The sequence below is a fragment of the Pseudophryne corroboree genome, chromosome 6, assembly GCF_028390025.1.
Source record: "Pseudophryne corroboree isolate aPseCor3 chromosome 6, aPseCor3.hap2, whole genome shotgun sequence".
NCBI classification, from domain to species: domain Eukaryota; kingdom Metazoa; phylum Chordata; class Amphibia; order Anura; family Myobatrachidae; genus Pseudophryne; species Pseudophryne corroboree.
Window position 1 is genome coordinate 835,926,305 of NC_086449.1, and position 288,358 is coordinate 836,214,662.

Sequence of the window (288,358 nt, forward strand, 5' to 3'; positions counted from 1 at the left end):
CGCAAACAAGGAGTCACTATTATCCCGTACTTAGACGATCTCCTGATAAAGGCGAAATCCAGGGACCAGTTGGTGCAAAACATTGCACTCTCCTTGACAGTTCTTCAACAACATGGTTGGCTCCTAAACTTGCCAAAGTCACAGTTGCTTCCAACAACGCGATTGTCGTTTTTGGGAATGATACTGGACACAGAACTTCAGAGAGTTTTTCTTCCAGTGGAAAAGGCTCTGGTGATACAGAATCTGGTCAAACAAGTTCTGAAACCAGCAAGAGTGTCAATCCATCAATGCATTCAGTTGCTGGGGAAGATGATGGCGGCCTTCACGGCCATTCAGTTTGGCAGGTTCCATGCCAGAGTGTTCCAGTGGGACCTGTTGGACAAGTGGTCCGGATCCCACCTACACATGCACCGGAGGATAATCATGTCTTCCAAGACCAGGATCTCACTCCTGTGGTGGCTGCACCACTCTCACCTCCTAGAGCGGCGCAGGTTCGGAATCCAGGACTAGATCCTAGTAACCACGGATGCAAGCCTCTGAGGCTGGGGGGCAGTCGCACTGGAAAAAACTTCCAAGGAAGATGGTCAAGTCAGGAAACTTGTCTCCACATAAACGTTCTGGAGTTAATGGCCATTTACAACGGCCTTCTGCAAGTAGAACATCTTCTTCGAGATCTGCCCGTACTGATCCAGTCGGAAAATGTAACAGCAGTAGCGTACATAAACCGTCAAGGCAGAACAAAAAGCAGAGCGGCGATGGCAGAAGCCACAAGGATTCTCCGCTGGGCGGAAAAGCATACAAGCGCTCTGTCGGCGGTCTTCATTCCAGGCATGGACAACTGGGAAACAGACTTCCTCAGCAGACACGATCTCCATCCAGGAGAGGTGACAAGTCATTGGGGAGTTCCTCAAGTAGACATGATGGCATCTCGTCTCAACAAGAAGCTTCAGAGATATTGTTCCAGGTCAAGGGACCCTCAAGCAATAGCAGTGGATGCATTGGTGACACCGTGGGTGTTTCAGTCGGTGTATGTGCTCCCTCCACTTCCTCTCATTCCAAAAGTTCTAAAGATCATAAGAAGAACAAAGATTCGGGTGATCCTCATTGTTCCAGACTGGTCAAGGAGGGCTTGGTATCCAGATCTTCAGGAATTACTCATAGGAGATCCCTGGCCTCTTCCTCTGCCCGAGGACCTGTTACAACAGGGGCCGTGCGTGGATCAGGACTTACCGCGGCTACATTTGACGGCATGGCGGTTGAGCACCAAATCCTAGCTCGTAAGGGTATTCCCAGTGAAGTCATTTCCACACTTATTCAGGCCAGAAAAGGGGTAACGTCTAAACATTACCACCATATTTGGAGAAAAAGTTTCTTGGTGTGACTCTAAGAAGGCTCCTACGGAAGAGTTTCAGCTAAGACGTTTTCTCCATTTTCTACTAGCAGGTGTGGATGCAGGCCTAAAATTGGTCTGAATTAAGGTACATATTTCAGCATTAGCGGTTTTCTTTCAGAAACAATTGGCCTCCCTTCCAGAAGTTCAGACTTTCGTGAAAGGCGTGTTGCCCATCTAACCTCCATTTGTGCCTCCAGTGGCACCATGGGATCTTAATGTGGTGTTGCAGTTCCTTCAATCACATTGGTTTGAACCTTTACAGAAGGTGGAGTTGAAGTTCCTCACTTGGAAAGTGGTCATCCTGTTGGCCTTGGCATCTGCAAGGCGGGTGTCTGAGTTAACAGCCTTGTCTCACAAGAGTACTTATTTGATCTTCCATGAAGATAGAGCTGAATTGAGGACACATCAGCAATTTCTACTGAAGGTGGTCTCCTCTTTCCACATGAACCAACCTATTGTGGTGCTTGTGGCTACTGATGCCTTCGCTGAGTCAAAGTCTCTGGATGTGGTCAGAGCTTTGAAGATTTATGTTGCCAGAACGGCTCAGATTAGGAGAACAGAGGCTCTGTTTGTCCTGTATGCTCCCAACAAGATTGGGTGTCCTGCTTCCAAGCAGACCATTGCGCGCTGGATCTGCGGTACGATTCAGCGTGCTCATTCCACGGCAGGATTGCTGTTACCGAAATTGGTGAAGGCCCATTCTACTAGAAAGGTGGGCTCGTTCCGGGTGGCTGCCTGGGGGGTCTCGGCGTTACAGCTTTGCCGAGCAGCTACTTGGTCGGGATCAAACACTTTTGCTAAGTTTTACAAGTTTGATACCTTGGCCGATGATGACCCTTAAATTTGGTCAATCTGTGCTGCAGAGTCATCCGCACTCTCCCGCCCGTTCTAGAGCTTTGGTATAACCCCATGTTTTTAATGTGACCCCAGCATCCTCTAGGACGTATGAGAAAATTAGGATTTTAATACCTACCGGTAAATCCTTTTCTCTTAGTCCGTAGAGGATGCTGGGCGCCTGTCCCAGTGCGTACTGTATCTGCAGTTATTAGTTGTGGTTACACACAGGTTGTGTTACGTTTATTGTCAGCATGTTGCAGCAATTGTTCATGCCGTTGGCTTGTGTTCTGTTGAATGCCATGTTGTACGGCGTGCTTGAGGTGTGAGCTGGTATGAATATCACCTTAGTTTAACAATAAATCCTTTCCTCAATGTCCGTCTCCCTGGGCACAAATCCTATAACTGGAGTCTGGAGGAGCGGTATTGAGGGAGGAGCCAGTTCACACCCTTTCAAAGTCTTAAAGTGCCCATGTCTCCGGATCCCGTCTATACCCCATGGTTCTAATGTGACCCTAACATCCTCTACAGACTAAGAGAAAAGGATTTACCGGTAGGTATTAAAATCCTATTATAATCTACATATATAAAAGCCAAATTCCACTGCCTGCCTCATGGACTCTTCATGAAATCTCCAGAACCATGGGGACTAGCAACTGGAAATTTGGACACTAGCTTTTGTTTTGTGACGTAGACACACTCTAAGCAGGGATTTGCCAAAAAGAGGTGTGTTTTTCATAAATTCTTCATTATCTCTTAATCCAGCTAAGATTTATACTGGAAAAAGCATTTTGATCTGCTGTCAGACAAATTCAGGAGTGATGGGAAGATAGTCATTGCTGCTGCTTACTCGCATATCGCCGCAACTTTGCATGATGGTGGGAAGACGGCTAACTCTGCCTTTAAATTTTCTCAATCTGAACCACTCTGAGTCAGCGATCTGCAGAGTGACAGAGCTCAGGTACTTGAAGAGGTCAAGCTCATCGTGTGGGACGAGTGCACCATGGGCAATAAGAGGGGTGTTGAAGCTCTTAATTGGACGCTCTAGGACACCAGGAGCTGCACCCGTCTCATGGGTGGAGTGACTGTGCTGCTGGCCGGAGACTTTAGACAGACCTTGCCTATTGTGCCACGAGGGACATGCGCCGACAAGGTCAAAGTATGTCTCAAGTCATCCTACTTATGTCAAAGAGTCAACATTTTTTCCTTGAGGGTCAACATGCGAGTGCACCTTAAAGGTGACTTGAAAGCAGAGGAGTTTTTTAGAATGACTTCTGAAAATAGGGGATGGCATGTTGTTGGAGGAGGAGTCTGTATTCCAGAAAACCTCTCCGATTTACTATACGACTTGAACACTTTGACTGAGAGGATCTACCCGGTCTTGTATGAGAATGGAGGTAAGTGTCTCTTGGCTGAAGGAGAGGTCTATTCTCACTCCAAGAAATGACTCGGCAGTTACAACAACAACACTCTGTTATAGAAGCTACCTACTAATAGTACGAGTCGGCTGATTACCTGGTAGAGGTGAAAGACACTATTCATTACCCTGTAGTGTTTCTGCATACTCTGACCCCACCCGGCATACCACCTCATGTATTCTATCTCAAGGTCTGTGTTGCCATAGTGCTTTTACCGTCTTCATTCCGAGAATTCATCTGATCCCATCAGACTACCATTTTCAGGTCAAACGGCTGCAGTTCCCGGTAAAGGTCTGCTACACCATGAACAAAGCTCAGGGGCATAGTGTGGCCGGTGTGGATCTGAGGACTGATTGCTTCTTCCATGGCCAGTTGTATGTTGCCTGTGCTAGAGTTGGCTCCTCTGACAGCCCAGCCGTTCTCCAGCCTGAAGGAAAGACTGGAAATGTAGTTTATCAGGAAGTCCTTCACAATTAGTTACACGCACGGAAATACTTCAAATTCCGTAGTGAAGTGCATGCATTCAGCTAGTCCTAGACAAAGATAGTACATTTGTACTTATATCGCCAATAATTGTACACTATACATAATATAACTTACACTATATTCATTGAGATCCTCTCTCTCATGACTTTATTAGAGATTTAAAGATTGTCTATATTTAGGAGGGAATTCAGTTAGCCTCAGTAATGTACCGCAGGCTCCTGGAAGTAGTGGGGGCTATTCAGTTATTCCCGATGGCAGCTCGCAGGCTGTAGGTAACAAGGATTTTTTTAGGCTCAAAAAGAAATCTGGTTAAATATCCTGTTTGCGGACTATTAACACACAGGTCTGGGAACTTATCCCGAATTCTATGGGAGTTACGGTGTCATTTACCAGCCAAGAAAAAGCAGGATTTTGGTACTTACCGATAAATCCCTTTCTCCGATTCCACAGGGGCCACTGGAGCGCAGTTACACTGGGGAAATAGTAGGCAGTAACCGAGCTGGCACTTTAAAACTTTAACACTGTGGCTAGCTCCTCCCCTACTATCTCCCCCCTCCAAGCAAGTCTACTTAAAACTGTGCCCGAGGAGAGCTGGAAGAGACCAACGTTAAAATAGAGGTTAGCTAAGCCATGTAAAACAGGAGGACAAGTAAACCTGGAAACCTATAACCGTAGAGAATGGTTAACGTGAACAAAACGCACAGTCACTCAGTAACATGCAAACAGGGAAGTGAAGTAGGAGGAAACAGCGCTGGGTGGGCAGCCAGTATCCGCTGTGGAATCAGAGAAAGGGATTTATCGGTAAGTACCAAAATCCTGATTTCTCCTTCATCCACTAGGGGACACTGGAAAGCAGTTACAATGGAGATGTTCCAGAGCTCCCAAGAAGGGAGGGAGAGCGCTGAGAGTCCTGCAAAACCGCCCGGCCAAACTGCGATGCAGAGGCCGCAAAAGTGTCAAACCTGTAAAACTTGACAAACGTATGTCAGGCCGACCAAGTGGCAGCGCGACATAAAGTAGTCATGGAAAACCTGTGGGCGGCTGCCAACGAGGGACCCACAGAGCGCGTAGAGTGCACCGAAATGGAAGACAGAGACTCTTGAGAAGCCGCCAAATAAGCTTGTCTGATGGTCAGCCGATTCCATCGGGACAATGTCTGCTTGGAAGCCGGCCATCCACGACGGGCAGCATCGTACAGAACAAATAAGGAATCCGACTTCTGAATAGCCGAAATCCTATCCACATAGATTCTGAGCGCCCTGACAACATCCAAAGATCTCGAATCCGGTAAATCCACCAAAAGGGCCGGAACCACAAGTGGCTGATTGATGTGAAAATCGGACACCACCTTCGGGAGAAACGACATGCGAGTACGAAGCTCAGCCCTATCCACATGAAATATCGGGTAAGGAGGTCGACAAGAGAGAGCGCCAAGTTCCGACACCCGTCTAGCCAGAGCCAGGAGAAGGACCACCTTCCAGGTGGGATATTTCATCTCCACCGACTCTAGAGGCTCAAATAACGGAGACTGCAGAAAAGAGGACCAGGTTGAAGTCCCATGGTGCTGTTGGAGGGCGAAAGGGAGGTTGTATTCGGAGAACCCCCTGAAAGAAGGTCTGAACTTCTGGCAGCAAGGATAATTTCCTCTGGAAGAAAACCGAAAGAGCAGAGACCTGAACCTTTAGTGAACGTAGTCTTAGCCCTGCCGAGAAACCCGCCTGCAGAAAACTGAGAAGGCGGGCTAAGTGAAAAACTGAAGGGGAAAACTTGCGTCATTCACATCACGCCACGTAAGCCTTCCAAATATGGTAGTAGTGATGGCCTTCTCAACAGCCACGCCATCAAACGTAGCCTGCGTAAGTCTGGATAGAGAAAAGGACCCTGTTGTAGTAGATTGTCTCGTAGTGGCAGGGGCCAAGGCTCTGCTACTGACAGCAGGAGTACGGCGGAGTATCAAGTCCTGCGCGACCAATCTGGAGCCACCAGGAGGACCAGCGCGTTCTCCCTACTTATGCGTTGCAGAACCCGAGGAAGCAACGGGAAAGGAGGAAAGAGATAAATGAACTGGAAGTCCCAAGAAGCCGTGAGGGCATCCACGGCAACTGCCGCTGGGTCCCTTGTCCGAGAGTAGTAAAGAGGCAGTTGATGGCTCAGGCGGGACGCCATAAGGTCGATCTGTGGTCTCCCCCCCACCGGCGGACTAGCTTACGAAACACCTGGGGATTGAGTGACCACTCCCCCGGGTGCGTGTCCTGGCGGCTGAGATAATCGGCTTCCCAATTGTCCACCCCTGGAATGAAGATTGCCGACAAGGCCAGAGCATTTTCCTCTGCCCAGAGGAGGATGTTGGTGACCTCTCTCATCGCCGCACGGCTGCGAGTGCCGCCCTGACGGTTGATGTATGCCACCGTCGTGGCATTGTCTGACTAAACTGACAGCCCGACCCTGAAGTAGGGTGTTGTACACCGCCCGTAACTCGACAATGTTTATCGGGAGAGCAGATTCGTGAGATGACCAGCGCCCCTGAAACAGATGTTCCAGGGTCCAGCCCCACATCCTCGCAGGCTTGCGTCTGTGGTGAGGAGAGTCCAATCCCAAACACCGAACCGCTTTCCTTCCAACAGATGAGTCAAATTGAGCCACCAGAGGAGAGACAACCGTGCTTTTGGAGATAGTGTCACCCACTGATGAAGAAATAGATGAGACCCTGACCACTGATGTAGGAGACACAGTTGGAAGGGTCGAGAGTGGAACCGTCCGTATGGAAGAGCTTCGAACGCCGCTAGCATCTTCCCCAGAAGGCGAACACATAGATACACAGACACCTGACAGTGATGAAGGACCAACATCTGAATAGAGAGGAATCTTGTCCTGAGGAAGAAAAACTCTCTGATGGGCCGTGTCGAGAATCATCTCCAAGAACAGCAACCATTGCGAGGGGCATAATAGAGACTTCGGGAAGTTCAGGATCCACCCGTGCTTAATCAGAAGTTCCAAGGTTATGCGGATATTCTGAAGCAACAGGTCCGCAGAGTGCGCCTTCAGTAGCAGATCGTCCAGATAGGGGACAATAGTCACGCCCTGCTTCCGAATTAGGGCCATCATGACTGCCATGACCTTTGTAAACACTCTGGGAGCAGAAGAGAAACCAAACGGAAGGGCCTGGAACTGGAAATGAGTGTCCTGCATCGCGAACCGGAGAAAAGCCTGATGAGAAGGCCAAATGGGAACATTTTTTTTTTCCCAACCTAGCAATAACAGACTGAAGGGACTCCATCTTGAATTTTAATATCCTCAAAAATGGATTGAGATCCATTCAGAATTGGCCTGACCGAGCCGTCAGACTTCGGTACGAGAAACAGGCTTGAGTAATAATCCTGTCTCTGATGATGTGAGGGAACAGGGATCAGCACCCTTGCGGACATAAGTTTCTGGACCGCCGCCTGCAAGGCGACCCTCCTGTCGTCAAACCCGTGGTGAAGAAATGCTGAGGCGGTTGGGTGTGAAAATCGAGTTTGTAATCGGAAGTGATGAGATCCCTGACCCAAGCATCTGGAATAGATTGTACCCAGGCTTCCCTGAAATCCCACAGACGAGCTCCCACCCTGTGATCCCCCAGGTGGGAGGGAAGCCCGTCATGAGGTGGGAGTGGTGGAAGACTTAACCTCTGGCTGGGTTGAGGCTGTGGAACCTCTGCCCCTACCTCTATGGCCACGGGAGACGCAAGCTCCGCCCCTGGCCTCGAAACCTGGAAGGGGCACGAAAGGACCCGTATAGGTCCTCTGAGAAGCTGGAGCAGCAGAGGGAACATAAGTCGACTTGCCCCCAGTGGCATGAAAAATCCAGTCATCCAGATCCTTTCCGAACAGGACCTCTCCCGTAAAGGGCAACGCCTCTACTGCCCTCTTGGATTCAGCATCTGCCTGCCACTGTCGTAGCCAGAGAGCTCTGCGGGCCGAAATAGTCAAGGCAGAAATCCTGGCTCCAAGGATACAGATGTCCTTGGAAACCTCACAAAGATATAAAGCTGATTCGCGAATATGCTCTGCCAACGGTATCAGCTGATGCGGAGGCAAATCGTCATGTAGACCTGAGGACAATTGGTCCGCCCCCAAGCTTCCATAGCCTTGTTGACCCAACAACCTACCTGCGCCGGGCGATGTAAAACCCCTGCCGCCGAGTAAATCGTCTTCAAGGTGGTCTCCAACTTCCTATCTGATGGCTCCTTCAGCAAAGTTGCTGCAGGAACCGGCAGAGCCGTCTTCTTGGACAGACGAGACACAGCAGGATCCACAATTGGAGAGGTCTCATAACGCTTCCTGCTATCTGCGGGAAAAGGATAAGAAGACAAAATTTTCTTTGATACTTGAAATTTTGCATCCGGATGTTTCCAAGCTGCCGTCATGAGCGCATCCAGCTCCTCCGAAACTGGAAAGGTCACTGGCAGTTTTTGGTCGGTGCCAAACCTTGAAGGACGTAAAGTATCCTGTTCTGTCTCCTCTACCTGTAACACTGAGCAAATAGCTGTTTTAAGCCCCTCAATACCCTGAGCCACTGGTTCAGAGTCCTCATAAACCTGATCGTCATCAGTATCCTGTACATCTACCGCCTCCTCCAATAGAGGCATATCATCGTCAGAGTCGTGTAACACTGAGGCTAGCAACCTCTTTCTTGAAACCTTGGGGAGGGGAAGTTAAGAATGGGGTCTGGGAAGGGAGCACTGCCTTAGAGAGCCCTTCAACTGATTTTGCCAGGGCACGAGCCCATGCTAGTTCAGGCTCAGGAATAGGAACAAGCTGTTGGAAGCTTCTCTTACCTTGCCGAGAAGCCTCCAGTTCCCTAGTTAATAGTGACATAACTTATGTAAGCTATGTTGTCCAAACAGGAGCGTCCTGCAGCTGTGATGATGGCTGAGCAGATGGTTCAGACCCACAATCCTCACATAAGAGGGAATTCTCTGACTGTCCCTGAGTGAACTTTGCAGAACATTTCTGACATGTAAAAACTTTCTGTGCTGCCTTGGAACCTTTACCTGCCATGCCAGCACCTGTCCTCCAGCCACACACACAAACAAACAAGCTAACAACACAGACCAGAAGGGGGGTAGTAAAGAAGTGTAGCCATACCCGCCCTGTAAGCCTGCACTCTATTGTGCAGTGACAGGCACATTCTCACAGAAAATTACAGGTGCCTCTGTCTAACCAAACACCCCACTGTAACTGCTCGCAGTGCCTGGGATGTATCATTCAACCTCTGTGCAGCGTTGAGGAAATGGCCGCCAGGGCTGCTGGGAGCAGAGAGCCCAAGTCGGGATTAAGCTCCCCCCCCCCCCCCCCTCATGACGCCCAATTTAAATCCTTAGCGACGCCAGAGGTATCGTAGCAGGGGGAGTCCTGCATCCCCCGCCAGCAATGTAAGCCGCGGCCGGGGGTAATACTTACCTCTGCCGGTGTGCGCTGATGGAGTGGCCTCGACACGCACCGCAAGCAGCAGGGTCCTGCCATCTCCAGAGAAGTGTCTACTCAGCCGGGGGACCAGCCCAAGCCGCACGCAGCTGCGATGGGACCAGCCCAAGCCGGTTAGCTGCCATGGGACCCCGCCGGCAGCTCCCGTGGTGCAGTCTGGCAGTGGCAAAGCTGCCAGTCTGTACAAGTAAAGAAAAAGAAAACAAATAAAAAAAAAATTCAGGATAAATCCCAAGAGTGACCAGCTCCCTTGGGTACAAATTAAAGACTGGCTTGAAGGGGGATATAGTAGGGGAGGAGCTAGTCCCAGTGTTAAAGTTTTAAAGTGCCAGCTCCCAGTTGCTGTCTACTATATCCCCATTGTATCTGCACTCCAGTGGCCCCTAGTGGATGAAGGAGAAAGGGTCTGTAATTGAATTGCCCCAGATGTTAAAGCCCGAGGCTACCAACCTTTTTACCCGCAGTAAATGACCGCATCTATTCTCTTCACGTTATTGGCATCACAGACACTTTGGATGCTTGCTCTGAAGGCAACATTCCATCCTGCTGGCACTGAGCGATTGTCCGGGTGTTACATAGGACAGTACCCTATCCCTGGTATAATGCCTATACCCTGACCATTACACACAGGGGTAACATTTCATCATATTTATTATCATTATTTGTCACTGGTTCTCAGGATTCTACCATTATTAAGTACTAATGTCAGTGCGGAATCTCCTAAATACTATTGTACGTGTATGTCATTAAAGAATAGGTGTGATCCTAGGTAAATACATGTATACTGTACATCGTATTGGAAGAGATTAGGTAAATACATGTATACTGTACATCGTGTTGGAAGAGACGACCCGCTCTGGTGCTGAAGAAACAGGTCTACCATACAGGGCTGATTATGTTGCATTTGCAGGATTGTGTAACATACACTCAATATGGTGTCTGGATATTATAGGATTATGACCGTAATAAGACTTACTGATTACTTTGTTGGAATGCTATTGCCGGGAGAGTAGCCGCCTACCGTTAGCATATGGGAGAAGTTAGCACGCGATTTACAAACACATTTATCTGTAACAATTCCACCCATCTCCCAATGAATGTGTAAACGGTCCTGGACACACAATACTTCCAGACGAAGCCGTGTCCGCCTATTATGTACTGTCACTCGCAGAGCATCTCACAGGTTCATCTTGTGGTCTATTTTACGTACGGTCACTCGCAGAGCATCTCACAGGATCATCTTGTGGCCTGTTTTCTGTACTGTCACCTGCAGAGCATCTCACAGGATCATCTTGTGGCCTATTTTATTTACGGTCACTTGCAGAGCATCTCACAGGCTCATCTTGTGGCCTGTTTTCTGTACTGTCACCTGCAGAGCATCTCACAGGCTCATCTTGTGGCCTGTTTTCTGTACTGTCACCTGCAGAGCATCTCATAGGCTCATCTTGTGTCTGGATACACTCCAGTGTTGTGCTTACATTATGGCAGAAAGTAAACACCGGCTGCTCCTTCCCGGTTCCTGGTCCGTGTTTTCTCTCCACGTTTTGTCACTAGGATGGTATATGTGACTGACGGACCTGGAGCTCAGGCATGGATTGGTGTGCAAGCCAGGGTTTCGGGATATATCAGTTTGAGAAGAGGTGCAGAGAGTCGGGTAACGTCCCAGTAAGACACTGATTAACAATAACACTTTATCTGCATTTAATGCATGGACCTTTGTGTAAATTACATTCATCCAGGAGTTAGCCATCCAGAAATAGTCTAGTCAAAATAATCTTCAATGTCAATATTAGGATCCAGAAGGTCTTCTCCATAGGCCGAGAGATCCATCTGATTTAGAATCAAGTTCTCAAATGTTTCTTCCAAGTTGGTCTCCCCAATTAGCACAGCCCCCACCATGCGTCCATTCTGCATGACGACCTTCACATACTCCTGTCCCATCGTACAGCGCAGCAGCAGCTCGTGGTCCGTACCCAAGCCCTGTGCATTGTACTTCCCCAGCAGAATGACCTGGAGAGAGAGAATGAGATTCTATTATATACACTGGCCAGTGATCTGGTCACGTGTAGGAGGAGTCACACTATATATATATATATATATATATATATATATATATATACACACACACACTCCTGGGGATGTAGGAGGAGCCACACTATATATATATATATATATATATATACATATATATATACATACATACACACTCCTTCTGGGGATGTAGGAGGAGCCACACTATATAGACACACTCCTCCCGGGGGATGTAGGAAGAGTCACACTATATAGACACACTCCTCCCGGGGGATGTAGGAAGAGTCACACTATATAGACACACTCCTCCCGGGGATGTAGGAGGAGTCACACTATATAGACACACTCCTCCCGGGGATGTAGGAGGAGTCACACTATATAGACACTCCTCCCGGGGATGTAGGAGGAGCCACACTATATAGACACTCCTCCCGGGGGATGTAGGAGGAGTCACACTATATACACCTCCCAGGGGATGTAGGAGGAGCCACACTATATAGACACTCCTCCCGGGGATGTAGGAGGAGTCACTATATACACACCTCCCAGGGGATGTAGGAGTCACACTATATAGACACACTCCTCCCGGGGATGTAGGAAGAGTCACACTATATAGACACACTCCTACCAGGGGATGTAGGAAGAGTCACACTATATACACACCTCCCGGGGATGTAGGAGGAGTCACACTATATACACCTCCCAGGGAATGTAGGAGGAGCCACACTATATAGACACACTCCTCCCGGGGATGTAGGAGGAGTCACACTATATACACCTTCCAGGCGATGTAGGAGGAGCCACACTATATAGACACTCCTCCCGGGGAATGTAGGAGGAGTCACTATATAGACACACTCCTCCCGGGGGATGTAGGAAGAGTCACACTATATACACACCTCCCGGGGGATGTAGGAGGAGTCACACTATATAGACACCTCCCGGGGGATGTAGGAGGAGTCACACTATATAGACACACAGCTCCCGGGGGATGTAGGAGGAGTCACACTATATAGACACACTCCTCCCGGGGATGCAGGAGGAGTCACACTATATATACACACTCCTCCCTAGGATGTAGGAGGAGTCACACTATAAATACACACTTCTCCGGAGGATGTAGGAAGAGTCACACTATAAATACACACTCCTCCCAGGGGATGTAGGAGTCACACTATATATACACCTCCCGGGGATGTAGGAGGAGTCACACTATATATACACACTCCTCCCGGGGGATGTAGGAGTCACACTATTTATACACACTCCTTCGGGGGATGTAGGAGGAGTCACACTGTATATACATACTCCTCCCTAGGATGTAGGAGGAGTCACACTATATACAAACCTCTTTTTCAGGTCTTCACTCAGCTGATTAACCAGTTCATGGATGTTATTATTATAACTATGGGGCTGATTCAGACCTGATAGCTAGGCTGCATTTTCTCACAGCCTGCGATCAGCTCTGAACTGCGTATGCACCGCAATGCGCAGGATCGCAAGGAGATTCACAGGAAGAGGCCGTTTGTGGGTGGCAACTGACCGTTTTAAAGGAGTGTCCGGGAAAACGCAGGAGGGACCAGGCATTTGGAGGGAGGGTGTCTGACGTCAGCTTCGGCCCCGATCATCGCAGCGGCTGAATAAGTCCTTGTCTGTGCAGAGACGGCACAAACTCATGTTTGTGCAGCTCTGCAACAAATGCGATCGCACCCCTGCACACAGTAAATACCCTCTGTCTGTAGGCGGCGACTACCTGATCGCAGGGATACAAAAAGCGCACTCTAGCGATCAGGACTGAATTACACCCCATGTTTGTAGTCTGCCGGCAGGAGTCCGAGTAAATGAATCAACGCTCCGCTATGTAACTGAGATTTCCCAGACAACTTTTCTCTGTAATTGAGGCATCCTATTATTTATCAGGAAATGTTAAACTTGCTCCATATATATCTCACACAGTATAATATAACGTCCCCGGCGGGTGTCTGTCTCTGCAGGATAATCTCTTGATCCGCTGGACGGATTCTGATGCGGTTCTCACTATTCTACAGAACATTCTCTGAGGAAGGTTTATGTGTGTGATTAGTCTGTGATAAAAGGGAACCGAGCAGTGACCATTTTAGTGAAGCACATAAGAGAAAAAACGGTTGTCCCAGCGGAAGGGGGCGGGGACACGGATGTTTGGAGGTGCATGCGCGGCCAGCGTCAGAGTATACACCCGGCAACCACAGTCCCTCTTGCACAGGTGAGATGCTGATGAGGATGCTTACTGTAGCTGCAATACAAATCTCTCATCCACCATCCTCCTGCCCTTGCCTGGGGGAAGGGGGGGAACGTGGCAACACTGGTGAGCTGTAGGGGCAGAAGTGAGAAGCAGGGGGCTGTGGCAAGATGAGATTGCTCCTGTGTGAAGCCTGGGTAGCTAGTTATATTAATACGTCAGAAACTCATGTAGTTAATAAAAGCAAAACAAAACTGCAATTCCAGCACAGAAATCCCCCCCCCCAGCACAGAGATCCCCGCACAGAGATCCCCCCAACACAGAGATACCCCGCACGCCGTACGTATCCGGGTAAGTCAGTCCGAGCGCTGTATCTCCGTATTGCCAGTTATACATACGTACCTTATAGTTAAAGAACTTTGTGACATGAGCAAAGAGCTCAAAGCAAAAATCCAGTTCGATGGTCTCTCCCAGGTGGTCGGCGGCCATACATCGCGCTGCAAACCAACCCATCTGCCGCGCCTGCGTCCACAGCCGCATCTGCAGAACAAGACAGTTTTATTTATAGTGCACCAAATTATACCACGGCCTCGTACAATACAGACTATACTATGATACCAGTACAGGAGCATATAGTGGCTGAGAGATTACACTATATCACCAACATATACTGCAGCTCTGTACAATAAGGAGATATATACACTATACTATGATACCAGTACAGGAGGATACAGTGGGTGAGTGATTACACTATATCACCAACATATACTGCAGCTCTGTACAATAAGGAGATATATACACTATACCATGATAACAGTACAGGAGCATACAGTGGCTGAGAGATTACACTATATCACCAACATATACTGCAGCGCTGTACAATAAGGAGACATATACACTATACCATAACAGTACAGGAGCATACAGTGGGTGAGAGATTACACTATATCACCAACATATACTGCAGCGCTGTACAATAAGGAGACATATACACTATACCATGATAACAGTACAGGAGCATACAGTGGCTGAGAGATTACACTATATCACCAACATATACTGCAGCGCTGTACAATAAGGAGACATATACACTATACCATGATAACAGTACAGGAGCATACAGTGGCTGAGAGATTACACTATATCACCAACATATACTGCAGCTCTGTACAATAAGGAGATATATACACTATACTATGATACCAGTACAGGAGGATACAGTGGGTGAGTGATTACACTATATCACCAACATATACTGCAGCTCTGTACAATAAGGAGATATATACACCATACCATGATAACAGTACAGGAGCATACAGTGGCTGAGAGATTACACTATATCACCAACATATACTGCAGCGCTGTACAATAAGGAGACATATACACTATACCATAACAGTACAGGAGCATACAGTGGGTGAGAGATTACACTATATCACCAACATATACTGCAGCGCTGTACAATAAGGAGACATATACACTATACCATGATAACAGTACAGGAGCATACAGTGGCTGAGAGATTACACTATATCACCAACATATACTGCAGCGCTGTACAATAAGGAGACATATACACTATACCATGATAACAGTACAGGAGCATACAGTGGCTGAGAGATTACACTATATCACCAACATATACTGCAGCGCTGTACAATAAGAAGACATATACACTATACTATGATACCAGTACAGAACCATACAATGTATATCACCAACACATACTGCAGCGCTGTACAATAAGGAGACATATAGACTATACTATGATACCAGTACAGGAGCATATAGTGGCTGAGAGATTACACTATATCACCAACATATACTGCAGCGCTGTACAATAAGGAGACATATACACTATACTATGATACCAGTACAGAACCATACAATGTATATCACCAACACATACTGCAGCTCTGTACAATAAGGAGACATATACACTATACTATGATAACAGTACAGAACCATACAATGTATATCACCAACACATACTGCAGCTCTGTACAATAAGGAGACATATACACTATACTATGATAACAGTACAGAACCATACAATGTATATCACCAACACATACTGCAGCTCTGTACAATAAGGAGACATATACACTATACTATGATAACAGTACAGAACCATACAATGTATATCACCAACAATAGGTCGCCAGCATATTCTGCAGTACTAACCACGCGACATTCAGTGCCGTGCGCGGCCTCTCTCAGATCATATGTGGGTCATTTACCGATTAGCAATATGGTTTATAAGAAAACACCATAGTCTTTCAAGATATATAGGGCTAGTGTTTTGTGGGAAGCGGTGCACAAAGGTTCAGTGTACGGAACGCGCAGCTATCAGGAAAAGACTTCCAGATACAGCACGCAGAGAGACAAATAAAAATCTAATTGTCAGCTCCTGGGGCAAGGGTTTATTTTTTTTTAACCATGCACAATGAGATCCAGCCACTTTACATCCAACACCACTTGCTTCTGAATATTAAATATGCAACAATTGCCATGATAAAATAGGAATTTAATACCTACCGGTAATTCCTTTTCTCCTAGTCTGTAGGGGATACTGGGATGGTAAGAGTTACCATGGGGTATAGATGGGGTGCACTGGAGCTATGGACTTTAAATTCTTCAGTGTGCTGGCTCCTCCCCTCTATGCCCCTCCTGCAGACTCAGTTTAGGAAAACTGTGCCCGAGGAGACGGACATACTTTGAGAGGAGGAAAACAGATAAGAAAAAGTGGTGAGATACGATCCAGCGCACAACATAACAAGAGGATAGCAGCGTTAACCACAACCTGAAACTAGGGACAGCAACAGCAAACCCAAACAGTAACACACAAGAACTCTTGCAGGAAACTTCGAAGCACAGAGGTGGGCGCCCAGTATGCCCTACGGACTAGGAGAAAAGGAATTACCGGTAGGCATTAAATTCCTATTTTCTCTCACGTCCTAGGGGATACTGGGATGGTAAGAGTTACCACGGAGATGTCCCAAAGCTCCCAGAACGGGTGGGAGGAGTGCTGAGACACCTGCAAAACCGAGCGACCAAACTGAAGGTCCTCGGACACCAAGGTATCGAACTTGTAAAATTTGACAAACGCGTTCAAACCAGACCAAGTAGCTGCACGGCATAACTGCAAAGCCGAGACACCACAGGCAGCCGCCCAGGAAGAACCCACCGACCTAGTGGAGTGGGCCTGAACAGAACTCGGCAGCGGCAAGGCAGCCAAAGAGTAAGCCTGTTGGATAGTCATCCGGATCCAACGAGCAATGGACTGCTTTAAAGCAGGACATCATAGAGAACAAACAGAGAATCAGATTTCTGGTGACCAGCAGTTCTCTTGACATAAATCCTCAAAGCTCGAACTACGTCCAAGGACTTTGAGGAAACGGACATGTCAGACAACACAGGAACCACAATCGTATGGCTGATGTGAAATGCCAACACAACTTTCTGAGCTCCGCTCTATCCTCGTGAAACACCAGGTAAGGGCTCTTACAGGATAAGGCCCCCAATTCCGAGACACGCCTCGCTGAGGCCAAGGCCAACAACATGACAGTCTTCCAAGTCAAATATTTCAAGTCCACCCAGTGCAAAGGTTTAAACCACTCTGATTGCAGAAAGGTCAGGACCAAGGTGAGATCCCACGGCGCTGTAGGAGGAACAAAGGGTGGTTGAATACGAAGGACACCTTTTAGGAATGTCAGGACTTCTGGGACAACAGTCAACTGTTTTTCGAAGAAAACAGAAAAGGCCGAGATCTGAACCTTGATGGATCCCAAACGAAGGCCTATATCCACACCTGCTTGCAGGAAAAGTAAGAACCTTCCCAGATGAAAATCCACAGTAGAGTACTGTCGACTCTCACACCAGGAGACATACTTCTTCCAGATGCGGTGGTAATGCTTAGATGTGACCACCTTCCAAGCCTGGACCATAGTTGAGACAACCTTTTCTGGCTAAAATCTCCCTCTCAACTTCCATGCCCTCAAACGTAGCCGTGGTAAGTCTTGAAAGACGAACGGCCCTTGCAGAAGGAGATCTACCTGAAGTGGCAGAGGCCAGGGCTCATCGAGGGACATTGCCACAAGGTCTGCATACCAGGCCCGGCAAGGCCAATCCGAAGCAATGAGAATTGCCTTTACGCTTTCCCTTTTCAGTCTTTTTAAGACCCAGGAAATCAGAGGAATCGGAGGGAACAAACAGACGAACTTGTAAGCCCATGGTGCAGACAGGGCATCCACCGCTGCGGCCTGTGAATCCCTCGTCCTAGAGCAGTACCGACGCAGCTTCTTGTTGAGACGAGAAGCCATCATGACGATGAGCGGGCAGCCCCACCACTGAACCAACAGTTGAAACACTTGCGGGTGAAGACCCCACTACCCCTGGTGCAGATAGTGTCTGCTGACGAAGTCCGCTTCCCAATTGTCCACTCCCGGGATGAATATGGCCGACATGGCCATAGTATTGCGTTCTGCCCAGAGGAGTATTCTGGACACTTCTCACATTGCGGCCCTGCTTTTTGTCCTTCATTGCTTGTTTATGTACACCACTACCGTGGCATTGTCCGACTGGAAATGTATGGCCGGATGGTGGAGGAGAGCATAGTCCTGGAGAAGGGCATTGTAAATCGCTGAGTTCCAGAATGTTGATGGGAAGAGAGGCCTCTTGTGGTGACCACCGTCCCTGAAACTGAGCACCATAAGTCACAGAACCCCATCCGCGGAGGCTCGCATCTGTAGTTAACAGAACCCAAGTTTGAATTCCGAAACGACAACCCTCCACCAGGTGGGAGATTTGTAACCACCAAAGTAACGAAATCCGAACTCTTGGAGACCGGGAAATCAGTTGGTGCATGTGTGAGCCTGACCATTTGTTCAGCAGATCCAGCTGGAAAGGAAAGGCATGAAATCTTCCATACTGAATTGCCTCGTACGAGGCTACCATCTTGCCCAACAGTCGGATACAGAGATGCACTGAAATTTTTCGAAGGTTAAAGAACGGATCTCACCATTGATTGAATTGTCAAGGCCTTGTCCATAGGAAGGAATACCTTCTGAGACACCGTGTCCAGGAACTTCCCCAAGAACTGTAGTCTCTGCGATGGTACCAGGTGTGATTTCTGAAGAGTCAGAATCCACCCATTATCAGTCAGAAGCCGTGTAGTCAGGGCGATGCTGTCCAACAGCCGTGCTTCGGATACAGCCTTGATGAGGAGATCGTCCAAGTATGGAACCATATTCACACCCTGAATGCGGAGGAGGAGCATCATCTCCGCCATCACCTTCGTGAATACCCGAGGGGCCGCGGATAGGCCAAAGGGTAGGGCCGAAACAGAAGTGATCTTCCTTTAGTGAAAATCTGAGGTAAGCCTGATGAGGTGGCCATATGGGTATGTGAAGGTACACATCCTTGATATCCAGGGATCCCAGGAATTCCCCCTCTTCCAGGCCTGAGATTACCGCTCTGAGGGATTCCATCTTGAATTTGAATACCTGTAGGTATGGGTTCAGAGATTTGAGGTTCAAGATTGGCCAGGCCGAACCATCCTGTTTTGGTACCATGAACAGGCTGGAATAAAAGCCCTTGTTTCTGAGTAGAGGGGGAACTGGAACAATGACCTACATTTGTTGCAGTCGTTGGATGGCTTCTAGCAAGGTAATCTTCTTGGACACAGATGAAGCTGGTAAGCCTAACCTGAAGAATCTGTGAGGAGGGAGCTGCTGAAAGGAGTTTCACAATGGATGTGGACAAGGTCTCTCACCCAAGAATCCTGGCAGGATTCTGCCCAAATATGGCTGAAACACTTGACGCGAGTACCCACCTGAACTTTCCCCTGAGGTAGGGACCAGCCGTCACGTGGAGGGCTTGGTAGAGGCAGAGCCTGAACCTTGGTCCAGGGGACCAGCAGCCGCTGGTCTGCGTGCTCTACCTCGGTTTCCTCGAGCAGCGTTGGAAGCACCTCTGGCTCTGCCCCGAAATCTGGTCACATGAAAGGACTGGATAGAGGGACAAGGATAAGCACGTATGGCCGGAAGGGCCGCTGACGGCAAATAGGTAGACTTACCACCCGTTACTTGTGAAATCCACTGTTTAGTTCCTCACCAAACAGAGCCTCCCCTGTGAAAGGAATGTTTTCAACACCCTTTTTAGAATCGCCGTTCGCCGTCCACTGTCGCAGCCACAGAGCACTGCGCGCCGACACAGCCATAGCTGTAGAGCGGGAGTTGATAATGCCATATCTCCTTAATAGCCTCCCTCATGAAATTAGCCGAATCCTGAATATGTTGCAGGAGAGGTAGTAGCTCATCTTGAGGCATTGTATCAAAACCCTCTATTATGTTACCAGACCATTTCACAATGGCCCTTGAGATCCAACCACAAGCAATGGTGGGTCTCTGTGCGACTCCCACCGCAGTGTAAATGGATTTGAGTGTAGTCTCAATTTTACGGTCAGCAGGGTCTTTTCAAGGAGATAGCACCAGGTACAGGCAGCACAATCTTAGGTATCCACAATTAGGGAGGTTTCCCAAACCTTCCTATCCTCAGGGGGGAAAGGGAAGGAATTTAGCAGCTGCTTAGGGGATTGGAATTTCTTATCAGGATTAACCCACGCCTCTTTGAAAAGTGTGTTTAATTCCTTAGAGACAGGAAAGGTGGCAGTACACTTTTGTTTTACATTAAAAAACGATTCCTCCTCAGGTTCTGCCTCTTTATCAGTGATATTCAGGACTTCCCTGATAGAATAGATAAGTGCTTCCACCCCCTGAGACAGAGTACCGTCTCCAGTATCAACCTCCACTTCCCCAACCTCCAAATCTGGCAAATCATATTGGAGCACATGGGGCAGCATACAGTTCTGAGAAACCAGCAGAGGGGGTATGGGGGATAGGTCTGAGATCAGAAGACTAAACCAGAAAATCATCCATAGATTTCTTAAACACTTGTCTTTCCTGCGTGGCAGTAGCCAGCTCAGATGATATATTAGACATCATCCCCTTTATTGAATCCAGCCACTCAGGTTCCTGTGTGCTGCTTCCTTGTGAATATAATGCTCCCCCCCTCGATAAAACCCCCTGGTACCAGTTACAAGGTGTTTTGAGGGTCTTTGGAGGAGCAGCGCTTCCCTGCATACAGCCTGTAGTATGATGCAGCAGGAAATGGAGCCTCGGAGCTTCTGGTCCCACTCTGTGGGAAGCCCCGCCCCTTAATGGCGCGCGGTCCCTGTAAGTTTTATACTGGCAAACACTCCATTATTACAGAAAACGGGGTTTAAAACCCCTTTTCAGCATTAGCGCCAGTGTGATTAACCACAGCGGGCACTGCAGCCCTGAGTGCATGCCACGGCCTTTTGCCGCCATTGTAACCGGGGACCCGCTAACCCGGACCCTGGTGTCAGTACTCACCATCCCAATGTCTTCAGCTCTGTTAGGGGTGGCGGCATGCTGTTGGAGCGTGCGCACACCCTGGGGGTAAAGTGAAACACCACCTCAGGAGTTATGTCCTGTCAGCGGGGATCCGGACCATTAACCCTTCAAGGGGCTGGTACCGGTCCCCTCCCTAAGTCCCACGATGCAGGCAGACTGGTGCCAGCCGCAGTGGCCGGAAAATAATAAACTAAAACAAAGTTTGGAAGAAAACTCTCTGGAGCTCCACAGGATGCTCCCGGCTGCTCGGGCACATTTTTCTAAACTGAGTCTGCAGGAGGGGCATAGAGGGGAGGAGCCAACATACTGAAGAATTTAAAGTGCCAAGGCTCCAATGGACTCCATCTATACCCCATGGTAACTCTTACCATCCCAGTATCCCCTAGGACGTGAGAGAAAATACATTTACACTTCCAGATTCAATATGGCAGCGACAGACATTCAGCACAGCTATGAATCCGCATTGTGTGACACGGGTGTTGTGTAACGCCGAATAGGGAATGATAAATGCCGCACCTGCTGCCAGAAAGGGCTGGGCGTCCATGCCGCAGTACATATATCCCCGGCAGCGTACACGTTCCTCGCCGACGTCCGCATGTGATCATCCACTTTCACACCTCCGTCTTCCCCTATATCAAACTACAAGTGGTGCTGATCTCAGTTATAGGAAATGACATTTATATCCTCAGCAATACAATATGTTCTTGTTGCTGTTCCTGTCAATGGAGACTGTTAGAATGTGACAACATTTTTATACAGATTGATATAAAATAAATTTTCTGGGTTTGCTCAGAAGAATAAATGGTAATTTCTATTTAATCTGAGCACATTTTCCAGCTGTTGGTGATTGCAGTCTGTGTGTTTGGTTATGTGTGTGTTGTAGGATGGGGGCAGGGACATCCACCCACGGTGTGACATACAGACACTGCGTATATATAATGACTGGCCACTCTATGCTAAACGTCCCCGACATGTAGAGAGATGTGACTGTACAGATGAGCAGCACTGATAGTCCAGCACCGGGGCCAACGCTGCTGAGAAGCACAGGATGAATTCCATATACACATATGTCATATGCATTATGTTATAGATGCAGCAGCAGCTGGATTCCTCACACTTACTATAGTGTGTGTGTATATGTAGGTATATGTATGTGTGTATGTATGTACAGTAAGTGTATATATGTGCGATTAGGTATGAATGTATGTATGTAGGTGTGTGTGTGTGTACATGTGTGTAGGTGTATATGTGTGTGCATGTGTATAAGTGTGAATGGTTGTATATGTGTGAATGTCTATGTGTAAGTGTATATGTGTGTTTATGTGTGTGCAAGTGTATGTGTGTGTTTATGTGTGTGTGTGTTTATGTGTGTGCAAGTGTGTGTGTGTGTGTGTGTGTGTGTGTGTGTGTGTGTGTAAGTGTAGTGTGTGTTTATGTATATGTGTGTGTATGTGTCTTTATGTATATATGTGTGCATGTGTAAGTGTATGTGTGTTTATGTATATATATGTGTGCATGTGTAAGTGTATGTGTGTTTATGTATATGTGTGCATGTGTAAGTGTATGTGTGTTTATGTATATATGTGTGCATGTGTAAGTGTATGTGTGTTTATGTATATGTGTGCATGTGTAAGTGTATGTGTGTTTATGTATATGTGTGCATGTGTAAGTGTATGTGTGTTTATGTATATATGTGTGCATGTGTAAGTGTATGTGTGTTTATATATATGTGTGCATGTGTAAGTGTATGTGTTTATGTATATATGTGTGCATGTGTAAGTGTATGTGTGTTTATATATATGTGTGCATGTGTAAGTGTATGTGTGTTTATGTATATGTGTGCATGTGTAAGTGTATGTGTGTTTATGTATATATGTGTGTGTGAAATGGATCATCTGAGAGTCACAGAATGTGGATGTCTCACGTTATTTCCCAGCATAAACGGCTCTATATTCGGTATGACTCCTGTTGCGCTGACGATAAGGTCACAGCCGTAAGTTTTCCCATTGGTCAGTTCGACATACACCGGCCACTCGCCTGGAAAACATAGTGAGGACAAATGAACGACTATTCCTTCCCCCCCCCATATAATGAGACTATTCCTTCCCCCACCCCCATATAATGAGACTATTCCTTCCCCACCCCCATATAATGAGACTATTCCTTCCCCACCCCATATAATGAGACTATTCCTTCCCCACCCCCATATAATGAGACTATTCCTTCCCCACCCCATATAATGAGACTATTCCTTCCCCACCCCATATAATGAGACTATTCCTTCCTCACCCCCCATATAATGAGACTATTCCTTCCCCACCCCATATAATGAGACTATTCCTTCCCCACCCCATATAATGAGACTATTCCTTCCCCACCCCATATAATGAGACTATTCCTTCCCCACCCCATATAATGAGACTATTCCTTCCCCACCCCCATATAATGAGACTATTCCTTCCTCACCCCCCATATAATGAGACTATTCCTTCCCCACCCCCATATAATGAGACTATTCCTTCCCCACCCCATATAATGAGACTATTCCTTCCCCACCCCATATAATGAGACTATTCCTTCCCCACCCCATATAATGAGACTATTCCTTCCCCACCCCATATAATGAGACTATTCCTTCCCCACCCCATATAATGAGACTATTCCTTCCCCACCCCATATAATGAGACTATTTCTTCCCCACCCCATATAATGAGACTATTCCTTCCCCACCCCCATATAATGAGACTATTCCTTCCCCACCCCATATAATGAGACTATTCCTTCCCCACCCCATATAATGAGACTATTCCTTCCCCACCCCCATATAATGAGACTATTCCTTCCCCACCCCATATAATGAGACTATTCCTTCCCCACCCCCATATAATGAGACTATTCCTTCCCCACCCCATATAATGAGACTATTCCTTCCCCACCCCATATAATGAGACTATTCCTTCCCCACCCCATATAATGAGACTATTCCTTCCCCACCCCATATAATGAGACTATTCCATCCCCACCCCCATATAATGAGACTATTCCTTCCCCACCCCATATAATGAGACTATTCCTTCCCCACCCCATATAATGAGACTATTCCTTCCCCACCCCATATAATGAGACTATTCCTTCCCCACCCCATATAATAAAACTATTCCTTCCCCACCCCCATATAATGAGACTATTCCTTCCCCACCCCATATAATGAGACTATTCCTTCCCCACCCCATATAATGAGACTATTCCTTCCCCACCCCCATATAATGAGACTATTCCTTCCCCACCCCCATATAATGAGACTATTCCTTCCCCACTCCATATAATGAGACTATTCCTTCCCCACCCCCATATAATGAGACTATTCCTTCCCCACCCCCATATAATGAGACTATTCCTTCCCCACCCCATATAATGAGACTATTCCTTCCCCACCCCATATAATGAGACTATTCCTTCCCCACCCCCATATAATGAGACTATTCCTTCCCCACCCCATATAATGAGACTATTCCTTCCCCACCCCATATAATGAGGCTATTCCTTCCCCACCCCATATAATGAGACTATTCCTTCCCCACCCCATATAATGAGACTATTCCTTCCCCACCCCATATAATGAGACTATTCCTTCCCCACCCCATATAATGAGACTATTCCTTCCCCACCCCATATAATGAGGCTATTCCTTCCCCACCCCATATAATGAGACTATTCCTTCCCCACCCCATATAATGAGACTATTCCTTCCCCACCCCATATAATGAGACTATTCCTTCCCCACCCCATATAATGAGACTATTCCTTCCCCACCCCATATAATGAGACTATTCCTTCCCCACCCCATATAATGAGACTATTCCTTCCCCACCCCATATAATGAGACTATTCCTTCCCCACCCCATATAATGAGACTATTCCTTCCCCACCCCATATAATGAGACTATTCCTTCCCCACCCCCATATAATGAGGCTATTTCTTCCCCACCCCATATAATGTGACTATTCCTTCCCCACCCCATATAATGAGACTATTCCTTCCCCACCCCATATAATAAAACTATTCCTTCCCCACCCCATATAATGAGACTATTCCTTCCCCACCCCCATATAATGAGACTATTCCTTCCCCACCCCCATATAATGAGACTATTCCTTCCCCACCCCATATAATGAGACTATTCCTTCCCCACCCCATATAATGAGACTATTCCTTCCCCACCCCCATATAATGAGACTATTCCATCCCCACCCCATATAATGAGACTATTCCTTCCCCACCCCATATAATGAGGCTATTCCTTCCCCACCCCATATAATGAGACTATTCCTTCCCCACCCCATATAATGAGACTATTCCTTCCCCACCCCATATAATGAGACTATTCCTTCCCCACCCCATATAATGAGACTATTCCTTCCCCACCCCCATATAATGAGACTATTCCTTCCCCACCCCATATAATGAGACTATTCCTTCCCCACCCCCATATAATGAGACTATTCCTTCCCCACCCCATATAATGAGACTATTCCTTCCCCACCCCATATAATGAGACTATTCCTTCCCCACCCCATATAATGAGACTATTCCTTCCCCACCCCATATAATGAGACTATTCCTTCCCCACCCCCATATAATGAGACTATTCCTTCCCCACCCCATATAATGAGACTATTCCTTCCCCACCCCATATAATGAGACTATTCCTTCCCCACCCCATATAATGAGACTATTCCTTCCCCACCCCATATAATGAGACTATTCCTTCCCCACCCCATATAATGAGACTATTCCTTCCCCAACCCATATAATGAGACTATTCCTTCCCCACCCCCATATAATGAGACTATTCCTTCCCCACCCCATATAATGAGACTATTCCTTCCCCACCCCATATAATGAGACTATTCCTTCCCCACCCCCATATAATGAGGCAATTCCTTCCCCACCCCATATAATGAGACTATTCCTTCCTCACCCCCCATATAATGAGACTATTCCTTCCCCACCCCCATATAATGAGACTATTCCTTCCCCACCCCATATAATGAGACTATTCCTTCCCCACCCCATATAATGAGACTATTCCTTCCTCACCCCCCATATAATGAGACTATTCCTTCCCCACCCCATATAATGAGACTATTCCTTCCCCACCCCCATATAATGAGACTATTCCTTCCCCACCCCCATATAATGAGGCAATTCCTTCCCCACCCCATATAATGAGACTATTCCTTCCTCACCCCCCATATAATGAGGCAATTCCTTCCCCACCCCATATAATGAGACTATTCCTTCCCCACCCCATATAATGAGACTATTCCTTCCCCACCCCCATATAATGAGACTATTCCTTCCCCGCCCCATATAATGAGACTATTCCTTCCCCACCCCCATATAATGAGACTATTCCTTCCCCACCCCCATATAATGAGACTATTCCTTCCTCACCCCCATATAATGAGACTATTCCTTCCCCACCCCATATAATGAGACTATTCCTTCCCCACCCCATATAATGAGACTATTCCTTCCCCACCCCATATAATGAGACTATTCCTTCCCCACCCCATATAATGAGACTATTCCTTCCCCACCCCCATATAATGAGACTATTCCTTCCTCACCCCCATATAATGAGACTATTCCTTCCCCACCCCATATAATGAGACTATTCCTTCCCCACCCCATATAATGAGACTATTCCTTCCCCACCCCATATAATGAGACTATTCCTTCCCCACCCCATATAATGAGACTATTCCTTCCCCACCCCATATAATGAGACTATTCCTTCCCCACCCCATATAATGAGACTATTCCTTCCCCACCCCCATATAATGAGGCTATTTCTTCCCCACCCCATATAATGTGACTATTCCTTCCCCACCCCATATAATGAGACTATTCCTTCCCCACCCCATATAATAAAACTATTCCTTCCCCACCCCATATAATGAGACTATTCCTTCCCCACCCCCATATAATGAGACTATTCCTTCCCCACCCCCATATAATGAGACTATTCCTTCCCCACCCCATATAATGAGACTATTCCTTCCCCACCCCATATAATGAGACTATTCCTTCCCCACCCCCATATAATGAGACTATTCCATCCCCACCCCATATAATGAGACTATTCCTTCCCCACCCCATATAATGAGGCTATTCCTTCCCCACCCCATATAATGAGACTATTCCTTCCCCACCCCATATAATGAGACTATTCCTTCCCCACCCCATATAATGAGACTATTCCTTCCCCACCCCATATAATGAGACTATTCCTTCCCCACCCCCATATAATGAGACTATTCCTTCCCCACCCCATATAATGAGACTATTCCTTCCCCACCCCCATATAATGAGACTATTCCTTCCCCACCCCATATAATGAGACTATTCCTTCCCCACCCCATATAATGAGACTATTCCTTCCCCACCCCATATAATGAGACTATTCCTTCCCCACCCCATATAATGAGACTATTCCTTCCCCACCCCCATATAATGAGACTATTCCTTCCCCACCCCATATAATGAGACTATTCCTTCCCCACCCCATATAATGAGACTATTCCTTCCCCACCCCATATAATGAGACTATTCCTTCCCCACCCCATATAATGAGACTATTCCTTCCCCACCCCATATAATGAGACTATTCCTTCCCCACCCCATATAATGAGACTATTCCTTCCCCACCCCCATATAATGAGACTATTCCTTCCCCACCCCATATAATGAGACTATTCCTTCCCCACCCCATATAATGAGACTATTCCTTCCCCACCCCATATAATGAGACTATTCCTTCCCCACCCCCATATAATGAGGCAATTCCTTCCCCACCCCATATAATGAGACTATTCCTTCCTCACCCCCCATATAATGAGACTATTCCTTCCCCACCCCCATATAATGAGACTATTCCTTCCCCACCCCATATAATGAGACTATTCCTTCCCCACCCCATATAATGAGACTATTCCTTCCTCACCCCCCATATAATGAGACTATTCCTTCCCCACCCCATATAATGAGACTATTCCTTCCCCACCCCCATATAATGAGACTATTCCTTCCCCACCCCCATATAATGAGGCAATTCCTTCCCCACCCCATATAATGAGACTATTCCTTCCTCACTCCCCATATAATGAGGCAATTCCTTCCCCACCCCATATAATGAGACTATTCCTTCCCCACCCCATATAATGAGACTATTCCTTCCCCACCCCCATATAATGAGACTATTCCTTCCCCGCCCCATATAATGAGACTATTCCTTCCCCACCCCCATATAATGAGACTATTCCTTCCCCACCCCCATATAATGAGACTATTCCTTCCTCACCCCCATATAATGAGACTATTCCTTCCCCACCCCATATAATGAGACTATTCCTTCCCCACCCCATATAATGAGACTATTCCTTCCCCACCCCATATAATGAGACTATTCCTTCCCCACCCCATATAATGAGACTATTCCTTCCCCACCCCCATATAATGAGGCAATTCCTTCCCCACCCCATATAATGAGACTATTCCTTCCTCACCCCCCATATAATGAGACTATTCCTTCCCCACCCCCATATAATGAGACTATTCCTTCCCCACCCCATATAATGAGACTATTCCTTCCTCACCCCCCATATAATGAGACTATTCCTTCCCCACCCCCATATAATGAGGCAATTCCTTCCCCACCCCATATAATGAGACTATTCCTTCCCCACCCCATATAATGAGACTATTCCTTCCCCACCCCCATATAATGAGACTATTCCTTCCCCACCCCATATAATGAGACTATTCCTTCCCCACCCCCATATAATGAGACTATTCCTTCCCCACCCCCATATAATGAGACTATTCCTTCCTCACCCCCATATAATGAGACTATTCCTTCCTCACCCCCCATATAATGAGACTATTCCTTCCCCACCCCATATAATGAGACTATTCCTTCCCCACCCCCATATAATGAGACTATTCCTTCCTCACCCCCATATAATGAGACTATTCCTTCCTCACCCCCCATATAATGAGACTATTCCTTCCCCACCCCATATAATGAGACTATTCCTTCCCCACCCCATATAATGAGACTATTCCTTCCCCACCCCCATATAATGAGACTATTCCTTCCTCACCCCCATATAATGAGACTATTCCTTCCTCACCCCCCATATAATGAGACTATTCCTTCCCCACCCCCATATAATGAGGCAATTCCTTCCCCACCCCATATAATGAGACTATTCCTTCCCCACCCCATATAATGAGACTATTCCTTCCCCACCCCCATATAATGAGACTATTCCTTCCTCACCCCCATATAATGAGACTATTCCTTCCTCACCCCCCATATAATGAGACTATTCCTTCCCCACCCCCATATAATGAGACTATTCCTTCCCCACCCCATATAATGAGACTATTCCTTCCCCACCCCATATAATGAGACTATTCCTTCCCCACCCCATATAATGAGACTATTCCTTCCCCACCCCATATAATGAGACTATTCCTTCCCCACCCCATATAATGAGACTATTCCTTCCCCACCCCATATAATGAGACTATTCCTTCCCCACCCCCATATAATGAGACTATTCCTTCCCCACCCCATATAATGAGACTATTCCTTCCCCACCCCATATAATGAGACTATTCCTTCCCCACCCCATATAATGAGACTATTCCTTCCCCACCCCATATAATGAGACTATTCCTTCCCCACCCCATATAATGAGACTATTCCTTCCCCACCCCATATAATGAGACTATTCCTTCCCCACCCCATATAATGAGACTATTCCTTCCCCACCCCCATATAATGAGACTATTCCTTCCCCACCCCCATATAATGAGACTATTCCTTCCCCACCCCATATAATGAGACTATTCCTTCCCCACCCCCATATAATGAGACTATTCCTTCCCCACCCCATATAATGAGACTATTCCTTCCCCACCCCCATATAATGAGACTATTCCTTCCCCACCCCATATAATGAGACTATTCCTTCCCCACCCCATATAATGAGACTATTCCTTCCCCACCCCATATAATGAGACTATTCCTTCCCCACCCCATATAATGAGACTATTCCTTCCCCACCCCATATAATGAGACTATTCCTTCCCCACCCCATATAATGAGACTATTCCTTCCCCACCCCCATATAATGAGACTATTCCTTCCCCACCCCATATAATGAGACTATTCCTTCCCCACCCCATATAATGAGGCTATTCCTTCCCCACCCCATATAATGAGACTATTCCTTCCCCACCCCCATTTAATGAGACTATTCCTTCCCCACCCCCATATAATGAGACTATTCCTTCCCCACCCCATATAATGAGGCTATTCCTTCCCCACCCCCATATAATGAGACTATTCCTTCCCCACCCCCATTTAATGAGACTATTCCTTCCCCACCCCAATATAATGAGACTATTCCATCCCCACTCCCATATAATGAGACTATTCCTTCCCCACCCCCATATAATGAGGCTATTTCTTCCCCACCCCATATAATGAGGCTATTCCTTTCCCACCCCCATATAATGAGACTATTCCTTCCCCACCCCCATTTAATGAGACTATTCCTTCCCCACCCCCATTTAATGAGACTATTCCTTCCCCACCCCAATATAATGAGACTATTCCATCCCCACTCCCATATAATGAGACTATTCCTTCCCCACCCCCATATAATGAGGCTATTTCTTCCCCACCCCATATAATGTGACTATTCCTTCCCCACCCCATATAATGAGACTATTCCTTCCCCACCCCATATAATAAAACTATTCCTTCCCCACCCCATATAATGAGACTATTCCTTCCCCACCCCATATAATGAGACTATTCCTTCCCCACCCCATATAATGAGACTATTCCTTCCCCACCCCATATAATGAGACTATTCCTTCCCCACCCCATATAATGAGACTATTCCTTCCCCACCCCATATAATAAAACTATTCCTTCCCCACCCCATATAATGAGACTATTCCTTCCCCACCCCATATAATGAGACTATTCCTTCCCCACCCCATATAATGAGACTATTCCTTCCCCACCCCATATTATGAGACTATTCCTTCCCCACCCCATATAATGAGACTATTCCTTCCCCACCCCCATATAATGAGACTATTCCTTCCCCACCCCCATATAATGAGACTATTCCTTCCCCACCCCAAATAATGAGGCTATTCCTTCCCCACCCCATATAATGAGACTATTCCTTCCCCACCCCCATATAATGAGACTTTTCCTTCCCCACCCCCATATGAGACTATTCCTTCCCCACCCCATATAATGAGGCTATTCCTTCCCCACCCCATATAATGAGACTATTCCTTCCCCACCCCCATTTAATGAGACTATTCCTTCCCCACCCCAATATAATGAGACTATTCCATCCCCACTCCCATATAAGGAGACTATTCCTTCCCCACCCCCATATAATGAGGCTATTTCTTCCCCACCCCATATAATGAGGCTATTCCTTTCCCACCCCCATATAATGAGACTATTCCTTCCCCACCCCCATATAATGAGGCTATTCCTTCCCCACCCCATATAATGAGACTATTCCTTCCCCACCCCCATATAATGAGACTATTCCTTCCCACCCCCATATAATGAGACCATTCCTTCCCCACCCCCATATAATGAGGCTATTCCTTCCCCACCCCATATAATGAGACAATTCCTTCCCCACCCCCATATAATGAGGCAATTCCTTCCCCACCCCCATATAATGAGGCTATTCCTTCCCCACCCCATATAATGAGACTATTCCTTCCCCACCCCCATATAATGAAGCTATTCCTTCCCCACCCCATATAATGAGGCCCGAACAGACTGACGGGACTGTACAATACACCATGTACCACAGTCACTGTCACTCTACACACTACATCTAACTGTTTTGATATAATGAGGACTGAACAGACTGACAGGACTGTATAATACACCATGTACCACAGTCACTCTACAAACTACATCTAACTGCTCTGATATAATGAGGACTGAACAGACTGACGGGAATGTACAATACACCATGTACCACAGTCATTGTCACTCTACACACTACATCTAACTGCTCTGATATAATGAGGCCTGAACAGACTGACGGGACTGTACAATACACCATGTACCACAGTCACCGTCACTCTACACACTACATCTAATTGCTCTAATATAATGAGGCCTGAACAGACTGACGGGACTGTACAATATACCATGTACCACAGTCACCGTCACTCTACATCTAACTGCTCTGATATAATGAGGCCTGAACAGACTGACGGGACTGTACAATACACCATTTACCACAGTCACCGTCACTCTACACACTACATCTAACTGCTCTGATATAATGAGGCCTGAACAGACTGACGGGACTGTACAATACACCCTGTACCACAGTCACTGTCACTCTACACACTACATCTGTTTTGATATAATGAGGACTGAACAGACTGACAGGACTGTATAATACACCATGTACCACAGTCACTCTACAAACTACCGTATTTTTCGGACCATAAGACGCACCTGACCATAAGACGCACCTAGTTTTTAGAGTAGGAAAACTGGAAAAAAAAATATTCTGAACCAATTCTGCTTTATCATCTTTGCGCTGCCTCCCTAGTTTTCACCAACCTCTAAGAGATATTTCTGTGTGATTTCTCAGACTCCTACAAGGATTCTGTACAGTGCAGCCTTCTGTCAGAGCCAGCATACAGAGACACACACGCATCAGAGCCAGCATACACATAGACACACACACACACACACACACACACACACACACACACATAATGACAGTACCAGTGGTTCCCCGCATCCAGGCTCTCAGCTAACGCTGCCCGCGGTGCACTCCTGAGGTGGGGGGGGGAGCGGGGGAGTCACATGATGCCGGCTCTGCTGCTGAGATCGGCTCTGAAATGCGGGCGCTCTGCTGATGACGGCGCAGCAGCAGCAGCATCCAGGACCCGCCGCTAACCGCCGGCCGCCGGAGCTACCCGCAAACATGTCTTATTCACTTCATAAGACGCATATACTTTCCCCCCCACATTTTTGGGGAGAAAAAGTGCGTCTTATGGTCCGAAAAATACGGTACATCTAACTGCTCTGATATAATGAGGACTGAACAGACTGACGGGACTGTACAATACACCATGTACCACAGTCACTGTCACTCTACACACTACATCTAACTGTTTTGATATAATGAGGTCTGAACAGACTGACGGGACTGTACAATACACCATGTACCACAGTCACTGTCACTCTACACACTACATCTAACTGTTTTGATATAATGAGGACTGAACAGACTGACAGGACTGTACAATATACCATGTACCACAGTCACCGTCACTCTACATCTAACTGCTCTGATATAATGAGGCCTGAACAGACTGACGGGACTGTACAATACACCATTTACCACAGTCACCGTCACTCTACACACTACATCTAACTGCTCTGATATAATGAGGCCTGAACAGACTGACGGGACTGTACAATACACCATTTACCACAGTCACCGTCACTCTACACACTACATCTAACTGCTCTGATATAATGAGGCCTGAACAGACTGACAGGACTGTACAATACACCATGTCCCACAGTTACTGTCACTCTACACACTACATCTAACTGCTCTGATATAATGAGGCCTGAACAGACTGACGGGACTGTACAATACACCATGTACCACAGTCACTGTCACTCTACACACTACATCTAACTGCTCTGATATAATGAGGACTGAACAGACTGACTGGACTGTATAATACACCATGGGGGTAATTCCAAGTTGATCGCAGCAGGAATTTTTTTAGCAGTTGGGCAAAACCATGTGCACTGCAGGGGAGGCAGATATAACATGTGCAGAGAGAGTTAGATCTGGGTGGGTTATTTTGTTTCTGTGCAGGGTAAATACTGGCTGCTTTATTTTTACACTGCAATTTAGGTTTCAGATTGAACTCACCACACCCAAATCTATCTCTCTCTGCACATGTTATATCTGCCTCCCCTGCAGTGCACATGGTTTTGCCCAACTGCTAAAAATATTCCTGCTGCGATCAACTTGGAATTACCCCCCATGTACCACAGTCACTGTCACTCTACACACTACATCTAACTGCTATGATATAATGAGGTCTGAACAGACTGACGGGACTGTACAATACACCATGTACAACAGTCACCGTCACTCTACATCTAACTGCTCTGATGTAATGAGGCTTGAACAGACTGACGGGACTGTACAATACACCATGTACCACAGTCACCGTCACTCTACACACTACATCTAACTGCTCTGATATAATGAGGCCTGAACAGACTGCCGGGACTGTACAATACACCATGTACCACAATCACTGTCACTCTACACACTACATCTAACTGCTCTGATATAATGAGGCCTGAACAGACTGACGGGACTGTATAATACACCATGTACCACAGTCACTGTCACTCTACACACTACATCTAACTGCTCTGATATAATGAGGCCTGAACAGACTGACGGGACTGTACAAAACACCATGTACCACAGTCACCGTCACTCTACACACTACATCTAACTGCTCTGATATAATGAGGCCTGAACAGACTGACGGGAATGTACAATACACCATGTACCACAGTCACTGTCACTCTACACACTACATCTAACTGCTCTGATATAATGAGGACTGAACAGACTGACTGGACTGTATAATACACCATGGGGGTAATTCCAAGTTGATCGCAGCAGGAAATTTTTTAGCAGTTGGGCAAAACCATGTGCACTGCAGGGGAGGCAGATATAACATGTGCAGAGAGAGTTAGATCTGGGTGGGTTATTTTGTTTCTGTGCAGGGTAAATACTGGCTGCTTTATTTTTACACTGCAATTTAGGTTTCAGATTGAACTCACCCCACCCAAATCTATCTCTCTCTGCACATGTTATATCTGCCTCCCCTGCAGTGCACATGGTTTTGCCCAACTGCTAAAAATATTCCTGCTGCGATCAACTTGGAATTACCCCCCATGTACCACAGTCACTGTCACTCTACACACTACATCTAACTGCTCTGATATAATGAGGCCTGAACAGACTGATGGGACTGTACAATACACCATGTACCACAGTCACTGTCACTCTACTCACTACATCTAACTGCTCTGATATAATGAGGCCTGAAAAGACTGCCGGGACTGTACAATACACCATGTACCACAATCACTGTCACTCTACACACTACATCTAACTGCTCTGATATAATGAGGACTGAACAGACTGACAGGACTGTATAATACACCATGTACCACAGTCACCGTCACTCTACATCTAACTGCTCTGATGTAATGAGGCCTGAACAGACTGAAGGGACTGTACAATACACCATGTACCACAGTCACCGTCACTCTACACACTACATCTAACTGCTCTGATATAATGAGGCCTGAACAGACTGCCGGGACTGTACAATACACCATGTACCACAATCACTGTCACTCTACACACTACATCTAACTGCTCTGATATAATGAGGCCTGAACAGACTGACGGGACTGTATAATACACCATGTACCACAGTCACTGTCACTCTACACACTACATCTAACTGCTCTGATATAATGAGGCCTGAACAGACTGACGGGACTGTACAATACACCATGTACCACAGTCACCGTCACTCTACACACTACATCTAACTGCTCTGATATAATGAGGCCTGAACAGACTGACGGGACTGTACAATACACCACGTACCACAGTCACTGTCACTCTACATCTAACTGCTCTGATATAATGAAGCCTGAACAGACTGACGGGACTGTACAATACACCACGTACCACAGTCACTGTCACTCTACACCAGAGGTTCTCAAACTCGGTCCTCGGGGGCACACACAGTGCATGTTTTGCAGGTAACCCAGCAGGTGCACAGGTGTATTAATTACTCACTGACACATTTTAAAAGGTCCACAGGTGGAGCTAATTATTTCACTTGCGATTCTGTGAGGAGACCTGCAAAACATGCACTGTGTGGGGTCCTGAGGACAGAGTTTGAGAACCTCTGCTCTACACACTACAGCGTTTCCACCTATGTGACCTTGTAGGCAATAAATAACTAACAATAATATCATCCAATAGGGGCCTAATTCAGACCTGGTCGCTGCTGTGTGATATTGCAGAGGTTTGCGATCAGATAGTCGCCACCCATAGAGAGTGAAAACCCTCCCGTGCAAGTGTGCGTATCCATGTGTACGCCGTGCGAAAACTTTGGCAGACAGCGGATATCTGCAAATCCGTTCACAACTCACCATCCAATGATTTTTCCAGTCTGTGCGCAGCCGAGGACTTACTCCTACAGTGCGATACACACAGGCTGATCGGGGCCAGAGCCGACGTCACACACCCGCCCTGAAAACGTTTGGGAACGCCTGCGTATTTCCTGACACTCCCAGAAAATGGGCAGTTACCACCCACAAACGTCCGCTTCCTGTCAATCAGCCTGCGTACGCCTAGTGATCTAAATGTTTGCACCATTCTGTTGCTGTTTGGCGGCGCGCATGCGCATTGCGGAGCATACGTGTGCGCAGTTGTTCAATAATTGCCCGCTGTGCAATTTCGCACAACAGCGATCAGGTCTAACTGCTCTGATATAATGAGGCCTGAACAGACTGACAGGACTGTATAATACACCATGTACCACAGTCACCATCACTCTACACGCTACATCTAACTGCTCTGATATAATGAGGTCTGAACAGACTGACAGGACTGTATAATACACCATGTACCACAATCACCATCACTCTACACACTACATCTAACTGCTCTGATATAATGAGGTCTGAACAGACTGACAGGACTGTATAATACACCATGTACCACAATCACTGTCACTCTACACACTACATCTAACTGCTCTGATATAATGAGGTCTGAACAGACTGACAGGACTGTATAATACACCATGTACCACAATCACTGTCACTCTACACACTACATCTAACTGCTCTGATATAATGAGGTCTGAACAGACTGACAGGACTGTATAATACACCATGTACCACAGTCATTGTCACTCTACACACTACATCTAACTGCTCTGATATAATGAGGCCTGAACAGACTGACGGGACTGTACAATACACCATGTACCACAGTCACCGTCACTCTACACACTACATCTAATTGCTCTAATATAATGAGGCCTGAACAGACTGACGGGACTGTACAATATACCATGTACCACAGTCACCGTCACTCTACATCTAACTGCTCTGATATAATGAGGCCTGAACAGACTGACGGGACTGTACAATACACCATTTACCACAGTCACCGTCACTCTACACACTACATCTAACTGCTCTGATATAATGAGGCCTGAACAGACTGACGGGACTGTACAATACACCCTGTACCACAGTCACTGTCACTCTACACACTACATCTGTTTTGATATAATGAGGACTGAACAGACTGACAGGACTGTATAATACACCATGTACCACAGTCACTCTACAAACTACCGTATTTTTCGGACCATAAGACGCACCTGACCATAAGACGCACCTAGTTTTTAGAGTAGGAAAACTGGAAAAAAAAATATTCTGAACCAATTCTGCTTTATCATCTTTGCGCTGCCTCCCTAGTTTTCACCAACCTCTAAGAGATATTTCTGTGTGATTTCTCAGACTCCTACAAGGATTCTGTACAGTGCAGCCTTCTGTCAGAGCCAGCATACAGAGACACACACGCATCAGAGCCAGCATACACATAGACACACACACACACACACACACACACACACACACACATAATGACAGTACCAGTGGTTCCCCGCATCCAGGCTCTCAGCTAACGCTGCCCGCGGTGCACTCCTGAGGTGGGGGGGGGAGCGGGGGAGTCACATGATGCCGGCTCTGCTGCTGAGATCGGCTCTGAAATGCGGGCGCTCTGCTGATGACGGCGCAGCAGCAGCAGCATCCAGGACCCGCCGCTAACCGCCGGCCGCCGGAGCTACCCGCAAACATGTCTTATTCACTTCATAAGACGCATATACTTTCCCCCCCACATTTTTGGGGAGAAAAAGTGCGTCTTATGGTCCGAAAAATACGGTACATCTAACTGCTCTGATATAATGAGGACTGAACAGACTGACGGGACTGTACAATACACCATGTACCACAGTCACTGTCACTCTACACACTACATCTAACTGTTTTGATATAATGAGGTCTGAACAGACTGACGGGACTGTACAATACACCATGTACCACAGTCACTGTCACTCTACACACTACATCTAACTGTTTTGATATAATGAGGACTGAACAGACTGACAGGACTGTACAATATACCATGTACCACAGTCACCGTCACTCTACATCTAACTGCTCTGATATAATGAGGCCTGAACAGACTGACGGGACTGTACAATACACCATTTACCACAGTCACCGTCACTCTACACACTACATCTAACTGCTCTGATATAATGAGGCCTGAACAGACTGACGGGACTGTACAATACACCATTTACCACAGTCACCGTCACTCTACACACTACATCTAACTGCTCTGATATAATGAGGCCTGAACAGACTGACAGGACTGTACAATACACCATGTCCCACAGTTACTGTCACTCTACACACTACATCTAACTGCTCTGATATAATGAGGCCTGAACAGACTGACGGGACTGTACAATACACCATGTACCACAGTCACTGTCACTCTACACACTACATCTAACTGCTCTGATATAATGAGGACTGAACAGACTGACTGGACTGTATAATACACCATGGGGGTAATTCCAAGTTGATCGCAGCAGGAATTTTTTTAGCAGTTGGGCAAAACCATGTGCACTGCAGGGGAGGCAGATATAACATGTGCAGAGAGAGTTAGATCTGGGTGGGTTATTTTGTTTCTGTGCAGGGTAAATACTGGCTGCTTTATTTTTACACTGCAATTTAGGTTTCAGATTGAACTCACCACACCCAAATCTATCTCTCTCTGCACATGTTATATCTGCCTCCCCTGCAGTGCACATGGTTTTGCCCAACTGCTAAAAATATTCCTGCTGCGATCAACTTGGAATTACCCCCCATGTACCACAGTCACTGTCACTCTACACACTACATCTAACTGCTATGATATAATGAGGTCTGAACAGACTGACGGGACTGTACAATACACCATGTACAACAGTCACCGTCACTCTACATCTAACTGCTCTGATGTAATGAGGCTTGAACAGACTGACGGGACTGTACAATACACCATGTACCACAGTCACCGTCACTCTACACACTACATCTAACTGCTCTGATATAATGAGGCCTGAACAGACTGCCGGGACTGTACAATACACCATGTACCACAATCACTGTCACTCTACACACTACATCTAACTGCTCTGATATAATGAGGCCTGAACAGACTGACGGGACTGTATAATACACCATGTACCACAGTCACTGTCACTCTACACACTACATCTAACTGCTCTGATATAATGAGGCCTGAACAGACTGACGGGACTGTACAAAACACCATGTACCACAGTCACCGTCACTCTACACACTACATCTAACTGCTCTGATATAATGAGGCCTGAACAGACTGACGGGAATGTACAATACACCATGTACCACAGTCACTGTCACTCTACACACTACATCTAACTGCTCTGATATAATGAGGACTGAACAGACTGACTGGACTGTATAATACACCATGGGGGTAATTCCAAGTTGATCGCAGCAGGAAATTTTTTAGCAGTTGGGCAAAACCATGTGCACTGCAGGGGAGGCAGATATAACATGTGCAGAGAGAGTTAGATCTGGGTGGGTTATTTTGTTTCTGTGCAGGGTAAATACTGGCTGCTTTATTTTTACACTGCAATTTAGGTTTCAGATTGAACTCACCCCACCCAAATCTATCTCTCTCTGCACATGTTATATCTGCCTCCCCTGCAGTGCACATGGTTTTGCCCAACTGCTAAAAATATTCCTGCTGCGATCAACTTGGAATTACCCCCCATGTACCACAGTCACTGTCACTCTACACACTACATCTAACTGCTCTGATATAATGAGGCCTGAACAGACTGATGGGACTGTACAATACACCATGTACCACAGTCACTGTCACTCTACTCACTACATCTAACTGCTCTGATATAATGAGGCCTGAAAAGACTGCCGGGACTGTACAATACACCATGTACCACAATCACTGTCACTCTACACACTACATCTAACTGCTCTGATATAATGAGGACTGAACAGACTGACAGGACTGTATAATACACCATGTACCACAGTCACCGTCACTCTACATCTAACTGCTCTGATGTAATGAGGCCTGAACAGACTGAAGGGACTGTACAATACACCATGTACCACAGTCACCGTCACTCTACACACTACATCTAACTGCTCTGATATAATGAGGCCTGAACAGACTGCCGGGACTGTACAATACACCATGTACCACAATCACTGTCACTCTACACACTACATCTAACTGCTCTGATATAATGAGGCCTGAACAGACTGACGGGACTGTATAATACACCATGTACCACAGTCACTGTCACTCTACACACTACATCTAACTGCTCTGATATAATGAGGCCTGAACAGACTGACGGGACTGTACAATACACCATGTACCACAGTCACCGTCACTCTACACACTACATCTAACTGCTCTGATATAATGAGGCCTGAACAGACTGACGGGACTGTACAATACACCACGTACCACAGTCACTGTCACTCTACACCAGAGGTTCTCAAACTCGGTCCTCGGGGGCACACACAGTGCATGTTTTGCAGGTAACCCAGCAGGTGCACAGGTGTATTAATTACTCACTGACACATTTTAAAAGGTCCACAGGTGGAGCTAATTATTTCACTTGCGATTCTGTGAGGAGACCTGCAAAACATGCACTGTGTGGGGTCCTGAGGACAGAGTTTGAGAACCTCTGCTCTACACACTACAGCGTTTCCACCTATGTGACCTTGTAGGCAATAAATAACTAACAATAATATCATCCAATAGGGGCCTAATTCAGACCTGGTCGCTGCTGTGTGATATTGCAGAGGTTTGCGATCAGATAGTCGCCACCCATAGAGAGTGAAAACCCTCCCGTGCAAGTGTGCGTATCCATGTGTACGCCGTGCGAAAACTTTGGCAGACAGCGGATATCTGCAAATCCGTTCACAACTCACCATCCAATGATTTTTCCAGTCTGTGCGCAGCCGAGGACTTACTCCTACAGTGCGATACACACAGGCTGATCGGGGCCAGAGCCGACGTCACACACCCGCCCTGAAAACGTTTGGGAACGCCTGCGTATTTCCTGACACTCCCAGAAAATGGGCAGTTACCACCCACAAACGTCCGCTTCCTGTCAATCAGCCTGCGTACGCCTAGTGATCTAAATGTTTGCACCATTCTGTTGCTGTTTGGCGGCGCGCATGCGCATTGCGGAGCATACGTGTGCGCAGTTGTTCAATAATTGCCCGCTGTGCAATTTCGCACAACAGCGATCAGGTCTAACTGCTCTGATATAATGAGGCCTGAACAGACTGACAGGACTGTATAATACACCATGTACCACAGTCACCATCACTCTACACGCTACATCTAACTGCTCTGATATAATGAGGTCTGAACAGACTGACAGGACTGTATAATACACCATGTACCACAGTCACTGTCACTCTACACACTACATCTAACTGCTCTGATATAATGAGGCCTGAACAGACTGACAGGACTGTATAATACACCATGTACCACAGTCACTGTCACTCTACACACTACATCTAACTGCTCTGATATAATGAGGCCTGAACAGACTGACAGGACTGTATAATACACCATGTACCACAGTCACTGTCACTCTACACACTACATCTAACTGCTCTGATATAATGAGGCCTGAACAGACTGACAGGACTGTACAATACACCATGTACCACAGTCACTGTCACTCTACACACTACATCTAACTGCTCTGATATAATGAGGCCTGAACAGACTGACAGGACTGTATAATACACCATGTACCACAGTCACTGTCACTCTACACACTACATCTAACTGCTCTGATATAATGAGGTCTGAACAGACTGACAGGACTGTATAATACACCATGTACCACAGTCACTGTCACTCTACACACTACATCTAACTGCTCTGATATAATGAGGCCTGAACAGACTGACGGGACTGTACAATACACCATGTACCACAGTCACCGTCACTCTACATCTAACTGCTGATATAATGAGGCCTGAACAGACTGACGGGACTGTACAATACACCATGTACCACAGTCACCGTCACTCTACATCTAACTGCTGATATAATGAGGCCTGAACAGACTGACGGGACTGTACAATACACCATGTACCACAGTCACCATCACTCTACACACTACATCTAACTGCTCTGATATAATGAGGTCTGAACAGACTGACGGGACTGTACAATACACCATGTACCACAGTCAGCGTCACTCTACACCAGTGTTTCCCAACTTCGGTCCTCAAGGCACACTAACAGTCCTAGTTTTAGTGATATCCAGGCTTGAACACAGGTGACTTAATTAGTAGCTCAGTAATTTTGATTTCACCACCTGTGCTGAAGCCTGGATATCACTAAAACCTGCACTGTTGGTGTGCCTTGAGGACCGTGGTTGGGAATGCCTGCTCTACACACTACATCTAACTGCTCTGATATAATGAGGTCTGAACAGACTGACGGGACTGTATAATACACCATTTACCACAGTCACTGTTACTCTACACACTACATCTAACTGCTCTGATATAATGAGGCCTGAACAGACTAACGGGACTGTACAATACACCATGTACCACAGTCACTCTACACACTACATCTAACTGCTCTGATATAATGAGGCCTGAACAGACTGACGGGACTGTACAATACACCATGTACCACAGTCACCATCACTCTACACACTACATCTAACTGCTCTGATATAATGAGGACTGAACAGACTGACAGGACTGTATAATACACCATGTACCACAGTCACCATCACTCTACATCTAACTGCTCTGATATAATGAGGCCTGAACAGACTGACGGGACTGTATAATACACCATGTACCACAGTCACTGTCACTCTACATCTAACTGCTCTAATATAATGAGGCCTGAACAGACTGACGGGACTGTACAATATACCATGTACCACAGTCACCGTCACTCTACCTCTAACTGCTCTGATATAATGAGGCCTGAACAGACTGACGGGACTGTACAATACACCATGTACCACAGTCACCGTCACTCTACACACTACATCTAATTGCTCTGATATAATGAGGCCTGAACAGACTGACGGGACTGTACAATACACCATGTACCACAGTCACCATCACTCTACACACTACATCTAATTGCTCTAATATAATGAGGCCTGAACAGACTGACGGGACTGTACAATATACCATATACCACAGTCACTCTACCTCTAACTGCTCTGATATAATGAGGCCTGAACAGACTGACGGGACTGTACAATACACCATGTACCACAGTCACCGTCACTCTACACACTACATCTAATTGCTCTGATATAATGAGGCCTGAACAGACTGACAGGACTGTATAATACACCATGTACCACAGTCACCGTCACTCTACACACTACATCTAACTGCTCTGATATAATGAGGCCTGAACAGACTGACGGGACTGTACAATATACCATGTACCACAGTCACCGTCACTCTACCTCTAACTGCTCTGATATAATGAGGCCTGAACAGACTGACGGGACTGTACAATACACCATGTACCACAGTCACCGTCACTCTACACACTACATCTAACTGCTCTGATATAATGAGGCCTGAACAGACTGACGGGACTGTATAATATACCATGTACCACAGTCACCATCACTCTACACACTACATCTAATTGCTCTAATATAATGAGGCCTGAACAGACTGCCGGGACTGTACAATATACCATGTACCACAGTCACCGTCACTCTACATCTAACTGCTCTGATATAATGAGGCCTAAACAGACTGACAGGACTGTATAATACACCATGTACCACAGTCACCGTCACTCTACACACTACATCTAACTGCTCTGATATAATGAGGCCTGAACAGACTGACGGGACTGTACAATACACCATGTACCACAGTCACCGTCACTCTACAAACTACATCTAACTGCTCTGATATAATGAGGCCTGAACAGACTGACGGGACTGTACAATACACCATGTACCACAGTCACCATCACTCTACACACTACATCTAACTGCTCTGATATAATGAGGACTGAACAGACTGACAGGACTGTACAATACACCATGTACCACAGTCACCATCACTCTACACACTACATCTAATTGCTCTAATATAATGAGGCCTGAACAGACTGACGGGACTGTACAATGGCCCTCATTCCGAGTTGTTCGCTCGCAAGCGGATTTGAGCAGATTTGCTCATGCTAAGCCGCCGCCTACTGGGAGTGAATCTTAGCATCTTAAAATTGCGACCGATGTATTCGCAATATTGCGATTACACACCTCGTAGCAGTTTCTGAGTAGCTTCAGACTTACTCGGCATCTGCGATCATTTCAGTGCTTGTCGTTCCTGGTTTGACGTCACAAACACACCCAGCGTTCGCCCAGACACTCCCCCGTTTCTCCGGCGTTTTTTCCAGAAACGGTAGCGTTTTTTCCCACACGCCCATAAAACGGCCTGTTTCCGCCCAGTAACACCCATTTCCTGTCAATCACATTACGATCACCAGAACGATGAAAAAGCCGTGAGTAAAAATCCTAACTGCATAGCAAATTTACTTGGCGCAGTCGCAGTGCGGACATTGCGCATGCGCATTAAGCGGAAAATCGCTGCGATGCGAAGATTTTTACAGAGCGAACAACTCGGAATGAGGGCCAATATACCATGTACCACAGTCACCGTCACTCTACATCTAACTGCTCTGATATAATGAGGCCTGAACAGACTGACGGACTGTACAATTAACCATGTACCACAGTCACCATCACTCTACACACTACATCTAACTGCTCTGATATAATGAGGACTGAACAGACTGACAGGACTGTATAATACACCATGTACCACAGTCACCGTCACTCTACACACTACATCTAACTGCTCTGATATAATGAGGCCTGAACAGACTGACGGGACTGTACAATACACCATGTACCACAGTCACCGTCACTCTACACTAGGGGTGGGCAACATGCGGCCCGCGGGCCGGATGCGGCCCGCGAACCGATTCTGCCTGGCCCGCTGTCCCATACCACTGTGCAATGACAAGCGGCCCGGCTGAGCCGCTTGTCATTGCGCTACGAAGCTCCGAGACGCAGCGCCGCTGAGGAAATACCCGGTCTGCTGACCGGGATTTCCTCTGTGACATCAGGCGCTGGGCGGCATAGGGGCGGAGCCACGGCAGGAGAGTGCAGCGGGTAGCAGCAGCGGCTCTGCGCAGCGGGCAGCGGATCTGGCAGGGAAGGTGGATAATCTGGGCAGCAGATCTGCCACAGTGAAAAAAACACATCTAAGGTAAAGCTGCTATATGGGTACGGGTGGGGGGGGAGGGGGCGGGGGGAGGAGGAGGAGGAGGGCGGGGGGGAGAGGAGGAGGAGGAGGGAGAGTGGAGAGGAGGGGGGTAGAGACTGCCGTATAGGTTCAGGGGAAGGGGTGAAGGGGGGTATTGACTGCTATGTGGGTTCAGGGGTGGGGGAAGGGGGGTAGAGACTACTATATGGGTTTAAGGGAGAGGGGAGCTGTGAATACGATTGATAACAGCATTACACAGGATGCTGTTTGTTTGTTTGTTTTCAGCAGTTTTTTATTTTTATTTTTTTTATTACTGGATATGTTTTTTAAGCCAAGTACCCACGGGCCGATTTGGGAGAGATGTGTGCTGAGCGAACCGCTCAGCACACATTTCTCCTGCCGCTCAGCACAGCGCGATCTGTGCTGACCGTGCGGGGGGAGACGAGGGGGGGCGATCACTTCACCCAGCGGGTGAAGTGAGCGACCCGCTAGATTGGCCTGCATGCAATCTAGCAGCAGCGATAGCGATGTGCGGGGCCGCGCATCGCTATCGCTGAGGGGGCTACACACATGGTGTGTGTGTTTTTACAGTTATATATATACATATGTATATATATATATATATATATATGTATATAATACTATGTTTTTATAGTTATATATATATATATATATATAATGGATGGAGACAGGCGGCACTCAAGCAGCCTCAAATAGAGTGAAAAAAGCGGTCCGTTTATTGATCCATATTGGATCAATAAACGGACCGCTTTTTTCACTCTATTTGAGTCTGCTTGAGTGCCGCCTGTCTCCATCCATTATATTGAGGATCAGCATTGTTTCTCTAGGAGGGCACTGCAGCACATTGCCATTTGGAGAGGGAGTGCCGGGATTACTACACTTTGTGTATATATATATATATATATATAAAAAACTATGGGCCTAATTCAGAACTGATCGCTAGGGTGTGATTTTTGCACTGCTACGATCAGGTAGTCACCGCCTACAGGGGGAGGAGGGTAATCGATGTGCAGGGGAGCGATCGCATGTGCAGGAGAGCTGCAGAAACAGAAGTTTGTGCAGTCTCTGCGCAGCCCAGGACTTACTCTTCCAGTGGGATGATCGGGGCCGGAGCTGACGTCAGAAACCCTCCCTCCAAACGCCTGGTCTCTCCTGCATTTTTCCGTGCACTCCTCTAAACCGGTCAGTTACCACCCACAAACGGCCTCTTTCTGTCAATCACCTTGCGATCGCCTGTGCGATCGCTTTGTTCGCACCATCCCATCACTGCCCGACGCTCCCCAGCGCGGCGGACCGACGTGCCTGCGCACTGCAATGCATGCGCAGTTCAGACCCGATCATCTGCTGTGCGAAAATACACAGCTGCGACCGGGTCAGAATTGGGCCCTATAACGGGTCTTATTTTTCAGCAACTGCTGACTAAGAAGCTGATTCAGACCTGATCACTGTGCTGCAAATTTTGCTGTCCTGCGTTCGGGTAGTCGCCGCCCCCAGGGGGAATGTAAATTCACCCGTGCAAGTGTACGATCGTATGTGTACGCAGAGCTGCAAAAATCTACTTTGTGCAGTCGCGCAGCCCAGGACTTACTCCTACAAATATTTGTCATTCATATTAGGGACTGTGTGTGGCCCTCGAACATTCACTGGAAGTGTTAAGCGGCCCCCCAGCTGAAATAATTGCCCACCCCTGCTCTACACACTACATCTAACTGCTCTGATATAATGAGGCCTGAACAGACTGACGGGACTGTACAATACACCATGTACCACAGTCACCATCACTCTACACACTACATCTAACTGCTCTGATATAATGAGGCCTGAACAGACTGACGGGACTGTACAATACACCATGTACCACAGTCACCATCACTCTACACACTACATCTAACTGCTCTGATATAATGAGGCCTGAACAGACTGACAGGACTGTATAATACACCATGTACCACAGTCACCATCACTCTACACACTACATCTAATTGCTCTAATATAATGAGGCCTGAACAGACTGACGGGACTGTACAATACACCATTTACCACAGTCACCGTCACTCTACACACTACATCTAACTGCTCTGATATAATGAGGTCTGAACAGACTGACGGGACTGTACAATACACCATGTACCACAGTCACTGTCACTCTACACAATACATCTAATTGCTCTGATATAATGAGGCCTGAACAGACTGACGGGACTGTACAATACACCATGTACCACAGTCACTGTCACTCTACACACTACATCTAACTGCTCTGATATAATGAGGTCTGAACAGACTGACGGGACTGTACAATACACCATGTACCACAGTCACTGTCACTCTACACAATACATCTAACTGCTCTGATATAATGAGGCCTGAACAGACTGACGGGACTGTACAATACACCATGTACCACAGTCACCGTCACTCTACACACTACATCTAACTGCTCTGATATAATGAGGCCTGAACAATACACCATGTACCACAGTCACCGTCACTCTACACACTACATCTAACTGCTCTGATATAATGAGGCCTGAACAGACTGACGGGACTGTACAATATACCATGTACCACAGTCACCGTCACTCTACATCTAACTGCTCTGATATAATGAGGCCTGAACAGACTGACGGGACTGTACAATACACCATGTACCACAGTCACCATCACTCTACACACTACATCTAACTGCTCTGATATAATGAGGACTGAACAGACTGACAGGACTGTATAATACACCATGTACCACAGTCACCATCACTCTACACACTACATCTAATTGCTCTAATATAATGAGGCCTGAACAGACTGACGGGACTGTACAATACACCATTTACCACAGTCACCGTCACTCTACACACTACATCTAACTGCTCTGATATAATGAGGTCTGAACAGACTGACGGGACTGTACAATACACCATGTACCACAGTCACTGTCACTCTACACAATACATCTAATTGCTCTGATATAATGAGGCCTGAACAGACTGACGGGACTGTACAATACACCATGTACCACAGTCACTGTCACTCTACACACTACATCTAACTGCTCTGATATAATGAGGCCTGAACAGACTGACGGGACTGTACAATACACCATGTACCACAGTCACCGTCACTCTACACACTACATCTAACTGCTCTGATATAATGAGGCCTGAACAATACACCATGTACCACAGTCACCGTCACTCTACACACTACATCTAACTGCTCTGATATAATGAGGCCTGAACAGACTGACGGGACTGTACAATACACCATGTACCACAGTCACTGTCACTCTACACACTACATCTAACTGCTCTGATATAATGAGGCCTGAACAGACTGACGGGACTGTACAATACACCATGTACCACAGTCACCGTCACTCTACATCTAACTGCTCTGATATAATGAGGCCTGAACAGACTGACGGGACAGTACAATACACCATTTACCACAATCACTGTCACTCTACACACTACATCTAACTGCTCTGATATAATGAGGCCTGAACAGACTGACGGGACTGTACAATACACCATGTACCACAGTCACTGTCACTCTACACACTACATCTAACTGCTCTGATATAATGAGGCCTGAACAGACTGACGGGACAGTACAATACACCATGTACCACAATCACTGTCACTCTACACACTACATCTAACTGCTCTGATATAATGAGGCCTGAACAGACTGACGGGACAGTACAATACACCATTTACCACAATCACTGTCACTCTACACACTACATCTAACTGCTCTGATATAATGAGGCCTGAACAGACTGACGGGACTGTACAATACACTATGTACCACAGTCACTGTCACTCTACACGCTACATCTAACTGCTCTGATATAATGAGGCCTGAACAGACTGACGGGACTGTACAATACACCATGTACCACAGTCACCGTCACTCTACACGCTACATCTAACTGCTCTGATATAATGAGGCCTGAACAGACTGACAGGACTGTACAATACACCATGTACCACAGTCACCGTCACTCTACACACTACATCTAACTGCTCTGATATAATGAGGCCTGAACAGACTGACGGGACTGTACAATACACCATGTACCACAGTCACCGTCACTCTACACGCTACATCTAACTGCTCTGATATAATGAGGCCTGAACAGACTGACAGGACTGTACAATACACCATGTACCACAGTCACCGTCACTCTACACACTACATCTAACTGCTCTGATATAATGAGGCCTGAACAGACTGACGGGACTGTACAATACACCATGTACCACAGTCACCGTCACTCTACACACTACATCTAACTGCTCTGATATAATGAGGCCTGAACAGACTGACGGGACTGTACAATACACCTTGTACCACAATCACTGTCACTCTACACACTACAGCGTTTCCACCTATGCGTCATTGTAGGCAATAACTAACTAACAATAATATCATCCAATAGGGGCCTAATTCAGACCTGGTCGCTGCTGTGTGATATTGCAGAGGTTTGCGATCAGATAGTCGCCACCCATAGAGAGTGAAAACCCTCCCGTGCAAGTGTGCGTATCCATGTGTACGCCGTGCGAAAACTTTGGCAGACAGCGGATATCTGCAAATCCGTTCACAACTCACCATCCAATGATTTTTCCAGTCTGTGCGCAGCCGAGGACTTACTCCTACAGTGCGATACACACAGGCTGATCGGGGCCAGAGCCGACGTCACACACCCGCCCTGAAAACGTTTGGGAACGGCTGCGTATTTCCTAACACTCCCAGAAAATGGGCAGTTACCACCCACAAACGTCCGCTTCCTGTCAATCAGCCTGCGTACGCCTAGTGATCTAAATGTTTGCACCATTCTGTCGCTGTTTGGCGGCGCGCATGCGCATTGCGGTGCATACGCGTGCGCAGTAGTTCAATAATTGCCCGCTGTGCGATTCCGCACAACAGCGATCAGGTCTGAATTAGGCCTCACGGCACACAATGACAGCACAAAGTGCAATACACCTGTAGTGTGACTGCAATGGACAGATCTTATTCTGAATGCTCTGTCCCTTAAATCCATTAACACGGTATAAACCAACCTGAGGTAATCCCAGACTTCACCTGTAGAGGTCACCAGACACTAACAGATCGACTACAGCCAGGCCTGGCCAACCCGTGGCTCTCCAGCTGTTGTAAAACTACAAGTCCCATCATGCTTTGCCACAGTTTTGCTAAAACTGTGGCAGAGCATTCTGGGATGTGTAGTTTCACAACATCTGGAGAGGCACAGGCTGGCCAGACCTGGACTACACAATGTCAGACATGTACTCTACAGCAGGGACCTATAGGGTTCTATCTCTGTGTGCAGGGAATACTCTGCTTCTGTGTGTTACTGTATAGTAACATTGTGATTTACCATTCACCTAGCAAGGAGCAGACCAGTAAGAAGCTTTACACCTTAAAGGGCCAAATTCAAGTAGCCGCAAAATCGCTGTACTTTGCAGTTTTCACCATTTTCGCCACGAAAAGCGGGTATGCGCGCTCCTGCGATTCGCTCTATTCAATTGCAAATTCCCGAAACACGATATTACCGTGAAAATTGTTGGCAAAAATGAAAAATGGTTAAATCGGTCTGTACCCCCCAAAAAAGCGAAACTAACATCGGATAATAGTATGAAAGTTTCTTATTGGTAATAATAAATGTACTTCTCGTACTTAAATAGAGCCAAATGTCTTTTATATGCATTTTTTTTTTAAATGTGAAAAAATTATAAAAATCTATTTATTTCAGCAAAATAAGTGCTAAAAATAAACTCGAAGGCTGCAGATCATATATTGTACAGCTGTGTACATCGGAGGCTGCAGCCTTTATATTGTACAGCTGTGTATATCAGAGGCTGCAGATGGTATATTGTACAGCTGTGTATATCGGAGGCTGCAGATGGTATATTGTACAGCTGTGTATATCGGAGGCTGCAGCCTTTATATTGTACAGCTGTCTACATCGGAGGCTGCAGATGGTATATTGTACAGCAGTGTATATCGGAGGCTGCAGATGGTATATTGTACAGCTGTGTATATCAGAGGCTGCCGATGGTATATTGTACAGCAGTGTATATCGGAGGCTGCAGCCTTTATATTGTACAGCTGTGTATATCAGAGGCTGCAGATCATATATTGTACAGCTGCGTATATCAGAGGCTGCCGATCATATAGTGTACAGCTGTGTATATCAGAGGCTGCAGATCATATATTGTATAGCTGTGTATATCAGAGGCTGCAGATCATATATTGTACAGCTGTGTATATCAGAGGCTGCAGATCATATATTGTACAGCTGTGTATATCAGAGGCTGCAGATCATATATTGTACAGCTGTGTATATCGGAGGTTGCAGATCATATATTGTACAGCTGTGTATATCAGAGGCTGCAGATCATATATTGTATAGCTGTGTATATCAGAGGCTGCAGATCATATATTGTATAGCTGTGTATATCAGAGGCTGCAGATCATATACTGTACAGCTGTGTATATCAGAGGCTGCAGATCATATACTGTACAGCTGTGTATATCAGAGGCTGCAGATCATATATTGTATAGCTGTGTATATCAGAGGCTGCAGATCATATATTGTACAGATGTGTACATCGGAGGCTGCAGATCATATATTGTACAGCTGTGTATATCAGAGGCTGCAGATCATATATTGTACAGCTGTGTATATCAGAGGCTGCAGATCATATATTGTACAGCTGTGTATATCGGAGGCTGCAGATCATATAGTGTACAGCTGTGTATATCAGAGGCTGCAGATCATATATTGTACAGCTGTGTATATCAGAGGCTGCAGATCATATAGTGTACAGCTGTGTATATCAGAGGCTGCAGATCATATATTGTACAGCTGTGTACATCAGAGTCTGCAGATCATATACTGTAAAGCTGTGTATATCAGAGGCTGCAGATCATATATTGTACAGCTGTGTATATCGGAGGTTGCAGATCATATATTGTACAGCTGTGTACATCGGAGGTTGCAGATGGTATATTGTACAGCTGTGTATATCAGAGGCTGCAGATCATATATTGTACAGCTGTGTATATCGGAGGCTGCAGATCATATATTGTACAGCTGTGTATATCGGAGGCTGCAGATCATATATTGTACAGCTGTGTACATCGGAGGTTGCAGATCATATATTGTACAGCTGTGTACATCAGAGGCTGCAGATCATATATTGTACAGCTGTGTATATCAGAGGCTGCAGATCATATACTGTAAAGCTGTGTATATCGGAGGCTGCAGATCATATATTGTACAGCTGTGTATATCAGAGTCTGCAGATCATATACTGTAAAGCTGTGTATATCAGAGGCTGCAGATCATATATTGTACAGCTGTGTATATCAGAGGCTGCAGATCATATAGTGTACAGCTGTGTATATCAGAGGCTGCAGATCATATATTGTACAGCTGTGTATATCAGAGGCTGCAGATCATATATTGTACAGCTGTGTATATCGGAGGCTGCAGATCATATATTGTACAGCTGTGTATATCAGAGGCTGCAGATGGTATATTGTACAGATGTGTACATCGGAGGCTGCAGATCATATATTGTACAGCTGTGTATATCGGAGGCTACAGATCATATATTGTACAGCTGTGTATATCAGACGCTGCAGATCATATATTGTACAGCTGTGTATATCAGAGGCTGCAGATCATATATTGTACAGCTGTGTATATCAGAGGCTGCAGATGGTATATTGTACAGCTGTGTAAGTCGGAGGCTGCAGATAATATATTGTACAGCTGTGTATATCAGAGGCTGCAGATGGTATATTGTACAGCTGTGTATATCGGAGGCTGCAGATCATATATTGTACAGCTGTGTATATCGGAGGCTACAGATCATATATTGTACAGTTGTATATATCAGAGGCTGCAGATCATATATTGTACAGCTGTGTATATCAGAGGCTGCAGATCATATATTGTACAGCTGTGTATATCAGAGGCTGCAGATGGTATATTGTACAGCTGTGTATGTCGGAGACTGCAGATCATATATTGTACAGCTGTGTATATCAGAGGCTGCAGATGGTATATTGTACAGCTGTGTATATCGGAGGCTGCAGATCATATATTGTACAGCTGTGTATATCAGAGGCTGCAGATCATATACAGGTTGAGTATCCCTTATCCAAAATGCTTGGGACCAGAGGTATTTTGGATATCGGATTTTTCCGTATTTTGGAATAATTGCATACCATAATTAGATATCATGGTGATGGGACCTAAATCTAAGCACAGAATGCATTTATGTTTTATATACACCTTATACACACAGCCTGAAGGTCATTTTAGCCAATATTTTTTATAACTTTGTGCATTAAACAAAGTGTGTCTGCATTCACACAATTCATTTATGTTTCATATACACCTTATACACACAGCCTGAAGGTTATTAATACAATATTTTTAATAACTTTGTGTATTAAACAAAGTTTGTGTACATTGAGCCATCAGAAAATAAGATTTTACTCACCGATAAATCTATTTCTCGTAGTCCGTAGTGGATGCTGGGACTCCGTAAGGACCATGGGGAATAGCGGCTCCGCAGGAGACAGGGCACAAGAATAAAAGCTTTAGGATCAGGTGGTGTGCACTGGCTCCTCCCCCTATGACCCTCCTCCAAGCCTCAGTTAGGATACTGTGCCCGGACGAGCGTACATAATAAGGAAGGATATTGAATCCCGGGTAAGACTCATACCAGCCACACCAATCACACCGTACAACTTGTGATCTGAACCCAGTTAACAGTATGATAAAACGAAAAGGAGCCTCTGAAAAGATGGCTCACAACAATAATAACCCGAATTTTTGTAACAATAACTATATACAAGTATTGCAGACAATCCGCACTTGGGATGGGCGCCCAGCATCCACTACGGACTACGAGAAATAGATTTATCGGTGAGTAAAATCTTATTTTCTCTGACGTCCTAGTGGATGCTGGGACTCCGTAAGGACCATGGGGATTATACCAAAGCTCCCAAACGGGCGGGAGAGTGCGGATGACTCTGCAGCACCGAATGAGAGAACTCCAGGTCCTCCTCAGCCAGGGTATCAAATTTGTAGAATTTAGCAAACGTGTTTGCCCCTGACCAAGTAGCTGCTCGGCAAAGTTGTAAAGCCGAGACCCCTCGGGCAGCCGCCCAAGATGAGCCCACTTTCCTTGTGGAATGGGCTTTTACAGATTTTGGCTGTGGCAGGCCTGCCACAGAATGTGCAAGCTGAATTGTACTACAAATCCAACGAGCAATCGTCTGCTTAGAAGCAGGAGCACCCAGCTTGTTGGGTGCATACAGGATAAACAGCGAGTCAGATTTTCTGACTCCAGCCGTCCTGGAAACATATATTTTCAGGGCCCTGACAACGTCAAGCAACTTGGAGTCCTCCAAGTCCCTAGTAGCCGCAGGTACCACAATAGGTTGGTTCATGTGAAATGCAGAAACCACCTTAGGGAGAAATTGAGGACGAGTCCTCAATTCTGCCCTGTCAGAATGAAAAATTAAGTAAGGGCTTTTATATGATAAAGCCGCCAATTCTGACACACGCCTGGCTGAAGCCAGGGCTAACAGCATCGACACCTTCCATGTGAGATATTTTAAGTCCACAGTGGTGAGTGGTTCAAACCAATGTGACTTTAGGAAACTCAAAACAACATTGAGATCCCAAGGTGCCACTGGAGGCACAAAAGGAGGCTGTATATGCAGTACCCCTTTTACAAATGTCTGAACTTCAGGCACGGAAGCCAGTTCTTTCTGGAAGAAATTCGACAGGGCCGAAATTTGAACCTTAATGGACCCTAATTTTAGGCCCATAGACAGTCCTGTTTGCAGGAAATGGAGGTAACGACCCAGTTGAAATTCCTCTGTAGGGGCCTTCTTGGCCTCACACCACGCAACATATTTTCGCCAAATGCGGTGATAATGTTTTGCGGTTACATCCTTCCTGGCTTTGATCAGGGTAGGGATGACTTCATCTGGAATGCCTTTTTCCTTCAGGATCCGGCGTTCAACCGCCATGCCGTCAAACGCAGCCGCGGTAAGTCTTGGAACAGACAAGGCCCCTGCTGGAGCAGGTCCTTTCTTAGAGGTAGAGGCCACGGGTCTTCCGTGAGCATCTCTTGAAGTTCCGGGTACCAAGTCCTTCTTGGCCAATCCGGAACCACGAGTATAGTTCTTACTCCTCTCCTTCTTATGATTCTCAGTACTTTTGGTATGAGAGGCAGAGGAGGGAACACATACACTGACTGGTACACCCACGGTGTTACCAGAGCGTCCACCGCTATTGCCTGAGGGTCCCTTGACCTGGCGCAATACCGGTCTAGTTTTTTGTTTAGACGGGACGCCATCATGAACACTGCTGACAGTGCTATCACATGATTTTCCGCCCAGCGAAGAATCCTTGCAGCTTCTGCCATTGCCCTCCTGCTTCTCGTGCCGCCCTGTCTGTTTACGTGGGCGACTGACGTGATGTTGTCCGATTGGATCAATACCGCCTGACCCTGAAGCAGGGGTTTCGCTTGACTTAGGGCATTGTAAATGGCCCTTAGTTCCAGAATGTTTATATGAAGAGATGTTTCCATGCTTGACCACAAGCCCTGGAAATTTCTTCCCTATGTGACTGCTCCCCAGCCTCTCAGGCTGGCATCCGTGGTCACCAGGATCCAATCCTGAATGCCAAATCTGCGGCCCTCTAGTAGATGAGCACTCTGCAGCCACCACAGAAGAGACACCCTTGTCCTTGGCGACAGGGTTATCCGCTGATGCATCTGAAGATGCGATCCGGACCATTTGTCCAGTAGATCCCACTGAAACGTTCTTGCATGGAATCTTCCGAATGGAATCGCTTCGTAAGAAGCCACCATTTTTCCCAGGACCCTCGTGCACTGATGCACTGACACCTGGCCTGGTTTTAGGAGGCTCCTGACTAGCTCGGATAACTCCCTGGCCTTCTCCTCCGGGAGAAACACCTTCTTCTGGACTGTGTCCAGAATCATTCCTAGGAACAGTAGACGTGTCGTTGGAATCAGCTGCGATTTTGGAATATTTAGGATCCACCCGTGCTGACGTAACACTACCTGAGATAGTGCTACTCCGACTTCTAACTGTTCCCTGGACCTTGCCCTTATCAGGAGATCGTCCAAGTAAGTGATAATTAAGATGCCTTTTCTTCGAAGAAGAATCATCATTTCGGCCATTACCTTGGTAAAGACCCGAGGTGCCGTGGACAACCCAAACGGCAGCGTCTGAAACTGATAATGACAGTTTTGTACTACAAACCTGAGGTACCCTTGGTGAGAAGGGTAGATTGGGACGTGGAGATAAGCATCTTTGATGTCCAGAGACACTATATAGTCCCCTTCTTCCAGGTTCGCTATCACTGCTCTGAGTGACTCCATCTTGAATTTGAACCTTTTTATGTAAGTGTTCAAGGATTTCAGATTTAAAATTGGTCTCACCGAGCCGTCCGGCTTCGGTACCACAAACAGCATGGAATAATACCCCTTTCCTTGTTGTAGGAAGGGTACCTTGATTATCACCTGCTGGGAATACAGCTTGTGAATGGCTTCCAAAACTGCCTCCCTGTCGGAGGGAGACTTTGGTAGAGCAGACTTCAGGAACCGGCGAGGGGGAAACGCCTCGAATTCCAGTTTGTACCCCTGCGATACTACCTGTAGAATCCAGGGGTCCACTTGCGAGTGAGCCCACTGCGCGTTGAAATTCTTGAGACGGGCCCCCACCGTCTCTGAGTCTGCTTGTAAAGCCCCAGCGTCATGCTGAAGACTTGGTAGAAGCAGGGGAGGGCTTCTGCTCCTGGGAAGCGGCTGCATGGTGCAGTCTTTTTCCTCTTCCTCTGCCCCGGGGCAGAAATGAGTGGCCTTTTGCTCGCTTGTACTTATGGGAACGAAAGGACTGAGTTTGAAAAGACGGTGTCTTTTTCTGCTGATGTGAGGTGACCTGGGGTAAAAAGGTGGATTTTCCAGCCGTTGCCGTGGCCACCAGGTCCGATAGACCAGCCCCAAATAACTCCTCCCCTTTATACGGCAATACTTCCATATGTCGTTTGGAATCCGCATCCCCTGACCACTGTCGCGTCCATAATGCTCTTCTGGCAGAAATGGACATAGCACTTACTCTTGATGCCAGGGTGCAAATATCCCTCTGTGCATCACGCATATATAGTAATGCATCCTTCAAATGCTCTATAGTTAACAATATATTGTCCCTGTCCAGGGTATCAATATTTTCAGTCAGGGAATCCGACCACGCGACTCCAGCACTGCACATCCAGGCTGAAGCGATAGCTGGTCGCAGTATAACACCAGTATGTGTGTATATACTTTTTAGGATATTTTCCAGCCTTCTATCAGCTGGTTCTTTGAGGGTGGCCGTATCAGGAGACGGTAACGCTACTTGTTTAGATAAACGTGTGAGCGCTTTATCTACCCTAGGGGGTGTTTCCCAACGCGCCCTAACCTCTGGCGGGAAAGGGTATAGTGCCAATAATTTATTAGAAATTATCAGTTTTTTGTCGGGGGAAACCCACGCTTTATCACACACCTCATTTAATTCATCTGACTCAGGAAAAACTATTGGTAGTTTTTTCACACCCCACATAATACCCTTCTTTGTGGTACTTGTAGTGTCAGAAATGTTCAATGCCTCCTTCATTGCCGTGATCATGTAACGTGTGGCCCTACTGGACATTACGTTTGTCTCCTCACCGTCGACACTAGACTCAGTATCTGTGTCTGGGTCTGTGTCGACCCACTGAGGTAACGGGCGTTTTAGGGCCCCTGACGGTGTCTGAGACGCCTGGACAGGCACTAATTGATTTGCCGGCTGTCTCATGTCGTCAACAGTTTTTTGCAAAGTGCTGACATTGTCACGTAATTCTTTAAATACGATCATCCAGTCAGGTGTCGACTCCCTAGGGGGTGACATCACTAACCCAGGCAATTGCTCCGCCTCCACATCATTTTCCTCCTCATACATGTCGACACACACGTACCGACACACAGCACACACACCGGGAATGCTCTGATAGAGGACAGGACCCCACCAGCCCTTTGGAGAGACAGAGGGAGAGTTTGCCAGCACACACCAAGCGCTATATATATATTTACAGGGATAACCTTATATAAGTGTTATTCCCTTTTATAGCTGCTGTTTTTATTATTATTAGCTGCCACTAGTGCCCCCCCTTCTCTTTTTTACCCTGATTCTGTAGCAGGTCTGCAGGGGAGAGTCAGGGAGCCGTCCTTCCAGCGAAGCTGTGAGGGAAAATGGCGCTTGTGTGCTGAGGAGATAGGCTCCGCCCCTTCACGACGTCCTTATCTCCCGCTCTTTTCTGGAAAAATGGCAGGGGTTAAATACATCCATATAGCCCAGGAGCTATATGTGATGTATTTCTTTTTGCCAACCTAAGGTATATCTGTTATATTGCGTCTCAGGGCGCTCCCCCCCCAGCGCCCTGCACCCTCAGTGACCGGAGTGTGAAGTGTGCTGAGAGCAATGGCGCACAGCTGCAGTGCTGTGCGCTACCTTAGTTGAAGACAGGACCGTCTTCTGCCGCCGATTTCACCGGACCTCTTCGCTCTTCTGGCTCTGTAAAGGGGCCGGCGGCGCGGCTCCGGGACCCATCCAGGCTGAACCTGTGATCGTCCCTCTGGAGCTAATGTCCAGTAGCCTAAGAAGCCCAATCCACTCTGCACGCAGGTGAGTTCGCGTCTTCTCCCCTTAGTCCCACGATGCAGTGAGCCTGTTGCCAGCAGGACTCACTGAAAATAAAAAACCTAAAATAAACTTTTATTCTAAGCAGCTCAGGAGAGCCACCTAGCCTGCACCCTTCTCGTTCGGGCACAAAAATCTAACTGAGGCTTGGAGGAGGGTCATAGGGGGAGGAGCCAGTGCACACCACCTGATCCTAAAGCTTTTATTCTTGTGCCCTGTCTCCTGCGGAGCCGCTAATCCCCATGGTCCTTACGGAGTCCCAGCATCCACTAGGACGTCAGAGAAAACAAAGGTTTCACTATCTCACTCTCGCTCAAAATAGTCCGTATTTCGGAATATTCCGTATTTCGGAATATTTGGATATGGGATACTCAACCTGTATTGTACAGCTGTGTATATCAGAGGCTGCAGATCATATATTGTACAGCTGTGTATATCAGAGGCTGCAGATGGTATATTGTACAGCTGTGTACATCGGAGGCTGCAGATCATATATTGTACAGCTGTGTATATCAGAGGCTGCAGATGGTATATTGTACAGCTGTGTATATCAGAGGCTGCAGATGGTATATTGTACAGCTGTGTATATCAGAGGCTGCAGATGGTATATTGTACAGCTGTGTATATCAGAGGCTGCAGATGGTATATTGTACAGCTGTGTATATCAGAGGCTGCAGATGGTATATTGTACAGCTGTGTATATCAGAGGCTGCAGATGGTATATTGTACAGCTGTGTACATCGGAGGCTGCAGACCATATACTGTACAGCTGTGTATATCAGAGGCTGCAGATGGTATATTGTACAGCTGTGTACATCGGAGGCTGCAGATCATATATTGTACAGCTGTGTATATCAGAGGCTGCAGATGGTATATTGTACAGCTGTGTACATCGGAGGTTGCAGATCATATATTGTACAGATGTGAGTTGCCTGCAATACTTGCCTGGGTCAGGGGTGGCACTGTCCTCCTCACGCTCAGTCCTGGGACTATGTAACCTCTGGAATTCCTCCTGCAGGAAGATCCTCTGCACCTCACACTCCGCCTCGATGCGGACGCGATGGGAAAACTGAGAGGGAAATGAGAGCGTTATCACAGGGAACGGGATCAGGGAGAGATCTCTGCAATAACCATGAACTGACCTTCTGAGCAGCTCTCAGATTCATCCCCTCGTGCCAGTCCGGCCCCAGGGCACTGCCACGCCCACAATCCTCTCGCCCTGAAATAATAACAAAACAGGTTACACCCAGGCCCATCGCACAGACCGCGGTAAGATGCCACACAGTCATACTACGCCCCCGTACAGGTGACGCGGTCTCTCTTACACTACTACGCCCCCGTATCTCTTACACTACTATGCCCCCGTACAGGTGACGCGGTATCTCTTACACTACTACGCCCCCGCACAGGTGACGCGGTCTCTCTTGCACTACTACGCCCCCGTATCTCTAACACTACTACGCCCCCGTACAGGTGACGCGGTCTCTCTTACACTACTATGCCCTCGTACAGGTGACGCGGTATCTCTTATACTACTACGCCCCCGTACAGGTGAGGCGGTATCTCTTACAATACTATGCCCCCATACAGGTGAGGCGGTATCTCATACACTACTATGCCCCCGTATCTCTTACACTACTACGCCCCCGTACAGGTGACGCGGTCTCTCTTACACTACTATGCCCCCGTACAGGTGAGGCGGCATCTCTTACACTACTATACCCCCATACAGGTGAGGCGGCATCTCTTACACTACTATGCCCCCGTATCTCTTACACTATTACGCCCCCGTACAGGTGACGCGGTCTCTCTTACACTACTATGCCCCCGTACAGGTGAGGCGGCATCTCTTACACTACTATGCCCCCGTACAGGTGACGCGGTATCTCTTACACTACTACGCCCCGGTACAGGTGACGCGGTCTCTCTTACACTACTACGCCCCCGTACAGGTGACGCGGTCTCTCTTACAGTACTACGCCCCCGTACAGGTGACGCGGTCTCTCTTACAATACTTCGCCCCCGTACAGGTGACGCGGTCTCTCTTACACTACTACGCCCCCGTACAGGTGACGCGGTATCTCTTATACTACTACGCCCCCGTACAGGTGAGGAGGTATCTCTTACAATACTATGCCCCCGTACAGGTGACGCGGTCTCTCTTACACTACTATGCCCCCGTATCTCTTACACTACTACGCCCCGTACAGGTGACGCAGTCTCTCTTACACTTCTACGCCCCCGTACAGGTGACGCGGCTCTCTTACACTACTACGCCCCCGTACAGGTGACGCTGTATCTCTTACGCTACTATGCCCCCGTACAGGTGAGGTGGTATCTCTTACACTACTGTGCCTCCGTACAGGTGACGCGGCTCTCTTACACTACTACACCCCCGTACAGGTGACGCGGTATCTTACGCTACTATGCCCCCGTACAGGTGACGCGGTATCTCTTACGCTACTATGCCCCCGTACAGGTGACGCGGTATCTCTTACACTACTACGCCCCCATACAGGTGAGGCGGTATCTCTTACACTACTACGCCCCCATACAGGTGACGCGGTATCTTACGCTACTATGCCCCCGTACAGGTGACGCGGTATCTCTTACGCTACTATGCCCCCGTACAGGTGACGCGGTATCTCTTACACTACTACGCCCCCATACAGGTGAGGCGGTATCTCTTACACTACTACGCCCCCATACAGGTGACGCGGCTCTCTTACACTACTACGCCCCCGTACAGGTGACGCTGAATCTCTTACACTACTACGCCCCCATACAGGTGACGCGGTATCTCTTACACTACTATGCCCCCGTACAGGTGACACGGTATCTCTTACACTACTACGCCCCCGTACAGGTGACGCGGCATCTCTTACACTACTATGCCCCCCGTACAGGTGACGCGGTATCTCTTACACTACTATGCCCCCGTACAGGTGACTCGGTATCTCTTACACTACTATGCCCCCCGTACAGGTGACGCGGTGTCTCTTACACTACTATGCCCCCCGTACAGGTGACGCGGTATCTCTTACACTACTATGCCCCCGTACAGGTGACTCGGTATCTCTTACACTACTATGCCCCCCGTACAGGTGACTCGGTATCTCTTACAATACTATGCCCCCCGTACAGGTGACGCGGTGTCTCTTACACTACTACGCCCCCCGTACAGGTGACGCGGTATCTCTTACACTACTATGCCCCCCGTACAGGTGACGCGGTATCTCTTACACTACTATGCCCCACGTACAGGTGACGCGGTATCTCTTACACTACTATGGCCCCCGTACAGGTGACGCGGTATCTCTTACGCTACTATGCCCACGTACAGGTGACGCGGTATATTTTACGCTACTGTGCCCCCGTACAGGTGACGCGGTATCTCTTACACTACTACGCCCCCGTACAGGTGACGCGGTATCTCTTACACTACTGTGCCCCCCCGTACAGGTGACGCGGCATCTCTTACACTACTGTGCCCCCGTATAGGTGACGCTGTATCTCTTACACTACTATGCCCCCCGTACAGGTGACGCGGTATCTCTTACGCTACTATGCCCCCATACAGGTGACGCGGCATCTCTTACACTACTGTGCCCCCGTACAGGTGACGCGGTATCTCTTACACTACTATGCCCCCGTACAGGTGACTCGGTATCTCTTACACTACTATGTCCCCCGTACAGGTGACGCGGTATCTCTTACACTACTGTGCCCCCATACAGGTGACGCGGTATCTCTTACACTACTATGCCCCCGTACAGGTGACGCGGTATCTCTTACGCTACTATGCCCCCGTACAGGAGACGCGGTATATCTTACGCTACTATGCCTCCGCACAGGTGACACGGTCTCTCTTACGCTACTATGCCCCCGTACAGGTGACGCGGTCTCTCTGTTCTCTCTTACGCTACTAAGCCCTCGTACAGGTGACGCAGTCTCTCTTACGCTACTATGCCCCCGTACAGGTGACGCGGCATCTCATACGCTACTACGCCCCCGTACAGGTGAGGCGGCATCTCTTACAATACTATGCCCCCCGTACAGGTGACGCGGTATCTCTTACACTACTATGCCCCCCGTACAGGTGACGCGGTATCTCTTACGCTACTATGCCCACGTACAGGTGACGCGGTATATTTTACGCTACTGTGCCCCCGTACAGGTGACGCGGTATCTCTTACACTACTACGCCCCCGTACAGGTGACGCGGTATCTCTTACACTACTACGCCCCCGTACAGGTGACGCGGTATCTCTTACACTACTACGCCCCCGTAGAGGTGACGCGGTATCTCTTACACTACTACTGCCCCGTACAGGCGATACGGTATCTCTTACACTACTACGCCCACGTACGGGTGACGCGGTGCCAGTACCGGTGACTCCAGAAGAATATACAAGAGGAGGTTCACCACGGAATTTAATGAAATATCAAACTCCAACTGGAAGTTGGCACGAGCAGTCTGAGGAAACAGTATGCCAGTGAAGATGTTACCAATACTGATGCGTATTTCACCGGTGATGAGACGTGTATGTGACGACTACTACCACGTTCATGTCACTGAATGAAATCTTTCTATAAAGTCAGGACAGTGACACAACTGGGATACTGTATTTGTTAGGACCTGCGACTTAAATATTATTTTTTAGGCAATACAGGGTGTAAGCTCTGGGACAGGGACTAAATATTCTCTCTGTAAAGCACTGAGGAATAGGTGTAATAATAATTGCAATGAAATTAACAAATATAAAATAAGAATTTACTCACCGGTAATTCTATTTCTCGTAGTCCGTAGTGGATGCTGGGTACTCCGTAAGGACCATGGGGTATAGACGGGCTCCGCAGGAGACTGGGCACTCTAAAAGAAAGAGTAGGTACTATCTGGTGTGCACTGGCTCCACCCTCTATGCCCCTCCTCCAGACCTCAGTTAGGGAAACTGTGCCCGGAAGAGCTGACATTACTAATAAAGGATTTGGAATCCAGGGTAAGACTCATACCAGCCACACCAATCACACCGTATAACTTGTGATAACTATACCCAGTTAACAGTATGAACCAATAATGAGCCTCATGAACAGATGGCTCATAACAAAACCCTTTAGCTACGCAATAACTATATACAAGTATTGCAGACAATACGCACTTGGGATGGGCGCCCAGCATCCACTACGGACTACGAGAAATAGAATTACCGGTGAGTAAATTCTTATTTTCTCTGACGTCCTAGTGGATGCTGGGTACTCCGTAAGGACCATGGGGATTATACCAAAACTCCCAAACGGGCGGGAGAGTGCGGATGACTCTGCAGCACCGAATGAGCAAGCTCAAGGTCCTCCTCAGCCAGGGTATCAAACTTGTAGAATTTTGCAAATGTGTTTGAACCCGACCAGGTAGCAGCTCGGCAAAGTTGTAAAGCCGAGACCCCTCGGGCAGCCGCCCAAGAAGAGCCCACCTTCCTCGTGGAATGGGCTTATACAGATTTAGGATGCGGCAGTCCAGCCGCAGAATGTGCAAGTTGAATCGTGCTACAGATCCAGCGAGCAATCGTCTGCTTAGAAGCAGGAGCACCCAACTTGTTGGGTGCATGCAGGATAAATAGCGAGTCAGTCTTTCTGACTCTAGCTGTCCTGGAAACATAGATTCTCAGGGCCCTGACTACGTCCAGCAACTTGGAATCCTCCAAGGCACCACAATAGGTTGATTCAAATGAAACGCTGATACCACCTTAGGGAGAAATTGGGAACGAGTCCTCAATTCCGCCCTATCCATATGGAAAATCAGATAAGGGCTTTTACATGACAAAGCCGCCAATTCTGACACACGCCTAGCCGAAGCTAAGGCCAATAGCATGACCACTTTCCACGTGAGGTATTTTAGCTCCACGGTTTCAAGTGGCTCAAACCAATGCGACATTAGGAAATCTAACACCACGTTGAGATCCCAAAGTGCCACTGGAGGCAAAAAAGGGGGCTGAATATGCAGCACTCCTTTAACAAATGTCTGAACTTCAGGTAGTGAAGCCAGTTCTTTTTGGAAGAAAATCGACAGAGCCGAAAACTGGACCTTAATGGAACCCAATTTGAGGCCCATAGTCACCCCTGACTGTAGGAAGTGCAGAAATCGACCCAGCTGAAATTCCTCCGTTGGGGCCTTCCTGGCCTCACACCAAGCAACATATTTTCGCCATATGCGGTGATAATGTTTTGCGGTCACATCCTTCCTAGCTTTAATCAGCGTAGGAATGACTTCCTCCGGAATGCCCTTTTCCTTTAGGATCCGGTGCCGTCAAACGCAGCCGCGGTAAGTCTTGGAACAGACAGGGCCCCTGCTGCAGCAGGTCCTGTCTGAGCGGCAGAGGCCATGGGTCCTCTGAGATCATTTCTTAAAGTTCTGGGTACCAAGCTCTTCTTGGCCAATCCAGAACAATGAGTATAGTTCTTACTCCTCTCCTTCTTATTATCCTCAGTACCTTGGGTATGAGAGGAAGAGGAGGGAACACATAAACCGACTGGTACACCCACGGTGTCACTAGAGCGTCCACAGCTATCGCCTGAGGGTCCCTTGACCTGGCGCAATATCTTTTTAGCCTTTTTGTTGAGGCGGGACGCCATCATGTCCACCTGTGGTCGTTCCCAACGGTTTACAATCAGCTGGAAGACTTCTGGATGAAGTCCCCACTCTCCCGGGTGGAGGTCGTGCCTGCTGAGGAAGTCTGCTTCTCAGTTGTCCACTCCCGGAATGAACACTGCTGACAGTGCTATCACGTGATTCTCCGCCCATCGAAGAATCCTTGTGGCTTCTGCCATTGCCATCCTGCTTCTTGTGCCGCCCTGGCGGTTTACATGGGCGACCGCTGTGATGTTGTCTGACTGAATCAGAACCGGTTGTTTTTGAAGCAGGGGTTCTGCTTGACTCAGGGCGTTGTAAATGGCCCTTAGTTCCAGAATATTTATGTGTAGGGAAGTTTCCTGACTTGACCATTGTCCTTGGAAGTTTCTTCCCTGGGTGACTGCCCCCCAACCTCGGAGGCTTGCATCCGTGGCCACCAGGACCCAGTCCTGTATGCCGAATCTGCGGCCTTCGAGCAGATGAGCACTCTGCAGCCACCACAGCAGAGACACCCTGGCCCTCGGGGACAGGATGATTAACCGATGCATCTGGAGATGCGATCCGGACCACTTGTCCAACAGATCCCACTGGAAGATCCTCGCATGGAATCTGCCGTGTCACGATCCGGGTATCTGGACGCCATTACTTACCCTTCAGATGCCTCCTAAGGCTGGCTCAGCGTTCCAGGACCGGATCCCGCTGTTCCTGAGTTTCCACATGCAGAATGTCAGAGTGGTGATTTCATCAGCCGCGGCCTCCGCTGTGCCCGCGTGGTTAAATGTGCGCTTGTCAGTCTGGCGTCTCCTGTCTCCTGTGGCCGGCGTCGCCATTACTGTTTCAACATGGATTACAAACCAAACTTCCCTCCAAGTGTCTGCATGGGCGCAGCCATCTTGGATTTTGTCATCTGATCATTTCCACCAATCTGTCGTCTGTATTGTTGATTTGCATAATTGCCTAGCCAACCCCTTCCTTGCTGCAGGTATAAGTAAGCTGTGCCTGAGCAAGGAAGGCGTCAGTGCTTTGGTTGTCTAACCTAGTTCCAGTTTGTCTCTCTCCTGTGGTTGTCTTCCAGGTTCCAGCTCCTGTCTCCAGACTTCTGCTATAGAGACCCGCACCAGCATTCCATCTGCGGTGTAGCCTGACTCTCCGATCCATTCTGGACTCGCCTGTTTCCAGTTACAACAATCACCTGCTTCCAGCCCAGCTTCCAGCAGTGTACAGCTTCTCTTAAAGGGCCGGTGTCCTTTCTGCAGTTTACCACTCTCCACCGGTATTATTATTTCACCGCTCTCAAACTCCAAACTTCATCAATCACCTGCTTCCAGCCCAGCTTCCAGCAGTGTACAGCTTCTCTTAAAGGGCCGGTGTCCTTTCTGCAGTTTACCACTCTCCACCGGTATTATTATTTCACCGCTCTTAAACTCCAAACTTCATTATTATTTCATCGCTCTCAAGTTCGTTTATTATTTAACTGGTTCCAGCCAGTATCCACTCCGTACCAACAACAGTCTGGTTCCAGCCAGTATCCACAGCAGCCGTTTTATCTTCAGCAACCCAGCCTTTCCTGGAACACCAGCTGGTACGATCCTGGGTTCTCTCCATTGCTACAGTCAGGTCTGGTAAGGACTTTCCAACTAGAAGATTATAAGAACTGTCTCACTCTACCAGTGCCTGTGGCCCTTGCCACCCTGTAGTACCCAGGAATTGTATTTATCCTCTGTTGACTTTTATGTTTCCTTTACTGCTGCTGTGTTACGGAGTTTGTCATAATAAACATCATTGACTTTTATCCTGGTTGTCGTGGTCACGCCTTCGGGCAGTTATTCTACATGTTACTTACATGTCTAGGGGTCTGATACAACCTCCCAGGTTCCGTTACATCTCAGCCCCTACAACTGAGGCTGCCTCCCGTCAGCTCAGGCCCTCAGTTGTGACAGTAAGCACTGACCTAATGAATCCAGCCGGAGACCAGGATCAAGCGGCCAGGCCAATGCAAGAACTGGCAGCCCGACTTGAACATCAGGAGGCTGCACAGGGCCACATCATCCGCTGTCTCCAGGATCTCTCTACACGGCTGGATGGGATTCAAACGACCCTCCGTGGACCTGGCACGTCCGGTGCGTCCACTACAGTGACACCAGCTGTAACCCCACCCACCTTACCCATTTCCAGTCCACATCTTCATCTTCCAACGCCAGCAAAATTTGATGGATCTCCAAGGTTCTGCAGGGGATTTCTCAATCAATGTGAAATCCACTTTGAGCTTCTACCTGGCAATTTCTTCAGTGACCGTACCAAAATTGCCTATATCATCTCCCTTCTCAGTGGCTCAGCCCTTGACTGGGCATCACCTTTATGGGAGAAGTCTGATCCCCTGCTATCCTCCTATACTGACTTTGTAGCTACATTCTGGCGCATCTTCGACGAGCCAGGCCGGATAACATCTGCTTCATCTGAGATTCTCCGTTTACGCCAGGGAACACGTACTGTGGGACAGTATCTTATACAGTTTAAAATCCTGGCATCCGAACTGGCATGGAACGACGAGGCCCTGTATGCTGCATTCTGGCATGGCTTATCAGAACGCATCAAGGATGAGTTAGCTACCAGAGACTTGCCCTCTAAGTTGGATGAGCTAATTTCTCTTTGCACGAAGGTTGATCTACGTTTCAGAGAGAGAGCAACTGAGCGAGGAAGATCATCTACTCCTAAATCTTCTGCTCCTCCTCCTCGTCAACCATCTCCATCCAAGGATGAGCCTATGCAAATTAGTCGTTCTCGTCTATCTCCCGCTGAGCGCCGAAGACGTCTCTCTGAGTCTCTCTGTCTCTACTGTGCAGCTCCGTCGCACACTATCAATGCCTGTCCCAAACGTCCGGGAAACTCCAGATCCTAGCTCGCCAAGGAGAGGGCCGGCTAGGAGTAATGATCTCCTCTCCATCTCCTCATGACTGTAACCTCCCAGTGTCGCTCCAAATTGCTCAACGTTACAGGAACGTCATTGCCCTCCTTGATTCCGGAGCAGCTGGGAATTTCATAACCGAAGCTTATGTTAAACGGTGGTCCCTACCCACCGAGAGACTGTCCTCGTCCATCTCTTTGACTGCCGTGGATGGCAGCAAGATTTTTGACGCAGTCATTTCCTTAAGGACTCTTCCAGTTCGTCTGAGAGTGGGAGTTCTTCATTCTGAGTATATTTCTTTTTTAGTGATTCCAAGAGCCACACATCCAGTGGTTTTAGGCCTTCCATGGCTCCGTCTCCACAACCCATCAATTGACTGGACGACTACGCAAATACTGGCATGGGGTCCCTCCTGTGCTGAGACTTGTTTAGCCAAAGTTCTTCCTGTTTGTTCTTCCTTCCCCAGGTCATCTGATGTTCCGCCTCCTCCATATCAAGACTTCACGGACGTGTTCAGTAAAGCCTCTGCTGATATCCTTCCTCCTCATAGAGAATGGGACTGCCCAATCGACCTCATTCCAGGGAAGGTTCCACCGCGAGGCCGAACTTATCCGTTGTCTCTGCCTGAGACACACTCCATGGAAGAGTACATCAAAGAGAACCCGGCGAAGGGTTTCATCCGACCATCTTCTTCTCCAGCCGGCGCAGGCTTCTTCTTCGTTAAGAAGAAAGACGGTGGTCTGCGTCCGTGCATCGACTACAGAGGTCTGAACGACATTACCGTCAAGAACCGATACCCTTTACCCCTGATTACCGAGCTCTTTGATAGAGTTAGTGGTGCAACTATTTTCACAAAGCTGGACTTGAGGGGTGCCTACAATCTCATCCGAATCCGTGAGGGTGACGAGTGGAAGACCGCCTTTAACACCCGTGACGGACATTATGAGTACCTCGTCATGCCCTTCGGATTGAGCAATGCTCCAGCAGTCTTCCAGCACTTCGTGAATGAGATTTTCAGGGACATCTTGTACCGCCATGTCGTGGTTTATCTAGACGACATCCTCATCTTTGCTAATAATCTCGAAGATCATCGTTTCTGGGTAAAAGAGGTTCTTTCCCGTCTCCGTGTCAATCACCTCTATTGTAAATTGGAGAAGTGTGTGTTTGAAGTTAAAACCATTCCGTTTCTAGGTTACATTGTGTCCGGTTCCGGACTAGAGATGGATCCTGAGAAACTCCAAGCAATCCAGAATTGGCCTATACCCTTAAGCCTCAAAGGGGTCCAGAGGTTCTTAGGGTTCGCCAATTATTATAGAAAATTTATACGAGACTTTTCCACCATTGTGGCGCCTATCACTGCATTAACCAAGAAAGGTGCTAATCCGTCCAAGTGGTCCGAGGAAGCTACACAGGCCTTTCACCTTCTGAAGCAACGGTTCATCTCTGCACCAGTTCTGAAACAGCCCGACACCGACTCTCCTTTTATCTTAGAGGTAGATGCCTCCTCCGTTGGAGTAGGAGCAGTGTTATCCCAGAGGGCCAAAGATGGACATCTACATCCTTGCAGTTTCTTCTCCCGGAAGTTCACCCCAGCTGAGCGCAACTATGCCATTGGCGATCAGGAGTTGCTAGCCATCAAGCTCGCTCTGGAGGAGTGGAGATACCTGTTGGAGGGAGCTTCCCACTCAATCACCATTCTTACCGACCACAAAAATCTTTTATATCTCAAAGGCGCACAATGTCTGAATCCTCGTCAGGCCAGATGGGCACTTTTCTTCTCTAGGTTTGACTTTAAACTCCAGTTCTGTCCGGGTTCTCAGAATCGTAAGGCCGATGCCCTTTCCCGCTCATGGGAGCAAGAAAATGAGTCCGAGTCTGCAGACAAGCATCCTATTATTAATCCGTTGGCATTCTCCACGGTAGGGATGGACTCTACGCCTCCACCAGGGAAAAGTTTTGTTAAGCCAGTTCTAAGGAAGAAGCTCATGCATTGGGCCCATGCTTCCCGTTTTGCTGGACATACAGGCATTCAGAAAACCCTTGAATTTATTTCTAGGTCCTACTGGTGGCCAACTCTGAAGAAGGACGTTATGGAATTTATTGCCTCCTGCCCAAAGTGTGCCCAACACAAAGTCTCCCGCCAGTCGCCTGCGGGGCAACTGGTTCCATTATCTGTTCCCCGTCGACCTTGGACCCATTTGTCGATGGACTTTGTTTCCGATCTACCTATCTGCAACAAGTTTAATACCATCTGGGTGGTAGTTGACCGGTTCACCAAGATGGCACATTTCATCCCTCTCACCGGTCTTCCGTCAGCTTCCAAGTTGGCTCAAGTGTTTATACAAGAGATCTTCCGACTTCACGGTCTTCCTGAAGAGATCATCTCGGATCGTGGAGTACAATTTGTAGCCAAATTTTGGCGAAGTTTGTGTCAAGCCCTCCAAGTCAAGTTAAAGTTTTCCACGGCTTACCATCCTCAGACCAATGGTCAAACCGAGAGGGTGAATCAGGACTTGGAGGCCTTCCTCCGTATATATGTGTCTTCCTCTCAAGATGACTGGGTTCAACTCCTTCCTTGGGCCGAGTTCAGCCACAACAATCAATACCATTCCTCATCTTCTTCTACACCATTCTTCATTAATTATGGATTCCACCCTAAAGTCCCAGAATTCCAACCGCTTCCCGCAACTTCTGTTCCAGCAGTGGATGTCACCTTGCGTCAGTTTTCAAATAATTGGAGGAACGTCCGCGCAGCCCTGCTTAAAGCCTCATTCAGGTATAAGAAGTTTGCCGATAGAAAGCGTAGAGCGGTTCCTGCTCTCAAGGTGGGTGATCGTGTGTGGCTGTCCACGAAGAATTTGAGGTTGAGAGTTCCCAGCATGAAATTTGCACCTCGCTACATCGGACCCTTCAAGATTGAACAAGTCATCAATCCTGTTGCCTACAGGTTACAGTTACCATCCTTCTTGAAAATACCCAGGACATTTCATGTTTCTTTGTTGAAACCGCTGATCCTGAATCGGTTTCATTCCGCACTTCCTCCAGCTCCCAAAGTTCAGACTCAACGGGGAGTCGAGTACGAGGTGGCCAAGATTTTGGACTCACGTTTCCGTTACGGTCAGTTACAATACCTCATTGACTGGAAGGGCTATGGTCCTGAAGAACGCTCTTGGACCAATGCCTCAGACGTCCATGCTCCTGCCTTGGTCCGAAATTTCCACGCAAAGTTTCCTTTAAAGCCTAAGAAGTGTCCTGGGGCCACTCCTAAAGGGGGGGGGTGCTGTCACGATCCGGGTATCTGGACGCCATTACTTACCCTTCAGATGCCTCCTAAGGCTGGCTCAGCGTTCCAGGACCGGATCCCGCTGTTCCTGAGTTTCCACATGCAGAATGTCAGAGTGGTGATTTCATCAGCCGCGGCCTCCGCTGTGCCCGCGTGGTTAAATGTGCGCTTGTCAGTCTGGCGTCTCCTGTCTCCTGTGGCCGGCGTCGCCATTACTGTTTCAATTCTCACATGGATTACAAACCAAACTTCCCTCCAAGTGTCTGCATGGGCGCAGCCATCTTGGATTTTGTCATCTGATCATTTCCACCAATCTGTCGTCTGTATTGTTGATTTGCATAATTGCCTAGCCAACCCCTTCCTTGCTGCAGGTATAAGTAAGCTGTGCCTGAGCAAGGAAGGCGTCAGTGCTTTGGTTGTCTAACCTAGTTCCAGTTTGTCTCTCTCCTGTGGTTGTCTTCCAGGTTCCAGCTCCTGTCTCCAGACTTCTGCTATAGAGACCCGCACCAGCATTCCATCTGCGGTGTAGCCTGACTCTCCGATCCATTCTGGACTCGCCTGTTTCCAGTTACAACAATCACCTGCTTCCAGCCCAGCTTCCAGCAGTGTACAGCTTCTCTTAAAGGGCCGGTGTCCTTTCTGCAGTTTACCACTCTCCACCGGTATTATTATTTCACCGCTCTCAAACTCCAAACTTCATCAATCACCTGCTTCCAGCCCAGCTTCCAGCAGTGTACAGCTTCTCTTAAAGGGCCGGTGTCCTTTCTGCAGTTTACCACTCTCCACCGGTATTATTATTTCACCGCTCTTAAACTCCAAACTTCATTATTATTTCATCGCTCTCAAGTTCGTTTATTATTTAACTGGTTCCAGCCAGTATCCACTCCGTACCAACAACAGTCTGGTTCCAGCCAGTATCCACAGCAGCCGTTTTATCTTCAGCAACCCAGCCTTTCCTGGAACACCAGCTGGTACGATCCTGGGTTCTCTCCATTGCTACAGTCAGGTCTGGTAAGGACTTTCCAACTAGAAGATTATAAGAACTGTCTCACTCTACCAGTGCCTGTGGCCCTTGCCACCCTGTAGTACCCAGGAATTGTATTTATCCTCTGTTGACTTTTATGTTTCCTTTACTGCTGCTGTGTTACGGAGTTTGTCATAATAAACATCATTGACTTTTATCCTGGTTGTCGTGGTCACGCCTTCGGGCAGTTATTCTACATGTTACTTACATGTCTAGGGGTCTGATACAACCTCCCAGGTTCCGTTACATCTCAGCCCCTACAACTGAGGCTGCCTCCCGTCAGCTCAGGCCCTCAGTTGTGACATGCCGAAGGGAATTGCTTCGTAAGAAGCTACCATCTTTCCCAGGACTCGCGTGCAGTGATGCACAGACACCTGCTTTTGGTTTCAGGAGGTCCCTAACCAGAGATGATAATTCCTGGGCCTTCTCCTCCGGGAGAAATATCTTCTTCTGTTCTGTGTTCAGAATCATGCCCAAGAACAGCAGACGCGTCGCAGGAATCAGCTGCGACTTTGGGATATTCAGAATCCAGCCGTGCTGATGCAGCACTTCTTGAGATAGTGCTACGCTGACTAGCAACTGCTCTTTGGACCTCGCCTTTATAAGGAGATCGTCCAAGTACGGAATAATAATGACTCCCTTCTTTCGGAGGAGCATCATCATTTCGGCCATTACCTTGGTAAATACCCGCGGTGCTGTGGACAGACCAAACAGCAACGTCTGGAATTGGTAATGACAGTCTTTAGAATGGGTCTCACCGAACCGTCTGGTTTCGGTACCACAAACATTGTGGAATAATAACCCCGTCCCTGTTGAAGGAGGGGTACCCTGATTATCACCTGCTGAAGATACAGCTTGTGAATTGCCGCCAGTACTACCTCCCTTTCTCCGAGGGCAGCAGGCCAGGCTGATTTGAGGTAACGGCGAGGGGGAGTCGCCTCGAACTCCAGCTTGTATCCCTGTGATACTACTTGCAGAACCCAGGGATCCACCTGTGAGCGAGCCCACTGGTCGCTGAAGTTCCGGAGACGCGCCCCCACCGCACCTGGCTCCGCCTGTGGAGCCCCAGCGTCATGCGGTGGACTCAGAGGAAGCGGGGGAAGATTCTTGATCCTGGGAACTGGCTGTCTGGTGCAGCTTTTTCCCTCTTCCCTTGCCTCTGGGCAGAAAGGAAGCGCCTTAGACCCGCTTGCTTTTCTGAGGCCGAAAGGACTGTACCTGATAATACGGTGCTTTCTTAGGCTGTGAGGGAACCTGAGGTAAAAATGTCGATTTCCCAGCTGTTGCTGTGGATACGAGGTCCGAGAGACCATCCCCAAAAAATTCCCTTATAAGGCAGAACCTCCATGTGCCTTTCAGAATCAGCATCACCTGTCCACTGCCGAGTCCATAATACTCTCCTGGCAGAAATGGACACTGCCTTAATTCTGGATGCCAGACGGCAAATATCCCTCTGTGCATCCCTCATATATAAGACGACGTCTTTAATATGCTCTATGGTTAGCAAAATAGTATCCCTGTCGAGGGTATCAATATTATCTGACAGGGTATCAGACCACGCTGCAGCAGCACTACACATCCATGCTGAGGCAATTGCAGGTCTCAGTATAGTACCCGAGTGTGTATATACAGACTTCAGGATCGCCTCCTGCTTTCTATCAGCAGGCTCTTTCAAGGCGGCCGTATCCTGAGACGGCAGTGCCACCTTTTTTGACAAGCGTGTGAGCGCCTTATCCACCCTAGGGGATATCTCCCAACGTGACCTATCCTCTGGCGGGAAAGGGTACGCCATCAGTAACTTTTTAGAAATTACCAGTTTCTTATCGGGGGAAGCCCACGCTTCTTCACACACTTCATTCACTCATCTGATGGGGGAAAAAACACTGGCTGCTTTTTCTCCCCAACATAATACCCTTTTTAGTGGTACTTGGGTTAATGTCAGAAATGTGTAACACATTTTTCATTGCCGTAATCATGCAACGGATGCCCCTAGTGGATCGTGTATATGTCTCATGCTCGTCGACACTGGAGTCAGACTCCGTGTCGACATCTGTGTCTGCCATCTGAGGTAGCGGGCGTTTTTTGAGCCCCTGATGGCCTTTGAGGCGCCTGGGCAGGCGCGGGCTGAGAAGCCGGCTGTCCCACGGCTGTTACGTCATCCAGCCTTTTATGTAAGGAGTTGACACTGTCGGTTAATACCTTCCACATATCCACCCACTCTGGTGTCGGCCCCGCAGGGGGTGACATCACATTTATCGGCACCTGCTCCGCCTCCACATAAGCTTCCTCATCAAACATGTCGACACAGCCGTACCGACACACCGCACACACACAGGGAATGCTCTGACTGAGGACAGGACCCCACAAAGTCCTTTGGGGAGACAGAGAGAGAGTATGCCAGCACACACCACAGCGCTATTTAATCAGGGATTTACACTAACAGAAGTGATTTATCCCTATAGCTGCTTTTTATATACAGTCTGCGCCTAAATTTAGTGCCCCCCCTCTCTTTTTAACCCTTTGAGCCTGGAAACTACAGGGGAGAGCCTGGGGAGCTGTCTTCCAGCTGCACTGTGAAGAGGAAATGGCGCCAGTGTGCTGAGGGAGATAGCCCCGCCCCTTTTTCGGCGGACTTCTCCCGCTCTTATATTTATATTATGGCAGGGGATTTTTGCACATATATAGCTTATTAGGCTATATTATGTGCCATTTGCCAATGTAAGGTACTCTAATTGCTGCCCAGGGCGCCCCCCCGCCCCCCCCCCCCCCCCCAGCGCCCTGCACCCATCAGTGACCGGAGTATGTGGTGTGCATAGGGAGCAATGGCGCACAGCTGCAGTGCGGTGCGCTACCTTAATGAAGACCGAAGTCTTCAGCCGCTGATTTCCAGGACGTTCTTCTTGCTTCTGGCTCTGTAAGGGGGACGGCGGCGCGGCTCCGGGACCAGACGACCGAGGCTGGGTCTGTGTTCGATCCCTCTGGAGCTAATGGTGTCTAGTAGCCTAAGAAGCCCAAGCTAGCTGCAAGCAGGTAGGTTCGCTTCTTCTCCCCTTAGTCCCTCGTAGCAGTGAGTCTGTTGCCAGCAGATCTCACTGAAAATAAAAAACCTAACAAATACTTTCTTTTCTAGGAGCTCAGAAGAGCCCCTAGTGTGCAACCAGCTCGGGCCGGGCACAGATTCTAACTGAGGTCTGGAGGAGGGGCATAGAGGGAGGAGCCAGTGCACACCAGATAGTACCTAATCTTTCTTTTAGAGTGCCCAGTCTCCTGCGGAGCCCGCTATTCCCCATGGTCCTTACGGAGTACCCAGCATCCACTAGGACGTCAGAGAAATGGGGTTACTCATTGAACCTTTACTCACATGAGCTCCAAATAACCGCTAAATAATTGCTGTATGTGGCCGGGAACAGGAATCCGCACTGATCGCAATGGGCGGTAACAGGAGGAGAGCAGGGATTGCTTTACAGTCAGTAAGTGATGTATTTCAGCCATAGGGAAAGACGACAGATAGTAATGATTAGAAACTAGACACGAGTGAAATAAAGATGTGAGAACGTGTTTCCTGTGTATCTATGAGCCCCCGGAATAACACTCGTGTGATGGATAATGACCTCACCGGCAGGCATTTCCGTGGTGTATTTGGTTCTTTTGCAGGTCAGGGGGGTTTCAGGTTTATCAGATTTCAGCTGTGGGATGAGAAACTCGGCAGCTCCAGGGTCAAAGAAGGTGTTACCGATGGATTTATCTTTCACAGCCCAGATGACTTCACATCCTTCAATCTCATACCTGCAAGAGGCAGAAACATAAGACTTGGGCCCAAACCTGGCTGACAATCGGCGGTCACACATGATACTACAGATGCGTCCTCATACAGATTGCCTCAATATGCCACTAGTGTGAGATGCCTGGCGTCAGTCAGCTGACAGGTCCCGTGCACCATATTCACATCACTACTGAATGGGGGCGCACTATCAGCCTCTGCTGAATAAAAGGATATGCGGCGTGCCTATATTCTATGTGCGTCCAGGGCTGTAACTGCGTCCGGAATGGTGCGTTACAGTGTTGTCTAGGTAAACCTGCCTTATTCCTGGCATGTCCTGGACTCACCGTGTCTTGGTAGTCTGGGCTGAATCTGGGTAGTAAATATCATAGAGATTATTATACTTACACCAATTCCAGCGCAATCCCTCCGTTCCCCACAACCAGCACCCGTCTGGCCTGTGCGAGCCGTCTCTGGAAGATCTGGAATACAGTACAGTATATACAGTGTGTCACTATATGTGGTAAGTACAGTATATACAGTATGTCACTCTGTGGTAAGTACAGTACATACAGTATGTCACTATATGTGGTAAGTACAGTATATACACTATGTCACTATATGTGATAAGTACAGTACATACACTGTGTCACTATATGTGGTAAGTACAGTATATACAGTGTGTCACTATATGTGGTAAGTACAGTACATACAGTTTGTCACTATATGTGGTAAGTACAGTATATACACTGTCACTATATGTGGTAAGTACAGTACATACAGTGTGTCACTATATGTGGTAAGTACAGTACATACAGTGTGTCACTATATGTGGTAAGTACAGTACATACAGTATGTCACTATATGTGGTAAGTACAGTACATACAGCATGTCACTATATGTGGTAAGTACAGTATATACAGCGTGTCACTATATGTGGTAAGTACAGTACATACAGTGTGTCACTATATGGTAAGTACAGTACATACAGCATGTCACTATATGTGGTAAGTACAGTATATACAGCGTGTCACTATATGTGGTAAGTACAGTACATACAGTGTGTCACTATATGTGGTAAGTACAGTACATACAGTGTGTCACTATATGTGGTAAGTACAGTACATACAGTGTGTCACTATATGTGGTAAGTACAGTACATACAGTGTGTCACTATATGTGGTAAGTACAGTACATACAGTGTGTCACTATATGTGGTAAGTACAGTATATACAGTGTGTCACTATATGTGGTAAGTACAGTATATACAGTGTGTCACTATATGTGGTAAGTACAGTACATACAGTATGTCACTATATGTGGTAAGTACAGTATATACAGTGTCACTATATGTGGTAAGTACAGTATAGCATACAGTATGTCACTATATGGTAAGTACAGTACATACAGTATGTCACTATATGTGGTAAGTACAGTATATACAGTGTCACTATATGTGGTAAGTACAGTATATACAGTGTGTCACTAAGTACAGTACATACAGTATGTCACTATATGTGGTAAGTACAGTATAGCATACAGTATGTCACTATATGGTAAGTACAGTACATACAGTATGTCACCATATGTGGTAAGTACAGCAAAGCATACAGAATGTCACTCTGTGGTAAGTACAGTACATACAGTATGTCACTATATGTGGTAAGTACAGTATATACAGTGTGTCACTATATGTGGTAAGTACAGTATATACAGTGTGTCACTATATGTGGTAAGTACAGTACATACAGTATGTCACTATATGTGGTAAGTACAGTATATACAGTGTGTCACTATATGTGGTAAGTACAGTACATACAGTGTGTCACTATATGTGGTAAGTACAGTACATACAGTGTGTCACTATATGTGGTAAGTACAGTACATACAGTATGTCACTATATGTGGTAAGTACAGTATATACATTGTCACTATATGTGGTAAGTACAGTATAGCATACAGTATGTCACTATATGGTAAGTACAGTACATACACTATGTCACTATATGTGGTAAGTACAGTACATGCACTGTGTCACTATATGTGGTAAGTACAGTACATGCAGTGTGTCACTATATGTGGTAAGTACAGTACATGCAGTATGTCACTATATGTGGTAAGTACAGTACATACAGTATGTCACTATATGTGGTAAGTACAGTACATAGTGTGTCACTATATGTGGTAAGTACAGTATATACAGTGTGTCACTATATGTGGTAAGTACAGTATATACAGTGTCACTATATGTGGTAAGTACAGTACATACAGTGTGTCACTATATGTGGTAAGTACAGTACATACAGTGTGTCACTATATGTGGTAAGTACAGTACATACAGTGTGTCACTATATGTGGTAAGTACAGTACATACAGTATGTCACTATATGTGGTAAGTACAGTATAGCATACAGTATGTCACTATATGGTAAGTACAGTACATACAGTATGTCACCATATGTGGTAAGTACAGCATAGCATACAGTATGTCACTCTGTGGTAAGTACAGTACATACAGTATGTCACTATATGTGGTAAGTACAGTATATACAGTGTGTCACTATATGTGGTAAGTACAGTACATACAGTCACTATATGTGGTAAGTACAGTACATACAGTATGTCACTATATGTGGTAAGTACAGTATATACAGTGTGTCACTATATGTGGTAAGTACAGTACATACAGTGTGTCACTATATGTGGTAAGTACAGTATATACAGTGTCACTATATGTGGTAAGTACAGTATAGCATACAGTATGTCACTATATGGTAAGTACAGTACATACACTATGTCACTATATGTGGTAAGTACAGTACATGCACTGTGTCACTATATGTGGTAAGTACAGTACATGCACTGTGTCACTATATGTGGTAAGTACAGTACATGCAGTGTGTCACTATATGTGGTAAGTACAGTATATACAGTGTGTCACTATATGTGGTAAGTACAGTACATACAGTGTGTCACTATATGTGGTAAGTACAGTACATACAGTGTGTCACTATATGTGGTAAGTACAGTACATACAGTGTGTCACTATATGTGGTAAGTACAGTACATACAGTGTGTCACTATATGTGGTAAGTACAGTACATACAGTATGTCACTATATGTGGTAAGTACAGTACATACAGTGTGTCACTATATGTGGTAAGTACAGTACATACAGTGTGTCACTATATGTGGTAAGTACAGTATATACAGTATGTCACTATGTGGTAAGTACAGTACATACAGTATGTCACTATGTGGTAAGTACAGTACATACAGTATGTCACTATGTGGTAAGTACAGTACATACAGTATGTCACTATATGTGGTAAGTACAGTACATACAGTATGTCACTATATGTGGTAAGTACAGTACATACAGTATGTCACTATGTGGTAAGTACAGTACATACAGTATGTCACTATATGTGGTAAGTACAGTACATACAGTGTGTCACTATATGTGGTAAGTACAGTACATACAGTATGTCACTATATGTGGTAAGTACAGTACATACAGTATGTCACTATATGTGGTAAGTACAGTACATATAGTATGTCACTATGTGGTAAGTACAGTACATACAGTATGTCACTATATGTGGTAAGTACAGTACATACAGTATGTCACAATGTGGTAAGTACAGTACATACAGTATGTCACTATATGTGGTAAGTACAGTACATACAGTATGTCACTATATGTGGTAAGTACAGTACAGTGTGTCACTATATGTGGTAAGTACAGTACATACAGCGTGTCACTATATGTGGTAAGTACAGTACATACAGTGTGTCACTATATGTGGTAAGTACAGTACATACAGTATGTCACTATGTGGTAAGTACAGTACATACAGTATGTCACTATATGTGGTAAGTACAGTACATACAGTATGTCACTATATGTGGTAAGTACAGTACATACAGTGTGTCACTATATGTGGTAAGTACAGTACATACAGTGTGTCGCTATATGTGGTAAGTACAGTACATACAGTGTGTCACTATATGTGGTAAGTACAGTACATACAGTATGTCACTCTGTGGTAAGTACAGTACATACAGTATGTCACTATATGTGGTAAGTACAGTACATACAGTATGTCACTATGTGGTAAGTACAGTACATACAGTATGTCACTATATGTGGTAAGTACAGTACATACAGTGTGTCACTATATGTGGTAAGTACAGTACATACAGTATGTCACTCTGTGGTAAGTACAGTACATACAGTATGTCACTCTGTGGTAAGTACAGTACATACAGTGTCACTATATGTGGTAAGTACAGTACATACAGTGTGTCACTATATGTGGTAAGTACAGTATATACAGTGTCACTATATGTGGTAAGTACAGTACAGTGTGTCACTATATGTGGTAAGTACAGTATATACAGTATGTCACTATATGTGGTAAGTACAGTATATACAGTGTGTCACTATATGTGGTAAGTACAGTATATACAGTGTGTCACTATATGTGGTAAGTACAGTATATACAGTATGTCACTATATGTGGTAAGTACAGTACATACAGTGTGTCACTATATGTGGTAAGTACAGTACATACACTGTCACTATATGTGGTAAGTACAGTACATACAGTATGTCACTATATGTGGTAAGTACAGTATATACAGTATGTCACTATAAGTGGTAAGTACAGTATATACAGTGTGTCACTATATGTGGTAAGTACAGTACATACAGTGTGTCACTATATGTGGTAAGTACAGTACATACACTGTGTCACTATATGTGGTAAGTACAGTACATACAGTATGTCACTATATGTGGTAAGTACAGTATATACAGTATGTCACTATATGTGGTAAGTACAGTACATACAGTATGTCACTATATGTGGTAAGTACAGTACATACAGTATGTCACTGTGGTAAGTACAGTACATACAGTATGTCACTATATGTGGTAAGTACAGTACATACAGTATGTCACTCTGTGGTAAGTACAGTATATACAGTGTCACTATATGTGGTAAGTACAGTACAGTGTGTCACTATATGTGGTAAGTACAGTATATACAGTATGTCACTATATGTGGTAAGTACAGTATATACAGTGTGTCACTATATGTGGTAAGTACAGTATATACAGTGTGTCACTATATGTGGTAAGTACAGTATATACAGTATGTCACTATATGTGGTAAGTACAGTACATACAGTGTGTCACTATATGTGGTAAGTACAGTACATACACTGTCACTATATGTGGTAAGTACAGTACATACAGTATGTCACTATATGTGGTAAGTACAGTATATACAGTATGTCACTATAAGTGGTAAGTACAGTATATACAGTGTGTCACTATATGTGGTAAGTACAGTACATACAGTATGTCACTATATGTGGTAAGTACAGTATATACAGTGTGTCACTATATGTGGTAAGTACAGTACATACAGTGTGTCACTATATGTGGTAAGTACAGTACATACAGTGTGTCACTATATGTGGTAAGTACAGTACATACAGTATGTCACTCTGTGGTAAGTACAGTACATACAGTATGTCACTCTGTGGTAAGTACAGCATAGCATACAGGGGAAACACAAGATAAATTAGACATTGAGGATATAACGGGGGAAGAATATACATGTGACACTGCTACATACATGTAATATATATATAATTACCTGGGCGCTGTCCGTATCACGGATACCTAACACATACGGATTTCCTTCCGCAATGACTTTGGGCCTCGCTCCCGCACATAGACACAACTTGTTGTACACATATTCTGCCCCGTCCTCTGTAATCACCCTCTGAAAACACAGATATACTTCTTAATTATGAAAAAGTTGTTTCAGGCAACGTAACACAGGTACAATACACACAATAGATCTACGGTGACACAGGTACAATACACACAATAGATCTACAGTGACACAGGTACAATACATACAATAGATCTACAGTGACACAGGTACAATACACACAATAGATCTACGGTGACACAGGTACAATACATACAATAGATCTACAGTGACACAGGTACAATACATACAATAGATCTACGGTGACACAGGTACAATACACACAATAGATCTACAGTGACACAGGTACAATACATATAATAGATCTAAGGTGACACAGGTACAATACATACAATAGATCTACAGTGACACAGGTACAATGCATACAATAGATCTACAGTGACACAGGTACAATACATACAATAGATCTACGGTGACACAGGTACAATACATACAATAGATCTACAATAGATCTACAGTGACACAGGTACAATACATACAATAGATCTACAGTGACACAGGTACAATACACACAATAGATCTACGGTGACACAGGTACAATACATACAATAGATCTACGGTGACACAGGTACAATACATACAATAGATCTACAGTGACACAGGTACAATACATACAATAGATCTACAGTGACACAGGTACAATACATACAATAGATCTACAGTGACACAGGTACAATACATACAATAGATCTACTGTGACACAGGTACAATACATACAATAGATCTACAGTGACACAGGTACAATACATACAATAGATCTACAGTGACACAGGTACAATGCATACAATAGATCTATAGTGACACAGGTACAATACATACAATAGATCTACAGTGACACAGGTACAATACATACAATAGATCTACAGTGACAGGTACAAAACATACAATAGATCTACAGTGACACAGGTACAATACATACAATAGATCTACAGTGACACAGGTACAATACATACAATAGATCTACAGTGACACAGGTACAATGCATACAATAGATCTACAGTGACACAGGTACAATACATAAAATAGATCTACAGTGACACAGGTTCAATACACACAATAGATCTACGGTGACACAGGTACAATGCATACAATAGATCTACAGTGACACAGGTACAATACATACAATAGATCTACAGTGACACAGGTACAATACATACAATAGATCTACAGTGACAGGTACAATACATACAATAGATCTACAGTGACACAGGTACAATACATACAATAGATCTACGGTGACACAGGTACAATACATACAATAGATCTACAGTGACACAGGTACAATACATACAATAGATCTACGGTGACACAGGTACAATGCATACAATAGATCTACAGTGACACAGGTACAATACATACAATAGATCTACGGTGACACAGGTACAATACATACAATAGATCTACGGTGACACAGGTACAATACATACAATAGATCTACGGTGACACAGGTACAATACATACAATAGATCTACAGTGACACAGGTACAATACATACAATAGATCTACAGTGACACAGGTACAATACATACAATAGATCTACAGTGACACAGGTACAATGCATACAATAGATTTACGGTGACACAGGTACAATGCATACAATAGATCTACGGTGACACAGGTACAATACATACAATAGATCTACAGTGACACAGGTACAATACATACAATAGATCTACAGTGACACAGGTACAATGCATACAATAGATCTACGGTGACACAGGTACAATACATACAATAGATCTACGGTGACACAGGTACAATACATACAATAGATCTACAGTGACACAGGTTCAATGCATACAACAGATCTACAGTGACACAGGTACAATACATACAATAGATCTACAGTGACACAGGTACAATACATACAATAGATCTACTGTGACACAGGTACAATACATACAATAGATCTACAGTGACACAGGTACAATACATACAATAGATCTACAGTGACACAGGTACAATGCATACAATAGATCTATAGTGACACAGGTACAATACATACAATAGATCTACAGTGACACAGGTACAATACATACAATAGATCTACAGTGACAGGTACAAAACATACAATAGATCTACAGTGACACAGGTACAATACATACAATAGATCTACAGTGACACAGGTACAATACATACAATAGATCTACGGTGACACAGGTACAATGCATACAATAGATCTACGGTGACACAGGTACAACGCATACAATAGATCTACGGTGACACAGGTACAATACATACAATAGATCTACGGTGACACAGGTACAATGCATACAATAGATCTACGGTGACACAGGTACAATGCATACAATAGATCTACAGTGACACTGTCAAAGTCAGAAAAATATCACGCTACACATTGCCATATTTGCACCTCATGCGTGTCCCTGCTGCGAGTGCATGGGCTCTCCCGTGCGTGCGCATACTCGCTGTTGCGTGCACCCGCAGGCGCACGGTATGCGCATTTACGGTAAAGTTTATGTGCGTCTAGCGGGCGACTCAATCGTTACATAATTTAACCATATAATGTATTTTGAAGATTATGGTCCCTTTGATAGAATCTGAAAGTTTAGTTAATGTAGCATGTTCATAGACAAAGAGATCCCTCTTTGTTTGATACGAAGGGTCAGACAGGGGTTACACAGTGGTGTTTAGTATCCATCGGAAGAGTATTTAATTAGCAATATTCCGGTGTTGGTTTGAAGCGGATTAATCGCTCGTGCGAATAGTTATGGACATAAGAAGTTTATGGACATTTACTATTATTTGCACTTTATTACTCATGCGGCGGGAAACCTAGTTTCCCACCCACCTGAGCAGTTGGAAATAGTCACAGCCCACCTGTATGAATCAACCTATGACCTTTTGTTATAATGCGAAGACGAATTCCTGTGTCCAATGAACAATAAGAATATAGGGACCATTGTACTGTATTGTGCGTAGGGTATAAAAGGACAAGCCGATCTGATCCAGCTCTCTATTCTCTTCAACGGTTCTCATTGCTGATAATCGGGAGCTGGATATTCAGAAGGCGCATGCGATTGTTTCCCTTTGTGCGTAAGTTTCTCTGCAACCATATTGCCTTTATTGTTATAAGCCATTCTCTCTCTCTCTCTCTCTTCTCCTCTTTCTCTCTCTTTCTCTTAAGTGTTATTGTACTGCTATTGTATTTCATGTGTAGTTATCTGGTTAGGTAGTCAATGTTATTTTGGTAGTGTATGACTTGTATTGTATTATTCTTTTGCAAATAGAACGTTCATATAAGGTGTTAGAACCTAATACCGGTATCTGTGTATTTATTATATTTCTAAGTATTCTCAGAGCGTAGGAGACGCTCGTACAGCTTTCAAGTTAACAAGGTTACACTGTGTTGCATTTACACCTTATCACTGCACAAGGATTTACATTATATGTACATTGTTTATGGTATAGTTAAAAAGGTTTAACATTGTGAGCGTCAGCGCCGCTTGTGATCTCCTCGTGGTCCCAAGCATACGCTACGCTGATAGCATATCATTACGTTAGTCGGCAGCCTATAGCGTGCCTGCCTGTGATCTCTTGGCCGTGAGCGAACGTGGCGCTCGAGCGTCTCGACTACGGCTAAGCGATTGTTACGCAACGTGCGTACCCTTACGGTATACCATACGCTAATAGCGTACTGTGTTCTTTCACCTTTTAGAGGGTTTTAAGTAAGATAAATATTTGGCTTTATCAATTGGCGGCTCGTCCGTCCTTCACATATCTGCACTAGGTAATTTCAGCAGACATTATCCATCAGCAAAGGGCGGGAGGTAATATTCCTCGTCGTGCTGACCGGATAAGCGTCTGCTTCGCTTAGTAAAGGGTGCTGAAGGAATCCGGAACCGGAGGTAAGAACAATACGCTAGTGTCTTTTAAAACTGTTTATTTCTGTCTTGCGTACACACGCACGCATATATCTGCATTTCTTTTCATTCGTGTATTTTCATATATCACTCTCCTGTTTGCCATTTCACAATTGATAACGTGCTAAGAAAGATTTGTTGCTATTAGTAGTTAAAGAGTAAAAGTAATACATTTAAGGGGTAATTTGTAAAGCACGCACACAGCTTTGCCTAAGATACAAGGAGAGACTTGTGTGGTGCTCGGTAGATGAATACAATTAAAGATCATCTACATTGATAAACGTGCTAACTATATTTCTGTGGACATATCTGGCTGGCATACACGTGTCTCTAACAAAAGGGTGAGACAAGCGTACGCAACGTAAAGGCCGACGCACGCAGCGTATATTACGCAACGGAGCGTCTGGGTACGCCCACGTAATTCAAAACACACGACAGTATTATTTTAACAGGCGAAAAGGTGGCAACGCAATAAATAGCGCAAGTCAATTTTAGTGTCCGAAATTTAAACTAATAGATCCTTCTCTAAATTTACGACTCATCTGGTCTAAAGGAAAGAAATTTCTGCGCAGAAATAGAAACAAAAGTAAAGTGTACATGTGGTGAGTGAGTGTTTGTATATATATGTTTTTACAATTTTTGGATTGAACCACAAGAAATCGAGTTCTCGCGAGGTACATACATGTAAGTGACGTGCATGGTGGCTGGGGAGGCATCCCTTGTTAAACATAAATTTGAGCATTAGAGTATAGCAGACCAGGAGGTCTACTGTAGCACAGACCAGGAGGTCCGGAACAGACCAGGAGGTCTAGGTACAGCAGACTAAGAAGTCCGCTATAGAGCACAACACCAAGAAGGGTTGGTGCGGAACCCATATAGGCCATTGAAGCTCAGGCTGAAGGAATTCGCAGCCGCAATTTTCGATTCCACTGGTCGCTCCGCACATAAGATTAGTTGCTTATGTGCCGAACGATTGTACCGCACGTAATTGTGTGCATTAGTTAGTAACCTGACCGGTACCATTTGCGTACGATAGGGGTCATAAACGCTATTTGTACATTTTAACGTGATTTGTGTAATTTTTTTATTTTAAGGGAGGTTCGCTGGTCACTCGGGAACTATCCAACAACCGATACTTGCTGGGGAACACGCCCCAGTAAATAAAGGCTCATAGGGGCCCTAGGTTGGGTACAACAGCTCTGGATACAGTGATTGCAGTACTGGCCAACGTGGGCGAGGAGTGAGTGGAGTACTCGGTAAACTTCGCCGCCGGCCTGCCCCGGACATCTTGGTTTTTGTAAGGGTTCGCTGAAGACCCTGATTTGAAGGTCAGAGGTAGTGAAAGCAACACCTGCAAGTTATGGGGGCCAGTTGTTCAGGTAGGGGGCGATCAACCTCGGTTCGGGTTGACTCAGCACACACACAGGTTTTATGTGATGAATGGGAAAGAATGACTGTGCATGACGGGGAGAAGTTTCCCCGGGTAGGTAGCTTTAGCCCAGATGTGTTACTAAATCTAAGGAGAAGGATAGGTCTCATTAAATCAGCAAAGAGACGGATCAAACATTATGACCATTTAAAATTGTGGCAACAGGAAAGTGAAATACAAAGAAATTTAACTGACATATCTGACTCTCATCTTGGGAAAAGAGACATGGCAATGGAGAGGATTATGGTTGCGGAGAAAGGCACAATGTTGTACGATAAAAATGCACTTAGTAACTGTATTAAGAATGAAAGTGTAAAATGTAATAATGTTTATGAAAATGAAAGTGTAAAAATTACAAATGTTAACCCGTGCAAGTCGCACCCCATGTCAAACTTCCCTCAGGACTACAAGCAAGAAAGTGAGCCCAGCACGATGTCGGCACCTCTTCCAGCAGCCATCACACAAGACATCCAGGTGGACACGACCAAATCGGTAAAGGCAATAATCAAACCCCCTAACGGAGGGTCAGGTGAGGTCGTGTCCACAGGTACGTACAATGTTTTATATCACGCACAAACAAATGTACCCCATATTGTAAGACCAATACAAGGTGATGTAATTGAGTTTAGTCCTGTCAGGGTGATCACAGTCCCCAATGGGAAGACTGACGATCAGGGAATCATTCCCGTCAAGGACAGTGCAATGCGCCGTCCCTGGTCCCGGACCGAATTGAGATCAATTATGTCTGAATTTCCTGATCCTAGGAAAAATCTAGTAGCGTGTCAAAGGTTCATTAAAGAACTAGGAAACGCCACAGAACCCACCAACAAAGATTGGCGGACAGTGCTGAGGGCATGTTTGCCCTCCAGTGTTGACCCTGCGAAATTTATTACTGATTGTCAATTAGACACAGAAGTACCTCAAACGGAGGAACACAATCAGGAATGTATTAAGCAGATCAACCGACAGTTAGAAGTATATTTCCCTGCCGTTGTCAAGTGGAATGAAATTTTCTCCACAAGACAAAACGAAGGGGAAAGTATTTCTAATTATTTCAATCGAGCACTGCAAGTAATGGCTAGAAACACTGGGATCACAGACATCAAAACTAATGCACAGCATAGAGAAATAGCGGTTAAGGTATTAATGAATGGTTTAAAGGAGATATTGAGAACAAGGGTACAGACCACCAACCCAAACTGGAGAAATATCTCGGTGGCCGCATTAAGAGAGGCCACTATTGATCATGATCAGAATATCACCAGATACAGGGAGTCACAAAGTGATAAGTTAATGGCCGCAAGTATACAGGCCCTAACCACAAGACCACTCCAGCATAAGTCCCACACCAATGCGAGTAATTCAAATGTGGAAGTCTGTTACAATTGTCATAAAGAGGGACACTTTGCAAGAGATTGTAGATCAGGAAGTAGACAAAAATCATATCAACCCCCTAGACAACAACATAACCATGATATCCAAGGAATCAGGGAGGTACAGGGAAAGCGGTTGATGGTGATGAGCATCCAAGCGTTTGAGGCGGCATCAAATCAACCAAAACCTCAGGTCACTGACACTTGGAAGAAGCCCAGGGTTTGTTATCTTTGTAAAAGAGAAGGGCATTATGCCAGTAACTGTAACAGCCCACATAAAGCCAGACCCCCTAGACCACGACATGATACACAAAATCGTAATCAGATACCACATATGTAAAAAAAATTTGAGTTACACCTATAAGTTGCAATCAGGAAAGGTGATCATTAAGACTGATGGTAAGCCTGAGGTTATAGTTAATAAAGTGGGAGGTCATTCCCTGAAGACACAGGAATGACCGGGTGAAACGTTGTAAATGTATCTGTGAAATGTTTTTTTTCTCTCCCCATCTCTGACGATTATTGGTAGGACTCAAACATTGCATATCTACTTGGTCTTTGCAGAAGTCTACCAAACCCCAGCATGACCTACCCACATCAATGTATCCTGGCCAGATACAAAGGGTGGAGTATGGAGGTGCTGGTGGGAGGGACTGCGCAAGGATACCATTGGACATGTAGATATGACAGCCTGATGAACAATGTTTTAAAAATGTTTGAAAAATGTTTTTTTTTCTGTTATTGTTTATTGTTGGTTTATGTAATATATATATGTATATGAATTGTTCTCTCTCTCTTTTGGTTTTTTCTTGTTTTCTCTCTTCTCACTCATGTTTTCATGTTTTAAAGATGGTATGTCACACATCAGTTAGACAAATGGTGATGCAAGATTTTTGCTCCTTACAGAGAGATCGCTGATTTGGAAGGAATATTGCATCACCGGAGTGATCGTTTGGAAGACTGAGAGACAGCACCTTTGAGATGACAGCAGAACAAGAAGAACAACAAGACTAGAAAACTAATTATCGTAACAAGTTTCTCTCCCCCCCTCAAACTGTTTTCCTGTACCCCCATTACAAATTTCTCCTTTCTCCTCCTGTAAGATGGACTCGCCTCGAGAGACTGTGAGCCGTGTTTTCATGTTGACCCTGATGTTGACCAGAGCAGTCTGTTTCGGTGAGAGTACCAGTGAGGTCGAGAAAGGATCCAGAATGGATTTCTGATGACTAAGACGGAGGTGTAAATTTCCAATAGCAACACAATCACCGAGCAAAGGCGAGTACCGGAAACGAGCTAGCAGCCATGTTATTTGTAAACATTTTGAAGGATTGTTAGCTGAAGAGAACTGCATCTGTAGGCATTGTGACAATATAGTTGAGGATGGGTGCATAAAGAAATGTCAGTCCAGTTTTAATGTCCACATGGACCGGCATCCATTGAGTGACTATCACTCCTTAGTGGGTAAAGTGTTAAATCAGACAGATTGTTGGGTATGCTCTCAAGTACCTCAAGGCCATAGCAAATCAGGATTAGTGCCCTTCCCTTTAACTATAGGGGAGGTACTTGAGCTAAGTGGTGGGAGGCCGGTGGACAGGAGGTTTAATATCTCCAGTCCTCCTAGTTTGAAGCTCCACCAATATCATGTGGATAGATCCCTAGTATGTTTTAACATTTCCAATCCCCGAAAGCCGGGAAATTGGGAAGTGTCATGGAATAACCAAACCATGACCTTTTCATACAGAGCCGATAGAATGCCAACAGATACAGAACTTATACGCCACATAGCCAGTAGTGGAAAATATTTCCGATATAGGTATACCCTAGGAAGTAGGACCATGAGAGTTGGAGAGGTATCACCAGGATACTGTGCACACATCGTACAAACCGATACGTGTACTAAACAGATGGGAGAATTAGGGTTAGGAGATTTCATATGGAAAATGTGTAATATGGTAATGTCCTACTCCGTCCCATATGTTCTCCCCGATGATGCATATTTCATATGCGGGAGGAAGGCGTATAAGTGGCTTGCCCCAAACTCTGAAGGGTTATGTTATATTGGAAAAGTACTGCCTGAAGTAATGACTGTATCCCACACTAAAATGAAGGATATTCACCGCAGTGCCCAAGCTCCTTATACTCACACTCATTACGAGCACATCGTTAAACGGCACCTGATAGAGAGAACAGAGCATCCGGCCTCTGACCTGATCAGTGAATCCACCGGGATTCAATTCCTAATCGCGTTAGATATCACTCGTACCGCCAGAGGAGTGATAAATTATAAATATATATCTGCGCTTGCAAATTTATTAGACAACATCACTGAAATGTATGATGACACATTCAGGTATACTGGAAGGGAGCTCCAAGCTTATAAAACAGAACTGGTTCAGCATAGGATGATTCTCAATTATCTCACAGCTGTGACGGGTGGGTATTGTGTCACCCTAGCAACTCAGTATGGAATCAAGTGCTGCACGTATATCACAAACAGCACCGAGGACCCGGTCGAGGTCATAGACCAAAAGATGGACGACATTCTCCAATTAAAATGAGAGTTCCGAAGGAAACACAATCTCACCCTTGCCGCTGTGGGTAATGAGCTGACCAGTTGGGTGTCATGGTTGAACCCGCGAAATTGGTTCTCTGGTTTAGGAGAATGGACCCAAGGTATTATCATGGATGTAGGGAAATTCCTTTTGTGTGTTCTGGGTGTCATCATATTGGTCGGTCTGATATTTAGATGCGTTCGGGTTTTAACAAAGTGTAAACGTAGCGCCCGAGTGATGAGTTTAAGGAGTGAAGATACTGTAATAACAACAACTGATGTGATTTATGACCCAACGATAGAGACAATGTTGTGATGAAAATGTGATTCCACGGTCCGTTTCTTTCACCCGTTTCTCCTTTGTTTTTCTCCAAGGTAAAAAGACCCGCTTGGAAGCGGAATTTGACGACCTTGTATGCAGACATCAGATGGATTAAAGAAGAAGTTTGACAACCTTTTACACAGACAACTGATGGACTATGCCATAGACCCCCATATCCCTAGTACTTTTAATTCTACGCTAGCCCAACACTTTTTGTAAGTCTATGGACATTGATAAAGCTTTGCTTGCGTTTATTGGCAAAAGCACAAAGAGACTACAGTCAACATGTACATCGAGACAAGACACAAGACAAGACCTCAATCGGCAAATGTATATTAAACTCACATAGTTTATCACTGCATTTACCATAATTGTTCTTTATCTTCATCTCTACAACCTTCAGGTAATAACACACATAGTCGATAGGGAATACAGGCACAGATATCAGCATTCACATATTCCCCCATTCATGTATCATCAACTAAAATGTGCTCCCCCATTTTGTTGCAACCAAAAGCCGAAGAGAGCTCGGTAAAGTTTGACAGCCCATCCACAGACCCGTACCACGGGATAAGAAGGAATTCAAATGTATACTTCGCAATACCTCGAAGCTTGATTTAAGACACGTACGGCACGATGATACATGACCCCCCAAACATGGATTCATACACACATGCTTCTGCTATCTCACTAGGTCATACCCGTTTCCTACCTTCTCCTCTCCTCCCCTACCCAATCATAGAAATGTATTTACACATGACATATATTTTTCTCCTTTTGAAATGTTTTAGAAAGTGGCAGTTATTGGTGACTGCCAAAGGGTGGACTGTCAAAGTCAGAAAAATATCACGCTACACATTGCCATATTTGCACCTCATGCGAATCCCCGCTGCGAGTGCATGGGCTCTCCCGTGCGTGCGCATACTCGCTGTTGCGTGCACCCGCAGGCGCACGGTATGCGCATTTACGGTAAAGTTTATGTGCGTCTAGCGGGCGACTCAATCGTTACATAATTTAACCATATAATGTATTTTGAAGATTATGGTCCCTTTGATAGAATCTGAAAGTTTAGTTAATGTAGCATGTTCATAGACAAAGAGATCCCTCTTTGTTTGATACGAAGGGTCAGACAGGGGTTACACAGTGGTGTTTAGTATCCATCGGAAGAGTATTTAATTAGCAATATTCCGGTGTTGGTTTGAAGCGGATTAATCACTCGTGCGAATAGTTATGGACATAAGAAGTTTATGGACATTTACTATTATTTGCACTTTATTATCCATGCGGCGGGAAACCTAGTTTCCCACCCACCTGAGCAGTTGGAAATAGTCACAGCCCACCTGTATGAATCAACCTATGACCTTTTGTTATAATGCGAAGACGAATTCCTGTGTCCAATGAACAATAAGAATATAGGGACCATTGTACTGTATTGTGCGTAGGGTATAAAAGGACAAGCCGATCTGATCCAGCTCTCTATTCTCTTCAACGGTTCTCATTGCTGATAATCGGGAGCTGGATATCCAGAAGGCGCATGCGATTGTTTCCCTTTGTGCGTAAGTTTCTCTGCAACCATATTGCCTTTATTGTTATAAGCCATTCTCTCTCTCTTCTCCTCTTTCTCTCTCTTTCTCTTAAGTGTTATTGTACTGCTATTGTATTTCATGTGTAGTTATCTGGTTAGGTAGTCAATGTTATTTTGGTAGTGTATGACTTGTATTGTATTATTCTTTTGCAAATAGAACGTTCATATAAGGTGTTAGAACCTAATACCGGTATCTGTGTATTTATTATATTTCTAAGTATTCTCAGAGCGTAGGAGACGCTCGTACAGCTTTCAAGTTAACAAGGTTACACTGTGTTGCATTTACACCTTATCACTGCACAAGGATTTACATTATATGTACATTGTTTATGGTATAGTTAAAAAGGTTTAACATTGTGAGCATCAGCGCCGCTTGTGATCTCCTCGTGGTCCCAAGCATACGCTACGCTGATAGCATATCATTACGTTAGTCGGCAGCCTATAGCGTGCCTGCCTGTGATCTCTTGGCCGTGAGCGAACGTGACGCTCGAGCGTCTCGACTACGGCTAAGCGATTGTTACGCAACGTGCGTACCCTTACGGTATACCATACGCTAATAGCGTACTGTGTTCTTTCACCTTTTAGAGGGTTTTAAGTAAGATAAATATTTGGCTTTATCAACACAGGTACAATACATACAATAGATCTACAGTGACACAGGTACAATACATACAATAGATCTACGGTGACACAAATACAATGCATACAATAGATCTACAGTGACACAGGTACAATACATACAATAGATCTACAATGACACAGGTACAATACATACAATAGATCTACAGTGACACAGGTACAATGCATACAATAGATCTACAGTGACACAGGTACAATACATACAATAGATCTACAGTGACACAGGTACAATACATACAATAGATCTACAGTGACACAGGTACAATACATACAATAGATCTACAGTGACACAGGTACAATGCATACAATAGATCTACGGTGACACAGGTACAATACATACAACAGATCTACAGTGACACAGGTACAATACATACAATAGATCTAAGGTGACACAGGTACAATGCATACAATAGATCTACAGTGACACAGGTACAATACATACAATAGATCTAAGGTGACACAGGTACAATACATACAAGCATCTTCGGACGCAAAGGTATCAAACTTATAAAATTTCGCGAACGTGTGGACTGAAGACCACGACGCCGCTCTGCAAAGTTGAGAAGTGGAAACACCTCTGGCAGCCGCCCAGGAGGCCCCCACTGATCGAGTGGTATGCGCACTCGTCCGCAACGGAACCTGTTTACCACAGGTAATATAAGCTTGCCTAATGGCAAGTCTAATCCATCGAGACAGGGTTTGCTTAGAAGCTGGCCAACCCTTCTTTGGTCCATCATAAAGGACGAACAAATGGTCTGACTTTCGGAAGGACGATGTAATTTGTACATACACCTTCAAAGCTCGGACAACATCCAAGGACACATCCCCGTCCGCCAGATCCTTGAAGGCTGGGACCACAATTGGTTGGTTAACATGAAACCTCGAAACAATCTTAGGGAGGAAATCTGCTCTTGTACGGAGTTCTGCCCGATCCTCATGAAAGATCAAAAAGGGACTTTTACACGACAAGGCTCCTAACTCAGAGACCCGCCTAGCCGAAGCTAAAGCTAGCAATAACATTACCTTCCAAGAAAGATATTTTAGGTCTGTCCTTGGTAATGGCTCAAATAAAGATGATCTCAAAAATTCTAACACCAAATTTAGATCCCATGGTGCCGTGGGGGTACGAAAAGGGGGCTGTATCCGTAACACCCCCTGTAAAAAGGTCTGAACTTCTGGTAAGGATGCCAACCGTTGTTGAAAAAGAATGGAAAGGGCCGACACTTGAACCTTCAGAGACCCCAACCGCAGACCTAAGGTTAGTCCGGCTTGAAGGAAAAGTAAAAGTCTGGATAAATGGAAGGTATTCGAATCCCATCCACGTTCCTGACACCAGTCTATGTATTTCTTCCAAATTCTGTAGTAATGCCCAGCTGTCACCGGCTTCCTAGCCGCAATCATTGTAGGAATAGCTCCTCTAGGTATTCCTCTGTTCCTTAAGATCCTGGTTTCAACAGCCACGCCGTCAAACGCAGTCTGTTCAGGTCTGGATAAAGAAACGGTCCTTGAGACAGCAGGTCCTCTCTTTGAGGCAACCGCCAAGGGTCTTCTGACAGCAACCCTTGTAGGTCTGAGTACCAACTCCTGCGTGGCCAATCCGGAGAGATCAGAATCGCCCACACTCGTTCTCGTTTCAATCTCTTCAGTATCTTTGGTATTAGTGGGAAGGGCGGAAAGATGTAAACCATTTCGTAATTCCAATGAAGTGTCAACGCATCTACTCCTTCTGCTGCAGTATCCCTTGTCCTGGATACATATCTTGGCAGCTGGTGGTTCTGCCTCGACACCATGAGGTCGACTTGCGGAAGGCCCCATCTCCGCACTACCATCTTGAAGATCCGTGGATGAAGACACCACTCTCCGGGATGCATGTCCTGCCGACTGAGATAATCTGCTTCCCAATTTTCTACACCTGGGATGAATATTGCCGAGGATGATGATGTTTCGCCTCTCCGCCCACAACAGGATCTTTGTTGATTCCTTTAACGCCATCTTGCTCTTTGTTCCCCCTTGACGGTTTATGTAAGCAGCCGTCGTGACATTGTCCGACTGTATTCGTACGTGCTGACCCATGACCAGATCTTCTGCCAAGAGAAGTGCATTGTAAACTGCTCTTAATTCGAGAATGTTTATGGGTAATCTGCTTTCCTGCAATGTCCATCTTCCCTGAAAATGATGGTCTTCCAGGACGGCACCCCAACCTCTGAGACTGGCGTCCGTTGTCCGAATCCTCCAGTCCCAAATGCCGCATCTTTTCCTTGCTGCAAGATTCTTGTGCACCAACCACCATGTCAGGGAGACCCGCACTTGTGGTTGAAGGCAAATTCTCCGATGAAGCAGCCAATGTGAACCTGCTCCTTGAGCAATGAGGTTCATCTGAAAAGGTCGGGAATGAAGTCTGCCGTACTGGAGAGCTTCGAACGACGCTACCATCTTCCCGAGAAGTTGTACACAGAGGTGTAGAGAAACCGTTGGTGCCTTTAGTACCTGAGTCACCAATTTCCGTATGTCCTGAATTTTGGATTCTGGCATAAAAATTCTCAATTTCACCGTGTCCAATATCCAGCCTAGGAACTGAATCCGTTGAGTTGGAATGAGGTTTGATTTCTGGAAATTCACAATCCATCCGTGTTGGATCAGAAATTGGTGAGATGTCTGAGCATCCTTTATCAGCTTCTCCTGAGAAGAGGCCTTGATCAGGAGATCGTCTAGATACGGTATTATTGTGATTCCCAGTAACCTTAATTCTGCCACCATGACCGCCATGATCTTCGTGAAGATCCTTGGGGCTGAGGACAGGCCGAATGGTAAAGCTCTGAATTGGTAATGATCCTTCACCAGTGCAAACCGTAGGTAAGCCTGGTGGGTGGACCAAATCGGGATATGTAGATACGCATCTTTTATGTCCATGGATACCATGAACTCTTCTTGTTCCAAACCCGCAATGACCGACTGGATTGATTCCATCTTGAATCTGAAGACCCTTAGAAATTGGTTTAAGACTTTTAAATTGAGAATAGGTCTGACTGTCCCATCTGGCTTCGGCACGACAAAAAGACTGGAATAAAATCCCGTTCCTCTCTGAGGGGTAAAGACTGGAACAATGACCTCTGACTGTAGCAATTTGTGAATTGCCGCAAGTAACGCTTTTGCCTTTTGAGGGCACCGAGGCAAACCTGTCGTAAAAAACTGACTGTGAGGTCTATCTTGAAACTCCATCCTGTACCCCTGAGAGATTATGTTGTTTATCCAGACCTCTGGAGAGGTGTTGGCCCATCTGTCCTGAAACCTCTCCAGTCGTGCGCCCACCAGGGAAGAGCCCAGGTGAGCTGGGAGACCGTCATGTTTGTCAGTAGGTTTATCCTGCTTTCTGGTCGTTGCCTGTGAGCGGCCTCTACCTCTGCCCCCACGCGCCGACCCACCGAAACCTCTTCCTCGGGCTCGAAAAGACTGAGATCTGAAGGAAATAAACGCTGGTCCCAAATAACCTCTCTTAACCTGTGGAGTGGTTTTCGTATAAGGGGTAGGCAGGAATGTGGACTTCCCAGCCGTAGCCTGGCCAATCCATTTGTCCAATTCTGGACCGAAAAGAGTATCACCCGCAAAGGGAATAGCTTCCACTGCCTTTTTGGTGTCAGAATCTCCTTGCCAATCTCTGAGCCATAGAATTCTCCTTGCCGATGCGAAGATGCGCAAAGCAATCCTACTGGCATCCTTAGATGCCTGACACAAGTATGAAGCTGATTCTCTAATGTGTTCCGCCAGTTGAGTGATCTCTTCCAGGCTATTTTCCTCCTCAATAGCCTGTATAATACGGCTGGCCCATGCTCCCATGGCCTTGTTAACCCAAGCACAGATGAGTGTAGGCCTCTGTGCCGCACCTGCTGCTACAAAAATCGACTTTAAAGCTGTGTCAACTTTACGATCTGAAACATCCTTTAAAGTCGTTACATTAGGTATCGGCAATATTGTCTTTTTTGATAATCTTCCTAGGGAAGCATCCACTACCGGTGGATTCTTCCATTTATCCATTACCTCCTTAGGTAAAGGGTACGTTACCTGAAAACGTTTTGGGAATTGAAAACGCTTATCAGGTTGCTTCCAGGCCTCCTCCATTTGAATTTGGAGAGATTTAGGAATGGGAAACACTGCTGAACGTGGTTTCTGGGATTCGAATAAGTAGAATTCTTCAGGTTCCTTAATCTCTTCTCCCTTAAAGTCCAGGATGTCTTTAACAGCGTCAATTAAGGAGTCAATACCTGAGATTGCCGACTCCTCTTCCGTAGAGTCGACGTCCAGGTTAGATTCAATTAACTCACCTTCCTCCGTATCCATAATAAGACCATCATCTTCCTCTGTTACCTGAACAACAGGAAGGGGTCTTTTAACTGCCTTGCGCACATTCGTGTCTGCTTGTGCGGGCGGCGTTAATTTGATGAGGAACTCCTCCATCGTCTTTGAGAATCCCGCAGCCCACTCTGATTGTTGCTTGCGTGATTCCGCCATTTCCTTGGATATTCTATCCGTAAGAATATCCTCCCATGACCTAGACTGAGCACTGGTCCCCGGCTGCGCGTCCCTGTCCAAGCAGGAGTCGCACACACCGGAGCTGCCAACCCTCGTGTTTTTTCTGTTACATTTCGTACACACATAATAGGTCTTAGATGTCTTGGTTGCTGCCTTAGACATGATTATTCGTTAATTTAACAATTAAACAGAGCTTTCTCCCTTTACACCAGGAAGAGAAAGTCTGCTGTAAATGACGGGAGTTAAGCGATTGAAACCGGCTGTAAAAACTTCTCCTTTCTTACTAAAAGGGGTAGACAAAAATAACTAAAAAATAAAAAAATAAAAATAAATTATAAATATCTTCTTCCTTAACACCAGCCGGTTTGCAGCCCTCACAGACCCAGCTGTCAATCAGCTACGGTAGTAGGTTGTCTACGTGCTTCCAGTATTTTCCTCAGGATCTTTGAATAGAAGTCCTTTGAAAATATAAGTGACAAAGAATTATTCTGGAGGAGATCCTCAATTCTATCTAATGACATCTAAAACTCACCAGCAGGGGTAAAATAAGATTTTACTTACCGATAAATCTATTTCTCGTAGTCCGTAGTGGATGCTGGGGACTCCGTCAGGACCATGGGGAATAGCGGCTCCGCAGGAGACAGGGCACAAAAAGTAAGCTTTTAGGATCACATGGTGTGTACTGGCTCCTCCCCCTATGACCCTCCTCCAAGCCTCAGTTAGGTACTGTGCCCGGACGAGCGTACACAATAAGGAAGGATCTTGAATCCCGGGTAAGACTCATACCAGCCACACCAATCACACCGTACAACCTGTGATTTGAACCCAGTTAACAGTATGATAACAACGAAGGAGCCTCTGAAAAGATGGCCCACAACAATAACAACCCGATTTTTGTAACAATAATTATGTACAAGTAATGCAGACAATCCGCACTTGGGATGGGCGCCCAGCATCCACTACGGACTACGAGAAATAGATTTATCGGTAAGTAAAATCTTATTTTCTCTAACGTCCTAGTGGATGCTGGGGACTCCGTCAGGACCATGGGGATTATACCAAAGCTCCCAAACGGGCGGGAGAGTGCGGATGACTCTGCAGCACCGAATGAGAGAAACTCCAGGTCCTCCTCAGCCAGGGTATCAAATTTGTAGAATTTTACAAACGTGTTCCCCCCTGACCACGTAGCTGCTCGGCAAAGTTGTAAAGCCGAGACCCCTCGGGCAGCCGCCCAAGATGAGCCCACCTTCCTTGTGGAATGGGCATTTACAGATTTTGGCTGTGGCAGGCCTGCCACAGAATGTGCAAGCTGAATTGTACTACAAATCCAACGAGCAATAGTCTGCTTAGAAGCAGGAGCACCCAGCTTTTTGGGTGCATACAATATAAACAGCAAGTCAGACTTTCTGACTCCAGCCGTCCTGGAATTATATATATATATATATATATTTTCAGGGCCCTGACAACGTCTAGCAACTTGGAGTCCTCCAAGTCCCTAGTAGCCGCAGGCACCACAATAGGTTGTTTCAGGTGAAACGCTGACACCACCTTAGGAAGAAACTGGGGACAAGTCCGCAGTTCTGCCCTGTCCGAATGGAAAATTAAATATGGGCTTTTGGAAGACAAAGCCGCCAATTCTGACAATCGCCTGGCCGAGGCCAGGGCCAACAGCATGGTCACTTTCCATGTGAGATATTTCAAATCCACAGATTTGAGCGGTTCAAACCAATATGATTTGAGGAATCCCAACACTACGTTGAGATCCCACGGTGCCACTGGAGGCACAAAAGGGGCTGTATATGCAATACTCCCTTGACAAACTTCTGGACTTCAGGAACCGAAGCCAATTCTTTCTGGAAGAAAATCTACAGGGCCGAAACTTGAACCTTAATGGACCCCAATTTGAGGCTCATAGACACTCCTGTTTGCAGGAAGTGCAGAAATCGACCTAGTTGAAATTTCTTCGTGGGGCCTTCCTGGCCTCACCCACGCAACATATTTTCACCACATGTGGTGATAACGTTGTGCGGTCACCTCCTTCCTGGCTTTGACCAGGGTAGGTATGACCTCTTCCGAAATGCCTTTTCCCTTAGGATCCGGCGTTCAACCGCCATGCCGTCAAACGCAGCCGCGGTAAGTCTTGGAACAGACATGGTACTTGCTGAAGCAAGTCCCTTCTTAGCTCCCGAGGCCATTAGTCCTCTGTGAGCATCTCTTGAAGTTCCGGGTACCAAGTCCCTCTTGGCCAATCCGGAGCCACGAGTATAGTTCTTACTCCTCTACGTCTTATAATTCTCAATACCTTGGTTATGAGAAGCAGAGGAGGGAACACATACACCGACTGTTACACCCACGGTGTTACCAGGACGTCCACAGCTATCGCCTGAAGGTCTCGTGACCTGGCGCAATACCTGGCCCGTTTTTTGTTCGGGCGGGACGCCATCATGTCCACCTTTGGTCTTTCCCAACGGTTCACAATCATGCGGAAAACTTCCCGATGAAGTTCCCACTCTCCTGGGTGGAGGTCGTGCCTGCTGAGGAAGTCTGCTTCCCAGTCGTCCACTCCCGGAATGAACACTGCTGACAGTGCTATCACATGATTTTCCGCCTAGCGAAAAATCCTTGCAGTTTTGCCACTGCCCTCCTGCTTCTTGTGCCGCCCTTTCTGTTTACGTGGGCGACTGCCGTGATGTTATCCCACTGGATCAATACCGGCTGACCTTGAAGCAGAGGTCTTGCTAAGCTTAGAGCATTATAAATTTGCTCTTAGCTCCAGTATATTTATGTGGAGAGAATTCTCCAGACTTGATCACACTCCCTGGAAATTTTTTCCCTGTGTGACTGCTCCCCAGCCTCTCAGGCTGGCCTCCGTGGTCACCAGCATCCAATCCTGAATGCCGAATCTGCGGCCCTCTAGAAGATGAGCACTCTGTAATCACCACAGGAGAGACACCCTTGTCCTTGGATATAGGGTTATCCGCTGATGCATCTGAAGATGCGATCCGGACCATTTGTCCAGCAGATCCCACTGAAGAGTTCTTGCGTGAAATCTGCCGAATGGAATCGCTTCGTAATAAGCCACCATTTTTACCAGGACTCTTGTGCAATGATGCACTGACACTTTTCCTGGTTTTAGGAGGATCCCGATTAGCTCGGATAACTCCCTGGCTTTCTCCTCTGGGAGAAACACCTTTTTCTGGACTGTGTCCAGAATCATCCCTAGGACCAGCAGACGTGTCGTCGGAACAACTGCGGTTTTGGAATATTTAGAATCCACCCGTGCTGTCGTAGAACTACTTGAGATAGTGCTACTCTGACCTCCAACTGTTCTCTGGACCTTGTTCTTATCAGGAGGTCGTCCATTTTCTTTGAAGACGAATCCTCATTTCGGTCATTACCTTGGTAAGGACCCGGGGTGCCTTGGACAATCCAACGGCATCGTCTGAAACTGATAGTGACAGTTCTGTACCACGAACCTGAGGTACCCTTGGTGAGAAAGGCAAATTTTGGGACATGGAGGTAAGCATCCCTGATGTCCCGGGACACCATATAGTCCCCTTCTTCCCGGTTCGCTATCACTGCTCTGAGTGACTGCATCTGGATTTGAACCTTTGTAAGTGTTCAAATATTTCAGATTTAGAATAGGTCTCACCTAGCCTTCTGGCTTCAGTACCACCATATAGTGTGGAATAATACCCCTTTCCTTGTTGTAGGAGGGGTAATTTTATTATCACCTGCTGGGAATACAGCTTGTGAATTGTTTTCAATACTGCCTCCCTGTCGGAGGGAGACATTGGTACAGCAGACTACAGGAACCTGCGAGGGGGAAACGTCTCGACATTCCAATCTGTACCCCTTGGATACTACTTGTAGGATCCAGGGGTCCTGTACGGTCCCAGCGTCATGCTGAGAACTTGGTAGAAGCGGTGGAGGGCTTCTGTTCCTGGGAATGGGCTGCCTGCTGCAGTCTTCTTCCCTTTCCTCTATCCCTGGGCAGATATGACTCTTATAGGGACGAAAGGACTGAGGCTGAAAAGACGGTGTCTTTTTCTGCAGAGATGTGACTTAGGGTAAAAAACGGTGGATTTTCCAGCAGTTGCCGTGGCCACCAGGTCCCATGGACCGACCCCAAATAATTCCTCCCCTTTATACGGCAATACATCTTTGTGCCGTTTGGAATCTGCATCACCTGACCACTGTCGTGTCCATAAACATCTTCTTGCAGATATGGACATCGCATTTACTCTTGATGCCAGAGTGCAAATATCCCTCTGCGCATCTCGGATATATAGAAATGCATCCTTTAAATGCTCTTATAGTCAATAAAATACTGTCCCTGTCAAGGGTATCAATATTTTTAGTCAGGGAATCCGACCAAGCCACCTCAGCTCTGCACATCCAGGCTGAGGCGATCGCTGGTCGCAGTATAACACCAGCATGTGTGTGTATACTTTTTAGGATATTTTCCAGCCTCCTATCAGCTGGCTCCTTAAGTACGGCCCTATCTGTAGATGGTACCGCCACTTGTTCTGATAAGCATGTGAGCGCCTTATCCACCCTAAGGGGTGTTTCCCAACGCGCCCTAACTTCTGGCGGGAAAGGGTATACCGCCAATAATTTTCTATCGGGGGAAACCCACGCATCTCACACACTTCATTTAATTTATCTGATTCAGGAAAAACTACAGGTAGTTTTTTCACATCCCACATAATACCCTTTTTTGTGGTACTTGTAGTATCAGAAATATGTAACACCTCCTTCATTGCCCTTAACGTGTGGCCCTAAAGGAAAATACGTTTGTTTCTTCACCGTCGACACTGAAATCAGTGTCCGTGTCTGGGTCTGTGTCGACCGACTGAGGTAAATGGGCGTTTTACAGCCCCTGACGGTGTTTGAGACGCCTGGACAGGTACTAATTTGTTCGCCGGCCGTCTCATGTCGTCAACCGGCTTGCAGCGTGTTGACATTATCACGTAATTCCATAATTAAGCCATCCATTCCGGTGTCGACTCCCTAGAGAGTGACATCACCATTACAGGCAATTTGCTCCGCCTCCTCACCAACATTTTCCTCATACATGTCGACACACACGTACCGACATACAGCACACACATAGGGAATGCTCTGATAGAGGACAGGACCCACTAGCCCTTTGGGGAGATAGAGGGAGAGTTTGCCAGCACACACCAAAACGCTATAATTATACAGGGACAACCTTTATATAAGTGTTCCTCCCTTATAGCATTTTAATATATATTCATATCGCCAAATCAGTGCCCCCCCTCTCTGTTTTTAACCCTGTTTCTGTAGTGCAGTGCAGGGGAGAGCATGGGAGCCTTCCCACCAGCATTTCTGTGAGGGAAAATGGCGCTGTGTGCTGAGGAGAATAGGCCCCGCCCCCTTTTCGGCGGGCTTCTTCTCCGGAGTCTGTGATATCTGGCAGGGGTTAAATACATCCATATAGCCTCAAGGGCTATATGTGATGTATTTTTCGCCATACAGGTATTATACATTGCTGCCCAGGGCGCCCCCCCCCCGCGCCCTGCACCCTCCGTGACCGCTGTGTGAAGTGTGCTGACAACAATGGCGCACAGCTGCAGTGCTGTGCGCTACCTGATGAAGACTGAAAGTCTTCTGCCGCCTGGTTCCGGACCTCTTCAATCTTCAGCATCTGCAAGGGGGGTCGGCGGCGCGGCTCCGGGACGAACCCCAGGGCGAGACCTGTGTTCCGACTCCCTCTGGAGCTAATGGTGTCCAGTAGCCTAAGAAGCCAATCCATCCTGCACGCAGGTGAGTTCACTTCTCTCCCCTAAGTCCCTCGTAGCAGTGAGCCTGTTGCTCTTTAAGAGAGCCACCTAGATTGCACCCTGCTCGGACGGGCACAAAAACCTAACTGAGGCTTGGAGGAGGGTCATAGGGGGAGGAGCCAGTACACACCATGTGATCCTAAAAGCTTACTTTTTGTGCCCTGTCTCCTGCGGAGCCACTATTCCCCATGGTCCTGACGGAGTCCCCAGCATCCACTAGGACGTTAGAGAAATCTTATTTACAATAAATGCTTATTCATTGGATAAGGCATAAGAGGAGGAGGGCTGATCCCTATCCCTCAGTTTTGGCGCCTATATGTGGAATTAAAGATGGCCACCATCAAACTTTTCTATACACTTCATTAAAAATGCCTGCGCAGCCACCCCTGTATTGAGGAGAAGTGTAAAAGGAGCCTACTAGCCAGGGAGACTTCCTTCCCCCTTATTTGACCACCTTAGACCCGGAGGGAGCTGAGAAAACCTTGTACTGCGGCGTCTGATCCCAGCGCACGCGCGAACCGGGACGCCTCAGCGGCGCTCTGTCCCGTTGCTATGGCCGCGCGCGCTATCAGCACTGAAAACTGAGCCTGCCGCTTACCCCTGTCAGTCTCCCCCTGCGGCGTCTCGGCGCACGCGCGAACCGGGAGCTCTGCTTCAGTCAGGCTCCCGAGCGGCGCGCGCCTCCCCGCAGCGCGGGCTCCATTACTGTATCAGCGGCGCGATCTGTCTCCCCAGCCGCGCAATGTATTACAGCGGCGCCTCCTCTGCTAACAGCTCCCTCTAAGTGGGTGCTGTATTTCATATGCGCCGTTTACCCCGCTATGAGGGATATTCCTATGGCCCTTTACAACCATTACTCACTGTGTAATATTTGAGGATCTCCTGATGAGAGATGCAGATCCCTTCAGAAGGGGTCTTTGTCTCTCATATAAGACATAGGCTTTGTCCTCCTTTTCCTAGGTTGACGCAGCCTGCTTTCTTTGTAGTTTTTAGTCAGGAGCTATCTGCTCCTACGTGCTTTACCTCCAGCACAATTTTCAAAACTGAGGCATGAGGGGCGTGAAGGGGAGGAACCGGCTGTGCAGACAATGCTAATTTTTTTAGATTGTGCCACACCTCCGGTTGCAGGCTTCACACCCCCTAATGTCTAAGAGGAACTCCAGTGTCCCCTAGTGGATGAAAGAGAAAGTTGTTTCAGGCAACGTAACACAGGTACAATACACACAATAGATCTACGGTGACACAGGTACAATGCATACAATAGATCTACGGTGACACAGGTACAATACATACAATAGATCTACAGTGACACAGGTACAATACATACAGTAGATCTACGGTGACACAGGTACAATACATACAATAGATCTACAGTGACACAGGTACAATACATACAATAGATCTACGGTGACACAGGTACAATACATACAATAGATCTACAGTGACACAGGTACAATACATACAATAGATCTACAGTGACACAGGTACAATACATACAATAGATCTACAGTGACACAGGTACAATACATACAGTAGATCTACGGTGACACAGGTACAATACATACAATAGATCTACGGTGACACAGGTACAATACACACAATAGATCTACAGTGACACAGGTACAATACATACAATAGATCTACAGTGACACAGGTACAATACATACAATAGATCTACAGTGACACAGGTACAATACATACAATAGATCTACGGTGACACAGGTACAATACACACAATAGATCTACGGTGACACAGGTACAATACATACAATAGATCTACGGTGACACAGGTACAATACATACAATAGATCTACAGTGACAGGTACAATACATACAATAGATCTACAGTGACACAGGTACAATACATACAATAGATCTACGGTGACACAGGTACAATACATACAATAGATCTACGGTGACACAGGTACAATACACACAATAGATCTACGGTGACACAGGTACAATACATACAATAGATCTACAGTAAAACAGGTACAATACATACAATAGATCTACAGTGACACAGGTACAATACATACAATAGATCTACAGTGACACAGGTACAATACATACAATAGATCTACGGTGACACAGGTACAATACATACAATAGATCTACGGTGACACAGGTACAATACACACAATAGATCTACGGTGACACAGGTACAATACATACAATAGATCTACGGTGACACAGGTACAATACATACAATAGATCTACGGTGACACAGGTACAATACATACAATAGATCTACGGTGACACAGGTACAATACATACAATAGATCTACAGTGACACAGGTACAATACATACAATAGATCTACGGTGACACAGGTACAATATATACAATAGATCTACAGTGACACAGGTACAATACATACAATAGATCTACGGTGACACAGGTACAATACATACAATAGATCTACGGTGACACAGGTACAATACACACAATAGATCTACAGTGACACAGGTACAATGCATACAATAGATCTACAGTGACACAGGTACAATGCATACAATAGATCTACGGTGACACAGGTACAATACACACAATAGATCTACGGTGACACAGGTACAATACATACAATAGATCTACAGTGACACAGGTACAATACATACAATAGATCTACAGTGACACAGGTACAATACATACAATAGATCTACAGTGACACAGGTTCAATGCATACAATAGATCTACAGTGACACAGGTACAATACACACAATAGATCTACGGTGACACAGGTACAATACATACAATAGATCTACAGTGACACAGGTACAATACACACAATAGATCTACGGTGACACAGGTACAATACATACAATAGATCTACAGTGACACAGGTACAATACATACAATATATCTAAGGTGACACAGGTACAATGCATACAATAGATCTACAGTGACACAGGTACAATACATACAATATATCTAAGGTGACACAGGTACAATACATACAATAGATCTACAGTGACACAGGTACAATACACACAATAGATCTACGGTGACACAGGTACAATACATACAATATATCTAAGGTGACACAGGTACAATACATACAATAGATCTACAGTGACACAGGTACAATACACACAATAGATCTACGGTGACACAGGTACAATACATACAATAGATCTACAGTGACACAGGTACAATACATACAATAGATCTACGGTGACACAGGTACAATGCATACAATAGATCTACGGTGACACAGGTACAATACACACAATAGATCTATGGTAATACAAGTAAACATTCAGTTACACTGGTGAAAGAATTTACTGCCGCACCTGTACTGAGCCACCACTAGAGAGCGCCCCCACTCTCCTACCACGTGAGCACACACCTACTGAGCCACCACTAGAAAGCGCCCCAACTCTCCTACCACGTGAGCACACACCTACTGAGCCACCACTAGAAATCGCCCCAACTCTCCTACCACGTGAGCACACACCTACTGAGCCACCACTAGAAAGCGCCCCAACTCTCCTACCACGTGCGCACACACTTACTGAGCCACCACTAGAAAGCGCCCTCACTCTCCTACCACGTGAGCACACACCTACTGAGCCACCACTAGAAAGCGCCCCCACTCTCCTACCACGTGAGCACACACCTACTGAGCCACCACTAGAAATCGCCCCAACTCTCCTACCACGTGAGCACACACCTACTGAGCCACCACTAGAAAGCGCCCCAACTCTCCTACCACGTGCGCACACACCTACTGAGCCACCACTAGAAAGCGCCCCCACTCTCCTACCACGTGAGCACACACTTACTGAGCCACCACTAGAAAGCGCCCTCACTCTCCTACCACCTGAGCACACACCTACTGAGCCACCACTAGAGAGCGCCCCCACTCTCCTACCACATGAGCACACACCTACTGAGCCACCACTAGAAAGCGCCCCCACTCTCCTACCATGTGAGCACACACCTACTGAGCCACCACTAGAAAGCGCCCCCACTCTCCTACCACGTGAGCACACACCTACTGAGCCGCCACTAGAAAGCGCCCCAACTCTCCTACCACGTGAGCACACACCTACTGAGCCACCACTAGAAAGTGCCCCCACCTTCCTACCACGTGAGCACACACCTGAGCCACCACTAGAGAGCGCCCCCACTCTTCTACCACGTGAGCACACACCTACTGAGCCACATCTATTTATCCCCCACTCTCCTACCATGTGAGCACACACCTACTGAGCCACAAATAGAGAGCGCTCCCACTCTCCTACCACGTGAGCACACACCTACTGAGCCACCACTAGAGTGACGCCACTCTCCTACCATGTGAGCACACACCTACTGAGCCACCACTAGAGACCCCCCCCACTCTCCTACCACATGAGCACACACCTACTGAGCCACCACTAGAGAGCACCCACTCTCCTACCACGTGAGCACACACCTACTGTGCCACCAGTAGAGAGTGCCGCCACTGTCCTACCACGTGAGCACACTCCTACTGAGTCGCCACTAGAGAGCCCCCCACTCTCCTACCATGTGAGCACACACCTACTGAGCCACCACTAGAGAGCGCCCCCACTCTCCTACCACGTGAGCACACACCTACTCAGCCACCACTAGAGAGCTCCCCACTGCATTTACCTGTTGATTAGTCTTTAACTCTTTCACAGCTGACTGCACAACTTTAATGTTGGGGTACCTGCTCTCCAATACACTGCTTACTTGTTCCTCAACATCAAACTCTTCTAATGTCCTGGAAACCTAAAAAGGATAAACAGGCGTTACTTCTGTACTGTACTATAGGGATCAGTATGGGTGATGCAGCCCTGTTACTACTGTACTGTACTATAGGGATCAGTATGGGTGATGCAGCCCTGTTACTTCTGTACTGTACTATAGGGATCAGTATGGGTAATGCAGCCCTGTTACTTCTGTACTGTACTATAGGGATCAGTATGGGTAATGCAGCCCTGTTACTTCTGTACTGTACTATAGGGATCAGTATGGGTGATGCAGCCCTGTTACTTCTGTACTGTACTATAGGGATCAGTATGGGTGATGCAGCCCTGTTACTTCTGTAATGTACTATAGGGATCAGTATGGGTAATGCAGCCCTGTTACTTCTGTACTGTACTATAGGGATCAGTATGGGTGGTGCAGCCCTGTTACTTCTGTACTGTACTATAGGGATCAGTATGGGTAATGCAGCCCTGTTACTACTGTACTGTACTATAGGGATCAGTATGGGTGATGCAGCCCTGTTACTTCTGTACTGTACTATAGGGATCAGTATGGGTGATGCAGCCCTGTTACTTCTGTACTGTACTATAGGGATCAGTATGGGTGATGCAGCCCTGTTACTTCTGTACTGTACTACAGGGATCAGTATGGGTGATGCAGCCCTGTTACTTCTGTAATGTACTATAGGGATCAGTATGGGTGATGCAGCCCTGTTACTTCTGTACTGTACTATAGGGATCAGTATGGGTGATGCAGCCCTGTTACTTCTGTACTGTACTATAGGGATCAGTATGGGTAATGCAGCCCTGTTACTTCTGTACTGTACTATAGGGATCAGTATGGGTAATGCAGCCCTGTTACTTCTGTACTGTACTATAGGGATCAGTATGGGTAATGCAGCCCTGTTACTTCTGTACTGTACTACAGGGATCAGTATGGGTGATGCAGCCCTGTTACTTCTGTACTGTACTATAGGGATCAGTATGGGTGATGCAGCCCTGTTACTTCTGTAATGTACTATAGGGATCAGTATGGGTGATGCAGCCCTGTTACTTCTGTACTGTACTATAGGGATCAGTATGGGTGATGCAGCCCTGTTACTTCCGTACTGTACTATAGGGATCAGTATGGGTAATGCAGCCCTGTTACTTCAGTACTGTACTATAGGGATCAGTATGGGTAATGCAGCCCTGTTACTTCTGTACTGTACTATAGGGATCAGTATGGGTGATGCAGCCCTGTTACTTCTGTACTGTACTATAGGGATCAGTATGGGTGATGCAGCCCTGTTACTTCTGTAATGTACTATAGGGATCAGTATGGGTAATGCAGCCCTGTTACTTCAGTACTGTACTATAGGGATCAGTATGGGTAATGCAGCCCTGTTACTTCTGTACTGTACTATAGGGATCAGTATGGGTAATGCAGCCCTGTTACTTCTGTACTGTACTACAGGGATCAGTATGGGTGATGCAGCCCTGTTACTTCTGTACTGTACTACAGGGATCAGTATGGGTGATGCAGCCCTGTTACTTCTGTACTGTACTATAGGGATCAGTATGGGTGATGCAGCCCTGTTACTTCTGTAATGTACTATAGGGATCAGTATGGGTAATGCAGCCCTGTTACTTCTGTACTGTACTATAGGGATCAGTATGGGTGATGCAGCCCTGTTACTTCTGTAATGTACTATAGGGATCAGTATGGGTAATGCAGCACTGTTACTTCTGTACTGTACTATAGGGATCAGTATGGGTAATGCAGCCCTGTTACTTCTGTACTGTACTACAGGGATCAGTATGGGTAATGCAGCCCTGTTACTTCTGTACTGTACTACAGGGATCAGTATGGGTGATGCAGCCCTGTTACTTCTGTAATGTACTATAGGGATCAGTATGGGTGATGCAGCCCTGTTACTTCTGTACTGTACTATAGGGATCAGTATGGGTAATGCAGCCCTGTTACTTCTGTACTGTACTATAGGGATCAGTATGGGTGATGCAGCCCTGTTACTTCTGTAATGTACTATAGGGATCAGTATGGGTAATGCAGCCCTGTTACTTCTGTACTGTACTATAGGGATCAGTATGGGTAATGCAGCCCTGTTACTTCTGTACTGTACTATAGGGATCAGTATGGGTGATGCAGCCCTGTTACTTCTGTAATGTACTATAGGGATCAGTATGGGTAATGCAGCCCTGTTACTTCTGTACTGTACTATAGGGATCAGTATGGGTAATGCAGCCCTGTTACTTCTGTACTGTACTATAGGGATCAGTATGTTACTTCTGTACTGTACTATAGGGATCAGTATGTTACTTCTGTACTGTACTATAGGGATCAGTATGTTACTTCTGTACTGTACTATAGGGATCAGTACGGGTAATGCAGCCCTGTTACTTCTGTACTGTACTATAGGGATCAGTATGGGTGGTGCAGCCCTGTTACTTCTGTACTGTACTATAGGGATCAGTATGGGTAATGCAGCCCTGTTACTTCTGTACTGTACTATAGGGATCAGTATGTTACTTCTGTACTGTACTATAGGGATCAGTATGTTACTTCTGTACTGTACTATAGGGATCAGTATGTTACTTCTGTACTGTACTATAGGGATCAGTACGGGTAATGCAGCCCTGTTACTTCTGTACTGTACTATAGGGATCAGTATGGGTGGTGCAGTCCTGTTACTTCTGTACTGTACTATAGGGATCAGTATGGGTGGTGCAGTCCTGTTACTTCTGTACTGTACTATAGGGATCAGTATGGGTGATGCAGCCCTGTTACTTCTGTACTGTACTATAGGGATCAGTACGGGTAATGCAGCCCTGTTACTTCTGTAATGTACTATAGGGATCAGTATGGGTGATGCAGCCCTGTTACTTGTGTACTGTACTATAGGGATCAGTATGGGTGATGCAGCCCTGTTACTTCTGTACTGTACTATAGGGATCAGTACGGGTAATGCAGCCCTGTTACTTCTGTAATGTACTATAGGGATCAGTATGGGTGATGCAGCCCTGTTACTTGTGTACTGTACTATAGGGATCAGTATGGGTGATGCAGCCCTGTTACTTCTGTACTGTACTATAGGGATCAGTATGGGTGGTGCAGTCCTGTTACTTCTGTACTGTACTATAGGGATCAGTATGGGTAATGCAGCCCTGTTACTTCTGTACTGTACTATAGGGATCAGTATGGGTAATGCAGCCCTGTTACTTCTGTACTGTACTATAGGGATCAGTATGGGTGATGCAGCCCTGTTACTTCTGTACTGTACTATAGGGATCAGTATGGGTAATGCAGCCCTGTTACTTCTGTACTGTACTATAGGGATCAGTATGTTACTTCTGTACTGTACTATAGGGATCAGTATGGGTGGTGCAGCCCTGTTACTTCTGTAATGTACTATAGGGATCAGTATGGGTAATGCAGCCCTGTTACTTCTGTACTGTACTATAGGGATCAGTATGGGTAATGCAGCCCTGTTACTTCTGTACTGTACTATAGGGATCAGTATGGGTGGTGCAGCCCTGTTACTTCTGTACTGTACTATAGGGATCAGTATGGGTGATGCAGCCCTGTTACTTCTGTACTGTACTATAGGGATCAGTATGGGTAATGCAGCCCTGTTACTTCTGTAATGTACTATAGGGATCAGTATGGGTGATGCAGCCCTGTTACTTCTGTACTGTACTATAGGGATCAGTATGGGTGGTGCAGTCCTGTTACTTCTGTACTGTACTATAGGGATCAGTATGGGTAATGCAGCCCTGTTACTTCTGTACTGTACTATAGGGATCAGTATGGGTAATGCAGCCCTGTTACTTCTGTACTGTACTATAGGGATCAGTATGGGTGGTGCAGCCCTGTTACTACTGTACTGTACTATAGGGATCAGTATGGGTGGTGCAGCACTGGTACTTCTGTACTGTACTATAGGGATCAGTATGGGTAATGCAGCACTGTTACCTCTGTACTGTACTATAGGGATCAGTATGTTACTTCTGTATTGTACTATAGGGATCAGTATGTTACTTCTGTATTGTACTATAGGGATCAGTATGTTACTTCTGTATTGTACTATAGGGATCAGTATGGGTAATGCAGCACTGTTACTTCTGTACTGTACTATAGGGGTCAGTATGTTACTTCTGTATTGTACTATAGGGATCAGTATGGGTGATGCAGCCCTGTTACTTCTGTACTGTACTATAGGGATCAGTATGTTACTATTGTACTGTACTATAGGGATCAGTATGGGTGATGCAGCCCTGTTACTTCTGTACTGTACTATAGGGATCAGTATGTTACTTCTGTATTGTACAATAGGGATCAGTATGGGTGGTGCAGCCCTGTTACCTCTGTACTGTACTATAGGGATCAATATGGGTATTGCAGCCCTGTTACTTCTGTACTGTACTATAGGGATCAGTATGGGTGATGCAGCCCTGTTACTTCTGTACTGTACTATAGGGATCAGTATGTTACTTCTGTATTGTACTATAGGGATCAGTATGGGTGGTGCAGCCCTGTTACCTCTGTAGTGTACTATAGGGATCAATATGGGTATTGCAGCCTTGTTACTTCTGTACTGTACTATAGGGATCAGTATGGGTGATGAAGCCCTGTTACTTCTGTACTGTACTATAGGGATCAGTATGGGTGATGAAGCCCTGTTACTTCTGTACTGTACTATAGGGATCAGTATGGGTGACGCAGCCCTGTTACTTCTATACTGTACTATAGGGATCAGTATGGGTGGTGCAGTCCTGTTACCTCTGTACTGTACTATAGGGATCAGTATGGGTGACGCAGCCCTGTTACTTCTATACTGTACTATAGGGATCAGTATGGGTGATGCAGCCCTGTTACTTCCGTACTGTACTATAGGGATCAGTATGGGTAACGCAGCCCTGTTACTTCCGTACTGTACTATAGGGATCAGTATTGGTAACGCAGCCCTGTTACTTCTGTACTGTACTATAGGGATCAGTATGAGTAAAGCAGCCCTGTTACTTCTGTACTGTACTATAGGGATCAGTATGGGTAATGCAGCCTTGTTACTTCCGTACTGTACTATAGGGATCAGTATGGGTAATGCAGCCCTGTTACTTCTGTACTGTACTATAGGGATCAGTATGGGTAATGCAGCCTTGTTACTTCTGTACTGTACTATAGGGATTAGTATTGGTAATGCAGCCCTGTTACTTCTGTACTGCACTATAGGGATTAATATGGGTAATGCAGCCCTGTTACTTCCATACTGTACTATAGGGATCAGTATGGGTAATGCAGCCCTGTTACTTCCATACTGTACTATAGGGATCAGTATGGGTAATGCAGCCCTGTTACTTCTGTACGGCACTATAGGGATTAATATGGGTAATGCAGCCCTGTTACTTCCATACTGTACTATAGGGATCAGTATGGGTGATGCAGCCCTGTTACTTCTGTACTGCACTATAGGGATTAATATGGGTAATGCAGCCCTGTTACTTCCGTACTGTACTATAGGGATCAGTATGGGTAATGCAGCCCTGTTACTTCTGTACTGTACTATAGGGATCAGTATGGGTGATGCAGCCCTGTTACTTCTGTAATGTACTATAGGGATCAGTATGGGTAATGCAGCCCTGTTACTTCTGTACTGTACTATAGGGATCAGTATGGGTAATGCAGCCCTGTTACTTCTGTACTGTACTATAGGGATCAGTATGGGTGGTGCAGCCCTGTTACTTCTGTACTGTACTATAGGGATCAGTATGGGTGATGCAGCCCTGTTACTTCTGTAATGTACTATAGGGATCAGTATGGGTAATGCAGCCCTGTTACTTCTGTACTGTACTATAGGGATCAGTATGGGTGGTGCAGCCCTGTTACTTCTGTACTGTACTATAGGGATCAGTATGGGTGGTGCAGCCCTGTTACTTCTGTACTGTACTATAGGGATCAGTATGGGTGATGCAGCCCTGTTACTTCTGTACTGTACTATAGGGATCAGTATGTTACTTCTGTATTGTACTATAGGGATCAGTATGGGTGGTGCAGCCCTGTTACCTCTGTAGTGTACTATAGGGATCAATATGGGTATTGCAGCCCTGTTACTTCTGTACTGTACTATAGGGATCAGTATGGGTGATGAAGCCCTGTTACTTCTGTACTGTACTATAGGGATCAGTATGGGTGATGAAGCCCTGTTACTTCTGTACTGTACTATAGGGATCAGTATGGGTGACGCAGCCCTGTTACTTCTATACTGTACTATAGGGATCAGTATGGGTGGTGCAGTCCTGTTACCTCTGTACTGTACTATAGGGATCAGTATGGGTGACGCAGCCCTGTTACTTCTATACTGTACTATAGGGATCAGTATGGGTGATGCAGCCCTGTTACTTCCGTACTGTACTATAGGGATCAGTATGGGTAACGCAGCCCTGTTACTTCCGTACTGTACTATAGGGATCAGTATTGGTAACGCAGCCCTGTTACTTCTGTACTGTACTATAGGGATCAGTATGAGTAAAGCAGCCCTGTTACTTCTGTACTGTACTATAGGGATCAGTATGGGTAATGCAGCCTTGTTACTTCCGTACTGTACTATAGGGATCAGTATGGGTAATGCAGCCCTGTTACTTCTGTACTGTACTATAGGGATCAGTATGGGTAATGCAGCCTTGTTACTTCTGTACTGTACTATAGGGATTAGTATTGGTAATGCAGCCCTGTTACTTCTGTACTGCACTATAGGGATTAATATGGGTAATGCAGCCCTGTTACTTCCATACTGTACTATAGGGATCAGTATGGGTAATGCAGCCCTGTTACTTCCATACTGTACTATAGGGATCAGTATGGGTAATGCAGCCCTGTTACTTCTGTACGGCACTATAGGGATTAATATGGGTAATGCAGCCCTGTTACTTCCATACTGTACTATAGGGATCAGTATGGGTGATGCAGCCCTGTTACTTCTGTACTGCACTATAGGGATTAATATGGGTAATGCAGCCCTGTTACTTCCGTACTGTACTATAGGGATCAGTATGGGTAATGCAGCCCTGTTACTTCTGTACTGTACTATAGGGATCAGTATGGGTGATGCAGCCCTGTTACTTCTGTAATGTACTATAGGGATCAGTATGGGTAATGCAGCCCTGTTACTTCTGTACTGTACTATAGGGATCAGTATGGGTAATGCAGCCCTGTTACTTCTGTACTGTACTATAGGGATCAGTATGGGTGGTGCAGCCCTGTTACTTCTGTACTGTACTATAGGGATCAGTATGGGTGATGCAGCCCTGTTACTTCTGTAATGTACTATAGGGATCAGTATGGGTAATGCAGCCCTGTTACTTCTGTACTGTACTATAGGGATCAGTATGGGTGGTGCAGCCCTGTTACTTCTGTACTGTACTATAGGGATCAGTATGGGTGGTGCAGCCCTGTTACTTCTGTACTGTACTATAGGGATCAGTATGGGTGGTGCAGTCCTGTTACTTCTGTACTGTCGTATAGGGATCAGTATGGGTGATGCAGCCCTGTTACTTCTGTACTGTACTATAGGGATCAGTATGGGTATTGCAGCCCTGTTACCTCTGTACTGTACTATAGGGATCAGTACGGGTAATGCAGCCCTGTTACTTCTGTACTGTACTATAGGGATCAGTATGGGTGATGCAGCCCTGTTACTTCTGTACTGTACTATAGGGATCAGTATGGGTGATGCAGTCCTGTTACTTCTGTACTGTCGTATAGGGATCAGTATGGGTGGTGCAGCCCTGTTACTTCTGTACTGTACTATAGGGATCAGTATGGGTGGTGCAGCCCTGTTACTTCTGTACTGTACTATAGGGATCAGTATGGGTGGTGCAGCCCTGTTACTTCTGTACTGTACTATAGGGATCAGTATGGGTGGTGCAGCCCTGTTACTTCTGTACTGTACTATAGGGATCAGTATGGGTATTGCAGCCCTGTTACTTCTGTACTGTACTATAGGGATCAGTATGGGTGGTGCAGCCCTGTTACTTGTGTACTGTACTATAGGGATCAGTATGGGTAATGCAGCCCTGTTACTTCTGTACTGTACTATAGGGATCAGTATGGGTGGTGCAGCCCTGTTACTTCTGTACTGTACTATAGGGATCAGTATGGGTAATGCAGCCCTGTTACTTCTGTACTGTATTATAGGGATCAGTATGGGTGGTGCAGCCCTGTTACTTCTGTACTGTACTATAGGGATCAGTATGGGTGACGCAGCCCTGTTACTTCTGTACTGTACTATAGGGATCAGTATGGGTAATGCAGCCCTGTTACTTCTGTACTGTACTATAGGGATCAGTATGGGTAATGCAGCCCTGTTACTTCTGTAATGTACTATAGGGATCAGTATGGGTAATGCAGCCCTGTTACTTCTGTACTGTACTATAGGGATCAGTATGGGTGGTGCAGCCCTGTTACTTCTGTACTGTACTATAGGGATCAGTATGGGTGATGCAGCCCTGTTACTTCTGTAATGTACTATAGGGATCAGTATGGGTGGTGCAGCCCTGTTACTTCTGTACTGTACTATAGGGATCAGTATGGGTGATGCAGCCCTGTTACTTCTGTAATGTACTATAGGGATCAGTATGGGTGGTGCAGCCCTGTTACTTCTGTACTGTACTATAGGGATCAGTATGGGTGATGCAGCCCTGTTACTTCTGTACTGTACTATAGGGATCAGTATGGGTAATGCAGCCCTGTTACTTCTGTAATGTACTATAGGGATCAGTATGGGTAATGCAGCCCTGTTACTTCTGTACTGTACTATAGGGATCAGTATGGGTGGTGCAGCCCTGTTACTTCTGTACTGTACAATAGGGATCAGTATGGGTGATGCAGCCCTGTTACTTCTGTAATGTACTATAGGGATCAGTATGGGTGGTGCAGCCCTGTTACTTCTGTACTGTACTATAGGGATCAGTATGGGTGGTGCAGCCCTGTTACTTCTGTACTGTACTATAGGGATCAGTATGGGTGATGCAGCCCTGTTACTTCTGTACTGTACTATAGGGATCAGTATGGGTGATGCAGCCCTGTTACTACTGTACTGTACTATAGGGATCAGTATGGGTGATGCAGCCCTGTTACTTCTGTACTGTACTATAGGGATCAGTATGGGTGACGCAGCCCTGTTACTTCTGTACTGTACTATAGGGATCAGTATGGGTGATGCAGCCCTGTTACTTCTGTACTGTACTATAGGGATCAGTATGGGTGGTGCAGTCCTGTTACTACTGTACTGTACTATAGGGATCAGTATGGGTGATGCAGCCCTGTTACTTCTGTAATGTACTATAGGGATCAGTATGGGTGGTGCAGCCCTGTTACTTCTGTACTGTACTATAGGGATCAGTATGGGTGATGCAGCCCTGTTACTACTGTACTGTACTATAGGGATCAGTATGGGTGATGCAGTCCTGTTACTTCTGTACTGTACTATAGGGATCAGTATGGGTGATGCAGCCCTGTTACTTCTGTACTGTACTATAGGGATCAGTATGGGTGATGCAGCCCTGTTACTTCTGTACTGTACTATAGGGATCAGTATGGGTGATGCAGCCCTGTTACTTCTGTAATGTACTATAGGGATCAGTATGGGTGATGCAGCCCTGTTACTTCTGTAATGTACTATAGGGATCAGTATGGGTGATGCAGCCCTGTTACTTCTGTAATGTACTATAGGGATCAGTATGGGTGATGCAGCCCTGTTACTACTGTACTGTACTATAGGGATCAGTATGGGTGATGCAGTCCTGTTACTTCTGTACTGTACTATAGGGATCAGTATGGGTGATGCAGCCCTGTTACTTCTGTAATGTACTATAGGGATCAGTATGGGTGATGCAGCCCTGTTACTTCTGTACTGTACTATAGGGATCAGTATGGGTGATGCAGCCCTGTTACTTCTGTAATGTACTATAGGGATCAGTATGGGTGGTGCAGCCCTGTTACTTCTGTACTGTACTATAGGGATCAGTATGGGTGATGCAGCCCTGTTACTTCTGTAATGTACTATAGGGATCAGTATGGGTAATGCAGCCCTGTTACTTCTGTACTGTACTACAGGGATCAGTATGGGTGATGCAGCCCTGTTACTTCTGTACTGTACTATAGGGATCAGTATGGGTGATGCAGCCCTGTTACTTCTGTAATGTACTATAGGGATCAGTATGGGTGATGCAGCCCTGTTACTTCTGTAATGTACTATAGGGATCAGTATGGGTGATGCAGCCCTGTTACTTCTGTAATGTACTATAGGGATCAGTATGGGTGATGCAGCCCTGTTACTACTGTACTGTACTATAGGGATCAGTATGGGTGATGCAGTCCTGTTACTTCTGTACTGTACTATAGGGATCAGTATGGGTGATGCAGCCCTGTTACTTCTGTACTGTACTATAGGGATCAGTATGGGTGATGCAGCCCTGTTACTTCTGTACTGTACTATAGGGATCAGTATGGGTGATGCAGCCCTGTTACTTCTGTAATGTACTATAGGGATCAGTATGGGTAATGCAGCCCTGTTACTTCTGTAATGTACTATAGGGATCAGTATGGGTGATGCAGCCCTGTTACTACTGTACTGTACTATAGGGATCAGTATGGGTGATGCAGTCCTGTTACTTCTGTACTGTACTATAGGGATCAGTATGGGTGATGCAGCCCTGTTACTTCTGTAATGTACTATAGGGATCAGTATGGGTGATGCAGCCCTGTTACTTCTGTACTGTACTATAGGGATCAGTATGGGTGATGCAGCCCTGTTACTTCTGTAATGTACTATAGGGATCAGTATGGGTAATGCAGCCCTGTTACTTCTGTAATGTACTATAGGGATCAGTATGGGTGATGCAGCCCTGTTACTACTGTACTGTACTATAGGGATCAGTATGGGTGATGCAGTCCTGTTACTTCTGTACTGTACTATAGGGATCAGTATGGGTGATGCAGCCCTGTTACTTCTGTAATGTACTATAGGGATCAGTATGGGTGATGCAGCCCTGTTACTTCTGTACTGTACTATAGGGATCAGTATGGGTGATGCAGCCCTGTTACTTCTGTAATGTACTATAGGGATCAGTATGGGTAATGCAGCCCTGTTACTTCTGTAATGTACTATAGGGATCAGTATGGGTGATGCAGCCCTGTTACTACTGTACTGTACTATAGGGATCAGTATGGGTGATGCAGTCCTGTTACTTCTGTACTGTACTATAGGGATCAGTATGGGTGATGCAGCCCTGTTACTTCTGTAATGTACTATAGGGATCAGTATGGGTGATGCAGCCCTGTTACTTCTGTACTGTACTATAGGGATCAGTATGGGTGATGCAGCCCTGTTACTTCTGTACTGTACTATAGGGATCAGTATGGGTGATGCAGCCCTGTTACTTCTGTAATGTACTATAGGGATCAGTATGGGTGGTGCAGCCCTGTTACTTCTGTACTGTACTATAGGGATCAGTATGGGTAATGCAGCCCTGTTACTTGTGTACTGTACTATAGGGATCAGTATGGGTGATGCAGCCCTGTTACTTGTGTACTGTACTATAGGGATCAGTATGGGTGATGCAGCCCTGTTACTTGTGTACTGTACTATAGGGATCAGTATGGGTGGTGCAGCCCTGTTACTTCTGTACTGTACTATAGGGATCAGTATGGGTGATGCAGCCCTGTTACTTCTGTACTGTACTATAGGGATCAGTATGGGTGATGCAGCCCAGGGAATGGTTCAGATGTGACAGAAGTGGCAGCTGCACTGTCTGCATGACACAGAGGTGTCTCCAGAGGATTAGAATTCATTTCATGGGCAATCCCATAAATGCCCTAAAATGTGAGGGATTCTTACCTGTTTAAAATTAGTGACAGCCTTAATTAAAGGGGCCGCTGTGAGCAAGAGCACGTCCTCTTCTGTAAACTGGAGTGCAAGCTGAAATACAGAAACAACACTGCATTATCACTCTGTCTGCAGAGGACGCAACAGGTGACGGTTAGGCATAGGCATTGATTAATAGAGCGCTACCTGCCAGGAAGGGAAGGGAGCACAGGTGCCCATAGGCAATGATTGATAGAGCGCTACCTGCCAGGAAGGGAAGGGAGCACAGGTACCATAGGCATTGATTGATAGAGCGCTACCTGCCAGAAAGGGAAGGGAGCACAGGTGACCAATAGGCATTGATTGAGAGAGCGCTACCTGCCAGGAAGGGAAGGGAGGACAGGTGTCCATAGGCACTGATTGATAAGAGCGCTACCTGCCAGGAAGGGAAGGGAGGACAGGAACCATAGGCACTGATTGATAAGAGCGCTACTTGCCAGGAAGGGAAGGGAGGACAGGTGTCCATAGGCACTGATTGATAAGAGCGCTACCTGCCAGGAAGGGAAGGGAGGACAGGTGCCCATAGGCACTGATTGATAGAGCGCTACCTGCCAGGAAGGGAAGGGAGGACAGGTGACCATAGGCATTGATTGATAAGAGCGCTACCTGCCAGGAAGGGAAGGGAGCACAGGTGACCATAGGCATTGATTGATAAGAGCGCTACCTGCCAGGAAGGGAAGGGAGGACAGGTGTCCATAGGCACTGATTGATAGAGGGCTACCTGCCAGGAAGGGAAGGGATGACAGGTGACCATAGGCACTGATTGATAGAACGCTAACTGCCAGGAAGGGAAGACAGGTGTCCATAGGCACTGATTGATAAGAGAGCTACCTGCCAGGAAGGGAAGGGAGGACAGGTGACCATAGGCAATGATTGATAGGAGCGCTACCTGCCAGGAAGGGAAGGGAGGACAGGTGTCCATAGGCACTGATTGATAGAGCGCTACCTGCCAGGAAGGGAAGGGAGGACAGGTGCCCATAGGCATTGATTGATAAGAGCGCTACCTGCCATGAAGGGAAGGGAGGACAGGTGACCATAGGCACTGATTGATAAGAGCGCTACCTGCCAGGAAGGGAAGGGAGGACAGGTGTCCATAGGCACTGATTGATAACAGCACTACCTGCCAGGAAGGGAAGGGAGGATAGGTGACTATAGGCACTGATTGATAGAGCGCTACCTGCCAGGAAGGGAAGGGAGGACAGGTGTCCATAGGCACTGATTGATAAGAGCGCTACCTGCCAGGAAGGGAAGGGAGGACAGGTGTCCATAGGCATTGATTGATAAGAGCGCTACCTGCCAGGAAGGGAAGGGAGGACAGGTGACCACAAGCATTGATACATAAAAGCGCTACCTGCCAGGAAGGGAAGGGAGGACAGGTGTCCATAGGCAATGATTGATGGAGCGCTACCTGCCAGGAAGGGAAGGGAGGACAGGTGACCATAGGCATTGATTCATAAGAGCGCTACCTGCCAGGAAGGGAAGGGAGGACAGGTGTCCATAGGCACTGATTGATAGAGCGCTACCTGCCAGGAAGGGAAGGGAGGACAGGTGTCCATAGGCACTGATTGATAGAGCGCTACCTGCCAGGAAGGGAAGGGAGGACAGGTGTCCATAGGCAATGATTGATGGAGCGCTACCTGCCAGTAAGGGAAGGGAGGACAGGTGCCCATAGGCACTGATTCATAAGAGCGCTACCTGCCAGGAAGGGAAGGGAGGACAGGTGACCATAGGCATTGATTGATAGAGCGCTACCTGCCAGGAAGGGAAGTGAGGACAGGTGTCCATAGGCAGGAAGGGAGCACAGGTGACCATAGGCACTGATTGATAGAGCGCTACCTGCCAGGAAGGGAAGGGAGGACAGGTGACCATAGGCATTGATTCATTAGAGCGCTACCTGCCAGGAAGGGAAGGGAGGACAGGTGACCATAGGCACTGATTGATAAGAGCGCTACCTGCCTGGAAGGGAAGGGAGGACAGGTGTCCATAGGCACTGATTGATAACAGCACTACCTGCCAGGAAGGGAAGGGAGGATAGGTGTCTATAGGCACTGATTGATAGAGCGCTACCTGCCAGGAAGGGAGGACAGGTGTCCCTAGGCACTGATTGATAGAGCTCTACCTGCCAGGAAGGGAAGGGAGGACAGGTGACATGAGGCACTGATTGATGGAGCGCTACCTGCCAGGAAGGGAAGGGAGGACAGGTGACCAAAGGCATTGATTCATAAGAGCGCTACCTGCCAGGAAGGGAAGGGAGGACAGGTGTCCATAGGCACTGATTGATAGAGCGCTACCTGCCAGGAAGGGAAGGGAGGACAGGTGACCATAGGCATTGATTCATTAGAGCGCTACCTGCCAGGAAGGGAAGGGAGGACAGGTGACCATAGGCACTGATTGATAGAGCGCTACCTGCCAGGAAGGGAGGACAGGTGTCCATAGGCACTGATTGATAGAGCTCTACCTGCCAGGAAGGGAAGGGAGGACAGGTGTCCATAGGCACTGATTGATGGAGCGCTACCTGCCAGGAAGGGAAGGGAGGACAGGTGTCCATAGGCACTGATTGATAAGAGCACTACCTGCCAGGAAGGGAAGGAAGGATAGGTGTCTATAGGCACTGATTGATAAGAGCACTACCTGCCAGGAAGGGAAGGGAGGACAGGTGTCCATAGGCATTGATTGATAAGAGCGCTACCTGCCAGGAAGGGAAGGGAGGACAGGTGACCATAAGCATTGATTCATAAAAGCGCTACTTGCCAGGAAGGGAAGGGAGGACAGGTGTCCATAGGCACTGATTGATAGAGCGCTACCTGCCAGGAAGGGAGGACAGGTGTCCCTAGGCACTGATTGATAGAGCTCTACCTGCCAGGAAGGGAAGGGAGGACAGGTGTCCATAGGCACTGATTGATAGAGCGCTACCTGCCAGGAAGGGAAGGGAGGACAGGTGACATGAGGCACTGATTGATGGAGCGCTACCTGCCAGGAAGGGAAGGGAGGACAGGTGTCCATAGGCACTGATTGATAGAGCGCTACCTGCCAGGAAGGGAAGGGAGGACAGGTGTCCATAGGCACTGATTGATAGAGGGCTACCTGCCAGGAAGGGAAGGGAGGACAGGTGTCCATAGGCATTGATTGATAAGAGCGCTACCTGCCAGGAAGGGAAGGGAGGACAGGTGACCATAAGCATTGATTCATAAAAGCGCTACTTGCCAGGAAGGGAAGGGAGGACAGGTGTCCATAGGCACTGATTGATAGAGGGCTACCTGCCAGGAAGGGAAGGGAGGACAGGTGTCCATAGGCAATGACTGATGGAGCGCTACCTGCCAGTAAGGGAAGGGAGGACAGGTGCCCATAGGCACTGATTCATAAGAGCGCTACCTGCCAGGAAGGGAAGGGAGCACAGGTGACCATAGGCACTGATTGATAGAGCGCTACCTGCCAGGAAGGGAAGGGAGGACAGGTGACCATAGGCATTGATTCATAAGAGCGCTACCTGCCAGGAAGGGAAGGGAGGACAGGTATCCATAGGCACTGATTGATAGAGCGCTACCTGCCAGGAAGGGAAGGGAGGACAGGTGTCCATAGGCAATGATTGATGGAGCGCTACCTGCCAGGAAGGGAAGGGAGGACAGGTGACCATAGGCATTGATTCATAAGAGCGCTACCTGCCAGGAAGGGAAGGGAGGACAGGTGTCCATAGGCACTGATTGATAGAGCGCTACCTGCCAGGAAGGGAAGGGAGGACAGGTGTCCATAGGCACTGATTGATAGAGCGCTACCTGCCAGGAAGGGAAGGGAGGACAGGTGTCCATAGGCAATGATTGATGGAGCGCTACCTGCCAGTAAGGGAAGGGAGGACAGGTGCCCATAGGCACTGATTCATAAGAGCGCTACCTGCCAGGAAGGGAAGGGAGGACAGGTGACCATAGGCATTGATTGATAGAGCGCTACCTGCCAGGAAGGGAAGGGAGGACAGGTGTCCATAGGCATTGATTCATAAGAGCGCTACCTGCCAGGAAGGGAGCACAGGTGACCATAGGCACTGATTGATAGAGCGCTACCTGCCAGGAAGGGAAGGGAGGACAGGTGACCATAGGCATTGATTCATTAGAGCGCTACTTGCCAGGAAGGGAAGGGAGGACAGGTGACCATAGGCACTGATTGATAGAGCGCTACCTGCCAGGAAGGGAGGACAGGTGTCCATAGGCACTGATTGATAGAGCTCTACCTGCCAGGAAGGGAAGGGAGGACAGGTGTCCATAGGCACTGATTGATAGAGCGCTACCTGCCAGGAAGGGAAGGGAGGACAGGTGACATGAGGCACTGATTGATGGAGCGCTACCTGCCAGGAAGGGAAGGGAGGACAGGTGACCATAGGCACTGATTGATAGAGCGCTACCTGCCAGGAAGGGAAGGGAGGACAGGTGTCCATAGGCAATGATTGATGGAGCGCTACCTGCCAGGAAGGGAAGGGAGGACAGGTGTCCATAGGCAATGATTGATGGAGCGCTACCTGCCAGGAAGGGAAGGGAGGACAGGTGTCCATAGGCAATGATTGATGGAGCGCTACCTGCCAGGAAGGGAAGGGAGGACAGGTGACCATAGGCATTGATTGATAGAGCGCTACCTGCCAGGAAGGGAAGGGAGGACAGGTGTCCATAGGCACTGATTGATAGAGCGCTACCTGCCAGGAAGGGAAGGGAGGACAGGTGACATGAGGCACTGATTGATGGAGCGCTACCTGCCAGGAAGGGAAGGGAGGACAGGTGACCATAGGCACTGATTGATAGAGCGCTACCTGCCAGGAAGGGAAGGGAGGACAGGTGTCCATAGGCAATGATTGATGGAGCGCTACCTGCCAGGAAGGGAAGGGAGGACAGGTGTCCATAGGCAATGATTGATGGAGCGCTACCTGCCAGGAAGGGAAGGGAGGACAGGTGACCATAGGCATTGATTGATAGAGCGCTACCTGCCAGGAAGGGAAGGGAGGACAGGTGACCATAGGCACTGATTGACAGAGCGCTACCTGCCAGGAAGGGAAGGGAGGACAGGTGTCCATAGGCACTGATTGATAGAGGGCTACCTGCCAGGAAGGGAAGGGAGGACAGGTGACCATAGGCATTGATTGATAGAGCGCTACCTGCCAGGAAGGGAAGGGAGGACAGGTGACCATAGGCACTGATTGACAGAGCGCTACCTGCCAGGAAGGGAAGGGAGGACAGGTGTCCATAGGCACTGATTGATAGAGCGCTACCTGCCAGGAAGGGAAGGGAGCACAGGTGACCATAGGCACTGATTGATAGAGCGCTACCTGCCAGGAAGGGAAGGGAGGACAGGTGACCATAGGCATTGATTGATAGAGCGCTACCTGCCAGGAAGGGAAGGGAGGACAGGTGACCATAGGCACTGACTGACAGAGCGCTACCTGCCAGGAAGGGAAGGGAGGACAGGTGTCCATAGGCACTGATTGATAGAGGGCTACCTGCCAGGAAGGGAAGGGAGGACAGGTGACCATAGGCATTGATTGATAGAGCGCTACCTGCCAGGAAGGGAAGGGAGGACAGGTGACCATAGGCACTGATTGACAGAGCGCTACCTGCCAGGAAGGGAAGGGAGGACAGGTGTCCATAGGCACTGATTGATAGAGCGCTACCTGCCAGGAAGGGAAGGGAGCACAGGTGACCATAGGCACTGATTGATAGAGCGCTACCTGCCAGGAAGGGAAGGGAGGACAGGTGACCATAGGCATTGATTCATAAGAGCGCTACCTGCCAGGAAGGGAAGGGAGGACAGGTGACCATAGGCACTGATTGATAGAGCGCTACCTGCCAAGAAGGGAAGGGAGGACAGGTGTCCATAGGCACTGATTGATAGAGCGCTACCTGCCAGGAAGGGAGGACAGGTGTCCATAGGCACTGATTGATAGAGCTCTACCTGCCAGGAAGGGAAGGGAGGACAGGTGTCCATAGGCACTGATTGATAGAGCGCTACCTGCCAGGAAGGGAAGGGAGGACAGGTGACCATAGGCACTGATTGATAGAGCGCTACCTGCCAGGAAGGGAAGGGAGGACAGGTGACCATAGGCACTGATTGATAGAGCACTACCTGCCAGGAAGGGAAGGGAGGACAGGTGACCATAGGCATTAATTGGTAAGAGCGCTACCTGCCAGGAAGGGAAGGGAGGACAGGTGTCTATAGGCACTGATTGATGGAGCGCTACCTGCCAGGAAGGGAGGACAGGTGTCCATAGGCACTGATTGATGGAGCGCTACCTGCCAGGAAGGGAAGGGAGGACAGGTGCCCATAGGCATTGATTGATAAGAGCGCTACCTGCCAGGAAGGGAAGGGAGGACAGGTGTCCATAAGCACTGATTGATAAGAGCGCTACCTGCCAGGAAGGGAAGGGAGGACAGGTGTCCATAGGCACTGATTGATGGAGCGCTACCTGCCAGGAAGGGAAGGGATGACAGGTGTCTATAGGCACTGATTGATAAAGCGCTACCTGCCAGGAAGGGAAGGGAGGACAGGAGACCATAGGCACTGATTGATGGAGCGCTACCTGCCAGGAAGGGAAGGGAGGACAGGTGACCATAGGCACTGATTGATAAGAGCGCTACCTGCCAGGAAGGGAAGGGAGGACAGGTGTCCATAGGCACTGATTGATGGAGCGCTACCTGCCAGGAAGGGAAGGGAGGACAGGTGTCTATAGGCACTGATTGATAGAACGCTACCTGCCAGGAAGGGTAGGGAGGACAGGTGTCCATAGGCATTGATTAATAGAACGCTACCTGCCAGGTGTCACAACTGAGGGCTGGTGCTGACCAGGGGGAAGCCTCAGTTGTAGGGGCTGAGGTATATGTGTACCTGGGAGGCAGTACAGGGTTCTTGGACATGCAGGGAACCTTTAGAACAAATGCCCGAAGGCGTGACCACGACAACAAGGGAAAGTTCAAAAGTTTTATTAAACACAGTTCAGAGGAATACTGATGACTTGGTACTGGTAATAGGAAACACAGTTCAGATAAATACTTGGGATCGATAACGGAACACCGATGGTGACTTGGAATCGATAACAGAACACCGATGGTTACTTTGGGATCGTTGGTAAGCTTTGAGTGAAGCTGGGGTTCGCAGATAGAAATGCACTATTGTACTTAGAAGCACAGGTGAAGCATGAAGTGATGCTGGGGATCGCTGGAGAAGAAGCTGGAGAATGGCTGCTGGGAAGCCGGAGTTCAGACACAGGTGAATCAGGGTAGACTGCAGAGGGTTAATCACTGGAGTGTCGGGTTACACTGCAGAGTATAATCACCAGGGAGTCAGGCTGTACTGCAGAGTAAGTCCATGGGAGAACTGCACACTGGAATCACTGAAGACAATTGAAGCACTGACATCTTTCCACCCCAGGAACAGGATATTTATACCTGCTGGGAAGCAGGGATTGGCTGGCTGATTAACCAGAGACCAGAGTGCAGCTGCTGTGTAATCAGGCTGAGAGCAGAGTGCAGCTGATAGGCTGAAAGGTAACATGTGATTAGGAAAACATGGCTGCGCCCATGGTAGCTTTTGGAGGGAAAGATTGTTTGTAACTTGAAGGTGAGCTTTAACCATGAAGCTGCCAGAATCACAGTAAAGAGATTTGAGACAATGAGATGCAGCGTGCTGCACACAGACAGTGCAGATGGAATCCAGGCTTGGAACACTGGGACAGTCTCAGGAGGCATTTGGAAGGTAAATACTGATAAGGAATTACCTAGATCGTGACAGCACCCCCTCCTTTAGGAGTGGCCCCAGGACACTTCTTATAAGTTCTTTACCTGAACAAATGGAAGGATCTAGATTGAATCCTGATGAACTTGAACTGGCTGGGACCAGAGGAGACTGTACCGGATCTATGGACGAGACCAAATTAAGTCCAGACAACCTTGAACCGGTTGAGACCGGCGGAGACTTTAGACCGACGAATAGGACCGGATTAGATCCGAAGGTATTGGAATCGGCTGGAACCGAAGGAGGCTGATCCGGACAGACGGATGGGACCGGATTGGGTCCAGAAAAGCTTGAACCGGCTGGAACCGGAGGAGTCTCCGGATTGACGGTTGAATCAGCTGGAACTGAAGGAGTCTTTGGACCTACGGATGGAACCAGATTGGGTCTAGAGATATCGGAATCGGCTGGAACCGAAGGAATCTTCAGACAGACGGATGGAACCGGATTGAGCCTAAAGACAGTAGAATCAGCTGGAACTGAAGGAGTCAGAATCCGGTTAGAACCGGAATGAGTGGTATCCGAATGTTCAGTTAGACCATCCTGGACCTGGTCCATGCTGGATGCCAACAGGGTGGTGCTCTCTGAAGACGGCAAACAGGAGTTCATAACTGCATCTGTAGCACAAAAATTTCCATCTGGGAACTTGGCTCTGGATACTTCCCTTGGGACTGAAACTTTGGTGACCCCTCCTGGGGTTGATGAATCAGACACCTCTCTCAGGGTTGTTTTCTCCAGCCCCCCTCCTGGGGTTGACAGATCATAAACTCCTTTTTGAGAAGACTCATATGCCCCTACTAGAGCTTGAACATTGGATACCCCTCCTAGGGCTGTAGACACAGACGCCCCTCCTTGGGCTGTAGACACAGACGCCCCTCCTTGGGCTGAGTAAAGAGCATCATCATTCCAGGAAAGTTCGGACGCTAGGATCTGGTACTGTACCAGATATTTACCGACTGTTCGTGTCCCGACGTAGCCGGAGGATATCAGAGGAGGCAGAGGTCACACGACCTGGTTCATCAAAGATGCGCCTGACGGTTGCCACGAAATCTGCATATGAAGAGAGCAGGGCATCAGACTTCTCCCATAGAGGTGATACCCAATCGAGGGCGGAGCCACTGAGGAGGGAGATGATGTAAGCAACCTTGGTGTGGTCAGTTGGGAAACTGCCAGGCTGTAACTCAAAATATATCTCACACTGATTTAGGAAACCCAGACAGGCTTTTGGAGAACCATCAAACTTGGCAGGTGTCGGTAAATGGAGACAAGGAGCAGAAACGGGAATGGTGGGTGGGGATACCACCAAAGGTACTGCAGTCGGCACACTGGACGCCCCTGAACCACGGAGGGTTACTTGTATTCCATCCAGCCAAGAGTAGAGATCCTGGAGACAGCGGATCACATGGCCCTGTGCAGTCTCCTGACGTTCAAGGCAGGCTGCAAGTTCTTGCATCGGCCTGGTCGCTTGGACCTGGTCTCCGGCCGGATCCATTAGGTCAGTGCTTACTGTCACAACTGAGGGCTTGTGCTGACCAGGGGGAAGCCTCAGTTGTAGGGGCTTAGGGGCTGAAGTATATGTGTACCTGAGAGGCAGTACAGGGTTCTTGGACATGCAGGGAACCTTTAGAACAAATGCCCGAAGGCGTGACCACGACAACACGGGAAAGTTCAAAGGTTTTATTAAACACAGTTCAGAGGAATACTGATGAATTGGTACTGGTAATAGGAAACACAGTTCAGAGAAATACTTGGGATCGATGACGGAACACTGATGGTGACTTGGAATCGATGACGGAACACCGATGGTTACTTTGGGATCGTTGGTAAGCTTTGAGCGAAGCTGGGGTTCGCAGATAGAAATGCACTATTGTACTTAGAAGCACAGGTGAAGCATGAAGTGATGCTGGGGATCGCTGGAGAAGAAGCTGGAGAATGGCTGCTGGGAAGCCGGAGTTCAGACACAGGTGAATCAGGGTAGACTGTAGAGGGTTAATCACTGGAGTGTCGGGTTACACTGCAGAGTATAATCACCAAGGAGTCAGGCTGTACTGCAGAGAAAGTCCATGGGAGAACTGCACACTGGAATCACTGAAGACAATTGAAGCACTGACATCTTTCCACCCCAGGAACAGGATATTTATACCTGCTGGGAAGCAGGGATTGGCTGGCTGATTAACCAGAGACCAGAGTGCAGCTGCTGTGTAATCAGGCTGAGAGCAGAGTGCAGCTGATAGGCTGAAAGGTAACATGTGATTAGGAAAACATGGCTGCGCCCATGGTAGCTTTTGAAGGGAAAGATTGTTTGTAACTTGAATGTGAGCTTTAACCATGAAGCTGCCAGAATCACAGTAAAGAGATTTGAGACAATGAGATGCAGCGTGCTGCACACAGACAGTGCAGATGGAATCCAGGCTTGGAACACTGGGACAGTCTCAGGAGGCATTTGGAAGGTAAAATAAGAATTTACTTACCGATAATTCTATTTCTCGTAGTCCGTAGTGGATGCTGGGAACTCCGTAAGGACCATGGGGAATAGCGGCTCCGCAGGAGACTGGGCACAAAAGTAAAGCTTTAGGACTACCTGGTGTGCACTGGCTCCTCCCCCTATGACCCTCCTCCAAGCCTCAGTTAGGATACTGTGCCCGGACGAGCGTACACAATAAGGAAGGATTTATGAATCCCGGGTAAGACTCATACCAGCCACACCAATCACACCGTACAACCTGTGATCTGAACCCAGTTAACAGCATGATAACAGAGGAGCCTCTGGAAAGATGGCTCACAACAACAATAACCCGATTTAGTTAACAATAACTATGTACAAGTATTGCAGACAATCCGCACTTGGGATGGGCGCCCAGCATCCACTACGGACTACGAGAAATAGAATTATCGGTAAGTAAATTCTTATTTTCTCTGACGTCCTAGTGGATGCTGGGAACTCCGTAAGGACCATGGGGATTATACCAAAGCTCCCAAACGGGCGGGAGAGTGCGGATGACTCTGCAGCACCGAATGAGAGAACTCCAGGTCCTCCTCAGCCAGGGTATCAAATTTGTAGAATTTAGCAAACGTGTTTGCCCCTGACCAAGTAGCTGCTCGGCAAAGTTGTAAAGCCGAGACCTCTCGGGCAGCCGCCCAAGATGAGCCCACCTTCCTTGTGGAGTGGGCATTTACAGATTTTGGCTGTGGCAGGCCTGCCACAGAATGTGCAAGCTGAATTGTACTACAAATCCAACGAGCAATAGTCTGCTTAGAAGCAGGAGCACCCAGCTTGTTGGGTGCATACAGGATAAACAGCGAGTCAGATTTTCTGACTCCAGCCGTCCTGGAAACATATATTTTCAGGGCCCTGACAACGTCCAGTAACTTGGAGTCCTCCAAGTCCCTAGTAGTACCACAATAGGCTGGTTCAGGTGAAACGCTGAAACCACCTTAGGGAGAAATTGAGGACGAGTCCTCAATTCTACCCTGTCCGTATGAAAAATCAGGTAAGGCTTTTATAAGATAAAACCGCCAATTCTGACACGCGCCTGGCCGAAGCCAAGGCCAACAGCATGACCACTCTCCATGTGAGATATTTCAAATCCACAGATTTAAGCGGTTCAAACCAATGTGATTTTAGGAACCCCAAAACTACATTGAGATCCCAAGGTGCCACTGGAGGCACAAAAGGAGGCTGTATATGCAGAACCCCCTTGACAAACGTCTGAACTTCAGGAACTGAAGCCAGTTCTTTCTGGAAGAAAATCGACAGGGCCGAAATCTGAACATTAATGGATCCTAATTTTAGGCCCATAGACACTCCTGTTTGCAGGAAATGCAGGAATCGACCCAGTTGAAATTCCTCTGTAGGGGCCTTCCTGGCCTCGCACCACGCAACATATTTACGCCAAATGCGGTGATAATGTTTTGCGGTTACATCCTTCCTGGCTTTGATCAGGGTAGGGATGACTTCATCCGGAATGCCTTTTTCCTTCAGGATCCGGCGTTCAACCGCCATGCCGTCAACGCAGCCGCGGTAAGTCTTGGAACAGACAGGGTCCTTGCTGGAGCAGGTCCCTTCTTAGAGGTAGAGGCCACGGGTCCTCTGTGAGCATCTCTTGAAGTTCCGGGTACCAAGTCCTTCTTGGCCAATCCGGAGCCACGAGTATAGTTCTTACTCCTCTCCGTCTTATAATTCTCAGTACCTTGGGTATGAGAGGCAGAGGAGGGAACACATACACTGACTGGCACACCCACGGTGTTACCAGAACGTCCACAGCTATTGCCTGAGGGTCCCTTGACCTGGCGCAATACCTGTCCAGTTTTTTGTTGAGGCGGGACGCCATCATGTCCACCTTTGGTTTTTCCCAACGGTTCACAATCATGTGGAAGATTTCTGGGTGAAGTCCCCACTCTCCCGGGTGGAGGTCGTTCCTACTGAGGAAGTCTGCTTCCCAGTTATCCACTCCCGGAATGAACACTGCTGACAGTGCTATCACATGATTTTCCGCCCAGCGAAGAATCCTTGCAGCTTCTGCCATTGCCCTCCTGCTTCTTGTGCTGCCCTGTCTGTTTACATGGGCGACTGCCGTGATGTTGTCTGACTGGATCAGCACCGGCTGACCTTGAAGCAGAGGTCTTGCTAGGCTTAGAGCATTGTAAATGGCCCTTAGCTCCAGGATACTTATGTGAAGTGATGTCTCCAGGCTTGACCACAAGCCCTGGAAATTCCTTCCCTGTGTGACTGCTCCCCAGCCTCGCAGGCTGGCATCCGTGGTCACCAGGACCCAGTCCTGACTGCCGAATCTGCGGCCCTCTAGAAGATGAGCACTCTGCAACCACCACAGGAGAGACACCCTTGTCCTTGGTAACAGGGTTATCCGCTGATGCATCTGAAGATGCGATCCGGACCTTTTGTCTAGCAGGTCCCACTGGAAAGTTCTTGCGTGGAATCTGCCGAATGGAATTGCTTCGTAGGAAGCCACCATTTTTCCCAGGACCCCTTGTGCATAGATGCACTGACACTTGGCCTGGTTTTAGGAGGTTTCTGACTAGTTCGGATAACTCCCTGGCTTTCTCCTCTGGGAGAAACACCTTTTTCTGGACTGTGTCCAGGATCATTCCTAGGAATAGAAGACGTGTCGTCGGGATCAGCTGCGACTTTGGAATATTGAGAATCCAACCGTGCTGCCGCAACACTACTTGAGATAGTGCTACCCCGACTACCAACTGTTCCCTGGATCTTGCCCTTATCAGGAGATCGTCCAAGTAAGGGATAAATAAAACTCCCTTCCTTCGAAGGAGTATCATCATTTCGGCCATTACCTTGGTAAAGACCCGGGGTGCCGTGGACAAACCAAACGGCAGCGTCTGAAACTGATAGTGACAGTTCTGTACCACAAACCTGAGGTACCCTTGGTGAGAAGGGTAAATTGGGACATGGAGGTAAGCATCCTTGATGTCCAGAGACACCATATAATCCCCTTCTTCCAGGTTCGCAATCACCGCTCTGAGTGACTCCATCTTGAATTTGAACCTTTGTATGTAAGTGTTCAAGGATTTCAGATTTAAAATAGGTCTCACCGAGCCGTCCGGCTTCGGTACCACAAGCAGCGTGGAATAATACCCCTTTCCCTGTTGCAGGAGGGGTACCTTGATTATCACCTGCTGGGAATACAGCTTGTGAATGGCTTCCAATACCGCCTCCCTGTCGGAGGGAGACGTCGGTAAAGCAGACTTTAGGAAACAGCGAGGGGGAGACGTCTCGAATTCCAATTTGTACCCCTGAGATACCACCTGAAGGATCCAGGGGTCCACCTGTGAGTGAGCCCACTGCACGCTGAAATTCCTGAGACGGGCCCCCACCGTGCCTGGGTCCGCTAGTGAAGCCCCAGCGTCATGCTGAGGACTTGGCAGAAACGGGAGAGGGCTTCTGTTCCTGGGAACTGGCTGTTTGCTGCAGCCTTTTTCCTCTCCCTCTGCCACGGGGCAGAAATGAGGAGCCTTTTGCCCGCTTGCCCTTATGGGGCTGAAAGGACTGCGCCTGATAATACGGCGTCTTCTTATGTTGAGAGGCTACCTGGGGTAAAAAATAAGAATTTACTTACCGATAATTCTATTTCTCGTAGTCCGTAGTGGATGCTGGGGACTCCGTCAGGACCATGGGGAATAGCGGCTCCGCAGGAGACAGGGCACAAAAATAAAGCTTTAGGATTAGGTGGTGTGTACTGGCTCCTCCCCCTATGACCCTCCTCCAAGCCTCAGTTAGGATACTGTGCCCGGACGAGCGTACACAATAAGGAAGGATATTGAACCCCGGGTAAGACTCATACCAGCCACACCAATCACACCGTATAACTTGTGATCTGAACCCAGTTAACAGTATGACAAACGTAGGAGCCTCTGAACAGACGGCTCACAACAAATAACAACCCGATTTTTTTGTAACAATAACTATGTACAAGTATTGCAGACAATCCGCACTTGGGATGGGCGCCCAGCATCCACTACGGACTACGAGAAATAGAATTATCGGTAAGTAAATTCTTATTTTCTCTAACGTCCTAAGTGGATGCTGGGGACTCCGTCAGGACCATGGGGATTATACCAAAGCTCCCAAACGGGCGGGAGAGTGCGGATGACTCTGCAGCACCGAATGAGAGAACTCAAGGTCCTCCTCAGCCAGGGTATCAAATTTGTAGAATTTTGCAAACGTGTTTTCCCCTGACCAAGTAGCAGCTCGGCAGAGTTGTAATGCCGAGACTCCCCGGGCAGCCGCCCAGGATGAGCCCACTTTCCTTGTGGAATGGGCCTTGACAGATTTAGGTTGTGGCAAGCCTGCCACAGAATGTGCAAGTTGAATTGTGCTACAAATCCAACGAGCAATCGTCTGCTTAGAAGCAGGAGCACCCATCTTGTTGGGTGCATACAATATAAGCAGTGAGTCAGACTTTCTGACTCCCGCCGTTCTTGAAATATATATTTTCAATGCCCGGACCACGTCCAACAACTTGGAATCCTCCAACTCGTTAGTAGCCGCAGGCACCACAATAGGCTGGTTCAGGTGAAACGCTGACACCACCTTAGGCAGAAAATGAGGACGCGTCCGCAGTTCTGCCCTGTCCGTATGGAAAATCAGATATGGGCTCTTATATGATAAAGCCGCCAATTCTGATACTCTCCTGGCTGAAGCCAGGGCCAGTAGCATGGTTACTTTCCATGTAAGATACTTCAGCTCCACCGATTTGAGCGGCTCAAACCAATGGGATTTGAGAAAATCCAAGACTACATTAAGATCCCACGGTGCCACTGGGGGCACAACCGGGGGCTGTATATGTAGTACTCCTTTTACAAAAGTCTGGACTTCAGGAACTGAAGCCAATTCTTTCTGGAAGAAAATCGACAGGGCCGAAATTTGAACCTTAATGGACCCCAATTTGAGGCCCATAGACAATCCTGTTTGCAGGAAATGTAGGAATCGACCCAGTTGAAATTCCTCCGTGGGGGCCTTCCTGGCCTCACACCACGCAACATATTTTCTCCAAATGCGGTGATAATGTTGTGCAGTCACCTCCTTCCTGGCTTTTACCAGTGTAGGAATGACCTCTTCCGGAATGCCTTTTTCCTTTAGAATTCGGCGTTCAACCGCCATGCCGTCAAACGCAGCCGCGGTAAGTCTTGGAATAGACACGGTCCCTGCTGAAGCAGGACCCGTCTTAGAGGTAGAGGCCACGGATCCTCCGTGAGCATCTCTTGAAGTTCCGGGTACCAAGTTCTTCTTGGACAATCCGGAGCCACTAGTATCGTTCTTACTCCCTTTTGCCGTATAATTCTCAGTACTTTTGGTATGAGAGGCAGAGGAGGGAACACATACACTGACTGGAACACCCACGGTGTTACCAGAGCGTCCACAGCTATTGCCTGAGGATCTCTTGACCTGGCGCAATACCTGTCCAGTTTTTTGTTGAGGCGGGACGCCATCATATCCACCATTGGTTTTTCCCAACGGTTCACAATCATGTGGAAGACTTCTGGATGAAGTCCCCACTCTCCCGGGTGTAGATCGTGTCTGCTGAGGAAGTCTGCTTCCCAGTTGTCCACTCCCGGAATGAATACTGCTGACAGTGCTATCACATGATCTTCCGCCCAGCGAAGAATCCTTGCAGCTTCTGCCATTGCTGTCCTGCTTCTTGTGCCGCCCTGTCTGTTTACGTGGGCGACTGCCGTGATGTTGTCCGACTGGATCAACACCGGCTGACCCTGAAGCAGGGGTTTTGCCAGACTTAGAGCATTGTAAATCGCTCTTAGCTCCAGTATATTTATGTGAAGAGACATCTCCAGGCTTGACCATACTCCCTGGAAGTTTCTTCCTTGTGTGACCGCTCCCCAGCCTCTCAGACTGGCATCCGTGGTCACCAGGACCCAGTCCTGAATGCCGAATCTGCGGCCCTCTAACAGATGAGCACTCTGCAACCACCACAGAAGAGACACCCTTGTCCGTGGCGATAAGGTTATCCGCTGATGCATCTGCAGATGCGATCCGGACCATTTGTCCAGCAGATCCCACTGAAAAGTTCGTGCGTGGAATCTGCCGAATGGAATCGCTTCGTAAGAAGCCACCATTTTTCCCAGGACTCTTGTGCATTGATGCACAGACACTGTCCCTGGTTTTAGGAGGTTCCTGACAAGTTCGGATAACTCCCTGGCTTTCTCCTCCGGAAGAAACACCTTTTTCTGAACCGTGTCCAGAATCATTCCCAGGAACAGCAGACGTGTTGTCGGGGTCAACTGAGATTTTGGAAAATTCAGAATCCACCCGTGTTGTTGCAGCACTACTTGGGTTAGTGCTACTCCGTCCTCCAGCTGTTCTCTGGACCTTGCCCTTATCAGGAGATCGTCCAAGTAAGGGATAATTAATACGCCTCTTCTTCGCAGAAGAATCATCATTTCGGCCATTACCTTGGTAAAGACCCGAGGTGCCGTGGACAATCCAAACGGCAGCGTCTGAAACTGATAATGACAGTTTTGCACCACGAACCTGAGGTACCCTTGATGTGAAGGGCAAATTGGGACATGCAGGTAAGCATCCTTTATGTCCAGGGACACCATAAAGTCCCCTTCTTCCAGATTCGCTATCACTGCTCTGAGTGACTCCATCTTGAACTTGAATTTTTGTATGTACAGGTTCAAAGATTTCAGATTTAGAATAGGTCTTACCGAGCCGTCCGGCTTCGGTACCACAAATAGCGTGGAGTAATACCCCTTTCCCTGTTGTAGGAGGGGTACCTTGACTATCACCTGCTGAGAAAACAGCTTGTGAATGGCTTCCAATACCGTCGCCCTGTCTGAGGGAGACGTTGGCAAAGCAGACTTTAGGAACCGGCGAGGGGGAGACTTCTCGAATTCCAACCTGTAACCCTGAGATACTACCTGCAGAATCCAGGGGTCCACCTGTGAGCAAGCCCACTGTGCGCTGAAATTCTTGAGTCGACCCCCCACCGTTCCTGAGTCCGCTTGTAAGGCCCCAGCGTCATGCTGAGGGCTTTTCAGAACCCTGGGAGGGCTTCTGTTCCTGGGCAGGGGCTGCTTGCTGCCCTCTCTTACCCCTTCCTCTGCCCCGAGGCAGATATGACTGTCCTTTTGTCCGCTTGTTCTTATAGGAACGAAAGGACTGCGGCTGAAAAGACGGTGTCTTTTTCTGTTGGGAGGGGGTCTGAGGTAAAAAAGTGGATTTTCCGGCAGTTGCCGTGGCCACCAGATCCGATAGACCGACGCCAAATAATTCCTCCCCTTTATACGGCAATACTTCCATATGTCGTTTGGAATCCGCATCACCTGACCACTGTCGCGTCCATAAACTCCTTCTGGCAGATATGGACATCGCATTTACTCTCGATGCCAGAGTGCAAATATCTCTCTGCGCATCTCGCATATACAGGAAAGCATCCTTTAATTGCTCTATAGTCAATAAAATACTGTCCCTATCCAGGGTATCAATATTTTCAGTCAGGGAATCCAACCAGACGACCCCAGCACTGCACATCCAGGCTGAGGCGATGGCCGGTCGCAGTATAACACCAGTATGTGTGTATATACTTTTTAGGGTAGTTTCCAGTCTCCTATCCGCTGGATCCTTGAGGGCGGCCGTATCAGGAGACTGTAACGCCACTTGTTTTGATAAGCGTGTGAGCGCCTTATCCACCCTAGGGGGTGTTTCCCAGCGCGCCCTAACCTCTGGCGGGAAAGGGTATAATGCTAATAACTTTTTTGAAATTAGCATTTTTCTATCTGGGTTAACCCACGCTTCATCACATACATCATTTAATTCCTCTGATTCAGGAAAAACTACAGGTAGTTTTTTCACCCCCCACATAATACCCCTTTTTGTGGTACTTGCAGCATCAGAGATATGCAAAGCCTCCTTCATTGCCGTGATCATATAACGTGTGGCCCTACTTGAAAATACGTTTGTTTCATCACCGTCGACACTAGATTCAGTGTCTGTGTCTGGGTCTGTGTCAACCGACTGAGGTAAAGGGCGCTTTACAGCCCCTGACGGTGTCTGAGACGCCTGGGCAGGTACTAACTGGTTTGCCGGCCGTCTCATGTCGTCAACTGATTTTTGTAATGTGCTGACATTATCACGTAATTCCATAAACAAAGCCATCCATTCCGGTGTCGACTCCCTGGGGGGTGACATCACCATTATCGGCAATTGCTCTGCCTCCACGCCAACATCGTCCTCATACATGTCGACACACACGTACCGACACACAGCAGACACACAGGGAATGCTCTTATCGAATACAGGACCCCACTAGCCCTTTGGGGAGACAGAGGGAGAGTTTGCCAGCACACACCCAAGCGCTATAATATATATGGGAACAACCTTATATAAGTGTTGTTCCTTATAGCAGCTTAAATATATCCAATATATCGCCAAAAAATGCCCCCCCCTCTCTTTTTTACCCTGTTTCTGTAGTGCAGTGCAGGGGAGAGTCCTGGGAGCCTTCCTCACAGCGGAGCTGAGCAGGAAAATGGTGCTGTGTGCTGAGGAGAATAAGCTCCGCCCCCTATTTCGGCGGGCTTTCCTCCCGTAGATTTAGATAACTGGCATGGGTTAAATACATACATATAGCCTTAATGGCTATATGTGATGTATTCTTTTGCCTTAAGGTATTAAAATATTGCTGCCCAGGGCGCCCCCAGCAGCGCCCTGCACCCTCCGTGACCGCTTGGTGTGAAGTGTGTGACAACAATGGCGCACAGCTGCAGTGCTGTGCGCTACCTTCATGAAGACTGAAGAGCCTTCTGCCGCCTGTTTCCGGACCTTCAATCTTCAGCATCTGTAAGGGGGGTCGGCGGTGCGGCTCCGGGACGAACCCCAGGGTGAGACCTGTGTTCCGACTCCCTCTGGAGCTAATGGTGTCCAGTCGCCTAAGAATCCAATCCATCCTCGATGCAGTGAGCCTGTTGCCAGCAGGACTCACTGAAAATAAAAAACCTAAAAAACTTTTTCTAAGCAGCTCTTTAAGAGAGCCACCTAGATTGCACCCTGCTCGGACGGGCACAAAAACCTAACTGAGGCTTGGAGGAGGGTCATAGGGGGAGGAGCCAGTACACACCACCTAATCCTAAAGCTTTATTTTTGTGCCCTGTCTCCTGCGGAGCCGCTATTCCCCATGGTCCTGACGGAGTCCCCAGCATCCACTTAGGACGTTAGAGAAATGTGGATTTCCCAGCAGTTGCCGTGGCCACCAGGTCCGATATACCTACCCCAAATAACTCCTCCCCTTTATAAGGCAATACTTCCATATGCCTTTTGGAGTCAGCATCACCTGACCACTGCCTCGTCCATAACCCTCTTCTGGCAGAAATGGACAACGCACTTACTCTTGATGCCAGTCGGCAAATATCCCTCTGTGCATCACGCATATATAGAAATGCATCTTTTAAATGCTCTATAGTCAGTAATATACTGTCCCTATTCAATATTTTCAGTCAGGGAATCCGACCCCGCCACCCCAGCACTGCACATCCAGGCTGAGGCGACTGCTGGTCGCAGTATAACACCCGTGTGAGTGTATATACATTTTAGGATATTCTCCTGCTTTCTGTCAGCAGGTTCCTTAAGGGCGGCCGTATCAGGAGACGGTAGTGCCACCTGTTTAGACAAACGTGTGAGCGCTTTATCCACCCTATGGGGTGTTTCCCAACGTGCCCTATCCTCTGGCGGGAAGGGGTATGATGCTAATAACCTTTTAGGAATTATCAGTTTTTTATCGGGGGAAACCCACGCCTCATCACACACTTCATTTAATTCCTCAGATGCAGGAAAAACTACAGGCAGTTTTTTCTCACCAAACATAATACCCTTTTTAGTGGTACTTGTATTATCAGAAATATGTAAAACATTTTTTCATAGCCTCAAACATGTAACGTGTGGCCCTACTGGAAGTCACATTCGTCTCTTCATCGTCGACACTGGAGTCAGTATCCGTGTCGGCGTCTGTATCTGCCATCTGAGGTAACGGGCGTTTTAGAGCCCCTGATGGCTTTTGAGACGCCTGGACAGGCACAAGCTGAGTAGCCGGCTGTCTCATGTCATCATTTTTGTCACGTAATTCCTTCCATAAGCTCAGCCACTCAGGTGTCGACTCCCTAGGGGGTGACAACTCCATTACAGGCAATTGCTCCGCCTCCACACCATTTTCCTCCTCATACATGTCGACACAATCGTACCGACACACAGCACACACACAGGGAATGCTCTGATAGAGGACAGGACCCCACTAGCCCTTTGGGGAGACAGAGGGAGAGTATGCCAGCACACACCAGAGCGCTATATATATACAGGGATAACCTTATAGAAGTGTTTTTCCCCTTATAGCTGCTGTTTTATTAATACTGCGCCTAATTAGTGCCCCCCTCTCTTTTTTAACCCTTTCTGTAGTGTAGTAACTGCAGGGGAGAGCCAGGGAGCTTCCCTCCAACGGAGCTGTGAGGAAAAATGGCGCCAGTGTGCTGAGGAGATAGGCTCTGCCCCTTTTTCGCGGACTTTTCTCCCGCATTTTTATGGATTCTGGCAGGGGTTAAAATACATCCATATAGCCCTGGGGGTTATATGTGATGTATTTTCGCCAGCCAAGGTGTTTTTATTGCTGCTCAGGGCGCCCCCCCCCCCCCCAGCGCCCTGCACCCTCAGTGACTGCAGTGTGAAGTGTGCCTGAGGAGCAATGGCGCACAGCTGCAGTGCTGTGCGCTACCTTGGTGAAGACTGATGTCTTCTGCCGCCGATTTTCCGGACCTCTTCTTGCTTCTGGCTCTGTAAGGGGGCCGGCGGCGCGGCTCTGGGACCGGACTCCGAGGCTGGGCCTGTGTTCGGTCCCTCTGGAGCTAATGGTGTCCAGTAGCCAAGAAGCCAAAGCTGGCTGCAAGCAGGCAGGTTCGCTTCTTCTCCCCTTAGTCCCTCGAAGCAGTGAGCCTGTTGCCAGCAGGTCTCACTGTAAAATAAGAAACCTAAAACTAAACTTTTTCTAAGAAACTCAGGAGAGCCTCCTAGAATGCACCCTTCTCGGCCGGGCACAAAAATCTAACTGAGGCTTGGAGGAGGGTCATAGGGGGAGGAGCCAGTGCACACCAGGTAGTCCTAAAGCTTTACTTTTGTGCCCAGTCTCCTGCGGAGCCGCTATTCCCCATGGTCCTTACGGAGTTCCCAGCATCCACTAGGACGGCAGAGAAAATAAGAATTTACTTACCGATAATTCTATTTCTCATAGTCCGTAGTGGATGCTGGGGACTCCGTAAGGACCATGGGGAATAGCGGCTCCGCAGGAGACTGGGCACATCTAAAGAAAGCTTTAGGACTAACTGGTGTGCACTGGCTCCTCCCCCTATGACCCTCCTCCAAGCCTCAGTTAGGATACTGTGCCCGGACGAGCGTACACAATAAGGAAGGATTTTGAATCCCGGGTAAGACTCATACCAGCCACACCAATCACACCGTATAACCTGTGATCTGAACCCAGTTAACAGTATGATAACAGAGGAGCCTCTGAAAGATGGCTCACAACAATAATAACCCGATTTTTGTAACAATAACTATGTACAAGTATTGCAGACAATCCGCACTTGGGATGGGCGCCCAGCATCCACTACGGACTATGAGAAATAGAATTATCGGTAAGTAAATTCTTATTTTCTCTAACGTCCTAAGTGGATGCTGGGGACTCCGTAAGGACCATGGGGATTATACCAAAGCTCCCAAACGGGCGGGAGAGTGCGGATGACTCTGCAGCACCAAATGAGAGAACTCCAGGTCCTCCTCAGCCGGGATATTAATTTTGTAGAATTTTACAAACGTATTTGCTCCTGACCAAGTAGCTGCTCTGCAAAGTTGTAAAGCCGAGACCCCTCGGGCAGCCGCCCAAGATGAGCCCACCTCCCTTGTGGAGTGGGCATTTACAGAATTTTGGTTGTGGCAGGCCTGCCACAGAATGTGCAAGCTGAATTGTACTACAAATCCAACGAGCAATAGTCTGCTTAGAAGCAGGAGCACCCAGCTTGTTGGGTGCACACAGGATAAACAGCGAGCCAGATTTTCTGACTCCAGCCGTCCTGGAAACATATATTTTCAGGGCCCTGACAACGTCTAGCAACTTGGAGGCCTCCAAGTCCCTAGTAGCCGCAGGCACCACAAATAGGTTGGTTCAGGTGAAACGCTGAAACCACCTTGGGGAGAAACTGAGGACGAGTCCTCAATTCCGCCCTGTCTGAATGGAAAATCAGATAAGGGCTTTTTCAGGATAAAGCCGCCAATTCTGACACGCGCCTGGCCCAGGCCAGGGCCAACAGCATGACCACTTTCCATGTGAGATATTTTAACTCCACAGATTTAAGTGGTTCAAACCAATGTGACTTTTGGAACCCAAAACTACATTGAGATCCCAAAGTGCCACTGGAGGCACAAAAGGAGGCTGTATATGCAGTACCCCTTTTACAAACGTCTGAACTTCAGGGACTGAAGCTAGTTCTTTTTGAAAGAAAGTTGACAGGGCCGCAAATTTGAACCTTAATGGACCCCAATTTCAGGCCCATAGACACTCCTGTTTGCAGGAAATGTAGGAATCGACCCAGTTGAATTTCCTCCGTCGGGCCTTACTGGCCTCGCACCACGCAACATATTTTCGCCAATTGCGGTGATAATGTTTTTGCGGTTACATCCTTCCTGGCTTTGATCAGGATAGGGATGACTTCCTCCGGAAAGCCTTTTTTCCTTCAGGATCCGGCGTTCAACCGCCATGCCGTCAAACGCAGCCGCGGTAAGTCTTGGAACAGACAGGGTCCTTGCTGGAGCAGGTCCCTTCTTAGAGGTAGAGGCCACGGATCCTCCGTGAGCATCTCTTGAAGTTCCGGTTACCAAGTCCTTCTTGGCCAATCCGGAGCCACGAATATAGTGCTTTCTCCTCTCCATCTTATCAATCTCAGTACCTTGGGTATGAGAGGCAGAGGAGGGAACACATACACTGACTGGTACACCCACGGTGTTACCAGAGCGTCTACAACTATTGCCTGAGGGTCTCTTGACCTGGCGCAATACCTGTCGAGTTTTTTAATCATGTGGACGACTTCTGGGTGAAGTCCCCACTCTCCCGGGTGGAGGTCGTGCTGAGGAAGTCTGCTTCCCAGTTGTCCACTCCCGGAATGAATACTGTTGACAGTGCTATCACATGATTTTCCGCCCAGCGAAGAATCCCTGCAGCTTCTGCCATTGCCCTCCTGCTTCTTGTGCCACCCTGTCTGTTTACGTGGGTGACTGCCATGATGTTGTCCGCTGGATCAACACCGGCTGACCTTGAAGCAGAGGTCTTGCTAAGCTTAGAGCATTGTAAATGGCCCTTAGCTTCAGGATATTTATGTGAAGTGATGTATCCAGGCTTGACCCTAAGCCCTGGATATTCCTTCCCTGTGTGACTGCTCCCCAGCCTCGCAGGCTGGCATCCGTGGTCACCAGGACCCAGTCCTGAATGCCGAATCTGCGGCCCTCTAGAAGATGAGCACTCTGCAACCACCACAGGAGGGACACCCTTGTCCTTGGTGACAGGGTTATCCGCTGATGCATCTGAAAATGCGACCCGGACCATTTGTCCAGTAAGTTCCACTGGAAAGTTCTTGCGTGGAATCTAACGAATGGGATTGCTTCGTAGGAAGCCACCATTTTTACCCAGAACCCTTGTGCATTGATGCACTGAGACTTGGTTCGGTTTTAGGAGGTTCCTGACTAGCTCGGATAACTCCCTGGTTTTCTCTTCCGGGAGAAACACCTTTTTTTTTTTTTTTCTGGACTGTGTCCAGGAACATCCCTAGGAAACAGAAGACAAGTCGTCGGAACCAGCTGCGATTTTGGAATATTGAGAATCCAATCGTGCTGCCGCAACACTACCTGAGATAGTGCTACACCGACTTCCAACTGTTCCCTGGATCTTACCCTTATCAGGGAATCGTTCAAGTAAGGGATAACTAAAATTCCCTTCCTTCGAAGGGATATCATTTCGGCCATTACCTTGGTAAAGACCCGGGGTGCCGTGGACCATCCCTACGGCAGCGTCTGAACTGATAGTGACAGTTCTGTACCATAACCTGAGGTAACCTTGGTGAGAAGGGTAAACTTTGACGTGAAGGTAAGCATCCTTGATGTCCCAAGACATCATGTAGTCCCCTTCTTCCAGGTTCGCAATCACTGCTCTGAGTGACTCAATCTTGAATTTGAACCTCTGTATGTAAGTGTTCAAAGATTTTAGATTTTAGATTTAGAATCGGTTTCACCGGGCCGTCTGGCTTCGGTACCACAATAGTGTGGAATAATACCCCGTTTCCTGTTGCAGAAGGGGTACCTTGATTATCACCTGCTGGGTGAATGGCTTCCAAAACTGCCTCCCTGTCAGAGGGAGACGTCGGTAAAGCCGACTTTTGGAAACGGCGAGGGGGAGACGTCTCGAATTTCAATATGTACCCTTGAGATATTACCTGAAGGATCCAGGGGTCTACTTGCGAGTGAGCCCACTGCACACTGAAATTAATTGAGAACGGGCCCCCACCGTGCCTGAGTTTGTAAGGCCCTAGCGTCATACTGAGGGCTTTTGCAGAGGCGGGAAAGGATTTCTGTTCCTGGGAACTGGGTAATCTCTTCAGCCTTTTTCCTCTCCCTCTGTCACGAGCAGAAAAGAGGAACCTTTTGTCCGCTTGCCAACAAAGGACTGCGCCTGATAATACGGCGTCTTATTTTGAGAGGCGACCTGGGGTACAAACGTGGATTTCCCAGTTGTTGCCGTGGCCACCAGGTCTAAAAGACCGACCCCAAATGTCCCCTTTTAAAGGCAATACTTCCAAATGCCGTTTGGAATCCGCATCACCTGACCATTTTACTGGTAGAATTGGACAACGCACTTATACTTGATGCCAGTCGGCAAATATTCCGCTGTGCATCATGCATATATAGAAATGCATCTTTTAAATGCTCTATAGGCAATAATATACTATCCTTATCTAGGATATCAATATTTCCAGTCAGGGAATCCGACCATGCCAACCCAGCACTGCACCTCCAGGCTGAGGCGATTGCTGGTCGCAGTATAACACCAGTATGTGTGTGAATACATTTTTGGATACCCTCCTGCTTTCTATCAGCAGGATCCTTAAGGGCGGCCATCTCATGAGAAGGTATAGCTTTTGGTGGTACTCGTATTATCAGAAATGTATAAAACATTTTCCATTGTCTCAATCATGTAACGTGTGGCCCTACTGGAAATCACGGTTGTCTCTTCACCGTCGACACAGGAGTCAGTATCCGTATCGGCGTCTGTATCTGCCATCTGAGGTAACGGGCGCTTTAGAGCCCCTGACGGCCTATGAGACGTCTGGACAGGCACAAGCTGAGTAGCCGGCTGTCTCATGTCAACCACTGTTTTTTTTATACAGAGCTGACACTGTCACGTAATTTTCAACAGTACATCCACTCAGGTGTCGACCCCCTAGGTGGTGACATCACTGTTACAGACACTCTGCTCCGTCTCCACATCATTTTTCTCCTCATACATGTCGACACAAACGTACCGACACACAGCACACACACAGGGAATGCTCTGATAGAGGACAGGACCCCACTAGCCCTTTGGGGAGACAGAGGGAGAGTATGCCAGCACACACCAGAGCGCTATATATATATATACAGGGATAACCTTATATAAGTGTTTTTCCCCTTATAGCTGCTGTATGTTTTAATACTGCGCCTAATTAGTGCCCCCCTTTCTTTTTTTTAACCCTTTCTGTAGTGCAGGGAAGACCCAGGGAGCTTCCCTCCAACTGAGCTGTGAGGGAAAATGGCGCCAGTGTGCTGAGGAGATAGGCTCCGCCCCCTTTTCGGCGGCCTTATCACCCGTTTTTCTGTATATTCTGGCAGGGGTTAAATGCATCCATATAGCCCAGGAGCTATATGTGATGCATTTTTTTGCCATGTAAGGTATTTTTATCGTGTTTTATTGCGTCTCAGGGCGCCCCCCCCAGCGCCCTGCACCCTCAGTGACCGGAGTATGAAGTGTGCTGAGAGCAATGGCGCACAGCTGCAGTGCTGTGCGCTACCTTATTGAAGACAGGAACGTCTTCTGCCGCCGATTTTTCCGGACCTCTTCGCTCTTCTGGCTCTGTAAGGGGGCCGGCGGCGCGGCTCCGGGACCCATCCAGGCTGAACCTGTGATCGTCCCTCTGGAGCTAATGTCCAGTAGCCAAGAAGCCCAATCCACTCTGCACGCAGGTGAGTTCGCTTCTTCTCCCCTTAGTCCCTCGATGCAGTGAGCCTGTTGCCAGCAGGTCTCACTGAAAATAATAAACCTAAACTAAACCTTTCACTAAGAAGCTCAGGAGAGCCCCTAGTGTGCACCCTTCTCGTCGGGCACAGAAATCTATCTGAGGCTTGGAGGAGGGTCATAGGGGGAGGAGCCAGTGCACACCAGTTAGTCCTAAAGCTTTCTTTAGATGTGCCCAGTCTCCTGCGGAGCCGCTATTCCCCATGGTCCTTACGGAGTCCCCAGCATCCACTTAGGACGTTAGAGAAATACTGATAAGGAATTACCTAGATCGTGACACCAGGAAGGGAAGGGAGGACAGGTGTCCATAGGCATTGATTGATAAGAGTGCTACCTGCCAGGAAGGGAAGGGAGGATAGGTGACCGTAGGCGCTGATGATGGAGCGCTACCTGCCAGGAAGGGAAGGGAGGACAGGTGACCATAAGCATTGATTCATAAAAGCGCTACCTGCCAGGAAGGGAAGGGAGGACAGGTGTCCATAGGCACTGATTGATAAGAGCACTACCTGCCACCTGCCAGGAAGGGAAGGGAGGACAGGTGTCTATAGGCACTGATTGATAGAGTGCTACCTGCCAGGAAGGGAAGGGAGGACAGGTGTCCATAGGCAATGATTGATAGAGCGCTACCTGCCAGGAAGGGAAGGAAGGACAGGTGTCCATAGGCAATGATTGATGGAGCGCTACCTGCCAGGAAGGGAAGGGAGGACAGGTGACCATAGGCATTGATTCATAAGAGCGCTACCTGCCAGGAAGGGAAGAGAGGACAGGTGCCCATAGGCACTGATTGATAAGAGCGCTACCTGCCAGGAAGGGAGGACAGGTGCCCATAGGCACTGATTGATGGAGCGCTACCTGCCAGGAAGGGAAGGGAGGACAGGTGTCCATAGGCACTGATTGATAGAGCGCTACCTGCAGGGAAGGGAAGGGAGGACAGGTGTCCATAGGCACTGATTGATGGAGCGCTACCTGCCAGGAAGGAAAGGGAGGACAGGTGCCCATAGGCATTGATTGATAAGAGCGCTACCTGCCAGGAAGGGAAGGGAGGACAGGTGTCCATAGGCACTGATTGATAGAGCGCTACCTGCAGGGAAGGGAAGGGAGGACAGGTGTCCATAGGCACTGATTGATGGAGCGCTACCTGCCAGGAAGGAAAGGGAGGACAGGTGCCCATAGGCATTGATTGATAAGAGCGCTACCTGCCAGGAAGGGAAGGGAGGACAGGTGTCCATAGGCACTGATTGATAGAGCGCTACCTGCCAGGAAGGGAAGGGAGGACAGGTGACCATAGGCATTGATTGATAAGAGCGCTACCTGCCAGGAAGGGAAGGGAGGACAGGTGACCATAGGCACTGATTGATAGAGCGCTACCTGCCAGGAAGGGAAGGGAGGACAGGTGTCCATAGGCATTGATTGATAAGAGCGCTATCTGCCAGGAAGGGAAGGGAGGACAGGTGTCTATAGGCACTGATTGATAGAATGCTACCTGCCAGGAAGGGAAGGGAGGACAGGTGTCCATAGGCATTGATTGATAGAGCGCTACCTGCCAGGAAGGGAAGGGAGGACAGGTGTCCATAGGCACTGATTGATAGAGCGCTACCTGCCAGGAAGGGAAGACAGGTGTCTATAGGCACTGATTGATAGAGCGCTACCTGCCAGGAAGGGAAGGGAGGACAGGTGTCCATAGGCACTGATTGATAGAGCGCTACCTGCCAGGAAGGGAAGGGAAGACAGGTGTCCATAGGCTTTGATTGATAGAGCGCTACCTGCCAGGAAGGGAAGGGAGGACAGGTGTCTATAGGCAATGATTGATAGAGCGCTACCTGCCAGGAAGGGAAGGGAGGACAGGTGTCCATAGGCACTGATTGATAGAGCGCTACCTGCCAGGAAGGGAAGGGAGGACAGGTGACCATAGGCACTGACTGATAGAGCGCTACCTGCCAGGAAGGGAAGGGAGGACAGGTGACCATAGGCATTGATTCATAAGAGCGCTACCTGCCAGGAAGGGAAGGGAGGACAGGTGTCATATGCTGGGAATACCGGCAGTGCTTCTGGTAGATATAGAATATGGGTCTGTTATTACATGATTAGTGTGGAACTCACCAGAGAGGAGACTCAGGGGGGAATTCAGTTGTGGGTGAATGGAATCTCGCTCAAAAGGTTTCGCTACCATACTGGGTAGCAAGCACTTTTGAGCGAAAGAGGTGCGAATCGCGCTTCCATTGCCGGCATTTAAACACTGTGGCATCAGCTACTCACCCCTTCGCTCACAATTAAATTTCCCCCTCAGCGCTTCTCCTCTACACAGTACCAGACTTATAACGAATTACATTTAGCAGAGAAATTGCAGAAAACATAACAATTACCCATACTCAGACCTTCAGCAATGATACTAAAAGCATATATCCACTGAGATCATGTGTTGCTGTATACCCTCTGCCATATATCCACTGAGATCATGTGTTCCTCTATGCACACTGCCATATATCCACTGAGTTCATGTGTTCCTCTATGCACACTGCCATATATCCAGAGATTATGTGTTGCTGTATACTCTCTGCCATATATCCACTGAGATCATGTGTTCCTCTATGCCAGGCATGTCCAAACTGCGGCCCTCCAGCTGTTGTGAAACTACATATACCAGCATGCCTTGACACAGTTTTGGGGTCAGAGAATGCAAAAGCTGTGTCAGGGCATGCTGGGATGTGTAGTTTCTCAACAGCTGGAGGGCCGCAGTTTGGACAGGCCTGCTCTATGCACACTGCTATATATCCACTGAGATCATGTGTTCCTCTATGCACACTGCCATATATCCACTGAGATCATGTGTTCCTCTATATACACTGCCATATATCCACTGAGATCATGTGTTCCTCTATATACACTGCCATATATCCACTGAGATCATGTGTTCCTCTATATACACTGCCATATATCCACTGAGATCATGTGTTGCTGTATACCCTCTGCCACATATCCACTGAGATCATGTGATGCTGTATGCACACTGCCATATATCCACTGAGATCATGTGTTCCTTTATGCACACTGCCATATATCCACTGAGATCATGTGTTCCTCTATGAACACTGCCATATATCCACTGAGATCATGTGTTGCTGTATACCCTCTGCCATATATCCACTGAGAGCATGTTTTCCTCTATGCACACTGCCTTATATCCAGAGAACATGTGTTGCTGTATACCCTCTGCCATATAACCACTGAGATCATGTGTTCCTCTATGCACACTGACATATATCCACTGAGATAATGTGTTGCTGTATACCCTCTGCCATATAACCACTGAGATCATGTGTTCCTCTATGCACACTGACATATATCCACTGAGATAATGTGTTGCTGTATATCCTCTGCCATATAACCACTGAGATCATGTGTTGCTGTATACCCTCTGCCATATATCCACTGAGATCATGTGTTGCTGTATACCCTCTGCCATATATCCACTGAGATCATGTGTTGCTGTATACCCTCTGCCATATATCCACTGAGATCATGTGTTGCTGTATACCCTCTGCCATATATCCACTGAGATCATGTGTTGCTGTATACTCTCTGCCATATATCCACTGAGATCATGTGTTGCTGTATACTCTCTGCCATATATCTACTGAGATCATGTGTTGCTGTATACCCTCTGCCACATATCCACTGAGATCATGTGTTCCTCTATGCACACTGCCACATATCCACAGATACCGGGAGGTAAATTTACTAAGGTGGGAGATTTTTAGAACTGGTGAAGTTGCCCATAGCAACCAATCAGATTATATCTATAATCTGCTAGAAGAAGCTAGATACATGGTAAGTAGAATCTGATTGGTTGCCATGGGCAACATCACCAGTTCTAAAAATCTCCCACCTTAGTAAATGTACCCCCATGTGTTGCTCTATGCACCCTGCCGTATTAATGCTGTAGTGCCCTGACACCCCGGCAGCAGTAGTAAGTGTACGGTCAGTGAGTATCAGGAGTATATAGTATATAGGTGGGTGTTTCTCACTTGCTCAGCACACGTGACTCCGGCTATTCCTCCTCCCCCACCACCACAAATCTCATTCTGCCCCTCACAGCCGCAGCCTCGTCCTCCGCCGCCGCCATTTTGCCGGTTCCTGGTGTCACGTGACGTCAGCGGAGACGAGACCGCATTGGCTCACACATGATGGCTCAGCTCCGGTGTCCCATGGTAATGTCGCCGCGGCCGGACACTAGAGGGAAGGAATAGAGTATTATAACCTGTCCTATTCCCGGCACTGACACGCGTGGTTTCCGGGCAGATGGCGACGGCAGCTGGGTGTGTACTACCTGCAGGGCTGCCAAGAGAAATCCTGGCCCCCCTGCACCCCCTGGTGGGGGTGTGACCACACAATGCTAAGGGGATGGCCTCTCATCTTTGGGGGCGTGTCTAGCACATAGGAAGCACCCACTCACAGGAGCATGGCATTCCTCCCAGCTAGGGCAGTAGAGAGCCTGTCTGGGCCCAGATACTTTTCAGGGGGCATGGCCTAATCAAAGGAGGCGTGGTCCTGGGTCTCCACTGGGCCCCTCTATCAGACCAGGGCCCAGGTAATTTGTACCCTCTCCCCCCACCCCCCCCCCCCCCTCTCTCAGCGCCACTGACTACCTGAGGCGGGCTGTAATACCCAGGAGTGGGTGACAGAAGAGCAGGCAGGGAGTGGGTGACAGAGGGCGGGCAGAGACTGGGAGTGGGTGACAGAAGGGTGGGCAGAGACTGGGAGTGGGTGACAGAGGGCGGGCAGAGACTGGGAGTTGGTGACAGAAGGGCATGCAGAGACTGGGAGTGGGTGACAGAGGACGGGCAGAGACTGGGAGTGGGTGACGGGGCGGGCAAAGACTGGGAGTGGGTGACAGAGCGGGCAGAGACTGGGAGTGGATGACAGAAAGGTGGGCAGAGACTGGGAGTGAGTGACAGAGGGTGGGCAGAGACGGAGTGGGTGACAGAAACTGGGAGTGGGTGACAGAAGGGTGGGCAGAGCCCGGGAGTGGGTGACAGAAGGGTGGGCAGAGCCCGGGAGTGGGTGACAGAGGGCGGGCAGAGACCGGGAGTGGGTGACAGAAGGAACAACAGACTGGGAGTGGGTGACAGAGGGCGGGCAAAGACTGGGAGTGGGTGACAGAGGGCGGGTAGACACTGGGAGTGGGTGACAGAGGGTGTGTATAGACTGGGAGTGGGTGACAGAAGGGTGGGCAGAGACAGGGAGTGGGTGACAGAAGGCGGGCAGAGCCCGGGAGTGGGTTTCAGAGGGCGGGCAGAGACCAGGAGTGGGTGACAGAGGGCGGGCAGAGACCGGGAGTTGCTGACAGAAGGCGGGCAGAGCCCGGAAGTGGGTGACAGAAGACGGGCAGAGCCCGGGTGTGGGTGACAGAAAGGCGGCAGAGACTGAGAGTGAGTGACAGAAGGGCGGGCAGAGCCCGGGAGTGGGTGACAGAGGGCGGGCAGAGACTCAGAGTGGGTGACAGAAGGGCGGGCAGACACTGGGAGTGGGTGACAGAAGGGCGGGCAGACACTGGGAGTGGGTGACAGAGGGCGTGCAGAGACCGGGAGTGGTTGACAGAGGGTGTGCAGATACCGGGAGTGGGTGACAGAAGTTCGGGCAGAGACTGGGAGTGGGTGACAGAAGGGCGGGCAGAGACTGGGAGTGGGTGAGAGAGGGCGGGCAGAGAATGGGTGTGGGTGACAGAAGGACGGGCAGAGACTGGGAGTGGGTGACAGAGGGCGGGCAAAGACTGGGAGTGGGTGACAGAGCGGGCAGAGACTGGGAGTGGATGACAGAAAGGTGGCAGAGACTGGGAGTGAGTGACAGAGGGTGGGCAGAGACTGGGAGTGGGTGACAGAAACTAAGAGTGGGTGACAGAAGGGTGGGCAGAGCCCGGGAGTGGGTGACAGAAGGGTGGGCAGAGCCCGGGAGTGGGTGACAGAGGGCGGGCAGAGACCGGGAGTAGGTGACAGAGGGTGTGCAGAGACTGGGAGTGAGTGAGAGGGCGGGCTGAGACTGGGAGTGGGTGACAGAAGGGTGGGCAGAGCCCGGGAGTGGGTGACAGAGGGCGGGCAGAGACTGGGAGTGGGTGACAGAGGGCGGGCAGAGCCCGGGAGTGGGTGACAGAGGGCGGGCAGAACCCGGGAGTGGGTGACAGAAGGGGGGGCAGAGACTGGGAGTGGGTGACAGAAGGCGGGCAGAGCCCGGAAGTGGGTGACAAAAGACGGGCAGAGCCCGGGAGTGGGTGACAGAAAGGCGGCAGAGACTGAGAGTGAGTGACAGAAGGGCGGGCAGAGACTGGGAGTGGGTGACAGAAGGGCGGCAGACACTGGGAGTGGGTGACAGAAGGGCGAGCAGACACTGGGAGTGGGTGACAGAGGGCGTGCAGAGACCGGGAGTGGTTGACAGAGGGTGTGCAGATACCGGGAGTGGGTGACAGAAGATCGGGCAGAGACTGGGAGTGGGTGACAGAAGGGCGGGCAGAGACTGGGAGTGGGTGAGAGAGGGCGGGCAGAGAATGGGAGTGGGTGACAGAAGGGCAGGCAGAGACTGGGAGTGGGTGACAGAAGGCGGGCAGAGCCCGGGAGTGGGTTTCAGAGAAAGGGCAGAGACTGGGAGTGGGTGACAGAGGGCGGGCAGAGACCGGGAGTGGGTGACAGAAGGGCGGGCAGAGACTGGGAGTGGGTGACAGAAGGGTGGGCAGAGACTGGGAGTGGGTGATAGAGGGCGGGCAGAGACTGGGAGTGGGTGACAGAGGGCGGGCAGAGACTGGGAGTGGGTGACAGAGGGTTTGCAGAGACTGGGAGTGGGTGACAGAATTGTGGGCAGAGACTGGGAGTGGGTGACAGAAGTTTGGGCAGAGACTGGGAGTGGGTGACAAGGGCGGGCAGAGACTGGGAGTGGGTGACAGAGGGCGGGCAGAGACTGGGAGTGTCACAACTGAGGGCCTGAGCTGACGGGAGGCAGCCTCAGTTGTAGGGGCTGAGATGTACCGGAACCTGGGAGGTTGTATCAGACCCCTGGACATGTAAGTAACATGAATAACTGCCCGAAGGCGTGACCACGACAACTTGGATAAAAGTCAATGATGTTTATTATGACAACTCCGCAACACAGCAGCAGTAAAAGAAAACGTAAAAGTCAGCAAAGAATAAATACAGTTCCTGGGTACTACAGGATGGCAGGAGCCACAGGGCACTGGTAGTGTGAGATAGTTCTTATGATCTTCTAGATGGAAAGTCCTTACCAGGCCCGACTGTAGCAATGGAGATAACCCAGGATTGTGCCAGCTGGTGTTCCAGGAAAAGCTGGGTTGCTGAAGATAAAACAGCTGCTGTGGATACTGGCTGGAACCAGACTGTTGTTAGCACGGAGTGGATACTGGCTGGAACCAGTTAAATAATAAATGAACTTGGGAGCGATGAAATATGAACTGAAATGTAGAACTTGAGAGCGGAGAAATAATAATACCGGTGGAGAGTGGTAAAGTGTAGAAAGGACACCGGCCCTTTAAGGGAAGCTGTACTCTGCTGGAAGCTGAGCTGGAAGCAGGTAATGTTGTAGCTGGAAACAGATGAATCCACAATGGATTGGAGAGTCAGGCTACACCGCAGGTGGAATGCTGGTGCGGGTCTCTATGGTGGAAGTCTTGAGACAGGAGCTGGAACCTGGAAGACAATCACCGGAGAGAGACAAACAGGAACTAGGTTTGACAACCAAAGCACTGACGCCTTCCTTGCTCAGGCACAGTGTATTTATACCTGCAGCAAGGAAGGGATTGGCTAGGCAATTATGCAGATTATCAATACTGAGAACAGATTGGTGGAAATGATCAGCTGACAGAATCCAAGATGGCTGCGCCCATGCAGACACTTGGAGGGAAGTTTGGTTTGTAATCCATGTGGTAATGAAAACAGTAATGGCGGCGCCGGCCACCGGAGACAGGAGGCGCCAGGCTGACAGATGCACATCCAACCATGCGGACACAGCGGAGGCCGCGGCTGACGTAATCGCCACTCAGACACTCTGCATGCAGAAGTTCAGGGACGGCGGCGGAGGCCGCGGGAGACGCCATGCCAGGTGTAATATGGCGTTTACTGTGACAGCGTCCCAGAGTGACAGGAGAGGATACAGGAATGTACACATCAGGATAACAGATGGAATCCGGTCCTGGAGCGCTGAGCCAGCCTTAGGAGGCATCTGATGGGTAAGAAATGGCGTCCAGATACCCGGATCGTGACAGCACCCCCCCCTTTAGGAGTGGCCCCAGGACACTTCTTTGGCTTTTGAGGAAACTTGGAATGGAATCTCCGGACCAAGGCAGGAGCATGGACATCAGAAGCATTGGTCCATGAACGTTCCTCAGGACCATAACCTTTCCAGTCAATAAGATATTGTAGTTGACCGTAACGGTGACGTGAGTCCAGGATCTTGGCCACTTCATACTCAACGCCTCGTTGAGTTTGGACTTTCGGAGTTGGAGGAAGTGAGGAATGAAACCGATTCAAGATCAGCGGTTTCAACAGGGAAACATGGAATGTCCTGGGTATTTTTAAGAAGGGAGGCAACTGGAGTCTGTAAGCAACAGGATTGATGACTTGTTCAATCTTGAAAGGACCGATATAGCGAGGTGCAAACTTCATACTGGGAACTCTTAACCTCAAATTCTTCGTGGATAACCATACCCGATCACCCACCTTGAGAGCAGGAACTGCTCGACGCTTCTTATCCGCAAACTTCTTGTACCTGAACGATGCCTTGAGCAGAGCTGATCGTACGCTCTTCCAGATATTGGCAAACTGATGCAAGGTGATATCCACTGCGGGAACAGAAGTTGCTGGAAGCGGTTGGAACTCAGGGACTTTAGGGTGGAATCCAAAGTTAGTGAAGAATGGTGTTGAAGCAGATGAAGAATGATACTGGTTGTTATGACAGAACTCGGCCCAGGGAAGTAATTGAACCCAGTCATCTTGAGAGGAGGACACATAGATGCGGAGGAAGGCCTCCAAGTCCTGATTCACCCTCTCGGTTTGACCATTGGTCTGAGGATGGTAAGCCGTGGAAAACTTTAGCTTGACTTGGAGGACTTGACATAAACTTCGCCAGAATTTGGCTGTGAATTGAACTCCTCGATCTGAGATAATTTCTTCAGGAAGACCGTGGAGTCGGAAGATCTCTTGTATGAATACTTGAGCCAACTTGGAAGCTGACGGAAGACCGGTGAGAGGAATGAAGTGTGCCATCTTGGTGAACCGGTCAACTACCACCCAGATGGTATTGAACTTGTTGCACATGGGTAAGTCTGTAATGAAATCCATCGACAAGTGGGTCCATGGTCGACGGGGAACGGATAGTGGAACCAGTTGCCCCGCAGGCGACTGGCGGGATACTTTATGTTGGGCACACTTTGGGCAAGATGCAATAAACTCCAAGACGTCCTTTTTCAGAGTTGGCCACCAATAGGACCTAGAGATAAACTCCAGGGTTTTTTGGATACCTGTATGTCCGGCAAAACGGGAAGCATGGGCCCAATGCATGAGCTTCTTCCTTAGCATCGGCTTCACAAAACTTTTCCCTGATGGGGGCGTAGAGTCCATCCCTACCGTGGAGAATGCCAACGGATTTATAATAGGATGCTTGTCTGAAGACTCTGACTCATTTTCTTGCTCCCATGAGCGGGAAAGGGCATCGGCCTTGCGATTCTGAGAGCCCGGACAGAACTGGAGTTTAAAGTCGAACCTGGAAAAGAAAAGTGCCCATCTGGCCTGACGAGGGTTGAGACATTGTGCGCCCTTCAGGTATAAAAGGTTCTTGTGGTCTGTAAGTATGGTGATTGAATGAGAAGCTCCCTCCAACAGATACCTCCACTCTTCTAGAGCGAGCTTGATGGCTAGCAACTCCTGGTCGCCAATGGCATAGTTGCGCTCAGCTGGGGAGAACTTCCGGGAGAAGAAACTGCAAGGGTGTAAATGGCCATCTTTAGCCCTCTGAGATAACACCGCTCCTACTCCAACGGAGGAGGCATCCACCTCTAAGATGAAAGGAGAGTCGATGTCAGGCTGTTTCAGAACAGGCGCAGAGATGAACCTTTGTTTTAAAAGATGAAATGCTTGCATGGCTTCTTCAGACCACTTGGACGGGTTAGCACCCTTCTTAGTGAAAGCAGTAATAGGCGCCACAATGGTGGAAAAGTCTCGTATAAACTTTCGGTAATAGTTGGCGAACCCTAAGAACCTCTGGACCCCTTTGAGGGTTAAGGGTACCGGCCAATTTTGGATTGCTTGTAGTTTCTCAGGATCCATCTCTAGTCTGGAACCGGACACAATGTACCCTAGAAACGGAATGGACTTGACTTCAAAGACGCATTTTTCTAATTTGCAATAGAGATGATTGACACGGAGACGGGACAGAACCTCTTTAACCCAAAAACGATGTTCCTCTAAATCGTTGGCAAAAATGAGGATATCGTCTAGATAGACCACGACATGACGGTATAGAATGTCTCTGAAGATCTCATTGACAAAATGCTGGAAGACAGCTGGAGCATTGCTCAATCCGAAGGGCATGACGAGGTACTCATAATGTCCGTCACGGGTGTTAAAGGCGGTCTTCCACTCGTCACCCTCACGGATCCGGATGAGATTGTATGCACCTCGCAAGTCCAGCTTTGTAAAGATGGTAGCTCCGCTAACTCTGTCAAAGAGCTCAGTAATCAGGGGTAAAGGATAACGGTTCTTGATGGTAATGTCGTTCAAACCTCTGTAGTCGATGCACGGCCGCAGACCACCATCTTTCTTTTTTACAAAAAAGAAGCCTGCGCCGGCTGGAGAAGAAGAAGGTCGAATGAACCCCTTTGCTAGGTTCTCTTTAATATATTCCTCCATAGAATGCGTCTCAGGCAGAGACAACGGATAAGTTCGGCCTCGAGGTGGAACCTTCCCTGGAACGAGATCAATCGGACAGTCCCATTCTCTATGAGGAGGAAGGATATCAGCAGAAGCTTTACTGAACACATCCGTGAAATCTTGATATGGAGGAGGTGGAACATCAGACGACCTGGGGGAGGAAGAACAGACAGGCAATACTTTAAACAAACATGTCTCAGCACAGGAGGAACCCCATGCCAGGATTTGCGTAGTCGTCCAATTAATTGTAGGATTGTGAAGACGGAGCCATGGAAGGCCCAGGACCACAGGATGTGTGGCTCTTGGAATCACTAAAAAAGAAATAAGTTCGGAATGAAGAACTCCCACTCTCAGACGAACTGGTAGAGTCCTTAAAGAAATAACTGCATCAAAAATTTTGCTGCCATCCACGGCAGTTAAAGAAATGGACGAAGGAAGTCTCTCGGTGGGTAGGGACCACCGTTTAACATAGGCTTCGGTAATAAAGTTCCCAGCTGCTCCGGAATCAAGGAGGGCAATGACGTTCCGATAACGTTGAGCAACTTGAAGCGAGACTGGGAGATTACAATCTTGAGGAGATGGAGAGGAGATCATTACTCCTAGCCGGCCCTCTCCTTGGCGAGCTAGGATTTGGAGTTTCCCGGACGTTTGGGACAGGCATTAATGGTGTGAGACGGAGCTGCACAATAGAGACAGAGAAACTCGGAGAGACGTCTTCGGCGCTCAGCAGGAGTTAAACGGGAACGGCCAAGTTGCATGGGCTCATCTTTAGATGGTGACAGTTGACGAGGAGGAGGAGCAGAAGATTTTGGAGCAGATGATCTTCCACGCTCAGTTGCTCTCTCTCTGAAACGTAAATCAACTTTCGTGCAGAGTGAGATTAGCTCATCTAACTTAGAAGGTAAGTCTCTGGTAGCTAACTCATCTTTAATACGCTCAGATAAGCCATGCCAGAATGCAGCATACAGGGCCTCGTCGTTCCATGCCAGTTCGGATGCCAGGATCTGGAACTGTATCAGATATTGTCCTACAGTACGTGACCCCTGGCGTAAACGGAGAATCTCGGATGAAGCTGAGGTTACCCGGCCTGGCTCATCGAAGATGCGCCTGAATGTTGACACGAAGGCAGTGTAGGAAGATAGCAGGGTGTCGGACCTCTCCCATAACGGTGATGCCCAATCAAGGGCTGAGCCACTGAGAAGAGAAATAATGTAGGCAATTTTTGTACGGTCACTGGGAAAATTGCCAGGTTGTAGCTCAAACTGAATCTCACACTGGTTGAGAAATCCCCTGCAGAATCTTGGAGATCCGTCAAATTTTGCTGGCGTTGGAAGATGAAGATGTGGAGCAGAAATGGGTAAGGTGGGTGGGGTTATAGCTGGAGTCACTGTGGTTGACGCACCAGACGCGCCTGATCCACGGAGAGTTGTCTGAATCCCATCCAGCCGAGTAGAGAGATCCTGGAGACAGCGGATGATGTGGCCCTGTGCAGCCTCCTGATGTTCTAGTCGGGCTGCCAGTTCTTGCATCGGCCTGGCCGCTTGATCCTGGTCTCCGGCTGGATTCATTAGGTCAGTGCTTACTGTCACAACTGAGGGCCTGAGCTGACGGGAGGCAGCCTCAGTTGTAGGGGCTGAGATGTACCGGAACCTGGGAGGTTGTATCAGACCCCTGGACATGTAAGTAACATGAATAATAACTGCCCGAAGGCGTGACCACGACAACTTGGATAAAAGTCAATGATGTTTATTATGACAACTCCGCAACACAGCAGCAGTAAAAGAAAACGTAAAAGTCAGCAAAGAATAAATACAGTTCCTGGGTACTACAGGATGGCAGGAGCCACAGGGCACTGGTAGTGTGAGATAGTTCTTATGATCTTCTAGATGGAAAGTCCTTACCAGGCCCGACTGTAGCAATGGAGATAACCCAGGATTGTGCCAGCTGGTGTTCCAGGAAAAGCTGGGTTGCTGAAGATAAAACAGCTGCTGTGGATACTGGCTGGAACCAGACTGTTGTTAGCACGGAGTGGATACTGGCTGGAACCAGTTAAATAATAAATGAACTTGGGAGCGATGAAATATGAACTGAAATGTAGAACTTGAGAGCGGAGAAATAATAATACCGGTGGAGAGTGGTAAAGTGTAGAAAGGACACCGGCCCTTTAAGGGAAGCTGTACTCCGCTGGAAGCAGGTAATGTTGTAGCTGGAAACAGATGAATCCACAATGGATTGGAGAGTCAGGCTACACCGCAGGTGGAATGCTGGTGCGGGTCTCTATGGTGGAAGTCTTGAGACAGGAGCTGGAACCTGGAAGACAATCACAGGAGAGAGACAAACAGGAACTAGGTTTGACAACCAAAGCACTGACGCCTTCCTTGCTCAGGCACAGTGTATTTATACCTGCAGCAAGGAAGGGATTGGCTAGGCAATTATGCAGATTATCAATACTGAGAACAGATTGGTGGAAATGATCAGCTGACAGAATCCAAGATGGCTGCGCCCATGCAGACACTTGGAGGGAAGTTTGGTTTGTAATCCATGTGGTAATGAAAACAGTAATGGCGGCGCCGGCCACCGGAGACAGGAGGCACCAGGCTGACAGATGCACATCCAACCATGCGGACACAGCGGAGGCCGCGGCTGACGTAATCGCCACTCAGACACTCTGCATGCAGAAGTTCAGGGACGGCGGCGGAGGCCGCGGGAGACGCCATGCCAGGTGTAATATGGCGTTTACTGTGACAGCGTCCCAGAGTGACAGGAGAGGATACAGGAATGTACACATCAGGATAACAGATGGAATCCGGTCCTGGAGCGCTGAGCCAGCCTTAGGAGGCATCTGATGGGTAAGAAATGGCGTCCAGATACCCGGATCGTGACAGGGAGTGGGTGACAGAGGGTGTGCAGAGACTGGGAGCGGGTGACAGAAGGTGGGCAGAGCCCGGAAGTGGGTGACAGAAGGCGGGCAGAGCCCGGGAGTGGGTGACAGAAAGGCGGCAGAGACTGAGAGTGAGTGACAGAAGGGCAGGCAGAGCCTGGGAGTGGGTGACAGAGGGCGGGCAGACACTGGAAGTGGGTGTCAGAGGGCGGGCAGACACTGGGAGTGGGTGACAGAAGGGTGGCCAGAGACTGGGAGTGGGTGACAGAAGGGCGGGCAGAGACTGGGAGTGGGTGACAGAGGGCGGGCAGAGACTGGGAGTGGGTGACAGAGGGTGAGCAGAGACTGGGAGCGGGTGACAGAAGGTGGGCAGAGCCCGGAAGTGGGTGACAAAAGGCGGGCAGAGCCCGGGAGTGGATGACAGAAAGGCGGCAGAGACTGAGAGTGAGTGACAGAAGGGCGGGCAGAGCCCGGGAGTGGGTGACAGGGGGCGGGCAGAGACTGGGAGTGAGTGACAGAGGGTGGGCAGAGACTGGGAGTGGGTGACAGAAGGGTGGGCAGAGCCCGGGAGTGGGTGACAGAAGGGTGGCCAGAGCCCGGGAGTGGGTGACAGAGGGCGGGCAGAGACCGGGAGTGGGTGACAGAGGGTGTGCAAAGACTGAAAGTGGATGACAGATGGGCGGGCAGAGACTGGGAGTGGGTGACAGAGGGCGGGCAAAGACTGGGAGTGGGTGACAGAAGGAAGGACAGACTGGGAGTGGGTGACAGAAGGAAGGACAGACTGGGAGTGGGTGACAGAGGGCAGGCAGACACTGGGAGTGGGTGACAGAGGGTGTGTATAGACTGGGAGTGGGTGACAGAAGGGTGGGCAGAGACTGGGAGTGGATGACAGAAGGCGGGCAGAGCCCGGGAGTGGGTTTCAGAGGGCGGGCAGAGACCGGGAGTTGCTGACAGAAGGGCAGCAGAGACTGGGAGTGGGTGACAGAAGGCGGGCAGAGCCCGGAAGTGGGTGACAGAAGACGGGCAGAGCCCGGGAGTGGGTGACAGAAAGGCGGCAGAGACTGAGAGTGAGTGACAGAAGGGCGGGCAGAGCCCGGGAGTGGGTGACAGAGGGCGGGCAGAGACTGGGAGTGGGTGACAGAAGGGCGGGCAGACACTGGGAGTGGGTGACAGAAGGGCGGGCAGACACTGGGAGTGGGTGACAGAGGGCGTGCAGAGACCAGGAGTGGTTGACAGAGGGTGTGCAGATACCGGGAGTGGGTGACAGAAGGTCGGGCAGAGACTGGGAGTGGGTGACAGAAGGGCGGGCAGAGACTGGGAGTGGGTGACAGAAGGGCGGGCAGAGACCGGGAGTGGGTGACAGAAGGGCGGGCAGAGACTGGGAGTGGGTGACAGAAGGCGGGCAGAGCCCAGGAGTGGGTTTCAGAGGGAGGGCAGAGACTGGGAGTGGGAGACAGAGGGCGGGCAGAGACCGGGAGTGGGTGACAGAAGGGCAGGCAGAGACTGGGAGTGGGTGACAGAAAGGTGGGCAGAGACTGGGAGTGGGTGACAGAAGGGCGGGCAGAGACTGAGAGTGGGTGACAGAGGGCGGGCAGAGACTGGGAGTGGGTGACAGAGGGCGGTCAGAGACTGGGAGTGGGTGACAGAGGGTGTGCAGAGACTGGGAGTGGGTGACAGAAGGTGGGCAGAGCCCGGAAGTGGGTGACAGAAGGCGGGCAGAGCCCGGGAGTGGGTGACAGAAAGGCGGCAGAGACTGAGAGTGAGTGACAGAAGGGCAGGCAGAGGGCGGGCAGACACTGGAAGTGGGTGTCAGAGGGCGGGCAGACACTGGGAGTGGGTGACAGAAGGGTGGGCAGAGACTGGGAGTGGGTGACAGAGGGCGGGCAGAGACTGGGAGTGGGTGACAGAGGGTGTGCAGAGACTGGGAGCGGGTGACAGAAGGTGGGCAGAACCCGGAAGTGGGTGACAGAAGGCGGGCAGAGCCCGGGAGTGGGTGACAGAAAGGCGTCAGAGACTGAGAGTGAGTGACAGAAGGGCAGGCAGAGCCCGGGAGTGGGTGACAGAGGGCGGGCAGACACTGGAAGTGGGTGCAGGAGGGCGGGCAGACACTGGGAGTGGGTGACAGAAGGGTGGGCAGAGACTGGGAGTGGGTGACAGAAGGGCGGGCAGAGACTGGGAGTGGGTGACAGAGGGCGGGCAGAGACTGGGAGCGGGTGACAGAGGGTGTGCAGAGACTGGGAGTGGGTGACAGAGGGCGGGCAGAGACTGGGAGTGGGTGACAGAAGGGCGGGCAGAGACTGGGAGTGGGTGACAGAAGGCGGGCAGAGCCCGGGAGTGGGTTTCAGAGGGAGGGCAGAGACTGGGAGTGGGAGACAGAGGGCGGGCAGAGACCGGGAGTGGGTGACAGAAGGGCAGGCAGAGACTGGGAGTGGGTGACAGAAAGGTGGGCAGAGACTGGGAGTGGGTGACAGAAGGGCGGGCAGAGACTGGGAGTGGGTGATAGAGGGCGGGCAGAGAATGGGAGTGGGTGACAGAGGGCGGGCAGAGACTGGGAGTGGGTGACAGAGGGTGTGCAGAGACTGGGAGTGGGTGACAGAAGGGTGGGCAGAGACTGGGAGTGGGTGACAGAGGGCGGGCAGAGACTGGGAGTGGGTGACAGAAGGGCGGGCAGAGACTGGGAGTGGGTGACAGAGGGCGGGCAGAGACTGGGAGTGGGTGACAGAGGGCGGGCAGAGACTGGGAGTGGGTGACAGAAGGGCGGGCAGAGACTGGGAGTGGGTGACAGAGGGTGTGCAGAGACTGGGAGTGGGTGACAGAAGGGCGGTCAGAGACTGGGAGCGGGTGACAGGGTGGGCAGAGACTGGGAGCGGGTGACAGAGGGTGGGCAGAGACTGGGAGCGGGTGACAGAGGGTGGGCAGAGCCCGGGAGCTGGTGACAGAGGGTGGGCAGAGACTGGGAGCGGGTTACAGAGGGTGGGCAGAGCCCGGGAGTGGGTGACAGTACATGTAGCACCTAAGTTCTCTGAGTCCCAGCCCCTCCTGGGGACAAAACATTAAAATTAACTAGCAAACATTAATGCCAAAGGCTTCAAGTTATAGGAAGGGATGGGAATACGATGGTGAAACATTGGATGTATCCAAGCTTTTGTTCTGATGTTTGAAATATTTACAATTGAAAGGTGAGTTTACAGTGTTTAGCCACCATCGATGGTATTGTTCCGACACTCTGTGACTGCTGATTGGCTCCCCTGACTGCTGGCGGGAGTATTGGGGGACACACATACAGGAAGTCCCTCTGTAATGGTTTTATATGATCCCATACCTGTATGTGATAATGGCGGTGGTCCCGAGGCGGGCGCATTAAGCGGACGTAGCAGCGATGTGTGTAAATGCTAATGCCGCAGGAGGCATCTCTCAGAAAAAGACGCCTTTTGCCATCATCGCAGATCTGAGTACAGCCTCTGAAGACTCAACATCGGATCGCCATCACAACCATCAGTTGCCATGGTCGCAGTTATCGGCCAAGCTTACTCAGGATGACCGCCGTTACGCCTCTGCTGGAAAATGCTGACCTTGGCCTCGGCATGCCTTGGTTTACGTAGAACTGTTCCCATTGCCGCTCCTTCTCCCCCCCCCCCCTTAGCGGCATGCAGCTGCACATGCCAAATCTAACTCTCTGCACGTTACATCTGCCCCACCTGCAGTGCACATGGTTTTGCCCAATTGCTAACAAACTTGCTGCGATCAACTCAGAATTACCCCCATTATGAATATGACTGAGATGATGGAAATCAGCGGAAACAGAATTTGACATTAGCATCATTGTGATTTGCTATAAGCAGGAATTATACAAACGGGCAGCGTCATTTCCATGGCGTACGCCAGGTATACTCCAGCAGAGATCTCGCTGTACGTGTCTGTGCGGCGACACGTGTATTTCTCTGTGGCGGACACTCGTATATTATTATATGTCTCAGGAGAAGCCTCGGCTTCCTCAGGACCATCAATCAGAAAACACATTTACCATTTCAGGAAGTTCCGGCTGAGAATAATTATGTTCCCAGTAACGTCTGACTCGCGGGTTGTGATTTTGAGCAGCGCCTGGTTCTATGTTAATGGGAGTTGCTACCTGGCCCCCAGCACTAAATGGCATTTCTCATCAGAGGGGCCGGCTGGTCACTTGCTATTACTGTTCACAAGACGGCGTTCCACCAGCGATGTGTTTATAATGAATTGTCTAACAGCTTGCGTCACCGTGGAGAGATACATTCTCCGAGCGCTCCCCTCGTCAGGATGTGACAGCACAATTCATCAGAGAAATGCCTTTTACAATCAGAGTGCTATTTCGCTCAGGCACAGAATGATATCACAATTCATAATCCCTTGTAATAAAGACATTACATTGGAAGATACGCAGAATAATCTGATTATCCACCAATCCAAAACGAAATATTTGTATGACATACGGGTCTCTCGTGACAGCATTGATCCATGCGCAGGACCTGGGGGTCATACAGACCTGATCGCTCGCTAGCGTTTTTTGCAGCGCTGCGATCAGGTCAGAACTACATATGCACCGCAATGCGCAGTCACGTCGCACGGGTACAAAGTGGATCACCGCTCAGCGATGGGTTTTATGAAGAATCCATTCGCACAGCCGATCGCAAGGAGATTGACAGGAAGAGGGCGTTTGTGGGTGTCAACTGACCGTTTTCTGGGAGTGTCTGGAAAAACGCAGGGGTGTCCGGGCGTTTGCAGGGCGGGTGTCTGACGTCAATTCCGGTCCCGGACAGGCTGAAGTGATCGCAGCGGCTGAGTAAGTCCTGGGCTGCTCAGAGATGCACAAAATGTTTTTGTACCGCTCGGCGCACAGGCGTTTGCGCACTTGCACAGCTAACATACACTTCCCTGTGGGCGGCGACTATGCGTTCGCACAGCTACTAAAAACAGCTAGTGAGCGATCAACTCGGAATGACCCCCAGAGTTTTTTTGTACCGCTCGGCTGCACATGCGATCGCACACTTGCACAGCTAAAATACACTCCCCTATAGGCGGCGACTATGCGAGCGCAGGACTGGAAAAAACAGCTAGCGAGCAATCAGGTATGAATGACCCCCCTGGATCCTTTCCCTGATTTTACTGACTCATTTGCTAAGTTTATGTGTGGGGCTGTTCTTACACAAGGTAACTGACAGTAACGGAGCAGATGTGTGGCCGGCATATATCCATTACCTGACCGTGCAGCCAGTACCGTATCTCCTGAGGAGAATGAGGGCACTTGGGGCTGTATTATATATCCATTACATGACCGTGCAGCCAGTACCGTATCTCCTGAGGAGAATGAGGGCACTTGGGGCTGTATTATATATCCATTACATGACCGTGCAGCCAGTACCGTATCTCCTGAGGAGAATGAGGGCACTTGGGGCTGTATTATATATCCATTACATGACCGTGCAGCCAGTACCGTATCTCCTGAGGAGAATGAGGGCACTTGGGGCTGTATTATATATCCATTACATGACCGTGCAGCCAGTACCGTATCTCCTGAGGAGAATGAGGGCACTTGGGGCTGTATTATATATCCATTACCTGACCGTGCAGCCAGTACCGTATCTCCTGAGGAGAATGAGGGCACTTGGGGCTGTATTATATATCCATTACATGACCGTGCAGCCAGTACCGTATCTCCTGAGGAGAATGAGGGCACTTGGGGCTGTATTATATATCCATTACATGACCGTGCAGCCAGTACCGTATCTCCTGAGGAGAATGAGGGCACTTGGGGCTGTATTATATATCCATTACATGACCGTGCAGCCAGTACCGTATCTCCTGAGGAGAATGAGGGCACTTGGGGCTGTATTATATATCCATTACATGACCGTGCAGCCAGTACCGTATCTCCTGAGGAGAATGAGGGCACTTGGGGCTGTATTATATATCCATTACATGACCCTGCAGCCAGTACCGTATCTCCTGAGGAGAATGAGGGCACTTGAGGCTGTATTATATATCCATTACATGACCGTGCAGCCAGTACCGTATCTCCTGAGGAGAATGAGGGCACTTGGGGCTGTATTATATATCCATTACATGACCGTGCAGCCAGTACCGTATCTCCTGAGGAGAATGAGGGCACTTGGGGCTGTATTATATATCCATTACATGACCCTGCAGCCAGTACTGTATCTCCTGAGGAGAATGAGGGCACTTGGGGCTGTATTATATATCCATTACATGACCGTGCAGCCAGTACCGTATCTCCTGAGGAGAATGAGGGCACTTGGGGCTGTATTATATATCCATTACCTGACCGTGCAGCCAATACCGTATCTCCTGAGGAGAATGAGGGCACTTGGGGCTGTATTATATATCCATTACCTGACCGTGCAGCCAGTACCGTATCTCCTGAGGAGAATGAGGGCACTTGGGGCTGTATTATATATCCATTACCTGACCGTGCAGCCAGTACCGTATCTCCTGAGGAGAATGAGGGCACTTGGGGCTGTATTATATATCCATTACCTGACCGTGCAGCCAGTACCGTATCTCCTGAGGAGAATGAGGGCACTTGGGGCTGTATTATATATCCATTACCTGACCGTGCAGCCAGTACCGTATCTCCTGAGGAGAATGAGGGCACTTGGGGCTGTATTATATATCCATTACCTGACCGTGCAGCCAGTACCGTATCTCCTGAGGAGAATGAGGGCACTTGGGGCTGTATTATATATCCATTACATGACCGTGCAGCCAGTACCGTATCTTCTGAGGAGAATAAGGGCACTTGGGGCTGTATTATATATCCATTACATGACCCTGCAGCCAGTACCGTATCTCCTGAGGAGAATGAGGGCACTTGGGGCTGTATTATATATCCATTACATGACCGTGCAGCCAGTACCGTATCTCCTGAGGAGAATGAGGGCACTTGGGGCTGTATTATATATCCATTACATGACCCTGCAGCCAGTACCGTATCTCCTGAGGAGAATGAGGGCACTTGGGGCTGTATTATATATCCATTACATGACCGTGCAGCCAGTACCGTATCTCCTGAGGAGAATGAGGGCACTTGGGGCTGTATTATATATCCATTACATGACCCTGCAGCCAGTACCGTATCTCCTGAGGAGAATGAGGGCACTTGGGGCTGTATTATATATCCATTACATGACCGTGCAGCCAGTACCGTATCTCCTAAAGAGAATGAGGGCACTTGGGGCTGTATTATATATCCATTACCTGACCGTGCAGCCAGTACCGTATCTCCTGAGGAGAATGAGGGCACTTGGGGCTGTATTATATATCCATTACATGACCGTGCAGCCAGTACCGTATCTCCTGAGGAGAATGAGGGCACTTGGGGCTGTATTATATATCCATTACCTGACCGTGCAGCCAGTACCGTATCTCCTGAGGAGAATGAGGGCACTTGAGGCTGTATTATATATCCAATACCTGACCGTGCAGCCAGTACCGTATCTCCTGAGGAGAATGAGGGCACTTGGGGCTGTATTATATATCCATTACATGACCGTGCAGCCAGTACCGTATCTCCTGAGGAGAATGAGGGCACTTGAGCCTGTATTATATATCCATTACCTGACCGTGCAGCCAGTACCGTATCTCCTGAGGAGAATGAGGGCACTTGGGGCTGTATTATATATCCATTACATGACCGTGCAGCCAGTACCGTATCTCCTGAGGAGAATGAGGGCACTTGGGGCTGTATTATATGTCCATTACATGACCGTGCAGCCAGTACCGTATCTCCTGAGGAGAATGAGGGCACTTGGGGCTGTATTATATATCCATTACCTGACCGTGCAGCCAGTACCGTATCTCCTGAGGAGAATGAGGGCACTTGGGGCTGTATTATATATCCATTACCTGACCGTGCAGCCAGTACCGTATCTCCTGAGGAGAATGAGGGCACTTGGGGCTGTATTATATATCCATTACCTGACCGTGCAGCCAGTACCGTATCTCCTGAGGAGAATGAGGGCACTTGGAGCTGTATTATATATCCATTACCTAACCGTGCAGCCAGTACCGTATCTCCTGAGGAGAATGAGGGCACTTGGGGCTGTATTATATATCCATTACATGACCGTGCAGCCAGTACCGTATCTCCTGAGGAGAATGAGGGCACTTGGGGCTGTATTATATATCCATTACCTGACCGTGCAGCCAGTACCGTATCTCCTGAGGAGAATGAGGGCACTTGGGGCTGTATTATATATCCATTACTTGACCGTGCAGCCAGTACCGTATCTCCTGAGGAGAATGAGGGCACTTGGGGCTGTATTATATATCCATTACATGACCGTGCAGCCAGTACCGTATCTCCTGAGGAGAATGAGGGCACTTGGGGCTGTATTATATATCCATTACCTGACCGTGCAGCCAGTACCGTATCTCCTGAGGAGAATGAGGGCACTTGGGGCTGTATTATATATCCATTACCTGACCGTGCAGCCAGTACCGTATCTCCTGAGGAGAATGAGGGCACTTGGGGCTGTATTATATATCCATTACCTGACCGTGCAGCCAGTACCGTATCTCCTGAGGAGAATGAGGGCACTTGGGGCTGTATTATATATCCATTACCTGACCGTGCAGCCAGTACCGTATCTCCTGAGGAGAATGAGGGCACTTGGGGCTGTATTATATATCCATTACATGACCGTGCAGCCAGTACCGTATCTCCTGAGGAGAATGAGGGCACTTGGGGCTGTATTATATATCCATTACCTGACCGTGCAGCCAGTACCGTATCTCCTGAGGAGAATGAGGGCACTTGGGGCTGTATTATATATCCATTACCTGACCGTGCAGCCAGTACCGTATCTCCTGAGGAGAGTGAGGGCACTTGGGGCTGTATTATATATCCATTACATGACCGTGCAGCCAGTACCGTATCTCCTGAGGAGAATGAGGGCACTTGAGCCTGTATTATATATCCATTACCTGACCGTGCAGCCAGTACCGTATCTCCTGAGGAGAATGAGGGCACTTGGGACTGTATTATATATCCATTACATGACCGTGCAGCCAGTACCGTATCTCCTGAGGAGAATGAGGGCACTTGGGGCTGTATTATATGTCCATTACATGACCGTGCAGCCAGTACCGTATCTCCTGAGGAGAATGAGGGCACTTGGGGCTGTATTATATATCCATTACCTGACCGTGCAGCCAGTACCGTATCTCCTGAGGAGAATGAGGGCACTTGGGGCTGTATTATATATCCATTACCTGACCGTGCAGCCAGTACCGTATCTCCTGAGGAGAATGAGGGCACTTGGGGCTGTATTATATATCCATTACCTGACCATGCAGCCAGTACCGTATCTCCTGAGGAGAATGAGGGCACTTGGGGCTGTATTATATATCCATTACCTGACCGTGCAGCCAGTACCGTATCTCCTGAGGAGAATGAGGGCACTTGGGGCTGTATTATATATCCATTACATGACCGTGCAGCCAGTACCGTATCTCCTGAGGAGAATGAGGGCACTTGGGGCTGTATTATATATCCATTACCTGACCGTGCAGCCAGTACCGTATCTCCTGAGGAGAATGAGGGCACTTGGGGCTGTATTATATATCCATTACATGACCGTGCAGCCAGTACCGTATCTCCTGAGGAGAATAAGGGCACTTGGGGCTGTATTATATATCCATTACATGACCCTGCAGCCAGTACCATATCTGCTGAGGAGAATGAGGGCACTTGGGGCTGTATTATATATCCATTACCTGACCGTGCAGCCAGTACCGTATCTCCTGAGGAGAATGAGGGCACTTGGGGCTGTATTATATATCCATTACATGACCGTGCAGCCAGTACCGTATCTCCTGAGGAGAATGAGGGCATTTGGGGCTGTATTATATATCCATTACCTGACCGTGCAGCCAGTACCGTATCTCCTGAGGAGAATGAGGGCACTTGAGGCTGTATTATATATCCAATACCTGACCGTGCAGCCAGTACCGTATCTCCTGAGGAGAATGAGGGCACTTGGGGCTGTATTATATATCCATTACATGACCGTGCAGCCAGTACCGTATCTCCTGAGGAGAATGAGGGCACTTGGGGCTGTATTATATATCCATTACCTGACCGTGCAGCCAGTACCGTATCTCCTGAGGAGAATGAGGGCACTTGGGGCTGTATTATATATCCATTACATGACCGTGCAGCCAGTACCGTATCTCCTGAGGAGAATGAGGGCACTTGGGGCTGTATTATATATCCATTACCTGACCGTGCAGCCAGTACCGTATCTCCTGAGGAGAATGAGGGCACTTGAGGCTGTATTATATATCCAATACCTGACCGTGCAGCCAGTACCGTATCTCCTGAGGAGAATGAGGGCACTTGAGTCTGTATTATATATCCATTACCTGACTGTGCAGCCAGTACCGTATCTCCTGAGGAGAATGAGGGCACTTGAGCCTGTATTATATATCCATTACCTGACCGTGCAGCCAGTACCGTATCTCCTGAGGAGAATGAGGGCACTTGGGGCTGTATTATATATCCATTACATGACCGTGCAGCCAGTACCGTATCTCCTGAGGAGAATGAGGGCACTTGGGGCTGTATTATATATCCATTACCTGACCGTGCAGCCAGTACCGTATCTCCTGAGGAGAATGAGGGCACTTGGGGCTGTATTATATATCCATTACTTGACTGTGCAGCCAGTACCGTATCTCCTGAGGAGAATGAGGGCACTTGGGGCTGTATTATATATCCATTACCTGACCGTGCAGCCAGTACCGTATCTCCTGAGGAGAATGAGGGCACTTGGGGCTGTATTATATATCCATTACCTGACCGTGCAGCCAGTACCGTATCTCCTGAGGAGAATGAGGGCACTTGAGGCTGTATTATATATCCATTACATGACCATGCAGCCAGTACCGTATCTCCTGAGGAGAATGAGGGCACTTGGGGCTGTATTATATATCCATTACCTGACCGTGCAGCCAGTACCGTATCTCCTGAGGAGAATGAGGGCACTTGGGGCTGTATGATTAGGACTTTTTGGTGAACGAGAAGCTATTTCTTACACTGATGTACCCGCTATAGGATGAGATGCAAAGATCGGCAGCTCTGAGCTTGGGCAGAATGTAAATGCCCATGGACAGCTCCGCCCATTTTGCGGTTTGCAAAACAGGACTTGCCATTATTATCCAGTATTTATATGGCGACACAAGGGATCAGCAGCGCCAAATTACACAGTACATAAATTAGCAAAACAGGAAAACAGTGACTTACAATTGAAGACAATATAGGACAAGTACGGGGTATATAAACATAGCTGCGTCAGCAGACGACACGTAGGTATTGGTAATGCAGTCTAAGATGGTCTAAGTAAGAGAAGGAAAAATACATAAGGGAAGAGGGCCCTGCTTGTGAGAGCTTACATTCTAAAAGGAAGGGGCAGAAAGACAGGGGTGACACAGATGGGGACAGTGAGCGTGGAACAGCGGGTTAGGATGAGATTTGGCTGGGTTTGGTGAAGAAGTGTGTCTTGAGAGCCCGTTTGAAGTTTTGTAGAGGTGGAGAGTATGAGGGGGAGAGGTAGAGAATTCCAGAGATAGTAGTCCAGTTGGGAGATGACCAGTGAGTGGATGAGGGTCTCTGGCATCCTGGGTGAGAACTGGTCTGATCCCGGATATATATGCATACTTGCCTACCTGACCCTCTCCATGAGGGAGAAAATGCTCTGTTCCTGGACTTTCCTGGTAATGTATGATTGCCATCACCTGTGGTGAAACACCTTTCTTATCAATTACCTAGCTCACCACAGGTGATGGCAATCATACATTACCAGGAAAGTCCAGGAACAGAGCATTTTCTCCCTCATGGAGAGGGTCAGGTAGGCAAGTATGCATATATGTGAGATGGTAATGACAGGTTTGTGAGAGGTGCTGAATGTGTGGCGTGAAGGAGAGGGAGGAGTCAAGGATTACTCCAACACAGCGCACTTGAGACGTAGAGGAGACAGTAGTGCCATCTATAGATAATGAGATTGTAGGAGAGAGGGAAGATGATCAGCTCGGTCTTAGACATGTTGAGTTTAAGAAAGCGCTGAGACATCCAGGAGGAGATAGCAGAGAGACAGCTGGAGATACGAGTGAGGAGATTGGGGTAGAGAGCAGGAGAGGAAAGGTAGATCTGAGTGTCATCAGCATAGAGATGATATTGGAGGTCAAAAGAGCTAATGGGTTCTTCTAGAGAGGATGTATAGAAAGAGAAAAGGAGAAGACCAAGAACAGAACCTTGGGGGACACCTACTGTTAGTGGTAGAGAGGGGGAGGTGGAGTCATGAGGAGACAGAGAAGGAGCGGTCAGAGAGGTAGGAGGACAGCCAGGAGAGGGCAGTGTCATGCAGACCAGGAGAGTGAAGGATAGGATGGTCCACAGGGCCTAATTCAGACCTGATCGTAGCAGCAAATTTGTTAGCAAATAGACAAAACCATGGCCCTCATTCCGAGTTGTTCGCTCTGTAATTTTCTTCGCATCGCAGCGATTTTCCGCTAATTGCGCATGCTCAATGTTCGCACTGCGACTGCGTCAAGTAAATTTGCTAAGAAGTTTGGTATTTTACTCACGGCATTACGAGGTTTTTTCTTCGTTCTGGTGATCGGAGTGTGATTGACAGGAAGTGGGTGTTTCTGGGCGGAAACTGGCCGTTTTATGGGTGTGTGTGAAAAAACGCTGCCGTTTCTGGGAAAAACGCGGGAGTGGCTGGAGAAACGGGGGAGTGTCTGGGCGAACGCTGGGTGTGTTTGTGACGTCAAACCAGGAACGAAACTGACTGAACTGATCGCACTGGAAGAGTAAGTCTCGAGCTACTCAGAAACTGCACAGAAAAATCTTTTCGCAATATTGCGAATACTTCGTTCGCAATTCTGCTAAGCTAAGATACAATCCCAGAGGGCGGCGGCTTAGCGTGTGCAATGCTGCTAAAAGCGGCTAGCGAGCGAACAACTCGGAATGAGGGCCCGTGTGCACTGCAGGGGGGGAAGCATATATAACGTGCAGTGCAGGTGGGGCAAATGTAACATGTGCAAAGAGAGTTAGGTTTGGGTGGGCTATATTGTTTCTGTGCAAGGTAAATACTGGCTGCTTTATTTTTACACTGTAATTTAGATTTCAGTTTGAACACACCCCGCCCAAATCTAACTCTCTCTGCACATGTTACATCTGACTCCCCCTGCAGCGCACATGGTCTTGCCCATTTGCTAACTAATTTGCTGCTGCGATCAGGTCTGAATTAGGCCCATAATGTCTAAAGCAGCAGAGAGGTCAAGGAGAAAACTTACCTTCTCCCACTGCCCCCCTAACCCTCCCTTTCCGCAGCCCAAACCTAACTCCCCCCTATCTGCAGCCTAACCCTCCCCGGTGGTGCCCAAAACCTAACCCCCCCTCCCTGCAGCCTAAACCTAACCTCCCCCTGTGGCTTACCTGTCCGCAGCCTGCCAAACCTTCCGGATTCTGGCGTCGGTATTTCCACTGTCGGGATCCCGACTGAATAATCTAATGTCCAATATTCTATATTATAGATGCCTTATTGTGTATAAAAATATTATATGCTGTATTATAGGTGTTTATTAGTGTGTATAATAATATAATACTATTACAGGTGTCGGTCAGTGTGTAAAATACTCTATATTACAGTTGTCAGTGTATATAATAGTATAATACTCTATATTACAGGTGTCAGTGTATATAATAGTATAATACTCTATATTACAGGTGTCAGTGTATATAATAGTATAATACTCTATATTACAGGTGTCAGTGTATATAATAGTATAATACTCTATATTACAGGTGTCAGTGTATATAATAGTATAATACTCTATATTACAGGTGTCAGTGTATATAATAGTATAATACTCTATATTACAGGTGTCAGTGTATATAATAGTATAATACTCTATATTACAGGTGTCAGTGTATATAACAGTATAATACTCTATATTACAGGTGTCAGTGTATATAACAGTATAATACTCTATATTACAGGTGTCAGTGTATATAATAGTGTAATGCTCTGTATTACAGGTGTCAGTGTATATAATAGTATAATACTCTATATTACAGGTGTCAGTGTATATAACAGTATAATACTCTATATTACAGGTGTCAGTGTATATAATAGTATAATGCTCTATATTACAGGTGTCAATGTATATAATAGTATAATGCTCTGTATTACAGGTGTATATTGCTGTGTATAATACTCTACATTACAGGGGTCAGCGTATATAATAGTATAATGCTCTATATTACAGGTGTCAGTGTATATAATAGTATAATACTCTGTATTACAGGTGTCAGTGTATATAATAGTATAATACTCTATATTACAGGTGTCAATGTATATAATAGTATAATGCTCTGTATTACAGGTGTATATTGCTGTGTATAATACTCTACATTACAGGGGTCCGCGTATATAATAGTATAATGCTCTATATTACAGGTGTCAGTGTGTATAATATAGTACTCTATATTACAGGTGTCAGTGTATATAATAGTGTAATGCTCTGTATTACAGGTGTCAGTGTGTATAATATAATACTCTATATTACAGGTGTCAGTGTGTATAATATAATACTCTACATTACAGGTGTCAGTGTATATAATAGTGTAATGCTCTGTATTACAGGTGTCAGCGTATATAATAGTATAATACTCTATATTACAGGTGTCAGCGTATATAATAGTATAATGCTCTACATTACAGGGGTCAGCGTATATAATAGTATAATGCTCTATATTACAGGTGTCACTGTGTATAATATTATAATACTCTATATTACAGGTGTCAGTGTATATAATAGTGTAATGCTCTGTATTACAGGTGTATATAAGATTATAATACTCTATATTGCAGGTGTTTGAGTGTAATAGTAGAATGCTGAATATTACGGGGGTCAGTGTATATAATATTTCTCCTTCATCCACTAGGGGCCACTGGAGCGTAGTTACAATGGGGAAATAGTAGGCAGTAATTGGGAGCTGGCACTTTAAAATTCTCACACTGTGGCTAGCTCCTCCCCTACTATCTCCCCTCCAAGCCAGTCTTAGTTTAGTGCCCGAGGTGAGCTGGTTCACTTGGGTTTAGCTGAAGAATTTTTACCTTTTTCTTTATTATTTTATTTTTCTTTCACACACGCACAGACTGGCAGCTCTGCCACTGCCAGTCTGCACCGCGGGAGCTGCCGGCGGGGTCCCATCGCAGCTGCGTGCGGCTCGGGATGGGCCCCGGCTGAGGGAGACACTGAGCTCTCCTGAGTTGGCCGGACACCGCTGCGTGCGGCGCGTGTCGGAGCCACTCCATCCAGCAGAAGATTCCGGCAGCATGGCAGCGGTGAGTATACGTGGTCAGACACCGCTGTGTGCGGCGCGTGTCGGGGCCGCTCCACCACAGAAGATTCCGGCCGGACACCGCTGCGTGCGGCGCGTGTTGGGGCCGCTGGGTCAAAAGAAGGAAGCGGTGAGTACAATCTCCCCAGACTGATGTAGGTTTTTACATTTTTCAGTGTTTTAATACAAGGCTCTCCTATACTCTCCAGTCATAGCCAGGCTGGAGTGCATAAAAGGCGCACTTACTGATTTGAAATTGGCGCCATTATGTGGGGGGCGGAGCTTCAGCCCGCTCTGTAAGCGGGCTCAACGCTCTTCACTCCCCGGCTGCAGCATACACACTTACAGGCAGCCGGGGGATAATGTGGTTTTTAATTTGATAAGTGAAACCTCTCCCCGGCCGCAGCATACAGGCGGCCGGGGGATGCAGGGAGAAAGCACAGCAGCGGCCATCAAGAACGAGGGGGCGGTGCTAACTCCCGCTCTTTTCGGCGGGCTCAGGCTCTCCGCTCCCCGGCCGCACACCGCTCCCCGGCCGAAGCATACAGGCGGCCGGGGGATGCACTGAGACAGCAGCGGCCACCAAGAACTAGGAGGGCGGAGCTAACTCCCGCTCTGTTCGGCGGGCTTTCTCCGCTCCCCGGCCGCTGCATGACGAGATCATCAGTGAGGTTGATCCTTACCTGTTCCTCCTTATGGGGAAACAGACATGATGAATGGGGGAGGCTGAGTATGTGATTATACAGTTCCCCTGCACCACCCTGACCGACAACCGGGGTGTGTGTCATTCTGATACCATCGCTCACTGATGATCACTAAAAACACCACAGTCCCCATATGAGGGGTGAAGGGGGGTGAAGCTTATTCCCCCCGGCGGCAGCTCCCAGCTCTCATGGTCTCTAGGCAACACACCTGTCTCTGGGGTTTTAGCTTTTCTGTGCAGTGTGCTGCAGAAATATTGTTACATCTTGCTTTGGCTACATTCCTCCTGCAGGGGAGTCCTCTACCCGGCATTTCAGACATTTAGATCAGGAAACCTGCTCTACTACAGGAGCTGGGACTCAGCTCATTGATAATTAAAAATCTACTGTGCAGTATTTCTTTACCCTACAAATACACAGTATTTATCTACCCTATTAGGTGCACAGTAATTATCTACCCGGTTGGGTTCACTGTGGTGTGAGATATATATAGATATATATATAGATATGTTTGTATATATATATATATATATATATATATATATATATATATTTAAGTGTGTGTGGGTATGTATATAGATATATCCATACAATACCATATATAGGGGATAAAACAGACACTTCCGCAATGTTTTCTAATAACAAGATACCCCACCTTGCCATCTGGTGCACCTTAATTAGCGGTACACTACACACAGGGCGGGGTGTTGCCTTCCCTTTATTATTCCTGGGTGTCACTAGTTACTAATGCTATTTGTAATTTGGGGAATGTGTGTAAGGCATCAGACAAATAGCGCTGTGGCTCAGTACGCTTGTAGCGGGTATCTGAACAGGAGTTTGAATCCAAACAAAACTTTAAGGAGAGTTCCTATAGCCTAGGGCTAAGACTCCTGTCCCACAGCACAGCGCTACTGGTTCAGGTCTCCGCTGCTCCAGAAAGTTTAGTTGAATCGTGTCGGTCACTACACATTATAGTGCAGACCTTACATAGGGCTGTGTTTATTTAACCCACCTTTTCTCCTTTCGTTTGTCTCACCTGGGATAGTCAAAGAATTCCCTCTTAGGTGTGAAGTATGCGGTGGAGCCATCTGCAGAGCCCTCCACGCACCTGCAGGACACTCCTGTTTGAACAGCTCAGATTATACAGGTAATGTCACTGGTAACCAGAGACCTTGTACGTCATTTCCCCTCTCCAGGTTTCTAAAGGAACCTTGCTAACCTTCCATGTTACAATACTGATGATGTCTGTTTTCGGTTGAGTCTGAACCAGTGTCTCAGAATATCCAGGTGCATTATACAGCAGTTCGTCTGAGACTGCAGGTAAAGGAGGCGGACACGTCAAGTCCATCAGGGTTCGACGCCGATGACGAAATGACAGCGACTGGTCCAGTTTCGGATGAGCTGGGCAGGCTCCGGTAGACACCCGAATACACAATTTCAGGTATCAAACAATGTTTGTTTTCCTATCCTTTCCCCGCAGACGGCAGGAAATGGTATCAGAACCTCTCCAGGGTATATCCCTCGATGTATCGCCGGTCCAACAAGCTGCCGTTTTCCTGAGCAACCTTGCTCAGAGATCCATCGAAGACATATACGGCAGCAGGGTTCTACCTTGTCCGGAGCAGGTAAGTTGTGGAACAATTGTCCTCTAGGTTACAGGATGTTTCGCATCAGGATCAATTGATACTTTGGTACGGGTCAGAATCACGATTCTGCTTTATGTTCTTTGGAGGTCTTAACGTCTACAGACTCGGAACCTGCATTTTCGCTTGGGCTGTCCTAACCCGACGACCTCTGGGGCTGCGACAGTGACAGGTGAACATGAAATCCTACGGGGCAGATGGTTCAGGGGAAGGAACTTTCTGCAGGATTTCTTGAACCATTGGAGGCAAGTCCACTTTGCTTTCTCCTACTTCTGCCCCAGCTCCAAGACAGACCTTTACCGGTCTTTCCTTTAGAGTTTTACCGTGCCCTTTCAAGCTTTCGACTCCACACGGGCGATATCTCCGTCGCCAGGGGATCTCAAAAAACAAAACAAAAAAAAACAAAAAAACTGAAGGTTCAACAACCTCGGTCCAGTCTGATTTTACATCATCCTATACACACTCTATAGGTCAGTCTTTCCTACCACCTGGAGGGTCCCAGGGTGGGCGCAGGTCGGTGGAAGAAGGCTTGGGCGGTTACAGACTAGATTTTGGAGTACAACTGTCTCGGGAGTCCTCGGCAGGGGTCGGCCGATTTACGATGACAAGAGAGTCAGACTGCAGGCGGCGCTCCATATGCTTCTAACCGCAAAGGGTGTTGATCCCTGTTTTTTACATATCATTTGAATCGAGACAGCTCTCCGGCTTTTGGTTTTTTCACGTTCCGAAGCCAGTTGGCTCGGCCAGGCCTATTCTGGCCTTAGAATCCTTTCAGTCTGTGATTTCTAGTTTAAACAAGAAAGGGAGTTTTACGCGTCCCTTGTCTTCGGGGATGCCTGTTTACTGATTTCCCTTGGGTTTCCTCATCGGACTTTACTCAGTCGCATTACAGGATTCTCATTTTCACTGTAAGTCCTTTCCTTTCGGTCTCTCTTCCGCTCCCACAGGGTTCAGGAAGATCACAGAATAACTATTTTTCAGGGGGGTGACGTTGGTTCCCTAATGGGGCAATCTACTGCTACTATCCCACTCTGTACATTAGGTGTCTTCTGAAGATCCGGAGGATCCAGGAGCTTCTGGTTCGACTCAGATCCAATTTATGCTCCTCGTAGACGTTTTCTCAACACAAGTTGCGACGCAATGAGTGGTCGCCTACATTCCCCTCTGAGCGGGAGACAACAATCTTCTTCCCAGGTCAGGCCACCAGGTCGGACTCCTGGGCGAGGGAACATTCCCCGGAGTTTTGTCAGCTGGTCTGCTGTGGGCGGAGATTTCAAATCTACCTCAGGGCGTTCTGACTGACTCTTTAACTCTTTACTACTCACGGACGTGAGCTCTGGTGGCAGTAGCCGAGGATGCCCTCAGGGCTCCTGGGAGTTTCTGGTTATTCTATCCTGCCTCCTTTTCTATTTCTACCTCACTTTCGGTAACACAGGAGGGGAATATGCGTGCTAGTCCTCTCGGTGGCTCTGGTTGGGCCACCCATGACTTGAAGATACAGCTACACCTGTTGTCAGTAGAGGAGCCTTGGCTCCTACCTAGACTGGACTGTCTACTTCAACAGGGTCCTTTTCTTTGTTCAATCTTACACTGGTTTCATTTAACCGTGTGTCTGTTCACGAGACCTCAGAAGGGAGGAGTTCCCTAGTTCGGTTAGGCCTACTATGCCCCGATTTCAGAAGTCTGTCACCTCTTCTCGCTTTTGCCACTTTTGGAAAACTGTATTGGACATGATAAGGAAAAAAGGGGTTTTTCCCCTTCTTTCAGTTACCATTCAGCCGTCATCTTTGGTTTCTCTGGGAGGTTTTGCTCCGCTGCGCTTCAAACCACATTGACCTGAATTTTAGGTCTCTGCCTTTTTCGGTTTTCTTCCAGAAGAAATTAGCCTGGCGGCCGTAAATTCGGGCTCTCTTTCAGGGAGTACTCTATTAGCTACTCCCCCGGCTGAGCTTCGGCCTCAGCGGTCGTTTCTTCCAAAGGCGATGTCCGTTTTTTCATATAAATCTGACACTAGTGTTTTTCAGTCCTCTTAGAATGTTGTCAGGGCTCGCTGACTCTCTTTACAGAGGTCTTAGGCTATTCAACGAAGTGTTTTTCTTCTTTGTTCTGTACGATGCTCCTGTACTAAGTAGCCGGGGTCCCAGCTTATGTTGGGCTGTTGCATACATCTGACCATTTCAGCGCACTTTACGCGCGTGGTGGGACCTTCGGGGGCAGCTGCCCGTGGGGTCTCCATGAATACTTTATGTCGCGCGGCTACTTGGTCGGACCGACATTCGTTTTGTCAGATTCTACAAGTTTGACAATTTTGCGGCCTCTGCATCACAGTTTGGCCGAGCGGTTTTACAGGACTCTCAGCGCTCTCCCACCCGATTTGGGAGCTCTGGGACGTCCCCATTGTAACTACGCTCCAGTGGCCCCTAGTGGATGAAGGAGAAATCAGTATTTTGGTACTTACCGATAAATCCCTTTCTCCGATTCCACAGGGGCCACTGGACGCCCGCCCAGCGCTGTTCCTCCTTGTTTTTTGCTTAACAGTTTGCAGATCACCATATGACTGCTTGTTGAGTTCGGGCTAGCCGGTTGTTTGTTAGGTTCTGTTCCAGGTTTGGTTTGTGTTCTCCTGGTTTACAGAGCGTTATTAACCTCCTCTACCTTACGGTTTGTTTATTCCAGCTCTCCTCGGGCACAGTTTTACGTAGACTGGCTTGGAGGGGAGATAGTAGGGGAGGAGCTAGCCACAGTGTGAGAATTTTAAAGTGCCAGCTCCCAATTACTGCCTACTATTTCCCCATTGTAACTACGCTCCAGTGGCCCCTGTGGAATCGGAGAAAGGGATTTATCGGTAAGTACCAAAATCCTGATTATAATGCTCTGTATTACAGATGTCAGTGTGTATAATATTATAATGCTCTGTATTACAGATGTCAGTGTGTATAATATTATAATACTCTATATTACAAGTGTCAGTGTATATAATAGTGTAATGCTCTGTATTACAGGTGTCAGTGTATATAATAGTATAATACTCTATATTACAGGTGTCAGTGTGTATAATAGTGTAATGCTCTGTATTACAAGTGTCAGTGTATATAATAGTATAATCCTCTATATTACAGGTGTCAGTGTATATAATAGTATAATACTCTATATTACAGGTGTCAGTGTATATAATAGTGTAATGCTCTGTATTACAAGTGTCAGTGTATATAATAGTGTAATGCTCTGTATTACAGGTGTCAGTGTATATAATAGTATAATACTCTATATTACAGGTGTCAGTGTATATAATAGTGTAATGCTCTGTATTACAGGTGTCATTGTATATAATAGTATAATACTCTATATTACAGGTGTCAGTGTATATAATAGTGTAATGCTCTGTATTACAAGTGTCAGTGTATATAATAGTGTAATGCTCTGTATTACAGGTGTCAGTGTATATAATAGTATAATACTCTATATTACAGGTGTCAGTGTATATAATAGTGTAATGCTCTGTATTACAGGTGTCAATGTATATAATAGTATAATACTCTATATTACAGGTGTCAGTGTATATAATAGTGTAATGCTCTGTATCACAAGTGTCAGTGTATATAATAGTGTAATGCTCTGTATTACAGGTGTCAGTGTATACAATATAATACTCCATATTACAGGTGTCAGTGTATATAATAGTATAATACTCTATATTACAGGTGTCAGTGTATATAATAGTGTAATGCTCTGTATTACAGGTGTCAGTGTATATAATAGTATAATACTCTATATTACAGGTGTCAGTGTATATAATAGTGTAATGCTCTGTATTACAGGTGTCAGTGTATATAATAGTATAATGCTCTGTATTACAGGTTAGAGATGAGCGGGTTCGGTTTCTCTGAATCCGAACCCGCCCGAACTTCATGGTTTTTTTCACGGGTCCGAGCAGACTCGGATCCTCCCGCCTTGCTCGGTTAACCCGAGCGCGCCCGAACGTCATCATGACGCTGTCGGATTCTCGCGAGACTCGGATTCTATATAAGGAGCCGCGCGTCGCCGCCCTTTTCACACGTGCATTGAGATTGATAGGGAGAGGACGTGGCTGGCGTCCTCTCCATTTAGATTAGAAGAGAGAGAGAGAGATTGACCTGATTTACTGGAGCTTAGGAGTACTGTAGAAGTGTAGAGAGTGCAGAGTTTACTAGTGACTGACCACAGTGACCACCAGACAGTGCAGTTTTGTTTTATTTAATATATCCGTTCTCTGCCTGAAAAAAACGATACACACAGTGACTCAGTCACATACCATATCTGTGTGCACTGCTCAGCCCAGTGTGCTGCATCATCTATGTATATATATCTGACTGTGCTCAGCTCACACAGCTTATAATTGTGCGGGGAGACTGGGGAGCACTGCAGTGCCAGTTATAGGTTATAGCAGGAGCCAGGAGTACATATTATATTAAAATTAAACAGTGCACACTTTTGCTGCAGGAGTGCCACTGCCAGTGTGACTGACCAGTGACCTGACCACACTGACCACCAGTATAGTTAGTAGTATACTATATTGTGATTGCCTGAAAAAGTTAAACACTCGTCGTGTGACTTCACTTGTGTGGTGTTTTTTTTTTTATTCTATAAAAAACTCATTCTGCTGACAGACAGTGTCCAGCAGGTCCGTCATTATATAATATATACCTGTCCTGCTGCAGTAGTGATATATATATATTTTTTATATCATTATTTATCATCCAGTCGCAGCAGACACAGTACGGTAGTTCACGGCTGTAGCTACCTCTGTGTCGGCACTCGGCAGTCCATCCATAATTGTATACCACCTACCCGTGGTTTTTTTTTCTTTCTTCTTTATACATACATACTACTACATCTCTTTATCAACCAGTCTATATTAGCAGCAGACACAGTACAGTACGGTAGTTCACGGCTGTAGCTACCTCTGTGTCGGCACTCGGCAGTCCGTCCATAATTGTATACCACCTACCCGAGGTTTTTTTTTCTTTCTTCTTTATACATACATACTACTACATCTCTTTATCAACCAGTCTATATTAGCAGCAGACACAGTACAGTACGGTAGTCCACGGCTGTAGCTACCTCTGTGTCGGCACTCGGCAGTCCGTCCATAATTGTATACCACCTACCCGTGGTTTTTTTTTCTTTCTTCTTTATACATACATACTACTACATCTATTTATCAACCAGTCTATATTAGCAGCAGACACAGTACAGTACGGTAGTCCACGGCTGTAGCTACCTCTGTGTCGGCACTCGGCAGTCCGTCCATAATTGTATACTAGTATCCATCCATCTCCATTGTTTACCTGAGGTGCCTTTTAGTTGTGCCTATTAAAATATGGAGAACAAAAATGTTGAGGTTCCAAAATTAGGGAAAGATCAAGATCCACTTCCACCTCGTGCTGAAGCTGCTGCCACTAGTCATGGCCGAGACGATGAAATGCCAGCAACGTCGTCTGCCAAGGCCGATGCCCAATGTCATAGTACAGAGCATGTCAAATCCAAAACACCAAATATCAGTAAAAAAAGGACTCCAAAACCTAAAATAAAATTGTCGGAGGAGAAGCGTAAACTTGCCAATATGCCATTTACCACACGGAGTGGCAAGGAACGGCTGAGGCCCTGGCCTATGTTCATGGCTAGTGGTTCAGCTTCACATGAGGATGGAGGCACTCAGCCTCTCGCTAGAAAAATGAAAAGACTCAAGCTGGCAAAAGCAGTAGCACCGCAAAGAACTGTGCGTTCTTCGAAATCCCAAATCCACAAGGAGAGTCCAATTGTGTCGGTTGCGATGCCTGACCTTCCTAACACTGGACGTGAAGAGCATGCGCCTTCCACCATTTGCACGCCCCCTGCAAGTGCTGGAAGGAGCACCCGCAGTCCAGTTCCTGATAGTCAGATTGAAGATGTCAGTGTTGAAGTACACCAGGATGAGGAGGATATGGGTGTTGCTGGCGCTGGGGAGGAAATTGACCAGGAGGATTCTGATGGTGAGGTGGTTTGTTTAAGTCAGGCACCCGGGGAGACACCTGTTGTCCGTGGGAGGAATATGGCCGTTGACATGCCTGGTGAAAATACCAAAAAAATCAGCTCTTCGGTGTGGAGGTATTTCAACAGAAATGCGGACAACAGGTGTCAAGCCGTGTGTTCCCTTTGTCAAGCTGTAATAAGTAGGGGTAAGGACGTTAACCACCTCGGAACATCCTCCCTTATACGTCACCTGCAGCGCATTCATAATAAGTCAGTTACAAGTTCAAAAACTATGGGTGACAGCGGAAGCAGTCCACTGACCAGTAAATCCCTTCCTCTTGTAACCAAGCTCACGCAAACCACCCCACCAACTCCCTCAGTGTCAATTTCCTCCTTCCCCAGGAATGCCAATAGTCCTGCAGGCCATGTCACTGGCAATTCTGATGATTCCTCTCCTGCCTGGGATTCCTCCGATGCATCCTTGCGTGTAACGCCTACTGCTGCTGGCGCTGCTGTTGTTGCTGCTGGGAGTCGATGGTCATCCCAGAGGGGAAGTCGTAAGACCACTTTTACTACTTCCACCAAGCAATTGACTGTCCAACAGTCCTTTGCGAGGAAGATGAAATATCACAGCAGTCATCCTACTGCAAAGCGGATAACTGAGGCCTTGGCATCCTGGGTGGTGAGAAACGTGGTTCCGGTATCCATCATTACTGCAGAGCCAACTAGAGACTTGTTGGAGGTACTGTGTCCCCGGTACCAAATACCATCTAGGTTCCATTTCTCTAGGCAGGCGATACCGAAAATGTACACAGACCTCAGAAAAAGAGTCACCAGTGTCCTAAAAAATGCAGCTGTACCCAATGTCCACTTAACCACGGACATGTGGACAAGTGGAGCAGGGCAGGGTCAGGACTATATGACTGTGACAGCCCACTGGGTAGATGTATGGACTCCCGCCGCAAGAACAGCAGCGGCGGCACCAGTAGCAGCATCTCGCAAACGCCAACTCTTTCCTAGGCAGGCTACGCTTTGTATCACCGCTTTCCAGAATACGCACACAGCTGAAAACCTCTTACGGCAACTGAGGAAGATCATCGCGGAATGGCTTACCCCAATTCCTGTGGATTTGTGGCATCGGACAACGCCAGCAATATTGTGTGTGCATTAAATATGGGCAAATTCCAGCACGTCCCATGTTTTGCACATACCTTGAATTTGGTGGTGCAGAATTATTTAAAAAACGACAGGGGCGTGCAAGAGATGCTGTCGGTGGCCAGAAGAATTGCGGGACACTTTCGGCGTACAGGCACCACGTACAGAAGACTGGAGCACCACCAAAAACTACTGAACCTGCCCTGCCATCATCTGAAGCAAGAAGTGGTAACGAGGTGGAATTCAACCCTCTATATGCTTCAGAGGTTGGAGGAGCAGCAAAAGGCCATTCAAGCCTATACAATTGAGCACGATATAGGAGGTGGAATGCACCTGTCTCAAGCGCAGTGGAGAATGATTTCAACGTTGTGCAAGGTTCTGCTGCCCTTTGAACTTGCCACACGTGAAGTCAGTTCAGACACTGCCAGCCTGAGTCAGGTCATTCCCCTCATCAGGCTTTTGCAGAAGAAGCTGGAGACATTGAAGGAGGAGCTAACACGGAGCGATTCCGCTAGGCATGTGGGACTTGTGGATGGAGCCCTTAATTCGCTTAACAAGGATTCACGGGTGGTCAATCTGTTGAAATCAGAGCACTACATTTTGGCCACCATGCTCGATCCTAGATTTAAAGCCTACCTTGGATCTCTCTTTCCGGCAGACACAAGTCTGCTGGGGTTGAAAGACCTGCTGGTGAGAAAATTGTCAAGTCAAGCGGAACGCGACCTGTCAACATCTCCTCCTTCACATTCTCCCGCAACTGGGGGTGCGAGGAAAAGGCTCAGAATTCCGAGCCCACCCGCTGGCGGTGATGCAGGGCAGTCTGGAGCGACTGCTGATGCTGACATCTGGTCCGGACTAAAGGACCTGACAACGATTACGGACATGTCATCTACTGTCACTGCATATGATTCTCTCCCCATTGAAAGAATGGTGGAGGATTATATGAGTGACCGCATCCAAGTAGGCACGTCACACAGTCCATACTTATACTGGCAGGAAAAAGAGGCAATTTGGAGGCCCTTGCACAAACTGGCTTTATTCTACCTAAGTTGCCCTCCCACAAGTGTGTACTCCGAAAGAGTGTTTAGTGCCGCCGCTCACCTTGTCAGCAATCGGCGTACGAGGTTACATCCAGAAAATGTGGAGAAGATGATGTTCATTAAAATGAATTATAATCAATTCCTCCGCGGAGACATTGACCAGCAGCAATTGCCTCCACAAAGTACACAGGGAGCTGAGATGGTGGATTCCAGTGGGGACGAATTGATAATCTGTGAGGAGGGGGATGTACACGGTGATATATCGGAGGATGATGATGAGGTGGACATCTTGCCTCTGTAGAGCCAGTTTGTGCAAGGAGAGATTAATTGCTTCTTTTTTTGGGGGGGGTCCAAACCAACCCGTCATATCAGTCACAGTCGTGTGGCAGACCCTGTCACTGAAATGATGGGTTGGTTAAAGTGTGCATGTCCTGTTTTGTTTATACAACATAAGGGTGGGTGGGAGGGCCCAAGGACAATTCCATCTTGCACCTCTTTTTTCTTTTATTTTTCTTTGCGTCATGTGCTGTTTGGGGAGGGTTTTTTGGAAGGGACATCCTGCGTGACACTGCAGTGCCACTCCTAAATGGGCCCGGTGTTTGTGTCGGCCACTAGGGTCGCTTATCTTACTCACACAGCTACCTCATTGCGCCTCTTTTTTTCTTTGCGTCATGTGCTGTTTGGGGAGGGTTTTTTGGAAGGGCCATCCTGCGTGACACTGCAGTGCCACTCCTAAATGGGCCCGGTGTTTGTGTCGGCCACTACGGTCGCTAATCTTACTCACACAGCTACCTCATTGCGCCTCTTTTTTTCTTTGCGTCATGTGCTGTTTGGGGAGGGTTTTTTGGAAGGGACATCCTGCGTGACACTGCAGTGCCACTCCTAGATGGGCCCGGTGTTTGTGTCGGCCACTAGGGTCGCTAATCTTACTCACACAGCTACCTCATTGCGCCTCTTTTTTTCTTTGCGTCATGTGATGTTTGGGGAGGGTTTTTTGGAAGGGACATCCTGCGTGACACTGCAGTGCCACTCCTAAATGGGCCCGGTGTTTGTGTCGGCCACTACGGTCGCTAATCTTACTCACACAGCTACCTCATTGCGCCTCTTTTTTTCTTTGCGTCATGTGCTGTTTGGGGAGGGTTTTTTTGAAGGGACATCCTACGTGACACTGCAGTGCCACTCCTAGATGGGCCCGGTGTTTGTGTCGGCCACTAGGGTCGCTAATCTTACTCACACAGCTACCTCATTGCGCCTCTTTTTTTCTTTGCGTCATGTGCTGTTTGGGGAGGGTTTTTTGGAAGGGACATCCTGCGTGACACTGCAGTGCCACTCCTAAATGGGCCCGGTGTTTGTGTCGGCCACTAGGGTCGCTAATCTTACTCACACAGCTACCTCATTGCGCCTCTTTTTTTCTTTGCGTCGTGCTGTTTGGGGAGGGTTTTTTGGAAGGGACATCCTGCGTGACACTGCAGTGCCACTCCTAGATGGGCCAGGTGTTTGTGTCGGCCACTAGGGTCGCTTAGCTTAGTCATCCAGCGACCTCGGTGCAAATTTTAGGACTAAAAATAATATTGTGAGGTGTGAGGTATTCAGAATAGACTGAAAATGAGTGGAAATTATGGTTTTTGAGGTTAATAATAATATGGGATCAAAATGACCCCCAAATTCTATGATTTAAGCTGTTTTTTAGGGTTTTTTGAAAAAAACACCCGAATCCAAAACACACCCGAATCCGACAAAAAAAATTCGGTGAGGTTTTGCCAAAACGCGGTCGAACCCAAAACACGGCCGCGGAACCGAACCCAAAACCAAAACACAAAACCCGAAAAATTTCAGGCGCTCATCACTATAATACAGGTGTCAATGTATATAATAGTATAATGCTCTATATTACAGGTGTCAGTTTATATAATAGTATAATACTCTATATTACAGGTGTCAGTGTATATAATAGTACAATACTCTATATTACAGATGTCAGTGTGTATAATAGTATAATACTCTATTTCTCTAACGTCCTAGTGGATGCTGGGGACTCCGAAAGGACCATGGGGAATAGCGGCTCCGCAGGAGACTGGGCACAAAGTAAAAGCTTTAGGACTAGCTGGTGTGCACTGGCTCCTCCCCCTATGACCCTCCTCCAAGCCTCAGTTAAGATTTTGTGCCCGAACGAGAAGGGTGCAATCTAGGTGGCTCTCCTGAGCTGCTTAGAGTAAAAGTTTAAATAGGTTTTTTTTTTATTTTCAGTGAGACCTGCTGGCAACAGGCTCACTGCATCGAGGGACTAAGGGGAGAAGAAGCGAACTCACCTGCGTGCAGAGTGGATTGGGCTTCTTAGGCTACTGGACATTAGCTCCAGAGGGACGATCACAGGCCCAGCCATGGATGGGTCCCGGAGCCGCGCCGCCGGCCCCCTTACAGAGCCAGAAGAGTGAAGAGGTCCGGAAAATCGGCGGCAGAAGACGTCCTGTCTTCAATAAGGTAGCGCACAGCACCGCAGCTGTGCGCCATTGCTCTCAGCACACTTCACACTCCGGTCACTGAGGGTGCAGGGCGCTGGGGGGGGGGGCGCCCTGGGACGCAATGAAAATACCTTAAATGGCTAAAAATACATCACATATAGCTCCTGGGCTATATGGATGTATTTAACCCCTGCCAGTTTTCCACAAAAGAGCGGGAGAAAGGCCGCCGAAAAAGGGGCGGAGCCTATCTCCTCAGCACACAAGCGCCATTTTTTCCTCACAGCTCCGTTGGAGGAAGGCTCCCTGACTCTCCCCTGCAGTCCTGCACTACAGAAACAGGGTAAAACAAGAGAGGGGGGGCACTAAATTGGCATATTAATATATACAGCAGCTATATTAGGGAAAAACACTTATATAAGGTTATCCCTGTATATATATATATAGCGCTCTGGTGTGTGCTGGCAAACTCTCCCTCTGTCTCCCCAAAGGGCTAGTGGGGTCCTGTCCTCTGTCAGAGCATTCCCTGTGTGTGTGCTGTGTGTCGGTACGCTGTGTTGACATGTATGAGGAGGAAAATGGTGTGGAGGCGGAGCAATTGCCTGTGTTAGTGATGTCACCCCCTAGGGAGTCGACACCTGACTGGATGGTCTTATGGAAAGAATTACGTGATAGTGTCGGCACTTTACAAAAGACTGTTGACGACATGAGACAGCCGGCAAATCAGTTAATACCTGTACAGGCGTCTCAAACACCGTCAGGGGCTATAAAACGCCCGTTACCTCAGATCGATACAGACACTGACACGGACACTGACTCCAGTGTCGACGGTGAGGAAACAAACGTATTTTCCAGTAGGGCCACACGTTACATAATCACGGCAATGAAGGAGGTTTTGAACATTTCTGATACTACAAGTACCACAAAAAAGGGTATTATGTGGGGTGTGAAAAAACTACCCGTAGTTTTTCCTGAATCAGATGAATTAAATGAGGTGTGTGATGAAGCGTGGGTTTCCCCCGATAAAAAACTGCTAATTTCTAAAAAATTATTGGCATTATACCCTTTCCCGCCAGAGGTTAGGGCGCGTTGGGAAACACCCCCTAGCGTAGATAAGGCGCTTACACGCTTATCAAAACAAGTGGCGTTACCGTCTCCTGATACGGCCGCCCTCAAGGAACCAGCTGATAGGAAGCTGGAAAATATCCTTAAAAGTATATACACACATACTGGTGTTATACTGCGACCAGCAATCGCCTCAGCCTGGATGTGCAGTGCTGGGGTGGCTTGGTCGGATTCCCTGACTGAAAATATTGATACCCTGGACAGGGACAATATATTATTGACTATAGAGCATTTAAAGGATGCATTTCTATATATGCGAGATGCACAGAGGGATATTTGCACTCTGGCATCAAGAGTAAGTGCGATGTCCATTTCTGCCAGAATGTCACGATCCGGGTATCTGGACGCCATTACTTACCCTTCAGATGCCTTCTAAGGCTGGCTCAGCGTTCCAGGACCAGATCCCATCTGTCATACTGATGTCGACATTCCTGCCTCCTCTCCTGTCACTCTGGGACGCGGTCATCGCAACGCCTGTAACATCCGGAATGGCGTCTCCCGCGGCCTCTGCCGCTGTTCCTGAGTTTCTGCATGCAGAGTGTCAGAGTGGTGATTACGTCAGCCGCGGCCTCCGCTGTGCCCGCGTGGTTAAATGTGCACTTATCAGTCTGGCGTCTCCTGTCTCCTGTGGCCGGCGCCGCCATTACTGTTTTAATTCCCACATGGATTACAAACCAAACTTCCCTCCAAGTGTCTGCATGGGCGCAGCCATCTTGGATTCTGTCATCTGTTCATTTCCACCAATCTACTGTTTGCAATGTTAATCTGCATAATTGCCTAGCCAATCCCTTCCTTGCTGCAGGTATAAGTATTCTGTGCCTGAGCAAGGAAGGCGTCAGTGCTTTGGTTGTCAAACCTTGTTCCAGTTTGTCTCTCTCCTGTGGTTGTTTTCCAGGTTCCAGTTCCTATCTCCAAACCTCCACTAAAGAGACCCGCACCAGCATTCCACCTGCGGTGTAGCCTGACTCTCCTATCCATTTGGATTCATCTGCTTCCAGCTACAGATCCACCTGCTTACAGCAATCAGCTTCCAGCAGAGATCAGCTCTTCTTAAAGTGCCGGTACCCTTTTCTACAGATTATCATTTATCACCGGCATTATTATTTCACCGCTCTCAAGCTACATTTATTATTTAACTGGTTCCAGCCAGTATCCACTCCGTGCCAACATCAGTCTGGTTCCAGCCAGTATCCACAGCAGCCGTTTTATCCACAGCAGCCCAGCTTTTCCTGGAACACCAGCTGGTACGATCCTGGGCTATCTCCATTGCTACAGTCGGGCCTGGTAAGGACTTTCCAACTAGAAGATTATAAGAACTATCTCACACTACCAGAGCCCTGTGGCCCTTGCCACCCTGTAGAACCCAGGAACTGTATTTATCCTCTGCTGATTTTTATGTTTTCTTTTACTGCTGCTGTGTTACGGAGTTTGTCATAAATAAACATAATTGACTTTTACCCTGGTTGTCGTGTTCACGCCTTCGGGCATTTCTTCTACATGTTACTTACATGTCTAGGGGTCTGATACAACCTCCCAGGTTCCGTTACATCTCAGCCCCTACAACTGAGGCTGCCTCCCGTCAGCTCAGGCCCTCAGTTGTGACAGTAAGCACTGACCATATGAATCCAGCCGGAGACCAGGATCAAGCGGCCAGGCCGATGCAAGAACTGGCAGCCCGACTTGAACATCAGGAGGCTGCACAGGGCCACATCATCCGCTGTCTCCAGGATCTCTCTACTCGGCTGGATGGGATTCAGACAACCCTCCGTGGATCAGACGCGTCCGGTGCGTCAACCACAGTGACTCCAGCTATGACCCCACCCACCTTACCCATTTCTGCTCCACGTCTTCATCTTCCAACGCCAGCAAAATTTGACGGATCTCCAAGATTCTGCAGGGGATTTCTCAACCAGTGTGAGATTCAGTTTGAGCTACAACCTGGCAATTTTCCCAGTGACCGTACAAAAATTGCCTACATTATCTCTCTTCTCAGTGGCTCAGCCCTTGATTGGGCATCACCGTTATGGGAGAGGTCCGACACCCTGCTATCCTCCTACACTGCATTCGTGTCAACATTCAGGCGTATCTTCGACAAGCCAGGCCGGGTAACTTCAGCTTCATCTGAGATTCTCCGTTTACGCCAGGGATCACGTACTGTAGGACAATATCTTATACAGTTCCAGATCCTGGCATCCGAACTGGCATGGAACGACGAGGCCCTGTATGCTGCATTCTGGCATGGCTTATCTGAGCGTATTAAAGATGAGTTAGCTACCAGAGACTTACCTGCCAAGTTAGATGAGCTAATCTCACTCTGCACGAAAGTTGATTTACGTTTCAGAGAGAGAGCAACTGAGCGTGGAAGATCATCTGCTCCAAAATCTTCTGCTCCTCCTCCTCGCCAACTGTCACCATCTAAAGACGAGCCCATGCAAATTGGCCGTTCCCGTTTAACTCCTGCTGAGCGCCGAAGACGTCTCTCTGAGTCTCTTTGTCTTTACTGTGCAGCTCCGTCTCACACCATCAATGCCTGTCCCGAACGTCCGGGAAAACTCCAAACCCTAGCTCGCCCAGGAGAGGGCCGGCTAGGAGTAATGATCTCCTCTCCATCTCCTCGTGATTGTAATCTCCCAGTGTCGCTCCAAATTGCTCAACGTTATCGGAACGTCATTGCCCTCCTTAATTCCGGAGCAGCTGGGAACTTTATTACCGAAGCCTATGTTAAACGGTGGTCCCTACCCACCGAGAGACTTCCTTCGTCCATCTCCTTAACTGCCGTGGATGGCAGCAGGATTTTTGATGCAGTTATTTCCCTAAGGACTCTACCAGTTCGTCTGAGAGTGGGAGTTCTTCATTCCGAATTTATTTCTTTTTTAGTGATTCCAAGGGCCACACATCCTGTGGTCCTGGGCCTTCCATGGCTCCGTCTTCACAATCCATCTATTGATTGGACGACTACGCAGATTCTGACATGGGGTCCCTCCTGTGCTGAGACATGTTTGTTTAAAGTATTGCCTGTCTGTTCTTCCTCCCCCAGGTCGTCTGATGTTCCACCTCCTCCATATCAAGATTTCACGGATGTGTTCAGTAAGGCTTCTGCTGATATCCTTCCTCCTCATAGAGAATGGGACTGCCCGATTGATCTCGTTCCAGGGAAGGTTCCACCTCGAGGCCGAACTTACCCGTTGTCTCTGCCTGAGACGCATTCTATGGAGGAATACATTAAAGAGAACCTAGCAAAAGGGTTCATTCGACCTTCCTCTTCTCCAGCCGGCGCAGGTTTCTTTTTCGTAAAGAAAAAAGATGGTGGTCTGCGGCCGTGCATTGACTACAGAGGTCTGAACGACATTACCATCAAGAACCGCTATCCACTACCCCTGATTACTGAGCTCTTTGATAGAGTTAGCGGAGCTACCATCTTCACAAAGCTGGACTTGAGAGGTGCATACAATCTCATCCGGATCCGTGAGGGTGACGAGTGGAAGACCGCCTTTAACACCCGTGACGGACATTATGAGTACCTCGTCATGCCCTTCGGATTGAGCAATGCTCCAGCTGTCTTCCAGCATTTTGTCAATGAGATCTTCAGAGACATTTTATACCGTCATGTCGTGGTCTATCTAGATGATATCCTCATTTTTGCCAACAATTTAGAGGAACATCGTTTTTGGGTAAAAGAGGTTCTGTCCCGTCTCCGTGTCAATCATCTCTATTGCAAATTAGAGAAATGCGTCTTTGAAGTCAAGTCCATTCCGTTTCTAGGTTACATTGTGTCCGGTTCCGGACTAGAGATGGATCCTGAGAAACTACAAGCAATCCAGAATTGGCCGATACCCTTAACCCTCAAAGGGGTCCAGAGGTTCTTAGGGTTCGCCAATTATTACAGAAAGTTTATACGAGACTTTTCCACCATTGTGGCGCCTATTACTGCTTTAACTAAGAAGGGTGCTAACCCGTCCAAGTGGTCTGAAGAAGCTACGCAAGCTTTTCATCTCTTAAAACAACGGTTCATCTCTGCACCAGTTCTGAAACAGCCCGACATCGACTCTCCTTTCATCTTAGAGGTGGATGCCTCCTCCGTTGGAGTAGGAGCGGTGTTATCTCAGAGGGCTAAAGATGGCCATTTACATCCTTGCAGTTTCTTCTCCCGGAAGTTCTCCCCAGCGGAGCGCAACTATGCCATTGGCGACCAGGAGTTGCTAGCCATCAAGCTCGCTCTAGAGGAGTGGAGATATCTGTTGGAGGGAGCTTCTCATTCAATCACCATACTTACAGACCACAAGAACCTTTTATATCTGAAAGGCGCACAATGTCTCAACCCTCGTCAGGCCAGATGGGCACTTTTCTTTTCCAGGTTCGACTTTAAACTCCAGTTCTGTCCGGGCTCTCAGAATCGCAAGGCCGATGCCCTTTCCCGCTCATGGGAGCAAGAAAATGAGTCAGAGTCTTCAGACAAGCATCCTATTATCAATCCGTTGGCATTCTCCACGGTAGGGATGGACTCTACGCCCCCACTAGGGAAAAGTTTTGTGAAGCCGGTACTGAGGAAGAAGCTCATGCATTGGGCCCATGCTTCCCGTTTTGGCGGACATACAGGTATCCAAAAAACCCTGGAGTTTATCTCTAGGTCCTATTGGTGGCCAACTCTGAGAAAGGACGTCATGGAGTTTATTGCATCTTGCCCAAAGTGTGCCCAACATAAAGTATCCCGCCAGTCGCCTGCGGGGCAACTGGTTCCACTATCCGTTCCCCGTCGACCATGGACCCATTTGTCGATGGATTTCATTACAGACTTACCCATGTGCAACAAGTTCAATACCATCTGGGTGGTAGTTGACCGGTTCACCAAGATGGCACACTTCATTCCTCTCACCGGTCTTCCGTCAGCTTCCAAGTTGGCTCAAGTGTTCATACAAGAGATCTTCCGACTCCACGGTCTGCCTGAAGAAATTATCTCAGATCGAGGAGTTCAATTCACAGCCAAATTCTGGCGAAGTTTATGTCAAGTCCTCCAAGTCAAACTAAAGTTTTCCACGGCTTACCATCCTCAGACCAATGGTCAAACTGCGAGGGTGAATCAGGACTTGGAGGCCTTCCTCCGCATCTATGTGTCTTCCTCTCAAGATGACTGGGTTCAATTACTTCCCTGGGCCGAGTTCTGTCATAACAATCAGTATCATTCCTCATCTTCTTCAACACCATTCTTCACCAACTTTGGATTCCACCCTAAAGTCCCTTAATTCCAACCGCTCCCAGCAACTTCTGTTCCAGCAGTGGATATCACCTTGCATCAGTTTGCAAACAACTGGAAGAGTGTACGAGCAGCTCTGCTCAAGGCATCGTTCAGGTATAAGAAGTTTGCGGACAAGAAGCGTAGAGCGGTTCCTGCACTCAAGGTGGGTGATCGGGTATGGTTATCCACGAAGAATTTGAGGTTAAGAGTTCCCAGTATGAAGTTTGCACCTCGCTACATTGGTCCTTTCAAAATTGAGCAAGTCATCAATCCTGTTGCTTACAGACTTCAGTTACCTCCCTTCTTAAAAATACCCAGGACATTCCATGTTTCCCTGTTGAAACCGCTGATCCTGAATCGGTTTCATTCCTCACTTCCTCCAACTCCGAAAGTCCAAACTCAACGAGGCGTTGAGTATGAAGTGGCCAAGATCCTGGACTCACGTCACCGATACGGTCAACTACAGTATCTTATTGACTGGAAGGGTTACGGCCCTGAGGAACGCTCATGGACCAATGCTTCTGATGTCCATGCTCCTGCCTTGGTCCGGAGATTCCATTCCAAGTTTCCTCAAAAGCCAAAGAAGTGTCCTGGGGCCACTCCTAAAGGGGGGGGGTGCTGTCACGATCCGGGTATCTGGACGCCATTACTTACCCTTCAGATGCCTTCTAAGGCTGGCTCAGCGTTCCAGGACCAGATCCCATCTGTCATACTGATGTCCACATTCCTGCCTCCTCTCCTGTCACTCTGGGACGCGGTCATCGCAACGCCTGTAACATCCGGAATGGCGTCTCCCGCGGCCTCCGCCGCTGTTCCTGAGTTTCTGCATGCAGAGTGTCAGAGTGGTGATTACGTCAGCCGCGGCCTCCGCTGTGCCCGCGTGGTTAAATGTGCACTTATCAGTCTGGCGTCTCCTGTCTCCTGTGGCCGGCGCCGCCATTACTGTTTTAATTCCCACATGGATTACAAACCAAACTTCCCTCCAAGTGTCTGCATGGGCGCAGCCATCTTGGATTCTGTCATCTGTTCATTTCCACCAATCTACTGTTTGCAATGTTAATCTGCATAATTGCCTAGCCAATCCCTTCCTTGCTGCAGGTATAAGTATTCTGTGCCTGAGCAAGGAAGGCGTCAGTGCTTTGGTTGTCAAACCTTGTTCCAGTTTGTCTCTCTCCTGTGGTTGTTTTCCAGGTTCCAGTTCCTATCTCCAAACCTCCACTAAAGAGACCCGCACCAGCATTCCACCTGCGGTGTAGCCTGACTCTCCTATCCATTTGGATTCATCTGCTTCCAGCTACAGATCCACCTGCTTACAGCAATCAGCTTCCAGCAGAGATCAGCTCTTCTTAAAGTGCCGGTACCCTTTTCTACAGATTATCATTTATCACCGGCATTATTATTTCACCGCTCTCAAGCTACATTTATTATTTAACTGGTTCCAGCCAGTATCCACTCCGTGCCAACATCAGTCTGGTTCCAGCCAGTATCCACTGCAGCCGTTTTATCCACAGCAGCCCAGCTTTTCCTGGAACACCAGCTGGTACGATCCTGGGCTATCTCCATTGCTACAGTCGGGCCTGGTAAGGACTTTCCAACTAGAAGATTATAAGAACTATCTCACACTACCAGAGCCCTGTGGCCCTTGCCACCCTGTAGAACCCAGGAACTGTATTTATCCTCTGCTGATTTTTATGTTTTCTTTTACTGCTGCTGTGTTACGGAGTTTGTCATAAATAAACATCATTGACTTTTACCCTGGTTGTCGTGTTCACGCCTTCGGGCATTTCTTCTACATGTTACTTACATGTCTAGGGGTCTGATACAACCTCCCAGGTTCCGTTACATCTCAGCCCCTACAACTGAGGCTGCCTCCCGTCAACTCAGGCCCTCAGTTGTGACACAGAAGAGGATTATGGACGCGACAGTGGTCAGGGGATGCGGATTCCAAACGGCATATGGAAGTATTGCCGTATAAAGGGGAGGAGTTATTTGGGATCGGTCTATCGGACCTGGTGGCCACGGCAACGGCTGGAAAATCCACCTTTTTACCCCAAGTCACCTCGCAGCAGAAAAAGATACCGTCTTTTCAGGCTCAGTCCTTTCGTCCCCATAAGGGTAAGCGGGCAAAAGGCCACTCATATCTGCCCCGGGGCAGAGGAAGGGGAAAAAGACTGCAGCAAACAGCCTCTTCCCATGAACAGAAGCCCTCCCCCGCTTCTGCCAAGTCCTCAGCATGACGCTGGGGCCTTACAAGCGGACTCAGGCACGGTGGGGGCCCGTCTCAAGAATTTCAGCGCGCAGTGGGCTCACTCGCAAGTGGACCCCTGGATCCTGCAGGTAGTATCTCAGGGGTACAAATTGGAATTCGAGACGTCTCCCCCTCGCCGGTTCCTGAAGTCTGCTTTACCAACGTCTCCCCCCGACAGGGAGGTGGTATTGGAAGCCATTCACAAGCTGTATTCCCAGCAGGTGATAATCAAGGTACCCCTCCTACAACAGGGAAAGGGGTATTATTCCACGCTGTTTGTGGTACCGAAGCCGGACGGCTCGGTGAGACCCATTTTAAATCTGAAATCCTTGAACACTTACATAAAAAGGTTCAAGTTCAAGATGGAGTCACTCAGAGCAGTGATAGCGAACCTGGAAGAAGGGGACTATATGGTGTCTCTGGACATCAAGGATGCTTACCTCCATGTCCCAATTTGCCCTTCTCACCAAGGGTACCTCAGGTTTGTGGTACAGAACTGTCACTATCAGTTTCAGACGCTGCCGTTTGGATTGTCCACGGCACCCCGGGTCTTTACCAAGGTAATGGCCGAAATGATGATTCTTCTTCGAAGAAAAGGCGTCTTAATTATCCCTTACTTGGACGATCTCCCGATAAGGGCAAGGTCCAGAGAACAGTTAGAGGTCGGAGTAGCACTATCTCAAGTAGTACTACGACAGCACGGATGGATTCTAAATATTCCAAAATCGCAGCTGATTCCGACGACACGTCTGCTGTTCCTAGGGATGATTCTGGACACAGTACAGAAAAAGGTGTTTCTCCCGGAGGAGAAAGCCAAGGAGTTATCCGACCTAGTCAGGAACCTCCTAAGACCAGGCCAAGTGTCAGTACATCAATGCACAAGGGTCCTGGGAAAGATGGTGGCTTCTTACGAAGCGATTCCATTCGGCAGATTCCACGCAAGAACTTTTCAGTGGGATCTGCTGGACAAATGGTCCGGATCGCATCTTCAAATGCATCAGCGGATAACCCTGTCTCCAAGGACAAGGGTGTCTCTCCTGTGGTGGTTACAGAGTGCTCATCTCCAGGAGGGCCGCAGATTCGGCATTCAGGATTGGGTCCTGGTGACCACGGATGCCAGCCTGAGAGGCTGGGGAGCAGTCACACAGGGAAGAAATTTCCAGGGCTTGTGGTCAAGCATGGAAACGTCACTTCACATAAATATCCTGGAACTAAGGGCCATTTACAATGCCCTAAGTCAGGCAAGACCTCTGCTTCAGGGTCAGCCGGTGTTGATCCAGTCGGACAACATCACGGCAGTCGCCCACGTAAACAGACAGGGCGGCACAAGAAGCAGGAGGGCAATGATGGAAGTGGCAAGGATTCTTCGCTGGGCGGAGAATCATGTGATATCACTGTCAGCAGTGTTCATTCCGGGAGTGGACAACTGGGAAGCAGACTTCCTCAGCAGACACGATCTTCACCCGGGGGAGTGGGGACTTCACCCAGAAGTCTTCCACATGATTGTGAACCGTTGGGAAAAACCAAAGGTGGACATGATGGCGTCCCGCCTCAACAAAAAACTGGACAGATATTGCGCCAGGTCAAGGGACCCTCAGGCAATAGCTGTGGACGCTCTGGTAACACCGTGGGTGTACCAGTCAGTGTATGTGTTCCCTCCTCTTCCTCTCATACCAAAAGTACTGAGAATCATAAGAAGGAGAGGAGTAAAGACTATACTCGTGGCTCCGGATTGGCCAAGAAGGACTTGGTACCCGGAAATTCAAGAGATGCTCACGGAAGACCCGTGGCCTCTACCTCTAAGAAAGGACCTGCTCCAGCAGGGACCATGTCTGTTCCAAGACATACCGCGGCTGCGTTTGACGGCATGGCGGTTGAACGCCGGATCCTGAAGGAAAAAGGCATTCCGGATGAAGTCATCCCTACCCTGATCAAAGCCAGGAAGGATGTAACCATACAACATTATCACCGTATTTGGCGTAAATATGTTGCGTGGTGCGAGGCCAGGAAGGCCCCTACAGAGGAATTTCAACTGGGTCGTTTCCTGCATTTCCTGCAAACAGGACTGTCTATGGGCCTCAAATTAGGGTCCATTAAGGTTCAAATTTCGGCCCTGTCAATATTCTTCCAAAAAGAACTGGCTTCTGTTCCTGAAGTTCAGACGTTTGTCAAGGGAGTAATGCATATACAGCCTCCTTTTGTGCCTCCAGTGGCACCTTGGGATCTCAATGTAGTTTTGGGATTCCTAAAATCACATTGGTTTGAACCACTCACCACTGTGGACTTAAAATATCTCACATGGAAAGGGGTAATGCTGTTAGCCCTGGCTTCAGCCAGGCGTGTCTCAGAATTGGCGGCTTTATCCTATAAAAGCCCTTACCTAATTTTTCATACGGACAGGGCAGAATTGAGGACTCGTCCTCAATTTCTCCCTAAGGTGGTTTCAGCATTTCACTTAAACCAGCCTATTGTGGTGCCTGCGGCTACTAGGGACTTGGAGGATTCCAAGTTGCTGGACATAGTCAGGGCCCTGAAAATATATGTTTCCAGGACGGCTGGAGTCAGGAAATCTGATTCGCTGTTTATCCTGTATGCACCCAACAAGCTGGGTGCTCCTGCTTCTAAGCAGACGGTTGCTCGTTGGATTTGTAGTACAATTCAGCTTGCACATTCTGTGGCAGGCCTGCCACAGCCAAAATCTGTAAAAGCCCATTCCACACGGAAAGTGGGCTCATCTTGAGCGGCTGCCCGAGGGGTCTCGGCTTTACAACTTTGCCAAGCAGCTACTTGGTCAGGGGCAAACACGTTTGCTAAATTCTACAAATTTGATACCCTGGCTGAGGAGGACCTGGAGTTCTCTCATTCGGTGCTGCAGAGTCATCCGCACTCTCCCGCCCGTTTGGGAGCTTTGGTATAATCCCCATGGTCCTTTCGGAGTCCCCAGCATCCACTAGGACGTTAGAGAAAATAAGAATTTACTTACCGATAATTCTATTTCTCATAGTCCGTAGTGGATGCTGGGCGCCCATCCCAAGTGCGGATTGTCTGCATTACTTGTACATAGTTATTGTTACAAAAATCGGGTTATTGTTGTTGTGAGCCATCTTTTCAGAGGCTCCTTCTGTTATCATGCTGTTAACTGGGTTCAGATCACAGGTTATACGGTGATTGGTGTGGCTGGTATGAGTCTTACCCGGGATTCAAAATCCTTCCTTATTGTGTACGCTCGTCCGGGCACAGTATTCTAACTGAGGCTTGGAGGAGGGTCATAGGGGGAGGAGCCAGTGCACACCAGCTAGTCCTAAAGCTTTTACTTTGTGCCCAGTCTCCTGCGGAGCCGCTATTCCCCATGGTCCTTTCGGAGTCCCCAGCATCCACTACGGACTATGAGAAATAGAATTATCAGTAAGTAAATTCTTATTTTCTCCTTCATCCACTAGGGGCCACTGGAGCGCAGTTACAATGGGGAAATAGTAGGCAGTAATTGGGAGCTGGCACTTTAAAAATTCCAACACTGTGGCTAGCTCCTCCCCTACTATCTCCCCTCCAAGCCAGTCTTTAATTTGTTCCCAAGGGAGCTGGTTCACTTGGGTCTTCTCTGAAGAATTTTTTTTTTTTTTTAAATCTTACTTACATCCACAGACTGGCAGCTTTGCCACTGCCAGTCTGCACCGCGGGAGGCTGCCGGTGGGGTCCCATCGCAGCTGCGTGCGGCTCGGGATGGGCCCTGGCTGAAGGAGACACTAAGCTCTCTGGAGTCGGCCGGACACCGCTGCGTGCGGCGCGTGTCGGGGCCGCTCCGTCGACAGAAGATACCGGCAGCACGGCAATGGTAAGTATACGTGGCCGGACACCGCTGCGTGCGGCGCGTGTCACGGTCACTTTCCCACATTATGCTGAAAGCCCCCCAGCCCCCCCTTCCTTCCCCTCCCTCCCTCTCTCCCTTCCCCCACTCGCTACAAGTTTGAGTTAGGAGGTGACACGGGGCTTGGGCAGCTCTGGCTATGCACTTTACATTGATTATTTATTACTGCATGGGGGAGGGACACGGCACTCAGACGGCTTTTCTCCCGCCCGCGCTCCCGTCCGCCCCCCTTCCCGCTCGGATCCCCGCTCAGCGCGGCTCACAGAGCCGCTACGGGGATCCTTCAAAGCGCGCAGAGCAAGTTCAAATTTGGCGCCTTTGCGGAAGGGGGCGGAGCTTAGTCCCGCTCTGCTCCGCCGGAAACAGCGCGCGCTGGCGGCCACTTCCTATTCACAGCGCGGGACGGAGAAGTGCAACGGAGGGAGCCTGTACAGTGAGACAGTTACAGTGGGGACAGGGGGCACGGGGGGCATAAAATCCTTAGTACAGCCTGTCACTGCACATTATAGGGCAGGATAGATCGGGCTGCTGTGGCTGCATTTTCCCTACTCTCTCCCCTCCCTCCACTTCTGCTTATTGCTGTTTCCTGTGGGGGAGGGTCACAGTGGTTGGTGCTGCCATGGCCAATAAAGGCTCCAGGGCAACACAAAAACAGGTTCATATTGTATGTGAGGAGTCAGAGCCATCGGCTCAGCCCTCCTCAGAACCCCAGAGCACCCCTGCATGGACGACACAACTCTCAGAAGTTATGTCTTTGCTGACTAGGGAACTGAAAGCCTCTCGGGAAGATAGAGAGGCGGCCCGGTTCCGACAGCTTGTCCCGGTACCGGAGCCAGAACCTGCATGGGCGGTCTCTTTGGCAAAGTCAGTAGAAGGGCTCTCTAGGGCTGTAATCCCTTCCCAAGCCCTGTCCTTTAGTCCCCCTCAACAGGCTTCTAAAAAGAGATTGCTAGCCTCTGTGTTACAGGACTTGGACGATGATATGCCTCAATTAGATGAGGCGGGGTTAGATGTACAGGATGTTGATATACAGGATACTGATGAGGATCAGGTATACGGGGACTCTGAACCAGTAGCTCAGGGTATAGAGGCTCTTATTACTGCTATTCGTTCAGTATTACAGGTGGAGGACACAGAACAGGATGCCTTACGCCCTTCAAGGTTTGGCACCAACCAATGCCTGCCGGTGACTCTTCCAGTTTCGGAGGAGCTGGATGGGCTCATCACGGCGGAAGCATCCAGACGCAAAATTTCAGGTATCAAGAAAACTGTTGTCTTCCTATCCTTTTCCAGCAGATAGCAGGAAACGTTATGAGACCTCTCCGATTGTGGATCCTTCGGTGTCTCATCTGTCCAAAAAGACGGTCCTACCGGTTCCGGCGGCAACTTCGCTTAAGGAGGCGTCGGATCGGAAGTTGGAATCCACCTTGAAGACTATTTACTCGGCGGCGGGGGTATTGCATCGCCCGGCGCAGGTAGGTTGTTGGGTCAACAAGGCGATCGAAGCTTGAGCGGAGCAATTGTCCGCTGGAATTCGTGACGAATTGCCGGCGGATCAGTTGATACAGTGGGCGGAACACATCCGTGAATCAGCCCTTTATCTCTGCGAAGCGTCCAAGGACATATGTATACTCGGAGCTAGGATTTCCGCTTTAGCAATTGCGGCCCGCAGAGCTCTCTGGCTCCGGCAGTGGCAAGCGGATACGGAATCCAAAAGGGCAGCAGAGGCGTTGCCCTTTACGGGTGAGGTTCTATTTGGTAAGGATCTGCATGCCTGGATCTCTCAGGCCACCGGTGGTATGTCGACTTATCTTCCCTCGGCTGCTCCAGCCACTCGCAGGCCATATAGGGGTCCCTCATTTCGATCCTTTCGTGCCCCTTCCAGGTTTCGAGGCCAGGCCAGGGGAGGAACTTCTACCTTCCGTGGCCATAGAGGTAGAGGCAGCGGCAGGGGTAGAGGTTCCGCAGCCTCAGCCCACTCAGAGGGTAAGTCCTCTACCACTACCACCGCATGACGGGCTCCCCTCCCACCTGGGAGATCACAGGGTGGGAGCTCGTCTGTGGGAATTCAAGGAGATCTGGGTACAGTCCTGTCCAGACGCTTGGGTCCGGGATCTAATCACTTGCGGTTACAAGCTCGATTTTCAGGAACAACCGCCCCAGCGTTTTTTTACCACGGGTTTGCCAGTTTCCAACAACCGAAGAAGTGCCTTGCAGGCAGCGGTCCAGAAGCTTCTATCCGCAAGGGTGGTGATCCCTGTTCCCTCTCATCATCGGAAACAGGGCTATTACTCAAGCCTTTTTCTCGTACCGAAGCCGGACGGCTCGGTCAGGCCAATCCTGAACTTGAAGGATCTCAATCCACATTTGAGAGTATTCAAGTTCAAGATGGAGTCCCTCCAGTCTGTTATTGCGGGGTTGGAAAGAAACGAGTTTCTGGCATCCTTAGATATCAAGGATGCATACTTACATGTTCCCATTTGGCCTCCTCACCAGGCTTTTCTCCGGTTTGCAATACAGGACACTCATTTCCAGTTCCAGGCCCTTCCTTTCGGTCTCTGTTCGGCTCCCAGAGTGTTCACAAAGGTCATGGCGGTCATGATGGCCCTGCTTCGGAAGCAGGGTGTGACGATTGTTCCCTATCTGGACGATTTGCTAATAAAAGCAAGCTCGACAGAACTGTTGCTTCGGAATATCCGGCTGACGCAGGACCTTCTGCTTCGACACGGGTGGATCCTGAATTTCTCAATTGTGCCCCTCGCAACGGCTGTTGTTTCTGGGGATGATTCTCGACACGGTCCGTCAGAAGGTTTTCCTTCCTCAGGACAAGATCCTGTCTCTGCAGACACTGGTAAGGTCGGTTCTTCGACACCGTCGGGTGTCAGTGTATCTGTGCATTCGCCTTCTGGGAAAAATGGTAGCAGCGTTCGAAGCTCTTCCGTACGGTCGCTTCCTCTCTCGACCGTTTCAGCTGTGTCTTCTACATCAGGGGTCAGGATCTCATCTGTTCCTTCATCAAAGGGTGACGCTATCTCCAAAGGCCCGGTCGTCGCTTCTCTGGTGGCTCCAGTCGACGCATCTGTTGGAAGGAAGGCGGTTCGGGGTATGGGATTGGACTCTCCTCACCACGGACGCCAGTCTGCGAGGCTGGGGGGCAGTGACCCTGGAACATCGGTTTCAGGGGCGCTGGTCAATACACGAATCCGCTCTCCCCATAAACATTCTCGAACTAAGGGCGGTGTACAATGCTCTGCTTCAGGCGCATCACCTACTCCGCGGTCGAGCAGTCAGAGTTCAGTCCGACAACGCCACGACGGTGGCGTACATCAACCGTCAGGGCGGCACTCGCAGCCGAGCAGCGATGAGGGAGGTCACCAACATCCTCCTCTGGGCAGAAAGGTATGCTCTGTCCTTCTCGGCGATATTCATTCCGGGAGTGGACAATTGGGAAGCCGACTATCTCAGCCGGCAGGACATGCACCCGGGAGAATGGTCACTACATCCCCAGGTGTTTTGGCAACTGGTCCGCCGGTGGGGAAAACCACAGATCGACCTCATGGCGTCCTGCCTGAACCATCAGTTGCCTCTTTATTACTCTCGGACGAGGGATCCGGCCGCGGCGGGTGTGGATGCTCTCACGGCTCCTTGGAATTTCCAGTTCGTTTACCTCTTTCCTCCTTTCCCACTGTTGCCGCGGGTTCTGCAGCGCATCAAGAGAGAAGACGCTCTGGTCCTCCTGGTGGCTCCGGATTGCCCACGCAGGGTTTGGTACTCCACCCTGCACCTGTTGTCAGTAGCCGAGCCTTGGCCCCTGCCACTACGAGACGATCTTCTACAGCAGGGTCCTTTATCCAGACTTACGCAGGCTACGTTTGACGGCGTGGCTGTTGAGAAAGCAATCTTGAAAAGGAAGGGGATTCCTCGTACGGTTATACCTACTATGCTTCGGGCTAGAAAGTCAGTCACATCTTCTCACTACTACCGCATTTGGAAGGCTTATGTAGCCTGGTGTGAACATCGAGAATTTTCTCCATCTGTGTTTTGCTTAGCCCGCCTTCTCCGGTTTTTGCAGGCGGGTTTTTCAGCAGGCTTACGACTGGGTTCGCTAAAAGTGCAGGTCTCTGCTCTTTTTCGGTTTTCTTCCAGAAAAAGTTAGCCCTGCTGCCGGAAGTTCAGACGTTCTTTCAGGGAGTTCTTCGAATACAGCCTCCCTTCCGCCCTCCGACAGCACCGTGGGACCTCAATCTGGTCCTCTCCTTTCTGCAGTCCTCATTGTTTGAGCCCCTGGAATCAGTGGAGATCAAATATCTCACTTGGAAGGTGGTTCTTCTCCTGGCTCTCGCTTCGGCTAGACGTGTGTCGGTACTCGGGGCTCTCTCTTGTAGGTCTCCTTACCTGGTGTTTCATACGGATAAGGCTGAGCTTCGTACTCGTATGTCTTTTCTACCTAAGGTGGTGTCTGATTTTCACATCAATCAGCCGCTTGTGGTCCCGGCCCTCTCGGGGGACTCTCCGGATTCGAGATCATTGGACGTTGTCAGGGCGCTCAGGATCTATGTGGATAGGACTTCAGCTATTCGAAAGTCAGATTCCTTATTTGTTCTCTACGATGCTGCTCGCCGTGGTTGGCCGGCTTCTAAGCAGACTTTGTCTCGATGGATTCGACTGACCATCAGACAAGCTTATTTGGCAGCTTCTCGGGAACCTCCATCTTCAATTTCGGCGCACTCTACGCGCTCTGTGGGACCTTCGTGGGCGGCTGCCCGGGGGGTCTCCATCACTACTTTATGTCGGGCGGCTACTTGGTCGGGCCGACATACGTTTGTCAAATTCTACAAGTTTGACACGTTTGCGGCCTCTGCATCGCAGTTTGGCCGAGCGGTTTTACAGGACTCTCAGCGCTCTCCCACCCGTTTTGGGAGCTCTGGGACGTCCCCATTGTAACTGCGCTCCAGTGGCCCCTAGTGGATGAAGGAGAAATCAGGATTTTGGTACTTACCGATAAATCCCTTTCTCCGATTCCACAGGGGCCACTGGACGCCCACCCAGCGCTGTTTCCTCCTATTTTGTTTTTGGCTTACCGGGTTTGCAGATCACTATGTGACTGTTTGTTTGGTTCAGTTTAACCTTTTGGTTAAGTTAAGTTCCAGATTTGTTTTTGTGTTATCCTGGTTTACATGGCGGAGTTAACCTCCTCTACCTTCAAGTTTGTTTGTTACAGCTCTCCTCGGGCACAGTTTTACGTAGACTGGCTTGGAGGGGAGATAGTAGGGGAGGAGCTAGCCACAGTGTTGGAATTTTTAAAGTGCCAGCTCCCAATTACTGCCTACTATTTCCCCATTGTAACTGCGCTCCAGTGGCCCCTGTGGAATCGGAGAAAGGGATTTATCGGTAAGTACCAAAATCCTGATATTACAGGTGTCAGTGTATATAATAGTATAATACTCTATTTCTCTGACGTCCTAAGTGGATGCTGGGACTCCGTAAGGACCATGGGGAATAGCAGCTCCGCAGGAGACTGGGCACAACTAAAGAAAGATTTAGGACTACCTGGTGTGCACTGGCTCCTCCCTCTATGACCCTCCTCCAGACCTCAGTTAGAATTTTGTGCACGGCTGAGCTAGATGCACACTAGGGGCTCTCCTGAGCTCTTAGAAAAAGAAAGTTTATTTTAGGTTTTTTTATTTTCAGTGAGATCTGCTGGCAACAGACTCACTGCCACGAGGGACTAAGGGGAGAGAAGCGAACCTACCTGCTTGCAGCTAGCTTGGGCTTCTAAGTCTACTGGACACCATTAGCTCCAGAGGGATCGAACACAGGGCCTGACCTCGATCGTCCGTTCCCGGAGCCGCGCCGCCGTCCCCCTTACAGAGCCAGAAGCAAGAAGAGAGTCCTGGAAATCGGCAGCAGAAGACTTCGGTCTTCATCAAGGTAGCGCACAGCACTGCAGCTGTGCGCCATTGCTTCCCATGCACACCTCACACTCCGGTCACTGATGGGTGCAGGGCGCTGGGGGGGGGGGGGGGGGCGCCCTGGGCTGCAATATTAAGTACCTTGGCTGGCAAATAACACATAATATAGTCATAGAGACTATATATGTGTAAAATACCCCTGCCAGATATACATAGAAAAAAGCGGGAAAAGTCAGCCGAAAAAGGGGCGGGGCTATCTCCCTCAGCACACTGGCGCCATTTTCCCTCACAGCTCCGCTGGAAGGATCGCTCCCAGGCTCTCCCCTGCAGTTTCCAGACTACATAGGGTAAAAAAGAGAGGGGGGGGGGGCACTAAATTTAGGCGCAATATTGTGTATACAAGCAGCTATTGGGAAAAATCACTCAGTTATAGTGTTAATCCCTGTGTTATATAGCGCTGTTGGTGTGTGCTGGCATACTCTCTCTCTGTCTCCCCAAAGGGCTTTGTGGGGTCCTGTCCTCAGTCAGAGCATTCCCTGTGTGTGTGTGCGGTGTGTCGGTACGGCTGTGTCGACATGTTTGATGAGGAGGCTTATGTGGAGGCGGAGCAGGTGCCGATAAATGTGATGTCACCCCCTGCGGGGCCGACACCTGAGTGGATGGACTTGTGGAAGGAATTACGTGAAAGTGTCAACTCCTTACATAAAAGGTTTGACGACATATCAGATGTGGGACAGCCGGCTTCTCAGCTTGTGCCTGCCCAGCTGTCTCAAAAGCCATCAGGGGCTCTAAAACGCCCGCTACCTCAGATGGTGGACACAGATGTCGACACGGATACTGAATCCAGTGTCGACGACGATGAGACTAATGTACATTCCAATAGGGCCACACGTTACATGATTGAGGCAATGAAAAATGTGTTGCACATTTCTGATATTACCCCAGGAACCACAAAAAAGGGTATTATGTTTGGGGAGAAAAAACTACCAGTGGTTTTTCCCCCATCTGAGGAATTAAATGAAGTGTGTGAAGAAGCGTGGGCTTCCCCCGATAAGAAACTGGTAATTTCTAAAAGGTTACTAATGGCGTACCCTTTCCCGCCAGAGGATAGGTCACGTTGGGAAACATCCCCTAGGGTGGATAAAGCGCTCACACGTCTGTCAAAGAAGGTGGCACTACCGTCTCCGGATACGGCCGCCCTAAAGGAATCTGCTGATAGAAAGCAGGAGGCTATACTGAAGTCTGTATATACACACTCAGGCATTATACTGAGACCAGCTATTGCTTCAGCATGGATGTGCAGTGCTGCAGCTGCGTGGTCAGATTACCTGTCTGATAACATTGATACCCTAGACAGGGACAATATATTGCTAACCATAGAGCATATAAAAGACGCAGTCTTATACATGAGAGATGCACAGAGGGATATTTGCCGGCTGGCATCTAAAATAAGTGCAATGTCCATTTCTGCCAGGAGGGGTTTATGGACTCGGCAGTGGACAGGGGATGCAGATTCTAAAAGGCACATGGAAGTTTTGCCTTACAAAGGTGAGGAGTTGTTTGGGGATGGTCTCTCGGACCTCGTTTCCACAGCGACAGCTGGGAAGTCAGCATTTTTACCCCATGTTCCCTCACAGCCAAAGAAAGCACCGTATTATCAGGTACAGTCCTTTCGGCCCCAGAAAGGCAAGCGGGTTAAGGGCGCGTCCTTTCTGCCCAGAGGCAGAGGTAGAGGGAAAAAGCTGCAGCATACAGCCAGTTCCCAGGAACAAAAGTCCTCCCCCGCTTCCTCTAAGTCCACCGCATGACGCTGGGGCTCCACAGGCGGAGCCAGGTACGGTGGGGGCCCGTCTCAAGAACTTCAGCAATCAGTGGGCTCGCTCACGGGTGGATCCCTGGATTCTTCAAGTGGTATCTCAGGGGTACAAGCTGGAATTCGATACGTCTCCCCCTCGCCGTTTCCTCAAATCTGCCTTGCCAACAACTCTCCCAGACAGGGAGGCAGTGCTGGAGGCAATTCACAAGCTGTATTCCCAGCAGGTGATAGTCAAGGTGCCCCTCCTTCAACAAGGACGGGGTTACTATTCCACAATGTTTGTGGTACCGAAACCGGACGGTTCGGTGAGACCCATTCTAAATTTGAAATCCTTGAACACTTATATAAAAAAAATCAAGTTCAAGATGGAATCGCTCAGGGCGGTTATTTCAAGCCTGGACGAGGGGGATTTCATGGTATCACTGGACATCAAGGATGCTTACCTGCATGTCCCCATTTACCATCCTCACCAGGAGTACCTCAGATTTGTGGTACAGGATTGTCATTACCAATTCCAGACGTTGCCGTTTGGTCTGTCCACGGCACCGAGGGTATTTACCAAGGTAATGGCCGAAATGTTGATACTCCTTAGAAAAAAGGGAGTTTTAATTATCCCGTACTTGGACGATCTCCTGATAAAGGCGAGGTCCAGGGAGCAGTTGTTGGTCGGGGTAGCACTATCTCGGGAGGTGCTACAACAGCACGGTTGGATTCTAGATATTCCAAGGTCACAGCTGGTCCCTACGACACGTCTACTGTTCCTGGGGATGGTTCTGGACACAGAACAGAGAAAAGTGTTTCTCCCGGAGGAGAAAGTCAGGGAGCTGTCATCTCTAGTCAGAGGCCTCCTGAAACCAAAACAGGTGTCGGTGCATCACTGCACGCGAGTCCTGGGAAAAATGGTAGCTTCATATGAAGCAATTCCATTCGGCAGGTTCCATGAAAGGACTTTTCAGTGGGACCTGTTGGACAAGTGGTCCGGATCGCATCTTCAGATGCATCGGCTGATAACCCTGTCTCCAAGGACCAGGGTGTCTCTGCTGTGGTGGCTGCAGAGTGCTCATCTTCAAGAGGGCCGCAGATTCGGCATACAGGACTGGGTCCTGGTGACCACGGATGCCAGCCTTTGAGGCTGGGGGGCAGTCACACAGGGAAGAAAGTCAGGAGACTTCCCTACACATAAATATTCTGGAACTGAGGGCCATTTACAATGCCCTAAGTCAGGCAAGACCCCTGCTTCAAAACCAGCCGGTACTGATCCAGTCAGACAACATCACGGCAGTCACCCATGTAAACCGACAGGGCGGCACAAGAAGCAGGATGGCGATGGCAGAAGCCACAAGGATTCTCCGATGGGCGGAAAATCACGTGTTAGCACTGTCAGCAGTGTTCATTCCGGGAGTGGACAACTGGAAAGCAGACTTCCTCAGCAGGCACGACCTCCACCCAGGAGAGTGGGGACTTCATCCAGAAGTCTTCCAACTGATTGTAAACCGTTGGGAACGGCCACAGGTGGACATGATGGCGTCCCGCCTAAACAAAAAGCTAGAAAGATATTGCGCCAGGTCGAGAGACCCTCAGGCAATAGCTGTGGACGCTCTAGTGACACCGTGGGTGTACCAGTCGGTTTATGTATTCCCTCCTCTCCCTCTCATACCCAAGGTACTGAGGATAATAAGGAAAAGAGGAGTAAGAACTATACTCATTGTTCCGGATTGGCCAAGAAGAGCTTGGTACCCGGAACTTCAAGAAATTATCTCAGAGGACCCATGGCCTCTGCCGCTCAGACAGGACCTGCTGCAGCAGGGGCCCTGTCTGTTCCAAGACTTACCGCGGCTGCGTTTGATGGCATGGCGGTTGAACGCCGGATCCTGAAGGAAAAGGGCATTCCGGAGGAAGTCATCCCTACGCTGATTAAAGCTAGGAAAGAAGTGACCGCAAACCATTATCACCGCATATGGCGGAAATATGTTGCGTGGTGTGAGGCCAAGAAGGCCCCAACGGAGGAATTTCAGCTGGGCCGATTTCTGCACTTCCTACAGTCAGGGGTGACTATGGGCCTAAAATTGGGTTCCATTAAGGTCCAGATTTCGGCTCTATCGATTTTCTTCCAGAAAGAACTGGCTTCCCTACCTGAAGTTTAGACATTTGTTAAGGGAGTGCTGCATATTCAGCCCCCTTTTGTGCCTCCAGTGGCACCTTGGGATCTCAACGTGGTGTTGAATTTCCTAAAATCACATTGGTTTGAGCCACTTAAAACCGTGGAATTAAAATATCTCACGTGGAAAGTGGTCATGCTGTTAGCCTTGGCTTCGGCCAGGCGTGTGTCAGAATTGGCGGCTTTGTCATATAAAAGCCCTTATCTGATTTTCCATATGGATAGGGCAGAATTGAGGACTTGTCCCCAATTTCTCCCTAAGGTGGTATCAGCCTTTCATTTGAACCAACCTATTGTGGTGCCTGCGGCTACTTAAGACTTGGAGGATTCCAAGTTATTGGACGTAGTCAGGGCCCTGAAAATTTATGTTTCCAGGACAGCTAGTGTCAGGAAAACTGACTCGCTATTTATCCTTTATGCACCCAACAAGCTGGGTGCTCCTGCTTCGAAGCAGATTATTGCTCGCTGGATCTGTAGTACGATTCAGCTTGCACATTCTGCGGCTGGACTGCCGCATCCTAGATCAGTGAAAGCCCATTCGACGAGGAAGGTGGGCTCTTCTTGGGCGGCTGCCCGAGGGGTCTCGGCTTTACAACTTTGCCGAGCAGCTACTTGGTCGGGGTCAAACACATTTGCTAAATTCTACAAGTTTGATACCCTGGCTGAGGAGGACCTAAGTTTGCTCATTCGGTGCTGCAGAGTCATCCGCACTTTCCCGCCCGTTTGGGAGCTTTGGTATAATCCCCATGGTCCTTACGGAGTCCCAGCATCCACTTAGGACGTCAGAGAAAATAAGATTTTACTCACCGGTAAATCTATTTCTCGTAGTCCGTAGTGGATGCTGGGCGCCCATCCCAAGTGCGGATTGTCTGCAATACTTGTATATAGTTATTGTTTAAATAAAGGGTTATTGTTGAGCCATCCGTTGAGAGGCTCCGTTATATTTCATACTGTTAACTGGGTATAGTATCACGAGTTATACGGTGTGATTGGTGTGGCTGGTATGAGTCTTACCCGGGATTCAAAATCCTTACTTATTGTGTCAGCTCTTCCGGGCACAGTATCCTAACTGAGGTCTGGAGGAGGGTCATAGAGGGAGGAGCCAGTGCACACCAGGTAGTCCTAAAGCTTTCTTTAGTTGTGCCCAGTCTCCTGCGGAGCCGCTATTCCCCATGGTCCTTACGGAGTCCCAGCATCCACTACGGACTACGAGAAATAGATTTACCGGTGAGTAAAATCTTATTATTACAGGTGTCAGTGTATATAATAGTGTAATGCTCTATATTACAGGTGTCAGTGTATATAATAGTATAATACTCTATATTACAGGTGTCAGTGTATATAATAGTATAATGCTCTGTATTACAGATGTCAGTGTATATAATTGTATAATACTCTATATTACAGGTGTCAGTGTATATAATAGTGTAATGCTCTGTATTACAGATGTCAGTGTATATAATAGTGTAATTCTCTAAATTACAGATGTCAGTGTATATATAATAGTATAATACTCTATATTACAGGTGTCAGTGTATATAATAGTATAATACTCTATATTACAGGTGTCAGTGTATATAATAGTATAATGCTCTGTATTACAGATGTCAGTGTATATAATAGTATAATACTCTATATTACAGGTGTCAGTGTATATAATAGTATAATACTCTATATTACAGATGTCACTGTATATAATAGTGTAATGCTCTGTATTACAGGTGTCAGTGTATATAATAGTGTAATGCACTGTATTACAGGTGTCAGTGTATATAATAGTATAATACTCTATATTACAGGTGTCAGTGTATGTAATAGTATAATGCTCTGTATTACAGATGTCAGTGTATATAATAGTATAATACTCTATATTACAGGTGTCAGTGTATATAATAGTATAATGCTCTATATTACAGATGTCAGTGTGTATAATAGTATAATACTCTATATTACAGGTGTCAGTGTATATAATAGTATAATACTCTATATTACAGGTGTCAGTGTATATAATAGTATAATGCTCTGTATTACAGGTGTCAGTGTATATAATAGTATAATGCTCTATATTACAGATGTCAGTGTGTATAATAGTATAATACTCTATATTTCAGGTGTCAGTGTATATAATAGTATAATACTCTATATTACAGGTGTCAGTGTATATAATAGTATAATACTCTATATTACAGGTGTCAGTGTATATAATAGTATAATACTCTATATTACAGGTGTCAGTGTATATAATAGTATAATGCTCTGTATTACAGATGTCAGTGTATATAATAGTATAATTCTCTATATTACAGGTGTCAGTGTATATAATAGTGTAATGCTCTGTATTACAGATGTCAGTGTATATAATAGTATAATACTCTATATTACAGGTGTCAGTGTATATAATAGTGTAATGCTCTGTATTACAGGTGTATAGCGCTGTGTATGACTTCGGCTGTTCTCTGTTCCTCGTTGAGGATTACCAGGGATTCTTCATCCTGTGTCACTGCGCTTCTCCTCCCATGAATGTAACTGTGAGTAATAGTAAGTGACACTGGAATTATATTGAGGGTAACAGCTTGCTAATTAAGCACCAGCTAACCTCATTCTCTCTCACCCTGTCATATTGTATTTCTATTTGCCGGCAGTGAGGGAGCGTAAGGGGAACGGCTGCAGAGACGCGGTGTTGTGGATCCCCTCTCCCCCATGTGTGATGAGCAGAGGGGGGACCCGGAACCTGGGACATAATGACTGGGTAATTCATACACTCAGCTGCAGGACATAGAACTCACATGCTGGAACAGGGATTAGTGGAAATTCCACGCTCTCTGCCCCCTGTAATTGCATCTACTTCTGGGGCTTATTATACATTCAGTGCAATCTACCCATGTGGGGCAAAGAGGGCAACATGGAGAGAGCAAGTGCAGGTTTTCTCTACTTCAAATATGAGTGTAACGTAGGGGGCTCTCGCAGTGCGGCATGAGAGTATGGTATTGTGTAATCACACGTATCATAGACACATACATCCTGCCTCCCTACACACTGCATTCTGCTATATACTGTAATCACACGTATCATAGACACAGACGCCTCCCTACACACTGCACTCTGCTATATACTGTAATCACACGTATCACAGACATCCTGCCTCCCTACACACTGCATTCTGCTATATACTGTAATCACACGTATCATAGACACAGACGCCTCCCTACACACTGCACTCTGCTATATACTGTAATCACACGTATCATAGACACAGACGCCTCCCTACACACTGCACTCTGCTATATACTGTAATCACACGTATCATAGACACAGACGCCTCCCTACACACTACATTCTGCTATATACTGTAATCACACGTATCACAGACATCCTGCCTCCCTACACACTACATTCTGCTATATACTGTAATCACACGTATCACAGACATCCTGCCTCCCTACACACTGCATTCTGCTATATACTGTAATCACACGTATCACAGACATCCTGCCTCCCTACACACTGCATTCTGCTATATACTGTAATCACACGTATCACAGACATTCTGCCTCCAAACACACTGCATTCTGCTATATACTGTAATCACACGTATCACAGACATCCTGCCTCCCTGCACACTGCATTCTGCTATATACTGTAATCACACGTATCACAGACATCCTGCCTCCCTACACACTGCATTCTGCTATATACTGTAATCACACGTATCACAGACATCCTACCTCCCTGCACACTGCATTCTGCTATATACTGTAATCACACGTATCACAGACATCCTGCCTCCCTACACACTGCATTCTGCTATATACTGTAATCACACGTGTCATAGACACAGACGCCTCCCTACACACTGCATTCTGCTATATACTGTAATCACACGTACCACAGACACAGACGCCTCCCTACACACTGCATTCTGCTATATACTGTAATCACACGTGTCATAGACACAGACGCCTCCCTACACACTGCATTCTGCTATATACTGTAAGCACACGTATCATAGACACAGACGCCTCCCTACACACTGCACTCTGCTATATACTGTAATCACACGTATCACAGATATCCTGCCGCTCTACACTTCACTCTGCTATATACTGTACTCACACGTATCACAGACATCCTGCCTCCCTACACACTGCACTCTGCTATATACTGTAATCACACGTATCACACACATCCTGCCTCCCTACACACTGCATTCTGCTATATACTGTAATCACACCTATCACAGACATCCTGCCTCCCTACACACTGCATTCTGCTATATACTGTAATCACACGTATCACAGACATCCTACCTCCCTGCACACTGCATTCTGCTATATACTGTAATCACACGTATCACAGACATCCTGCCTCCCTACACACTGCATTCTGCTATATACTGTAATCACACGTGTCATAGACACAGACGCCTCCCTACACACTGCATTCTGCTATATACTGTAATCACACGTACCACAGACACAGACGCCTCCCTACACACTGCATTCTGCTATATACTGTAATCACACGTGTCATAGACACAGACGCCTCCCTACACACTGCATTCTGCTATATACTGTAATCACACGTATCATAGACACAGACGCCTCCCTACACACTGCATTCTGCTATATACTGTAAGCACACGTATCATAGACACAGACGCCTCCCTACACACTGCACTCTGCTATATACTGTAATCACACGTATCACAGATATCCTGCCTCTCTACACTTCACTCTGCTATATACTGTACTCACACGTATCACAGACATCCTGCCTCCCTACACACTGCACTCTGCTATATACTGTAATCACACGTATCACAGACATCCTGCCTCCCTACACACTGCACTCTGCTATATACTGTAATCACACGTATCACAGACATCCTGCCTCCCTACACACTGCATTCTGCTATATACTGTAATCACACCTATCACAGACATCCTGCCTCCCTACACACTGCATTCTGCTGTATACTGTAATCACACCTATCACAGACATCCTGCCTCCCTACACACTGCATTCTGCTATATACTGTAATCACACGTATCACAGACATCCTGCCTCCCTACACACTGCATTCTGCTATATACTGTAATCACACGTATCACAGACATCCTGCCTCCCTGCACACTGCATTCTGCTATATACTGTAATCACACGTATCATAGACACAGATGCCTCCCTACACACTGCATTCTGCTATATACTGTAATCACACGTGTCATAGACACAGACGCCTCCCTACACACTGCATTCTGCTATATACTGTAATCACACGTATCACAGACACAGACGCCTCCCTACACACTGCATTCTGCTATATACTGTAAGCACACGTATCATAGACACAGACGCCTCCCTACACACTGCACTCTGCTATATACCGTAATCACACGTATCACAGATATCCTGCCTCTCTACACTTCACTCTGCTATATACTGTACTCACACGTATCACAGACATCCTGCCTCCCTACACACTGCACTCTGCTATATACTGTAATCACACGTATCACAGACATCCTGCCTCCCTACACACTGCACTCTGCTATATACTGTAATCACACGTATCACACACATCCTGCCTCCCTACACACTGCATTCTGCTATATACTGTAATCACACCTATCACAGACATCCTGCCTCCCTACACACTGCATTCTGCTATATACTGTAATCACACGTATCACAGACATCCTGCCTCCCTACACACTGCATTCTGCTATATACTGTAATCACACGTATCACAGACATCCTGCCTCCCTGCACACTGCATTCTGCTATATACTGTTATCACACGTATCACAGACATCCTGCCTCCCTACACACTGCATTCTGCTATATACTGTAATCACACGTATCACAGACATCCTGCCTCCCTGCACACTGCATTCTGCTATATACTGTAATCACACGTATCACAGACATCCTGCCTCCCTACACACTGCATTCTGCTATATACTGTAATCACACGTATCACAGACATCCTGCCTCCCTACACACTGCATTCTGCTATATACTGTAATCACACGTATCACAGACATCCTGCCTCCCTACACACTACATTCTGCTATATACTGTAATCACACGTATCGCAGACATCCTGCCTCTCTACACACTGCACTCTGCTATATACTGTAATCACACGTATCACAGACATCCTGCCTCCCTACACACTGCATTCTGCTGTATACTGTAATCACACGTATCATAGACATCCTGCCTCCCTACACACTGCATTCTGCTATATACTGTAATCACACGTATCACAGACATCCTGCCTCCCTACACACTGCACTCTGCTATATACTGTAATCACACGTATCACAGACATCCTGCCTCCCTACACACTGCACTCTGCTATATACTGTAATCAGACGTATCACAGACATCCTGCCTCTCTACACACTGCATTCTGCTATATACTGTACTCGCACGTATCATAGACATCCTGCCCACCTACACACTGCACTCTGCTATATACTGTAATCACACGTATCACAGACATCCTGCCTCCCTACACACTGCATTCTGCTATATACTGTAATCACACGTATCACAGACATCCTGCCTCCCTACACACTGCATTCTGCTATATACTGTAATCACACGTATCACAGACATCCTGCCTCCCTACACACTGCATTCTGCTATATACTGTAATCACACGTATCATAGACACAGATGCCTCCCTACACACTGCATTCTGCTATATACTGTAATCACACGTGTCATAGACACAGACGCCTCCCTACACACTGCATTCTGCTATATACTGTAATCACACGTACCACAGACACAGACGCCTCCCTACACACTGCATTCTGCTATATACTGTAATCACACGTGTCATAGACACAGACGCCTCCCTACACACTGCATTCTGCTATATACTGTAATCACACGTATCATAGACACAGACGCCTCCCTACAGACGGCACTCTGCCATATACCGTAATCACATGTATCACAGATATCCTGCCTCTCTACACTTCACTCTGCTATATACTGTACTCACAGGTATCACAGACATCCTGCCTCCCTACACACTGCACTCTGCTATATACTGTAATCACACGTATCAGACATCTTGCCTCCCTACACACTGCACTCTGCTATATACTGTAATCACACGTATCACACACATCCTGCCTCCCTACACACTGCATTCTGCTATATACTGTAATCACACCTTTCTCTATCGTCCTAGTGGATGCTGGGGTTCCTGAAAGGACCATGGGGAATAGCGGCTCCGCAGGAGACAGGGCACAAAAAGTAAAGCTTTAGGATCAGGTGGTGTGCACTGGCTCCTCCCCCCATGACCCTCCTCCAAGCCTCAGTTAGATTTTTGTGCCCGACCGAGAAGGGTGCAATCTAGGTGGCTCTCCTAAAGAGCTGCTTAGAAAAGTTTAGCTTAGGTTTTTTATTTTACAGTGAGTCCTGCTGGCAACAGGATCACTGCAACGAGGGACTTAGGGGAGAAGAAGTGAACTCACCTGCGTGCAGGATGGATTGGCTTCTTTGGCTACTGGACATTAGCTCCAGAGGGACGATCACAGGTACAGCCTGGATGGTCACCGGAGCCTCGCCGCCGGCCCCCTTGCAGATGCTGAAACGAGAAGAGGTCCAGAATCGGCGGCAGAAGACTCCTCAGTCTTCTTAAGGTAGCGCACAGCACTGCAGCTGTGCGCCATTTCCTCTCAGCACACTTCACACGGCAGTCACTGAGGGTGCAGGGCGCTGGGAGGGGGGCGCCCTGGGAGGCAAATGAAAACCTTTTTTGGCTAAAAATACCTCACATATAGCCTCCGGGGGCTATATGGAGATATTTAACCCCTGCCAGAATCCATTAAAGAGCGGGAGACGAGCCCGCCGAAAAAGGGGCGGGGCCTATCTCCTCAGCACACAGCGCCATTTTCCCTCACAGAAAGGCTGGAGGGAAGGCTCCCAGGCTCTCCCCTGCACTGCACTACAGAAACAGGGTTAAAACAGAGAGGGGGGGCACTAATTTGGCGTTAGAAATATATAAAAGATGCTATAAGGGAAAACACTTATATAAGGTTGTCCCTATATAATTATAGCGTTTTTGGTGTGTGCTGGCAAACTCTCCCTCTGTCTCTCCAAAGGGCTAGTGGGTCCTGTCCTCTATCAGAGCATTCCCTGTGTGTGTGCTGTGTGTCGGTACGTGTGTCGACATGTATGAGGACGATTTTGGTGAGGAGGCGGAGCAATTGCCTGTAATGGTGATGTCACTCTCTAGGGAGTCGACACCGGAATGGATGGCTTATTTAGGGAATTACGTGATAATGTCAACACGCTGCAAGGTCGGTTGACGACATGAGACGGCCGACAAACAATTAGTACCGGTCCAGACGTCTCAGAAACACCGTCAGGGGTTTTAAAACGCCCGTTTACTTTAGTCGGTCGACACAGACACAGACACGGACACTGAATCCAGTGTCGACGGTGAATAAACAAACGTATTCCTTATTAGGGCCACACGTTAAGGGCAATGAAGGAGGTGTTACATATTTCTGATACTACAAGTACCACAAAAGAGGGTATTATGTGGGATGTGAAAAAACTACCGTAGTTTTTCCTGAATCAGATAAATTAAATGAAGTGTGTGATGATGCGTGGGTTCCCCCCGATAGAAAATTATGGGCGGTATACCCTTTCCCGCCAGAAGTTAGGACGCGTTGGGAAACACCCCTTAGGGTGGATAAGGCGCTCACACGCTTATCAAAACAAGTGGCGGTACCGTCTATAGATAGGGCCGTCCTCAAGGAGCCAGCTGACAGGAGGCTGGAAAATATCATAAAAAGTATATACACACATACTGGTGTTATACTGCGACCAGCGATCGCCTCAGCCTGGATGTGCAGAGCTGGGGTGGCTTGGTCGGATTCCCTGACTAAAAATATTGATACCCTTGACAGGGACAGTATTTTATTGACTATAGAGCATTTAAAGGATGCATTTTCTATATATGCGAGATGCACAGAGGGATATTTGCACTCTGGCATCAAGAGTAAGTGCGATGTCCATATCTGCCAGAAGATGTTTATGGACACGACAGTGGTCAGGTGATGCAGATTCCAAACGGCACAAAGGTGTATTGCCGTATAAAGGAAGAGGAGTTATTTGGGGTCGGTCCATCGGACCTGGTGGCCACGGCAACTGCTGGAAAATCCACCGTTTTTACCCTAAGTCACATCTCTGCAGAAAAAGACACCGTCTTTTCAGCCTCAGTCCTTTCGTCCCTATAAGAGTCATATCTGCCCAGGGATAGAGGAAAGGGAAGAAGACTGCAGCAGGCAGCCCATTCCCAGGAACAGAAGCGTTCCACCGCTTCTGCCAAGCTCTCAGCATGACGCTGGGACCGTACAGGACCCCTGGATCCTACATGTAGTATCCCAGGGGTACAGATTGGAATGTCGAGACGTTTCCCCTTCGCAGGCTCCTGAAGTCTGGTTTACCAAGGTCTCCCTCCGACAAGGAGGCAGTATGGGAAACAATTCACAAGCTGTATTCCCAGCAGGTGATAATCAAATTACCCCTCCTACAACAAGAAAAGGGGTATTATTCCACATTATATTGTGGTACTGAAGCCAGAAGGCTAGGTGAGACCTATTCTAAATCTAAAAAAATTTGAACACTTACAAAGGTTCAAATCAAGATGGAGTCACTCAGAGCAGTGATAACGAACCAGGAAGAAGGGGACTATATAGTGTCCCGAGACATCAGGGATGCTTACATCCATGTCCAAAATTTGCCCTTCTCACTAAGGGTACCTCAGGTTCGTGGTACAGAACTGTCACTATCAGTTTCAGACGCTGCCGTTTGGATTGTCCACGGCACCCCGGGTCTTTACCAAGGTAATGGCCGAAATGATGATTCTTCTTCGAAGAAAAGGCGTCTTAATTATCCCTTACTTGGACGATCTCCTGATAAGGGCAAAGTCCAGGGAACAGTTGGAGGTCGGAGTAGCACTATCTCGGATACTGCTACAACAGCACGGGTGGATTCTAAATATTCCAAAATCGCAGCTGATCCCGACGACAAGTCTGCTGTGCCTAGGGATGATTCTGGACACAGTCCAGAAAAAGGTGTTTCTCCCGGAAGAGAAAGCCAGGGAGTTATCCGAGCTAGTCAGGAACCTCCTAAAATCAGTGCATCATTGCACAAGGGTCCTGGTAAAGATGGTGACTTCCTACGAAGCAATTCCATTCGGCAGATTTCACGCAAGAATTTTTCAGTGGGATCTGCTGGACAAATGGTCCGGATCGCATCTTCAGATGCATCAGCGGATAACCCTATATCCAAGGACAAGGGTGTCTCTCCTGTGGTGGTTACAGAGTGCTCATCTTCTAGAGGGCCGCAGATTCGGCATTCAGGATTGGATGCTGGTGACCACGGAGGCCAGCCCGAGAGGCTGGGGAGCAGTCACACAAGGAAAAAATTTCCAGGGAGTGTGATCAAGTCTGGAGACTTTTCTCCACATAAATATACTGGAGCTAAGGGTAAATTTATAATACTCTAAGCTTAGCAAGACCTCTGCTTCAAGGTCAGCCGGTATTGATCCAGTGGGAAAAACATCACGGCAGTCGCCCACGTAAATAGACAGGGCGGCACAAGAAGCAGGAGGGCAATGGCAAAAACTGCAAGGACTTTTCGCTGGGCGGAAAATCATGTGATAGCACTGTCAGCAGTGTTTCATTCCGGGAATGGAAACTGGGAAGCAGACTTCCTCAGCAGGCACGACCTCCACCCGGCAGAGTGGAAACTTCATCGGGAAGTTTTCCACATGATTGTAAACCGTTGGGAAATACCAAAGGTGGACATGATGGCGTCCCGTCTGAACAAAAAACGGGACAGGTATTGCGCCAGGTTAAGAGACCCTCAGGCAATAGCTGTGGACGTTCTGGTAACACCATGGATGTACCAGTCGGTGTATGTGTTCCATCCTCTGCTTCTCATACCTAAGGTACTGAGACTTATAAGACGTAGAGGAGTAAGAACTATACTCATGGCTCCGGATTGGCCAAGAAGGACTTGGTACCCGGAACTTCAAGAGATGCTCACAGAGGACTTATGGCCTCTGCCGCTAAGAAGGGACTTGTTTCAGCAAGTACCATGTCTGTTCCAAGACTTACCGCAGCTGCGTTTGACGGCATGGCGGTGGAACGCCGGATCCTAAGGGAAAAAGGCATTCCGGAAGAGGTCATTCCTACCCTGGTCAAAGCCAGAAAGGAGGTGACCGCACAACATTATCACCACATGTGGCAAAAATATGTTGCGTGGTGTGAGGCCAGAAAGGCCCCATGAAGAAATTTCAACTCGGTCGATTCCTGCATTTCCTGCAAACAGGAGTGTCTATGGGCCTCAAATTGGGGTCCATTAAGGTTCAAATTTCGGCCCTGTCGATTTTCTTCCAGAAAGAAGTGGCTTCAGTTCCTGAAGTCCAGAAGTTTGTCAAGGGAGTATTGCATATACAACCCCCTTTTGTGCCTCCAGTGGCACTGTGGGATCTCAACGTAGTTCTGGGATTCCTCAAATCACATTGGTTTAAAACCAGTCAAATCTGTGGATTTGAAGCATCTCACATGAAAAGTGACCATGCTCTTGGCCCTGGCCTGGACCAGGCGAGTGTCAAATTGGTGGTTTTTTTCTCAAAAAAGCCCATATCTGGTTGTCCATTTGGACAGGGCAGAGCTGCAGACTCGTCCCCAGTTCTCTCCCTAAGGTGGTGTCAGTGTTTCACCTGAACCAGCTTATTTTGGTGCCTTGCGCCTACTAGGGACTTGGAGGACTCCAGGTTGCTAGATGTTGTCAGGGCCCTGTAAATATAGGTTCCAGGACGGCTGGAGTCAGGAAAACTGACTTGCTGTTATCCTGTATGCACCCAACAAACTGGGTGCTCTTGCTTCTAAGCAGACTATTGCTAGTTGGATGTGTAATACAATTCAGCTTGCACATTCTGTGGCAGGCCTGCCACAGCCAAAATATGTAAATGCCCATTCCACAAGGAAGGTGGGCTTATCTTGGGCGGCTGCCCGAGGGGTCTCGGCTTTACAACTTTGCCGAGCGGCTATTTAGTCAGGGGCAAACACGTTGGTAAAATCCTACAAATTTGATACCCTGGCTAAGGAGGACCTGGAGTTCTCTCATTCGGTGCTGCAGAGTCATCCGCACTCTCCCGCCCGTTTGGGAGCTTTGGTATTATCCCCATGGTCCTTTCAGGAACCCCAGCATCCACTAGGACGATAGAGAAAATAAGAATTTACTTACCGATAATTCTATTTCTCGGAGTCCGTAGTGGATGCTGGGCGCCAATCCCAAGTGCGGATTATCTGCAATACTTGTACATAGTTACAAAAATCGGGTTATTATTGTTGTGAGCCATCTTTTCAGAGGCTCCGCTGTTATCATACTGTTAACTGGGTTCAGATCACAGGTTGTACAGTGTGATTGGTGTGGCTGGTATGAGTCTTACCCGGGATTCAAAATCCTTCCTTATTGTGTACGCTCGTCCGGGCACAGTATCCTAACTGAGGCTTGGAGGAGGGTCATGGGGGGAGGAGCCAGTGCACACCACCTGATCCTAAAGCTTTACTTTTTGTGCCCTGTCTCCTGCGGAGCCGCTATTCCCCATGGTCCTTTCAGGAACCCCAGCATCCACTACGGACTCCGAGAAATAGAATTATCGGTAAGTAAATTCTTATTATCACAGACATCCTGCCTCCCTACACACTGCATTCTGCTATATACTGTAATCACACGTATCACAGACATCCTGCCTCCCTACACACTGCATTCTGCTATATACTGTAATCACACGTATCACAGACATCCTGCCTCCCTGCACACTGCATTCTGCTATATACTGTTATCACACGTATCACAGACATCCTGCCTCCCTACACACTGCATTCTGCTATATACTGTAATCACACGTATCACAGACATCCTGCCTCCCTGCACACTGCATTCTGCTATATACTGTAATCACACGTATCATAGACACAGATGCCTCCCTACACACTGCATTCTGCTATATACTGTAATCACACGTGTCATAGACACAGACGCCTCCCTACACACTGCATTCTGCTATATACTGTAATCACACGTGTCATAGACACAGACGCTTCCCTACACACTGCATTCTGCTATATACTGTAATCACACGTATCATAGACACAGACGCCTCCCTACACACTGCATTCTGCTATATACTGAAAGCACACGTATCATAGACACAGACGCCTCCCTACACACTGCACTCTGCTATATACCGTAATCACACGTATCACAGACATCCTGCCTCCCTACACACTGCACTCTGCTATATACTGTAATCACACGTATCACACACATCCTGCCTCCCTACACACTGCATTCTGCTATATACTGTAATCACACCTATCACAGACATCCTGCCTCCCTACACACTGCATTCTGCTATATACTGTAATCACATGTATCACAGACATCCTGCCTCCCTACACACTGCATTCTGCTATATACTGTAATCACACGTATCACAGACATCCTGCCTCCCTGCACACTGCATTCTGCTATATACTGTTATCACACGTATCACAGACATCCTGCCTCCCTACACACTGCATTCTGCTATATACTGTAATCACACGTATCACAGACATCCTGCCTCCCTACACACTGCATTCTGCTATATACTGTAATCACACATATCACAGACATCCTGCCTCCCTACACACTGCATTCTGCTATATACTGTAATCACACGTATCGCAGACATCCTGCCTCTCTACACACTGCACTCTGCTATATACTGTAATCACACGTATCACAGACATCCTGCCTCCCTACACACTGCATTCTGCTATATACTGTAATCACACGTATCATAGACATCCTGCCTCCCTACACACTGCATTCTGCTATATACTGTAATCACACGTATCACAGACATCCTGCCTCCCTACACACTGCACTCTGCTATATACTGTAATCACACGTATCACAGACATCCTGCCTCCCTACACACTGCACTCTGTTATATACTGTAATCAGACGTATCACAGACATCCTGCCTCTCTACACACTACATTCTGCTATATACTGTACTCACACGTATCATAGACATCCTGCCCACCTACACACTGCACTCTGCTATATACTGTAATCACACGTATCACAGACATCCTGCCTCCCTACACACTGCATTCTGCTATATACTGTAATCACACGTATCACAGACATCCTGCCTCCCTACACACTGCATTCTGCTATATACTGTAATCACACGTATCACAGACATCCTGCCTCCCTACACACTGCATTCTGCTATATACTGTAATCACACGTGTCATAGACACAGACGCCTCCCTACACACTGCATTCTGCTATATACTGTAATCACACGTATCATAGACACAGACGCCTCCCTACACACTGCATTCTGCTATATACTGTAAGCACACGTATCATAGACACAGACGCCTCCCTACACACTGCACTCTGCTATATACCGTAATCACACGTATCACAGATATCCTGCCTCTCTACACTTCACTCTGCTATATACTGTACTCACACGTATCACAGACATCCTGCCTCCCTACACACTGCACTCTGCTATATACTGTAATCACACGTATCACAGACATCCTGCCTCCCTACACACTGCACTCTGCTATATACTGTAATCACACGTATCACACACATCCTGCCTCCCTACACACTGCATTCTGCTATATACTGTAATCACACCTATCACAGACATCCTGCCTCCCTACACACTGCATTCTGCTATATACTGTAATCACACGTATCACAGACATCCTGCCTCCCTACACACTGCATTCTGCTATATACTGTAATCACACGTATCACAGACATCCTGCCTCCCTGCACACTGCATTCTGCTATATACTGTTATCACACGTATCACAGACATCCTGCCTCCCTACACACTGCATTCTGCTATATACTGTAATCACACGTATCACAGACATCCTGCCTTCCTGCACACTGCATTCTGCTATATACTGTAATCACACGTATCACAGACATCCTGCCTCCCTACACACTGCATTCTGCTATATACTGTAATCACACGTATCACAGACATCCTGCCTCCCTACACACTGCATTCTGCTATATACTGTAATCACACGTATCACAGACATCCTGCCTCCCTACACACTACATTCTGCTATATACTGTAATCACACGTATCGCAGACATCCTGCCTCTCTACACACTGCACTCTGCTATATACTGTAATCACACGTATCACAGACATCCTGCCTCCCTACACACTGCATTCTGCTATATACTGTAATCACACGTATCATAGACATCCTGCCTCCCTACACACTGCATTCTGCTATATACTGTAATCACACGTATCACAGACATCCTGCCTCCCTACACACTGCACTCTGCTATATACTGTAATCACACGTATCACAGACATCCTGCCTCCCTACACACTGCACTCTGCTATATACTGTAATTAGACGTATCACAGACATCCTGCCTCTCTACACACTGCATTCTGCTATATACTGTACTCGCACGTATCATAGACATCCTGCCCACCTACACACTGCACTCTGCTATATACTGTAATCACACGTATCACAGACATCCTGCCTCCCTACACACTGCATTCTGCTATATACTGTAATCACACGTATCACAGACATCCTGCCTCCCTACACACTGCATTCTGCTATATACTGTAATCACACGTATCACAGACATCCTGCCTCCCTACACACTGCATTCTGCTATATACTGTAATCACACGTATCATAGACACAGATGCCTCCCTACACACTGCATTCTGCTATATACTGTAATCACACGTGTCATAGACACAGACGCCTCCCTACACACTGCATTCTGCTATATACTGTAATCACACGTGTCATAGACACAGACGCCTCCCTACACACTGCATTCTGCTATATACTGTAATCACACGTATCATAGACACAGACGCCTCCCTACAGACGGCACTCTGCCATATACCGTAATCACATGTATCACAGATATCCTGCCTCTCTACACTTCACTCTGCTATATACTGTACTCACAGGTATCACAGACATCCTGCCTCCCTACACACTGCACTCTGCTATATACTGTAATCACACGTATCAGACATCTTGCCTCCCTACACACTGCACTCTGCTATATACTGTAATCACACGTATCACACACATCCTGCCTCCCTACACACTGCATTCTGCTATATACTGTAATCACACCTTTCTCTATCGTCCTAGTGGATGCTGGGGTTCCTGAAAGGACCATGGGGAATAGCGGCTCCGCAGGAGACAGGGCACAAAAAGTAAAGCTTTAGGATCAGGTGGTGTGCACTGGCTCCTCCCCCCATGACCCTCCTCCAAGCCTCAGTTAGATTTTTGTGCCCGGCCGAGAAGGGTGCAATCTAGGTGGCTCTCCTAAAGAGCTGCTTAGAAAAGTTTAGCTTAGGTTTTTTATTTTACAGTGAGTCCTGCTGGCAACAGGATCACTGCAACGAGGGACTTAGGGGAGAAGAAGTGAACTCACCTGCGTGCAGGATGGATTGGCTTCTTTGGCTACTGGACATTAGCTCCAGAGGGACGATCACAGGTACAGCCTGGATGGTCACCGGAGCCTCGCCGCCGGCCCCCTTGCAGATGCTGAAACGAGAAGAGGTCCAGAATCGGCGGCAGAAGACTCCTCAGTCTTCTTAAGGTAGCGCACAGCACTGCAGCTGTGCGCCATTTCCTCTCAGCACACTTCACACGGCAGTCACTGAGGGTGCAGGGCGCTGGGAGGGGGGCGCCCTGGGAGGCAAATGAAAACCTTTTTTGGCTAAAAATACCTCACATATAGCCTCCGGGGGCTATATGGAGATATTTAACCCCTGCCAGAATCCATTAAAGAGCGGGAGACGAGCCCGCCGAAAAAGGGGCGGGGCCTATCTCCTCAGCACACAGCGCCATTTTCCCTCACAGAAAGGCTGGAGGGAAGGCTCCCAGGCTCTCCCCTGCACTGCACTACAGAAACAGGGTTAAAACAGAGAGGGGGGGCACTAATTTGGCGTTAGAAATATATAAAAGATGCTATAAGGGAAAACACTTATATAAGGTTGTCCCTATATAATTATAGCGTTTTTGGTGTGTGCTGGCAAACTCTCCCTCTGTCTCTCCAAAGGGCTAGTGGGTCCTGTCCTCTATCAGAGCATTCCCTGTGTGTGTGCTGTGTGTCGGTACGTGTGTGTCGACATGTATGAGGACGATTTTGGTGAGGAGGCGGAGCAATTGCCTGTAATGGTGATGTCACTCTCTAGGGAGTCGACACCGGAATGGATGGCTTATTTAGGGAATTACGTGATAATGTCAACACGCTGCAAGGTCGGTTGACGACATGAGACGGCCGACAAACAATTAGTACCGGTCCAGACGTCTCAGAAACACCGTCAGGGGTTTTAAAACGCCCGTTTACTTTAGTCGGTCGACACAGACACAGACACGGACACTGAATCCAGTGTCGACGGTGAATAAACAAACGTATTCCTTATTAGGGCCACACGTTAAGGGCAATGAAGGAGGTGTTACATATTTCTGATACTACAAGTACCACAAAAGAGGGTATTATGTGGGATGTGAAAAAACTACCGTAGTTTTTCCTGAATCAGATAAATTAAATGAAGTGTGTGATGATGCGTGGGTTCCCCCCGATAGAAAATTATGGGCGGTATACCCTTTCCCGCCAGAAGTTAGGACGCGTTGGGAAACACCCCTTAGGGTGGATAAGGCGCTCACACGCTTATCAAAACAAGTGGCGGTACCGTCTATAGATAGGGCCGTCCTCAAGGAGCCAGCTGACAGGAGGCTGGAAAATATCATAAAAAGTATATACACACATACTGGTGTTATACTGCGACCAGCGATCGCCTCAGCCTGGATGTGCAGAGCTGGGGTGGCTTGGTCGGATTCCCTGACTAAAAATATTGATACCCTTGACAGGGACAGTATTTTATTGACTATAGAGCATTTAAAGGATGCATTTTCTATATATGCGAGATGCACAGAGGGATATTTGCACTCTGGCATCAAGAGTAAGTGCGATGTCCATATCTGCCAGAAGATGTTTATGGACACGACAGTGGTCAGGTGATGCAGATTCCAAACGGCACAAAGGTGTATTGCCGTATAAAGGAAGAGGAGTTATTTGGGGTCGGTCCATCGGACCTGGTGGCCACGGCAACTGCTGGAAAATCCACCGTTTTTACCCTAAGTCACATCTCTGCAGAAAAAGACACCGTCTTTTCAGCCTCAGTCCTTTCGTCCCTATAAGAGTCATATCTGCCCAGGGATAGAGGAAAGGGAAGAAGACTGCAGCAGGCAGCCCATTCCCAGGAACAGAAGCGTTCCACCGCTTCTGCCAAGCTCTCAGCATGACGCTGGGACCGTACAGGACCCCTGGATCCTACATGTAGTATCCCAGGGGTACAGATTGGAATGTCGAGACGTTTCCCCTTCGCAGGCTCCTGAAGTCTGGTTTACCAAGGTCTCCCTCCGACAAGGAGGCAGTATGGGAAACAATTCACAAGCTGTATTCCCAGCAGGTGATAATCAAATTACCCCTCCTACAACAAGAAAAGGGGTATTATTCCACATTATATTGTGGTACTGAAGCCAGAAGGCTAGGTGAGACCTATTCTAAATCTAAAAAAATTTGAACACTTACAAAGGTTCAAATCAAGATGGAGTCACTCAGAGCAGTGATAACGAACCAGGAAGAAGGGGACTATATAGTGTCCCGAGACATCAGGGATGCTTACATCCATGTCCAAAATTTGCCCTTCTCACTAAGGGTACCTCAGGTTCGTGGTACAGAACTGTCACTATCAGTTTCAGACGCTGCCGTTTGGATTGTCCACGGCACCCCGGGTCTTTACCAAGGTAATGGCCGAAATGATGATTCTTCTTCGAAGAAAAGGCGTCTTAATTATCCCTTACTTGGACGATCTCCTGATAAGGGCAAAGTCCAGGGAACAGTTGGAGGTCGGAGTAGCACTATCTCGGATACTGCTACAACAGCACGGGTGGATTCTAAATATTCCAAAATCGCAGCTGATCCCGACGACAAGTCTGCTGTGCCTAGGGATGATTCTGGACACAGTCCAGAAAAAGGTGTTTCTCCCGGAAGAGAAAGCCAGGGAGTTATCCGAGCTAGTCAGGAACCTCCTAAAATCAGTGCATCATTGCACAAGGGTCCTGGTAAAGATGGTGACTTCCTACGAAGCAATTCCATTCGGCAGATTTCACGCAAGAATTTTTCAGTGGGATCTGCTGGACAAATGGTCCGGATCGCATCTTCAGATGCATCAGCGGATAACCCTATATCCAAGGACAAGGGTGTCTCTCCTGTGGTGGTTACAGAGTGCTCATCTTCTAGAGGGCCGCAGATTCGGCATTCAGGATTGGATGCTGGTGACCACGGAGGCCAGCCCGAGAGGCTGGGGAGCAGTCACACAAGGAAAAAATTTCCAGGGAGTGTGATCAAGTCTGGAGACTTTTCTCCACATAAATATACTGGAGCTAAGGGTAAATTTATAATACTCTAAGCTTAGCAAGACCTCTGCTTCAAGGTCAGCCGGTATTGATCCAGTGGGAAAAACATCACGGCAGTCGCCCACGTAAATAGACAGGGCGGCACAAGAAGCAGGAGGGCAATGGCAAAAACTGCAAGGACTTTTCGCTGGGCGGAAAATCATGTGATAGCACTGTCAGCAGTGTTTCATTCCGGGAATGGAAACTGGGAAGCAGACTTCCTCAGCAGGCACGACCTCCACCCGGCAGAGTGGAAACTTCATCGGGAAGTTTTCCACATGATTGTAAACCGTTGGGAAATACCAAAGGTGGACATGATGGCGTCCCGTCTGAACAAAAAACGGGACAGGTATTGCGCCAGGTTAAGAGACCCTCAGGCAATAGCTGTGGACGTTCTGGTAACACCATGGATGTACCAGTCGGTGTATGTGTTCCATCCTCTGCTTCTCATACCTAAGGTACTGAGACTTATAAGACGTAGAGGAGTAAGAACTATACTCATGGCTCCGGATTGGCCAAGAAGGACTTGGTACCCGGAACTTCAAGAGATGCTCACAGAGGACTTATGGCCTCTGCCGCTAAGAAGGGACTTGTTTCAGCAAGTACCATGTCTGTTCCAAGACTTACCGCAGCTGCGTTTGACGGCATGGCGGTGGAACGCCGGATCCTAAGGGAAAAAGGCATTCCGGAAGAGGTCATTCCTACCCTGGTCAAAGCCAGAAAGGAGGTGACCGCACAACATTATCACCACATGTGGCAAAAATATGTTGCGTGGTGTGAGGCCAGAAAGGCCCCACGAAGAAATTTCAACTCGGTCGATTCCTGCATTTCCTGCAAACAGGAGTGTCTATGGGCCTCAAATTGGGGTCCATTAAGGTTCAAATTTCGGCCCTGTCGATTTTCTTCCAGAAAGAAGTGGCTTCAGTTCCTGAAGTCCAGAAGTTTGTCAAGGGAGTATTGCATATACAACCCCCTTTTGTGCCTCCAGTGGCACTGTGGGATCTCAACGTAGTTCTGGGATTCCTCAAATCACATTGGTTTAAAACCAGTCAAATCTGTGGATTTGAAGCATCTCACATGAAAAGTGACCATGCTCTTGGCCCTGGCCTGGACCAGGCGAGTGTCAAATTGGTGGTTTTTTTCTCAAAAAAGCCCATATCTGGTTGTCCATTTGGACAGGGCAGAGCTGCAGACTCGTCCCCAGTTCTCTCCCTAAGGTGGTGTCAGTGTTTCACCTGAACCAGCTTATTTTGGTGCCTTGCGCCTACTAGGGACTTGGAGGACTCCAGGTTGCTAGATGTTGTCAGGGCCCTGTAAATATAGGTTCCAGGACGGCTGGAGTCAGGAAAACTGACTTGCTGTTATCCTGTATGCACCCAACAAACTGGGTGCTCTTGCTTCTAAGCAGACTATTGCTAGTTGGATGTGTAATACAATTCAGCTTGCACATTCTGTGGCAGGCCTGCCACAGCCAAAATATGTAAATGCCCATTCCACAAGGAAGGTGGGCTTATCTTGGGCGGCTGCCCGAGGGGTCTCGGCTTTACAACTTTGCCGAGCGGCTATTTAGTCAGGGGCAAACACGTTGGTAAAATCCTACAAATTTGATACCCTGGCTAAGGAGGACCTGGAGTTCTCTCATTCGGTGCTGCAGAGTCATCCGCACTCTCCCGCCCGTTTGGGAGCTTTGGTATTATCCCCATGGTCCTTTCAGGAACCCCAGCATCCACTAGGACGATAGAGAAAATAAGAATTTACTTACCGATAATTCTATTTCTCGGAGTCCGTAGTGGATGCTGGGCGCCAATCCCAAGTGCGGATTATCTGCAATACTTGTACATAGTTACAAAAATCGGGTTATTATTGTTGTGAGCCATCTTTTCAGAGGCTCCGCTGTTATCATACTGTTAACTGGGTTCAGATCACAGGTTGTACAGTGTGATTGGTGTGGCTGGTATGAGTCTTACCCGGGATTCAAAATCCTTCCTTATTGTGTACGCTCGTCCGGGCACAGTATCCTAACTGAGGCTTGGAGGAGGGTCATGGGGGGAGGAGCCAGTGCACACCACCTGATCCTAAAGCTTTACTTTTTGTGCCCTGTCTCCTGCGGAGCCGCTATTCCCCATGGTCCTTTCAGGAACCCCAGCATCCACTACGGACTCCGAGAAATAGAATTATCGGTAAGTAAATTCTTATTATCACAGACATCCTGCCTCCCTACACACTGCATTCTGCTATATACTGTAATCACACGTATCACAGACATCCTGCCTCCCTACACACTGCATTCTGCTATATACTGTAATCACACGTATCACAGACATCCTGCCTCCCTGCACACTGCATTCTGCTATATACTGTTATCACACGTATCACAGACATCCTGCCTCCCTACACACTGCATTCTGCTATATACTGTAATCACACGTATCACAGACATCCTGCCTCCCTGCACACTGCATTCTGCTATATACTGTAATCACACGTATCATAGACACAGATGCCTCCCTACACACTGCATTCTGCTATATACTGTAATCACACGTGTCATAGACACAGACGCCTCCCTACACACTGCATTCTGCTATATACTGTAATCACACGTGTCATAGACACAGACGCTTCCCTACACACTGCATTCTGCTATATACTGTAATCACACGTATCATAGACACAGACGCCTCCCTACACACTGCATTCTGCTATATACTGAAAGCACACGTATCATAGACACAGACGCCTCCCTACACACTGCACTCTGCTATATACCGTAATCACACGTATCACAGACATCCTGCCTCCCTACACACTGCACTCTGCTATATACTGTAATCACACGTATCACACACATCCTGCCTCCCTACACACTGCATTCTGCTATATACTGTAATCACACCTATCACAGACATCCTGCCTCCCTACACACTGCATTCTGCTATATACTGTAATCACATGTATCACAGACATCCTGCCTCCCTACACACTGCATTCTGCTATATACTGTAATCACACGTATCACAGACATCCTGCCTCCCTGCACACTGCATTCTGCTATATACTGTTATCACACGTATCACAGACATCCTGCCTCCCTACACACTGCATTCTGCTATATACTGTAATCACACGTATCACAGACATCCTGCCTCCCTGCACACTGCATTCTGCTATATACTGTAATCACACGTATCACAGACATCCTGCCTCCCTACACACTGCATTCTGCTATATACTGTAATCACACGTATCACAGACATCCTGCCTCCCTACACACTGCATTCTGCTATATACTGTAATCACACATATCACAGACATCCTGCCTCCCTACACACTGCATTCTGCTATATACTGTAATCACACGTATCGCAGACATCCTGCCTCTCTACACACTGCACTCTGCTATATACTGTAATCACACGTATCACAGACATCCTGCCTCCCTACACACTGCATTCTGCTATATACTGTAATCACACGTATCATAGACATCCTGCCTCCCTACACACTGCATTCTGCTATATACTGTAATCACACGTATCACAGACATCCTGCCTCCCTACACACTGCACTCTGCTATATACTGTAATCACACGTATCACAGACATCCTGCCTCCCTACACACTGCACTCTGTTATATACTGTAATCAGACGTATCACAGACATCCTGCCTCTCTACACACTACATTCTGCTATATACTGTACTCACACGTATCATAGACATCCTGCCCACCTACACACTGCACTCTGCTATATACTGTAATCACACGTATCACAGACATCCTGCCTCCCTACACACTGCATTCTGCTATATACTGTAATCACACGTATCACAGACATCCTGCCTCCCTACACACTGCATTCTGCTATATACTGTAATCACACGTATCACAGACATCCTGCCTCCCTACACACTGCATTCTGCTATATACTGTAATCACACGTGTCATAGACACAGACGCCTCCCTACACACTGCATTCTGCTATATACTGTAATCACACGTATCATAGACACAGACGCCTCCCTACACACTGCATTCTGCTATATACTGTAAGCACACGTATCATAGACACAGACGCCTCCCTACACACTGCACTCTGCTATATACCGTAATCACACGTATCACAGATATCCTGCCTCTCTACACTTCACTCTGCTATATACTGTACTCACACGTATCACAGACATCCTGCCTCCCTACACACTGCACTCTGCTATATACTGTAATCACACGTATCACAGACATCCTGCCTCCCTACACACTGCACTCTGCTATATACTGTAATCACACGTATCACACACATCCTGCCTCCCTACACACTGCATTCTGCTATATACTGTAATCACACCTATCACAGACATCCTGCCTCCCTACACACTGCATTCTGCTATATACTGTAATCACACGTATCACAGACATCCTGCCTCCCTACACACTGCATTCTGCTATATACTGTAATCACACGTATCACAGACATCCTGCCTCCCTGCACACTGCATTCTGCTATATACTGTTATCACACGTATCACAGACATCCTGCCTCCCTACACACTGCATTCTGCTATATACTGTAATCACACGTATCACAGACATCCTGCCTTCCTGCACACTGCATTCTGCTATATACTGTAATCACACGTATCACAGACATCCTGCCTCCCTACACACTGCATTCTGCTATATACTGTAATCACACGTATCACAGACATCCTGCCTCCCTACACACTGCATTCTGCTATATACTGTAATCACACGTATCACAGACATCCTGCCTCCCTACACACTACATTCTGCTATATACTGTAATCACACGTATCGCAGACATCCTGCCTCTCTACACACTGCACTCTGCTATATACTGTAATCACACGTATCACAGACATCCTGCCTCCCTACACACTGCATTCTGCTATATACTGTAATCACACGTATCATAGACATCCTGCCTCCCTACACACTGCATTCTGCTATATACTGTAATCACACGTATCACAGACATCCTGCCTCCCTACACACTGCACTCTGCTATATACTGTAATCACACGTATCACAGACATCCTGCCTCCCTACACACTGCACTCTGCTATATACTGTAATCAGACGTATCACAGACATCCTGCCTCTCTACACACTGCATTCTGCTATATACTGTACTCGCACGTATCATAGACATCCTGCCCACCTACACACTGCACTCTGCTATATACTGTAATCACACGTATCACAGACATCCTGCCTCCCTACACACTGCATTCTGCTATATACTGTAATCACACGTATCACAGACATCCTGCCTCCCTACACACTGCATTCTGCTATATACTGTAATCACACGTATCACAGACATCCTGCCTCCCTACACACTGCATTCTGCTATATACTGTAATCACACGTATCATAGACACAGATGCCTCCCTACACACTGCATTCTGCTATATACTGTAATCACACGTGTCATAGACACAGACGCCTCCCTACACACTGCATTCTGCTATATACTGTAATCACACGTACCACAGACACAGACGCCTCCCTACACACTGCATTCTGCTATATACTGTAATCACACGTGTCATAGACACAGACGCCTCCCTACACACTGCATTCTGCTATATACTGTAATCACACGTATCATAGACACAGACGCCTCCCTACAGACGGCACTCTGCCATATACCGTAATCACATGTATCACAGATATCCTGCCTCTCTACACTTCACTCTGCTATATACTGTACTCACAGGTATCACAGACATCCTGCCTCCCTACACACTGCACTCTGCTATATACTGTAATCACACGTATCAGACATCTTGCCTCCCTACACACTGCACTCTGCTATATACTGTAATCACACGTATCACACACATCCTGCCTCCCTACACACTGCATTCTGCTATATACTGTAATCACACCTTTCTCTATCGTCCTAGTGGATGCTGGGGTTCCTGAAAGGACCATGGGGAATAGCGGCTCCGCAGGAGACAGGGCACAAAAAGTAAAGCTTTAGGATCAGGTGGTGTGCACTGGCTCCTCCCCCCATGACCCTCCTCCAAGCCTCAGTTAGATTTTTGTGCCCGGCCGAGAAGGGTGCAATCTAGGTGGCTCTCCTAAAGAGCTGCTTAGAAAAGTTTAGCTTAGGTTTTTTATTTTACAGTGAGTCCTGCTGGCAACAGGATCACTGCAACGAGGGACTTAGGGGAGAAGAAGTGAACTCACCTGCGTGCAGGATGGATTGGCTTCTTTGGCTACTGGACATTAGCTCCAGAGGGACGATCACAGGTACAGCCTGGATGGTCACCGGAGCCTCGCCGCCGGCCCCCTTGCAGATGCTGAAACGAGAAGAGGTCCAGAATCGGCGGCAGAAGACTCCTCAGTCTTCTTAAGGTAGCGCACAGCACTGCAGCTGTGCGCCATTTCCTCTCAGCACACTTCACACGGCAGTCACTGAGGGTGCAGGGCGCTGGGAGGGGGGCGCCCTGGGAGGCAAATGAAAACCTTTTTTGGCTAAAAATACCTCACATATAGCCTCCGGGGGCTATATGGAGATATTTAACCCCTGCCAGAATCCATTAAAGAGCGGGAGACGAGCCCGCCGAAAAAGGGGCGGGGCCTATCTCCTCAGCACACAGCGCCATTTTCCCTCACAGAAAGGCTGGAGGGAAGGCTCCCAGGCTCTCCCCTGCACTGCACTACAGAAACAGGGTTAAAACAGAGAGGGGGGGCACTAATTTGGCGTTAGAAATATATAAAAGATGCTATAAGGGAAAACACTTATATAAGGTTGTCCCTATATAATTATAGCGTTTTTGGTGTGTGCTGGCAAACTCTCCCTCTGTCTCTCCAAAGGGCTAGTGGGTCCTGTCCTCTATCAGAGCATTCCCTGTGTGTGTGCTGTGTGTCGGTACGTGTGTGTCGACATGTATGAGGACGATTTTGGTGAGGAGGCGGAGCAATTGCCTGTAATGGTGATGTCACTCTCTAGGGAGTCGACACCGGAATGGATGGCTTATTTAGGGAATTACGTGATAATGTCAACACGCTGCAAGGTCGGTTGACGACATGAGACGGCCGACAAACAATTAGTACCGGTCCAGACGTCTCAGAAACACCGTCAGGGGTTTTAAAACGCCCGTTTACTTTAGTCGGTCGACACAGACACAGACACGGACACTGAATCCAGTGTCGACGGTGAATAAACAAACGTATTCCTTATTAGGGCCACACGTTAAGGGCAATGAAGGAGGTGTTACATATTTCTGATACTACAAGTACCACAAAAGAGGGTATTATGTGGGATGTGAAAAAACTACCGTAGTTTTTCCTGAATCAGATAAATTAAATGAAGTGTGTGATGATGCGTGGGTTCCCCCCGATAGAAAATTATGGGCGGTATACCCTTTCCCGCCAGAAGTTAGGACGCGTTGGGAAACACCCCTTAGGGTGGATAAGGCGCTCACACGCTTATCAAAACAAGTGGCGGTACCGTCTATAGATAGGGCCGTCCTCAAGGAGCCAGCTGACAGGAGGCTGGAAAATATCATAAAAAGTATATACACACATACTGGTGTTATACTGCGACCAGCGATCGCCTCAGCCTGGATGTGCAGAGCTGGGGTGGCTTGGTCGGATTCCCTGACTAAAAATATTGATACCCTTGACAGGGACAGTATTTTATTGACTATAGAGCATTTAAAGGATGCATTTTCTATATATGCGAGATGCACAGAGGGATATTTGCACTCTGGCATCAAGAGTAAGTGCGATGTCCATATCTGCCAGAAGATGTTTATGGACACGACAGTGGTCAGGTGATGCAGATTCCAAACGGCACAAAGGTGTATTGCCGTATAAAGGAAGAGGAGTTATTTGGGGTCGGTCCATCGGACCTGGTGGCCACGGCAACTGCTGGAAAATCCACCGTTTTTACCCTAAGTCACATCTCTGCAGAAAAAGACACCGTCTTTTCAGCCTCAGTCCTTTCGTCCCTATAAGAGTCATATCTGCCCAGGGATAGAGGAAAGGGAAGAAGACTGCAGCAGGCAGCCCATTCCCAGGAACAGAAGCGTTCCACCGCTTCTGCCAAGCTCTCAGCATGACGCTGGGACCGTACAGGACCCCTGGATCCTACATGTAGTATCCCAGGGGTACAGATTGGAATGTCGAGACGTTTCCCCTTCGCAGGCTCCTGAAGTCTGGTTTACCAAGGTCTCCCTCCGACAAGGAGGCAGTATGGGAAACAATTCACAAGCTGTATTCCCAGCAGGTGATAATCAAATTACCCCTCCTACAACAAGAAAAGGGGTATTATTCCACATTATATTGTGGTACTGAAGCCAGAAGGCTAGGTGAGACCTATTCTAAATCTAAAAAAATTTGAACACTTACAAAGGTTCAAATCAAGATGGAGTCACTCAGAGCAGTGATAACGAACCAGGAAGAAGGGGACTATATAGTGTCCCGAGACATCAGGGATGCTTACATCCATGTCCAAAATTTGCCCTTCTCACTAAGGGTACCTCAGGTTCGTGGTACAGAACTGTCACTATCAGTTTCAGACGCTGCCGTTTGGATTGTCCACGGCACCCCGGGTCTTTACCAAGGTAATGGCCGAAATGATGATTCTTCTTCGAAGAAAAGGCGTCTTAATTATCCCTTACTTGGACGATCTCCTGATAAGGGCAAAGTCCAGGGAACAGTTGGAGGTCGGAGTAGCACTATCTCGGATACTGCTACAACAGCACGGGTGGATTCTAAATATTCCAAAATCGCAGCTGATCCCGACGACAAGTCTGCTGTGCCTAGGGATGATTCTGGACACAGTCCAGAAAAAGGTGTTTCTCCCGGAAGAGAAAGCCAGGGAGTTATCCGAGCTAGTCAGGAACCTCCTAAAATCAGTGCATCATTGCACAAGGGTCCTGGTAAAGATGGTGACTTCCTACGAAGCAATTCCATTCGGCAGATTTCACGCAAGAATTTTTCAGTGGGATCTGCTGGACAAATGGTCCGGATCGCATCTTCAGATGCATCAGCGGATAACCCTATATCCAAGGACAAGGGTGTCTCTCCTGTGGTGGTTACAGAGTGCTCATCTTCTAGAGGGCCGCAGATTCGGCATTCAGGATTGGATGCTGGTGACCACGGAGGCCAGCCCGAGAGGCTGGGGAGCAGTCACACAAGGAAAAAATTTCCAGGGAGTGTGATCAAGTCTGGAGACTTTTCTCCACATAAATATACTGGAGCTAAGGGTAAATTTATAATACTCTAAGCTTAGCAAGACCTCTGCTTCAAGGTCAGCCGGTATTGATCCAGTGGGAAAAACATCACGGCAGTCGCCCACGTAAATAGACAGGGCGGCACAAGAAGCAGGAGGGCAATGGCAAAAACTGCAAGGACTTTTCGCTGGGCGGAAAATCATGTGATAGCACTGTCAGCAGTGTTTCATTCCGGGAATGGAAACTGGGAAGCAGACTTCCTCAGCAGGCACGACCTCCACCCGGCAGAGTGGAAACTTCATCGGGAAGTTTTCCACATGATTGTAAACCGTTGGGAAATACCAAAGGTGGACATGATGGCGTCCCGTCTGAACAAAAAACGGGACAGGTATTGCGCCAGGTTAAGAGACCCTCAGGCAATAGCTGTGGACGTTCTGGTAACACCATGGATGTACCAGTCGGTGTATGTGTTCCATCCTCTGCTTCTCATACCTAAGGTACTGAGACTTATAAGACGTAGAGGAGTAAGAACTATACTCATGGCTCCGGATTGGCCAAGAAGGACTTGGTACCCGGAACTTCAAGAGATGCTCACAGAGGACTTATGGCCTCTGCCGCTAAGAAGGGACTTGTTTCAGCAAGTACCATGTCTGTTCCAAGACTTACCGCAGCTGCGTTTGACGGCATGGCGGTGGAACGCCGGATCCTAAGGGAAAAAGGCATTCCGGAAGAGGTCATTCCTACCCTGGTCAAAGCCAGAAAGGAGGTGACCGCACAACATTATCACCACATGTGGCAAAAATATGTTGCGTGGTGTGAGGCCAGAAAGGCCCCACGAAGAAATTTCAACTCGGTCGATTCCTGCATTTCCTGCAAACAGGAGTGTCTATGGGCCTCAAATTGGGGTCCATTAAGGTTCAAATTTCGGCCCTGTCGATTTTCTTCCAGAAAGAAGTGGCTTCAGTTCCTGAAGTCCAGAAGTTTGTCAAGGGAGTATTGCATATACAACCCCCTTTTGTGCCTCCAGTGGCACTGTGGGATCTCAACGTAGTTCTGGGATTCCTCAAATCACATTGGTTTAAAACCAGTCAAATCTGTGGATTTGAAGCATCTCACATGAAAAGTGACCATGCTCTTGGCCCTGGCCTGGACCAGGCGAGTGTCAAATTGGTGGTTTTTTTCTCAAAAAAGCCCATATCTGGTTGTCCATTTGGACAGGGCAGAGCTGCGGACTCGTCCCCAGTTCTCTCCCTAAGGTGGTGTCAGTGTTTCACCTGAACCAGCTTATTTTGGTGCCTTGCGCCTACTAGGGACTTGGAGGACTCCAGGTTGCTAGATGTTGTCAGGGCCCTGTAAATATAGGTTCCAGGACGGCTGGAGTCAGGAAAACTGACTTGCTGTTATCCTGTATGCACCCAACAAACTGGGTGCTCTTGCTTCTAAGCAGACTATTGCTAGTTGGATGTGTAATACAATTCAGCTTGCACATTCTGTGGCAGGCCTGCCACAGCCAAAATATGTAAATGCCCATTCCACAAGGAAGGTGGGCTTATCTTGGGCGGCTGCCCGAGGGGTCTCGGCTTTACAACTTTGCCGAGCGGCTATTTAGTCAGGGGCAAACACGTTGGTAAAATCCTACAAATTTGATACCCTGGCTAAGGAGGACCTGGAGTTCTCTCATTCGGTGCTGCAGAGTCATCCGCACTCTCCCGCCCGTTTGGGAGCTTTGGTATTATCCCCATGGTCCTTTCAGGAACCCCAGCATCCACTAGGACGATAGAGAAAATAAGAATTTACTTACCGATAATTCTATTTCTCGGAGTCCGTAGTGGATGCTGGGCGCCAATCCCAAGTGCGGATTATCTGCAATACTTGTACATAGTTACAAAAATCGGGTTATTATTGTTGTGAGCCATCTTTTCAGAGGCTCCGCTGTTATCATACTGTTAACTGGGTTCAGATCACAGGTTGTACAGTGTGATTGGTGTGGCTGGTATGAGTCTTACCCGGGATTCAAAATCCTTCCTTATTGTGTACGCTCGTCCGGGCACAGTATCCTAACTGAGGCTTGGAGGAGGGTCATGGGGGGAGGAGCCAGTGCACACCACCTGATCCTAAAGCTTTACTTTTTGTGCCCTGTCTCCTGCGGAGCCGCTATTCCCCATGGTCCTTTCAGGAACCCCAGCATCCACTACGGACTCCGAGAAATAGAATTATCGGTAAGTAAATTCTTATTATCACAGACATCCTGCCTCCCTACACACTGCATTCTGCTATATACTGTAATCACACGTATCACAGACATCCTGCCTCCCTACACACTGCATTCTGCTATATACTGTAATCACACGTATCACAGACATCCTGCCTCCCTGCACACTGCATTCTGCTATATACTGTTATCACACGTATCACAGACATCCTGCCTCCCTACACACTGCATTCTGCTATATACTGTAATCACACGTATCACAGACATCCTGCCTCCCTGCACACTGCATTCTGCTATATACTGTAATCACACGTATCATAGACACAGATGCCTCCCTACACACTGCATTCTGCTATATACTGTAATCACACGTGTCATAGACACAGACGCCTCCCTACACACTGCATTCTGCTATATACTGTAATCACACGTGTCATAGACACAGACGCTTCCCTACACACTGCATTCTGCTATATACTGTAATCACACGTATCATAGACACAGACGCCTCCCTACACACTGCATTCTGCTATATACTGAAAGCACACGTATCATAGACACAGACGCCTCCCTACACACTGCATTCTGCTATATACTGAAAGCACACGTATCATAGACACAGACGCCTCCCTACACACTGCACTCTGCTATATACCGTAATCACACGTATCACAGACATCCTGCCTCCCTACACACTGCACTCTGCTATATACTGTAATCACACGTATCACACACATCCTGCCTCCCTACACACTGCATTCTGCTATATACTGTAATCACACCTATCACAGACATCCTGCCTCCCTACACACTGCATTCTGCTATATACTGTAATCACACGTATCACAGACATCCTGCCTCCCTACACACTGCATTCTGCTATATACTGTAATCACACGTATCACAGACATCCTGCCTCCCTGCACACTGCATTCTGCTATATACTGTTATCACACGTATCACAGACATCCTGCCTCCCTACACACTGCATTCTGCTATATACTGTAATCACACGTATCACAGACATCCTGCCTCCCTGCACACTGCATTCTGCTATATACTGTAATCACACGTATCACAGACATCCTGCCTCCCTACACACTGCATTCTGCTATATACTGTAATCACACGTATCACAGACATCCTGCCTCCCTACACACTGCATTCTGCTATATACTGTAATCACACATATCACAGACATCCTGCCTCCCTACACACTGCATTCTGCTATATACTGTAATCACACGTATCGCAGACATCCTGCCTCTCTACACACTGCACTCTGCTATATACTGTAATCACACGTATCACAGACATCCTGCCTCCCTACACACTGCATTCTGCTATATACTGTAATCACACGTATCACAGACATCCTGCCTCCCTACACACTGCACTCTGCTATATACTGTAATCACACGTATCACAGACATCCTGCCTCCCTACACACTGCACTCTGCTATATACTGTAATCAGACGTATCACAGACATCCTGCCTCTCTACACACTGCATTCTGCTATATACTGTACTCGCACGTATCATAGACATCCTGCCCACCTACACACTGCACTCTGCTATATACTGTAATCACACGTATCACAGACATCCTGCCTCCCTACACACTGCATTCTGCTATATACTGTAATCACACGTATCACAGACATCCTGCCTCCCTACACACTGCATTCTGCTATATACTGTAATCACACGTATCACAGACATCCTGCCTCCCTACACACTGCATTCTGCTATATACTGTAATCACACGTATCATAGACACAGATGCCTCCCTACACACTGCATTCTGCTATATACTGTAATCACACGTGTCATAGACACAGACGCCTCCCTACACACTGCATTCTGCTATATACTGTAATCACACGTACCACAGACACAGACGCCTCCCTACACACTGCATTCTGCTATATACTGTAATCACACGTGTCATAGACACAGACGCCTCCCTACACACTGCATTCTGCTATATACTGTAATCACACGTATCATAGACACAGACGCCTCCCTACAGACGGCACTCTGCCATATACCGTAATCACATGTATCACAGATATCCTGCCTCTCTACACTTCACTCTGCTATATACTGTACTCACAGGTATCACAGACATCCTGCCTCCCTACACACTGCACTCTGCTATATACTGTAATCACACGTATCAGACATCTTGCCTCCCTACACACTGCACTCTGCTATATACTGTAATCACACGTATCACACACATCCTGCCTCCCTACACACTGCATTCTGCTATATACTGTAATCACACCTTTCTCTATCGTCCTAGTGGATGCTGGGGTTCCTGAAAGGACCATGGGGAATAGCGGCTCCGCAGGAGACAGGGCACAAAAAGTAAAGCTTTAGGATCAGGTGGTGTGCACTGGCTCCTCCCCCCATGACCCTCCTCCAAGCCTCAGTTAGATTTTTGTGCCCGGCCGAGAAGGGTGCAATCTAGGTGGCTCTCCTAAAGAGCTGCTTAGAAAAGTTTAGCTTAGGTTTTTTATTTTACAGTGAGTCCTGCTGGCAACAGGATCACTGCAACGAGGGACTTAGGGGAGAAGAAGTGAACTCACCTGCGTGCAGGATGGATTGGCTTCTTTGGCTACTGGACATTAGCTCCAGAGGGACGATCACAGGTACAGCCTGGATGGTCACCGGAGCCTCGCCGCCGGCCCCCTTGCAGATGCTGAAACGAGAAGAGGTCCAGAATCGGCGGCAGAAGACTCCTCAGTCTTCTTAAGGTAGCGCACAGCACTGCAGCTGTGCGCCATTTCCTCTCAGCACACTTCACACGGCAGTCACTGAGGGTGCAGGGCGCTGGGAGGGGGGCGCCCTGGGAGGCAAATGAAAACCTTTTTTGGCTAAAAATACCTCACATATAGCCTCCGGGGGCTATATGGAGATATTTAACCCCTGCCAGAATCCATTAAAGAGCGGGAGACGAGCCCGCCGAAAAAGGGGCGGGGCCTATCTCCTCAGCACACAGCGCCATTTTCCCTCACAGAAAGGCTGGAGGGAAGGCTCCCAGGCTCTCCCCTGCACTGCACTACAGAAACAGGGTTAAAACAGAGAGGGGGGGCACTAATTTGGCGTTAGAAATATATAAAAGATGCTATAAGGGAAAACACTTATATAAGGTTGTCCCTATATAATTATAGCGTTTTTGGTGTGTGCTGGCAAACTCTCCCTCTGTCTCTCCAAAGGGCTAGTGGGTCCTGTCCTCTATCAGAGCATTCCCTGTGTGTGTGCTGTGTGTCGGTACGTGTGTGTCGACATGTATGAGGACGATTTTGGTGAGGAGGCGGAGCAATTGCCTGTAATGGTGATGTCACTCTCTAGGGAGTCGACACCGGAATGGATGGCTTATTTAGGGAATTACGTGATAATGTCAACACGCTGCAAGGTCGGTTGACGACATGAGACGGCCGACAAACAATTAGTACCGGTCCAGACGTCTCAGAAACACCGTCAGGGGTTTTAAAACGCCCGTTTACTTTAGTCGGTCGACACAGACACAGACACGGACACTGAATCCAGTGTCGACGGTGAATAAACAAACGTATTCCTTATTAGGGCCACACGTTAAGGGCAATGAAGGAGGTGTTACATATTTCTGATACTACAAGTACCACAAAAGAGGGTATTATGTGGGATGTGAAAAAACTACCGTAGTTTTTCCTGAATCAGATAAATTAAATGAAGTGTGTGATGATGCGTGGGTTCCCCCCGATAGAAAATTATGGGCGGTATACCCTTTCCCGCCAGAAGTTAGGACGCGTTGGGAAACACCCCTTAGGGTGGATAAGGCGCTCACACGCTTATCAAAACAAGTGGCGGTACCGTCTATAGATAGGGCCGTCCTCAAGGAGCCAGCTGACAGGAGGCTGGAAAATATCATAAAAAGTATATACACACATACTGGTGTTATACTGCGACCAGCGATCGCCTCAGCCTGGATGTGCAGAGCTGGGGTGGCTTGGTCGGATTCCCTGACTAAAAATATTGATACCCTTGACAGGGACAGTATTTTATTGACTATAGAGCATTTAAAGGATGCATTTTCTATATATGCGAGATGCACAGAGGGATATTTGCACTCTGGCATCAAGAGTAAGTGCGATGTCCATATCTGCCAGAAGATGTTTATGGACACGACAGTGGTCAGGTGATGCAGATTCCAAACGGCACAAAGGTGTATTGCCGTATAAAGGAAGAGGAGTTATTTGGGGTCGGTCCATCGGACCTGGTGGCCACGGCAACTGCTGGAAAATCCACCGTTTTTACCCTAAGTCACATCTCTGCAGAAAAAGACACCGTCTTTTCAGCCTCAGTCCTTTCGTCCCTATAAGAGTCATATCTGCCCAGGGATAGAGGAAAGGGAAGAAGACTGCAGCAGGCAGCCCATTCCCAGGAACAGAAGCGTTCCACCGCTTCTGCCAAGCTCTCAGCATGACGCTGGGACCGTACAGGACCCCTGGATCCTACATGTAGTATCCCAGGGGTACAGATTGGAATGTCGAGACGTTTCCCCTTCGCAGGCTCCTGAAGTCTGGTTTACCAAGGTCTCCCTCCGACAAGGAGGCAGTATGGGAAACAATTCACAAGCTGTATTCCCAGCAGGTGATAATCAAATTACCCCTCCTACAACAAGAAAAGGGGTATTATTCCACATTATATTGTGGTACTGAAGCCAGAAGGCTAGGTGAGACCTATTCTAAATCTAAAAAAATTTGAACACTTACAAAGGTTCAAATCAAGATGGAGTCACTCAGAGCAGTGATAACGAACCAGGAAGAAGGGGACTATATAGTGTCCCGAGACATCAGGGATGCTTACATCCATGTCCAAAATTTGCCCTTCTCACTAAGGGTACCTCAGGTTCGTGGTACAGAACTGTCACTATCAGTTTCAGACGCTGCCGTTTGGATTGTCCACGGCACCCCGGGTCTTTACCAAGGTAATGGCCGAAATGATGATTCTTCTTCGAAGAAAAGGCGTCTTAATTATCCCTTACTTGGACGATCTCCTGATAAGGGCAAAGTCCAGGGAACAGTTGGAGGTCGGAGTAGCACTATCTCGGATACTGCTACAACAGCACGGGTGGATTCTAAATATTCCAAAATCGCAGCTGATCCCGACGACAAGTCTGCTGTGCCTAGGGATGATTCTGGACACAGTCCAGAAAAAGGTGTTTCTCCCGGAAGAGAAAGCCAGGGAGTTATCCGAGCTAGTCAGGAACCTCCTAAAATCAGTGCATCATTGCACAAGGGTCCTGGTAAAGATGGTGACTTCCTACGAAGCAATTCCATTCGGCAGATTTCACGCAAGAATTTTTCAGTGGGATCTGCTGGACAAATGGTCCGGATCGCATCTTCAGATGCATCAGCGGATAACCCTATATCCAAGGACAAGGGTGTCTCTCCTGTGGTGGTTACAGAGTGCTCATCTTCTAGAGGGCCGCAGATTCGGCATTCAGGATTGGATGCTGGTGACCACGGAGGCCAGCCCGAGAGGCTGGGGAGCAGTCACACAAGGAAAAAATTTCCAGGGAGTGTGATCAAGTCTGGAGACTTTTCTCCACATAAATATACTGGAGCTAAGGGTAAATTTATAATACTCTAAGCTTAGCAAGACCTCTGCTTCAAGGTCAGCCGGTATTGATCCAGTGGGAAAAACATCACGGCAGTCGCCCACGTAAATAGACAGGGCGGCACAAGAAGCAGGAGGGCAATGGCAAAAACTGCAAGGACTTTTCGCTGGGCGGAAAATCATGTGATAGCACTGTCAGCAGTGTTTCATTCCGGGAATGGAAACTGGGAAGCAGACTTCCTCAGCAGGCACGACCTCCACCCGGCAGAGTGGAAACTTCATCGGGAAGTTTTCCACATGATTGTAAACCGTTGGGAAATACCAAAGGTGGACATGATGGCGTCCCGTCTGAACAAAAAACGGGACAGGTATTGCGCCAGGTTAAGAGACCCTCAGGCAATAGCTGTGGACGTTCTGGTAACACCATGGATGTACCAGTCGGTGTATGTGTTCCATCCTCTGCTTCTCATACCTAAGGTACTGAGACTTATAAGACGTAGAGGAGTAAGAACTATACTCATGGCTCCGGATTGGCCAAGAAGGACTTGGTACCCGGAACTTCAAGAGATGCTCACAGAGGACTTATGGCCTCTGCCGCTAAGAAGGGACTTGTTTCAGCAAGTACCATGTCTGTTCCAAGACTTACCGCAGCTGCGTTTGACGGCATGGCGGTGGAACGCCGGATCCTAAGGGAAAAAGGCATTCCGGAAGAGGTCATTCCTACCCTGGTCAAAGCCAGAAAGGAGGTGACCGCACAACATTATCACCACATGTGGCAAAAATATGTTGCGTGGTGTGAGGCCAGAAAGGCCCCACGAAGAAATTTCAACTCGGTCGATTCCTGCATTTCCTGCAAACAGGAGTGTCTATGGGCCTCAAATTGGGGTCCATTAAGGTTCAAATTTCGGCCCTGTCGATTTTCTTCCAGAAAGAAGTGGCTTCAGTTCCTGAAGTCCAGAAGTTTGTCAAGGGAGTATTGCATATACAACCCCCTTTTGTGCCTCCAGTGGCACTGTGGGATCTCAACGTAGTTCTGGGATTCCTCAAATCACATTGGTTTAAAACCAGTCAAATCTGTGGATTTGAAGCATCTCACATGAAAAGTGACCATGCTCTTGGCCCTGGCCTGGACCAGGCGAGTGTCAAATTGGTGGTTTTTTTCTCAAAAAAGCCCATATCTGGTTGTCCATTTGGACAGGGCAGAGCTGCGGACTCGTCCCCAGTTCTCTCCCTAAGGTGGTGTCAGTGTTTCACCTGAACCAGCTTATTTTGGTGCCTTGCGCCTACTAGGGACTTGGAGGACTCCAGGTTGCTAGATGTTGTCAGGGCCCTGTAAATATAGGTTCCAGGACGGCTGGAGTCAGGAAAACTGACTTGCTGTTATCCTGTATGCACCCAACAAACTGGGTGCTCTTGCTTCTAAGCAGACTATTGCTAGTTGGATGTGTAATACAATTCAGCTTGCACATTCTGTGGCAGGCCTGCCACAGCCAAAATATGTAAATGCCCATTCCACAAGGAAGGTGGGCTTATCTTGGGCGGCTGCCCGAGGGGTCTCGGCTTTACAACTTTGCCGAGCGGCTATTTAGTCAGGGGCAAACACGTTGGTAAAATCCTACAAATTTGATACCCTGGCTAAGGAGGACCTGGAGTTCTCTCATTCGGTGCTGCAGAGTCATCCGCACTCTCCCGCCCGTTTGGGAGCTTTGGTATTATCCCCATGGTCCTTTCAGGAACCCCAGCATCCACTAGGACGATAGAGAAAATAAGAATTTACTTACCGATAATTCTATTTCTCGGAGTCCGTAGTGGATGCTGGGCGCCAATCCCAAGTGCGGATTATCTGCAATACTTGTACATAGTTACAAAAATCGGGTTATTATTGTTGTGAGCCATCTTTTCAGAGGCTCCGCTGTTATCATACTGTTAACTGGGTTCAGATCACAGGTTGTACAGTGTGATTGGTGTGGCTGGTATGAGTCTTACCCGGGATTCAAAATCCTTCCTTATTGTGTACGCTCGTCCGGGCACAGTATCCTAACTGAGGCTTGGAGGAGGGTCATGGGGGGAGGAGCCAGTGCACACCACCTGATCCTAAAGCTTTACTTTTTGTGCCCTGTCTCCTGCGGAGCCGCTATTCCCCATGGTCCTTTCAGGAACCCCAGCATCCACTACGGACTCCGAGAAATAGAATTATCGGTAAGTAAATTCTTATTATCACAGACATCCTGCCTCCCTACACACTGCATTCTGCTATATACTGTAATCACACGTATCACAGACATCCTGCCTCCCTACACACTGCATTCTGCTATATACTGTAATCACACGTATCACAGACATCCTGCCTCCCTGCACACTGCATTCTGCTATATACTGTTATCACACGTATCACAGACATCCTGCCTCCCTACACACTGCATTCTGCTATATACTGTAATCACACGTATCACAGACATCCTGCCTCCCTGCACACTGCATTCTGCTATATACTGTAATCACACGTATCATAGACACAGATGCCTCCCTACACACTGCATTCTGCTATATACTGTAATCACACGTGTCATAGACACAGACGCCTCCCTACACACTGCATTCTGCTATATACTGTAATCACACGTGTCATAGACACAGACGCTTCCCTACACACTGCATTCTGCTATATACTGTAATCACACGTATCATAGACACAGACGCCTCCCTACACACTGCATTCTGCTATATACTGAAAGCACACGTATCATAGACACAGACGCCTCCCTACACACTGCATTCTGCTATATACTGAAAGCACACGTATCATAGACACAGACGCCTCCCTACACACTGCACTCTGCTATATACCGTAATCACACGTATCACAGACATCCTGCCTCCCTACACACTGCACTCTGCTATATACTGTAATCACACGTATCACACACATCCTGCCTCCCTACACACTGCATTCTGCTATATACTGTAATCACACCTATCACAGACATCCTGCCTCCCTACACACTGCATTCTGCTATATACTGTAATCACACGTATCACAGACATCCTGCCTCCCTACACACTGCATTCTGCTATATACTGTAATCACACGTATCACAGACATCCTGCCTCCCTGCACACTGCATTCTGCTATATACTGTTATCACACGTATCACAGACATCCTGCCTCCCTACACACTGCATTCTGCTATATACTGTAATCACACGTATCACAGACATCCTGCCTCCCTGCACACTGCATTCTGCTATATACTGTAATCACACGTATCACAGACATCCTGCCTCCCTACACACTGCATTCTGCTATATACTGTAATCACACGTATCACAGACATCCTGCCTCCCTACACACTGCATTCTGCTATATACTGTAATCACACATATCACAGACATCCTGCCTCCCTACACACTGCATTCTGCTATATACTGTAATCACACGTATCGCAGACATCCTGCCTCTCTACACACTGCACTCTGCTATATACTGTAATCACACGTATCACAGACATCCTGCCTCCCTACACACTGCATTCTGCTATATACTGTAATCACACGTATCATAGACATCCTGCCTCCCTACACACTGCATTCTGCTATATACTGTAATCACACGTATCACAGACATCCTGCCTCCCTACACACTGCACTCTGCTATATACTGTAATCACACGTATCACAGACATCCTGCCTCCCTACACACTGCACTCTGTTATATACTGTAATCAGACGTATCACAGACATCCTGCCTCTCTACACACTACATTCTGCTATATACTGTACTCACACGTATCATAGACATCCTGCCCACCTACACACTGCACTCTGCTATATACTGTAATCACACGTATCACAGACATCCTGCCTCCCTACACACTGCATTCTGCTATATACTGTAATCACACGTATCACAGACATCCTGCCTCCCTACACACTGCATTCTGCTATATACTGTAATCACACGTATCACAGACATCCTGCCTCCCTACACACTGCATTCTGCTATATACTGTAATCACACGTGTCATAGACATCCTGCCTCCCTACACACTGCATTCTGCTATATACTGTAATCACACGTACCACAGACACAGACGCCTCCCTACACACTGCATTCTGCTATATACTGTAATCACACGTGTCATAGACACAGACGCCTCCCTACACACTGCATTCTGCTATATACTGTAATCACACGTATCATAGACACAGACGCCTCCCTACACACTGCATTCTGCTATATACTGTAAGCACACGTATCATAGACACAGACGCCTCCCTACACACTGCACTCTGCTATATACTGTAATCACACGTATCACAGATATCCTGCCTCTCTACACTTCACTCTGCTATATACTGTACTCACAGGTATCACAGACATCCTGCCTCCCTACACACTGCACTCTGCTATATACTGTAATCACACGTATCAGACATCTTGCCTCCCTACACACTGCACTCTGCTATATACTGTAATCACACGTATCACACACATCCTGCCTCCCTACACACTGCATTCTGCTATATACTGTAATCACACCTATCACAGACATCCTGCCTCCCTACACACTGCATTCTGCTATATACTGTAATCACACGTATCACAGACATCCTACCTCCCTGCACACTGCATTCTGCTATATACTGTAATCACACGTATCACAGACATCCTGCCTCCCTACACACTGCATTCTGCTATATACTGTAATCACACGTGTCATAGACACAGACGCCTCCCTACACACTGCATTCTGCTATATACTGTAATCACACGTACCACAGACACAGACGCCTCCCTACACACTGCATTCTGCTATATACTGTAATCACACGTGTCATAGACACAGACGCCTCCCTACACACTGCATTCTGCTATATACTGTAATCACACGTATCATAGACACAGACGCCTCCCTACACACTGCATTCTGCTATATACTGTAAGCACACGTATCATAGACACAGACGCCTCCCTACACACTGCACTCTGCTATATACTGTAATCACACGTATCACAGATATCCTGCCTCTCTACACTTCACTCTGCTATATACTGTACTCACACGTATCACAGACATCCTGCCTCCCTACACACTGCACTCTGCTATATACTGTAATCACACGTATCACAGACATCCTGCCTCCCTACACACTGCACTCTGCTATATACTGTAATCACACGTATCACAGACATCCTGCCTCCCTACACACTGCATTCTGCTATATACTGTAATCACACCTATCACAGACATCCTGCCTCCCTACACACTGCATTCTGCTATATACTGTAATCACACCTATCACAGACATCCTGCCTCCCTACACACTGCATTCTGCTATATACTGTAATCACACGTATCACAGACATCCTGCCTCCCTACACACTGCATTCTGCTATATACTGTAATCACACGTATCACAGACATCCTGCCTCTCTACACTTCACTCTGCTATATACTGTAATCACACGTATCACAGACATCCTGCCTCCCTACACACTGCATTCTGCTATATACTGTAATCACACGTATCACAGACATCCTGCCTCCCTGCACACTGCATTCTGCTATATACTGTAATCACACGTATCATAGACACAGATGCCTCCCTACACACTGCATTCTGCTATATACTGTAATCACACGTGTCATAGACACAGACGCCTCCCTACACACTGCATTCTGCTATATACTGTAATCACACGTACCACAGACACAGACTCCTCCCTACACACTGCATTCTGCTATATACTGTAATCACACGTGTCATAGACACAGACGCCTCCCTACACACTGCATTCTGCTATATACTGTAATCACACGTATCATAGACACAGACGCCTCCCTACACACTGCATTCTGCTATATACTGTAAGCACACGTATCATAGACACAGACGCCTCCCTACACACTGCACTCTGCTATATACCGTAATCACACGTATCACAGATATCCTGCCTCTCTACACTTCACTCTGCTATATACTGTACTCACACGTATCACAGACATCCTGCCTCCCTACACACTGCACTCTGCTATATACTGTAATCACACGTATCACAGACATCCTGCCTCCCTACACACTGCACTCTGCTATATACTGTAATCACACGTATCACACACATCCTGCCTCCCTACACACTGCATTCTGCTATATACTGTAATCACACCTATCACAGACATCCTGCCTCCCTACACACTGCATTCTGCTATATACTGTAATCACACGTATCACAGACATCCTGCCTCCCTACACACTGCATTCTGCTATATACTGTAATCACACGTATCACAGACATCCTGCCTCCCTGCACACTGCATTCTGCTATATACTGTTATCACACGTATCACAGACATCCTGCCTCCCTACACACTGCATTCTGCTATATACTGTAATCACACGTATCACAGACATCCTGCCTCCCTGCACACTGCATTCTGCTATATACTGTAATCACACGTATCACAGACATCCTGCCTCCCTACACACTGCATTCTGCTATATACTGTAATCACACGTATCACAGACATCCTGCCTCCCTACACACTGCATTCTGCTATATACTGTAATCACACGTATCACAGACATCCTGCCTCCCTACACACTGCATTCTGCTATATACTGTAATCACACGTATCGCAGACATCCTGCCTCTCTACACACTGCACTCTGCTATATACTGTAATCACACGTATCACAGACATCCTGCCTCCCTACACACTGCATTCTGCTATATACTGTAATCACACGTATCATAGACATCCTGCCTCCCTACACACTGCATTCTGCTATATACTGTAATCACACGTATCAGACATCCTGCCTCCCTACACACTGCACTCTGCTATATACTGTAATCACACGTATCACAGACATCCTGCCTCCCTACACACTGCACTCTGCTATATACTGTAATCAGACGTATCACAGACATCCTGCCTCTCTACACACTACATTCTGCTATATACTGTACTCACACGTATCATAGACATCCTGCCCACCTACACACTGCACTCTGCTATATACTGTAATCACACGTATCACAGACATCCTGCCTCCCTACACACTGCATTCTGCTATATACTGTAATCACACGTATCACAGACATCCTGCCTCCCTACACACTGCATTCTGCTATATACTGTAATCACACGTATCACAGACATCCTGCCTCCCTACACACTGCATTCTGCTATATACTGTAATCACACGTATCATAGACACAGATGCCTCCCTACACACTGCATTCTGCTATATACTGTAATCACACGTGTCATAGACACAGACGCCTCCCAACACACTGCATTCTGCTATATACTGTAATCACACGTATCATAGACACAGACGCCTCCCTACAGACGGCACTCTGCTATATACCGTAATCACATGTATCACAGATATCCTGCCTCTCTACACACTGCACTCTGCTATATACTGTAATCACACGTATCACAGACATCCTGCCTCCCTACACACTGCACTCTGCTATATACTGTAATCACACGTATCACACACATCCTGCCTCCCTACACACTGCATTCTGCTATATACTGTAATCACACGTATCATAGACACAGACGCCTCCCTACACACTGCACTCTGCTATATACCGTAATCACACGTATCACAGATATCCTGCCTCTCTACACTTCTCTCTGCTATATACTGTACTCACACGTATCACAGACATCCTGCCTCCCTACACACTGCACTCTGCTATATACTGTAATCACACGTATCACAGACATCCTGCCTCCCTACACACTGCATTCTGCTATATACTGTAATCACACGTATCACAGACATCCTGCCTCCCTACACACTGCATTCTGCTATATACTGTAATCACACGTATCACAGACATCCTGCCTCCCTGCACACTGCATTCTGCTATATAATGTTATCACACGTATTACAGACATCCTGCCTCCCTACACACTGCATTCTGCTATATACTGTAATCACACGTATCACAGACATCCTGCCTCCCTGCACACTGCATTCTGCTATATACTGTAATCACACGTATCACAGACATCCTGCCTCCCTACACACTGCATTCTGCTATATACTGTAATCACACGTATCACAGACATCCTGCCTCCCTACACACTGCATTCTGCTATATACTGTAATCACACGTATCACAGACATCCTGCCTCCCTACACACTGCATTCTGCTATATACTGTAATCACACGTATCACAGACATCCTGCCTCTCTACACACTACATTCTGCTATATACTGTACTCACACGTATCATAGACATCCTGCCTCTCTACACTTCACTCTGCTATATACTGTAATCACACGTATCACAGACATCCTGCCTCCCTACACACTGCACTCTGCTATATACTGTAATCACACGTATCACAGACATCCTGCCTCCCTACACACTGCATTCTGCTATATACTGTAATCACACGTATCACAGACATCCTGCCTCCCTGCACACTGCATTCTGCTATATACTGTAATCACACGTATCACAGACATCCTGCCTCCCTACACACTGCACTCTGCTATATACTGTAATCACACGTATCACAGACATCCTGCCTCTCTACACTTCACTCTGCTATATACTGTAATCACACGTATCACAGACATCCTGCCTCCCTACACACTGCATTCTGCTATATACTGTAATCACACGTATCACAGACATCCTGCCTCCCTACACACTACATTCTGCTATATACTGTAATCACACGTATCACAGACATCCTGCCTCCCTACACACTGCATTCTGCTATATACTGTAATCACACGTATCACAGACATCCTGCCTCCCTGCACACTGCATTCTGCTATATACTGTAATCACACGTATCATAGACACAGATGCCTCCCTACACACTGCATTCTGCTATATACTGTAATCACACGTGTCATAGACACAGACGCCTCCCTACACACTGCATTCTGCTATATACTGTAATCACACGTATCATAGACACAGACGCTTCCCTACACACTGCATTCTGCTATATACTGTAAGCACACGTATCATAGACACAGACGCCTCCCTACACACTGCACTCTGCTATATACCGTAATCACACGTATCACAGATATCCTGCCTCTCTACACTTCACTCTGCTATATACTGTACTCACACGTATCACAGACATCCTGCCTCCCTACACACTACACTCTGCTATATACTGTAATCACACGTATCACAGACATCCTGCCTCCCTACACACTGCATTCTGCTATATACTGTAATCACACCTATCACAGACATCCTGCCTCCCTACGCACTGCATTCTGCTATATACTGTAATCACACGTATCACAGACATCCTGCCTCCCTACACACTGCATTCTGCTATATACTGTAATCACACGTATCACAGACATCCTGCCTCGCTGCACACTGCATTCTGCTATATACTGTTATCACACGTATCACAGACATCCTGCCTCCCTACACACTGCATTCTGCTATATACTGTAATCACACGTATCACAGACATCCTGCCTCCCTGCACACTGCATTCTGCTATATACTGTAATCACACGTATCACAGGCATCCTGCCTCCCTGCACACTGCATTCTGCTATATACTGTAATCACACGTATCACGGACATCCTGCCTCCCTACACACTGTATTCTGCTATATACTGTAATCACACGTATCACAGACATCCTGCCTCCCTACACACTGCATTCTGCTATATACTGTAATCACACGTATCACAGACATCCTGCCTCTCTACACACTGCATTCTGCTATATACTGTAATCACACGTATCACAGACATCCTGCCTCCCTACACACTGCATTCTGCTATATACTGTAATCACACGTATCATAGACATCCTGCCTCCCTACACACTGCATTCTGCTATATACTGTAATCACACGTATCACAGACATCCTGCCTCTCTACACTTCACTCTGCTATATACTGTAATCACACGTATCACAGACATCCTGCCTCCCTACACACTGCACTCTGCTATATACTGTACTCACACGTATCATAGACATCCTGCCTCCCTACACACTGCACTCTGCTATATACTGTAATCACACGTATCACAGACATCCTGCATCCCTACACACTGCATTCTGCTATATACTGTAATCACACGTATCACAGACCTCCTGCCTCCCTACACACTGCATTCTGCTATATACTGTAATCACACGTATCACAGACATCCTGCCTCCCTACACACTGCATTCTGCTATATACTGTAATCACACGTATTATAGACACAGATGCCTCCCTACACACTGCATTCTGCTATATACTGTAATCACACGTGTCATAGACACAGACGCCTCCCTACACACTGCATTCTGCTATATACTGTAATCACATGTGTCATAGACACAGACGCCTCCCTACACACTGCATTCTGCTATATACTGTAATCACACGTATCATAGACAAAGACGCCTCCCTACACACTGCATTCTGCTATATACTGTTATCACACGTATCACAGACATCCTGCCTCCCTACACACTGCATTCTGCTATATACTGTAATCACACGTATCACAGACATCCTGCCTCCCTACACACTGCATTCTGCTATATACTGTAATCACACGTATCACAGACATCCTGCCTCCCTACACACTGCATTCTGCTATATACTGTAATCACACGTATCACAGACATCCTGCCTCCCTACACACTGCATTCTGCTATATACTGTAATCACACGTATCACAGACATCCTGCCTCCCTACACACTGCATTCTGCTATATACTGTAATCACACGTATCACAGACATCCTGCCTCTCTACACACTACATTCTGCTATATACTGTACTCACACGTATCATAGACATCCTGCCTCTCTACACTTCACTCTGCTATATACTGTAATCACACGTATCACAGACATCCTGCCTCCCTACACACTGCACTCTGCTATATACTGTAATCACACGTATCACAGACATCCTGCCTCCCTACACACTGCATTCTGCTATATACTGTAATCACACCTATCACAGACATCCTGCCTCCCTACACACTGCATTCTGCTATATACTGTAATCACACGTATCACAGACATCCTGCCTCCCTACACACTGCATTCTGCTATATACTGTACTCACACGTATCATAGACATCCTGCCTCCCTACACACTGCACTCTGCTATATACTGTAATCACACGTATCACAGACATCCTGCCTCCCTACACACTGCATTCTGCTATATACTGTAATCACACGTATCACAGACATCCTGCCTCTCTACACACTACATTCTGCTATATACTGTACTCACACGTATCATAGACATCCTGCCTCTCTACACTTCACTCTGCTATATACTGTAATCACACGTATCACAGACATCCTGCCTCCCTACACACTGCACTCTGCTATATACTGTAATCACACGTATCACAGACATCCTGCCTCCCTACACACTGCATTCTGCTATATACTGTAATCACACCTATCACAGACATCCTGCCTCCCTACACACTGCATTCTGCTATATACTGTAATCACACGTATCACAGACATCCTGCCTCCCTACACACTGCATTCTGCTATATACTGTAATCACACGTATCACAGACATCCTGCCTCCCTACACACTGCATTCTGCTATATACTGTAATCACACGTATCACAGACATCCTGCCTCCCTACACACTGCATTCTGCTATATACTGTAATCACACGTATCACAGACATCCTGCCTCCCTACACACTGCATTCTGCTATATACTGTAATCACACGTATCACAGACATCCTGCCTCCCTACACACTGCATTCTGCTATATACTGTAATCACACGTATCATAGACATCCTGCCTCCCTACACACTGCATTCTGCTATATACTGTAATCACACGTATCACAGACATCCTGCCTCTCTACACTTCACTCTGCTATATACTGTAATCACACGTATCACAGACATCCTGCCTCCCTACACGCTGCACTCTGCTATATACTGTAATCACACGTATCACAGACATCCTGCCTCCCTACACACTGCATTCTGCTATATACTGTAATCACACGTATCATAGACATCCTGCCTCCCTACACACTGCGCTCTGCTATATACTGTAAGCACACGTATCACAGACATCCTGCCTCTCTACACACTACATTCTGCTATATACTGTACTCACACGTATCATAGACATCCTGCCTCCCTACACACTGCACTCTGCTATATACTGTAATCACACGTATCACAGACATCCTGCCTCCCTACACACTGCATTCTGCTATATACTGTAATCACACGTATCATAGACATCCTGCCTCCCTACACACTGCATTCTGCTATATACTGTAATCACACGTATCACAGACATCCTGCCTCCCTACACACTGCATTCTGCTATATACTGTAATCACACGTATCACAGACATCCTGCCTCCCTACACACTGCATTCTGCTATATACTGTAATCACACGTATCATAGACATCCTGCCTCCCTACACACTGCATTCTGCTATATACTGTAATCACACGTATCACAGACATCCTGCCTCTCTACACTTCACTCTGCTATATACTGTAATCACACGTATCACAGACATCCTGCCTCCCTACACGCTGCACTCTGCTATATACTGTAATCACACGTATCACAGACATCCTGCCTCTCTACACGCTACATTCTGCTATATACTGTACTCACACGTATCATAGACATCCTGCCTCCCTACACACTGCACTCTGCTATATACTGTAATCACACGTATCACAGACATCCTGCCTCCCTACACACTGCATTCTGCTATATACTGTAATCACACCTATCACAGACATCCTGCCTCCCTACACACTGCATTCTGCTATATACTGTTATCACACGTACCACAGACATCCTGCCTCCCTACACACTGCATTCTGCTATATACTGTTATCACACGTATCACAGACATCCTGCCTCCCTACACACTACATTCTGCTATATACTGTTATCACACGTATCACAGACATCCTGCCTCCCTACACACTGCATTCTGCTATATACTGTAATCACACGTATCACAGACATCCTGCCTCCCTACACACTGCATTCTGCTATATACTGTACTCACACGTATCACAGACATCCTGCCTCCCTACACACTGCATTCTGCTATATACTGTCATCACACGTATCACAGACATCCTGCCTCCCTACACACTGCATTCTGCTATATACTGTAATCACACGTATCACAGACATCCTGCCTCCCTACACACTGCATTCTGCTATATACTGTAATCACACGTATCACAGACATCCTGCCTCCCTACACACTGCATTCTGCTATATACTGTAAGCACACGTATCACAGACATCCTGCCTCCCTACACACTGCATTCTGCTATATACTGTAAGCACACGTATCAGAGACTTCCTACCTCCCTACACACTGCATTCTGCTATATACTGTAAGCACACGTATCACAGACATCCTGCCTCCCTGCACACTGCATTCTGCTATATACTGTAAGCACACGTATCACAGACATCCTGCCTCTCTACACTTCACTCTGCTATATACTGTAATCACACGTATCACATACATCCTGCCTCCCTACACTCTGCACTCTGCTATATACTGTAATCACACGTATCACAGACATCCTGCCTCCCTACACACTGCATTCTGCTATATACTGTAATCACACGTATCACAGACATCCTGCCTCCCTACACACTGCATTCTGCTATATACTGTTATCACACGTATCACAGACATCCTGCCTCCCTACACACTGCATTCTGCTATATACTGTTATCACACGTATCACAGACATCCTGCCTCCCTACACACTGCATTCTGCTATATACTGTTATCACACGTATCACAGACATCCTGCCTCCCTACACACTGCATTCTGCTATATACTGTACTCACACGTATCACAGACATCCTGCCTCCCTACACACTGCATTCTGCTATATACTGTAATCACACGTATCACAGACATCCTGCCTCCCTACACACTGCATTCTGCTATATACTGTAATCACACGTATCATAGACAAAGACGCCTCCCTACACACTGCATTCTGCTATATACTGTAATCACACGTGTCATAGACACAGACGCCTCCCTACACACTGCATTCTGCTATATACTGTAATCACACGTATCACAGACATCCTGCCTCCCTGCACACTGCATTCTGCTTTATACTGTAATCACACGTATCACAAACATCCTGCCTCCCTACACACTGCATTCTGCTATATACTGTAATCACACGTATCACAGACATCCTGCCTCCTTACACACTGCATTCTGCTATATACTGTAATCACACGTATCACAGACATCCTGCCTCCCTACACACTGCATTCTGCTATATACTGTAATCACACGTATCACAGACATCCTGCCTCCCTACACACTGCATTCTGCTATATACTGTAATCACACGTATCACAGACATCCTACCTCCCTACACACTGCATTCTGCTATATACTGTAATCACACGTATCACAGACATCCTGCCTCCCTGCACACTGCATTCTGCTATATACTGTTATCACACGTATCACAGACATCCTGCCTCCCTACACACTGCATTCTGCTATATACTGTAATCACACGTATCAAAGACATCCTGCCTCCCTACACACTGCATTCTGCTATATACTGTAAGCACACGTATCAAAGACATCCTGCCTCCCTGCACACTGCATTCTGCTATATACTGTAAGCACACGTATCAAAGACATCCTGCCTCCCTACACACTGCATTCTGCTATATACTGTAATCACACGTATCACAGACATCCTGCCTCCCTACACACTGCATTCTGCTATATACTGTAAGCACACGTATCAAAGACATCCTGCCTCCCTGCACACTGCATTCTGCTATATACTGTAAGCACACGTATCAAAGACATCCTGCCTCCCTGCACACTGCATTCTGCTATATACTGTAAGCACACGTATCACAGACATCCTGCCTCCCTACACCCTGCACTCTACTATATACTGTAATCACACGTATCACAGACATCCTGCCTCCCTACACACTGCATTCTGCTATATACTGTAATCACACGTATCACAGACATCCTGCCTCCCTACACACTGCATTCTGCTATATACTGTTATCACACGTATCACAGACATCCTGCCTCCCTACACACTGCATTCTGCTATATACTGTTATCACAGGTATCACAGACATCCTGCCTCCCTACACACTACATTCTGCTATATACTGTTATCACACGTATCACAGACATCCTGCCTTCCTACACACTGCATTCTGCTATATACTGTAATCACACGTATCACAGACATCCTGCCTCCCTACACACTGCATTCTGCTATATACTGTATTCACACGTATCACAGACATCCTGCCTCCCTACACACTGCACTCTGCTATATACTGTAATCACACGTATCACAGACATCCTGCCTCCCTACACACTGCACTCTGCTATATACTGTAATCACACGTATCACAGACATCCTGCCTGCCTACACACTGCATTCTGCTATATACTGTAAGCACACGTATCACAGACATCCTGCCTCCCTACACACTGCATTCTGCTATATACTGTAATCACACGTATCACAGACATCCTGCCTCCCTACACACTGCATTCTGCTATATACTGTAATCACACGTATCACAGACATCCTGCCTCCCTACACACTGCATTCTGCTATATACTGTAATCACACGTATCACAGACATCCTGCCTCCCTACACACTGCATTCTGCTATATACTGTAATCACACGTATCACAGACATCCTGCCTCCCTACACACTGCATTCTGCTATATACTGTAATCACACGTATGACAGACATCCTACCTCCCTACACACTGCATTCTGCTATATACTGTAATCACACGTATCACAGACATCCTGCCTCCCTACACACTGCATTCTGCTATATACTGTAATCACACGTATCACAGACATCCTGCCTCTCTATACTTCACTCTGCTATATACTGTAAGCACACGTATCACAGACATCCTGCCTCCCTACACACTGCATTCTGCTATATACTGTAATCACACGTATCACAGACTTCCTGCCTCCCTACACACTGCATTCTGCTATATAATGTAATCACACGTATCACAGACATCCTGCCTCCCTACACACTGCATTCTGCTATATACTGTAATCACACGTATCATAGACATCCTGCCTCCCTACACACTGCATTCTGCTATATACTGTAATCACACGTATCACAGACATCCTGCCTCTCTACACTTCACTCTGCTATATACTGTAATCACACGTATCACAGACATCCTGCCTCCCTACACGCTGCACTCTGCTATATACTGTAATCACACGTATCACAGACATCCTGCCTCCCTACACACTGCATTCTGCTATATACTGTAATCACACGTATCATAGACATCCTGCCTCCCTACACACTGCGCTCTGCTATATACTGTAAGCACACGTATCACAGACATCCTGCCTCTCTACACACTACATTCTGCTATATACTGTACTCACACGTATCATAGACATCCTGCCTCCCTACACACTGCACTCTGCTATATACTGTAATCACACGTATCACAGACATCCTGCCTCCCTACACACTGCATTCTGCTATATACTGTAATCACACGTATCATAGACATCCTGCCTCCCTACACACTGCATTCTGCTATATACTGTAATCACACGTATCACAGACATCCTGCCTCCCTACACACTGCATTCTGCTATATACTGTAATCACACGTATCACAGACATCCTGCCTCCCTACACACTGCATTCTGCTATATACTGTAATCACACGTATCATAGACATCCTGCCTCCCTACACACTGCATTCTGCTATATACTGTAATCACACGTATCACAGACATCCTGCCTCTCTACACTTCACTCTGCTATATACTGTAATCACACGTATCACAGACATCCTGCCTCCCTACACGCTGCACTCTGCTATATACTGTAATCACACGTATCACAGACATCCTGCCTCTCTACACGCTACATTCTGCTATATACTGTACTCACACGTATCATAGACATCCTGCCTCCCTACACACTGCACTCTGCTATATACTGTAATCACACGTATCACAGACATCCTGCCTCCCTACACACTGCATTCTGCTATATACTGTAATCACACCTATCACAGACATCCTGCCTCCCTACACACTGCATTCTGCTATATACTGTTATCACACGTACCACAGACATCCTGCCTCCCTACACACTGCATTCTGCTATATACTGTTATCACACGTATCACAGACATCCTGCCTCCCTACACACTACATTCTGCTATATACTGTTATCACACGTATCACAGACATCCTGCCTCCCTACACACTGCATTCTGCTATATACTGTAATCACACGTATCACAGACATCCTGCCTCCCTACACACTGCATTCTGCTATATACTGTACTCACACGTATCACAGACATCCTGCCTCCCTACACACTGCATTCTGCTATATACTGTCATCACACGTATCACAGACATCCTGCCTCCCTACACACTGCATTCTGCTATATACTGTAATCACACGTATCACAGACATCCTGCCTCCCTACACACTGCATTCTGCTATATACTGTAATCACACGCATCACAGACATCCTGCCTCCCTACACACTGCATTCTGCTATATACTGTAAGCACACGTATCACAGACATCCTGCCTCCCTACACACTGCATTCTGCTATATACTGTAAGCACACGTATCAGAGACTTCCTACCTCCCTACACACTGCATTCTGCTATATACTGTAAGCACACGTATCACAGACATCCTGCCTCCCTGCACACTGCATTCTGCTATATACTGTAAGCACACGTATCACAGACATCCTGCCTCTCTACACTTCACTCTGCTATATACTGTTATCACACGTATCACATACATCCTGCCTCCCTACACTCTGCACTCTGCTATATACTGTAATCACACGTATCACAGACATCCTGCCTCCCTACACACTGCATTCTGCTATATACTGTAATCACACGTATCACAGACATCCTGCCTCCCTACACACTGCATTCTGCTATATACTGTTATCACACGTATCACAGACATCCTGCCTCCCTACACACTGCATTCTGCTATATACTGTTATCACACGTATCACAGACATCCTGCCTCCCTACACACTGCATTCTGCTATATACTGTTATCACACGTATCACAGACATCCTGCCTCCCTACACACTGCATTCTGCTATATACTGTACTCACACGTATCACAGACATCCTGCCTCCCTACACACTGCATTCTGCTATATACTGTAATCACACGTATCACAGACATCCTGCCTCCCTACACACTGCATTCTGCTATATACTGTAATCACACGTATCATAGACAAAGACGCCTCCCTACACACTGCATTCTGCTATATACTGTAATCACACGTGTCATAGACACAGACGCCTCCCTACACACTGCATTCTGCTATATACTGTAATCACACGTATCACAGACATCCTGCCTCCCTGCACACTGCATTCTGCTATATACTGTAATCACACGTATCAGACATCCTGCCTCCCTACACACTGCATTCTGCTATATACTGTAATCACACGTATCACAAACATCCTGCCTCCCTACACACTGCATTCTGCTATATACTGTAATCACACGTATCACAGACATCCTGCCTCCTTACACACTGCATTCTGCTATATACTGTAATCACACGTATCACAGACATCCTGCCTCCCTACACACTGCATTCTGCTATATACTGTAATCACACGTATCACAGACATCCTGCCTCCCTACACACTGCATTCTGCTATATACTGTAATCACACGTATCACAGACATCCTGCCTCCCTACACACTGCATTCTGCTATATACTGTAATCACACGTATCACAGACATCCTGCCTCCCTGCACACTGCATTCTGCTATATACTGTTATCACACGTATCACAGACATCCTGCCTCCCTACACACTGCATTCTGCTATATACTGTAATCACACGTATGACAGACATCCTGCCTCCCTACACACTGCATTCTGCTATATACTGTAAGCACACGTATCAAAGACATCCTGCCTCCCTGCACACTGCATTCTGCTATATACTGTAAGCACACGTATCACAGACATCCTGCCTCCCTACACACTGCACTCTACTATATACTGTAATCACACGTATCACAGACATCCTGCCTCCCTACACACTGCATTCTGCTATATACTGTACTCACACGTATCATAGACATCCTGCCTCCCTACACACTGCACTCTGCTATATACTGTTATCACACGTATCACAGACATCCTGCCTCCCTACACACTGCATTCTGCTATATACTGTTATCACAGGTATCACAGACATCCTGCCTCCCTACACACTACATTCTGCTATATACTGTTATCACACGTATCACAGACATCCTGCCTTCCTACACACTGCATTCTGCTATATACTGTAATCACACGTATCACAGACATCCTGCCTCCCTACACACTGCATTCTGCTATATACTGTATTCACACGTATCACAGACATCCTGCCTCCCTACACACTGCACTCTGCTATATACTGTAATCACACGTATCACAGACATCCTGCCTCCCTACACACTGCACTCTGCTATATACTGTAATCACACGTATCACAGACATCCTGCCTGCCTACACACTGCATTCTGCTATATACTGTAAGCACACGTATCACAGACATCCTGCCTCCCTACACACTGCATTCTGCTATATACTGTAATCACACGTATCACAGACATCCTGCCTCCCTACACACTGCATTCTGCTATATACTGTAATCACACGTATCACAGACATCCTGCCTCCCTACACACTGCATTCTGCTATATACTGTAATCACACGTATCACAGACATCCTGCCTCCCTACACACTGCATTCTGCTATATACTGTAATCACACGTATCACAGACATCCTGCCTCCCTACACACTGCATTCTGCTATATACTGTAATCACACGTATCACAGACATCCTGCCTCTCTACACACTACATTCTGCTATATACTGTACTCACACGTATCATAGACATCCTGCCTCTCTACACTTCACTCTGCTATATACTGTAATCACACGTATCACAGACATCCTGCCTCCCTACACACTGCACTCTGCTATATACTGTAATCACACGTATCACAGACATCCTGCCTCCCTACACACTGCATTCTGCTATATACTGTAATCACACCTATCACAGACATCCTGCCTCCCTACACACTGCATTCTGCTATATACTGTAATCACACGTATCACAGACATCCTGCCTCCCTACACACTGCATTCTGCTATATACTGTACTCACACGTATCATAGACATCCTGCCTCCCTACACACTGCACTCTGCTATATACTGTAATCACACGTATCACAGACATCCTGCCTCCCTACACACTGCATTCTGCTATATACTGTAATCACACGTATCACAGACATCCTGCCTCTCTACACACTACATTCTGCTATATACTGTACTCACACGTATCATAGACATCCTGCCTCTCTACACTTCACTCTGCTATATACTGTAATCACACGTATCACAGACATCCTGCCTCCCTACACACTGCACTCTGCTATATACTGTAATCACACGTATCACAGACATCCTGCCTCCCTACACACTGCATTCTGCTATATACTGTAATCACACCTATCACAGACATCCTGCCTCCCTACACACTGCATTCTGCTATATACTGTAATCACACGTATCACAGACATCCTGCCTCCCTACACACTGCATTCTGCTATATACTGTAATCACACGTATCACAGACATCCTGCCTCCCTACACACTGCATTCTGCTATATACTGTAATCACACGTATCACAGACATCCTGCCTCCCTACACACTGCATTCTGCTATATACTGTAATCACACGTATCACAGACATCCTGCCTCCCTACACACTGCATTCTGCTATATACTGTAATCACACGTATCACAGACATCCTGCCTCCCTACACACTGCATTCTGCTATATACTGTAATCACACGTATCATAGACATCCTGCCTCCCTACACACTGCATTCTGCTATATACTGTAATCACACGTATCACAGACATCCTGCCTCTCTACACTTCACTCTGCTATATACTGTAATCACACGTATCACAGACATCCTGCCTCCCTACACGCTGCACTCTGCTATATACTGTAATCACACGTATCACAGACATCCTGCCTCCCTACACACTGCATTCTGCTATATACTGTAATCACACGTATCATAGACATCCTGCCTCCCTACACACTGCGCTCTGCTATATACTGTAAGCACACGTATCACAGACATCCTGCCTCTCTACACACTACATTCTGCTATATACTGTACTCACACGTATCATAGACATCCTGCCTCCCTACACACTGCACTCTGCTATATACTGTAATCACACGTATCACAGACATCCTGCCTCCCTACACACTGCATTCTGCTATATACTGTAATCACACGTATCATAGACATCCTGCCTCCCTACACACTGCATTCTGCTATATACTGTAATCACACGTATCACAGACATCCTGCCTCCCTACACACTGCATTCTGCTATATACTGTAATCACACGTATCACAGACATCCTGCCTCCCTACACACTGCATTCTGCTATATACTGTAATCACACGTATCATAGACATCCTGCCTCCCTACACACTGCATTCTGCTATATACTGTAATCACACGTATCACAGACATCCTGCCTCTCTACACTTCACTCTGCTATATACTGTAATCACACGTATCACAGACATCCTGCCTCCCTACACGCTGCACTCTGCTATATACTGTAATCACACGTATCACAGACATCCTGCCTCTCTACACGCTACATTCTGCTATATACTGTACTCACACGTATCATAGACATCCTGCCTCCCTACACACTGCACTCTGCTATATACTGTAATCACACGTATCACAGACATCCTGCCTCCCTACACACTGCATTCTGCTATATACTGTAATCACACCTATCACAGACATCCTGCCTCCCTACACACTGCATTCTGCTATATACTGTTATCACACGTACCACAGACATCCTGCCTCCCTACACACTGCATTCTGCTATATACTGTTATCACACGTATCACAGACATCCTGCCTCCCTACACACTACATTCTGCTATATACTGTTATCACACGTATCACAGACATCCTGCCTCCCTACACACTGCATTCTGCTATATACTGTAATCACACGTATCACAGACATCCTGCCTCCCTACACACTGCATTCTGCTATATACTGTACTCACACGTATCACAGACATCCTGCCTCCCTACACACTGCATTCTGCTATATACTGTCATCACACGTATCACAGACATCCTGCCTCCCTACACACTGCATTCTGCTATATACTGTAATCACACGTATCACAGACATCCTGCCTCCCTACACACTGCATTCTGCTATATACTGTAATCACACGCATCACAGACATCCTGCCTCCCTACACACTGCATTCTGCTATATACTGTAAGCACACGTATCACAGACATCCTGCCTCCCTACACACTGCATTCTGCTATATACTGTAAGCACACGTATCAGAGACTTCCTACCTCCCTACACACTGCATTCTGCTATATACTGTAAGCACACGTATCACAGACATCCTGCCTCCCTGCACACTGCATTCTGCTATATACTGTAAGCACACGTATCACAGACATCCTGCCTCTCTACACTTCACTCTGCTATATACTGTTATCACACGTATCACATACATCCTGCCTCCCTACACTCTGCACTCTGCTATATACTGTAATCACACGTATCACAGACATCCTGCCTCCCTACACACTGCATTCTGCTATATACTGTAATCACACGTATCACAGACATCCTGCCTCCCTACACACTGCATTCTGCTATATACTGTTATCACACGTATCACAGACATCCTGCCTCCCTACACACTGCATTCTGCTATATACTGTTATCACACGTATCACAGACATCCTGCCTCCCTACACACTGCATTCTGCTATATACTGTTATCACACGTATCACAGACATCCTGCCTCCCTACACACTGCATTCTGCTATATACTGTACTCACACGTATCACAGACATCCTGCCTCCCTACACACTGCATTCTGCTATATACTGTAATCACACGTATCACAGACATCCTGCCTCCCTACACACTGCATTCTGCTATATACTGTAATCACACGTATCATAGACAAAGACGCCTCCCTACACACTGCATTCTGCTATATACTGTAATCACACGTGTCATAGACACAGACGCCTCCCTACACACTGCATTCTGCTATATACTGTAATCACACGTATCACAGATATCCTGCCTCCCTGCACACTGCATTCTGCTATATACTGTAATCACACGTATCAGACATCCTGCCTCCCTACACACTGCATTCTGCTATATACTGTAATCACACGTATCACAAACATCCTGCCTCCCTACACACTGCATTCTGCTATATACTGTAATCACACGTATCACAGACATCCTGCCTCCTTACACACTGCATTCTGCTATATACTGTAATCACACGTATCACAGACATCCTGCCTCCCTACACACTGCATTCTGCTATATACTGTAATCACACGTATCACAGACATCCTGCCTCCCTACACACTGCATTCTGCTATATACTGTAATCACACGTATCACAGACATCCTGCCTCCCTACACACTGCATTCTGCTATATACTGTAATCACACGTATCACAGACATCCTGCCTCCCTGCACACTGCATTCTGCTATATACTGTTATCACACGTATCACAGACATCCTGCCTCCCTACACACTGCATTCTGCTATATACTGTAATCACACGTATGACAGACATCCTGCCTCCCTACACACTGCATTCTGCTATATACTGTAAGCACACGTATCAAAGACATCCTGCCTCCCTGCACACTGCATTCTGCTATATACTGTAAGCACACGTATCACAGACATCCTGCCTCCCTACACACTGCACTCTACTATATACTGTAATCACACGTATCACAGACATCCTGCCTCCCTACACACTGCACTCTACTATATACTGTAATCACACGTATCACAGACATCCTGCCTCCCTACACACTGCATTCTGCTATATACTGTAATCACACGTATCACAGACATCCTGCCTCCCTACACACTGCATTCTGCTATATACTGTTATCACACGTATCACAGACATCCTGCCTCCCTACACACTGCATTCTGCTATATACTGTTATCACACGTATCACAGACATCCTGCCTCCCTACACACTGCATTCTGCTATATACTGTTATCACACGTATCACAGACATCCTGCCTCCCTACACACTGCATTCTGCTATATACTGTAATCACACGTATCACAGATATCCTGCCTCCCTGCACACTGCATTCTGCTATATACTGTAATCACACGTATCAGACATCCTGCCTCCCTACACACTGCATTCTGCTATATACTGTAATCACACGTATCACAAACATCCTGCCTCCCTACACACTGCATTCTGCTATATACTGTAATCACACGTATCACAGACATCCTGCCTCCTTACACACTGCATTCTGCTATATACTGTAATCACACGTATCACAGACATCCTGCCTCCCTACACACTGCATTCTGCTATATACTGTAATCACACGTATCACAGACATCCTGCCTCCCTACACACTGCATTCTGCTATATACTGTAATCACACGTATCACAGACATCCTGCCTCCCTACACACTGCATTCTGCTATATACTGTAATCACACGTATCACAGACATCCTGCCTCCCTGCACACTGCATTCTGCTATATACTGTTATCACACGTATCACAGACATCCTGCCTCCCTACACACTGCATTCTGCTATATACTGTAATCACACGTATGACAGACATCCTGCCTCCCTACACACTGCATTCTGCTATATACTGTAAGCACACGTATCAAAGACATCCTGCCTCCCTGCACACTGCATTCTGCTATATACTGTAAGCACACGTATCACAGACATCCTGCCTCCCTACACACTGCACTCTACTATATACTGTAATCACACGTATCACAGACATCCTGCCTCCCTACACACTGCACTCTACTATATACTGTAATCACACGTATCACAGACATCCTGCCTCCCTACACACTGCATTCTGCTATATACTGTAATCACACGTATCACAGACATCCTGCCTCCCTACACACTGCATTCTGCTATATACTGTTATCACACGTATCACAGACATCCTGCCTCCCTACACACTGCATTCTGCTATATACTGTTATCACAGGTATCACAGACATCCTGCCTCCCTACACACTACATTCTGCTATATACTGTTATCACACGTATCACAGACATCCTGCCTTCCTACACACTGCATTCTGCTATATACTGTAATCACACGTATCACAGACATCCTGCCTCCCTACACACTGCATTCTGCTATATACTGTATTCACACGTATCACAGACATCCTGCCTCCCTACACACTGCACTCTGCTATATACTGTAATCACACGTATCATAGACATCCTGCCTCCCTACACACTGCACTCTGCTATATACTGTAATCACACGTATCACAGACATCCTGCCTGCCTACACACTGCATTCTGCTATATACTGTAAGCACACGTATCACAGACATCCTGCCTCCCTACACACTGCATTCTGCTATATACTGTAATCACACGTATCACAGACATCCTGCCTCCCTACACACTGCATTCTGCTATATACTGTAATCACACGTATCACAGACATCCTGCCTCCCTACACACTGCATTCTGCTATATACTGTAATCACACGTATCACAGACATCCTGCCTCCCTACACACTGCATTCTGCTATATACTGTAATCACACGTATCACAGACATCCTGCCTCCCTACACACTGCATTCTGCTATATACTGTAATCACACGTATGACAGACATCCTACCTCCCTACACACTGCATTCTGCTATATACTGTAATCACACGTATCACAGACATCCTGCCTCCCTACACACTGCATTCTGCTATATACTGTAATCACACGTATCACAGACATCCTGCCTCTCTATACTTCACTCTGCTATATACTGTAAGCACACGTATCACAGACATCCTGCCTCCCTACACACTGCATTCTGCTATATACTGTAATCACACGTATCATAGACATCCTGCCTCCCTACACACTGCGCTCTGCTATATACTGTAAGCACACGTATCACAGACATCCTGCCTCTCTACACACTACATTCTGCTATATACTGTACTCACACGTATCATAGACATCCTGCCTCCCTACACACTGCACTCTGCTATATACTGTAATCACACGTATCACAGACATCCTGCCTCCCTACACACTGCATTCTGCTATATACTGTAATCACACGTATCATAGACATCCTGCCTCCCTACACACTGCATTCTGCTATATACTGTAATCACACGTATCACAGACATCCTGCCTCCCTACACACTGCATTCTGCTATATACTGTAATCACACGTATCACAGACATCCTGCCTCCCTACACACTGCATTCTGCTATATACTGTAATCACACGTATCATAGACATCCTGCCTCCCTACACACTGCATTCTGCTATATACTGTAATCACACGTATCACAGACATCCTGCCTCTCTACACTTCACTCTGCTATATACTGTAATCACACGTATCACAGACATCCTGCCTCCCTACACGCTGCACTCTGCTATATACTGTAATCACACGTATCACAGACATCCTGCCTCTCTACACGCTACATTCTGCTATATACTGTACTCACACGTATCATAGACATCCTGCCTCCCTACACACTGCACTCTGCTATATACTGTAATCACACGTATCACAGACATCCTGCCTCCCTACACACTGCATTCTGCTATATACTGTAATCACACCTATCACAGACATCCTGCCTCCCTACACACTGCATTCTGCTATATACTGTTATCACACGTACCACAGACATCCTGCCTCCCTACACACTGCATTCTGCTATATACTGTTATCACACGTATCACAGACATCCTGCCTCCCTACACACTACATTCTGCTATATACTGTTATCACACGTATCACAGACATCCTGCCTCCCTACACACTGCATTCTGCTATATACTGTAATCACACGTATCACAGACATCCTGCCTCCCTACACACTGCATTCTGCTATATACTGTACTCACACGTATCACAGACATCCTGCCTCCCTACACACTGCATTCTGCTATATACTGTCATCACACGTATCACAGACATCCTGCCTCCCTACACACTGCATTCTGCTATATACTGTAATCACACGTATCACAGACATCCTGCCTCCCTACACACTGCATTCTGCTATATACTGTAATCACACGCATCACAGACATCCTGCCTCCCTACACACTGCATTCTGCTATATACTGTAAGCACACGTATCACAGACATCCTGCCTCCCTACACACTGCATTCTGCTATATACTGTAAGCACACGTATCAGAGACTTCCTACCTCCCTACACACTGCATTCTGCTATATACTGTAAGCACACGTATCACAGACATCCTGCCTCCCTGCACACTGCATTCTGCTATATACTGTAAGCACACGTATCACAGACATCCTGCCTCTCTACACTTCACTCTGCTATATACTGTTATCACACGTATCACATACATCCTGCCTCCCTACACTCTGCACTCTGCTATATACTGTAATCACACGTATCACAGACATCCTGCCTCCCTACACACTGCATTCTGCTATATACTGTAATCACACGTATCACAGACATCCTGCCTCCCTACACACTGCATTCTGCTATATACTGTTATCACACGTATCACAGACATCCTGCCTCCCTACACACTGCATTCTGCTATATACTGTTATCACACGTATCACAGACATCCTGCCTCCCTACACACTGCATTCTGCTATATACTGTTATCACACGTATCACAGACATCCTGCCTCCCTACACACTGCATTCTGCTATATACTGTACTCACACGTATCACAGACATCCTGCCTCCCTACACACTGCATTCTGCTATATACTGTAATCACACGTATCACAGACATCCTGCCTCCCTACACACTGCATTCTGCTATATACTGTAATCACACGTATCATAGACAAAGACGCCTCCCTACACACTGCATTCTGCTATATACTGTAATCACACGTGTCATAGACACAGACGCCTCCCTACACACTGCATTCTGCTATATACTGTAATCACACGTATCACAGACATCCTGCCTCCCTGCACACTGCATTCTGCTATATACTGTAATCACACGTATCAGACATCCTGCCTCCCTACACACTGCATTCTGCTATATACTGTAATCACACGTATCACAAACATCCTGCCTCCCTACACACTGCATTCTGCTATATACTGTAATCACACGTATCACAGACATCCTGCCTCCTTACACACTGCATTCTGCTATATACTGTAATCACACGTATCACAGACATCCTGCCTCCCTACACACTGCATTCTGCTATATACTGTAATCACACGTATCACAGACATCCTGCCTCCCTACACACTGCATTCTGCTATATACTGTAATCACACGTATCACAGACATCCTGCCTCCCTACACACTGCATTCTGCTATATACTGTAATCACACGTATCACAGACATCCTGCCTCCCTGCACACTGCATTCTGCTATATACTGTTATCACACGTATCACAGACATCCTGCCTCCCTACACACTGCATTCTGCTATATACTGTAATCACACGTATGACAGACATCCTGCCTCCCTACACACTGCATTCTGCTATATACTGTAAGCACACGTATCAAAGACATCCTGCCTCCCTGCACACTGCATTCTGCTATATACTGTAAGCACACGTATCACAGACATCCTGCCTCCCTACACACTGCACTCTACTATATACTGTAATCACACGTATCACAGACATCCTGCCTCCCTACACACTGCATTCTGCTATATACTGTACTCACACGTATCATAGACATCCTGCCTCCCTACACACTGCACTCTGCTATATACTGTTATCACACGTATCACAGACATCCTGCCTCCCTACACACTGCATTCTGCTATATACTGTTATCACAGGTATCACAGACATCCTGCCTCCCTACACACTACATTCTGCTATATACTGTTATCACACGTATCACAGACATCCTGCCTTCCTACACACTGCATTCTGCTATATACTGTAATCACACGTATCACAGACATCCTGCCTCCCTACACACTGCATTCTGCTATATACTGTATTCACACGTATCACAGACATCCTGCCTCCCTACACACTGCACTCTGCTATATACTGTAATCACACGTATCACAGACATCCTGCCTCCCTACACACTGCACTCTGCTATATACTGTAATCACACGTATCACAGACATCCTGCCTGCCTACACACTGCATTCTGCTATATACTGTAAGCACACGTATCACAGACATCCTGCCTCCCTACACACTGCATTCTGCTATATACTGTAATCACACGTATCACAGACATCCTGCCTCCCTACACACTGCATTCTGCTATATACTGTAATTACACGTATCACAGACATCCTGCCTCCCTACACACTGCATTCTGCTATATACTGTAATCACACGTATCACAGACATCCTGCCTCCCTACACACTGCATTCTGCTATATACTGTAATCACACGTATCACAGACATCCTGCCTCCCTACACACTGCATTCTGCTATATACTGTAATCACACGTATGACAGACATCCTACCTCCCTACACACTGCATTCTGCTATATACTGTAATCACACGTATCACAGACATCCTGCCTCCCTACACACTGCATTCTGCTATATACTGTAATCACACGTATCACAGACATCCTGCCTCTCTATACTTCACTCTGCTATATACTGTAAGCACACGTATCACAGACATCCTGCCTCCCTACACACTGCATTCTGCTATATACTGTAATCACACGTATCACAGACTTCCTGCCTCCCTACACACTGCATTCTGCTATATAATGTAATCACACGTATCACAGACATCCTGCCTCCCTACACACTGCATTCTGCTATATACTGTAATCACACGTATCACAGACATCCTGCCTCCCTACACACTGCATTCTGCTATATACTGTAATCACACGTATCACAGACATCCTGCCTCCCTACACACTGCACTCTGCTATATACTGTAATCACAGGTATCACAGATATCCTGCCTCCCTACACACTGCATTCTGCTATATACTGTAATCACACGTATCACAGACATCCTGCCTCCCTACACACTGCATTCTGCTATTTACTGTAATCACACGTATCACAGACATCCTGCCTCCCTACACACTGCATTCTGCTATATACTGTAATCACACGTGTCACAGACATCCTGCCTCCCTACACACTGCATTCTGCTATATACTGTAATCACACGTATCACAGACATCCTGCCTCCCTACACACTGCATTCTGCTATATACTGTAATCACACGTATCTCAGACATCCTGCCTCCCTACACACTGCACTCTGCTATATACTGTAATCACACGTATCACAGACATCCTGCCTCCCTACACACTGCATTCTGCTATATAATGTAATCACACCTATCACAGACATCCTGCCTCCCTACACACTGCATTCTGCTATATACTGTAATCACATGTATCACAGACATCCTGCCTCCCTACACTTCACTCTGCTATATACTGTAATCACACGTATCACAGACATCCTGCCTCCCTACACACTGCATTCTGCTATATACTGTAATCACACGTGTCACAGACATCCTGCCTCCCTACACACTGCACTCTGCTATATACTGTAATCACACGTATCACAGACATCCTGCCTCTCTACACACTACATTCTGCTACATACTGTACTCACAGGTATCATAGACATCCTGCCTCTCTACACTTCACTCTGCTATATACTGTAATCACACGTATCACAGACATTCTGCCTCCCCACACACTACATTCTGCTATATACTGTTATCACACGTATCACAGACATCCTGCCTCCCTACACACTGCGTTCTGCTATATACTGTAATCACACGTATTACAGATATCCTGCCTCCCTACACACTGCATTCTGCTATATACTGTAATCACACGTATCACAGACATCCTGCCTCCCTACACACTGCACTCTGCTATATACTGTAATCACACGTATCACAGACATCCTGCCTCCCTACACACTGCATTCTGCTATATACTGTAATCACACGTATCACAGACATCCTGCCTCTCTACACACTGCATTCTGCTATATACTGTAATCACACGTATCATAGACATCCTTCCTCCCTACACACTGCATTCTGCTATATACTGTAATCACACGTATCAGAGACACAGACGCCTCCCTACACACTGCATTCTGCTATATACTGTAATCACACATCTCACAGACATCCTGCCTCCCTACACACTGCACTCTGCTATATACTGTAATCACACGTATCACAGACATCCTGCCTCTCTACACTTCACTCTGCTATATACTGTAATCACACGTATCACAGACATCCTGCCTCCCTACACACTGCATTCTGCTATATACTGTAATCACACGTATCACAGACATCCTGCCTCCCTACACACTGCACTCTGCTATATACTGTAATCACACGTATCACAGACATCCTGCATCCCTACACACTGCATTCTGCTATATACTGTAATCACACGTATCACAGACATCCTGCCTCCCTACACACTGCACTCTGCTATATACTGTAATCACACGTATCACAGACATCCTGCCTCCCTACACACTGCATTCTGCTATATACTGTAATCACACGTATCACAGACACCCTGCCTCCCTACACTTCACTCTGCTATATACTGTAATCACACGTATCACAGACATCCTGCCTCCCTGCACACTGCATTCTGCTATATACTGTAATCACACGTATCACAGTCATCCTGCCTCCCTACACACTGCATTCTGCTATATACTGTAATCACACCTATCACAGACATCCTGCCTCCCTACACACTGCATTCTGCTATATACTGTAATCACACGTATCACAGACATCCTGCCTCCCTACACACTGCATTCTGCTATATACTGTAATCACACGTATCACAGACATCCTGCCTCCCTACACACTGCATTCTGCTATATACTGTAAGCACACGTATCACATACATCCTGCCTCCCTACACACTGCATTCTGCTATATACTGTAATCACACGTATCACAGACACCCTGCCTCCCTACACACTGCATTCTGCTATATACTGTAATCACAGGTATCACAGACATCCTGCCTCCCTACACACTGCACTCTGCTATATACTGTTATCACACGTATCACAGACATCCTGCCTCCCTACACACTGCGTTCTGCTATATACTGTAAACACACGTATCACAGACATCCTGCCTCCCTACACACTGCATTCTGCTATATACTGTAATCACACGTATCACAGACATCCTGCCTCCCTACACACTGCATTCTGCTATATACTGTAATCACACGTATCACAGACATCCTGCCTCCCTACACACTGCATTCTGCTATATACTGTAATCACACGTATCACAGACATCCTGCCTCCCTACACACTGCACTCTGCTATATACTGTAATCACACGTATCACAGACATCCTGCCTCCCTACACACTGCATTCTGCTATATACTGTAATCACACGTATCACAGACATCCTGCCTCCCTACACACTGCATTCTGCTATATACTGTTATCACACGTATCACAGACATCCTGCCTCTCTACACACTGCACTCTGCTATATACTGTAATCACACGTATCACAGACATCCTGCCTCCCTACACACTGCATTCTGCTATATACTGTAATCACACGTATCACAGACATCCTGCCTCCCTGCACACTGCATTCTGCTATATACTGTTATCACACGTATCACAGACATCCTGCCTCTCTACACACTGCACTCTGCTATATACTGTTATCACACGTATCACAGACATCCTGCCTCTCTACACACTGCACTCTGCTATATACTGTAATCACACGTATCACAGACATCCTGCCTCCCTACACACTGCATTCTGCTATATACTGTAATCACACGTATCACAGACATCCTGCCTCCCTACACACTGCACTCTGCTATATACTGTACTCACACGTATCATAGACATCCTGCCTCCCTACACACTGCATTCTGCTATATACTGTAATCACACGTATCACAGACATCCTGCCTCTCTACACCCTGCATTCTGCTATATACTGTACTCACACGTATCACAGACATCCTGCCTCTCTACACCCTGCATTCTGCTATATACTGTAATCACACGTATCACAGACATCCTGCCTCTCTACACACTGCATTCTGCTATATACTGTAATCACACCTATCACAGACATCCTGCCTCCCTACACACTGCATTCTGCTATATACTGTAATCACACGTATCACAGACATCCTGCCTCCCTACACACTGCATTCTGCTATATACTGTAATCACACGTATCACAGACATCCTGCCTCCCTACACACTGCATTCTGCTATATACTGTAATCACACGCATCACAGACATCCTGCCTCCCTACACACTGCACTCTGCTATATACTGTAATCACACGTATCACAGACATCCTGCCTCCCTACACACTGCATTCTGCTATATACTGTAATCACACGTATCACAGACATCCTGCCTCCCTACACACTGCATTCTGCTATATACTGTAATCACACCTATCACAGACATCCTGCCTCCCTACACACTGCATTCTGCTATATACTGTTATCACACGTACCACAGACATCCTGCCTCCCTACACACTGCACTCTTCTATATACTGTAATCACACGTATCACAGACATCCTGCCTCCCTACACACTGCATTCTGCTATATACTGTAATCACACGTATCACAGACATCCTGCCTCTCTACACACTGCATTCTGCTATATACTGTAATCACACGTATCACAGACATCCTGCCTCCCTACACACTGCATTCTGCTATATACTGTAATCACACGTATCACAGACATCCTGCCTCCCTACACACTGCATTCTGCTATATACTGTAATCACACGTATCACAGACATCCTGCCTCCCTACACACTGCATTCTGCTATATACTGTAATCACACGTATCACAGACATCCTGCCTCCATACACACTGCATTCTGCTATATACTGTAATCACACGTGTCACAGACATCCTGCCTCCCTACACACTGCATTCTGCTATATACTGTAATCACACGTATCACAGACATCCTGCCTCCCTACACACTGCATTCTGCTATATACTGTAATCACACGTATCACAGACATCCTGCCTCTCTACACACTGCATTCTGCTATATAAGCTCATAAGCAGAGAGGACAGGCTCCGCTTTCACATCTAGGCTCCGCTGTCACATCTAGGCTCCGCTGTCACATCTTGGCTCCGCTGTCACATCTACCCCTGTGCTGCTTTTCTGTGGTGTGGACAGCAATGTTCTGGGATTGCTGATAGATCAGGGACAGCACGGAAGGGTGATGGCGGTTATTAGACACACAGCACTATATGGATATATTATAGCAACCCTAGTGTTGCAAAGACAGTGGATGTCCTGTAATGCTATCTGTCCCGCTATGCTCAAGATGCCTCCAGAGGACGCACGCTGCTGGAGAGACATGAGAGACTTGAGACTGGTGAGTGGCGGGAGGCTTTAGAGACACAGGGCGGGCAGAAGGCTGGAGAGACAAGGAGGTGGAGGGGCATGAGGCTAGAGAGACACAGGGCGGGCAGAAGGCTGGAGAGACAAGGAGGTGGAGGGGCATGAGGCTAGAGAGACACAGGGCAGGCAGAAGGCTGGAGAGATAAGGAGGTGGAGGGGCATGAGGCTAGAGAGACACAGGGCGGGCAGAAGGCTGGAGAGACAAGGAGGTGGAGGGGCATGAGGCTAGAGAGACACAGGGCGGGCAGAAGGCTGGAGAGACAAGGAGGTGGAGGGGCATGAGGCTAGAGAGACACAGGGTGTCATGAGGCTGGAGAGGCTCAGTGGAGGTGGGGTGAGGCTAGAGACACAGTGCGACATAAGGCTAGACAGACATGTGGAGGGAACAAGGCATGGGATGAGGTTGAAGAAACACACGGGATGAGGCTGGAGACCCACGGGTGAGGCTGTAGGGACACATGGGATGAGGCTAGAGAGACATGGTATGAGGCCAGAGAGACAGGGTGTCATGAGGCTGGAGAGGCTCAGAGGAGAGGGGGTGATGAGGCTAGAAAGGCATGGAGGTGAAGGAAGCTTGAGGCTAGAGAGACATTGTGGGGCTGGGGAGACTAGGCTTGATGCTAGAGAGACACAGTGTGAATTGAGGCTAAACAGACACGTGGAGGACACAAAGATGGAGGGACGGGGATGAGGCTGGAGAGACACGGGATGAGGCTGGAGCAGAGGCAGAACTCTGGGAGTCAACGGAGTCATCTGCCGCCGGGCTCCTGCTCTGAAGGGGGGCACCTCTCCTCCCATTCTGTGACACCATTGAATTGAATTAAGTTAATTGATAGCTGCAAATCACACCCTCTTTATTATACTGAATATACACATTTTACAAGTATCACACCCAGGATAAGAAACCACACCCTATTACATTGGAAGCAGACATCTTACTGATGAAGCTGTTGCTCCTGTATAGGAAATATGAGAATTCTAACTATATGAAGATACTTCTCTGACAATTACACATAATTTCATATAGTTAGAATTCTCATGCTTCCTCTACAGGAGCAAATAGCTCAATCAGTAAAGTGTCTGCTGCAGTGTAACAGGTCATGGGTTCTAATCCTGGGTATGACTGCTAAGAAATGTGTGATATAAAATAAAAGACAATTAAATGTATAAATACAGTATATACATTTTTTTCAGAACACTCCACACACACACACACACACACACACACACACACACACACACACACACACACACACACACACACACACACATAATACGCACACATACACTCATATTTATCTTAATATAGGAAATAGGGGGGCACCAATATTTATCTTGCCTCCGGGCAACTGTGACGAACTTACGCCACTGGGCTGGAGAGACACATGGGATGAGGCTGGAGAGACGAACAGGGAATGAGGCTGGAGAGACACAGGATGAGGCTGGAGAGACACGGGATGAGGCTGGAGAGACGCAGGGGATGAGGCTGGAGAGACGCAAGGGATGAGGCTGGAGAGACACGGGGGATGAGGCTGGAGAGACATACAGGGGATGAGGCTGGAGAGACACAGGGGATGAGGCTGGAGAGACACAGGGTGAGGCTGGAGAGACACGGGATGAGGCTGGAGAGACGCAGGGGATGAGGCTGGAGAGACGCAGAGGATGAGGCTGGAGAGACGCAGAGGATGAGGCTGGAGAGACACAGGGTGTGGCTGGAGAGACACGGGATGAGGCTGGAGAGACGCAGGGGATGAGGCTGGAGAGACGCAAGGGATGAGGCTGGGGAGACGCGGGGGATGAGGCTGGAGAGACATACAGGGGATGAGGCTGGAGAGACACAGGGGATGAGGCTGGAGAGACACAGGGTGAGGCTGGAGAGACACGGGATGAGGCTGGAGAGACGCAGGGGATGAGGCTGGAGAGACGCAGGGGATGAGGCTGGAGAGACATACAGGGGATGAGGCTGGAGAGACACAGGGGATGAGGCTGGAGAGACACAGGGTGAGGCTGGAGAGACACGGGATGAGGCTGGAGAGGCGCAGGGGATGAGGCTGGAGAGACATACAGGGGATGAGGCTGGAGAGACATACAGGGGATGAGGCTGGAGGGGATGAGGATGGGGAGACACACAGGGTGAGGCTGGAGCGACACAGGGGTTGAGGCTGGAGAGACACAGGGGTTGAGGCTGGAGAGACACGGGTTGAGGCTGGAGAGACACAGGGGTTGAGGCTGGAGAGGCACAGGGGTTGAGGCTGGAGAGACACGGGTTGAGGCTGGAGACACACAGGGGGTGAGGCTGGAGAGACACAGGGGATGAGGCTGGAGAGACACACAGGGTGAGGCTGGAGAGACACAGGGTGAGGCTGGAGAGACAGGGGATGAGGCTGGAGAGACATAGGGGATGAGGCTGGAGACACACAGGGGGTGAGGCTGGAGAGACACAGGGGATGAGGCTGGAGAGACATAGGGGATGAGGCTGGAGAGACATAGGGGATGAGGCTGGAGACACACAGAGGGTGAGGCTGGAGAGACATAGAGGGGGTGAGGCTGGAAAGACACAGGGGATGAGGCTGGAGACACACAGGGGATAAGGCTGGTGAGACACGAGGTGAGGCTGGAGAGACACAGGGGATGAGGCTGGAGAGACATAGGGGATGAGGCTGGAGAGACATAGGGGTGAGGCTGGAGAGACACTGGGGATGAGGCTGGAGACACACAGGGGACGAGGCTGGAGACACACAGGGGACGAGGCTGGAGACACACGGGGTGAGGCTGGAGAGACACAGGGGATGAGGCTGGAGAGACATAGGGGATGAGGCTGGAGAGACATAGGGGATGAAGCTGGAGAGACATAGGGGATGAGGCTGGAGAGACATAGGGGATAAGGCTGAAGACACACAGGGGGTGAGGCTGGAGACACAGGGGATGAGGCTGGAGAGACAGGGGTTGAGGCTTGAGAGACACAGGGGTTGAGGCTGGAGAGACACGGGTTGAGGCTGGAGAGACACAGGGGTTGAGGCTGGAGAGGCACAGGGGTTGAGGCTGGAGAGACACGGGTTGAGGCTGGAGACACACAGGGGGTGAGGCTGGAGAGACACAGGGGATGAGGCTGGAGAGACACACAGGGTGAGGCTGGAGAGACACAGGGTGAGGCTGGAGAGACGGGATGAGGCTGGAGAGACATAGGGGATGAGGCTGGAGACACACAGGGGGTGAGGCTGGAGAGACACAGGGGATGAGGCTGGAGAGACATAGGGGATGAGGCTGGAGAGACATAGGGGATGAGGCTGGAGACACACAGGGGATGAGGCTGGAGAGACATAGAGGGGGTGAGGCTGGAAAGACACAGGGGATGAGGCTGGAGACACACAGGGGATGAGGCTGGAGACACACAGGGGATAAGGCTGGTGAGACACAAGGTGAGGCTGGAGAGACACAGGGGATGAGGCTGGAGAGACATAGGGGATGAGGCTGGAGAGACATAGGGGTGAGGCTGGAGAGACACATGGGATGAGGCTGGAGAGACGAACAGGGAATGAGGCTGGAGAGACACAGGATGAGGCTGGAGAGACATGGGATGAGGCTGGAGAGACGCAGGGGATGAGGCTGGAGAGACGCAAGGGATGAGGCTGGAGAGACACGGGGGATGAGGCTGGAGAGACATACAGGGGATGAGGCTGGAGAGACACAGGGGATGAGGCTGGAGAGACACAGGGTGAGGCTGGAGAGACACGGGATGAGGCTGGAGAGACGCAGGGGATGAGGCTGGAGAGACGCAAGGGATGAGGCTGGAGAGACACGGGGGATGAGGCTGGAGAGACATACAGGGGATGAGGCTGGAGAGACACAGGGGATGAGGCTGGAGAGACACAGGGTGAGGCTGGAGAGACACGGGATGAGGCTTGAGAGAC

General features: G+C 47.7%; 1 protein-coding gene and 1 non-coding gene across 2 annotated transcripts; one reads left to right on the forward strand and one right to left on the reverse strand.

The window, feature by feature from the left end:
- Window positions 1-11,273: 11,273 nt before the first annotated feature.
- On the reverse strand, window positions 11,274-165,949 carry PYROXD1 (pyridine nucleotide-disulphide oxidoreductase domain 1). The gene is made up of 13 exons (XM_063930089.1): window positions 165,886-165,949; window positions 152,555-152,703; window positions 121,897-121,977; window positions 109,905-110,024; window positions 83,028-83,156; window positions 77,767-77,840; window positions 77,215-77,384; window positions 60,904-60,980; window positions 60,707-60,830; window positions 23,206-23,318; window positions 21,798-21,920; window positions 14,248-14,385; window positions 11,274-11,606 (listed from the first exon to the last, which is right to left on the reverse strand). The coding sequence occupies exons 1-13, from the start codon at window positions 165,947-165,949 to the stop codon at window positions 11,358-11,360; spliced, it is 1,611 nt and encodes a 536-aa protein (XP_063786159.1). The 3' UTR covers window positions 11,274-11,357.
- Window positions 165,950-178,398: 12,449 nt separating this feature from the next.
- On the forward strand, window positions 178,399-178,532 carry LOC134938845 (U8 small nucleolar RNA). The gene has a single exon (XR_010181297.1). It is a non-coding gene; the product is annotated as a U8 small nucleolar RNA (small nucleolar RNA).
- The last annotated feature ends 109,826 nt before the right edge of the window (window positions 178,533-288,358 follow it).

Coding starts and splice junctions, on each gene's coding strand:
- PYROXD1 (XM_063930089.1), bottom strand. CDS start 165,949: ATGGGAACAGTTCTACGTAAACCAAGGCATGCCGAGGCCAAGGTCAGC. Junction 110,025..121,896: donor CTGTCACTAATTTTAAACAG/GTAAGAATCCCT, acceptor TATCCTTTTTAG/GTTTCCAGGACATTAGAAGA. Junction 83,157..109,904: donor AGTTAAAGACTAATCAACAG/GTAAATGCAGTG, acceptor CTGTGTTTTCAG/AGGGTGATTACAGAGGACGG.